This window comes from Delphinus delphis, chromosome 2 (genome assembly GCF_949987515.2).
Source record: "Delphinus delphis chromosome 2, mDelDel1.2, whole genome shotgun sequence".
Classification (NCBI taxonomy): Eukaryota; Metazoa; Chordata; class Mammalia; order Artiodactyla; family Delphinidae; genus Delphinus; species Delphinus delphis.
This window is the reverse complement of record NC_082684.1, coordinates 112,568,084-112,856,441: the sequence shown is the minus strand read 5'-3', so window position 1 is coordinate 112,856,441 and position 288,358 is coordinate 112,568,084. Positions and strand designations below refer to the sequence as shown.

Sequence of the window (288,358 nt, the reverse complement as noted above, 5' to 3'; positions counted from 1 at the left end):
TCTCAGTTCCAAGTGAGGAAAACCTTTCTATGCACTAGGGCAGCCCAGCAAGGGTCAGGCTCCAAGTTAGAGAGTTACAACTTGATTTCAGGCAGGGGGTAGGGTAATGTGCAGGCTCCTTGACAGGCAGAGACACCCTGTCCAGCCTCAGCACCCCCATCATTCCTGCAGCTGCCACCTACATTCCCAGTCCTCCATCAAGTCCATGCCCTTGCTTGGGCCCAGGGCCCCCTCACCTTGCTCCCTGCGTCACCCCTCAAGAATCCCTTCCGTTTTCCTGAATGTCTCCTTACCCATCCAAGTCACATTTCGCTGTTCCCTCCCTGTCCTCTCTTAGTGACCTGGGCACAACTCCCTAGTGACTCCCTCACCGCCCACATGACATTTTCTCGCCATTGGCTGCCACTAGGCTGTGAGTCCCGTGGGAGTAGAACCTCTGACCTCTCAACTCTGCACCCCTAGGACCATGCCTGGCACACAGCAAGTGCTCAGCAAGAGCTGGCTGGCTGGCTGAATAGAGCAACCTCGTCATCCATCGTAGATGCATTTGTTTTTTAATCCACGGAGGGAACAGTACCCTGAAGCCAAAGTGACTGTGTTTGGTGGCACTGAAAACCCTGCTCACTCACTATCCCTCCTGTAACTCTCTAAAGCAAACTCCACGCCCCATAAATCAATCAAGGTGGACGTGATTATTGTGCACTTTGTTTAATTGCAAACCCCATCGTTTCCCACTAAAAGAATGGCATTTTACATAACGTCGAAACGAGCCACGGGTTTTGAAAGTGCATGTAACGCGGTTTCCTGATGGGCAAAGGAACTTCAGGGAAATATTTATTGTGCTCACCAATGACATTCTAAGCTATTGTCCATGTTCCTTTTTATGACATCATAAAGATTACTTTTTACTGTCAGGCTGGCTGACATCTTCATCAAATCCCCTAATGTGCACATTCACCACGGATCATTTGTGCCAATGAGTAACATTCAGCAACATTCAACAAAGGTTTATTGAGTGCCTGCTATGAGCTGGACCCTGAGTAATGGGATTTGTCTCCAAAGCTTTCAAATCTGCTAAAAATATTCTCCATTTCACAAGCAGTCAGGACAAAAAATAGTTTGCTCTGGTCTCCTCTCTGAGGCCCACTGGGTGAAAATACACCTAGAGCTGCCCAGAGAAACAAAACCTCCCTTCAAGGACCGTCCAGATCTCCTGAAAGGTTGTGTCCAGCTGGCTCTGGAGAACCTGCCCATTAAATTCTGCGCACAAGCTCTGTCTCTAAGCAGCTGAGCTTTGGGGCACGCTGCAATCCCTCAACCCTGGGAACTTGCCTGGTCGCCTCCCAGAGACAGACTGCCACCAATCCTCATCTGTCCCTAGGTCCAAATTCAAAGGCACCTTCAAAGCAGGGGAAACAACACAGTTCATGAGCACCTCGGAGGGTCAGTTTCTTCATCTGCTAATGGGGTAGTACCGACTTACCTCCCAGGAATGTTATGAAAGTCAAAGATAAACTACCTAGCTTAGTGCAAGGCATCAAGTAGATGCCCAAAAAAGACTCTTCTCTTTGCCTTTCTTCCGGCCATGCAATGGCCAGATAAGACCTCACTCTCCCCGCATGTCAGACTACCACACCGAAGTGGCAGAGAGATGGAGAAAAGAAGACAGACAGGGGAGAAGTGTGTCAGAAGGAGAATCAACTGGCCTCAGTGACAAGCCAAGCATGGGAAGGGGGGGGGGGGGAAGAGAAGGGTTGATGCTGGTGCCAAGGCTTTAGCTGAGTGACCTTGTGGATGGTGACGCCAGGGACCCCAGCTGGGGGAGGGCCATCCTTGCTTTGAGAGCTCTCTGCTCTGGCTTTGGCTATAACCTCTGTCCCATCTCACGTCCTTCTTCATTCACCAAAGTCTGTCCCCCTTATAGTCACAGTGTCTCCTCCTCCAGGAAGCCTTCCTTACCATCAAAGGGGGAAGGAACCCTCTCTCCTTTAGTGTCATGTTGGTTCTCAGCGTTCCATCAGCATGGATTCTGATCCCTCTCCATTGGGTAGAGGTGGTATGTCTGGGTGTCTGGGACAAGCAGGCGGAAGACAGATGGGGCCGAACACACCGTGAATGAACAAACCGTACCCATCAGCCCCCTGGCAGGAAACAGAATCTACCTCAGGTGGTTCGAATGGAGAGGCTCTACTTAAGGCAGAGTTTCAGAGGGGTGACAGGGGTGACAGAACCAACAAAGCAGGCTGAAGCACTCAGAGGCCAATGCCAGGGAAGCAGTTGCCCCCCGTGGGGGGAGAGGGGGGACAGTGATGTTAGCAGAAAAGAGCAGGTCGGGGAGAGATGCTAGGGCAGGAGGAGGGTGGAGAAAATGGTCCTTGCCTCTCCCCCCACCTCATCCCCAGCCCATGCCTCCTACTGGCTGCTATCAAGGGCTGAGCTGTGCCTTCCAAAACTCCTATGCTGAAGTCCAAACACCCAGCACATCACAATATAAGTGTATTTGAAGATAGGGCCTTTATAGAGGTAATTAAGGTAAAATGGGGTTGTTAGGATTGGCTCTTATCCAACATGACTGGTGTGTTTATAAGAAGAGGAGATTCGAACACAGACACACAGATGGGGGCTTGGGGGTCGATCATGTAAAGACACAAGAAGGAGAAGATGGTCTCAGCTGGTCAAGGAGAGGCCTCAGGAGAAACCAACCTGGCCAACACCTTGATCTCAGACTCTCCTGCCTCCAGAACTGTGAGAAAAGAATTTCTGTCATCTAAACCAGATGGTGGTATGTGTTCCGGGTACCTGAACAAGCTAATAAAGCCACAAAGCTGGAAGTCAGCGTGCAAAGCAACGTGGCCATGTGGTCCTTAGGGGTCAGCCTCCTGGAGCCCAGAGCAGAGCAGAGAAGGGCAGGGCATGAAGGGGGCCTGGGCAGGGGGCGAAGGAAGAATAATCTACAATGAATCATCAGTTCATACTCAATGTTGAGTGCACATCTGAGAGGAGTTGAGTTCTGTGCTCAGAACTCAACATGAGCCTGGAAAGTTGGAGCTGAGTCAGAGTAAAATGACTTCCCCCGCCCCAAGAGTCAGGTGGTTCCCCTGGGGAGAAGGGAGGCCCAGGGCTGTGAGAGCCCGGAGAGAAGGGAACACAGATTACAGTGCCCCACAAGCTCCGAGGGGCAACAGGCAGGCTGGTTTACCCTGCACACCTAGAACGCCAGCAGGCACAGCGGATCTGGCCCACGGGCCCTGGATCTGGTTCCGTGCAAACTGCACATAACCAGGACGGAGGCGCTGAGATCCTCGTTATGTTCCGAGGGCCAGACTGTGCACTGCATTTCACACGTGTGATCTCATGAACTTATCCCAAGATTTCATGATCCCAAGATTTCTAAGCAAATACTGAGTTCTAATTTGCAGGTAAAGAGACTGAAGCTCCAGAAAGGGCCTTTCTTATACGTGTCAGGAGGGAATCTTGACTATGTTCTGTAGCACTGGATCCCAAACTAGTGAAGCTAAAAATCACCTGAGGGCTTCCTAGTGGTGCAGTTGAGCCTGCGCTCTAGAGCCCACAAGCCACAACTGCTGAAGCCCACGCACCTAGAGCCTGTGCTCCACAACGAGAGAAGCCACCTCCATGAGAAGCCCGCGCACCACAACGAAGAGTGGCCCACGCTCGCCGCAACTAGAGAAAGCCCGCGCACAGCAACAAAGACCCAGCACAGTCAAAAATAAATAAATTAAATAAATTAAATTTTTTAAAAATCACCTGGAGTGCATTGAACATGCAGATTCCCGGGCCCCAGGACAGGAATTCTGATTCCGTGCATGTGCGGCGGGGCCCCATAATATACATTTTAAATAAGAGCCCTGGGAGGCAGGTGGTCACTTTGATTACACTGTGACGGGGCAGGAGGAGGCATCTCAGGGCTAGAGCAGGGTCTGACACCACTGGACTTGTTAGTACGTCCAGGGCACTGGATATCATGTGACGGCTCTGATGTGCTGTGGCCACGGAGCGGGCAGAGCAACCACCAGTGAAGTTAAGCAGAGCAACGCCTGTGATGATTAGAGGAGCAGAGAATGCGAGGGGCGGAAGGCAGGATTGCCACACATGGAAGTGTCAACCAGATGTGGGAGTGAGGCAGTGGCCTGCCGTGATGGCTTGGTGGATGGCAGCACCAATTACCAAGGCAGCAAGCACAAGGGAGGATGAAGCCTGGGGTGGGAGCACAAGTGGTGTGTCTGGAGGCGGAGGGTGGGCAGAGGTCTGAGCTGGGACCTGATCGTGGAGGCATCAGGTCATGGATGTTGGTGACCAGGAAGCAGAGGGGATCATCCAGAGAAAGTACGTATAGGCAGGAAGGAAAGGAGTTGCCATATGTTACTAAGCAGAATGGCCAAAGGGAGCACAAAATAAACAAAGGACGGACAGACCAACACTGTCACATGCTCCTGAAAGGACAAGTGACATAAGGAAGGTCAGAGCAGAGTGAACATTCCCCACAACTCTCGGAAGACTGTTGGCTCCAGCGGGCCTGACAGTAGTGAGTTAAAGTGGGACTGGCCGTAATAGCAGTGCTGGGATGGGGTAAAGTGGGGACTCAGGTGCACATCCATAGGGGATGTGTTAATAAATTACACAGTGGAGGGATTTGTACATCAATGGAACAACTTGTAGAAGTTAAAAATAGTGACTTGGTCTGTATGTGCTGGTATAGAAAGAGCTCAAAGATGTATTAAGTGAAAAAACAAATTGCAGGAAAAATATATGTAATATATAGATATGATCCAAATGTGTCTGATATATATATAGAGAGAGAGAGAGAGAAAGAGAAATAGGAGAGATGCACCAGTATACATTTAGCCACATGCTGAAAGGTCAAGAGTGAAAAGAATATATATACATTCAGCTAAAAGAGGTCAAATCCAAGTATCACCATGTGGAATGAACTTCTGGGATCCAAAAATAAATCTCAAAGTCTATAAAAATTAATTGTAACTACCATTTTACTATTAGTAACCAAATTGTAAGAGATAGGCAGTGTACATTATAGGTAAATAATTATTCATACACACACACACACACACACTAAAGCTATTAGGAGGCCAGTTAATTTTTGTCTACTTCTACCAGAATGGAGTACTGTTGATGGTGAAGTTGACACAGGCTGTGACACAGTCTCTTCTTTCTAATATATGGTAACCATCCACAGAGAACTTGCATCTTCTCCTCTGCCTTTGAGGAGACTGGGTTGTTATTCCTTCCTTGCCCACCTTTTTTTTTACTTTTTTTTTTTTTTTGCGGTGCGCGGGCCTCTCATTGTTGTGGCCTCTCCCGTTGCGGAGCACAGGCTCCGGACGCACAGGCTCAGCGGCCATGGCTCACGGGCCCAGCCGCTCCGCGGCATGTGGGATCTTCCCGGACCGGGGCACGAACCCGCGTCCCCTGCATCGGCAGGCGGACTCTCAACCACTGCGCCACCAGGGAAGCCCCCTTCCTTGCCCACCTTCTGCCATGTGACTTTGCAGACCCTCCCTCTAGAGCCCCACCCCAGCTGACTGAGCCCACCCATGTGATCTGCTTTGGCCAATGGCATGTCAGCAGACTTAACAGGCACAGAGGCTCTATATGTGCTTGTGTGCTTTGGGTTGGCCTGGAGGCTGCTACTACTTGCGTGAGAACTTGCCCTGCGTAGCCACTGGTCCCAGAATCACGGAGTCATGGAGCAGACCTGAGCCCAATCTGAAATCTAGGGTCTAGCAGGGCCCAGCCAAGCCTGCAGTCAACTAATAATACAACAATATAGTAAACAATTTGAGAAAGACTAGAATTACAATATGAGTTCATTTCTATTTTCTTTCCTTATATTATTATTTAAATGGTTATTAACTTTTGTAGGCTCAAAGATAATACATTTATATCCTAGACTTTCTTTTAATATTTGAATTAACTGTTGATCTATTTTCCTATTCAGTTATTTGAAAGTTCCTAATAATTGTGTCGCACATAAAGTGAATAGCATTGACAATCCTCAACAACTGCAACAATTTGTCCTGCAATAATAAATACACATTGACATATTTAGTAACAGTTCATTACATGAAACACATAAGAGATTTTCATTTCAGATCCCACTCAAATCCCTACCTATGTTTGAAGTGACTATTTGGGTATCAGCCGCACATCTCAGTGCCATGCTTTTTTCATAATGTGGACATTATTCCTCTGATTAGATGTGATGATGGACTTTTATGAGCACACACTCATTGATCACAGACAAGTTCAAGAATGCGGGAACTTATATTGAGAGAGGCATGAGACTAAGGCCAAGGCAGAACCAGTAGCAGATTTTTGGCCAGTTACTGAGGGAAAACGTGAATTCAAGTGCCACCTCCGTAAGTATGCATGTGTGGACACAAATGCATATACAAACACATACACACCACTGGGGAGGGGACAGAAGTAGGGAAGGGGTTTACCCTCTTTACTTATATGCTCCAGTTTTATTTTAAAAGTTTTTAAGGAATGTAGCCACACATTTCATGTATAATAAGAAGAGTAAAAAGGAGCGAAAGGGGGTAGATTATTCTTTCTAGGAATTGCTGAAGAGCAGAAGAGTGGGAGACAGGGAAAGAGAGGATTGCTTTTTCAGCTTTACTGAGGTATAATTGACAAAGAATATTGAGAGATATTTAGAGAATACAGAATGATGATTTGATATACAAATATATTGTGAGAGGATTCTCCCATTAAATTAACACATCTATCACCTCACATATTTACCTTTTGTTTTCTCTTTTTAAATTGAAGTATAGTTGATTTACAATGTTGTGTTAGTTTCAGGTATTCAGCAAAGTGATTCAATGATATAAAAATTTTTTTCAGATTCTTTTCCTTTGTAGGTTATTACAAAATATGGAGTGTATTTCCCTGTGCTATACAGTAGGTTCTTGTTGGTTATCTATTTTATACATAGCAGTGGGTATCTGTTAATCCAAAACTCCTAATTTATCCCTCCCCTCCCTTTCCAAAGGAAACCATAAACAAAACAAAAAGACAACCTACAGAATGGGAGAAAATATTTGCAAATGATGTGACCCACAAGGGATTAATCTCCAAAATATACAAACAGCTCATACAGCTCAATATGAAAAAAAAAACCACCCAATAAAAAATGGGCAGAAGATCTAAATAAACATTTCTCCAAAGAAGACATAAAGATGGCCAAAGGGCACACAAAAAGATGTGTTTTTTTTCTTTTTTTGGTGAGAACATGTAAGTTCTACTCTCTCAGCAAATTTCAATTACACAATACAGTGTTATCAACTACAGTGTTCTCTCTCACGAGAGAGGTTGCCTCAGAATGAAAGTTTGGGCAAATCCCTTGACATTTCTGCTGACTTTTTTTTTTTTTTTTTTTTTTTTTTTTTTTTGCGGTACGCGGGCCTCTCACTGCTGTGGCCTCTCCCATTGCGGAGCACAGGCTCCGGACGCGCAGGCTCAGTGGCCATGGCTCACGGTCCCAGCCGCTCTGGCACGTGGGATCTTCCCAGACCAGGGCACGTACCCGTGTCCCCTGCATCGGCAGGCGGACTCCCAACCACTGCGCCACCAGGGAAGCCCTCTGCTGACTTTTAATAGAGGATTGTACTCACATATAAAATCACAATCATAGCCTCGTTTTAGAAATGTGAATGTCCAGTCCCCAATAATGATAATAACTCCGAACTTGTAATGGCAACACTTCTCTCCTCCCGCACTGGGCTGGCTGCTCGTGGGTGGGGAAGGGAAGATGTGACACTACTTTTCTCTTTCTCTTGTCCAGTGTTTCTGCCCTTCCTCCAGGCCATAACTCCTGAGTGACCCACCGGGGCAAGGCCCATTAGGGGAGAAGGACCCAGACCTGTTCATCCCTGTCGTTGTCCAACTGCCATCAGTCCTGCACTCTTCACCCCCTGGGTCAGGACCCAGACCTCACTGCTCTGTGTTCTCAAACCCAGGAGACAGTGGACTCTCCGAAGGTCCCTGTAAGGCCTGCCCTCTTCTGATGAGGCTTTAGGAAGGGTAGCTCCACCCTCCCGTACCCCTTCCCAACCCATCTCCACAGCCCTCTCCAAGGACACCCACTTCACAGCCCTTGCCCACGGACTCTCTACGCCTTCCTACCTCCTCAGGGAGGTCCTGAGGGGCTCGGGACTCTGAGATCATTCCCAGATGCCTGACTGAGAAGCTCTCTTAATTGTGGAGTATCCGTGGCAGCCAAAGTCTCTGCAGAAACATCCACCGTAACCTCCTGTTGACCACACCCCATCCAGGACCCTTGGTGACTTTAGTAACAATGCCCCCTCCCTTTGCTCCTTTACTCTTTCTGTTTGATGACTTTAATTTATGTGGCTCCCCCTTCCTGACCATCTCTGAGCTCCAGGAGACCCTTCCTTCCTACCTATTGAAGGTCAGGCTCCATTACCTCTCAACCTGTGACTTGCCTCTGCTTCCAGATCTCATTCCCCACCTCGGGTTTCTCCTCCAGCCACCAGCCGATCCATCCTCTACCAGCCAGTCCTACTCCTTGGCTTCAAGACCTTCAGTGCCCACCCTGCTGACTGTCTAAGAAATAAAGTGTCTAAGAAATAAAGTCCAGACTTCTAAGTGGTTCACAGACTGGCCTTGGCCCATTCCCTACACAGCCCTTTAGGTCCCAGGCACAGGAATTCACCTCTCTACCTGGAGTCTGCTTCCTGGGACCTCTGTGACTCTGTACTGCTCTTCCCTAAGCCCGGATGCCCTTCCCGACCCCTGTTCCTTCCAGCTTGCCCCACCGCGAATGTCAAGCGCTTTGCAAATCTTCCAGTTGTCAGGCAGGCTCCCTTGGCGGCCTCCCAGGACAATGTTTACATCCCTCTGTCATCATCGCTATCTCACCATGCGACAGTTTGTTAACATGCCCATCTCCCCCTCTGAGCTGTGGCGGGCCCAGGGCTGTGTCCTCTCTACACGCCCAAGACCTCGCCCAGTGCCTGGTGGTAAAGGCATTTTAAACAGATGTACCAGGACTTCTGTGGCGGTACAGTGGTTAAGACTCTGCACTCCCAGTGCAGGGAACACGGGTTCGATCCCTAGTCAGGGAAGATCCCGCATGCCACTAGGCGCAGCCTAAAATAAATAAATAAATAATAAATAAATAAATAAAATGGCAGCAGAAAAAAAAAATAGATGTACCAATAGATGGATCTTTTCTCATAGTCACCTCCAATCATTTTAGAAGACACGAGTAAAGAAAAGATGATGACAGTATAACAACAATGATGATAATAAACCAGCTATTGGACAAACACCTTCCATGCAGTGGGGATGGGGGTGTCTCCTTTCCTAGCCTCCCCCACCCCTCCGGCAGGAGATCATGACTCTTATCAGATCCTCTGCACCTGGCAGAGGTCACCTACAAGAACCTGCTCTCCAGTGTTTGTCCCTGGCAGCACAGCAGTCACCAACCTATGCACACTGCTCCCTCACCGTCCCTTCCGGCCGCTAGGAGCACGCCCTGGAACCTGGCAGTCTCTGCCTGTCTCCTGACCCTTCTTCTCAGATGGTCACCGTGCAGGTTACCCCAGGGCCTGAACTTGTCATGACAACAGCAATAGGACCCACAGGGGATTCCTAGGTACCACCATCCCCTCTGGAGTTGAATCATGCTGCCACCTGAGCAGACCCAGGTCTGGCTTCTGAGATGCAGAATTCCCATCACCCTTGTCCGGTGGATTTTTTGAAGCTTTTTTGACAACTAAATACTTTCTTCAAATGGGAGCCTATTAGCAAAATAGACACAAGGCAGACTCTGGTTGAAGCCGGATTGGGCTGCCCAGATGCACCCTTGCCCAGGGGCCACACCCCCACCACGAGGCATCTGCACCAGGCCACACGGCTCTGTGGCATAGGATCTAAAATCCACTGCCTTCCTCCCAAGTCTGGGCTTGGGGCTTGACCTCCTCCCACCCACTGGAAATGTTCAGGCATCCTTCCTGCTGTCCCAGACCCATCTAAAACCATTGTCCTAAGTGAACCCCAATGACTTAGCTGGGCTCCAGAGACCCCACCTGCCCCCAGCAGGCTCCTTGCCGCCTGACACTAGGGCCCTATTGTGAATGGAGTGATGGCCCCGAATGAAACTCAAAGTCCTCTCTGCTGCTGGGCCCTTCCATGTCTCATTGCAAGATTTCCTTTTTTTTTCTTTTCTTTTTTTTTTTTTTGGCTGAGTTGGTTCTTTGTTGCTTGTGCGTTGTTTATTGCTTGTTGTGTGTTGCTTGTTCTTTGTGCGCAGGCTTCCTCTGGCTGCGGCGAGCGGGGGCTACTCTTCGTGGTGGTGCACGATCTTCTCATTGTGTTGGCCTCTCCTGTTGTGGAGCATGGGCTCTAGGCGCGTGGGCTTCAGTAGTTGTGGCACGTGGGCTTAGCTGCTCCGCGGCATGTGGGATCTTCCCGGACCAGGGCTCGAACCCGTGTCCCCTGCATTGGCAGGCAGATTCTTAACCTCTGCGCCACCACGGAAGCCCCCCATTGTTTTGCTTTTACTGATTCAACTCATCCAGGATCCCAGTATTCCCTGGGGGGACACCTCCCCCATTCTCATGTGTCTTCCATATCATTGGGATGGGGCTGACTCCATCTCCCCTCATCTCAACAAGGAAACACCCGACAGAAGCCAGATCAATCCAAACATCCATCCTTGCGGCCATGGTGATTGGTTCAGGCATGAACAAGTGGTCCAACCAACACAAATGAGATTCAGTTCTGGAACTTCAGCCAGAACTTTCTTTCAACTGATATTGCTAAGCTATAGGAATGAAGCCACAGCTGCTAGTAGCCACTGTATGAGAAAAACCTGTCCAACAATGGAGTCACACAAAGGAAAGAGGAAAGAGATGAAGAGACAAAGTCTGGTACATCGGAGCATTGTATCCAATCATGCATGATGCTGGCCAGGCATCTCAGCAATATGAACCAATGGCATTATTTTCCTTTACTTACCAGTTGGAGCTGGAGTTGAGTGCGATCCTCTTAGCAGCTGAACAGTCCCTGACCTTGCTTTGCTCCTTACCTGCCCAGGCAGCTTTCTGGCTTGGAGTCCCAGCACCTTGCCTCCTGGCCACTGCCTATTGGGACATCCTCTGCCCTTTTCTCCTCCAGGGGCCATTGTCACAAGGAAGCTCAGGGCTTCCTCTGCCCACGCTCATCTTGCAATCAAGAATGGCACCCCTTCTAGCCCTGAACTCAGTATGATTTGTCTTTGATGACTGAATGGGTAATGAAACAATCCACTCAGAAGAAAAGAGCAACATTCTTTCCACAGGGCCTGACACGCAGCCCGGACTGTGGGCCACACCTATCACTAGAGTAAGGGCATCTGAGACAGAGCTAATGGGGACGATTAAACTGGTGGGGAAAGCTATTGATTGTTGATGTGCTGCTGGCCCCTTGGGTTTAGAATATCAATAGCTCCTCAACGCCTCCTTCTGAGGATTTAACAGCTTGCCTCCTTCTCCACTCCAGACAGTACCAGCTCAGCTCCGACCCCAGGAAAGAAACGAAAGCTCAGCTATGTGGCACAAAAAACATATTTTCTTTGTTTCCAGTGATTTGTTTCAAATGATCTGGGTCCCACGGGCCCAAGTTTTAGCCACCAGGATCTCCTCATTTAGACATTCATTCCCCTCACACCCACTCCGATACTAAATACACTGAATTCAAACCCCTGTCCCTCTACCAAGAAACTGAAACCGTGCTTACTTAGGTGTCCTAAAGCATTACAGCAAGGCTTGCATGCAGGTCCACAGCTGACCCTCAGAGTGACACAGTTTCTCACCTGGTTACAAGGGATTCAGCTGCCTCTCAATACCATCGGGGCGCTGGATGTGAGAAATTTCAAATGCAAATGCTGTTGACTAATCAAGCCCAGTGTCCATTTACCTGTAATCTCCCCGGGGAATCTCAGCCATTACTGGCATCCATTTCGGCTCTGAAGCTGAGGCTGTTCCCTGGGTCTGAACCTATGTCTGACGGGACAACGTCTCTGAGCCCCAAACTGGAACTCCCTACCTTCAGAGCATCCTCAGGTGACCTGCAGACACCTCAAACTCAGTATGTCCAGTATGAACTCTGTATCTTCCCCCAAAACCTGATCATCTAACCACATTTCCTGGCCCCATCTATATGGAACAAGCTACATGCCATATTCATGAAAATTATTCTCAACTCCTCCTATAACCAGCTGCCACCACCTGCTGATCCTAAATGCTTGATATCTCTGTCACCCACTCCTCTCCATCCCCACTGCAGCCATGGCTGGGCTAGAACAACAGCCTTCTTTCTTTTTTTAATTTAATTTTTATTTTATATTGGAGTATAGTTGATTTACAGTGTCGTGTTCATTTCAAGCGTACAGCAAAGTGGTTCAGTTATACATACACATGTATCTATTCTTTTTCAGATTCCTTTCTCACGTAGGTGATTACAGAATATTGAGTAGAGTTCCCTGTGCTATACAGTAGTGTAACAGGAAAGAGCCGAATCTGACTACATGTTGGATCTGTTTCTTTTACTTTAACCTTAGCTTTCCGCTGCTTTTGTTCACTAAAAGGATACTGTCTGTACATAATGGCCTGCCTCGCCCCGCCCCTCTGCTTGAATGTTAAACCAAAGTGCCTTTGTTCAGGGGAACATCCGGACCCTGTCCACCTGTGGATGGCTACAAGAAAGAAGAAATTAACACATCCCCTCCCTGAGGATGGCCATTCCAGGGAATATTTGCAAAACGTATGGCCTTTTTACTGTAATTCCTCATCTCCTCCCCTTCTCTGCACTATAAAAGAAACTGGCATCCAAACCCCAATATGGTGGTTATTTTGAGACTTTAGTCTGCCATCTTCTCAGATGCCCAGCTCCTGGAATAAAGTGGTGTTCCTTGCCACAATACCTCCTCTCCGATTTATTGGCCTGTCGTGCAGCGAGCAGAGCAAACTTGGACTCAGCAACAGTAGGTCCTTGTTGATTATCTATTTTATATATAGTAGTGTGTATCTGTTAATACCAAACTCCTAATTTATCCCTCCCCACCACCTTTTCCCTTTGGTAACCATAAGTTTGTTTTCCAAGTCTGTGAGTCAGTTTCTGTTTTGTAAATAAGTTCATTTGTGTCATATTTTAGATTCCACATGTGAGTGGTATCATACGATATTTGTCTTTCTCTGTCTGACTTACTTCACTTAGTATGATAATCTCTAGGTCCAACCGTGTTGCTGCAAATGGCATTATTTCATTCTTTTTAATGGCTGAGTAACATTCCATTGTATATATGTGCCACATCTTCTTTATCCACTCCTCTATTGATGGATACTTAGGTTGCTTCCATGTCTTGGCTATTGTAAATAGTGCTGCAATGAACCTTGGGGTGCATGCATCTTTTGAGCCCTCATTTCCTCTCCAATCTGCTTTTCACCCTGTAGCCAGAGTGATCTTCTCTAAAATGCAGACCCAACACTGACCTGCCCAGCACTGACCTTCCAGAGTAAACTCTGCTTCCAAAACCAGATGCTCCAACCAGACAGATCTGCCTACAGCTCCCCAAGAGGTTTCATACCCCCAGGCCCTCATTCAGGCTGTCTGCTCATCTGGGCTGCCTTGCCTGACTCCTTTCCCTCAATGTTGATTTCCCCATCTTCTGTGTCCCCCGTCATTCGAGCTTGGCTCTAACGTTGCACTCATCGGATGCCTCTAGTCCCTCACTTCTGGGTCTGTTTATTAAGAACGTGAGCTCCACATTTTACCCCCGGCTGAATCCCCAGCATCTAAGCAACTTTCAGAAAATCCCTCCTGATAAGGATCGGAAGAGAGCTTCTGCCTCATCAATAATGTTTCCCTTCTTCCCATGATGATCCCCAGACTGACCTCAGAAGGTAGCACCAGTCTCGGTGTACAGACCCCTGTGGACAAGAACCCATGGGGCAGATCAGATTGCTGGGCTAAAGGACAGTGCCCCAAAAGTTTGCAAACCAGCAACCTGCCCTTTACGGGAAAGAGAAAATGGTACAAGCCCCTTCCCTCCCTGGAGAGCCCAGTATGCTCTGAAAACTTCTCTGGATCCCCCATGCATTTTCTCTGGTCACCTAGGAACACTGCTTGGTATTTACGAGTGTGGGGAATGCTGCTCTCACAGCGCTTTGTCCTTCCGTTTCATTAGCCAGGAAATTTTTATGGTTTGATGCCTACTTTTCTTCTCCCGTGCAGAAACGTTAGAGGCTTCTTACCGTGAAGAGCATTCTTAATTCCCAGGGTCGTTTCACCTGGAAGTAATCTACACGGGAGCGTGTTCAAGAGCCTCAGCCTGACCTCTGGACGAAACACAGGATGTGGTCCTCAAACCTCAGAGGCCCCAAATCAGAGGACAGCTGAGCTCTCAGATGGAAATTAGAGATGGAGCGAAGGGGAAGAACCCACCCTTCTCAACAAATTCCAAACTTTACCATGTGATAGTTCCTCATAAGCTATCATAACACACATACCTTGAATTAATATTTTCAAATGAGTGCACTCATCACAAAAATCACTGCGCTGCCATCAGCCTTTGCTCAAAGCACTTGGAATCCCAAGGCCAGCAACAGACCTTGGGTCGAGCGGCCAGACAAGGCAGCGGGGAGGCCGAGGCAGGAATAGAACCAGTCAGTCAGCCGATCAGTCAACAGCTCCCACTATGCACCAGGCACATGGGATTAGTGGTAGACAGGACAGAATAGTCCCTGCTCAAAGAGCTCTTATTCTCCTGAGAGGTGGTAGGCAGTGGAAAAGACTGGTGCCTTACAGCCAAGAGGAGCTTGGATTTCATTCTAGGGACAGCCAGAAGTTGTCAAGCACTTTTAGGCTAGAAAGTGACATTCTCTGGTTCATACTTTGAATGGGCCATCTAGCAGTTAAGGAAAGGATGGACTGTTGGGACACAATCAATGCGTTGTAGGATCAATTAAGAGTTGGAGAACGGACTTGAGGATATGGGGAGGGGGAAGGGTGAGCTGTGACAGGGCGAGAGAGAGGCATGGACATATATACACTACCAAACGTAAGGTAGATAGCTAGTGGGAAGCAGCCACATGGCACAGGGAGATCAGCTCGGTGCTTTGTGACCGCCTGGAGGGGTGGGATAGGAAGGGTGGGAGGGAGGGAGACGCAAGAGGGAAGAGATATGGGAACATATGTATAACTGATTCACTTTGTTATAAAGCAGAAACTAACACACCATTGTAAAGCAATTATACCCCAATAAAGATGTTAAAAAATAAATAAATTTTTTTAAAAAAGAGTTATTGTAGTAGATTCAGCAACTGAGGGAGAGCATTAGACAGGGGTGGCTCCTGGAGGTGGTGATTTGGGAATGGACTTCAGGTGTACCTTTGGGGTCCACCAACGTGGGGGATGACATAAAGAAGAGTGAAGAGTGATTCTTCAATTAGGCAGTGAGGGAACTGTGATGCCATTTGTGTGATGGAAAAGACTGAGCATAGGGAGGAACCATTGGTGGGGAGGGGGCAATCAGAGCCTTGTGTTGGATATTTTAAGCTTGAGACATCTGCGTAGTGATGCTAAGGGAGCAGGCAAACGTGAGTCTGCAGCTCGGGGGCTGGGATTGGAGTTTCGGGGTTGTGGAGGTGGGAGGGTTCCAGTCTGAACTGGAACCAGAAAGAAACTCAAAGACTGCAGAGCAGAAATGTGATGACATCGTCTATCCCAGAAGGGAACACAAAAGATGAAATAGCCCCCAGAGTTTCCACTGAGGCAGGCTTTGGAGTCAAAATAAGAAAGGGTATTGAAGGGAAGGAATCACCCTCTGCAATAAATTCCAGATTTCCTATAAGTGGGAATGTGGGCAAACCATCCATCAGTAGAATTTGCCCCCCAACCCTGGTCCTGCCAATATTCCCTGTGGCCTCAGACAAGTCACTGCCCCTGTTTAAGCCTCAGGATCCCATCTGTGAAATGAGAGTTCGTCTCAGTGGTGTAACTGTAGTCCCTTTAACGCCTCACCTCGGAGCCCAAATCACTCCTGTGCTTATACCCTTGGGCCGGCACAGTGCTGGGTCTGGGGCCATGCTCGGGAGTATTGGAAAGGTTCCTGAATGAAGAAACTCAGCCATAAAGTTGGAGACGCCACCATGAGTGAGGAATGGCAGTAGAGTCCATGGCGAATGTCTCCGAAGGTACATGATGTCAGGGCACTGTCCCTTTCTCAATCCCTGCCTAAGGGAGCCATAGACCCATGTTGTTCTGATGATGCGCAAACTCCTCTCTTTGGGAGGAAAGGAAAATGTCTCTTTGTGATGGAGGCAGCTGAGAGCCACTGGGCACTGTCTTGTGTACTACAATCTGTGTTGTAGGCAAGGCCACCACGGCATCTAAGGGGGATGGGGGATGGAGAGCGTTTAACAAAGTCACTTGATAAGTCTTGGTTGTGTAAGCCCAGCAACAAGATTCAAACTTCTTGTGTCGTTTCTAGTATTACAACTCATCACCAATCTTCTCAGCATCAATGAACTAACTCAGTTCTAGTTATTTTTTTACACACTTATATAACATTGTAATTTGCTTATGAATATTTTTTGCAGAAAGAAAATAAGAGACTAAAAGAAAGTATGTTGCAAATTTCACAATGAATAGTAAATGCAACTTATTGCAGCAGAGTAAAATGAATATCTGTCATGTAAAAGAAAATTTAGGACAATTAAGTGGATAATACATGTTCAACAAATACACAGTGAATTTTATAAGAAGTTTATTCTCAACAATCAGAAAACAAGAAAATTAGTTGTCTGAAATCAGAATTGTGTCCAACAAACATTTTTAAACAATTTTGAACAGATCTGAGCTTACAACTTTGGCCAGCTATAAAATGGCTTGGGTGTCTGCACAAAAAGAAAAACATTTTTAGATGGAGAGATGGTAAAAGAAATTGTTATTTCAGCTAGGGAAGTTTTGTTTAAAATTATGAAGAGAAAAATTAAAAATGTATTCCCCAGAAGTGACAGACCTTCAATTAAGACCCAAACCATTGCCTGTAGCATATAAGAGCTTTCAAATAACATCAAAGATGTGTTGATTCAAAATTTGAAAAATTGCAAGTACTTATTTTTAACTTGAGATAAATAGTGCAATATGGGAGATACCATTCAATGAAAAGAATTTTCACAGTAAACAATGAAATTCAAATGCAGGCCAAGTATTTCTAGTGCAAATTTCGCATCTGAATTGAGATGTGCTACAAGTGTAAAATACACACTGGATTTCAAAGATTTTGTATGAATAAAAGAATGTAAAATATTAATAATTTTGAATATTGATTATATGTTAAAATAATATTTTAGATATATTGAGTTAAATAAACAACGCTCTTAAAAAATGTTTTAAACCGCCTTGACAATCACCCAATGCAAGAATCTGGTTCCACCATGGGGGAAACTCCGGGGAGGAGAAGGAGAAGCAGAGGAGGGGAAAAGGGGAAAGGTGCTGATATTGAAACTAATTGTAAATAACTATTGAGTCCTAAAAATAAAATAAACATACACACACAGTCTGGAACTAAAATCCAACTTAAGAAGTGACAGGGTGGGCTTCCCTGGTGGCGCAGTGGTTGGGAGTCCGCCTGCCGATGCAGGGGACACGGCTTCGTGCCCCGGTCCGGGAAGATCCCACATGCCGCGGAGCGGCTGGGCCCATGAGCCATGGCCGCTGAGCCTGCGCGTCCGGAGTCTGTGCTCCGCAACGGGAGAGGCCACAACAGTGAGAGGCCTGCGTACTGCAAAAAAAAAAAAAAAGTGACAGGGTGAAAAGGGAGTTGGGAAGTAAAACGGTGCTGAGATTCGGCCATAAAAGGAATAAACTACTGACTCATGCTACAACATGGATGAACATTATGCTAAGGGAAATCAGCCACCTACAGAAGACCACATATTGTAGAAGTGCATTTACATGAAATAATTGAAATATCTAGAATAGATAAATCCACAGAGACAGAAAGTGGATTCATGGTTACCTAGGGCTACAGGGGAAGAGGGAATTGGGGGTGGGGGGGAGCGTGATGACTAAAGGATCCAGGGTTTGTTTTGGGAGTGATGAAAATATTCTAAAATTGAGTGTAGTGATGGTTGCACAACTCTTGGAATATACTAAAAACCATTGAACTGTGTACTTTGAGTCTCGTACTCTAGCGACTGAGCTAGCTGAGTGGCTTGAACTGTATTTTTTTTTTAATTTATTTTTTTTGGCCATGCCGTGCAGCTTGTGGGATTTTAGTTCCCCGACCAGGGATTGAACCTGGGCCCTCGGCAGTGAGAGCATGAAGTCCTAACCACTGGACTGTCAAGGAATTCTGAACTGTATACTTTAAATGGGTACATTGTATGGTATGTGAATGATATCTCACTAAAGCTGTTTTATATATATATATATATATATTTTTTAAGTGTACTGAGGCTCTCTCTTATACTTGTTATACAGAGGGGGGTTGGCTCTAGATACTGATCAGTTCTAAATGGTGATGAATGTAATGCTGACTATTAACTCAATTACTAAAGTAAGAGCCACTCCTCTGTCAGGAGAGCGGAGACTAATCAAGAAATGTTGCTCTCAAAAACTACTTGCTGAACTCGTTTTATTCCTAGATTTGTTTGGGGGTTGGAAGGAATATCATAGCTAGTTGTCGAGGAGATGTGAAAAAGTGAAATACATATTTTATAATAAATGTCACTTCTGTCAATTCTGGCAGTTGCAATATGTGCAAAACCAGAACTCTACCCGTGGGGTGTGAAAGTGAGAGCTCCGCTTGCAGGAGCTGTGGAGCAAAGCCAGAAGGATGCAGGATGCTATGGTGGAGAGGATGCTGGAGGGACACATGGGAAGGTGGGAGGGGGGAGTACAGGGGACGGGGATGGAGAAGTCGTATGCTCTGCAGCTCATAATCTTGGGGACCACTATACAGCAGACATGATGGATATTAAAACTGAACTCTACTTACACTTTCTATTATTATCTTAACACTTGGTCTTGCTCTAGTCCAGTGGGCAAACTTGAGTGAGCACCAGAATCATCCGGAGGGCTTGTTAGAACACAGCTTATGGGGCCCCACCCCAGAGTTTCTGATTCTGTAGGTCTGGGGGCGTGGCGCCTAAGAATTTACATTTCTAAGGTCCAGATGATGCTGATGCTGGTGCTGAAACTGAAGCAACCAATGCATGGACCATACTTTGAGTAGCAACAGCGAAGGGAACGTGCCAAGTGCATCCTGGAGCTGGATGAGGGCACAGTGAGGATGCTTCAACAGCCATTTGTTAACACCCTTCTTGAGATGCTCCAGGGGCAGAAAGGGTTAAGGGAGGGGCATTGTTCTGCCCCAGGAAAACCAGCTGGTGTGAGCAGTTTACATTGGATTCTGGGCTTCTTAATTATTGATTGCAATCAGTCAAGTTACCCTGTAACAAATTGCCTTAAATTATTGAAATAGTAATAGGCACAGCTGGGTGAATAATGCACGGATGGTGCGGGTCTATATTCATTAAGAAGCTGCCCACACTGCATGTCTCCCACTGGATCTGACTCAAAATGATTTGTTCCCACCTGCCTGATATTTCACGGTGCTTGCCGACTCTACAGAATCTCCATTTGAGCAGATTGAAATCCTTCATGCATATCGTACAGGTCTCTGAACGTAGCCTTCAGGATTTCACCACACATATTCGTGGAGTGGCCACACAGACACATGCCCTAAGTGTCTCTAAGATGCTTAACAGCATGTATGCTAAGTGTTTAATCCATCCTGATCATAATTAAACTCATGATGAGAAACAAGTTGCTCTCAATTACAGGCTACATTAGAGACAAATCAATGAACTTGAACCCAAGAAGCCTTTGTTTTCAAAATGCAAATTTTCTTTTTTCCCAACTTTATGGAGATTCAATTAACAAAGAAAATTGTATAGATTTAAGGTGTACAATGTGATGATTTGATACACTGATACTCTGTATTCAGTTAACACATCCATCACCTCACATAGTTACCATTGTGTGTGTGTGCCTGTGTTATGTCAAGAACACTGAAGACCCGCTCTCACAGCAAATTTCAAGTATGCAATACAATAGTGTTCACTATAATCATCATGCCGTACATTGGAATTTTTGCCCTGGCAAAAGGAGCATTAAGAAATACAATGTTTTCTTAAGGAAACTTTCCCCGTAATGAGATATGGCAGAGACTAGCTGTGGTAGGGCTGATGAAGATTAAGATAGGCTCCTTGGAAAGCATCATGAGACAGAGCATGCAAATCACCATGGAAACCAAGCCATGTTTTATTGTGTAATAGGTTTGCTAATTATCCTAAAAAGGTAAGAAAGCCCACTGCCTAAAGGGAGATCGAGGTGGGTATTAATGAGTAATACAGCAAGATAATGGAGGAACGGGGCAGCTGGGAGCGCACATTTCTCCCTGACCTGCCAGGCACGACTGGGCAGGAGAGTGTTTTGCTGCCCTATTAGATGCAGGGATCTGAGAGCTGGACATGGACTAATGCCCAGTCTCCCCAACTTCTGCTGCCTCTCTGATGTTTCCAGCAGTGCCCATGGAGCTGCACAGATTTGGGGGAAACAAGTGGGAGCAGCCAGCCTGGCACTGTGGGATACACCCTACAGATGAGAGGCTGGACCAGAACAGGAAGACGGGGAAGGAGGCTGCACACCCATCCTGCGCACCTGCCCTAGGAAGTTTCACCCATGCTGGTTCATTGAATGCTCTCTTGAAACCTGGTCTGGACAAAACTTAACATTTGCTGAATACCAATACGTGTCCAACACTGAGGCTTTTCTTTTTTTTAAAATAAATAAATTTATTTATTTATTTACTTTTGGGTGTGTTGGGTCTTCGTTTCTGTGCGAAGGCTTTCTCTAGTTGCAGCAAGCGGGGTCCACTCTTCATCGCGGTGCGCGGGCCTCTCACTGTCGCGGCCTCTCTTGTTGCGGAGCACAGGCTCCAGACGCGCAGGCTCAGTAGTTGTGGCTCACGGGCCTAGTTGCTCCGCGGCATGTAGGATCCTCCCAAACCAGGGCTCGAACCCGTGTCCCCTGCATTGGCAGGCAGATTCTCAACCACTGCCCCACCAGGGAAGCCCCCAAGGCTTTTCTTTTTAATTCCAACAATCTCGAGCATAAAGGACATGAGGTAAGGGATATAACAATCCTCTAGGTCAACAAGGACTAGATTTCACATATATACGTTCGTCACATTTATTTTACTCCTTTTTATTTTTTAGCAAAACCTTTCTGATATAACTTAAGCAACTTCTGAAACAGTCACTACAGTTATGTAAATCCTTCCTGCCGTGTCTCTATGCTTTTACTAATCTAAGTATTTACCCATAGAAAGCAAATAGCATCGTGTGTTTTAAATTTTAGGGAATTGATATCACATTTTATTTACATTCTGCAGCTTCATGTTTTCACTTGACATTGAGTTTTCAAGAACTGTGGGTATTGACAGTGTAGATCAATAAGTGAGTGCAGCAACGTTGCTGGGTTTATTTCATGAATGCAAGGGCAGTTGCAAGGAATAGAGTCTGCATGATATATATCCTAGGACTTGAGACTTTAAGGCCTGGAATGCAGTCAGTTTATGGAAATGTTCCATGTGGGCCTGAGAAGTATGCCTCGTCTCTGTTTCTGGGGTTCCACATGTGTCTATTAGATCAAGCGTGTAAGTGGCATATGCTTACTAAATGTGTCCACTTACTCTGGTTTCTAAATAATTATGTTTAGAATTACAGTATAGGCCTTTACCTGTATCAGTGATTTTGATCATCACAACTTTTAAAAAACATGTATGAAATGAGTCTTACAGATGAAGAAATGGGAATCTCAAAGCTGGGAAGTGACAGACTCAGGATTGGCACCTGTCTGCTTTTAAAAGGAATCAGTCATCCAGGGACTTCCCTGGTGGTCCAGTGGTAAAGAATCCACCTTCCAATGCAGGGGAAGCAGGTTCGATCACTGGTTGGGGAACTGAGATCCCACATGCCGCGGGACAACTAAGCCCACACAGCACAACTACTGAGCCCGTGCACCGCAACTAGAGAGACTGCGTGCCACAAACTACAGAGCCCATGTGCCCTGTAGCCTGGCACCACAACCAGAGAAGAGAAAATCCGCATGCCACAACTAGAGAGAAGCCCACACGCTGCAACAAAGAGCTTGCATGCCACAATGAAAGATCCCACATGCCAAAAAGATCCCACGTGCCACAACTAACACCCTATGCAGCCAAATAAATAAATTTTTTTTTCTTTTTTTTTTTTTTGCGGTACGCGGGCCTATGGCTCATGGGCCTAGCCGCTCTGCGGCATATGGGATCTTCCCAGACCGGGGCACGAACCCGTGTCCCCTGTATCGGCAGGCGGACTCTCAACCACTGCGCCACCAGGGAAGCCCAATAAATATTTTTTTTAAAAAGGAATCAGACTTCCAGAAGTCGGTATCTGCAACTGAAGAAATGATCTAGATGCCAGGGAAAGTAGAGGCAATTCAGCCTGTGTTTAAATCCAGATCGGTGAGGACACAAGATGATTGGTTCAAGATGACGAAGTAGAAGGATGTGCGCTCACTCTCTTTTCCAAGAGCACCAGAATCACAACTAACTGCTGAACAATCATCGACAGGAAGACACTGGAACTCACAAAAAACGATACCCCACATTCAAAAACAAGAAAAATCTCAAATAAACAATCTAACCTTACACCTAAAGGAACTAGATAAAGAAGAACAAACAAAACCCAAAGTTAGTACAAGGAAAGAAATCATAAAGATCAGAGCAGATATAAATAAAATAGAAACAAAGAAAACAATAACAAAGATCAATAAAACTAAAAGCTGGTTCTTTGAGAAGATAAACAAAATTGATAAGCCATTAGCAAGACTCATCAAGAAAAAGAGGGAAAGGACTTAAATCAGTAAAATTAGAAATGAGAAGAAGTTACAACAGACACCGCAGAAATACACAGCATCATAAGAGACTCCTACAAGCAACTCTATGCCAATAAAATGGACAACCTGGAAGAAATGGACAAATTCTTAGAAAGGTATAAACTTCCAAGACTGAACCAACAAGAAATACAAAATATGAACAGACAAATCACAAGTAATGAAATTGAAACTGTGATTAAAAATCTTCCAACAAACAAAAGTCCATGACCAGATGGCTTCAAAGGTGAATTCAATCAAACATTTAGAGAAGAGCTAACACCCATCATTTTCAAACTCTTCCCAAAAATTGCAGAGGAAGGAACACTCCCAAACTCATTCTATGAGGCCACCATCACCCTGATACCAAAACCAGACAAAGATACTACAATAAAAGAAAATTATGGACCAATATCACTGATGAATATAGATGCAAAAATCCTCAACAAAATACTAGCAAACAGAATCCAACAACACATGAAAAGGATCATACACCATGATCAAGTGGGATTTATCCCAGGGATGCAAGGATTCTTAAATACACAAAAATAAAAACCATATGATCATCTCAATAGATGCAGAAAAAGCTTCTGACAAAATTCAACACCAAGTTATGATAAAAACTCTCCAGAAACTGGGCATAGAGGGAACCTACCTCAACATAATAAAGGCCATATATGACAAACCCATAGCAAATATCATTCTCAATGGTGAAACACTGAAAGCATTTCCTCTAAGAACAGGAACAAGACAAGAATGTCCACTCTCACCATTATTATTCAACATAGTTTTGGAAGTTCTAGCCACAGCAATCAGAGAAGAAAAAAGAAGTAAAAGGAATAAAAATTGGAAAAGAAGAAGTAAAACCGTCACTGTTTGCAGATGACATGACACTATACATAGAAAATCCTAAAGATGCCACCAGAAAACTGCTAGAGCTAATCAATGAGTTTGGTAAAATTGCAGGATACAAAATTAATGCACAGAAATCTCTTGCATTCCTATACACTTATGATGAAAAATCTGAAAGAGAAATTAAGGAAACACTCCCATTTACCATTGCAACAAAAAGAATAAAATACCTAGGAATAAACCTACCTATGGAGACAAAAGACCTGTATGCAGAAAACTATAAGAAACTGATGAAAGAAATTAAAGATGATACAAATAGATGGAGAGATATACCATGTTCTTGGATTGGAAGAATCAATATTGTGAAAATGACTATACTACCCAAAGCAATCTACAGATTCAATGCAATCCCTATTAAGTTGCCAATGGCATTTTTATGGAACTAGAAAAAAAAGTCTTAAAATTTGTATGGAGACACAAAAGACCCCGAATAGCCAAAGCAGTCTTGAGGGAAAAAAACAGAAATGGAGGAATCAGGCTCCCTGGCTTCAGACTATACTACAAAGCTACAGTAATCAAGACAATATGGTACTGGCACAAAAACAGAAACATAGATCAATGGAACAAGATAGAAAGCCCAGAGATAAACCCATGCACCTATGGTCAACTAATCTATGACAAAGGAGGCAAGGATATACAATGGAGAAAAGACAGTCTCTTCAATAAGTGGTCCTGGGAAAACTGGACAGCTACATGTAAAAGAATGAAATTAAAACACTCCCTAACACCATACACAAAAATAAACTCAAAATGGATTACAGACCTAAATATAAGACCAGACACTGTAAAACTTCTAGAGGAAAACATAGGAAGAGCACTCTTTGACATAAATCACAGCAAGATCCTTTTTGATCCACCTCCTAGAGTAATGGAAATAAAAACAAAAATAAACAAATGGAACCTAATGAAACTTCAAAGCTTTTGCAAAGCAAAGGAAACTACAAACAAGATGAAAAGACAACCCTCAGAATTGGAGAAAATGTTTGCAAATGAATCAACAGACAAAGGATTAATCTCCAAATATATAAACAGCTCATGCAGCTCAATATTAAAAGAACAAACCATCCCAATCAAAAAATGGGCAGAAGATCTAAATAGACATTTCTCCAAAGAAGATATACAGATGGCCAAGAAGCACATGAAAAACTGCTAAACATCACTAATTATTAGAGAAATGCAAATCAAAACTACAATGAGGTATCACCTCACACCAGTTAGAATGGACATCATCAGAAAATCTACAAACAACAAATGCTGGAGAGGGTGTGGAGAAAAGGGAACCCTCTTGCACTGTTGGTGGGAATGTAAATTGATACAGCCACTATGGGGAACAGTATGGAGGTTCCTTAAAAAACTAAAAATAGAACTACTATATGACCCAGCAATCCCACTATTGGGCATATACCCAGAGAAAACCATAATTCAAAAAGACACATGCACCCCCAATGCTCATTGCAGCACTATTTACAATAACCCAGACACGGAAGCACCTAAATGCCCATCGACAGATGAATGGATAAAGAAGATGTGGTACATATATACAATGGAATATTAGTCTTAAGAAGGAACAAAAACGGGTCATTTGTAGAGATGTGCATGGATCTAGAGACTGTCATACAGAGTGAAGTAAGTCAGAAAGAGAAAAACAAATATCGTATATTAATGCATATATGTGGAACCTAGAAAAATGGTACAGATGAGCCGGTTTGCAGGGCAGATGTAGTGACACAGATGTAGAGAACAAATGTATGGACACCAAGGGGGGAAAGTGGTGGGGAGGGTGTGATGAATTGGGAGATTGGGATTGACATATATAAACTAATATGTATAAAATGGGTAACTAATAAGAACTTGCTGTATAAAAAAATATTAATAAAATTCTAAAATTTAAAAAAAAAAGAAAAGAAATCCAGATCGGTGAGGCTCTGAAATGATAATTCTCAACCTCTAACCTATTGTGCAAAATCTAGCAAACAAAACTCTGGCCTCTCTGAATTATATCCTGCTACTTTGCACTTGGCACTTTGGTTGACCTTGTCTGTCTCCCCGACTTTCCCCAGTGTGGCCTATCCCCATGGATGTCCCAACATGTCCAGGTCCTCTGGGCCTCACACCCACCCTCTCCCACCTGTCAGGGGTACCCTGACCATCAGATGACCAAGCAATGGCAGGTTCCTAAGTGAAGACCCAAAGCCCAATCCAGAATGTCTTCCCAGGCTTTCTGATTGCATTTTCTGCCTGATAGAGCAGAAACTGAAAAGGCAGTTTCACCGTGACACTAAGGTAGCTTAGACATCAGGCCTCCTCCCTTGCAAGAACCCCTTATAAGGCCCTGCACTTAATTCTGTATTCATAATTTTATCTTCTCAAAGAGGATTCCAAAAATCATGGGAACTTCAGGCCACCCCAAACCTGGATCCACCCCTGGCGAAATGATTTCTTTCTCTTGGAGATCTCCTAGTGGAGTGCTGTGGGAAAGGTGCTGTGGGAGAGTTCACAGGCCACAATCTCAAGATTAAAGCTTAGATCAGAGGAGCAGGCAGAGGCCTCTGTGTGCCCCACCTCCTTTCACTTGTGCATCAGGCTGGGCACCTTCCCCCACCCCGTGGGACGCGTTGGCCTTGGTCAGTCCTGCTCCACTATGGCCTTCAAGCCAAGGGAAGGCCACAGCTCCCAGCTCAGCAATCCGCCTGGGCCCCGCCCGGCTCCAGCTGTGTCCACTGGGCTCTTGGGGAAGGGCCAGGCCCAGGCCAGATGATCTGACATGATGAAAAGGGAAATTCTCCACATTCCTTCTGCAGAAAACATCTGCCAAATGCAATGCAGGGAGGGGAAGCAGGCTGGCGATTCCTTGCCCAGCCAAACGCATCTTCAACCCTAACAGAGTTCCATGTGGAAAAAATTGGCACACCTCTAATTCAGTCGAGTTTCAGGGGGAACTTAAGCCTGCCGTGGATGGAGCAGGGGCCCAGGGAGGGGGATGCCAAGGAGGACGCAGGACCCAGCATTGAGGTATTCTCCCAATGCACGCAGACTTCCAGTTTTGGAAAAATGTCTTCGTATTCCCAGAAATCACCCAATGGAACAATCAAATTACATTATTTTCTCCAGTCATCAATGCGTGGTGATGGTTCCAGACCGAAAGGACCAAACTCCTATTTTTAACTCTGTCTTGACTCTCACACTAAGCCATCACCCAAAGTTTCTCAACAAGGTCCTCCTTCCCAAATGCTCAGTTTCCTTCTTCACCACCAGCAAATGAGGTTTGGTGGGGAAAACCTCAGTTTGTCAGTTTGAACTTGCGTCAAACTGGGCAGCTTCTACCCAGGACATTTGAGGGGTGTCCAGAAGTCTACCCAGAGCCCTCTTTCCCCCACTACCAGTGAGGGATCTATGGCTCTAGAATCACTCCCTAACAGACCCTCTTAGAAGCCTGTGCACTTTAATCATTAGAAGCATTGCATTATCTGGTCCTCTTGGCCACGCCAAATAGTCCTTCAAGACTCAGCAAATCACATTCTTCAAGAAGCCCTGGTAGGACTCCCTCCTACGTTGAGGCTGAACCAAGCACTTGCCCTGCTCCCAACATTTCCGTATAATAGCATTTATGATTTTATACAACTGTCTATATCAATTCTATCTCCCTCGCTAGACTGGAGGTATCACATTCCCACACTCCCCTCCCGTGGTACACTATACCTCTACCACCCTTTAGGGATCACAGAGATCTTTCACTTACTGCCCATTTAACCTTTACGATTATGAGCTACCATTTTACAAATAAAGAAGCTAAGACTTGGAAAGATTGTATTTGCCCAAAGTACCAACACTGGTAAGTATCAGCATGTAGACATACACCCAGATCTTCTGATTCCAAGTCTACTGTCCTTTTCACAGCTCAGTGGCTGCAGGTAACAAGGCTTTAAGGAAATGAAGATATTAGGAGGAGGGGCTTCCCTGGTGGCACAGTGGTTGAGCGTCTGCCTGCCGATGCAGGGGACACGGGTTCGTGCCCCGGTCCGGGAAGATCCCACATGCCACAGAGCAGCTAGGTCCGTGAGCCATGGCCTCTGAGCCTGCGCGTCCGGAGCCTGTGCCCCACAATGGGAGAGGCCACAGCAGTGAGAGGCCCGCATACCGCGAAAAAAAATTTTTTTAAAGATATTAGGAGGGCAAAAATTCAGAACATTGCTTGCCTGCCTTCCAACAGAAGATTGGATGATAAATCATGGGCAGAGGTGCAAAAACTACAATAATGTCACAAATTTAAATGCCTACAGAGGCCAGGCAGGGACTGTGAATGGCTGAAGCAAGCCAGGTAGGGACTGTGACCTACCTGAGAAAGTGTGTCCACCTACAGGTCCCAGGGCTTATTTAGAGCAGAGTTACTAATTTTTTTTGGTAGTTGGAAATCTGGACTTTGATATAAAATCTCCAATATTTTTTTTGTTGGCACCTAATCCATATGTTTAAAAAAAAAACAAAAAACACTGAGGACCAAACAAGCACATCTGCAAGCCAAACGTGGCAGATTGTAAGCTCTGGTGAAGGCTCACTGCCTAGGCCTGGGATGAACCAATGTAATCTAACTCAGCTCCAGCGCCCCTGCTCGCTCCGCATGGCGCTATCTTGCCAGGGAGAGACTGGGTGAAATATCCGATTTCCTAGCATGCTTCCTGCATCACTTCGGTTGCTACCTCTCTTGGAGGACTGGCATTTCTGAGGATTCAATTCCAGAAATGACACCCTCAACAACAAGGTTGCCTGCTTCAACCTAACTTCTTGCTTTTCCATAGTATCTTTCTCCTCAACTCACAGTAGAAAAACCTCCTAATTTTGCTCAACCAATGGTCCATTCAGATCAGTTAGCCTCCCAGAAGGAGACTATTTTTTCACTTGTGTGAGATTTGGCATTTCTTTTGCTTCCATCAGCCTTTTGACTACTTTCTTATAGGATCCCTTTAAGATTCTTCCTCGAAAATCCCACAAAGCTTCACACACTATTTGTGCAATAGTGAACATTTCAAAACTGTGAAAAAGGAGAACAAAAGGCCTCCCAAACCTTCAGCCCACTCTCTCTTCTCTGTCCCTGTGCAGGCATTTCTGCCTGAGACCAGCTGAAAGGCTGGGTTTCCAGAAGCTTGATATACCTCCACTGCTCCCATCATTACTGAGTACCAACCAGGCACCAGGTCCTATTCTTCATCAAATCTTTGAAACAATCCTCTAAAGACCAGTCCTAGCTTGGTCCTATACTACAGGTGAGGAGAACAAGGCCAGAGAAGGAAAAATACACTCAAGTAGCAAACGTAGGATTTAAACCCAAGTCAAAGCAATTCCAGAGTCTACACCCCATGATGCTAGCTGTACAAACGTCATGGGTCCTATTATTTTCCCTCTTTTCCAGATGGAAGAAGAGGCTCAGAGAGATTACAAAACTTCCTAAAAGTCCAGCTGGTATAAAAGAAGATTCGTGGGCTTCCCTGGTGGCGCAGTGGTTGAGAGTCCACCTGCCGATGCAGGGGACACGGGTTCGTGCCCCGGTCCGGCCATGAGCCATGGCCGTTGAGCCTGTGCGTCCGGAGCCTGTGCTCCGCAACGGGAGAGGCCACAACAGTGAGAGGCCCACGTACCGCAAAAAAAAGAAGATTCGCAATTACACCAGGAGCAGCTCTAGATCCACTTCTAAATTTTAACACAAGCTTAGTGGAAATGAAGAAATGATTATAATAAGCATAAGAAAAATGTTTAATGCTGGCTTTGCTATAATCCCTGCTAATCGTGCCTTTAATTAAAAAGCTAAAAAAGAAAAGCACACATGAGCTTAGCATGTTGGCTCTTCCCCTTCATTTGTAAGTCTGATTTCTTCCCTATTTACAAGTATGAGCTTGTCTCCCAGCCTTTCACTACTTGATGTGTGGTCCATGGGCCAGCAGCATCATCTGGGAGTTTCCCAGGAATGTGGAATCTCAGGCCCCACCCCAAGACTCCCTGAATCGGAATCTGCATGTTGAAAGAGTCTCCAGGTAATGTGCATGCACAGGAAAGTTCGAGAAGCCCTGGACCCCAAGAGATCTCAAATATCGGCCCCTTTATGGACAATTCTCTTCCGTGTATCCAAAGACAGCCTTGACTAGTGAGTGCTGGTTTTTAAATACAAAAACTCTACCCAGAGACACAGCTCCCAAACAAGACCAGCCTGAGGGGACCACAAGGAAGGGTCTCGGGAATCTCAGTTTCCAGGTGAGTGAGCCCGCTTTGGGGGACCCCGAGTTACCCCCGAATCCTCAGCTCCCCTGGTCCCCAGCCATCAGTATCGTCTGCCACGGCAACTCCGCCTCTACACCCAAGATGCCCACCCACCCCTCTCCAAGTGCTCTGGGTCTGTTTTTTCACAGAGCAGCGGGGAGTGTGTCATGGCTTTCAAACTCCTTGCTGAACAACTAGAGGAAAACTGATCTTTTGCCACATGGAAAAACACACCCAAAAATGAAGTAATAGGGGAATAGCAATGAACCTTAGGGGCCGTCCACAAAGCAAGCCTAGGATGATGGGTTTGAGAATGTCCTTATAAAGTCACATGGCGATTCCTCGGTGGCCGAGCTGTGGGTGGTAAGGGGCTGATACCAGAACCGTGGAATCCTGGGTTATAAGAAGGTTGGAACTGCTTCGGTCAGAGGCCAAATCTACAATTAGCCCTTGGGGGAGATGCACGGGAAGGGACACTTGGCCGGAAGAAGGAACCAAGCCCGGGAAAGCCAGGAGCCTTCTCCAGAAGGCGGTGCTCCGCTTTTCTTGGGACCTGCTGGAATTTCATTATCCTGTTCACACTGTACAGATGGGAATTTAATAATTAATAAGGGAATAGCTCACCCCAGAGCCTGTGCAAGAGGATTATGCAAATCAACCAAGATGTGTGGCAAGGGGCTGAATATTTCATGGTGTGTTTAATTTGCAAATACTACCCACCGAGAAGGCTTAGGCAGGAAACCTATCATCATAATAATTACCATTGCTCATGCAAAACTACTCAAGTTTCCATCAGACGTCCTTCCTTTCAACTACTTTTGCCAAACATGTCTCCTGAGAAATGTAATTTTTTTTTTCATGGAAGAAAAAGAAAGTAACTGCAATGCAAAAGAATATTAGGAATAAAACAAACCTGTTTGGATAAAATAAAAACTAACCTAGACACTAACTTTGCTCAGCATACAACACTTTTTAACACTCAAATAGCTTCTATCCTGTTCATTTTCTCTGACATGCACTAAGGTTACCACCTGAGTTAGGAAGTTGAACCAAAAGAAACCAAGGTATTACTTCTTGTGCACTCCACACAGCACTTCATGCATTAATTAAGCCACCCACCAATTCTGAGTACCCCCAATATCGTTCCTATAAATTCACCTCTGCTTAAATAAGCTCCGGGTAGTTTTCTTTCTCCTCCCTACAAGAACCCTAAATGTTCTAGCTTGTGTGGATAACAAGAGATAGAGGACCACGTACCCAAGGGCTTCTAGCTAATTCCATCTGTTCCACGACCACCACCACAAGCACTGGTTGCAAACTCAATCATCTAGAACAGGGTCAACAAACTTTTCCTGTAAAAGGCCAAATAATAAATATTTCAGGCTTTGCTGGCCATATGGTCTCTGTTGCAACTTCTCAACTCTGCTGCCACACGGGAAAGCAGCCGCAAACAATGTGTAAACAAACGAGCATGGCTGTGTGCCAATAAAACTTTATTTACCAAAACAGGTGGAGGGCCAGATTTGGCTGCCATCCAAACCTCCTGGTACTTGATGTCCTGCTATAACATTTCTTAAGACTTCACGTAATTTTATTAAAAAAAAAAAAAAAGATGAACTCTCTCTGTGACTCTGAGCATGTGCATATGCAGACCCAAATATATTAGATTAAACCAGTGGTTCTCACGTTTGGCAATGTCTGGAGACCAGGATCAGTTTTGTGGGCTTGTAACTGGCATAGTTGAATGGGGTACCACACTTAGAATGGCTCCAGTCCCACACTTGATTTAATCCTCTGCTGTCACAGTCTTAAAATTCTTAATAATTTTTATATAATAAGGGGCTCCTCAATTTTATTTTGCACTGGACCCCACAAATTATGTTGCCACTCCTGCTGGAGACGTAGAAAACATCAAAGATTGTCACGACTGGGGAGGTGCTGCTGGCATCTGGTGAGTAGAGGCCACAGATGCTGCTAAACGTCCCACAAGGCACAAGACACTCCCTACCACACAACAAACAGTTATCAAAATGCCGATAACGCCAAGGTTGAAAAGCCCTGGGTTAAGCCATGTAAAACTGCCAATATTCTACCATGTCTGACCTAAAAATAAAGTCATTTTGCATAGGGCAACCTCATTTAATCATGTTTTACATCTTTAAAGGACGTAACAAAAACATTTACAAACCAGGAAAAAAGTCCTCTCTCAGTCTATGCCTTTCTGATTTCTTTTTGTTCATCACAAATAAACCTCTTTTAATCTGCCCCCAATTAGAGTACTCATGTATTTGTTTCCTGATTTTTCAGGAGAAGTAATGCTTGCGAATGAAACAAATTTTAAGGTTCTGAAACATACTCAGTAAAAACATGAATCTCCCACCTACCCCATCCCCCATCCTGTTCCCCTTCTAGAGCAATCCCATTTAGTGTGTTCTCTTTTGTCCTCCACAGTCATTTTGTAACTGGGGACCTTCTATATGCTCTATTTCCCTCCTGGTTTCTTTAGGACATCCTTTATCTGCCAGCCTAAAATGTTCCCCAGAGATCTATTGCACCAGGTCCAGCCCTGCTTTGTTTCCCACTTTTCCAGGACTGCCTACTCCCGTAGCAACGAATCCAAACCTTCCAGAGCCCCGCTTCCCCTTTTTTGAAGTCCTGGCTGAATGAAAAGTAGTGTTGCATTTTCCGTTTTCCAATTTCTCTCCCCCGGTGCTCTTTGTCACAGAATGTATATTGTTCTATTTAAGGTCTGTCAGGACCCAGCGCCTGTCAAAGTTGTTTGAACAGAATAAAAAGCTCTCGAGCTTGATGCAGGCCAATTCTCTATACATAGACTCGGTCCTCATTTCTGGTCCAAAAAGAGCAGGAAAGAGACAGCCTGAGGTTGGAGGCTGTAACTTCCCTGTATTGATTTTGACTCGCAGAGTGACGGAGGGGCCTGGGTATATGTGACCACAGACATGCTTATAAATTCTTAATACCACTTTTGAATTAAAAAGAGAAAAAGAACAGCAAAAGCAACCAGAAAAGCATAAGCCAGCCGAGAACAGCAATTCAAGAGATTGATTAATTATTTTGAGCTATTTAACCACAATCTTGATTCAAGGGCAACATTTGAGCTGGGAGAAGTGAGAAGCTTGTAGGAAAATGTGGCTCTGACCCCAGGCAGCAGCAGATGGCTGCTGGGGGAGCAGCAGGTCCCTGGGGATCTGCCCTTCTCTTCCTTCTGGACTTCTCAACTCCCACAGTCATGGGACTTTGTCTCCCAGGAGGAAGGCTGCAGGCTTCTGTTTCCCCTAACCCTCCAAGGAGGTGAGAATGAGATGGCCCGGCTAAGCCATTCTGGCTGTTTGATGTCAGAAATGACAGCTCAGTGATGGGGGAGAAGGTTGAGCCAACAGTGGTCTCCGAAACCTAGTTGGGTCTGGTGTTCACCTCCCCCAAGCACTACTGTCCTCACACTCCAAAGGGACCCTGATGGTGGAGAGGATGGGACGGCAGGAGGGGAGACTGATTATGGCTTGGTAGGACATCCCTCCAGCGGCTCTTCTAGCTGATCATTTCCACCTCCCAGTGTTGCTACCGTATTTCCTTCAGGACTCACAGGGTCCCTTCCAGTTCTAACCACATCCCTGTCTAAACAGATGCCTTGAGGTGGTGATGCCAGGAAGAAGGGTGCAGGATAAACTGGGGGTAAAAGAACAGAAAATAAGCATTTGGAATGGTGAAGTATTCTTAATTTTATGTTCCCAGACTCATTGCGATAGAAGAGCCTGTGCTGCTTGTGTGTGTGTGTGTGTGTGTGTGTGTGTTAAAATACACATGACATTAAACTCACCATCTTAAAGTATACAGTTCAGTGGCATTAAGTGCATTCATACTTTGGTGCAACCCTCACCACCATCCATCTCCAGAACTTTTTAATCATCCTAAACTGAAGCTCTGTACCCATTTAACGGTTATTCCCCACCCACCGCCAGCCCCGCCCCAGCTACCACCATTCCACTTTCTGTCTGTGTGAATCTGACTATTCTAGGTACCACATTTAACTAGAATTATACAATATTTGACTTTTTGTAACTGGCTTATTTCACTTAGCGTAATGTCCTCAAGGTCCATCTATGTTATAGCATGTGTCAGAATGTCCTTCCTTGTTAAAGCGGAATAATATTCCATTGTATGTATAGACCACATTTTGTTTATCCTGATATCCGTACACGAATGCTTCCGTGGGTTGTTTCCACCTTTTGGCTACTGTGAATAATGCTGCCATGAATATGGCTGTACAAATATCTACTCAAACTGTGTAGCTTTTTAAAAAACACATATCCCCAACTCTTAATTCGTGAGATTTTATTTCACTAGCTCTGGAGTGTGTCCTGGGAAACTGTGTTTCTAACAAGACCCACCCCTCCAGCTGATTCTAATGCCAGACCAGGTTTGGGAAACAAGGAACTGAATCCCTGAACAATTGGTGCTAATCCCAGCTCAGAGTCCTCTTTGCAGTTCCTTTGCAGTCAGGTGGGTTCCCTTGCAATCCCACCCCAATGAAAGTAAAGACAGTTCCATTTTGTAAACGTCAGCTCCAAGAGTCTGAACGGGGGACATCTGATCTTCCTGTTTACAATACGGAGACTGCAGCTCGACGACCAGGATTCAAGCTCATCTCTCTCATCCAAAAACCATGCTATTAGGCTCATGGACTAAAGCCCTCTGACCCCTCTACACCAGTGGCAGCTCTCCTGGGTCACGCGGGGTATCATCCAACACCACGGGATAAGAGTAACAGGAGAGAAAAGGGCTGCACCCCACAGGCACTGCTGTAGGAGTGGGCTCTCAGAGTGTGAGAGCAGCATCTGTCAGAGACCTGCTTCTTCATTTCTGGAAAGTTGTCTTTCACAGCTTGGAAACAGTGAGTATGGCATATGTTTGGCTTTTAAAACTGTTGGTCAGCTTCTCACTGTCTTTAACAAAAAGAAGATGAAAGGACAGGAAAAGGCTCGCTGCCTTTTGCTACACCAAGACCCTGTTGGCCGCAGCACATACGCTCAGGAGGTGAGCCACTGGAGGCGGACCAGCGGTGAGGTGCAGGCTGGGAAAAAAAAAAAAATCCTGTTCTTGTCATCGAACACGCGTGATCTTAAAGAGTCCTCACACCAGCGTTTCAAGGAGAGATTCTCTCCACTTTGTAAATATGAACATGAGCGATAGGGAAGCTGCGTGATTTGCCCATGGTCACTCAGCTGATGCTAGAGCCAAGATTGGCAACCAGATCCCTCTGTCCTGGTTGTGAGGTCCTGTCCCTCTCACTCCGCCTTCCCACCTCCCAGCTCCAAAGCAGTCCCAAGGCCTTTTGGCCTCCTCAAAACATTTCACAGATTAAAAGGGTTAAAAATCACAGGATTTGAAGACGGATGCCATCAAGGATCCCAGGGAAAAAGAAGGTTCTCGTTTCGGCAAACATTCTGCTACACTTCTTATCTTTCAGCCATTGGAGTTTAGACTCTGGAGGTCCCAGAAAAGGGGCCTTTGTCTAACCAAACCTACGGTGTGTCTCTGAGCCCCTATAACAATTACTACCCTGTTGCTTAATACGATTCTACTGGGTATTTTCAGGAAGTTACAGTGTGAGTCCATCAGACTTCCCGTGATATTTTACAGATCATGTCCAATGCCCTTTACAGTGCCATGTACACGTTCATCTCAATAAATTCTTACTGACTAGAGGAAGGAAGGAAGGAATGTATGCATGCTTCTCGTATGTCTTGAGTTAACCTATTGGAGTGCTGTATTAGTCATGTTCTCCAGAGAAACAGAATGTTTATTTAACATATATTTATAAATATATGATAGATAGAGATCTTAAAATCAATCTCTCTCTCTCTCTCTCTCTCTCTATCCATCTCTCTATTGGCTCACATGATTTGGGGGCTGGCAAAACATTTGTGGGGCACGCCAGCAGGCTGGAAACTCAGGGAGGGTTTCTATTTTCCAGGGTTGAAGCAGAATTCCTTCCTCTTCGTATACCTCAGTCTTTGCGCTTAACGACCTCAATTGGTTGGGTGAGGCCCACATTATGGAAAATAAAATGCTTTACTTAGAGTCCACTGATTGTAAATGTTAATCCTATATGAAAAGCACCTTCACAGCAACATCTAGACGAGTGTCTGACCGAACAGGCACCACATCCTAGCCGAGCTGACACACAGCGTTCGCCACCACAAGCACATACCTCCTGAAGCTAGAGATTTATAAAAATGGAAGTTACTATGGACACTACTAAAGAGAAGGAGAAGAAGGATGTTCAAGATTGACAACTGTTCATAATCATATGAACTTGTAATCACAAGGTCTAGAGTTGGGATGTTGTTACTATTTATATCCTGTCTGCTTACAGAAAATATTTGAAGAATCAGAGTCAAGAGCAAAAATCTAGAAATTGTCAAGAAAACTAAAATTATTGAGCTTCCCTGAACGTTCACTCTAGTGAGTAATAAAATCGCATATTATTGTATCTCCACTAAGTCATAGGATTTTACAGCTATGAAGGACTTCGATGTGAGACCACTGTTTTACGGGGGGGAAAAAATCCGGGACCAAAAAGATCGATGTACCCTGATCAATGAAAGTTGTACCCTGTTAAGCCACGTGTCCCAGCCCCTCTCTGCAACCAGGCCACACCTCTGAGTACCTACCACATGCCAGGATTTCTGCCAGACACCTTGCTAGGTCCTGAGAACATATGCCAGGATTTTTTAAAGCACTTCATATGTATAAAGTCATTTAATCCTCACAATGATACTTTAAGGTGTATACTATTAGCATCCCTGGTTTATAGAAGAAAACATAGAGGCAGAGAGAGCATAAGAAATTTGCCTGAGGTCACAAGGCTACCAGGCCAGATTGATGGAATTCAAACCCAGGCAGCCTTGTTCCCAAGTATGTGTTCGTGTCCATTACATGGTACTGTTTATGGTCAGGAAGATGAAAAGAATAAACAAACGTTTTTTGTTTTTGTTTTTTTAATGTGTTGGGAGGGGTGATATTAGACAGGGGTCTTAGAACGAGCCTGGGAATCATGCAACTAATAGGTGAGGGGAGAATCGGGGTAGGGATAGATCCGGATTTTGTGGGGCTAATGTAATTTGGGGGCTTTCCTTTAACTATAAAGTTATAAATACAATATTACGTGCAAAATGAATACTTACTTAGAATAAAAAGAAACTCTACAAACTGCAAATTTGTAAAATTGATCAACTATCACAAACATTACACTATCCAAAAACCCAGCATTTTTATTAACTGCCTAATCCACCTCAGCAATACTTTTATCCCTACGCATCTGTCCTGCATGTTCTTTGATTGCCTCTTCCTCTGACAATGAAATATTTTCTACAGAGAAAATAGATCCTTCAGTTCTCCTTCTGACATGGTTGATAGAAATTTTATTTTTATTCTCAACAGTTTAGAAAGAATTCTTTCCAGTTCCCAACTAATTTCTGGTTTGGTCATGTAAATTGTAGGATTGTTGTCAAAACTGAGAAAACCTCTCGGTTTATATATGAGCTGTGAAATGTCAGGGTATTTCAAGTTTTCTTAGGTAGTGACTACTCTCGTAGTCTTCAAATTCTTTGAATTGATGAAAGTCATTAACCAGTTTGGTGTTGATTTCCTTATTATAGTGAGTATTATAAGTTTAAACTATGTTATCGACGTCAGTATTCTGGAGCAAATCAGCAAGAAACAAACCTTTTCCCAATGTGTTCATATGATTCACTCCTCTTAATTAACTGGATTATCAAAAATCCAAGGAGTTAGCCATCCCTTCTATTAGAAATAGAATATCTTTCTCTTGATGAACTTCTGCCTTTGAAATATCTAAGAAATTTTTCTTACAATTTTTTAATGTCTAAATGATTTCTATTGATTTCATTATTTTGATTATGTTTTTTCATAGTCCATTAAGTTTATCTGTTGGCTCTCAAATAAACAATTAAACTAATTTAAAGATGACAAAATAGATTCACTTTCATCTACATCCAAATTAGGAGTCTGTAATTTCTCACTTCTGCTATTGAAATGTTCCAAAACATCTTTCCAAATTCCAAGAAAAATGCATATTCAAGGTTTATCGACTTTTTGAATAAGCTTTTTCCTCTCGCTTATGTGTAGGCCCCTCTCCCAAGTCTTCAGAAATATATTTTAGAGTCCTAGACACATCCCACATTGCAAGACACATCTCGCATTGCTTCCTAATGGGCAGATCTTCTCATGACACTTAAACTCTTGAAAGAAAAATCCAAGCTTGGCCAACCTGGAAAGAAAACATGGAACAGATGCAATGTATCGAAATAGTCAACAACTTTAAGCATAGTAGAGGCAGCAGGAGGACCAGGAAAGAAATACCCAAGTCATACCTGATTGCAGATAAAATATTTTATTTTTGCAAATTTACAAAAACTTATGGGGGAGGGGGAGGGGGAGGGATAAATTAGGAGTTGAGGATTAACAGATACACACTACTGGGTATAAAATAGATAAACAACAAGAACCTACTGCATAGCACAGGGAACTATATCCAATATCTTGTAATAACCTGTAATGGAAAAGAATCTGAAAAAGAATACTTATACATATATCTGTATACACACCTGAAACATTGTAAATCAACTATACTTCAATTAAAAAAAAAAAACTTATGGCCATGTAAACATATTGCTAGTACCCCTCCCAGGACTTCGGAAGGACCCTGAAACTGAGTCTACAAGGCAGAGAGAAGTTGAGTGTCCCAACAAGGAGATAACATCAATAAAATCCCCGGGGGGCTTGATAAGGCAAGACAGGGGTCACAGGAGTGCCAGTACACGGGCAACAGCAGAGCAAAGGTAGTCCAAGGACACTGAGAGAGCTTGCTCTGTGGTTGATGAGATGCTCAGGAAGGTTGTTTGGGGTTCTTTATTTCCAGATTTAAAAAAAATTGTGGGAGGAAGGGAGAATGGGAAGTTACTGTGTAATGGGTACAGAGTTTGAGTTGATGAAGATGAAAACGTTTGGAGATGGACAGTGGTGATGGTTGCACAACCATGTAAATGTAATGTCACAGGACTGTACACTTATAGATGGTAAGATGGTACATTTCATGTTATGTATATTTTACCACCAAAAAATTTAATAGAAATAAATTTAAAATTTTAACAAAAAAATTTAATTGAGATAATTGCAGATTCACAGGCAGCTGTAAGAAATAATACAGAAAAATTGCGTACACTTTATCTAATTTCTCCCATGGTAACATTTTGCAAAACTCTAGTACAACCAGGATGCTAGCACTAATACAGTCTACCCCCATCTTATTCAGATTTCTCAGTTTTACTTGTACTCGTGTGTGTGTGTGTGTGTGTGTGTGTGTGTGTGTGCGTGTATTAAGTATAAACAATTTTGTCCCCTCTGTAGTTTTCAGTATCCACCATCGCAGTCAAACTACTCAACAGTTTCAACACCAAAAGGATCCCTCATGCTGCCCTTTTCATAATCACACCCACCTCCCTCCTCCCCTCCTCCCCCATCCCAAACCCCTGTCCTCCATGGACAATGACACAAAATGAAACAAAATGGTATCACTTGAAGAACGTTATATAAATGGAATTGTACATTCACATCACTCAAATATACCTTCTTGGTTTGCCTTTTTACCCTCAGCATCATTTCTCAGAGATTCATCTAATTTGTTACATTTATCAGTAGTTTGCCCCTCGTTGTTGCTGGATAGTATTTCATGGTATAAATGTATCACAGTTCGCTTAACCATTTACCTATTGAAGGATGTCTGGAGTATCAAAGGACAGTTTTGGGGGATTATGATAAAGCTGCTATGAACATTTGTGTATAGGTTTTTGTGTGAACATAAGTTTTTATTCCTCCGGGGTAAATGCTCAGGAGCGCACTTGCTGGTTCCATGGTAGCTGCCTGTTAGGTTTTTTTAAGAAACTGTCAAACTTTTTTCCAGAGTTGAACCATTTTACATTCCCACCAGCAACGGATGAAGGATTCCGCTTGCCCACATCCTCGCCAGCGTTTGTTGTCACTATTTTTTATTTTAGCCATTTTAATTGCTGTGTAGTGGTATCTCGTGGTGATTTTATTTCCCTGATGACTACTGATGTTGAGCATCTTTTCATGTGGTGGAGTGTTAAGCCCCAGAGTGGTGTGGCAAATGGGCACTTCTGAAAGGTCACTATGTGGAAGTGGTTTCTATTGAAACCTGATAAGAACCAGTGGGGGCCTGAGCCAGGACATGAGAATGAAGGGATAGAGAGGGGTGGACGCGGGGGATTCCAGCAATGCTTTAGGAAGTAAAGTTGGCCAAATATGGCGACCAGTGAGACAGGGAGAGGCACCATTGAAAGAGAGGGAGGAATCCGGTATAACTTCCAGGTTTCTAACTCAGACAGAGAAAAAAATTGGTCTGGAAATGTTGAGTTTGGGCTGCAAGACATCCATATAGCCCAAAGCATTTGGATACGAGCATTCAAAATCAGGGTCAAATCTGGGCTGAAGATATGGAATTGGAAACTCGGCAATTCCCATCACTAAAATTAATGAGGGGAGGGGGCCTGATTTTTTAGGCTCATCTATTGGTTCCCTTGTAGGCCACGCCCCCCAGTGTCTGGGCACTGCTGCAGGGGCCCACCAATCCCCTGCAAACTAGCATTTTCCGTAGCATAGGACACGCCTAACACACCTAAGTGCTATTTTTAACTTGTATATAGGTTCCGTTTTGATTTCACAAATTCATTAAGGAATTTTTAATTATAGATTTTTTCCATTATGTGTATTTTTCAACCAGATAATAAAAGTGTTAAACGGTGTGAAAGCGTGCAAAATGTTTAATCATTGAGAAGTAGCTGTGACTTCTGACCAGTTGGTCTTCCCAGGGACAAGGGTTCTGGGCTCCGAACTGCCGGCTTTCGCGTCCCCTAGGTATTCTTTTGCTGAAGGCGATCTCCCACCTGCTCTCTTTCCGGAGGATTCCTTGGCCTTCCTGCCCGCCCCCAGGCCTCCCGCCCCCAGGCCTCCTCTGCGGGTAACAGGTGGCTGCAAGCCTTCTCTTTGAACTGGAGAATCCCTCTCCCTAGCCCACCCCCTCGCGGAAAGCCACAGGCCCTAGGGCCGATCAGAAGGTGAGTTGTGCCTGGACCACCTCTGGGGAGTTCAGGGCTGGGCCCTGGCCCTCCGGGGAGACCGCGCCAGCGGCCCTAGAGCTGCCAGGCGCCTCTCGTCCCCCGCGCTTCCAGCCCAGCTGCGGGCTCTCCTTTGCAACCTTTAAAAAGATTTTTAAATTACATTTCCCAAGCTGTTCTGATCTCCAAGTGTACAACACCCAAACACACCCCAGCCCCACCCCCACCTACTCAGTATGATCGAAAGCTAAGCACTGCCCCCCCTCTCCGGGATGGATAGAAATGCAAACCAAGGGGTCTCGGTGGGGACTCCCCTCTAGAAACTTCGCCTATTCATCTGTAAGACAGCTCTGGGGGGCGGGGAGCGGGGGCAGTCAGGGCCCCAAAACACATTGACTGTAGATTCCAGCTTGCCTCTGGTATTTCATAAGGTTGCTGTTTAAACATAATTCCAAAGAGATTGAGGTTATCCTTGGGAGGGAGGGAAGGGTGGAAGGAGAGAACGGCGAACTTGTCCTGTCCTATTAGCGAACTGCAATCACTGATCCTTTGTGACACAGAAGTCATAGGTCAAATTCAAGATCTTACTGCAAATCGCGCGGCGGGGTGGGGGGACGGGGGAGCAGGGGAGAGGGGGATTGTTCTCCCAGGAATATGAGACTGTCCTCTTATTTCCTAATAACACCTCCAAAGTCTCCTGCCCTGAGAATTAGCAAGGATGATGACACAGAAAGCGATAAGGGGATTCGGCCTCCTGCCATCGTTCTGCATCCGTTTAATTGATTATGCAGCTCTGGACTCCAAAAGCTCCACCACGCATTTCTTTTCCCCAACAATAGGGAACATAGTGAAGCTTTCTTTTTACTTATATTTATCTTTTTGATTTATTTTTGGAGTTTTCTAAAATTAAAAATTCAATGTCCAGACCCTGGTTATTTAAAAACAAGCTACAATAGTTAACTTCCGCTGCATAAACTGGCCTCCTACATAATTTCTCTGGAGGCCCCGAGATTCCTAAAATGAATCCATCTGAGGAAGCCACAAGGTAGGGAGGAAGAGGAGAGAACTAGTAATGGAGGAGGTGTTGCTCTCACTTTGCCTCAGTTTTCCTTCCAGAATCTTCTCAGGCCTGTGATCAGAGGACCCTCCTCTGTGCCAAGGCAGCTTCCCCCATGGGCTGAGCCATGCCCACCCTACCACAGCTGCACCAGCCCTGAGGCCTAGGTGAACCCCACCTGAACTTGGCAGCACTGCCGCCTCCTTAGGGTGATGCCAGAGGAGCCCCAGTTCCCACTGTTAGTAAAGAAAAGGCCTTCCCAGGATTTGAAGGAAGTTGGTGTCATTCTTTTGGGGCTCACTGTAGAAAGTACAGCAAGCTTCCCCTTAAGACAGAATACACAGCCCCAGGTACATGGAGAGCCTGTCACCAAAAACAGTAGATCCAATGATCTGGGGAGTTCACAGATAATGAAAAAAAATGGGGAAACAAATATGCATTTGCTAACTTTTTATTTTACCAAGAGAGGATTTTTTTCATTGAAGTACAGTTGATTTACAATATTATGTTATTTTCAGGTGTACAGCAAAGTGATCCGGTTATATATTTTTTCAGATTATTTTCCATTATAGGTTATTACAAGATATTCAATTTTGTTCCCTGTGCTATATAGTAAACGCTTGTTATCTATTCTATATATAATAGTGTGTGTATCTGTTAATCCCCTCTTCCTAGTTTATTCCTCCCCTGCCTCTCTTTCCCCTTTGATAACCGTAAATTTGTTTTCTGTGTCTGTGAGTCTGTTTCTGTTTTGTAAATAGATTCATTTGTATTATTTTTTAGGTTCCATATGTAAGTGATATCATATAATATTTGTCTTTCTCTCTCTTACTTCATTCTGTATGGTAATCACTAGGTCCATCAATGATGCACATGGCATGATTTCATTCTTTTTTATGGCTGAGTAATATTCCATCATATATATACATGTATATATATGATGGAATATTACTAGAATATTACCATGTATAATACCACAACTTCTTTATCCATTCATCTGATGATGGACACTTAGGTTGCTTCCACGTCTTGGCTAATGTAAATAGTGCTGCTGTGAACATTGGGGTGCATCTATCTTTTCTAATTAGAGTTTTCATCTTTTCCAGATGCATGCCCAGGGGTGGGATTGCTGGATCATATAGTAGCTTCATTTTTAGTTTTTTAAGGGAACTCCATACTGTTTTCCATAGTGGTTGCACCAATTTACATTCTCATCCACAGTGTAGGAGGGTTCCCTTAAGAAACGATGTTGTTAAAACAATGACTTCCTATTATCACCCTTATTTCTTTTAAGAAAGAGTGCTTTAACTCATGCACATAAATGCATGCACACACACTCGGAAAGATAAACCCTCAGAGTAAAGAACTGCCCTTCAGTTGATAATGTCGAGCTTTCTGGAAAGCCAACCACTGAGAAAGCCTGGTGTGGGGTATCTGTCTCATCCTTTGGCTGTGCATGGGGACCTAGGCTTCATCTACATCACCTCTCAGCAAAGATTAGGGAATTTGAGAGCCCCAATTTTCTGCAGTGAACTCCTCCAGTACATGAGAATAAATCAGCTTCTCTGAAAGCCATCCCCTCCCTGGATAAGGAGCAGAAAGATAAAAGACTAACAACAAAAATCTTGTGCCCATTATTCATCCATTGTTCACCACCACTCCAGTGTGCGTTTCCAAAGTCAATTTAAGTCTGAAACTTCTGATTCCATCTCAGTGGTGACAGAGGCCTGGCCCAAAGCTTGGCTGGAGCTGTGGTGTGGCCTGCTCCCAAGTCAGCCGCAGAAGGAAGTGCTATCTGCTAATATTCCACTATTAGACCTAAATCACTCCAAATAACTTGCAAAGACCCAGGAAGCCATCTCGAGACCCAAATTAGACTGGGATGCTTTGGTGCTTGATGGACACCTATCTAATTGCGGTTTGATTGGCTCTGAGCAGGCCTGCAGAATGGAGAAATGGACTCCTTCGTTCTGATAAAGATACTGATGCCCCAGCTTTGTGCCAAGCGAGAGATCCGCATCGTCATTCCAAAGCAATTTGTAAGGGATTAGAATTATTTGAAGGGGGGATGCACCCGTGACCAGGGTTGTATAATTCTGGACTCTTAGTCACAGTTGACTGGCCTTCACCAAGGCACATTCCCAAGCATCACACTGTCCAATTTGTGTTCTAATGGCGAGGAAGGGGTGGGCCTCTTGGGAGCTTGGAGTGCACAGCAAGAATCAATTTCATTCATCCTTGCAAATGTTCTCCCACCTGAATGTGGGCTTCTGAGGATGAAAGAGGAAGCTGACAACCAAGAAATAACACCAGGAGATGAGGCGCTCATTTTGAAAAGGGGCCAAAGAGATGAACGGGCCATTAGAAAAGGATCAAAAATGTAAATACAAATGGCCAACAAATAGAATTTAAATGTTCAGTGCCTCTGGTAACTTGTGAATCCATACAATGAGATACCGTTTTTTAGGGCATCTGATTGGCAAGATCAAGTTTTGCTAGTCTTGTTTCCCAGGCTCCAGGGAAACTGACACCCCATAGGAGAGAGTAGAAAAAAATTGCCATTTTTTCCAGAAGTCAGTTTTGCTTTACATATCAAATGTCAAAAACATGTGTATCCTTTGATTCCATGATTTCACAAATGTGTTCCGGGAAATAATGGAGAATGCGCAAAGATGTCCCTCTATGAGAATGTTCACTAAATATCTAACAGTGGGGAGTTGTTTAAGTCAGTTATGGTCTCTCTAAGTAGTGGAAGAGTGAGCAGCTTAAATGATATGGTAGTTGTGTTGAAATGACAGGGATTCAAAATTTACTGTTGTTCTAAAAGGGCTACAGACAGTAAGCATACTTTTTATTGTTTACTCATTGTTTCATTCAACAAATATTACTAAAAAAAGAGGAATCCATGAAAGATAAAGGTAGTTCCTTGCTCTTATAAAAATTGCATTTACTGGAGTGATGGAGTCTGGGGATTGGATAACAATGAATAAATTACTGAGAAAACTATAAAGTTAGTGACTTAATTAATAGATCTTTCTGACATTTTATACTGAGATCTGAATAACAAAGAAGAGAAAGTAATGAGAGCATCTCAGGCATAGAAAACAGCTAGTGCAAAGGCCCTGAGGCAAGAGCGAGCTTTAGATGACATGATTAGATACAGCTGTGTCATGCAGCTAAAGCAAAGTGTAAGAGGGGCAGAGTGGTAGATGAGGTCAGAGACTGGGCAGGAGCTGGGTCATGTGGGTTTGTCAAACCAGGGTAAGGAGCTGGGATTTTATTCTATGTGCTGTGGGAAGACATTGCAGATCTCAAACAGGAGACAATCTCATTAATGTTACTAAACTTCTCTCTGGCTGCTGTGTGAAAGAATAGATTTGAGAGCATAACAATAGAGGCAGAGAGACCAGTCACCGGGACTGCTGCGCTGGTCTAGCCAAGGCTTGGGGGTGGCTTGGATTAGGATAGGAGGTGGAGAGGGAAAGAAGTAGGTGCAGTCAGGATTGACTTTGGAGTTAGAACCAACAGTACTTGATAATGGATGGATGACTCCTAAGATTTCCCATCTTTCCTCCTATTCCCATCAAATGCCTCCAGCTCTAATTCTGGTCCTTCCCTACCAAGGTTCATCTATACTTCCTGCCTTAGGTTCTGTGGGATGACTTGGACCTAAACTAAATCTCCCTTTCCTCAAAGCTAACTCAAGCTGGTTTTCATTTCTTGCAACCTTGACGGAGGCCATGCAGCAATAGCCCTCTAAGAAGGGCACAGCAGTTGAAGCAAGCAAAGCTCAGAGAGGTAAGGCAGCTTGTCTAGTTCAGAGCAGCAGAGCAAGGATTCAAACCCAAATCTTCAGGGTCCAGAGCTAGCGCTTCCTCCTCTATGCCACGTGCTAGATTGACACAAAACACCCAGCTGCTAGTTGTCCACCAAAATCAAAGCCCAGCCCCCTTGTTCCATGGAAACAGAACAATGGCTGCTGAACTACATTAATTTCCCAGCCTCCCTTGCAGCTAGGAGTGGACCTACTTCCTCCAGTGGAATATTAAAAGAAATGATGATGCAAGCGGAAACCATTTATTTATGGCTTCAATTATGCAGATCACAATGAGGCTCTGGGGGATAATGGAACAATGACTTGGAAAGAACCTGAATCACAGAATGACCACATGGATCACCAGCCTGGAGTGGACTGTTATGTGAGAGAAAAAGAATATAAACTTTATTCTTTAGTTTATATTATTGTTCGGTCTCCTGATTACCCTATTGTTCAGTCCAGTCTTACCCTAAATGATCTTTTTTTTTTTTTTTTTGCAGTACGCGGGCCTCTCACTGTTGCGGCCTCTCCCGTTGCGGAGCACAGGCTCCGGACGCGCAGGCTCAGCGGCCATGGCTCACGGGCCCAGCCGCTCCGTGGCATGTGGGATCTTCCCAGACCGGGGCACAAACCCGTGTCCCCTGCATCGGCAGGCGGACTCTCAACCACTGCGCCACCAGGGAAGCCCTGATCTATCTATTTTTAAATACAAGTCACCTCTTTTGTTAAAAAATAATTGAACCCCATAAACAATACCTGCAGACAATGGGTAGATCCTTGAGTCTCCTTACTCCAATCCTTGGCTGAATTTGTCTAATTAGTGGACTAGATTCAATGCCTGGTGCTCTCCCAGGAGTACCTTTAAAACCCAGTTTGGGGGACTTCCCTGGTTGTCCAGTGGTTAAGAATCCACCTTCCAATGCAGGGGACGCAGGTTCGATCCTGGAGAACTAAGATCCCACATGCCCTGAGGCAACTAAGTCTGCATGCTCTAGAGCCCCCGAGCCACAACTAGAGAGAAGCCCGTGTGCTGCAATGAAGAGCCCATGCACCACAACAAAGATCCCACGTGCCACAACTAAGACCTAATGCAGCCAAATAAATAAATATATATATATATATATATATATATATATATATATATAAAACCCAGTTTGGGTTGGAAAACAAAATCAACAAGACCTTCATGCATGAGGTATGAGAATTTTTAACATACTATTATTTATTTATAAAAAATATTTGAATTAAGTATGTATTCCTTGTTCTTAATAAATGCTAAACAATTGATAAAGCAAATTTTAAATTATGCAATCTAATATTAATTCCACTGGGAAAGAAATAGATTTTTTAATTAAGCTTATTCCAGAAGGGCCAGACTCTGGGGGTCATGAGATCTGGCTTTCATATGTTAAAGAATCATTTTACTAAAGATTTTGGTACATTAGTCAAGGAGCAAGGTGAAAACCCTAGTTGATCAATGAGAATTTATTTATATCAGCCATTGACCTCCTTCCCAAAGGGTCCAAATTTGAATACCATCCTAAGAGCCCCAGAGATGGGTGTGACTCAGTCACTTTGGGGGAAGCACATCTGAATATTGAAAGGAACCCAATGTCTCCCTGACCATTCTTGTGGTTCACAGACTGACAAAGCTTTCCAAAGTCCACCAGAAAAACATCCCACCAGGAGAACTTGCTCTGTGGACATCAGGTGCATTTGACTGGAGGTGATAGCACTACTTATATACTCCACCAGCCTTGCCAGCGCTGCAGAAAATGAGGCACGAGCTTGCTCCCCAGAGCTCTGGGTATAGATGTTTCTGGCTTAAACCTAAGCAGGAGAGGTGGAGAAGGACGGTAAGGAAAATGGGCCACATGCTTAGTGGGAAATGCACTGTTTGGGGACTCGGGTGGATATGGATTTGAATCCTGACTCTGCCACGTGTTTATCAACTCATTAACTTCTCTGAATCTCAGTTCTTTATAAAATGAGAATTGCACCCACCCCAGAGAGTGTTATGAGGAGTAAGGAAGCATCTATAACATAGAGAGAATGTGCTGGCACCGTCAGCGTTCAGTAAACGATAGCAAAACAAAACCCAAACTGATCCTGCCTTGAGATAAAGAAGTCAGCAAGCCTTGCCCTCCTGGCCACGTCACTGTGACGGAACGCAGCATGCCAGCTGGCCCCAAGGTTTCTGAATTGTCAAGGACAGGCTTCTGTGGATGCTGTTGAGGGGTGGGTGGATGTGCTCGCCGACCACATCCCAGCTGTTTTCCTGCAGCTGTGGCTGCCCAAACCTTTGAGCTCTCCTCCTGGCTGAGCCAGCCAGCGAAGCCTCACAGAACAGCCTGCTTTCCCACCACCTTATTCCATTGTCCAAATGCATGAAACGGCAATGAAGACATGTGTTATTTGCTTTCTATTCCTGAGGCTGACAGTTTGCTTATCTAACCAAAAAAAAAAACCTTTATTTTACCTTATTTTGGTCCTTACCACTAGACAGCAAATGACCGGCCTATGGGAAAGAAAGCTGCAGAGAAACAATGAATGAACTAAGTCTTCTTTTCTTATGATGAGCACAGGCACTGGGTTTTAGCTTAAACACATGTACATACTATCAAATATGGAAAATTGGGTGATTTTCTCAGTATGGTTTTAGGGCTGCCTCCCATGTGGAGACAACGCTGATTGGTCCAATAGCCATCCACCCCCTTCCAAGATTGTCCTCATACCTTACCAGTCTCTATAATGAGCACTTACTCCCTCTGACACTCTGATACTCCTCTGTCTCCCACTTCTGCAAAGCATGTGGGTCTTTTACCAGCCTCATGCCTCCCGGTACACTCTTAGCACCCTGGGTCATGCTCCTGACAAAAACGTGCCAAGATTAATAGAAACTTCTGGCTGGTCTTCCACCTCTTGTTTCTCCAAACCATCTTCCATTGACCTGCCTAAAGTGCAGCCTCACTTACATTATTCCTCTGCTCAGTAACCATTAACGGCTCCCTATTAGTCATTCTGCAACCAAGCTTTCCCACGTTATCTCCCTAACCTGCTGTCTCCATGACATCTCTGTTCCAGCACACGAATTCCAACTATATTTAACCACTCTTTAACGAACTTGCCCACCTTTTGCTATCTCCAGGCCTTTTTTCATGGCACGCCCCTGCCTAGAATACTCTCACTCCTTCCCTATCATCCATACACTAAAATCAAGTCCATCCATCAGAGACCATCTCAAGCAACACTTCTCTAAAGACTTTCCCAATCCTTCCAACTAGTAATGAACATGCCTTCTAAATCCCGTGACATTGCGCACTTTCCTTCTGTCTCTTCTGCTCCTCTACCTTGCAGTGTCAACTCAAAAGAGTCTGTAGGGGCTTCTGACCAGCAGTCTCATTAGAAGGCAAGGCCAGAGACTGGCCTTAAAGCTGCATTTCCTCCAACAAACAAAAATCCAGGACTAGATGGCTTCACAGGTGAATTCTATCAAACATTTAGAGAGGATCTAACACCCATCCTCCTCAAACTCTTCCAAAAAATTGCAGAGGAAGGAACACTCCCAGACTCATTCTATGAGGCCACCCTCACCCTGATACCAAAACCAGACAAACATACTACAAAAAAAGAAAATTACAGACCAATATCACTGATGAATATAGATGCAAAAATCCTCAACAAAATACTAGCAAACAGAATCCAACAGCACATTAAAAGGATCATACACCATGATCAAGTGGGGTTTATCCCAGGGATGCAAGGATTCTTCAATATATGCAAATCAATCAATGTGATACACCATATTAACAAATTGAAGGAGAAAAACCATATGATCATCTCAATAGATGCAGAAAAAGCTTTTGACAAAATTCAACACCAATTTATGATAAAAACTCTCCAGAAAGTGGGCATAGAGGGAACCTACCTCAACATAATAAAGGCCATATATGACAAACCCACAGCAAACATCATTCTCAATGGTGAAACACTGAAAGCATTTCCTCTAAGAACAGGAACAAGACAAGGATGTCCACTCTCACCATTATTATTCAACATAGTTTTGGAAGTTCTAGCCACGGCAATCAGAGAAGAAAAAGAAATAAAAGGAATGCAAATTGGAAAAGAAGAAGTAAAACTGTCACTGTTTGCAGATGACATGATACTATACATAGATGCTACCAGAAAACTACTAGAGCTAATCAATGAATTTGGTAAAGTTGCAGGATACAAAATTAATGCACAGAAATCTCTTGCATTCCTATACACTAATGATGAAAAATCTGAAAGAGAAATTAAGGAAACACTCCCATTTACCATTGCAACAAAAAGAATAAAATACCTAGGAATAAACCTACCTATGGAGACAAAAGACCTGTATGCAGAAAACTATAAGAGACTGATGAAAGAAATTAAAGATGATACCAAGAGATGGAGAGATATACCATGTTCTTGGATTGGAAGAATCAATATCGTGAAAATGACTATACTACCCAAAGCAATCCACAGATTCAATGTAATCCCTATCAAATTACCAATGGCATTTTTTACGGAACTAGAACAAATATTCTTAAAATTTGTATGGAGACACAAAAGACCCCGAATAGCCAAAGCAGTCTTGAGGGAAAAAAATGGAGATGGAGGAATCAGACTCCCTGACTTCAGACTATACTACAAAGCTACAATAATCAAGACAATATGGTACTGGCACAAAAACAGAAACATAGATCAATGGAACAATATAGAAAGCCCAGAGATAAACCCATGCACCTATGGTCAACTAATCTATGACAAAGGAGGCAAGGATATACAATGGAGAAAAGACAGTCTCTTCAATAAGTTGTCCTGGGAAAACTGGACAGCTACATGTAAAAGAATGAAATTAGAACACTCCTTAACACCATACACAAAAATAAACTTAAAATGGATTAGAGACCTAAAGGTAAGACTGGACACTGTAAAACTCTTAGAGGAAAACATAGGAAGAGCACTCTTTGACATAAATCACAGCAAGATCTTTTTTGATCCACCTCCTAGAGTAATGGAAACAAAAATAAACAAATGGGACCTAATGAAACTTCAAAGCTTTTGCACAGCAAAGGAAACCATAAACAAGATGAAAAGACAACCCTCAGAATGGGAGAAAATATTTGCAAATGAATCAACAGACAAAGGATTAATCTCAAAATATACAAGCAGCTCATATAGCTCAATATCAAGAAAACAAACAACCGAATCCAAAAATGGGCAGAAGACCTAAATAGACATTTCTCCAAAGAAGACACACAGATGGTCAAGAAGCACATGAAAAGCTGCTCAACATCACTAATTATTAGAGAAATGCAAATCAAAACTACAATGAGGTATCACCTCACACCAGTTAGAATGGGCATCATCAGAAAATCTACAAACAACAAATGCTGGAGAGGGTGTGGAGTAAAGGGAACCCTCTTGCACTGTTGCTGGGAATGTAAATTGATACAGCCATTATGGAGAACAGTACGGAGGTTCCTTAAAAACTAAAAACAGAATTACCATATTATCCAGCAGTCTCACTACTGGGCAGAGAAAACTACCCAGAGAAAACCATAATTAAAACCATAATTAAAAAAGACACATGCACCCCAATGTTCATTGCAGCACTATTTACAATAGCCAGGACATGGAAACAACCTAAATGCCATCAACAGACAAATGGATAAAGAAGATGTGGTACATACGTACAATGGAATATTACTCAGCCATAAAAAGGAACGTAATTGGGTCATTTGTTGACACGTGGATGTATCTAGAGACTGTCATACAAAGTGAAGTAAGTCAGAAAGAGAAAAACAAATATCGTATATTAGCGCATGTATGTGGAACCTAGACAAATGGTACAGATGAACCAGTTTGCAGGGCAGAAATTGAGACACAGATGTAGAGAAAAAACGTACAGACACCAAGTGGGGAGAGCCGCTGGGGTGGGGGGATGGTGGTGTGATGAATTGGGCGATTGGGATTGACATGTATACACTGATGTGTATAAAGTTGATGACTAATAAGAACCTGCAGTATAAAAAAATAAATTAAATAAAATTCAAAATTTTTTTTAAAAAAGTCAGGACAAAAAAAAAAGCTGCATTTACACAAGCACCACGTTTCACTCTAATTACAATATATGAGGAGAGGGGCTGATGAGATGAAAAATGGAGCTGCTCAGGCACCCTCCAAGCCCCAACTACGGAGACCTCTTTGCTTTGCTTTTCTTTCTTCCACTGGACTGCAAGTGTCTTACAGACAGAGGCTGTGTTCCTCAAGCAAACGCCTACTGCAGGGTCAAGCACAGTGCCAGCCGTAGAATAACTGCTTGACACAAAACACACTAGATTTATTAGAGCAGGTGATGCCTCTGGGACACATCCAGTTAGCACAACGTCTTCTCGTCTATGCAAAACAAGTAAGCCCTCAGCACCCATTGCCTCGCTGCGTCTGACTGAAGCCAAGGATGTGGCAGCCGGCCCCTCCCTTTAGCAGGCTCCTACGACAGCTCCTGACCTTCTCCTTTAAGCTGCACTTTTACTTTTGAACCTGAATTTACCCAGAGAAACATAATGGGGTGACACCCAATCCGAAGGGACAGCTCCTGGTGCCAGCCCTCAGTGGAGAGTCATGCCAATCACTTCACGTTGTTTTGCCAGCTGGGAAGAAATCCTTAATCAATTTCACCAGGAATCCACTCTCTGAGGGTGCCCTCTTGCCAGCAGGTACCATCTCTCGTTGGAAACAGACAGCACATTGCCCCGCCCGCCAGTAGCACAGGCGCTCCCTGCACTGGGGTGGCACCTCCTCCCACCAGCTGGAGCCCCATCAGCCTCACTGACACAGCATCCTTCCTGGAAGACTAAAGCTCTCCGCGGAAAACGAAGGCTTCCGCAAGGGGGTTGGAGGGGCATCCGGGACAGTACCTACCCCTTCCAAACAAGAGAAAAGAGTGGCCGAGAAATGGACACCCCAGCACTCCTGTTTTCCTATTTAAATGTGAAGCCAGATTTTAACCTCTCCCTTGGCAACTCTGCATGGGACAAGAGAGAGACTAAGAAATATTAGTCTTATGCTGCATTAGACATTCATTCCCCCCCACCCCTTATTTCGTAATAGCCTTAATCGTTTTTTTAACTCTTGAACCCAGGTTAGCCCACTTCCCGTGCAACTTTTTAAGGAATTCAAACCCTTTGCAGTAAAGAAAGGCAAGCATTCCCTGGAGCTTGATATTAGGAATGTTTCTAGATGGCTGGTTCAGAGCATGTACATTTGTTAATTTGCAACCTAAACACACCCCACGGCCTCATTTAACTCTGAGTGCTCGTGTGTGCATTGCAACTGCCTATGCCTGGTTCCAACTTAATCAAGCACTTAATGAGTAACATTAATATTCGTTGTCTTCTCCATGGGAGCTGATGCTCATCAAGGTAAATAGCTGCTGGCTGTCTCCACAGCCTGTGGTTAGGCTAAGAATCGTCTGTCCTCATCTAGACAGTGGACTGTTTGTCCCCCCAAGATGGAAAAACCTTGCTGGGTACTTTCCAAAGGTTTCATTTTAAAATGTTTCCACTTACAGATCTTTTAAAAATACCAAGGGATTTGGAAGAGCAGTAAGAAATCTACTATCTGGGTGATAGTCATTCAGAGATTCTTGTAGGGTGCCTATTACATGCCAGGCACTAAAATAAGTGCTAGGGATGTAATGATGACCCCAGGCGGTCCTGGTTACTGCCCTCAAGGCACATACAGTCTGATGGGAGAGGCCCAACTAGGTAAGGGTCATGCTAACCAGTGCATAACTGCAAAGTGAGATCAGTGTTAGGAAGGAAAGCATGCAGTGCTGGGAGAGCCATCCCTAAGGAGGCGAGGTTAGAGCTGAGTTGAAAGATGGATAAAGGAAGAAGTCTGTTGTTCACCAAGTATTAGGGCTGGATCTCTCTCTCTCTCTCTCTCTCTCTCTCTCTCTCTCTCTCTCTCTCTCTCTCTCCCTCCACCCCCAACATCCAGTACAACTCCTCTATTTATAGATGAGGAAACTGAGGCCCAACAGAGCTAAAACTCTTGCCCAAGGTCAGAGCTAATTATAGAAACCAACGCTCCCAATACCCAATCTCTTTCTGCTAAATCACATGGATTTTATTTCTATCCCAGCTATAGATTACCTCAATGCCAATAAAACAGAATATTGAGTTAAAACCACACCCCTCAAGACCACAAGCATAAATAACGATCGCGCTTTAATGTAGATGATACCTTTTTATTTTGCAAATCCAAAGAGTTCTCATCGTATCAAAATCCAAGACAGCTTGTTTTCTGTGAGAACGCGAAGGCCATAACCCTGTTTGAAATGCACTAGCAAATTTCTCTAACCGTGCAATGCTAATTTAGGCGTGAGCTGTGTGTTCAGGCTGACTTCATGCCCCGGCTAGAGTTTCAGATTTGCACAGGGCGATTGGGTGGCTCTTTGCTGTTTCACTGCAAAGATCTTTCCCTGGACTCCGGAAGCCTCTGGGGAATTTACCGCGGCCGAAGTGGCCGTGTTCTCGCCAGTGTGTGCATGCGCGCTGCATGGCGAAACATTCTTTTGAAAAGTCCGTGAAAATCCACTCGCAATCCGTGCGTGTGCACGTAAAATCGCAGAGCAAGGACCGGAAAGACCCGCAGCGGAGCACACCTTGACCCGAGGTTACTTCTGGGGAGCCGCAGTCATGCGGAGGGGATGTGATATGGTCTTCTTTTTACTCTAGATATGCCTGAGCTTTGTAAAATTGTACACAAGAACGTATTCGCGTATTACACATTTAATACATTTATGTTCATTTTTTAAAAGAAGATTCTTAAACAAACAAACATCTCAGTACAACAAAGGTGCATCGCTGCAGAGAGCAGCAGCGTTTCTCGTGGATGTGACTGTCTGTTCCAGAAACCTCAGAGTGACACCCCGCGCCCGCCCACCCTTGGACCATCATGGAACTGATGATGGAAACGTACTCTCCAGGACATCCCAGCGGGAGATTAGGAAAGTTGGAGGCGCCTCGCGGGTCGCCGCACTTGCCGCCCGCGCCCCCCTAACCCTGCGTTTAGGGAAGTCTTGACTTTGCAGCTTGCGTACCCCACCGCCGCACTGGTGCTGAGGCGTGAAGGTGCTGCCGCGGCGGGCGGGGCAATCCGAGCCCGCACCCCCACCTCCTCTCCCGCCCCCTCCCCGCCGGCCCCGCCCGCCTCGCCCCCAGCCTGCGCCCCGGGCGGCCGGCCCGCCCCTTCCCCTCCGCGCGCAAACGAACCTCTCGACGCCGCGTTCCGCGGCTGCCGGCTGGGGCCGGGCGAGGGAGGGGGTTAGCCCGAACAGCCTGACTCTGCAGTAGTCTCCCGAGCGCGGGCTGCGCCGCCCGAGCCGCTAGGCTGGGGAAGCACTAGCCGTTCGCTCACGGGCCGGCTCCTCCAGGCGCTCGCAGGCATGCAGCCCGGGAGCAGGCGGCGCGCCCCGGGCCGCTGCTGAGCCGGCCCGGGCGGCGGGGACCATCGCCTGCCGAACCCCTCCCACCTTGCCCCGGGGCCGACGAGCGGCGCCCCGGCACCCCCTCTTCGCCCGCAGCCCCGCCAGCGCCACCCTCCGCGGGCTGCAGGGGCTCATGCAGCCGCCAAGGTAAGCGCGGGCTGGGAGCGAGACGGACCCGGCTCTTGACATCCCGGAGGCGCCGCCGCCACTTGCTCGGGGCACGACACCGCTGTGGTCCTCCCCAACCCTGCGTCTCATCTTGCTCCCATCTTGCCCAGATTTGGAGCTTTGCTGCGCCTCGATCCCTTTAGCTCTTGGCAGCAGTAAAGTTTTTGTGGTTTGGTATTTGCTCTTTTTTCCTAAAATGCTCTCCCCGGGCAGCCGGCAGCGCGCGTGGTTGGGCAGACCCGGCGAACGTCTGTACCACTGTGCGCGTGCTGGGAGCTCCCTTTCTCCCGCGCGGCCGTTGCAATCGGCCCGCGGAGCCTGGGACTGAGCGTGCCACCCGGCTGTCCAGCCGTGAACCCCATTGGCACGACTCGCCCGGCCCCCTCCTCCTGCTCTGCGCCCGGCTGCCTAACCAGCTGCAGAGTCGCGGCTGGAGCGCCTGCCCCGGGGGGCGTCGACGCGGCGCACTGTCTGAGCTCGGGTCCGAGCGGTCCTTCGCCTGGGAGGGCAGGTGCGCAGGAAGGTGAGGGGCTTGGGGTGAGTGTTAAAGGGATAGGATCCCCGAGTGGCCCTGACGTTCCTAAGTGGACAGGTGGGCCCGGCGGCCCGGGCACCGCGACGGCTGCGCGCGTGGCCCGAGCCGTGGCTCATCCCAGGGAACGAGTGGGGCAGGGGAACAGGTGTATTTAGGGGGAGGGCCGATGTGGGGGACGCTCGGATGCAATTCTTGATTGCATCCTCTTAATGTAATTGCATAAGATTTGCTCGGAGGTAGAATCAATTCCCCCAAATTGAGTTTTTTAATGGGAGCCTGCGAGCTGCTGTTATGTGGTGTGGTTTCGGAAGGCGTTGGATTGTATTTATTTTATAAATCGGATGTCTTGCGATCGGATTAGGGGAAATCGCGCCATCTAGCGGAAATGGTACGCTGCGCGTTTCTTTTAGGCCGAGAAGTTGGATGTTCTCAAAGTAGGAGATTCCGGCGCGTGGCGTGGAGGCAGGAACCAGCAGGCGGGTCCTGGGATGAGTATTTCTAGGTGTATTTACAGTCCGGCTGAGCGGGAGCTCAGCGACGCCCCCAGCTCCGCACGCCGAGCTCAAGGGCCAGAATTGCACCTCGTACTGAGTGGCAGGTTGTCACCTCGAGGAGATCGTCACCTTCTCCTTCTGGCTTGAGGGTCCTCTAGCAAGAACATAACGCAAAATGTTGCCTGCCGGTGAGTCTGTGCCTGTTCTCTGGGCATCTGTCCCAGAAATCGGAAAAACCTATGCACGGACCGTGGTCTTCTCCCGTGTATCACAGATGAGTGATTTTTCAGGCGAATCTTGAGCCGTAACCCCTAGAAAAGGGATTGGCTGTGCTCTAAAGGGCAGCTGAAGGAGAGAATTGGGAAAGAGTCTGGTGCAGATCTGTACAGGAAAGGTATAATATACCAAAATGGCATTTTTTTTTTACACAAAGAAGAGGCTTCCTGCTGTTCCACTACCACAGCGAGTGACAAGCAGGCCTCCTTTATGAGAGGGACATGGTCTCCAGTTAGCAACTGGGGCGGACTTCGCTGGACAGCCAGCTGAGCCGACAAAGACTGTGGGTGGGGCTCCCTGTCCTTGGTGCCTGGTTTTTGCTGCCACCTTCCAGGCCAGATGATATTAGCACTGAGCTGGATTCTCCTTGTTCTGAAGTGTAGTTTGCTTCCTTGTAGAGCAGTGTGGTGTTCTCCTTGTGGGGAGGACCCTTGCCCCCTTAAGATCCTCTGAGCTGTGGTGGCGGTGAGGGAGGTCCCAGCCTCCTTTTTTCAATAGCCCTGCTCCCATCATTTCCCTCCCAGGTGACAGGTGCTTATGCTCTGAATAGACATATGGAGTGGTGAGTGGCTTATCTGCTCACTCCCCACGCTATCTCAAACTGCCTCGCCGTTTGCAGGTGTTTATTTAATAACTAGATTTATGACAAAGAGGGTCTCGCAGTAACCTGGCATCTTATTCAAAGAGGGCTTCTCTGGCCTTTGCTAAGAAACCTCTGTCTGCTTTCTTTCCTTACAAGCCTCTCCAAGGCGTGACTCGCTCCATCCCCAGGGGGTGTAATAATACAGAATGGAGGATGAGAAGCTCCTGGTTAATATGACCCTTGACTTGGCTCTTCACCCGCCCTGTGGGAGCCCAATACAGAAATTCTTAGATGAGGAGATGCAAAATAAAATGAATAGGTAGTCAGCATTCCTAACATCGGGACAGGGAGTTTTTCAAGTCCCTCTCACAGTGATGCTCGCTGCTTCTAGGAAGCAGGCAGGAAGAGGTGCTGGCATTTCCACTGCTCAGAAGAGGAAACTGATGCCCAGAGAGGTGCAGAGGAATAGCCAAGGTTCTGTGAGTTTAAAGTGCTTTTTTCCCTACAGCCTTGCTACCAAATGAATTAAGCTCAAGCACTTGGTTTTACCAAGTATGGCCCCCAAATAGGGCATGTCATAGGAGATGTGTTCACCTATCTCTCCAGAAGCCTGCCATCCAGAAAAAGAGACAGGATATACCCAGATGAAACTGATCATAAACAAGTTCAGGCTTATTGGAATCTGTTATTTCTGTGAAACAAGGAGGCACTCCTACTTAAAGATCACTGTTCTAGAACTTGACTTACAACATCCCAAGTGTAAGTTCAAACCACGTTGACGTGTCTGCAGTGTTCCTGTGGCTCTCTGGAGAACGGCTTTGCTTTTCAAACAACATTCATTGTTTATCCATTCAGCAAACATAACATAGACTTAACTTGAAGGAGACCCAGGCTTTCTCACCTGTGGTATCCAGCCCCATTCAGATGACAGGCTTCTCTTTTTCTCATTTTGACTGAATGACACCACAATTTCAGCTTCTCTTCCCTTAGCAACAGAGCTCTGAAGAGCAATGAACAGGGCAATGGAAAGAATGAAGAACTGTCTTGCTCAAGTGTGCAGACAAGGTCAGGCAGAAGTCAGTTTCCTTGGTGGCAAATGAACATCTTTTAAAACGATGCCAGTTTCTTAGCCAGGTCTGACCTATGAGTAGAAAACGCTGTATCACACTAGAGCCTCTGGGTCAGGAGGCAAGAATACCCACTGAGGTGTGAAACTTCACAATCTGTGGGCAAGAGGAAGAAGAAATTTTGAGATTTGGGCAGAAATCAGAAAAAATGCTAAATGCAAGTACCTTTTATAGCCCCATTTGAAAGATTTAAAGTCACTGCTACTTGACAAACATAAATACACATTATGTACCTTATAAAATTATGATATCCAGATTACTACTGTAAAAAATTAAAGTGTAGCAGGCACTGTTTTTGTGGAAAATAATGACAAAATTGCCGGTTGGGTTTACTTCTCATTTTTCAACTGTTTGTTTAAAGCAACATTCCAAGATGGAGAACTTTCAGGAATCAGGACCCTGGGTTTGCCAGAGTCTGAAAATCTGGCAGAAACTTGAAAACAAAAGATTCTGTCAACAATCTGGTAAAACAAGACCAATTCTTACAGATTCTGTGTCCTCCACAGGGCATAACAGAGATGAGTGGGTATGAGTACCAGTGCCCTAAAACTTGTTGATTGATATCTCACTAGGGTGTCGTTTAGTAGTTACCATCCGATGTGGTTTCCACTTCTGTTTTATTTTTTTGTCTTTGGAGATGCTCCGAGCTCAAGGTCTCTGCAGCAGCTTGCCCTGGTTGACAACAACGATCTGTCCTGGTTCCTGATGATACCCACTCTATATCTGCCCTTGTGAGCAGAGATATTCTCCCTCAGTCCTCAGCAAGAGGCTCGGTACCATTACTTATTCTTTTTTTTATTGAAGCGTAGTTGATATACCACATTATATAGGTTACAGGTGTACAATATAGTGATTCACAATTTTTAAAGGTTTTACTCCATTTATAGTTACTATAAAATATCGGCTATATTCCCCATGTTGTACAATATATCCTTGTAGCTTATTTTATACATAATAGTTGACATGTCTTAATCCCTTATGCCTGTATTGTCCCTCCCCACTTCCCTCTCCCCTCTGGTAACAACTAGTTCGTTCTCTATATCTGGGAGTCTACTTCTTTTTTGTTATATTCACTGGTTTGTTGTGTTTTTTAGATTCCACATATAGGTGATAGCATACAGTATTTCTTCTTTGCTGTCTGACTTGTTTCACTTAGCACAATGCCCTCCAAGTCCATCGATGTTGCTGCAAATGGCAAAATTCCATTCTTTTTTATGACTGAGTAGTATTCCAGCATGTATATATATCACATCTATGGTTGCTTCCATATCTTGGCAGTTGTAAATTGTAAATAATGCTGCTATGAACATGGGGATGCACATATCTTTTAGAATCAGTGTTTCTGTTTTTTTTTCAAGTATATGCCCAGGAGTGGAATTGCTGGGTCATATGGTAGTTGTATTTTTAGTTTTTTGAGAACTCTCCCATTACTTCTTCTTAGCACACTTATTCTTCTTGAAGGTGGATGCAAACAATTTTTCGTCCTCTTTAGGAGTTTTCTCCTTGATGACTTCTTTAAACGAGACCAGGTGGAAGCATAGGAACACACAAAGACTGACCCATGATGGCTTCCTAAACATCCGTCATGGTATAAGCCTTGTCGGTTACAATGTGAACACTCCACCTGAGAATTCAGTCTCCTGACAGACTTTTTAATACATTTCCCAATTGATCTGGACCACAGTGTGTATTTTCCTCCAGGTTCGCTATTTAAAACCCATGATATCTAGTTGTTCAAGGTGCTTCCACCGTTTTATCCTCTTCATCAAAGTCCAATCCACTTGTGAGACTACCACATCTTCCTGGTTACCCCTTGCAGGAATGCATTTACCTGGCTGTCAAAGAGGCTAGCTCAGGAAACATCTGCTGGGCCATCGCAGTGACTTGGAAATTTGCTGCCAGTGTGCATTTTCGGCCCCAGAATAGAATAGAATAAAATAGAATAGATGACTCTTACAAGAACAAGTCCCTTGGACTGCTGAGGGTGCAGCTAAGCTACCCCATGGTATTGCTGCCTCTGCATCCATTTTGTTTGGCCAAGTGGCCTGTGAGGACCTTAAATTGACACCAGCCCCCTCATACAAGTGCATGTGCTAGGTAGCAGCCAGCCCTCGTGACCCACAGTCTCCCCTCCTCCCCAGGGCCTACCCCTTGTGCACCCGTCAGCTAAGACCTCCATCAGGCTCACCGAAAGCTCACTCTTTTGGTTTGAATTGACCTATCTGGCCTTAGCTCAGGAACCCCAAAGCACTCTGCCCACAGACCCTAATCAAGACATGTGCCACAGGGCTTCCCTGGTGGCACAGTGGTTGAGAGTCCGCCTGCCGATGCAGGGGACACGGGTTCATGCCCCGGTCCGGGAGGATCCCACATGCCGCGGAGAGGCTGGGCCCGTGAGCCATGGCCGCTGAGCCTGCGCGTCCGGAGCCTGTGCTCCACAACGGGAGAGGCCACAACAGTGAGAGGCCCGTGTACCACACACACAAAAAAAGACATGTGCCCCAGGTCCTGTTTTCTGTTTGCACTGGGCCTTGCCTTCCCCATGTGGCCCCTAGAAGTGCACCAGGTACTTCCTCCAGGACCTGTGAGTAATGAACTTCCCTATTTCAGTTTCTCTCGTGGTCTGTCGTTGAACCCTGGCTCACCATCCAGCACCTTGTGCTCCACTTGACAAGTGTGAATGTGACAGATTCATAACAGAAGAGCACATGGAAATGCATATTTCATTCACAGAATTGTAAAAACTACCAGCTTTCTTCAAAACAATTGGTACCTTGAAAAGGATAAGAATTAATTGGAAAGAATAAGAAGTAATGTTTGTTTGGAAGTTTTGGTACATAACTTTCATTTACATTTAATATCCTTCATGGAAAGAGGTAGAATATAAATAATAAATAGATTTTTAAGACAATTGCACTTTCTCAGATGGGCTTCCATTTATGCAAGCAAAAAGAAATGTAGAGCTTATGGGTGTTCCCTGGTGGTCTTGTGGTTAGGATTCGGGACTTTCACTGCCACGGTCTGGGTTCAGTCCCTGGTCGGGGAACTGAGATCCCGCAAGCTGTGTGGTATGGCCAAAATAAAAAATAGAGAGAGAGAGAGCTTTGAGTGCAGACTCACCTGTAGACGTGATGAGGCTCATGGGGGCTTCCCCTCACAGGTCCAGACCTGCTAATGACCCCTCACTCCTAAGGTTGGTAGGTCATTCTGCCCCAGAGCAAGGGATTCGTGGGAGTTTAATTTGTGTTGTTTTACATCAGTCAGTGCAGCTAAAATAGTTTGAAATTTCGGAATACTGATTTCAAAGTGCTTCCCTTACTATCCTGAAGCATACTTGTTTTTGTATCCTTGGGTATCTCAAGATCGTATGGTAAGGAAAAGCTAGAGGCCACCCTCTTCAATGCTGTGAGAGTTTTACATTGCTTTTATTTTTCTCTGCTAAGAGCATTTTGAGAAAGGAGATCCCTAAACTCCAAGCATCTGATTTCTTCATGAGCAAATGGACGCTATTGGCAGAGCCTACTGACTTCAGGGGTTCATTGCTAGGGAGCATACTGCTCCCTACATACACACACCTGGGCCAAGAGTCAATGAGGGCAAAGCAAACCCAAGCCAAAACGGCACCCAAACCAAGATGGCACGTAAGTCCTCCCTTTCTGGGTCAGTGACCAATCTCTAGGGGTGGAAGCCCATCTGGCTTTGAATTTAATTAAGACATGCTCTGAATAGCTTGAGGTCTGAACGGACTGCGGTGAATTGATACTGTAGATAGATTTACCTAAACATCTTGTTGTGTTATATTTACCTGTCACTCAGAGGCTATTAAGTCAGGTAAGCACTCTATGAAACCTTGACCTAAAGATACCATTTAACATCCAAAAGAAAGAAGAAGAATCTATAAGTATTTCAACTTCATAAGTTTTTAGGGGAGTAGGGGAGATGGTTCAGGAAAATTTTTCTTTCCTTAAAACATTTTAATATTTTTGTTTGTTTATGGAAAACAGTATATCTCTAAACATGCTCACATCTCTAATGAATGACCCATCATTATACATATGGAGCATAACAGGAAAAAGTAAACCCCAGTGAAGATGAGAAGTAGCTGTGATTTGGTGGGAAATACATTGGACTTGGCATCACAAGGCCTGGTTTTGAGCCTCTCTCTGCCATTTATATTCTTGGTGACCTTGGACAAGTCACATAATCTCCCTGAGTCTCAGGCTCCTCATTTTGAATTGGAGACAGCTGTGCCCATCCCATAGTTGAGACAACCCTACAGTTACGTGGGAGACTTTGTCTTATAGTGGTTGATCAATAAAACTTGAGTATAACTGATCATGCACTTAGAACCCACCCAGAAGTCAAGGTTATCTAAAAGTCCTTGGGCACTAATTCGAAAAGATACATGCACCCCAGTATTCATAGCAGCGCTACTTAAAATTGCCAAGATGTGGAAACAACCTAAGTGTCCATCAACAGATGAATGCATAGAGAAGACATGTCATATAGATAGATAGATAGATAGATTAGATATAGAGATATATATACACACACACTGACATATACATACACACAATGGAATATTAGTCAGCCATAAACAAAGAATGGAATTTTGTCATTTACAGCAACATGGATGGACTTGGAGGGCATTGTGCTAAGTGAAATACGTCAGACAGAGAAAGACAAACACTGTATGATATCACTTATATGTGGAATTTAAAAAAATACAACGAACTAGTGAATATAACAAAATAAAAAGAAGCAGACTCACAGATATAGAGAACAAACCTGTGGTTACCAGTGGGGAGGGGCTGGCAATACAGAGCTGGTGGAGTGGGAGATACAAACAATCGGGTGTAAGATAGGCTACAAGGATGTATTGTACAACATGGGGAATACAGCCAATATTTTGTAATAATTGTAAATGGAGTGTAACCTTTAAAAATTGTATTAATATTTTTTTAATATTTTTAAATTTAAAAAATTAAATAAAAGTCCTTGGGGAACGCTACAGATTTCCCCACCGTCCCCACGCATACAAAGGCTGTAGCAGAATCAGGTACATAGTAGATACTTTGTTACAATCAAAACAATGGTTCTTATCCATGATATAAAACTAACATTGGCAACTACTTATCAACACTTACTCTATGCCAGGCATCTGCTCTAAATTTTCTATTATTGTGTTAACTCATTTAATCCTCACAATAATCCTCTGAGGGAGCCAGAGTCTATCCCCATTTTTCAGATGAGATAACTGAGGTTTAGACAGTCTGTTCAGACTGCATGTTCTTGGCCAGCGTGCCATAGTGCCTCTGTAATGTAACAGTGCAGACATTCCCTCAGCCTCCAACAAATTGAAGAAAAGAATACCGTCGTGGTAGAGGCTAATGTCACATAAGCAACACATTTGTTCTTTCTCGATTGGCACCCTTCCCCACCGCCCATCAGCTGGGGATCTTCATTTCAGCTTTGCATTAGCCATTCTAAACAATTTTGAATTTGATGAATAACTTGGTCCTCTGTTCCTATTGCTAAATGTCTGTGGTATTTGTGCTCGGCACCGACTTGTTCATTAATCCAAATACTGCGGCCTTCTGCTGGTTGGGAGAGAGACGCAGACTCGCTGATCAATTCAAATAGTTGCCATTTGGTGGATAAATGGGTCCAAGTTGGTTCTTCTCCCAGGAACTTACTGGAATGGGGAGAAGCAGACACTGGGTGGTCTGTCCTCCCTTACAGGAACCTGGTGCATCTCAGTATGGGTACCCAGAAGTTGCTTTAAAACAAGAGGTTACTAAATGTTTACAAGGTGTGGTTTCAGGTATACAGTAGTATTGCTGGGTATGACTGCTGAAGAATTTCATGCTGACACTAAAACATAGAAGTGTCACTTTTCAAATAACATTTCCTACTTGCTCAGCAACATTTCTCTTGGGAGAACCCAGAAATGTTCCAGATGAGGCCCCAGGATGGGTCCTCAGAGTCAGGTATGGGCAAGGCCAGTTAGTTACAAAGCCAACACTAGTTCACTGAATTCCTAGAGATACCAGACTGTGAAGCTGGGAGACCGCCCTCCCCCTGGGGGTGGGCGGTGGGATGTGGTGGGCAGCCAGGCCACGATTCTGCAGATTGAGAAGCTGCGGGTCCAGAGGTAGGAAAGGACAGGGACCACACAGCTAGAGGTAGAACTGCTCCAAATCCCAGGTCTCTCTCTTTCCCCACATCCACTGCAGTGTCTAAAAACTCTCAATCTGAACACCGACAATGAAGCAATTCACAAATACTATCACTTCGTACTGGGCTTTGTCACCAGTTGTCACCAGATCTGGTACTAATGAAGTCTTGCTTTGCAGTCAGTGGTCAAGTTCGTTAAAGAAGCTACTGACAAAGACCCCCCATTCTAAAAGATTCTTCAGCCTGGTAAAGTCCCAAGTTAATTTGAGGCAACAGGGATGGGGAATAAACGTGGGGCTCCTGAGACACCACACAATCACCCCTCTCAGAGTCCTCAGAACTAGAATTATTTGTCTCCACATCTGCCTGCGCCCCTGGGCTTCCTGGGGACTTCCTGGGCGAACTGTCTGCTGCTTATCCGAAAACTCCCAAAACCCACTCAGAGCCTAATACTCAGTGCATGCTTGTTGAATGAATGAAACAGAAAAACAAATAAATTAAAAGAATCTGCCTTGCATGTGCGAGTGGGGTGGCGGGGGCGGGGGCGGGGGGGGGGAGGTCGGTGGGGGGTGGATCTTAGTAACCTGATCACAGACATTAAAAGACATGTCCAAGAGCAAATAAAATCTGCTAATGTTTTAAATCCATTGAGAGAGTTCGAAGAGAAAGTGACATATCTCTTCAGTTTCTGAAGAGCTGTTGGAATGTCAGGGAAATGTGTGTTTCAAAAAACCATTAAAATATTGGAATAAAATCTGTATGTTTTAATTACTAAGAATAAGCGTCCCTCAGGGTGAGGGACAGAGCTCATAAGCCACGGAAGTAGTGTGCACACACAGAGAAAGTAAAGCTACAGCAAACAAACAAAACCAAGATAAGCCAAAGTGGGAACACATTGGACGGCTTTCCGAAATCAACAGTAAAGAGGTTCCTTGATGCCAGAGTAAGGGCAGTGAGACCCAAAAATGCTTTGGAAGAAGAGAAGCAGGGAGATTCCTAAATTGTCATGGAAACAAATAGGTCAAGGACAGCCTGTGGCCCTCTACCCCAGGAACGTCTGGAGAGAAGGGAGCAATGGCAATTAAAGATGGCAGTCATATCCTTGTGGCCAAAATATCCAACTTTCCTTCCACACCTGGCCTGCACCCAAGGGCGTACATGCTGGGCCCCCTGCCCACAAAGGAAGCCCACCTATCCAGGAAGGGTCACTTTTAATAACCACTTTGTGGAATAGATACTAAAAAAGTAGTATCAGCAAGCATTTTGTAAAGTCCTAATTAACTGGCCAAAGCACAACACGCTTTCTGAAAAGAGAACATGAAACTGGACCAATCTGTTAGCATTCCTTGAGGAGGTAGAAACAGGTCTGGAGCAACCCAGGGATGAATTATGTTTAAACGTTCAAAATTCCTTCTGACAAAGTTCCACCCCAAAGGTCATTTCCAATAGTAAATTCCTCCAAAACATAAAGGGAAATTTCCATGGATCGGAATTGTCCTTAGAGACAGGAAAAAAAAGAGGATAAACAGGTACTTTTCTAGATGAAGAATTATAAACAGTGGGGATCCCCAAGGATCACTGGTGCTCCCAGACTTTGTTTAAATGTCCATAGATCATCTGGAGGAATGACTGGTTCCAGGCCTGCAGATGAAATGGTTCCAGGCTCTCCAGAGAGATGGCAAACAAATGGTGATTAACTGCAGGACCAGTTTATGAGTTTGCAAGAAGATACATATTAAGCTTTTGCAGGGGCAAGCCTCAGTTAATACATTTAGGAAAACAACCCAAATTACAAAAATAACGGACTGTGTCCAGTCTGTTTATAGCCCCCAAGGGATCTTGGGGGTCTTTGCAAAATGTTTGTTTGCCCAAGACTGTGCAGGACCAAGCGTTCAGAAATGGTATTGGAAACTAAGCCAAAAATAGTCTTCTCCCTGGGCTCTACCCAAACCTGGCAGTTTTATGACCTTCTCCTAGAAAAATGTCTCAAAACTGTAGAAAGGTGAGTAATCACCCAGGCAGAAGGCTTTCCTGAGAAGCTGGGCTGCTTTGTTCTTTAAGGACGTCAGTGTGGAAAGATGAAGCCAGAAAGGTGACATGATCAAAGTCTATAAAACCTTAAAGGTTATGCAGAGATTGAGCAGCTCTGGTTCATCAAATCTGAGATGGACAGACCCAGCGTAGCCCTTGAAGTTTGAAAGAGGATTTTGAGGGACAAATTACAAAGAAGGATTGGGTCCCACTCTGAGTTGTCAATGAAGCAACTGAGTTCCTCAAAATGTGGTATAGGGCAAAATTTTTTCAAAGGTGGAGAGTGGAGGGGATGGGAGTAGGCTCAAGAAATTTTGCCAGTAAATGGATAATGGATTAAGAGCCATCAACAACACATCCCTGCACTTCTGAGGATGGCTAAAATACTTCTTGGGACCAGTTGGACCTTAGCTTCCTCCTGATTGGTCAAGAATCTGTGCATAGATGTGAGAGGAACCAAAATCAAACCAGTTTCAGCAAAACAAGGACTTTGTTGGCTCCCATAGCTGGAGCAGGTCCTCGTGGAGCTCCGAGGAGCTAAGAAGGAGCTTCAGGGAGAATCATGTGCTGAAGAGTGGCATGGGGGTGGTTAGCCCTGAAAATCGCCATCAGTCCCTGAAGAGCTCACCAGACACAATGCAGTTTTAGTATAAACAGTATGCCAACTCTGCAAACACAGCTTCAACCCACAGCACTCATCAATACTCACCTTCCCGTCAGATTACTATCCGCAGACCCATCCTATGGAGGAATCAGACATCAGAACTGGGAGCTCCCTCATGGCAACAGTCTCAGGACAGATTCTGATTGGTCATCTTGGGTCATGTGCCAGTCACTGCTTTAATGAAATCAAGTATTAGGTTCTCTGTCTTGCCTGGACTTTAAGTCCAAGAGGATAAACTGATTGACTCATCCTCGGTCTTATGTGCACCCACGGTTGATGGAGGGTGATGGAACTTAGAACCTACAAGTCCCTACACATTAGTCACCCAGGAGAGCTGACTAAAAATGCTGATACCCAAGGCTCTACCTCCCGAGATCCAGATTCAGCTGCTCCGAGTGGGGCCTGGGCATTTGTATTATTGTTAAATCCCCCATGATGATCTCCCAAAAGAATATACCCCTCTCCTTTGTGAGGCTCTGGGTGGGGCTCCCAAGTGCTAAAGATGCACACCCTAGCAGAGCATGTGCTGGCCTTTCCCAGGCTTCCCCAGGCTCCTGCTTTCTCTTTCTGCAGCCTCACCTCTTTCTCCTATAGCCATCCTCAAGCTTTTCCAGCTCCTCAGGCAAGCCACACCTTGGTACACGGTTTCTTCAGTGTTCCTTCTACCTGGAAGCCCTGCCCTCCTCCTCCTCCCTTGCCCACCACCTTCCCCTGGCACATTCCCAACTGGGAAAACTTCCCTTCCCACGCTGCACCCCAGGCTGGGCTGGAGGCCCCTGGCGCCCGTGTTCTGTGCCTCCCCGACAGCGCCTGTGTTATGCCTTATTGAAAGTGATTGTTAAGTTATCTGTCTTGACTTTAAGCCCAGTGTGGACTTGCACCATCGGAATGAAAGGCACATACAGCACGTCAGGGGTGGGGTTCGGTGTGCTTGGCTCTGCCGTTTATTAGCTGGTAATTGGGTGAGTACTTAAACTCACTCAGCCTCAGTTTCTTCATCTGCAAAATGGGGATAGTAATAGAACCCACCTTAGCTTAAAGTGTCTAGAAATGTAAAGCACTTAGCCAGCACCTGACATAATGTAAGAGCACGCTGAAACATGAGCCATTATTACTATCATTCTTAGTGAAAATGAATCCTTGAAGGTACCTCGCAAGATACACCACCCTTTCGGTAAAGCCCTCCCCAGGTAGTTAGTTGTTCACTCCTCACCTCTGTTTTGCCCCTCACCTTCCTCTAATATCTGTTTCTACTAGCAGTTCAGAGATAGGAGTTGTCTTATTGATTTCTTTATACCCCAGGGACTAGCATGTACTAGTCCTAAATATGTATTTATTGACTGATGACTCAGGCCCTGCATTTGAGAACACCCTGTTCATACCCAGAGGCAGGGGAAGCCAGACTCCTTCCCCACCGCTGCCCCTGGGAGGGCTTCAACCTTACGTAAACCTCGCCTTTCAGAAGCTCCCTGCTCCTTCATCACACAACCCCACCCCCCGAAAATGGAGAGGGAGAGATGGGGGGGGCGAGGGTTCAGTGGTGGGGCCTCCACAGCCAGGACTGGCGGAAGGGGAACAGGAGCATGTAAAGGTCTCTGCCCCTCCGCCCAGGCTGCATCCAGGGGAAAATGCGTAAGTGGTGAGACTCTATAATGAGAGCTGTCAGTCTGAAGTCAGCTACACTTTGCGGTACGCGTGCCTCTCACTGTAGTGGCCTCTCCCATTGCGGAGCACAGGCTCCAGACGCGCAGGCTCAGCGGCCCAGCCGCTCCACGGCATGTGGGATCTTCCCAGACCGGGGCTCGAACCCGTGTCCCCTGCATCGGCAGGCAGACTCTCAACCACTGCGCCACCAGGGAAGCCCTGAAGTCAACTACACTTTGATTTAAGTGAGTTTCTATGGCAAATAGAGTGCTGAGTTCCAAAACCCAACATTTCAAGAATTTCTTATTTTTGCAAAGATTTGTGGAGTTGTCAATAAGCTGGTTGGTTTGGCCGGTATAGACAGATTCCTCAAGGTCAACACAACCTCATATTGCTCTATTTGTAGCTGGATTTCTCTTCATAGTCTAAACTGTGTAAAAGCCAAATCTCTACTTCTGTGATGTCCAAATTCAGCCTCATACATTTCTCCTCTGAGAAGGAAGCCCTTTTCGTCCCTTTCCCAAATGATTTGCTTATGCCGTAGGAATTGGATCTCCTCCCAAAATGACAGCCAGTCCCCTGGCCGGAAGGCTGGGGAGCTCCCATGGCCCAGTGCCCCTCCCAGATGGTGCAGGCACACCTCGTTTTATTGTGCTTTGTAGATACTGCTTTTTTTTTTTTTTTAATTGAAGGCCTGTGGCAACCCTGTATCCAGTAAGTTTATCCATGCCATGTTCCCAACAGCATTTGCTCACTTTGTGTCTCTGTGTCACATTTGGGCAATTCTCTCATATTTCAAACTTTTTCTTTATTGTTCTGTCTGTTATGTGATCAGTGATCTTTGATGTTACTCTTGCAAAATGATTCCAGCTCGCTGAAGGCTCAGATGATGGTTAACATTTTTTAGCAATAATATTTTTTAAATTAAGGTAGGTATACTGTTTTTTAGACATAATGTTACTGCACACTTAACAGACTACAGTATAGTGTAAACATAACTTTGATATGCACTGGGAAGCAAAAAAAATGTGTGGGACGTGCTTATTGCATTAGTTGCTTTATTGCGGTAGCCTGGAATGGAACCCCCAAGATCTCCAAGGGATGCTTGTATTCAGTTGCAGTCTTGGGGTGACAGTATTATCAGCCTGCCCCTTACAGACAAAGAAACTGAGGTGTAGAGGCTGCAGCCAAAGGTCCACACTCTTGGGCAAGGACAGCACCGGGAGGGCCTGCTTCCAGGCCTTCTGAAGCCTGCACAGCCTCTCTGCTGGATCCTAAGCCACGTTCTACGACCCAGAGATGCTGCAGCTGTGGTGGTGGTGAAGTTACAGTCGGGGCTGCTGGGAATGCTAATGGATCCTTTCTCTCTCGTTAGCGAGAAGCTTTAGAACTAACTTGTGTAAGGCAGGATCTAGCAAAGGGTGTTCGTTGGTGGACCTCAAAGGTGCCTGTGTGCAGTCTGGCTCTGTGCCTGCCTCAGTGTGCCAGGGCTGTCCTGCGATTCTAGAGAATAAATGGTGGATCTGGCTCCTGGATGGGCCAAGCCTGAGGAACGTGAACCGCGATCTGGATTTTGAGGTGGTGGCCTTTCACTGGACAAACCTGTAGCATTTTGCCAACAGGGGCTTAAAATGAATCCCGGTTTGGGGAAATGATAATTAGACAGAACCTGTTGGACTGAGACCCACTTTTTTTTTTTTTTTTTCTTTTCTGTACGCGGGCCTCTCAGTGTTGTGGCCTCTCCCGTTGCAGAGCACAGGCTCTGGACACGCAGGCTCAGCGGCCATGGCTCACGGGCCCAGCCGCTCCGCGGCATGTGGGATCTTCCGGGACCGGGGCACGAACCCGTGTCCCCTGCATCAGCAGGCGGACTCTCAACCACTGCGCCACCAGGGAAGCCCCGTGAGACCCACATTTTTGAGGGAAATACGGTGGCACCCCAAATTGTAAAGCCAGCAGTAGCCATCACAGCATTTTGCCTTAAGGAAACAACAGCTTGTTTTTGCCCCATGGTGCGGTGCTTGAGACATTAGTCCCCTTTCGTACTTGTTTTCTAGAAGCCAGATTCAGAAGTATTACTGCTTTGGGTTCCATCTACAGACCTAGGGTCCTCTTCCCCTAGCCCAAAGCTTTCTCCTTCAGAGCTTCACTCCCCTCCCAGCAGGCAGAGTCCTAAATGCAGACGCAGCCCTGCAGCCTCTGTGGCCTTCAGCAAGTGAGGACTGCCATAGTGCTTAAAAGAAACATCTAAATTGGATAAAAACTCAGAATTTTTTCCAAAGAACCAGATGAGTTGGCTTGGAAGTGAGGTGAGGGGGGCCAAAGGAGCAATTGGTTTGACTAAAAACACTTGCTCTGGCGTATTTGTGTTCCATCCAAAAGATGCTTCTCAGGGGAAGTGGCCAGTCTTAAATATCCCAGCAGCGGCAGGAGAGCTGCGGGGCCTAGGGAATCTTGGGGAGGAGACATTTTGCTCCTGGAAAAATAAGTGACCAAGTTAAAGGAAGTCACCACCCTGATGCTCTCCCAAGAGCGGCCTTGGTGGCCTTGCCCTGGCGGCGCCGAGCGTCCAGGCCCTGCGCACCGCGGGGCCCGCTGCATCCACACCTCCTGGGGTGGCAGCTGCCCTGCCGCCTCCGTCAGGCTCTCAGGCCCCCGACTCCGGAGAGCGGCCAGTACGAGTCCTGGGGCAGCAGCGAGGTGCCTGGAGGGGATGCTGGAGGTGGCCGAACCCAGGCGGGGTGGGTGGCCCGGGGCCAAGGGAGGGGCGGGAGGTAGGGAGGGAGCCTCGAGGTGCTTTAGTGGCCGACATCCATTGGGCCATCCCGCCCAACCCCGGACAACTCGGAAGCGGATTTTTCAGCCTCCTGCACTGGGGACACATCTGAGTGAGAGCAATGAGTCGGGGTGTCGGTGGCGTCTTCGGGACAGCAGTCTAGTTGTAAAGGGATCCTGGGGTTTTTCTCCAAGCTCAGTTTCTACTTGGGTTGGATACGTATAGGGAAGATGGGGGAAGGCGGCGCGGCCGTCCTTGCTCTCTGCCGGCCTTGGCTGTCCCGGGGCATTTGGGCCTTTTCTGCGTGGAAAGCCGCGGGGTTCGGGGCGCGCCCACCGTCCTCCAGCCCTGGGTTCCCCAGGTCCCCGCGGCCTGCGCCGCAGCCCGGCCGCCTCGGTCCCCGCCCAGCTCTTCTCCCCCAGCCCCCAGCGGGCCGCGCTGAAACCCGAGCGCGAGGGGGCGGAACGCGAGGCGGCTGGGGCAGCGGGGCCGCGCCGACATTGGAGGAGAACTGGGTGATGGATGGCGAGGGAGGGGCGCGCGGGGAGGGGGGGGCGCGCCGGGCGCCCGCGGCCGAGATGGACCGAGCCTCCCGGCTCGCTGCTCCCGCCGGCGGAGCGAGGCTGCCCTTTCTCCGCAGCGTGATTTATTTTCTTCTTTTCTTCTGAACTCTTCTTCCAGGGAGAGGCTAGTGGTAACAGGCCGAGCTGGATGGATGGGTATGGGGAGAGGGGCAGGACCTTCAGCCCTGGGATTCTGGCCGACCTTCGCCTTCCTTCTCTGCAGCTTCCCCGCAGGTAAGGCACAGCCCCCGGCCCGGGGACAGCCGGCCGGGCGCGCGGGGCCCGCTCCCCGGGTCTCCTCGCAACGCCGGGCCACAGGTCGGTGAGTCGGAGCTCAAGTTCGCCGGCCCCCCCGGCCTCCCATTTCCACGCGTCTTTGTTTCACCGCGTCCCGCCGAAGGCGCGATGGATGCGGCAGTGGGGACCTGGGGGAACCCCTCCCAGGCTATAATGAAAAAGAGCCAGGCGGGGAGGTCGCAGGCGCCGGGGACGTCTCCCAACTTCCGAGAAAAAGGGGGTACCGGGATGCGCCCCTTAGGGGCCCCCGAGAAGGGGGAGAATGGGAGGCACGGACTCGGAGCAGGGGGCACTTTCTCCAGCTCCTCGCCCAGCAGTTTGCAAACCTGCCGGGTGCCCGGGGGTGGAACTGGGGGCGCCCCTGAGGTCCCAGGCCTGACCCGGACCGCCCCCTCCCGCGGGACCCCGTCCCTCCCCCCCGCGCTCGCCCACGCGGGGAAGCCCACGGACTGGGCTTCGAAGGGCCCTTATTCCTGTTTGATAACATTCCGCGTCGCCCCCTGTTTGTTTTTATTGTGTCAGAAAGGGAGAGCATTTCAGAATTAAAGCTGAAAAAGCCCATCTGTTTCCAATGAATCCCCCATAGTTTTTCACAATGTTTTTGGCAGATCGCTGCTTTCAAATTCCTCCGAGCCCGGACCTCTTGTTTTTGTTGGGGGAAGGGAGACCAACTCCACAGAGAAGCATTTGTTCCTTCCCAAACGCTCCAGTTTCTTTACTTTTTTTTCCCCCCCTTTCGGAGGGGGAGGGGGAAGGCACGAAACTTAAATCCCGGGTCTGTTTTCTTTTTAATGTTTCAAGAAAGTTTATTCCATTTTTGCCATATGCTACTCACAGCCTCGAAATGCCAGTTAAACCCTTTGTACCCATTTTCCCCTCGCTAAAAATACAAATAAACCCAGCGTCACGGGTCAAATGGTCCCCGATGCAAGGCGAGATTTCCTGGCTGTTTCCATTGTGCTGCGGGATGCCGAGGTGTCTTTTTTTGCAAAAATGAGAGCCTGTTTCGCTCCGCAGGCGGAACGGATCCGCAGCCGCAGCGCTCTACCGAGCTCTGCAAGAAAGGACTTGAGTTAGACCGGGATTGGGTTGTTTTGTTTTGCTCCTCAGCCAGCTGGGTTTCAGGAACTGGCAGAACTGGGCAGTCCGGACTCGGCCTGGCTGTAAGTTGGGGCTCCCGGTGGGAGGACATGCAAGGCAGCTGTAAGGGAAGAGGAATCCGTTTACTTTCCCGCCCCAGCCCTGCTCCGGGGCCCCCCAAAACCCACCCGGCACCGCGCGCCCCAAGGGCGTCCCCGGAGAGTCACAACCTGCTCGCAGCCCTGGATTCCATTGGGGATGCCCCGGCCAAAGACAAAATGGGGGGTGTCAATGCCTTAAAGAGCCTTTAGACCCCGTGCACCCTCGCCCCAGAATGTTACAACCTCCATAGAGGGTCAAGCAGCAGGGAGTCCTACTCTCCCTCCCTTTTTTTTTTTTTTAAGGGTAGTTTCCCCACCTATAGAAGGTTCTGGCTGGAAGGCTGATTTGGGTCCTTCCCAAGAACTAAGAAACTAAAATTTGAAATGATCGTCTTCTTAAAAGAAGAAAACCCCCTTTTAGAGATGCAGAAGTTTGTAATGTGTGTGCATCTCGATTTGGTCCAGATAAAGATCCAGCCCATTGGAAGTTTTATCAGATGGGTTGATAAATGGCTTTTGTCCCTTAGCTGCCGTGGGGGATGTGATCTCAGCTTGGAGCTGAAATTGAGAAGGGGGGCTTAGAAGCCCTTAAAACAACACCTTCCCGCTCTTAAAGTGGCAGCACTTGTTAACTTCTTGGGCTGGAGGGAGAGGAAGGGAAGGGCTGGCAGGAAGTACTCAGAGGTAGGAGGGAGCTGTCAGGGCTGGGTGGTGGAGTTTTGCTGTTTTCATTTCTCCATCTTAAAAACTTTATTTTAAAAGTCTCCCCCATCGTCTGAGGAGAGCTGGTGGGTTATAGAATTCATAACCCGAATTCCATCACTTGTTTCCAAGAAGCCCATTTCTTTTTGGCTTCAAGGCCGGTAACTAAAACCTGGCAGATAGAGCAGATAGCTGTTGCACTGTCATGCCAACTGGCTAATGTTTCTTCTAATTTGAGGCCCTGACAGCCGCATTTAGTCAAAATTGCCCACCTTGCTGAAAACTGAGCTTCCAGTATGCCCGCATGAAATAATACACTGGGGGCTCTGAAAACGTGTGTGCTCCAGAAACCTGGGTCAAGAAGACGGTTTCTTAAGAGATGAAATGGGTCATTTCCACCACAAAGAGGTGGACTGTCGCCAGAGGGGCTGCTTGGGGATCAAGTCAGAGAACCTGCAGGTCTGCTGGGCAGCTGGGTGGGCGTTAGAGGAAAAAAAAAAAAAAAAAGAAAGCACTGGAGACAGTCAGGGGCCCTGTGTGCCAGCCCCTCCCTCTAAAGACAGGTGGAATCTGGCTGGAGCAGCCTCGTGAAAGCATAGGCTTGTTCAGTGCTAGTCGACTTGAATGGCTTCCAGGAGTAAACCCATAGGACTGCAAATTAAATTGGACATAGTTATGTGGAGAAAGATGCCTTAACCTCCGCTAGACTGAGAGGGTTTGTGTCTTTTGAGAGTGTTTACACGTACTCAGCGTGCGTGGCACACCTCCTGTGGTCCTGACACAGGGACAGCTTTCGGCGCCCTCATCGGAGCAAGGTTGGCGTCCGCCTTCAGTCCTGGTGGAAGGACAGGGGCCCTTCGGTGTCCCTTGGGCTCTCAGGGTGTCTGCATGGACCATGCTGTGCCTTCAGCAGATGGACAGAGTGGCCACTGCTGTGGTCTAGCTGGGAGGGGGGGTGGCAGGAGGCCAAGAAAGCCTTCTTAGGAGAGTCTTTCACTAATAGCGTCTGCTTCAAAACACAATTAATAGATACTTTTTTAAACTTTGAAACCACCCTGGCTTAATAAAACAGATTTCTAAGAGGAACCCGGCAAAGTCACGTGTTGTAGACATGCTGGCATGTTTCCCATTGGCTACGTATGGACGCTATACTCCAGCATGGTGGTTCTCAAAATGTGGTCCTTGGGCCAGCAGCATCTACCCCCTCCCTCCCCCCCGGCCCAGGAACTTGTTAGAAACCTACTGAAGCTGATGTTCTGGGGGTGGGATGCACAGTCTGTACTGTAACAGGCCTTCCAGAGGGTTCCGATGCACCTCAAGTGGGAGGACCACTGTTCTAAAAATCATTGCCCTGGGCCTTTCTTTTTTCCTCTTTCCCCTTCCTTTTAAACCACAGCTGTTTTAGAAAGATTAGTCCTCAGTGGGGAAACTAAGGCTTGCAGAGACGCAAGTCCTCTGCAGTATCCAAGTACATCTGTGTCATTGTAGAGATGAGAATATTTATCTCGGAGCTGCTATTCAAAAACGTACAAGCAAGTCAACCTACTTACCGTGTTTTTGTCCTTCCAGTAGGACTTTGTGTCCCAGAGGGAAAGACTGAAATGAGTCCCATTGCAAGAGCCGGATGGCAGCAGCGTCAGCCAGTAGGCTGGTGTGTGCCACACCAAGGGGCCTTCAGGGCAGAGCCCTGGCTCCCAGGGAGGGCGGGATGTAAAATCCTGCAGATGCTTGGTCGCTTTGGCCCTGAGGATGAGTTGGAGAGTAAGGAGAGGATCTATGGTCTTCTGGTTTAAGAAGGGAAACCTCTGCAAGGTTGGAGGAATTGCTAGCAGTCACCCCAGTGCCCAGAGGAGAACTGGGGAGAGGTGATCCATGGGCTCAGATAAAGTTGCTCCATGAGATGGGGAACTGGGGTCCCGGGTCTCTGTGGAGGTGAGAGGATTGCGTGGGGACCACTTTACATGTTGGAGGTCATATGGTTCCTGCTAAAATTTCCCTCTCGGGTGCAATGTGCAAGGCCCTCAGCAGAAGTGGGCAGAAAACCCCAATTTATGTTTGGTTGAGTGATTGGGGGTACCATGCCGTTGTAATGCCTGGCTACACTCAACCTGCCTAAAACTGAAGGCACTGTTCCTTCTAGGGTAACCAACTCATCTCAGTGGACCCAGGACTTTCCGCTGTTTTAAAATTGAGAGTCCCGTGTTTTTAGAAGCCCTCTGAGTCCTGGGCACACCAGGATGGTGGGTCTCCCTAGACTCTCCTCCTGTCCCCTGGACTAGTGCCTGGCCTGTGTCTGTTAGACCCCACTGCCCAGAACCGTTAAGTCCTGGGTGTGAAGTGGCCTCTCCCTTCTGTCGGTTCACCCGGCGCCGGGCCTCCTTCCTCCACCCTTTCCTGCCTGTTCCCGTTGTCACCTGCAGGCAGCTGAGCTTGGACCTGCCTCCCAGGTGCCCCACCCTCACGCTCCAAGTTGCCAAATGAATCGCTCTAAAACGCCTGCTCAGGCACTCACAGCTCTCTGTGGCCCTCTTTGGAGCATCCGGAAGGGAGGACCCTCTGGCATCTGGTCCCACACGCATCCCTGGCCTCATTCCCTGGCATGTCCCCAGGCTCCAGGCCCCTCCAGGTCTCCCCATACTCTGTCACCACCCACCATACCTTAACGGTGGGCAGCCCTCAGGCCTTGCTGAGGCCCCTGCCCAGTTTGGAATGGGAATGCCCACTAGATTAAAGCCCAAGGCCCGTGCCATCTGTTGGGGTCCAGTGCCATCCCTCCAGTGACCTGGGTACCTGTCACCTGGACTGCTGACGCCTGTGCTTCCTCTTGGCCTTGTTGCTTCCTGGGTCTTGGGTTTTTAGTCCTCTTCTAAATCACCGGAGCTGTTCATAAGGGCAGGAACCCCATTTCCTGTTTCTTTATACCCTTCTCTTTGCTCTGCACCCCAAACACACCCGGCACAGTCCTGGAAACTACAGGACCCTTGGGTTTTTTGTGTGTCTGTTTGTTTTCTGCTCAACAGGCAGAGACCACAGGGTTGGGGTGGGGGATGTCCAGATACCCCAATCTTTTTTTCAAAAAATTTGTTTCTGCTTATAAAGACAATACTCATTTTTAAATCTAAAGACCGAAAAGGATAAATAAGAAAATGAAAATAACGCAAATTCCAGTCTCCCACAGGCTACCATCACTAATTGACATTCATGAATAACCTTCAAGACAGAATACCTTCATATTGTTTTCTCCAAAATATGATCATTTGAAGAGCAACAGTTTTTAAAGCTCTTCCGTTTATTGAGCGGCCACATATACCAGGCACTCTGCTAAATACTTGAACTATGTCACCTCATGAGATGGTCACCCCTCCCCTGTGAGCATCATTCCCTCTGTATCGATGAGGAACCAGAGGGTCAGAGAGGTTGCCTGACATCGCACAACTTAGTGGCAGAGCCAGGAGTAGAGCCCAGACCCCTGCCCTTTTCCGTACACCAGGTTTTGGGTAAACACTCGTTAAACGTGCTATGTGGCATTTTACACTTGGAGCTATGTAGCGTATAATGCTTTAAGGTGGGGGGGAAAGAATAAGAAACTTTGGAGATATAATTAGACAGCAGAATGAAGAGTGACCATGCTCTTCCATGGATCTCACATTGTTGCCTCTTCCCAAAGGCCCTCTCTGCTCCCTATCTATCCCTGGCTTAGCATTCCAAAGCACATGCCACCCAGCTGTAGGTTGGGAAAACAACTTTGGCAGAGCTGTCATGGTGCAAATTTTCCCAAGTCAGATTTGTGTCTTTTGGGTTTTGCTTATTTATTCATTTCACTCACTACTTCACCTGGGCAGTCAGAATACCGAGACGCCTATTGAAGTGATCCCTCTGCGCCCAAGTCCCTGCAGAAAGGAGCCCATTATAGTTCCCCATGCTGAGGAATGTTCCATGAACACGGGCTCACACTCGGGTGTGCACCAGCCAGGCGTGTGCCTTCCCAGTGCATGAGGAAGGTGGAGGAAGGCCTGCCTGCAGATAGAAGTGGGGGAGAAAAGCCACTTCAAATGAATTTTGACCCGGAGCAACCAAGCAGATGAGCCCAGGGTTACTAGAGGCAGAACCGGAATGGAAAACTGTCACCTCTAGAGCCAGTCCTAGACTCAGGAAAAGGGGTTATGCCTCCAAGTAGGAAGCCCAACTGCTCGCCTACAAGCTTCATTTATACCTGAAAAGTGATGTCTTTGCCCCTACCATCCTTCTCGTGGAACCCAGAGTCGCTTAGTTCTCTGCCCTAAGGCAGGGTGGTCTGGGCATGGAATCCTGTGCCTGGCCCCTGCCCGCCATGGGCCCTTCTAACCCAGAGGAGCCCGTAGCTGCCTGACTGCAGGGCTGCTTGTGGCCTTGGGCCCGAGGGTGAGCACATGTGCTTTCTAACGTCCTCTCAGCTGTGGCTGTTGATCTGGCTCCGTGTGGCCCCGGTGGGTGTGCCCTTTTCCTTGGCACTCGGCCTGGTTTCTTGCAGCGACTTGGCACGTGTGGAGGCTGGGACAGAGCAGCCTGGCTGGGCGTGACGAGGGGGCAGCGCCTCCTGCCTCAGCTTGGTGAGTGGCACTCGGCCACCTGTGCCCACACTTAGCAGTGAGTTAACCGCTGCTCCCCCATCTCCCCTCCTCCACTCCCTAAGCCAATGCAGATTCTCTGAGAAGCTTCCTCCTGCCCCGGGCTTTCTTCTCGGGTAGGCAGGTCCCTGTAGGAAGCCCCTGAGAAAAGTCCCAGTGCTCTCAAGGGGCGAGAGACGCTTTGGAGTCACGGGCTAGGTCGGTTCCTTGGAACGTTCTTAGGCTGAACTGGGAGGAATGCCTCTGAGGAAAGCTGATCGCTTCTGGCTGCCTGTGGGTGAAGTAAGGTAGGGTCGGCTGCACCTGGTGAAAAATCCAGTCCCTCACCTGGGTGTGTTCCTCTCGGTATCTGACGCCAGACACCTGGATGGAGCGACACAAACCCGGCAGCCACAGGCATCTCTCAAGCAAAGAGACTCCAGAACACTGGCCCGGCAAGAGCTTGCCAAATTCTGGCGCTAGATCCATCCACTGTCCCCTCCCAGCTTCGGTGCTAAGGGACAGGAGAGGGTGGAGAGTTGTCCACTGCTTCTGCTGCTGGTGCCCAGCCTGGGTCTCCCACGGGGCGCAAGCACATTTCCCACCTCTTTTGGGACCCACATCCCAACTCGTTGCTAAGAGGCGAGCCCCAGCATCGGCGCTGCCTGGGACAGGTGGGCAGTGAGGACAGGGGGCATCTCAGGCTTCTGTGCTGCTCCTTCCACAGAGGCTGTGCAGTGAATTCTCTTTGAAGCTGCCCTCCCTCTGCTCTGCCTGCTTCTGTCCTAATTAAAGCCATCGCCTCTTAATGTTATGCCACTTCCTAAAATAGTGTTCTCATCATGCCAGGTACTTACTGAAGGTTATCCAGCGGACTCCCCACGGTCAGCGGGATCTGGTCTGAAATCCTTAGGCTGGTGTATCGGGGTCCAGTCAGGAAAACAGAAACCACATGGGGTATTGCCACAGAGGGAACCTGATACAGGGGATTGTGTCTAGATGGGCGTGGGAGGACGGAAGAGGCCACAAGGGACCACGGAGGCACACACAGAGTTGCAGGAAGCGACTTCCACTCCTGGGGCTGGAGGCACAAAGGGAAGAGGACCTTGGGGGCCCAGGGCTCGGAGGAGGGCCGCTACCTGGCTGGTCTGGCTACTTCGGAGCAGCGGCTGGAGGGGAAGAAGGGCCAGGGCTGGGTGGTGGTGCTGAGATTAACCTGGCTGGGCCTCGTCTAGTGCTCCCCGGTGGTGCAATCTAACAGGGAGCTGGGTGAACGGGGAAACGGGGTTTGCTGCATCCCAGCCCCACACAGAGCGGAGAAAAGCAGTTTGAAGCTGAACGACATTTGCTTCATCGCCGGCTTTCACTCGGGGCTTCCGTGCCTGGCCCCAAACTTGCGGCCACACGCTCAACCATCCGGCATTTCACCTCCGGCCAGTCCCAGCAGTTCCGGAGCCACTTGGGCTTCTGGACCTCTGCCCTGCATCACCTGTCAAATCCCACTGCCCTTCAGGACCTGGTGGAAAGGCTGCTTCCCTGATCCCCTCTACGCCTCCATCCTTAAGTCTATGTTCAAATGAACTGTGTCTTCTTCCCTGCATCCCGGGGGTCTGTGTAGCTGACTCCACCTGAGCACAGAAACCAACTGGGGCTTGTTCGAGGAATGGCAGGAAGCACCGTGCCGGGCACCTCGTGGGGTCCAGAACCTTCAGCAAGTCCATGAATCCAGGCAGGGACCCTGTGAACCACGGAGGCAAAGCCAACGTGACTGTGGGGCTTGCCTTCAAACGAGCCGTATACTCCTTTAAGAAGAGGCAGGTTTTTCTCTCTCCCGGCTCACCCCACCCCTCCTACACGGCAACTGAAACCTGATCTAATCCCTTTGCACGAGGGTAATTTATTGGTCTATTGGGCTTTTCTTGGTGGCAAATTGCATTGTCTTTATTCCTGGGTTCGGGCTGAGGAAAGGCTCCTGCATTCCTAAGACTCCTTTCTCAGGGCCGAGCCTTCACACCCCGTGGCGCTCAGCAAAATAAGTTTTATTGGGCTTCTTTGTTATGCAAACAAGCCGGTAATAATCAGGCTATTATTCTGAAAGATTGGGCTTGATTAACAGTTCAAAGGAGGTCTCTGAAAGCGGCTAATGCCGCGCTGGTGCATAAATATTTTCATCCTGCCTGGGTTGGTACAGCTGCAGCTTCCAGCTCCTGGCTGCCGCTGCCCACCCCCTCCCCCCGTCTTTCTGCTCGGAGAGGAGCTGGGTTGCTATTTAAAGGAAGAGAATTAAGTCAGACAAGCCGTGTGTGGCTGTGATTTCTCTCTGCTGCATCTCAGACCATGAGGAAGGCAGTCTGGAGCCCACCTCCTGCAGAAGTGAAAGGTTACAGATGTGGGGTGCCGGAGCACAGATGCTTTGAGCGTAGAGTGTGGGAGTCAGAGGATTCTCGGGATTTTCAGGGAGGAGGTGGCACCCTAGCTGGGGCGTCGATGGTTGACAGTTCAGTGAGCCCCACAGAGAGGAGTGGCCAGAGGGTGAGACCAAAGAAGGTGACACAGGGAAGCCAAGGGGCCATCTCCAGTATTTGCAGGGTTACATTTGAGCCTTTTCTGTGTGGCTCTAGAGAAGGGCCAAAGCCCCACGGATCTCCCTGGGGGGCAGTTGTGGGTCCACAGCTGGAGCTGTCCAGAGCAGGAGGGGCCAGCCCTGCCCAGCAGAGTCCCAATGGCAGTGGAAGCCGGACGCCCACCGGACAGGGATGCTGCAGGCAGATTTCCTGCCATGGGGGCTGGCTGGAGGTACAAACTGGTGACCTGTGGCATCCCTCAGGCCCCAGGTTCTAAAATTCCATGGTGCGCCTCGGGAAGCCCACATGGAGTTTGGTCGCCAAGTGATCATTAGATGAAGTGATCTTAACAAAGTCAATTGCACAGAGACGTGGGAGGCGTGGCCCTAACCGCACAAGTTGGGAGCGAGCGGGTCCAGTGGTTGCCCAGGGTCCCAGCCTGCACCCCACCTTTTGAGCCAAGTGTCCGGCATCACGGGGCGCCGGAGGGAATCGGGATTCCTGGGGGTGAGTCTGGCTGGCCACTGTCTTTGCAGCCTCTGCATTCTCTTCTGTTTGTTCCCTAGTAGCTAATCCCAGAAGTTCTACGTCTCAAGAGACTTGAGTCAAATCCAAACGTGCCTAATAGGCTTCCGAGGAGCATGAAGTCTGTGCAAGGGTCTTTGCATTTTCCTGGGTGTCTGAGGTGGAGCTCCAGGTACCAAGGGTCAGGAGGGGCCCTTTGAGAGCCCCCGGTGCCTGAGGACGCAGCGTCTGAGATGGAAATAGGAGCTCAGGAGAACTTTAATCACCTGGCCGTGCGCACATGGGCTGCCGTGGCACCGTGGCGAGGTGGCCGTCTGCAGGCGCCAGGCAGGAACAGGGCAGCAGGCCGCCTTCTGTCGCACTGAAAGCACCAAGGAAGCCGCGCTCAGAAAAGCTTGCTACCTCTTCCCACTCATACGAGTTGCAGTAAGATATTTCAAACTCTCGGACTTTCCTCTCCTTCCTTCTTCCTTGAACACTCACATCAGAAAAGCCCAAGGTTTACTGCCTGGAATTCAGGTCTGTCTTTCTTTTTTTTTTTAAGATACAGCACATAAAAATCAGCCCCTCTGGGTCTCTTTGGCAGGTGACGCCACAGTCCAGAGCTTTTCCTTTTGATGCTGGGCCAGGTTACATTCAGGTCCCTGACCTGGGTTGGGGAGCCTTCAGTCTATGATTTACTGGAGTGGAACACAGGGCGGCAGGATGACTCCATGGGGGTTAGGGCCCCTTGGCTCGCCACCCGTGGGGACTGTCCAGCCCTGGCATCCCTGGCACCCTTCCCTAAGGCCCCCAGGAAATGATGGCAGACAGGCCTGGGAGAGCTGCGTTACCACCTGGAGAGAGGGCAGAGGGGATATCCCCCAGTTCTGGTCCCAGCTCTCGTTACTCTCAGTGGCCTCTTATACACCATTCCCCCACCCTGATCTGAAGCTTCTCCCTTATGATGGGAGCGCCTGGGGTTCCTCTTAGACCCTTAGGAAGATGTGCAAGGCCCAAGGGTTCGGGACAGCTGGGGAAACCCAGGACATCAGGGAAATGTGGGCCCAGGCATCATGGTCCTGGACTGATCCAGGTGGGCCTTGGGGCTGGGCCTTTGGGTGTGAGTGGGCAGTGGGCAGGAAGAGCTGGCCAGACCCAGCTGATCTGAGTCAAGGCAGAAGGGCAGTCGGAGCGCCAGCCAGGGCCCTAACCCGAGGAGGAGGGTAGAGGGCTGGGAACAGTCCCTGGGATTCGCTAGGGAAGAGGCAGAGGGAGGGGCTGGCTCCCATCCAATGCCCTTCCGTCCCCTGCCTGGTGACTTAACCTCCGACCTCACAGGGGGGTTGTATCTGTCCCCCTCTGAGACCTTTGTCGGGGACCTTATTTGTTGAGTGCCCACTGGGTCCCAGGCATGCCAAGTACATCTCAGTCCTCAGCAGCTTCTGAGGTGGGTGTTACCTCCACTTCACAGCTAAGGAAACTGAGGTCAAGTCCAATTCCCACAACTACTCGTAGGGGACAGAGTGGGACTTTGGGCCAGACACCCTCCCTCCGGCGCACACTCTGCCCGCCATCCCGCGCGACCAGCGTCGCCTTCAGACTTCCCCACTTTTGGCCCAGCCCTGGACGATCGCATCGAGAATGTTCTCCAGAGGGTTGAGAAATGGGATTGGCAGGACTTCAAGCTCAGCCCCTCTACCGCCACCGCCCCGCCGGGATGGAGGCTGGAGGGAGGCCCTGGGTGCGAGGGCAGCGGGAGAGCAACCCCTGTCGCCGCCTGCGGGTGGTGGGCGGAGCTGCCATGCGCCCTCAGGGGGTGGCCGGTTGCTACCTGTGGCTCAGGAGGGGGCGGGGGGAGCAAGGGGCGGAGCCACGGTGAACAGAGAGATGAAAGGCCTTGTCTCCGAGCGCTGACAGCCTGAGTGCCCCGGGCTGCTCAGTGTTGGCAGCTGGGTCGCAGCTGGGCTTGCTCCTCGGGAGGCCGGTCTCCTCACTGCCCTCTCTGCCTGCAGCCCCCCCGCCCCCCACCCCCCGAGAAGATGCCCCGTTCACACATTCCAGACCTGCGGGGGAGCCGGGGGGGTGACGGGCAACTTGGCCCCTCTGTGACGGGCTGTTGAAGAGAAAATGACCCCCAGAGCACCTGACAGCGGTGCAGACCTCAGGCCCACTGGGCCCGGCGGAGGCAGAGCCCGGTGGTTGGTGGGCCCATTCGAGGAGCGCGGCTCTGAACAGATCCACTCGATGACCCCAGGGCACTTCGGGGACTCTCTCTGAGGGCACCGGAGTGGGATTTCGGTCATGCATTCCAGACACACCAGAGAGCTCTTTAGCTGAGACACTGCTCTGAGCCCAGATGTCAAGGCTGTGCAGACAGCAGACCCCCCCCGTCGCCCGTTTGGGGGGAATAGAGCCACGCATGATGGGGGTCGGGAATGGGACACCCCCAACGCGTCCCACGCTGTGTGCAGGTTGGCCCTGCCCTGGGCAGCATCCCGACCCCAGCCTTCAAGCCCCTGCCCACCCCTGGCTGCACCCTGAGAAACAGGCCCTGGAAACCAGTCTGTGGAGGCAACGCCGCGGAGCGTGTGGACCATGGGCCTCCTGGCGGGTGGCAGTCTCTCAGCGTCGCGGGAGGGGTCCTCAGGGAGAGGCTGTAGCCCACCTGTGGCGGAGTGTGCCTTTGAACCACCCAGCGGCCGGTGGAGGGAATCGTGAATGCACCAAGGTTGTCCGAGGTCTTGGCATCGCCAAGGGCCTGGGCTCTCGGGTCTGAGGGGCTCGATTCACATCCTGCTTCCTCCTCACAGTGGAACCTCAGTCCGTCTCGCTGAGCCTGGCTCTGCTCTCTGGGAGGCGGGGATGCTGTAGTGCCCACCTGTGAGGCTGCCCGGGGCCCTGAATGAGGTGAGGCCTGCAGGGCCCAGGCCACTGAGCCTGGAACAGAGTCAGTTAGCTGGGACTTCAGTCTGTGCCACCCCAGCTTGGCTCTGGTGGAGAGCTGAGGCCAGCACAGCCCTGCGTGTGCTGCAGTGGTCCTGCTGTAAAGGGACGCGCACTGTCTTTTGGGCAAGGTGAAGGCCAGAGGGGGACCCAGGGCTGGTGGGCCAGTGGGCAGTGGGCAGAGCCAAGGTAGCTGCCACCCAGCATGAGGCCCGAGTCCCTTTGGGGTAGTTTCCCCTGAGATGCCTACCTCCAGAATTCTGAGAAAGCAGAATGGCAGGTCAGCTCACCTGTAATCACCGAGGCTACCGGAGTGGGCATTACGGGGAGGCCGCAGACCAGAGGTGGAGGGTTGGCAGCTGCAGCGGCCAGTTCCCCTGACCTGTGTTCCTCCACACTGCTCGTTCTCCACGGCATCCTTTCCACACACACCCCCACCTCGAGGCCCCCTTTACCGTCTCCCACTCAGGGCACAGTAGCATTTGCCGCCCACAGGGATGTTAGGCCCTTGGGCATCTTCTACAGGTTGGGAAATCATGAAGATGACGGGGCCGGAGAATCTTCTAGCCGCCTTTCAAAGGAGACCTGGGCCAGGAACATGGCTCTGGGAGGGCGACCACACAGGGGGTCTCCCCGGACGGGCACCTCTTCACAGCGGTCACCCCCTATCGTTTACCAGATCTGCTTCTCTAGGTCAGCATGCTGCTTCCACTTAAAATGGGAAATCTGTAGCTCTTCTATCAAATCTGTTTTATTTTTCCTAATACATACTTAAATATGTGACTTCTCAAGTGAAAAGAAAAATGCTCACCCAGATACCTCCTGAAATGACCTTGTTTACCAGAGGTGTGACAAATACAGGTCAAGTTAGGGGAAAAGCCTGAATTTTAGGACAAGCACCGTGTTTACCAGATATACTTGGGGCAAGTCACACCAGCTCCAGGACAACGGCGCCCGCACCTGCAGAGGTGGGAGAGCTCCCTGAGCTCGGTGGCCCAGGCATCCAGGTACGGGGCCTGGCAGCACAGACCAGGGCCACACAGGGCAGCTGCCTGGATGGTTCTTTTGCTAGCCTGCCCTCATATACTTCTGTCCCTGCTTTCAGGCACAACTTGATTTTATAGGTAAAAAGCCAGTAACAGAGAAGTAAACTGACTTTTCCAAGGTTAAGAGCCAGATGAGTGGCCGAGCCAGGAGTGGCTGGAGCAAGCGCCTCCTTCCCCTCTGTTGATTGGGCTGAGACACCGAAAGCTGCACCTCGCAGCTGGTCTGCCGGCCCCTTTGCACCTGGAAGCCTGTTTAGAAACGTCCCTCCTGCTGCCACTTCTGGTCACTATGGGCCGTGCAGAGGAATCCAGGAGGCCGGGAAAGGGCGGATTCCATGTGTCTAGGTACAAGATGCAGGTGTGTTGAGGTCACAGTTCTCAGGCATGATAATTATCTGTAGCTAATTATCACTAAGGTCTCAACGCTTAAAGTGACCTTAAAAAAAAAAAAAAAGCATGAATTAGAGCCGATCCAAGGTTGCCACTCAGTTGCCTCCCAGCTTGCTCTCCTGAGCAGAATAATGGGGGGTGGAGCTCCGGAGACCAAGAGGGAAGCTGCCTTTCATCTGCAGACGAAGTGACAGAACCAGGCCCTCTGTGACCAGGGCTAATATAATGATCACACTAGCCAACGTTCATTGAGCTTCTGCTCTGTGCCCGGTGCCGGGATAAGTCCTTTAACACTTTCAGCAACCTCATAGGGTGGATACTATATTACCCCATTTTCTAGATAAGTAAAATGAGGCACAGAGAAGTTAAGTGATTTGTACGAGGTCACACAGTGGCAGAGATCAGAACGCATACTGAATAGTGGGGCTTAATTCCCTGCCAGATTTCTTTTGCTGTGCCGAAATTCTTGGCGGTAGTTGTGAAAGTGTCAACAGACGCCAAAGGCCCAAGGGTGGGCGGAGAGCTTGCGGCGGTTGGGGGGGGCGGGGGGGGGGGCGCCGGTAGTCCTCCGCCAGGCCTTTCAGCCTGCAGGTCCGCAGGCCTAGCCACTCAGGGTCGTTATGGCTGCGCAGAAGAATCGGGAAAGTGGGAAAGGCAGGTTCCGCGCCTGCAGGGACTCTTCCAACGCCTGAGATGAGGCGTCCTTTTTCCCTTGCACGTGCCCCGCAGCCCTGGCCCACGGGGGTGGAGGAGGCCTGGGTTCACCACTCCCAACGTGACGGCGCCTCCCTTCCTGTATCCGCAGCCATCTCCTCGTGCAAGATCCTCAAGTGCAACTCTGAGTTCTGGAGCGCCACGGCGGGCAGCCACGCGCCGGCCCCGGACGACGCCCCCGAGTTCTGCGCGGCGCTGCGCACCTACGCCCTGTGCACGCGGCGCACAGCCCGCACCTGCCGGGGGGACCTGGCCTACCACTCTGCCGTCCATGGCATCGAGGACCTCATGAGCCAGCACAACTGCTCCAAGGATGGCCCCACGTCGCAGCCGCACCTACGCACGCTGCCGCCGCCACCGGGGGACAGCCAGGAACGCTCGGACAGCCCCGAGATCTGCCACTACGAGAAGAGCTTCCACAATCGCGCGGCCGCCCCCAACTACACGCACTGCGGCCTCTTCGGGGACCCGCACCTCCGGACTTTCACAGACCGTTTCCAGACCTGCAAGGTGCAGGGCGCCTGGCCGCTCATCGACAATAATTACCTAAACGTGCAGGTCACCAACACACCGGTGCTGCCTGGCTCAGCCGCCACCGCCACCAGCAAGGTACGGGGGAGGGGGGCCGGGGGTGGTGAGGCGGGTCACGGCACCAGGCCCTGCCGTCAGGAGGGCCCGGACTTTCCTCCCCCCGACCCAGACGCCCCCTGACCCGCCATGTTCCTCTCGTCGGTAACTGAGCAAATTATTTAGGAAGGAATGTCCTGCACGTTCTTTGTCCTCAGGTGAACTACCCTGGAGCCACCTCTGCCCTTTGCCCAGAGTGCGGTGTTTCCGAAACTGCTGCTGTACACCGTCCACTAGGGGGTCTTTGAAATCAGCCTTCTGGCGCCAGAAGCTAGCACACAGGCATAGTTTGGGGGTGGGTCTGGGTTGCGGGGCGCAGGGTAGAACAGGATAGCCAAACCTAGCCTATATTAAGGCAGTTTGTGAATGCTTTCCCAGTGCAAGAGTAAACGTTTAGGAAACTTAGTTTCTGTTGTGTGCGTTTGTTCACGTGCGTGCACATTGGGTCTAGCTGTAAGTAAGATGGATTTCTTACTAGGGTTAATGGTCCAGAAAGTTTAAAAACACTCCCAGAGCATTCAAACTTCTGGGATAGTCTTTTCTTGCCCCAAACTATATTTTCGTAGAACTCCAGTGTCAAATCCCAATAGAGGGGAGCCGATATGCAGGTATGTTTCTGTCGTTATCATCGCGGAGCTTACTGTCCAGTGGGAGTCAAACCCCGCCCCAGACAAGCGGACCCAACAGCCTCCTGGAGGTGACGGTCCTGCCCAGCGGTTCTCATTGTGGCTGTACGTTTACGAACTGAGCGGATTTTAGAAGATAATGGTTCTGGACCCCCCAGGCCGCTCTGACACCACATCTCTGGGCGGGGGTCAGATGTGTTCTTTTTTTAAAACCCCCAGTGATTCTGGGGCATGGAGGGCGTTGAGGACGCCGGTTGGAGGCCACGGCTGCTGGATGCTGCTGGTGCCAGTCGGGGCTGCAGGGTACCATCCTGCCCTTTGTCTCTGTCCCACACCAACACAGTAAGCCTGCAGCCTCAGAGCAGAGACGGCCGTGGTGTCCGGGCACAGGGAAGATGGAACAAGTAAGGACAGGGCATCAGCCCACTGAGCACGCCCAGGGCCACCCATGCAGCCTGTCTGTCCAGGGCAGCTCCGGAACCTGAGGCTGTAAGAGGGAAAGTGGCCTCCCCACCCAAAGTGCATTCGGCTGGGAACCAAGCTGGGATTTCACCGGAGCCAGGGGACTCCAGAGCCCAGCGTGTTCTCACTGCCAGGAGAGGAGGTTCCCATCTGGAGCCCCGGAGGCCACCGAGAGCCAGTCATCTTCTGACCCAAGGAGGCTTCAGTGTCTGGGTGGCAGGACTCAAGTCCTACTCACAGAGCCACAGCCAGAGGCAGCCATGACGTGGCCCGTGGCCCAGGCAATGGGACATTCCTGTCCACTCCAGATTCTCCCTCGCATTTTTCCAGGAGGGTCTCCCGTGACCTCACATTCAGACTCGGCCGGAGAACGTGGTCTCAGGTCCAGGAGGCTGGTGGACGATTAGAGTCCAGGCCGTGGGGACAACTCTACCTCCCCGGGGCCTGGGCCACCAGAGCCCCTGGAGTTTCCGGTTTGGCAGCGGGTCTGTTTTCCCAGGAAGAGCACGTTGCAAGGCAGTGTGTGGGGTAGTGCCAGGCTGGCCCACAAGGGCGTTTCTGTTCCTTCTCGTCCCTCCATGCCCCAGAGGAGGACACTGAGGTGACCTGGCAGCCAGGAAAATTCCTGCCACCTCCCTCTGCTCCGGTGGCCCTTGCATGCCCACAGGGGTCTCTTCCTGGGACCAGCTGCTGGGTAGGAAACAAGCAGGCCTTAGCCCCATGGATGCTCTGACAGGCCTTTGGCAGCAGGCCATGAAGCCCAGTGGGCAGCAAATTGCGGCCAGGGCTCCCTCCTCCCCCTCCCCCCTCTCAGCCCTCCACAGACTAAGGGGGGGCCTGAATCAAGGTGCCGGCCGCCTTCTGTGCAGCGACCGCCTTCACCTACCCGCCTCCCTCCCTAGAGCCAAGATAAATGAATGTCTGGAGCCTGAGGCCGCGGCTTCCAAATTCAGCAGCAAACACACTGTGCAAGGGGGACCCCGCCTCCCTGTCCCCAGCTGGCAGGGGGGCACACAGGAGGTCTGAGGGCGTGAGGGGGCTGTGGACCTCAGGAGGCCTACCCCTCCTGACAAGGGTGGTGTAAGCGTCAGATGTGACAACAGACCTGGGAGGAGTTGTGGTTAGTGACCAGCAAGGGGGGCTTGCTGGCCCCTTTGACTGGGGGTGAAAGCTAGAGAAGGAGCCTTTGGGTCACATACTAGTGGGTCCTGCAGGCCGGGGTGAGGTGCCTGGGCTTCGGACCCCTGGATACCACCCTCAGCTCTCTATTGGCACACAGTGGGACCCTGAGCTCAGCGGGGCCGTCCACAAACCAAACGGCTTATTCGTTCATTTGTTCTTGTATTCCATTCATTCACTTAGCCCACATTTTTCAAATGCTCACTCTGTTTCAGGCTCACTGCTGGGCACTGGCCAGCAGAACTGCCCAAGTAGGCATGGGAGCGCCTCCCTTCCTGTCCCAGCATGAAGCTTCCAGAAGGGTCTGGGGCTCTGCAGCAGAGCCCCTTGATCAAGCCAACCCATTTCCGTGGTGACCTAGGGCCACCTTGATCTTCCCAGCAGGTGAAGAGTTTTAGCAGCCTTCTCTTATCTCCCCATCGGCCAGGAGGCAGCACAAGGCTCTGCTGGAGGCCGGGCAGTGAGTCCGTGTCTGTGGCCAAGCCAGCTTCAGGCCTCAGGGCCGACTGGGGTCTCATGGTACCCGGGTGAGAGACATGGGTGGCTGGTTCCCCAGTGCCCTCGGCCTGCCTCTGCCTGTTCTCTTGGGCCTCCATTACTCAGGTGTGTGTGTTCCTTCGCTGATTCAGAAAACATTGACCAAACAGCTCTTCTGTGCCAGCCTCTGTGCTCGGCGACGCCTCCGTCTCAGCAGCTCCCAGGCTAATAGTGGAGCACAAAGATAGCCACAGGATGCTGGTGATGGGTGCTGGGTGGGGCAGCAGGATGCTGAGGGTCTTGGGGCGGGGCACTGGCTCTGCACAGAGCACCGGGGAAGGCCTCCTACTTGCCCTTGCCCTGAGCTTGGCCCCGAAGGACAGGACGGGAGGGGCAGCAGCAGAGCCAGGCAGAGTGTGGGCTCTTATCCCCGAGGTGGTGGAACCTGGGCTTCTGTGATTTCCCATCCCCTCAGCCGTGGTGCTTTGCCCAGGAGCCCGGTATTCTCACTGTCCAACCCTGCCTAGCCCTCTGTTCTTGTGGAGGGTCGAGATCTAGTGTTTCCAGCCCAAGCTGACATTTCAACTTCCTGTTCCCGTGGGACTGCCTCCCATGCCCGCCCCCTGCTCTGTCTTCCTCTTTCTGGCTGCGCTGGGGGCACCCCGTTTTGAGCCTCAGGGAGGAGAGGAGCTCGGATCTCGGTGCCTCCCCCCACGGCGGCCCCCTCGCATGTTCCCCGTTGCACTTCCATTCCATCACACGGCATCCTTCATCCGCTTAGTCTGTGACTTCCACCCCCGCAGTGTGAGCACCGTGAGGACGGGGGTCTTGGGCTGTTTCCTCCCCTCATGTGGACACAGCCCCCAGCCCCAGGCCTGGCACACAGTTGGCGCTCCATGAATAGTTCTGATGACACTCGGGCTCTGCCCTGTGCCCAGCAGTGGAGAGGGCACGAGCCCCTCGGGGAAGGGGGGCAGCCGAGGCGGGAGCGGCAGCCACGCCTGCGGCTGTGTGGGCAGTGAGCCGCCTGGCTTTCGACAGGCCCCCTTCATGCTGTTCCTTGTGGTTGAGTCCCTGGCACCGGTGCCAGGAAGAGTCAAGCAGCCTGTCAGCCTTCCAGGAGACTGTCTCCGCAAGAGATGGCGGTTAGAGCGAAACCAGCCTTTCCTGTTCCAGGGAGGCCGATGGCACTGGGAACGCCACCCCCCTGCTCCTCCGCCCCCAGTGTCTGTGTGGCCCTGCACACCAGGCAGGGACACCAGAGCCCCTCATTGCACACCCCTCCCCCCATGGCAGGACCACCCACTGCCCAGACCACCCCGGCTGGCCCACCTCCCGGCCCCCCGCAGGCAAGCAGGCAGGCAGGCGGCCTCATCAGGGCAGGAGCCTAGGATGGAGACAGGAAGCAGCAGGAGGTGGATCCCTGTGAAGTCGCCACGTTCATAGGTCTGGGCAGTGAAGGAGCGGCAGTTTCGTGGGGTTCGATGATGCGTGGGGCTAGGGGCAGGATGGAGGGGCTGCAGCCACCTTGGACATCCCACAGCGAAGCAGAAGAGCCTCGTCCCGGGACCAGCCTGTGACCTCCAGGGAGGAGACGGGGAAGCAGAGCCCCGGGCTCAGGGAGCTGTGCACGCGGGCCTCCCGTTGTAGCCCGTTGTGGCCTCTGGCAGGGTCTCCGGCTCTCGACCTCAGAGCACCAGCCCCTCCTCGTGTCCCATGAAGACCGCGCAGAATGCCCCCTGCACACCCGTCAGGCCCCACAGGCGCGGTGCCTTGGCCCCAAGACTTCTAGGGCCACGAGAAGGCTTTCCTTCCTTTTAAAGTCAGAAGGAAAAAGCCAACATGATCCAACCTAGACTATTAATCTTTACGCCAATGCAGTCCCAAAATGCAGCGTCTTTCTTTTAAAAGAGTTTTGCTGGCCTATAGTTGATTTGCAATGTTGTGTTAGGTTCAGGTGTACAGCAAAGTGAGGCAGTTATACATATAGCCACTCTTTTTTGGATTCTTTTTCCATATAGGTCGTTACAGAGTATTGAGTTCCCTGTGCTACACAGTAGGTCCTTATTAGTCATCTGTTTTATATATAGTAGCGTGTATATGTCAATCCCAATCTCCGCCATGAATGTAGTTTTTAATGTTTCTGACGGAGGAAGGGACCCAGCAAGGCCCAGGTGCCCTGGAGTTCCCCAAAGTCATGCTGTGGCCTGCCCCTCTCAGACTTCCTCTCATCCTTACATCTCTCAGGAACGGGGTGAGAAGGGCTGGGGTCTTCTCTGCGTTCCCTCTGAGGGCCCCTCGTACACTCCCTGCCTGGTCGCCCCTGAGCTTTATACTGGCGTGAGGGGACGCGCAGAGCAGCCGTGAAACAGAGCCGGCGACACCTCCAGCCCAGCTCTTGCTACTTTGTGGGTTTGCTCAGCCTAGAACTTTCTGCAGCCCCTAGGCTGCCCCTCTCCAGTCCTTAGGCGTCTCAGCACCTGCTCCTGGGGCCCCCAGCCAAGGCCACTCCCTGCCGGCTTCCCCCTCCTGGCTGTGTCCCCAGCCACCCCGGAACTGCAGCCAGACACTCCCTGGCCCATGCCCCACCGGCACCTCCCCCTCCGCCTGTCTTGGCCGGCCTCTCCCTGACCCTCCTGCCTGAGCTGAGGTCCTGTGGCAGCTCTCCCCGCCTTCCCTTCCCCATCGGAGCTGCTTTGGGTTTCCTCTTTGGTTTCTAGCAAGTCTGGGGCCTCGCCTTTGTCATACACCCACTGTTCGGCCAGAAATTCCCCTAGTGCTTTGCTGCATTGCCCTCAACCCCGAGAGCTGTCCAGGCCATCTTCATGTCCCTCAACTGCCACATCCCCCTGGGGTGCCCAGGCAGAGAATTCAGCCACGGCCGACCATACATGTCGTCAGCAGCCCCCCGCCCTTTGCTAGAGCCCCTTCGGCCTACAGACGTTATGAGGAGGTGTGGTACCCCAGCTGGTGAGGCCCTTCTTCTCCAGGCTTGGTGGCGGGGATGAGGGGACAGGGCCTGGGAATGGTGGCTGGGGGCCGTGAAGAGGTTGGGGCCGGGCCGGAGTGGGGTGCTTTTAGCGGGAGGTCCCAAGATGCCTGGGCACCATCTTGCCCCCATCGCCCCACCTCCTTTCCTGGCTTCAGGCTGAGAGTCCAGCAGGAACAGGGCGGGGGCAAGTTTCCCAGTTTCACTCATGTCTCCACCCCATCTTCCTGGTTAGGGTTACGGAGGAAAGAACAGCCAGACGTCTCACCCAGGGTGACAGGGGAAACACATCACTCCCCGGACTGTTGGTCTCTTGTCCTTCTCCCAGGCCTCCCACCCTATGACTTTTTGGCCAAAAATGCCCAGGGACTGGAAACCAAGAGCCTAATCCCAGCTCTGCCTCTTGCTGGCTGTGTGACCTTGGGCAAGTCACTTTACTTTCTGAACCCGAATTTCCTTGTCTATAAATCCGAGGTAATGTCACCTTCCCTGCAGCGCCACACAGGCCCAGAAGTAATAAATGCAGCAAGTGTGCCTGTGTCTGTGGTTTGCAGGAGGACGGTTACTGATGGAGCCGCTTAGCCCTCTGCTTCTCCGGTAGCTCAGCGCAGCCCCTCACCCCGGCTGCAGGCTCCAGCAGAAATGTGCCTCGCTGCTCCCCTGGCCAGGGCTGCCCATTAATCTGGAGCCCCCGTCTCCCTTTTGCTGACTGGCACCTCCCTCCCCTCCCTCTTCCTCCTGCTACTGCCAAGGCCCGGCTGGGAGACCCCGCAGGGCAGCCCTGCTGCGGTGGCCTCTGCTGACCTCTGCCTGCCTGCCTGCATGGATTTTGCCTGCTTGTTCTTTCTTTGAACATCAGTCTCTTCTACCTGCTGTTATGTTCGGCCTGTGGCTTATGGTCCTTTGGTTGTGGTCCATATTCGTTTCCTATTGCTGCTGTAACAAGTACCACAAACTAAGTGATTCAAACAAATAGAAATTTATTCTCATACCTCTGAAGGCGAAAGTCTGAAATGAGTCTTAAGGGGCTAGCATCAAGGTGTCAGCAGGACCAGTCCTTCTGGAGGCTTCAGGGGAGAGTCTGTTCGTTGCTTCTTCCAGGCCTCTGCTGGTGGCCAGCATCCTTCAACTTGTGGCCACAACCCTCTGGTCTCTGCCTCTGTGGAAACCCTGCCTTCTCTTCTGCCTCCGTCTTATGAGGACACGTGTGATTACATTTAGGGCCCACCAGGATAATTTCTTATCCTTAATAAGTTAAGGATAATGTATCCTTAACCTAATCTCAACTGCAAGCTCCCATTTGTCATATAAGGTAACATTTACAGGTTCCAGGGATTAGTGCCTGATATCTTGGAGGCCATTCTTCAGCCTACTCCAGTGGGTAACGACCTTTCATTTTTAATTAGCCATGCTTTTCTTGTTATGTTTCCTCTCTGTATATAGTAAATGAGCCGGTTTTCTATTTAGGAGAGGAGTATAAAGTTCCCTAAGTCAAAAAAATTTTTAAGCAAAAATGCAAATTGTTTTAAAGAAAAATATTAAATGAGTAGGGCAGGTGGCACTGCACAGTGACCACAGTGGGGAAGGGGCGGTCTGGGACATCCTGGGGGCTCTTGCCATCCCTCCGCTCAGTCCAGAGCATTGTAAGTCTGGGGCTGGGCCTTGTCCCCTCCACAGTTCCTGGTACTGCCTCACCCCCTCTCTTTGCCCCCTTGCCCCACAGCTCACCATCATCTTCAAGAACTTCCAGGAGTGTGTGGACCAGAAGGTGTACCAGGCCGAGATGGACGAGCTCCCTGCCGCCTTCGCCGACGGCTCCAAGAACGGCGGCGACAAGCACGGGGCCAACAGCCTGAAGATCACCGAGAAGGTGTCGGGCCAGCACGTGGAGATCCAGGCCAAGTACATCGGCACCACCATCGTGGTCCGCCAGGTGGGTGGCTACCTGACTTTCGCGGTCCGTATGCCCGAGGAGGTAGTCAACGCGGTGGAAGACCGGGACAGCCAGGGCCTCTACCTCTGCCTGAGGGGCTGCCCACTCAACCAGCAGATCGACTTCCAGGCCTTCCGAGCCGGCGCCGAGAGCCCCGGCGCCCACGGGCTACCAGCCGCCAGCCCCGCCCCCTCAGCCCCCGACACCTTCCCATACGAGACGGCCGTGGCCAAGTGCAAGGAGAAGCTGCCCGTGGAGGACCTCTACTACCAGGCCTGCGTCTTCGACCTGCTCACCACAGGAGACGTGAACTTCACGCTGGCCGCCTACTACGCCCTGGAGGACGTCAAGATGCTCCACTCCAACAAGGACAAGCTGCACCTGTACGAGAGGACTCGGGAGCCGCCGGGCCGGGCGGCCGCCGCAGGGCTGCCCCCGGCCCCCTGGCCCCTCCTCGGCAGCCTTCTACTCCTGCCCCTGCTTCCTGTGCTGCTGGAGGCCACCTAGGACCGAGAGCGAGGCGTCACCGAACTGGTCGGCGGCTGCACGAGGGCCGGTGGTGGCCTCCCGGTGGCCCCGCGGTCCCTGCAGGGGTCAGGAGCCCCGGCGGCCACGCACCTCCGCGCTGCCTTGGGCTGCCTGCTGGCAAGGGCTGGGGGCGTGGGACGTCCCCTCCCCTCCCCCGGGGCCCGGGACAAGGTTGTGGTGACCAGTGCTGTGACGTTTGTGACATAGAGCTGTGCAGAGGGAGAGCTGCCCCTCTCCGCCCGCCCCGCCGTGTGAATGTGCAAATCAGAGCCCCTCAGGCCTAAGCCCTCACCCCAACAGAGACACTGGGCGTGGGCAGAGTCGACCTGCCCTCACCCCTGCAATGCACTGAAACAGGCCCGGCTGACTGCTGCACGCGCATCCCGGGCCACCTGCGCCCACCCCACGCACACACACTCGTACACACTCGCACACACAAGGACGGGGGGGCGGAGGTAGCCTCGAGGCTGGACCCCTGGGCCGGGCATCCTTTCTTCTTGGGCTTCAGGACACCCCCAGGGTGCTGCTTGGCATCTTTAGAAAACTAACGTAACCCTTTGGCCAAAAAGTTGTGTCCTCCTGGTGCCTTCCCGCCTGTGGCCTCCCTGCGAGCCAAGGAGAGACCACCGTGTGCGCCCTGGCTGGGCACAGGCTCAGGCCCCAGTTACCAGGCCCCGCAGGTGGGGGACGACACATGTCGTCGGCACGTGCTCTGAGCAATGCCTGCTCTGGCGCCTTCCCCCACTGCCCATCCTCCTGTCCCCCGGTCCCCACTGTTCTTTGGAAGTCGAGTCTTTGCTTCTAAATGTCTAAACAGAGAGCCACCCCCTTGATTTCTGTTCCTTCCTCCCCAGCAGGTGGCAAGAGGCGGTGAGCAGGGGAACTGAGGCCGCAGGGTGCGGGCTGGAGACTCAGCGGATGGGGCCAGCTGGCCTGCCCTGATCCTCTGCTTTCTCTTCACCTGCCCCCCAGATCCTTGCTCCCTGCCCTGTCCACCCAGGTCTGCATTCTGGGGAAAGGAGCAGGGCCTGGAAGGTGTCTCAGCCTTTAGCATCCCTGGCAGGATCTCCTCCTTCTAGGCCTTTCTCTTAAGCCCCGTGGCCACACAGCCAGGAGACTTTCCCACCTCACGTCAGCCAAGCTGCCCATCCGAGGAGCCCCGAACCAGTCCCACCTCTGCTGCTGTTTCAGAGAACCCTGGGGACCAGCACCGAGCTGGGCTCCACTCCTAAAGGCGCGGCCGTGTCCCGGAGGGCGATCCTCACTGTCCCCGACCGTCCCTCTGCTGTTGCCCAGGGACCTCTCATACACTGGCCCGGGAGGCTGCGGACTGGTCCCTGCCTCCCCCTCCGAGAGGTTCCCTCTCTCTGCCAAGCCGTGGGCTCGGCGGGCAGGTGGGGGGGAGGCGCAGCCCCAGCCCCTCCCTGCTGGTTTGTAGATGGTCCCTATGTTGGAAGTAAAAAGTGAAGCACTTTATTTTGGTTGTGTTTGATCACGTTCTGCTTGGAAGTGGGGGCCCCTCACTGTGTCCCGTGTCTGCGACCTGTGTGGAGTGTCACCGCGTGTACATACTGTAAATTATTTATTAATGGCTAAATGCAAGTAAAGTTTGGGATTTTTGTTTTGTTTTGTTACTTTCTTTTGGACTACGTGTTGGAGTTTGTTATCTGAACGGACTTTGGTTCCTTTCGGGGTGGAGGGTTGACTTTGGTGGTGGCTGCCCCCTTACAGTGTATCTACCAGGGAAAGGGGAGCGGGCAGCGCGCGCACGCTTGTGTGTGTGTGTGCGAGTTGAGTGTTGTGAGTGCCTGCAGAAGGAGAAGCAATTAAACAACCAAAGCCCCCTGCTTCTCTAAAATTACTTTTTCTCCTTGTGATGAGCTGCCTTTGGGGCTTGAGGGGTCCAGGTTCCCTCGCAAAGCTGGAACCGTCTTGGAGACAGATGATCACGTGGAGGGAGGGACATGAAGGGCCTTCTGGGGCGAGGTTGGGTGGGCTGGCCTGGGATCCAGGAGGAGTCCATCAGTCTAGGACCCCAGATCTGGAACTGTGGCTGCCTCCCTCCCCAAAGGTCCCCCTCCTCGCCTGCAGCCCAGGGAAAGGGTGGTGGCACTGCAGAGGGTCCATCAGTGTGCACAGGACTGAAGCTTGCTTCAGGTCTTCACATTTCATCTTTTAAAGTTATCCAGGGTTTCCCTGGTGGCGCAGTGGTTGAGAGTCCACCTGTCGATGCAGGGGACGCGGGTTCGTGCCCCGGTCTGGGAAGATCCCACATGCCGCGGAGCGGCTGGGCCCGTGAGCCATGGCTGCTGAGCCTGTGCGTCCGGAGCCTGTGCTCCGCAACGAGAGAGGCCACGACAGTGAGAGGCCCATGTACCGCAAAAAATAAAAAAAATAATAATAATGAATAATAATAAAAATAAAGTTATCCAGTGAGTCAGGAACAAATGCATGCCCATTTTACGGATGGGAAAAGAGAGACTCGGGGAGATGGACTGACTGGCCTAGGGTTCCTTAGCAAGGGCAGGGTCAACATGTACACCTAGGCCTGTTTTGCCCCCAAAGTCCCTGCTGTTCATACTAAATGCCAGGCAGCAGAATAGCAGCCCAGTTAAGCCAGGCCACGTCCCAGCTTCTCCACTTTCCTAGCTCTGTGACCTTGGGCGAGTCAACCTCTCTGAGCATGCATCCCCTCCTTTGTAAAGTGGGGAGTGTCCATCCCATAGGGTTGTTTGAAGATTCAGCGAGTTAATTCCTGTGAAGTACTAAGGACAGGGCCTGGCACACAGTGAGTGTCCAGTGTCGGTGTCACTATTACCCCAAGGCAAGAGGGGCTGAGTGAGACGGTGGGTGAAAGGAGAGGGGAGAGGGCCACGTGGACCCTGGAACCTCGGGTGGGGAGGTGAACCGAGAAAACCAGAGAGTGAGCATGTACACCAATCCCAAGCCGAGGAGGAAGCTAAAAATAGGAAGGGAGAACTTTCTAGAGCCCTGTTCTTAAGCAGGCTCCCAGAGAGAACACAGGAGTCCGGGCCTTGGGAGGAAGAACTATCCTGGAAGGGACGAAACAAGGCTGGGACATCCCCACGCATCTTACCCAGTCACCCAAATTGATAGTCCTCTCAGCCTCACTAGAAAGTGAGATGAAATGAATACTCATGCAGGGGGTGGGGAACCAACGAGGGCTGTTGGCACTTGGCCAGCGCAGAAGAACAGATTAGTGAGAAGCCAGGGCCAGGGCACACGGGAGAGAAAAAAAAAAATCTCGTTCACCATCAGATGAAAAAGCTGCGGCACTGGCCAGAAAAGAGTCTTGGTTTGGAATTTGTTCAGGACCCTAAACTTAACCAGCTGGAATTCTTTTCCAAGTACCATGCTACTAGTTGCCCTCAGTGAACATGGAAATTTGCATTTCATCATGAATATGGAACACAGAGTCGTGAGCTAAATGATTCCCAAGAAGCAGCTTCATCTTACTCCGCAGGCTGGGTTTGGAGCAGGGACGCTTCTGTGCCAGCTCAGCCGAGGCCAGTCAGCCTGGAGGTAAACGCATTAGCAGATGGAGCTGCGGGCCCCTCTCTGCGCTCCACCGCCCCCGCTTACCGAGAACCCATCTGAGCCAGGCCAGAATGGGGCTCATCAGAGCAATGCCGGCGTGCAGGGTGGAGCCGGAGGTTGCACGGACTGGGGCCGGGGGGTGGGGGCACCTGGTCTCAGACGGCAGGCTGACTTGGCATCCAAACTGGCTCTGCCCGTCGCTGTGTGGTCTCCCTTGGATATTTTGAACCTTGGATTCCTTCTTTGTAAAATGGAATTAGGAGTACCTACCTCCCAAGGCCATTACAGAAATCCAATGCGCTAACGCTCATAAATTGCCTTGCACACGGAGCCCTGGCGCCCCGGCAGCATGCAGAGGCCACCAGAAATGGCCATCTCCTCCCTTTGCAACTGCCCGTGTTCCTTGATTCATTGGATAACTCTTTCGTGATTGCGGGTGCTGGGGGGATGCGACAGAGATCTGTACACACTCCCTTGCATTCTTGTTGGCGAGACGGGTCCCTAACCAAGCAGTTACATCAGCGACTGTCCCATGTGACAGCAACATGAAGGAAAGGTTCATGGGTCAAAGGACCCGAGAGAGATGCACCCCGGATCGGGGGGTGGTGGAGAGAAGCTTTCCTCTCCGGTAGGGTCAGCGGGGACCTCGTACTAGTTCACCTGCGTGAATCCGGAGAATGGGCCGTGCAAAGATCTGGGGAGAGCGTTCTCCACAGGGAACGGTGAGTGCAGACGCCCTGGCACAGCAGCAGCCCAGAGGGTGTGGACCGCAGGAAGCCAGGTGCATGGATCAGGGTGCAGGGTGAGGTCACAGGCAGCTGGAGCAGGACAGGCCTTGTTATTCTAGTTGCCATAGGAAGCTGCTAGCAGGCTCTGAGCATGGGGAGACGGGCTGGACTCTGGTTTTAAAGGAATCATTCCAGCAAAGAGCGAGATCACTGCGGGGAAGAAAGGCCATCAGGGGGTGCGGCACAAAGCCAGCCAGAAGTGGGAGGGCAGTGGCAGAGCCAGAGGTGGCACGAATGACGGGCTTTGGGGTTCACTGTGAAGGTGGAGCTCTGGGGCACGAGAGGACTTGAGAGCGGACCAAGGTGTTGCTTCCAGGTGTGTGGGCTCAGCACCCGGAGAAGCTGTGGTGTCACTTACCGAGCCCGGGAGGACCACAGGAGGAGCAGGTCCGGACCCCGACATCCAGATCTTAGTTTAGGACACGTTAGAAAGCACACGCAGCTGGGTTGTTCTTAATTTTTAAATGTAAATGACAAAACTTCCAAGAAAAACTTCTTAAGAAGTGCAACGCTCACAGAATAAACCTCCCAAAGGGAAATGTGTTACATCTGAACGAGCCGATTGCAAAGCCGTGGTCGGTAAGAGGACTGGCAGGGGTCTCCCGGCTGTCACTCAGGGGATAAAGACACCTGAAGGCCACAACCCAACAGAATCCTGGGAACCTGGTGGGTTGGGTGGCCCAGGACAGCTGGCTTCACTAAGACTGGGCTTTACGGCAAACACCCAATTACGCATGGACCAAAGTTCTGATCCTGATGAGGACAGCAATGCTAAAATTTGAAAAAAAGGAAGTTAAAAGAATAGGAGGGAAGCCTGGGAGGCGCATACTTACTCCCCACAGCTACCAGACGATGTGCTGGAGCCCCTGTGGGCTGGAACAAGTCCGCTTCAAGTGCTGGCCCAGCCACTTGCTGGCCGCGGGACCTGTGGCCTGTTTCCTCATCTGCAAAATGAAGCCAGTGGTCCTGCTGCAGAGGTTCTTGGGAAGACAGACAAAAATGAGAGAGAACACGGAAGGAAGCACCAACGAGACCACAGACCCCCACTAGTGTCAGCCCCTCCCCATCTCCTCCCCCCAGCTCACACCACCTTCACGGACTCCCTCCTCCAGTAAGCCTGCTTGGGGCAGCTCCCCCACCAGGAGGGCCCCTGCACCCGCCCACTCCCCGGCTGACCGATGAGATCCGGAGAGAGGGCGCCTTGAAGGAAAGGCCCACCCTTAGCCTCACATACCTGTCTCCCACCAGACACTCAGGGTGGGGACCCTGCTTGGTTCACGGTCCTTTACCATGTGCTCATCTCTTGAATATGGCCCAGGAATCACATCTCTTTGGTCTGATTGGCCTTAAAACAATTCAAGAGCTCTTCATGCAGCTCCCACACGGGCTGAAGAAGCTTGGTGTTCTGGCCAGTGGTCAGGGGGAAGCCCCAGCACCAATCAGGAGTCCAGGGACCCCTAATCCCAGGGAGGTGCCCGTTGTCCCTGGGAAATCATCACCTCCTGAATCAGTGGGACCAAAGACTCTACCACCTGATTCCACAGCTCCCTCTTAGCTACCTTCCCCACCTTTCCAGGCTTTTCGGCACCTTTGACCATTTAATCCTTTCCTGCCTCTGACGTGTGTTTGGTGCAAGAGCCCTGAAGGAGAGGAACAGAAATGAACACGCTCGGAAGGTCCCAGAAGGATGGACTTAATTAAGAAACTGCAACAGGCAGCAGGTGTGCAAGGCATGATGTGCTGGGGGCGAGGGTGTCTCTGGAACTGGGGGACGCAATTCCAGGCAGCCTGGATCCCCGAGGCCGAGGCAGGCATGTCGCTGGGCATCACTCCATCCTTGCCCAGAGCAGTGCTGGGAAGGCTCACAGATTCTTCCGCATTTGAACTCCTCCTGCCACTTCATCCCTCCCTCCCGCAGGAAGCAGAGCCCTCCCCAGGCCGGCCCCTTTAGCCAGAGCAAACTGTCTGGCCAAGCAGATCTGCCGGCGGGGAGAACAAAGACATGCTCGGAAAGGTCTGCTGGAAAAGGTCTGGGGCCTGGGTCTCAAGTTCACTCCAAGCTCCTTTTGTGCACAAGTCCAGCCACAGTAGCCGCTGTCTCCGGGGCCGGGCACTTTATTAACGTGGATGACCTGGCTGGGGCTGAGGGGGACACCCCGGAAAGCAGGCCTCTGAAGGGATTGAGAGGGCTAGAAATGGGTGGAGAGGCCGTCCCCAAAGCACGCCCTCAAGGAGGCAGTGCAAGTGCTTGGTCCATTGGACCAGCCCCACCCTGCCCAAGGCCAAGCCCTCACCTGGGGGCAGGGGGTGTGTGCCTTGGGTTGGGTGGGCCTGGATGACCAGGGATGGGCAGTGGTGTGGGCAGGGGGACACCCGGGCAGAGGGAAGAGCCCAGGCTCCAGGACCAGACCTGGCCCAGGATCCCAGCCCTGTCACCCACCTACTGACTGTGTGACGTAAGGAAATGAGGGAGTGAGGATTTTAAATTCTTCAAACATTCTTCCAAGGAATTTTGAGAACTTTAAATGAAACAGTCAAATAATTTAAATGGAGTAGTCCTGTGTTGGGAGAATCACGTACCTGCCTCATCTTCATGGTTGGGGGTGACGTGTGGTCAGCCTCAGCTCTCCCAGCCACGAGGGATGATGACCGCGTGTCCTCACGTGGTCTTCCTGCAGACAAAATGTGACGCCCACACCTGCCCTGAACTTGCAGTTCCTTTGACCATTTTCACAACAGCCCTACCAGGCAGATGCCATCAACCTGGTTTCCAGGTGAACCCCATGCCACCCACCTGCTCCTCCCTTGAGGAGCCCCAAAACGGGGCTGGCATCAAGCCAAGGCTCTGGTCCTGGGGGAAGCAGGGGACCAGACCCCCACCTGGAGTCTGGGCAGGTAGGGGGACCTCAACAGACCCTGAAGTGAAAGAGGATGGGAAAGAAGGTATGCCAGGCCTGAAGCCTGAGAGGCTTGGGGTCGAAGGAGGAGACAGCCCGGGCTGCCTGTGGGGTCTCGGCTGGGTCACCCCAGTCCAGGGGCGGCCATCAGCTTTCCCAGGTTGGGGTCAGCCTTGTTGGCAATCCCAGACATGATCCAGCTGCTGGCGTGGACCCCACTCCCAAATGCATGGGACTGGAGTCTCCAGCCAGTGCCATGACAGCTACCTGTTCTGGACACCTGCCGTGTGCCAGGCGCCCTGCCAAGTGTTTGATCCAAGGACTGATTTGTCACAGCGGAGCCCCCTTCCCGCCGCTCAGGGGACTGGAATCCTGGGCTCCATCAGAGGGGCTTGGTCAACAGGGCTCCCAGGTGGCCCTCAAGTCAAGGCTGGGGGCCTGGACCACCAGGGACCAATGCCAAGGGGAGCCGGGCAGCGCAACTCCAGCATCTGCCTTGGTGAGTTGACACATCCTGCCCTTTGCTAATGGTCAGGGTGGAAGTGGGCGGTGAATCCCTCCAGGAAGGACCCAGGCCCCTCCCTCTGGGTGCTGACCTTCCCTTCTCTCTCTCTTCGGTCCTTGCACAGACACCAGCTGGTGCTTCCCCTGTGGGTCCGGTCATGGTGTGGGTTTGGGGACACATTCATTTAGTCCACACACATTCACTGAGGCCCTGTGCCGTGTCTGGGGCTGTGCTTCGTGTTGAGGACACAGCAGTGCTCCAGGAGATGAGTGTGGCCGCCCTCCCCAGATGACTTACAGAGGGTGTAATAGAGTAGGAAGGGGATGAGAATGGCGGCGGGAAATGGCCCTGCGCTGGTCCTCACGTCGCTCACCTTGTTCTCTGGCCTTGAGGCAGCCACACGCTGCCCCTGAGCCTCTCTCTCTAGTCCTGGGTCACAGGGCCGTCGGGAGAATGAGATAATACCAGTCAAAGGCACTTGGGTGACAGTCGGAGAAGCCATTGCACAAGGCAGGGACAAGCTCGGCCTTTAGAGGCAGGAGGAGCCGCGTTGGAATCTGAGCTCCACCATTGAGCTGTGTGATCTTGGGCAAGTTACTTCAAGTCTCTGGGCTTCAGGATCCCCACTTGGAAAATGGGGATAAATCTGACCTCATGGCAATTTTGTGAGGACTCAAAGAGAAAACACAATAAACAGGCCCAGAGCCTGGCACCCAGTAACCAGCCCTCTGTAGGTGGTGGCTTCTGCTCACGGGCCTATCACTCAAGCTGCTTTATTCACTCACACCCAAGTCAAGGCCGTGACCAGCTCGGGGTTCCCAAAGGTACATGACATACGGATGCTTTCTAGGGGCCAATATTTCCCCAGGCCCTCCAGGGCTGGAGTTCATTGTGTAATTTATGAGTTTAGGGAGAGAATCTTTGTAATTATAGCTCCTTTCAACTATAAAATCAAGACATTTATTAATTAAGCCCATACAAAACTACAAAACCAATAAAACGCAAAGGGACAGCATTAATTTAAGAAATGCGTGATGTTTTGCAGACCCTAAGTGGGCCCTCTCTGTGCGATGGAGGGGGGCGGAGGTGGGAGCGTCCGGGCCAGGCTCTCCCCAGCTCAGCTGCCTGTCATCTGTCCCCCTGCCTTTCAGTCTTCTGACCCTGGGAAGCCCGTCTCGGGTGTGAGTTCCCTTGTCCCCCCGGGGAAGTAGCACTGATTCCTCGGCTCCAATACACCCCTCCAGTCCCGGCTTCCTTTCTCCCTCCTGCCCTTCCCAATGACCCAGGATTCGCTTCAGTTGATTGGAAAAGATGTCCATCAATATGAAAATATACAAAAATTTCAATTCTTCTAGAAATCTCAAAGGACTACCCTCCCCACCGTACATCTGTTGGCCCCAAGTTCAGGAAACACTGAACTAGGACCTAGTTGGGCGACAGTTAGCTAATCTGATTCCCAGCCACACCCACTGTCAGAGCAGAACTCAGGAGGTGAAGGGGGCCGTGAGGCTCCGTGCAGGGGACAGAGTGACGTGACACGGGGCTCAGAGGGGTAGGCAGAGAGGCCCCGGGTGGGGGGCTGGGGACCACAGGAGCCCAGAGCAACGTGGGAAGAGGTGGCCCCAAAAGGAGGCAGGGAGGCCCGCAGAGCCTTAATCTCCAGCCTCTCCAGGGCAGGGAGTGGGCTGGGCCTCAGGACAGACCAGATGACCAGGCCCAGGCAGGCTGGTCCATGCTGAGGACCAGCAGCCCCGAGGAGTTGGCCACAGCAGTTAAGGCTCCCCCTGCATGGCGCTTAGCACGGCCGGGCACTGCTCCCCCATCAAGTGGGTGACACTTCCCACCCCTACCCCGAGAGGTTAACACCTGGCCCAGGTCACAGCAGTCGGGGTGCAGCCTGATCTGAAGTGAGATGTTCTCTCTGGTACCCATGCTGTCAGCCAGACTGCTATGAGGGCCCTGGATCTCCTCCCCGGGCCTTGGGGCTCTCCTGGGTGAGTCCACTAGGCTCTCCACCCTGCTACTGCCACCGCAGACCTTGCTGCCTCTTTCACCCTCCTGCCTGGTACAGTGAGCTCCAGGCCGGGCCTGGGTACCTCCCTCCGCAGGTGAGGCAGCCGGAGACCAGGAACCGCATGCCTGCCGCAGCATAGCCACCCTTCCAGGAGCTACGATGCTGAAATAATACCATCAGGGCTAGTAAATTGCCTCTACTTAATATTTGCCCCAGGCTTCTAAAGCCTCATCGTGCTCCCAGTCCGTTCCCTGGAGATTCTAAAAATCCAGCAAATGAAGGGTTAATGCCCGGCAGGCCAGGAAGCCTTGGGGAAGTTGTTCTACTGCCCAGAACTGGCTTCTAACTGCTTTAAATGTCCCCCTGGTCCAGGAGGCCTGCCGACTGGGACCTGAGCTCTGGCCCGAGCCCCCAGCATGCTCATCCTCCAGGGAAGGGAGCACCCCGGCCCTCCTCTCCCCGGGTCCCCTCTCTGGGCACCTCACAAGAGAAGGCTTCGAGCCCAGCACCCACAGGGCCCATGCAAAGTCAGGACTCAGAGCTGGAGGTGAAGGAAACCTGGTCCCCGCTGGGAGCCCCACTTTTCCAGGGGGGCATGGCGGCTATGAGAACATGGGGGCAACAGAGTATGCCAGGGGCTCTGGTGGCATCTGTGGGCACCGGGAAGGGACAGACAGAGACGGGACAGGGACAGCAGGGTCAGAGGAGGCTGCTCGGAGGAAACCAAGCTTGAATTGCATCTTGAGGTTGAACAGGATTCACAGGCATGCGGAGGTGAAGGAGGTGGAGAAAAGGGGGACGGTGGCCTAGAAGCAGACCGTCAAACATCTGAGGCTGCAGGGGCAGTTTGGGCTGGCTGCAGCCGGGGGCTCAGGGATACAGAGAAGATGAGCGTGGCCAGCAGGGCAGGTTGTTGCCCATGGCCTCGGACCCAAAGCAGTGAGCTTAGAGCTAAGGGGAAGGTCACGGGGGACCAGCAGAGCGATGCCTGGGCCTTGCGGCTCAGGGCGGACCCTCTTCCTGCCACACGGAGGTGGGAGGGAGGAGAGGCTGGAGCTGGGAGGAGCCTGTGTATCCCTGAAGGATGGCTGGAGGTGACCGTGAAGCAGGGCTGCCCCGTCAACCCTGGGGGGCAGAGAGCCCACCGGGCTGCCTGAGGCCCCTCCTGAGGCTGGGTGGTGGCGGTCAGCACGGCCCTGGGCCTCCTGCTTGTGTAGGCAGGTGAGGCCAGCCTCTCCCTGCAGCCTCTAGCCCTCTCCTGTGTCCCCGCCCCGTCGCACTTCCGGCAGGGACAAGGTGCCTCCAGGTCTCTGGCTCCAGTGTGGGCTCACAACCAAGGAGAACAGCCCCCAGGGGGCAGGGGAGTGACGGCTGAGCCCTCCCAGGGTTGGGTTCAGGTGGTGGCGGAGACAGGCCGTTTGTAGTGGAAATCTGCTGCCCCCTGCAGGAAAGTTCTAGAACCATACTTGCTCAGGGCCCTCCATCGGAGAACGGGAGCTGATCCCAAAACACACAACGCAGACCCCAGCTGGGGTCCCCAAGAATCGTCTCCCAGGTGCAGTTCCCAGCACCGCAGGATGGCCCAACATCCCCCTTTATCGACAGGTGCCGAGCCCATCAGGGACCCTTCAGGGACCTCACTCAGGCCACCAGAGCCTGACCAAGGGCTCTCATGCGGACTTTGAGTCTGAGGCTTGGAGAGGCAGCAAGGTCGCCCAAGAACGCCATCTGGTTCAAAGCCAAGTCTGTGCAGCTCACAGACCCACGCCTCCCATTGGTCCTCACACCTTCCCTGGACCCCTGCCCTCTACTCATCTCCTGGCTCTTTTCTCCCTGGTATTTGTCAGACCTCGTGTCCTCTTTTTGTTCGCTTGCCTAGGGTCTGCCTCCCCAATCACCCTAGCTAGGAAATCAACTCAAAGAGGGCAGGGCCCCGTCCTTCCTGTGCGTGTCCACACCACCTAGAACAGGGCCCGGCCCACAGGGAGAACCTCTCTCTCATGACTGTCTAGTCCCAGCTGTGTCTCCCCCACCAGACTGGGAGCCTTGTCTCTGTGTTTAGATGGTTCCAGTCCCTTCTGGGCCTTCCTCCCTGGGTTTAATCGCCCAGAGCAGGCTTTGCAGAAGCCCCTTTCCCGGGCTCCCAGGACAGGCAGCTCCAATTATTTGGCCGGCTCCAGGGTGAGGGCTGCTACATCCTAGGTACCCCTGACCTCCCCTCCTCTACCTGCACCCTCCCCAGCTGAGAAGTGATGGATGCTGTCTCCTTCCAGGTGGTCCCCGGCGCTTGCAAACCTCTTCCTTTCCCACAGCTGGAGCTCTCACTTACAAACTACATTAACCCTAGGAGCTGCCTGGTTCGTGTGCAAATGAAGGTGAAAAATCCACCTGCCCTACTGCACACAGGGAAGGACCAAAGTAGACAAGGCACTGACTTCCCTGCCCGCCTCCTAGACCATCCCTGCCCCCCAAGGCCAACCCAGTGCATGGCGTCAGTGGGGACCATGCTTTAGTGATGACAATTCCCTCTTGGATCACGAAAGACATTAAGAAAAAGACAGCACGTATGAACCCTCTGTGGGGCAGCACTGGCCCCAGGAAGTGGCTGTCATTCTGCCCATCTTCGAGGTCGGAAGTCTGTAGGTCAGAGACTTGCCTGTGTTCCACATAAAGCCCGGTCACACAGCACAGAACCGACCAGGAATCCCCAAGACTCAGCCCAGGTTAGGACCCCACCACCAGCAGCAGAGGCAGACCCACCAGGGCCCTGGTTTCTACAGGGTAAGAAGCATTTATTCCGATGAGCCATGTCTCTTCCCCACTTCCCAAAGCAGAACAAATGCAGGTTGGGAGGTGACATGAGCCCAGTAGTTTTCCAGTCTCAAAACGTGATGGAAAGGCTGCCTCCAAGACAAACCTGGTCCTGCTCCTTTAAGAGCCACAGATCTGGCAAACTGCGGGACCTGTGTTTCAATAAGTGACCTTTCTGTTGGCGCTAATTGAGAAGGACTTGCCTTGATGCCAGATGTGTGAGGCCCTGCCAGGGAGTGGGGAGGGGCCTGGGCCTGCTCCTTCCAGTAAAACGCAGGCGTTTTTTGGCAGCGGTCAGTTTAGAAGCCTGGTTGCTATTGTAAATCATAAGCTGATTATTGCACTTGTTCTTAAAATTTCCCAAAGTTGTTCCAGCCGAGCTGTGAGTTGCAACACGATTGTGAGCTAAGTTTATAGGCAGGAAGACCCCTCAGCTCTTGAGTCTCTGACTCCCACTGCATGCACTAAAACCCCGGCACCACCAGGCGGGCGAGGCTCCCTGCAGCCACGTGTCCTGGGCTGACAGTCACAGGAGTTAAGCCCTCAGCCCTGAGCAGACACACGGGTTTATTTGGTTATTAGCAATTAAGACCTTCACAAAGACTGAAGTTCGGTTCCAGAGTCACCTAAGTATTAGCAAAACCCTTTGGGTCTGGCAAACTTCTCCGCCTCCTATTCAGACGGCTCGCCAGCCACGGCTGTGCCACCCTTCCTCTGTCTGGGGCTCGCAGGAGCTGGGCCAGCCCCGTGCCAAATGCTCAAGTTAACATTTGTGTCAGTGTTTCCATTATCAAGTGCTCTTTTCCCCCCTTCAAGAATATACAGCCCAACCGTAAAATTACCCTCAAGGCTGCAGGCTGGCGGACCCGGTGTTCTGATTTCCTCTTGACGGGGGGGCTGCGGGACCGCTGCTGATGGGCACCTGACCGGCACGGGTCTCCCCGGGATCCTCCCCGCCCGGCACGACCAACATGGGAAATTGAAGGCGGCTCTGCTCAGCCACTGGCGACAACTCCTCATCAAGTGCAGGGACTCGGGCTAAGACGACTGCTGCTGGGCCGGGGGACTGTCAGCCTCAGCTACTCAGAGAAAATCTAGAACGTGTGGTGAAAGGACCTGGACCCGACAACACAACTGGGCCTGGGGAGGGGGAAGAGATGCAACTTTAAAAGGCTCCATTTCGCAAGCTGTCAATCTTGACCCAGCAACCAAGGGAAGGGAGACGAGGAGGCATGCACAGTCGCGGGTCACGCCAATGCAATGCAACGTGTTCGCCCAATTCTAAAAATCCTTAGTAACACTTTTTAATATACAAGAATCAAAAGTACAGCAGTTTTACAATGTAGGAAAATTTAATACATACTATATAAACAACATTATTTACATCAGAAATCACTAGGACAGTGGCATTTTTCACAAATATAAATTAATTACTGTTTAGTCAACAGGTTTTAAAAGTCCACAATTTTACAATAAAGAAAAACCATCTGTCCCCAACCGAGTGGGATTCAGATGGACTAAAGCAGCCTGGACCCTTGGCCTGGCTCTCCTCGCCCGACACGGCAGCCCTCGGATGAGCCAGAGGAGCGAGCGCTGGCACTGGGCCCCGGGCCACCGCTCCTGCTGACGCACTGGTTTTGGTCTGTAGGATTTCAGTGTCACTGTGTGAATTCATAACTGAATCGTGTTTGCACCGCGCACCCTGATGCGGCTCTCAGACATCAGCTAGAGTGTCTGCAGCAGGACGTGAGAAGCGTTCTGGGTTCCCATCAAAGAGCGTTAAGGAATGCCTAAAAGGAAGGGGAGCCCGGGGCCAGCGACAGATGGCGGGGACGAGTCTGGAGTTACCGTGTCCTCTGCTAGGACTAGGACATACACGTGAATCCGGGTTTCTGTTCAACTTCCCTCTTCCTCAGCCCCTGCTCTTTCTACCTAATAACTAAATCTTTCAAAGCTAGGCTCCACGGAATACCATCCTCACAGATTCCGGGGGCAGCTTCTCCCATCCACAAGTGAGAGAATTCCTACCTGTGCAAATTTCTGGTTTTGATATAAGCATATAGTATTCATACTGATTTAGGACAATGAGGAAATGCCTTTCTCCCAACCCACCCTTCAAACATACTCCGACACCTAAAATAGATGCTTTTATGGGGATACTGTACTTTTCATAATCAGTTTAACACTGACATGGCTGACACTGCCTTTTGCTACACCATATGGCACTAAAAATCCTGAATGTGAACAAAAGGAAGTTCCTTTTTCCTCATGATGAGACATCTTTGGGAATAACTCACATCTCCTACCAAGAACTTCAGGGGGAAAAAAAAAAAAAACCTTGATGAGCATTGAAATGCAGGCCCTCCAATTCCTCCTCCTGGCCTCCTCTAACTGAAAAGGACACGACCCAACTTCCCACAGGGGAAGCCGTGCTAGGGCCCACCCTGCCCACCTCCAGGGCCCACGGATGGCTCAAGGATCTGCAAGCCAGGCTGCCCGTCCCCTTTGGCCTGAGCAAGACAAGCACAGGTAGTGTCAGTACTGTTGGCAAGGAGCCCAACCTGTGGCCAAAGCAGAGACATGATTTCCTATCTTCCCCCACGGAGCAGTCTCACACGTCCTCACTGGGGTGACGGTGGCCGGGGGCTCCACTGTGGTCCCTTGGGGCTGTGCTCCGGGCACGTGTCGTACAAGCCCAGGGTGAACGACGCCAAGTACCAGGAGGAGAAATAGATCAGGAGGTGGTGGGCCCACTGAGCTCCCCTCACGAGCTGTGCAGACCCAGACTCTCATGTGGACCTCAGCACAGGCGAGCCCAAGGATGCTCTGGGAAACAGAGTGTGACGGTCCCCCAAAGCCACCTCTGCTTCACTGGTGAGGCAACAGTAAAGGCATTAATGGTGCTGCCCAGGATACCAGCATGTAAGTGATAATGATTTTATGAAGTCCCCTCAGGTTAGTGCAGGGAGTTCAATCCTGTATATGCCCAATGGAAGGGTTTCCAGCAGCTCTGAGCCTGGACACGTATAGGCACACTGTATGTTCAAGTCAGTTATTCTGTCTCCATCTAGAAAGGCCTTTGGATACTCTAACAATTACTGGCAAGTTATATTTAAAGTGAACAGAAGGGAAGGCCCCAGAACCAGTAAAATGAAAGGAGCCTCCTTAACGAATGTAACCAACTTGCCTCCCATCCTGACTCAATTCAACTCTACCCTGTCCTTGGATGTTTCCTGTTTTGGAAAAAAAAAAAAAATGAACTGAGGTTTACACTTAACTTGATTTCATTCTAAAAGATACTGAGTTCAATTCTAATGATCTCCAACTAGCAGTGGAAACGTGTTCACCACAGGCAACTTGTGTCTGTCCACCCACCACATGAGCGGCAGGAGATGTGTGACTCTGCGGAATCTTACCTCTTCAAGCTGGGCGAAGGCAACTCCGACGCAGCTGCGGATGGTGACCAGCTGCCACGCTGGCCCTCCCCAACTTGCCGCACTACCACCCCCCAGGCTGGGAAACCCGTCCGCCCCTCCCCAGCAGCCCGCCCTGGTGCTGCCAGCAACCAGCTCGTCAGCAGGCCTGCTCCCTCAGCCCCCTCCTCGCCAGGCCCAGGACCGTTACCGCTCATCCCAGGAATCGGAATCCACCAGGGATTCCCGTGCCCTGGCCACACACACCCAGCCCTCGCCCCGCCTGCCCTGCATGCAGCCCACGCCCAACCAAACAGGACCCACGCCCACTTCAATGCTGCCCGACTCACAGTCCTCAGAAGTCAGCTGCACAGGCCCTACTTTCCCTGGCACAGGGGGCAAGCGAGGCCCACCTGGGAGACCAAACCTTTGAAATGTACAGTGTGGGAAAACTTAGTGTTGGTGGGGAAGCGGCCGCTGTGGAAGTGTTTCCCCCTCAGTCCCCCACGCCCCCAGCACCACAGGTGTCACATGATGAGGCCGAGTGTCACTTCTCCCAAGAACACGTTTGAGGGGGGTACCTGCTCCCCTTCAAGTCCTATGATGCAAGACCCCACCCGCTCGCCCCCGCGCCCCGCCCCCCAACAGCAGCATCTGTCACGTCATGGTGAACCAAACCCCGTGCTGTCCAGCAGGTCCCAGCAGCCTTCGTGCACACGCGCCTTCCCCGACCACGCGCCGAGGTCCAGGGCGCGCCAGCCCTGGTGATAAAACATTCACGATTCTAAGATCCTTTCTTCCTTCACTGGGGAACAGCCCGTGAAGCTGGTAGACAAAACGTCACCTCTTCCTCCTAGCACCCATCAAAGTGGGAGGCCAGGACAAGGCTGGAATGGGATGGGGTGCCCAAGTGCGGGAGTGGTGACCCAAATCAAAGCTGGACCGAGCGAAAGGCCCCCCACTCCCTGAAGTGCTCCTTCAGCGGCGAGCTGACAGCAGCAGCGTGTCCAGAAACGCCATCACTGGTCTAGGTAACTGGCTCCTGTGGATCAGACCAAAAACATCCAGGTGCTTAATGACTCTTGCACTCCCCTTCTTTCCAAGCTGTCCTTTATGTTTTTCTAACATTCCAGTTATAATCTGGGTTGTTTTTCTGTTCTAGTGATCTCTCCAAAGGAGACCGATGATCCAGGGGTGACTTGGAATCGTGAGGAGATTTCTGAGAAGGGGGCGAGCGAGGATCTGAGACTGCGGGGTGCAGCGGGGGAAGGGGCTGTTTATACTCCCCCAATTTGTCTGTGTGGAAAGAGCGGTGATGGTCCGAGGGTCCCTGGCCGTGGTAGCCCATAGGGGGGCGGTGATCAGACATTCGTCGGAAATCCTGCTGGTGGTAATTTTGAGGCCTGAATTCATCGGATCGCCTCCGTTTGGAGTCGTGATGGTGCCTGAAACAGAGATGCAAGGATCAGCTGGAGACCAAAGCCGGATTCCCACCCCTCCTCCGTCATCCACTGGCTCTTCCTCATGCACTCATATTTAAGGACGCTTCCAGAAACTCAGATGCAAATACTTACATTACTAGGAATCGAAAAAAACAAAACTAAAGTAGTAACAAAGGGCTATTTTATACTTATTGGCGAAACACAGCCTATGAAAGGACATAAGCCTCATCAGGTCTGCAGTGAAACAAGTACACACTTGAATCACTGATGGCTTTGTAAACTCACATTCCCTTCAGGAAAGCTGGCAAGATCTACAAACGTCCTCATGTTCCTCGACCCAGCCCAGGAGAAAAAAAGCCACAGAAATTATTTTGTAAGTTATTAGTAACAACAAAAATTATAACCTAATATGCAACAATAAGTGCAGGGTTAATTAAATTATTTTAACACGTACTCAATGTGAAGAATATTAAAATTTTTAGTCAGGACCATGGCAAACTGCTTGTTATACTATTAACAGAGAATCTGTATAAGTCAACAACAAAAAGACAAACAATACAACTCAAAAATGGGCAACGGAGCTGAACAGACATCTCTCCAAAGGAGATACACAAATGGTTACTAAGCACATGAAAAGCTGTTCAACATCTTTAATGGGCATTAATCACCAGGGAAATGCAAATCAAAACTACCATGAGATACCACGTCATACCCATTAGGATGGCTACATTCAAAACACTAAAAATAAATGTTGGTGAAAATGTGGGAAAATTGCAATTCTAACACATAGCTGGTTGGAATGTAAAATAGGTCAGCTGCAGTAGAAAACATTTTGGTGGTTCCTTAAAAGTTAAACATAGGACTGCCACCGACTAACAATTCCAATCCTAGGTATATACCCCAAAAGCACTGAAAAAAGATATTCAAACAAACACTTATATACCATGTTCACAGTAGCACTATTCACAAGAGCCAGAAGGTGGAAAAACTCTAATGCCTATCAATGGATGAATGGATAAACAAAATTTAGCATGTACATACACTGGAACATTATTCACCCATGAAAAGAAATGAAGTACTGATACATGCTACGATGTGGATGAACCTCTAAAACATTATGGTAAATGTCAAAAAATGCCAGTCACAAAAGGCCACGTACTGTATGATTCCATTTATGCAAACTATCAAGACTAAGTAAGTCCACAGAAACAGAATGAAGACGACTGGTGGTTGCCAGGGGCTAGGGAGAGAGAAGAATGGAGAGTGGCTACTTAGTGGTTACAGAGTTCTCTCTGGGGTGACGAAAGTGTTTTGGAACTTGACAGAGGTGGTGCTTGCACAACATAGTGAATGTACTAAATGCCTCTGAATTGTTCACTTTAAAGTAATAAATTTATGTTATGTGAGTTTCACCTGAATAAAAGAAAGGGAGGGAGAGGGAGAGGGGAAGGGAGGAAGGGAGGGAGGGAAAGAGAGAGACTGTCCATGTTCCAGCCAAGATCGAGTAACAGGGGCTACACTTACTCTCCTGCTGAAACAATCAGAAAGGGACAAAATGTATGGAACAATGGTCTTCAAGACACCAGATGTCACATAACAAAGAACCGCAATCCCTACGGGAAGAGAAACTAATGAGATAAGCCTTACAAGCACCGGCTCAGGAGAAGCCCTGACTTCCTGCGTTGGGGTGGGGGTGTTCAAAGTGTAGAGTGCAAGAGAAGTAAGTTCTACAAAGAGAAAGAAGTTCAAAGACCAGCAAAGGTTCCCCCTCGAGTGTTCAGCTGGATACCGCTCAGGGTGTATATGTGAGGAAACTACCCAAAGGCCAGGAGAAAAAAAACACTGAGAAGGATGAGATGCCAGTGCTCTGTGCTCACACACAGTTGGAACAGTGCCTGTTCTCTTCTCACCAGCCAGATAGGGAAACCTCAAGATCCAAGGGGCACTGGTAGAGTACCAGGAGGGTCCTGGCCTCAGTGCTGGGAAATCATGAGCCTTTGCCTGAGCACTGCTCCAGTTCTGCCTAACAAATCCTAACGACAAGATCTGAAAGAATCAAACTGTTTCCAAGTAACCTAACTGTGTTTCATAACAAAGCTCCAGAACGTTTATAGGAATACAAAAATGTCCAACACTTAACTAGGTATCTAATCAAAAACTACCCGGCATAGAGAAATAATAGCAAAAATGAACAAATGGGACCTAATCAAACTTATAAGCTTTTGCATAGCAAAGGAAACCATAAACAAAACGAAAAGACAATCTATGGAATGGGAGAAAATATTAGCAAACAATGCAACTGACAAGGAGTTAATTTCCAAAATATACAAACAGCTCATACAACTCAATAACAAAAAAAAAACCAACCCAATCAAAAAATGGGCAGAAGAACCAAACAGACATTCCTCCAAAGAAGACATACAGATGGCCAATAGGCACATGAAAAGATGCTCAACATCGCTAATTATCAGAGAAATGCAAATCGAAACTATAATAAGGTATCACCTTACTCCGGTCAGAACGGCCATCAATAAAAAGTCTACAAGTAACAAATCCTGGAGAGGAGTGGAGAAAAGGGAATCCTGCAACTGAATTTAAGTTGGTACAGCCACTATGGAAAACAGTACAGAGGAGGTTCCTTAAAAAACTAAATATAAGAGTTGCCATGTGATCCAGCAATCTCACTGCTGCGCATATATCTGGACAAAACTATAATTCAGAAAGAAACATGCACCTCTATGTTCATAGCAGGACTAGTTACAATAGCCAGGACATGGAAACAACCTAAATGTCCGTTGACAGATGAATGGACAAAGAAGATGTGGTACATACACACAATGAAATACTACTCAGCCATAAAAAAGAATGAAATAATGTCGTTTTGCTGCAACATGGATGGACCTAGAGATCATACTACATGAAGTTAAGTCAGAAAGAGAAAGACAAATACCATATATCATTCATATGTGGAATCTAAAAAAATGATTCAAAGGAACTCATTTACAAAGCAGACAGAGACTCACAGAGAACAAACTTATGGTTACCAAAGGGGAAAATATGTGGGGGAGGAATAAATTAGGAGTTTGGAATTAGCAGATACAAACTACCATATATAAAATAGATAAACAAGAAGGTCCTACTGTATAGCACAAGGAACTATATTCAACATCCTGTAATAAACTGTAATGGAAAATAATATGAAAAAGAAGAGAACCAGGAAAATAAGACCCATAATGAGGCAATAAATCAATCAGTTGAACCTGACCCAAATCATAGAATTAGCAGACAAGGATAGAAATACCATGTTGAAACTGTATACCAGATTTCAAAAGGTCAAAGAGAGACATGGAGGATTAAAAAAAAGGACCCAAATGCAACTTCTAGAGATAAAACTACAATGTAAGAAATACAAAATATACTATCAATAAATGGGCCTCGAGGCAGATTAGACATTGAAAAAGACAATATTAGTGAACCTGAAGACAAAGCAACAGAAACTTTCCAAATGAAACAGAGAAAACAGAATTAAAAAAAATAAACCTAGCATCAGTAAGCTGTGAGACAAATTCAAGCAGCCTACCACAGGTGTAACTGAAATCTTCAAAGGAGAGTGGGGGAACAGGAAAGTATTTGAAGAAATAATGGTAAAAAATTTTCCAAATCTGATAAAATGATAAAGGTGCAGATCCAAGAATTCCCAAGCACAAGAAACATAAGGAAAAATATACCACGGCACGTTATAATCAAATTGCTAAAAACCAGTGATGAAGAAAAAGACGTATTAGTACAGAGGAGTAAAGATAAAGTGAAAAATGACATAAAAAAAATGACATAAAAAAAAAATCTGTCATGAAAAATGACAGATTTTTCATCAGAAACAATACAAGTAGAGAATAGAGGAACATCTTTAAAGTACTGAAAGGAAGTGTCAATCTATAAATTTATACCCAAAAGAAAGTATCTTTCATCAGTGAAGACAAAATAAAGATTTCCTCAGACATACAAATGCTAAAAGAACTTATCACCAGCAGACCCACACTAAAACAAAAGTCCTCCAGGCAGAAGAGAAATGATACAAAATGGAAATACAGATCTACACAAAAGAATGTAGGGCAAATGCCCACTGGAGTCAGACAAGATGGTACAGAAGGGTGGGGGGTGAGGGGTACAGACCCCTGCTAACAGGCTGCTGCTGCTCGGCCACAGCTGCTGTGCTAAAGCAGCCTGGTATTACCAGATCCTCCAAAAGAAGGCAGGACACGGAGATGTTTATATGAAATTTTCCTATATTAATTTCAAGGTGCAGTCAAAGCATGTCTTTAGCCTAGGGGAAACCAAAGTTGCTAGGAAGCTAAAATACAGCTAAGTCCTGAAATTAAGAAGAATAGATAAAACCTCTTCAGCCCTTCCTGTACTTAGTGCTAACTCTCACAACTACTCTCACAAAACCTTGGCCCATCATATCATGATATTATATAGTTGTAGAGAAGGGACAACTTCAAAAGACTTTGACTGCTAAACTGCGGGCTCCTAGCATGAAAGGACCACAGGCTGGTACCCACCTAGTGTGGCCGACACCATAGCACAGAGCTTAATCATTTTGGTTGCAGACTCTGATACTTAATGGCTACCACTTCTCTAGATTTCCTCAGAGGATGGCAGAAAACTCCCCCTGCACAAGTGTGATGATGAAACCATAAATGGCTCCTTGGCCCAGAGAATAAAACTTAAAACCTGTAACTTGGCATTCAAGCCCCACCCCCACATCCAACCACCTATTCATCTTCTGGGCATCCCTTCCTGGGGGCCTATCCTTGGCCTGGGCCTGTGACGCCTAGTCCACCTCTCTCTGCTTAGCTGACTCTCCAGGGCCCAAACCAAGAATCACCAGCCTCCCCTCTTCCTCAGTCCTCAGGAAAAACTCAAAAATCCATTCTTTCAACCGTCCACTCAGCACACAATGTCAGCTGCCTACATCATGATTTCTCCCCAACATTCTGAAGATGCCTTGACGGCAGAAACACAGCACCAGACTTGGGACCATGCCTGGCACAGGGTAAGAATGAGCATCTGACGGATAAATACATGAGGTTTCTGTTGCTTGTCTCTCCACCTATAAATAGTAAGCCCCTGGCAGAGGTCAGTGCCTGGTGTCTGAGGGCCCTCTGCATACCGGTCATAATAATCCCTGTGTCCCCGGTGGTCTCGGTCACTGCTGTACTGGTCATAAGGTCTCTTTCTGGACAGGTTGTTGGGTCGGTAGCTCCCTGAACGGTGGGCGTCCATGTGTCGCCGGTCCCCGTAATGGTGGTCCTTGTACCAGTGCTGCTCATACTGATGGTGCCTGTCACCACCCCAGGGCGGATTGTTATTGCCACCACCATAGTTGAACTTTCTTTCCCTCTGCCAGTCGCCTCGATCTGCAGAAAGAGAAATAATGATCTCGTGATTCCAAGAACTGGCTGCATTTCACTTCCACTAAAGTTTAAACTGAAAAGGCCTGACACATGTTACAAACACTACACTTCTTCCTTCTTGACCTTTTTGCTGCTGGTTATCATACAAGTAATGAGTCCATAATTCTTTCCCCAAAATTTTAAGGCAAAAGAAAATTCACCTTTATCCTTCTGAAATTCAAGAACCACTGTTTTTTATTTTCTTTCTTTCTTTCTTTCTTTTTTTTTTTTTTTTTTACTGTTTTTCATTTTCTACACCTGCTTACCTTCCAACCTGGGGCTTACCCTTAAAATGAGATTTCACTAAAACAAACAACAACAACAACAACAAAAAAACCACACCAAACATTAATTTGGAAAAAGGCACTGCTGAGTTTCACAGCCACAAGGTAATACTCTCCATTTACACATCTAAGGTTTATTTACCTGCGGGTACCATCAGCTGTGCCTGGTTCCTGAAAATCTTTCCAGACTATACCTACTGATTCTACTCTTCTTCCTTAGCCCACACCAAAAGAATGGCACTCCTCCTGTAAAACGTGATTGCTCTAACTCTGGATTCTGTAACTCTCAAGGATAGAGCCAAACTGAAATTTGTTATAGCTTCAGTAAGCCTCCCTTTTCCCCTGAGGAGAAGAATCACACGTATCTGAATCCAAAAAGGCACTGAAGACACAGAAGTAGAGGAAAGGAGGCTATGCTGTATTGAAATGTGGTCTCCAAAATGTATGTCCACTTAGAACCTCTGACTGTGTCTTTACTTGAAAATAGGGTCTCTGAAGTTGTAATGATGGATCTTCAGTTGAGATCATCTTGGATTTACAGTGGGCCCTAAATCCAATGATAGATCCTGTTAAGAGAAAGGTGTAGGGAGATTTGGGAGAAAGAGACACAGAGAGGAAGGCCATGGAGAGATGAAGACAGAGAATGGAGAGACATTCACAGTAAGACAGACAGGATGAAAAGGCAGAGGGCTATGTACCAGATAAAGGAACAAGATAAAACCCCAGAAAAACAACTAAATGAAGTGGAGATAGGCAAATTTCCAGAAAAAGAATTCAGAATAATGATAGTTATTATTATCCAGGACCTTGGAAAAAGAATGGAAGCAAAGATCGAGAAGATGCAAGAAATGTTTAAAAAAGATCTAGAAGAATTGAAGAACAAACAAACAGAGATGAACAATAAAATAACTGAAATGAAAACTACACTAGAAGAAATCAATAGCAGAATAACTGAGGCAGAAGAACAGATAAGTGACCTGGAAGACAGAATGGTGGAATTCACTGCTGCAGAACAGAATAAAGAAAAAAGAATGAAAAGAAATGAAGACAGCCTAAAAGACCACTGGGACATTAAATGCAACAACATTCACATTATAGGGGTCCCAGAAGGAAAACAGAGAGAGAAAGGACCCAAGAAAATATATGAAGAGATTACAGTCGAAAAATTCCCTAACATGGGAAAGGAAATAGCCACCCAAGTCCAGGAAGCGCAGAGAGTCCCATACAGGATAAACCCGAGGAGGAACACGACGAGACACATAGTAATCAAACTGGCAAAAATTAAAGACAAAGAAAAATTATTAAAACCAGCAAGGAAAAAATGACAAATAACATGCAAGGGAACTCCCATAAGGTTAACAGCAGATTTCTCAGCAGAAACTCTACAAGCCAGAAGGGAGTGGCACAATATATTTAAAGTGATGAAAGGGAAGAACCTACAAGTAAGATTACTCTACCCAGCAAGGATCTCATTCAGATTCGATGAAGAAATCAAAAGCTTTACAGACAAGCAAAAGCTAAGAGAATTCAGCACCACCAAACCAGCTCTACAACAAATGCTAAAGGAAATTCTCTAAGTGGGAAACACAAGAGAAGAAAAGGACCTACAAAAACAAACCCAAAACAATGAAGAAAATGGTAATAGGAACATACGTACCAATAATTACCTTAAACGTGAATGGATTAAATGCTCTAAACAAAAGACACAGGCTTGCTGAATGGATACAAAAACAAGACCCATATATATGCTGTCTACAAGAGACCCATTTCAGACCTAGGAACACACACAGACTGAAAGTGAGGGGATGGAAAAAGATATTCCATGCAAATGGAAATCAAAAGAAAGCTGGAGTAGCAATACTCATATCAAACAAAATAGACTTTAAAATAAAGACTATTACAAGAGACAAAGAAGGACACTACATAATGACCAAAGGATCAATCCAAGAAAAAGATATAACAATTATAAATATATATGCACTCAACATAGGAGCACCTCAATACATAAGGCAACTGCTAAGAGCTATAAAAGAGGAAATCGACAGTAACACAATAATAGTGGGGGACTTCAACACCTCACTTACACCAATGGACAAATAATCCACACAGAAAATTAATAAGGAAAAAGAGGTTTAAATGACACAATAGACCAGACAGATTTAATCGATATTTATAAGACATTCCATCCAAAAACAGCGGATTACACTTTCTTCTCAAGTGCACACAGAATACTCTCCAGGATAGATCACATCTTTGGTCACAAATCAAGCCTCGGTAAATTTAAGAAAATTGAAATTGTATCAAGTATCTTTTCCAACCACAATGCTATGAGACTAGATATAAATTACCAGAAAATATCTGTAAAAAATACAAACACATGGAGGCTAAACAATACACTACTTAATAATGAAGTGATCACTGAAGAAATCAAAGAGGAAATCAAAAAATACCTAGAAACAAATGACAATGGAGACACGACGACCCAAAACCTATGGGATGCAGCAAAAGCAGTTCTAAGAGGGAAGTTTATAGCAATACAATCCTACCTTAAGAAACAGGAAACATCTCGAACAAACAACCTAACTTTGCACCTAAAACAACTAGAGAAAGAAGAACAAAAAAACCCCAAAGTTAGCAGAAGGAAAGAGATCATAAAGATCACATCAGAAAGGAAACAATAGCAAAGATCAATAAAACTAAAAGCTGGTTCTTTGAGAAGATAAACAAAATTGATAAACCATTAGCCAGACTCATCAAGAAAAAAAGGGAGAAGACTCAAATCAACAGAATTAGAAATGAAAAAGGAGAAGTAACAACTGACACTGCAGAAATACAAAAGATCATGAGAGATTACTACAAGCAACTCTATGCCAATAAAATGGACAACCTGGAAGAAATGGACAAATTCTTAGAAAGGCACAACCTGCCAAGACTGAATCAGGAAGAAATAGAAAATATGAACAGACCAATCACAAGCACTGAACTTGAAATTGTGATTAAAAATCTTCCAACAAACAAAAGCCCAGGACCAGATGGCTTCACAGGCGAATTCTATCAAACATTTAGAGAAGAGCTAACACCTATCCTTCTCAAACTCTTCCAAAATATAGCAGAGGGAGGAACATTCCCAAACTCATTCTACGAGGCCACCATCACCCTGATACCAAAACCAGACAAGGATGTCACAAAGAAAGAAAACTACAGGTCAATATCACTGATGAACTTAGATGCAAAAATCTTGAAAAAATAGTAGCAAACAGAATCCAACAGCACATTAAAAGGATAATACACCATGATCAAGTGGGGTTTATTCCAGGAATGCAAGGATTCTTCAATATATGCAAATCAATCAATGTGATACACCATATTAACAAATAGAAGGAGAAAAACCATATGATCATCTCAACAGATGCAGAGAAAGCTTTCGACAAAATTCAACACCATTTACGATAAAAACCCTGCAGAGAGTAGGCATAGAGGGAACTTTCCTCAACATAATAAAGGCCATATATGACAAACCCACAGCCAACATGGTCCTCAATGGTAAAAAACTGAAAGCATTTCCGCTAAGATCAGGAACAAGACAAGGTTGCCCACTCTCACCACTCTTATTCAACATAGCTTTGGAAGTTTTAGCCACAGCAATCAGAGAAGAAAAGGAAATAAAAGGAATCCAAATCGGAAAAGAAGAAGTAAAGCTGTCACTGTTTGCAGATGACATGATACTATACACAGAGAATCCTAAAGATGCTACCAGAAAACTACTAGAGCTAATCAATGAATTTGGTAAAGTAGCAGGATACAAAATTAATGCACAGAAATCTCTGGCATTCCTACACACTAATGATGAAAAATCTGAACGTGAAATCAAGAAAACACTCCCATTTACCATTGCAACAAAAAGAATAAAATATCTAGGAATAAACCTACCTAAGGAGACAAAAGACCTGTATGCAGAAAATTATAAGACACTGATGAAAGAAATTAAAGATGATACAAATAGATGGAGAGATATACCATGTTCTTGGATTGGAAGAATCAACATTGTGAAAATGACTCTACTACCCAAAGTAATCTACAGATTCAATGCAATCCCTATCAAACTACCACTGGCATTTTTCACAGAACTAGAACAAAAAATTTCACAATTTGTATGGAAACACAAAAGACCCCGAAGAGCCAAAGCAATCTTGAGAACGAAAAACGGAGCTGGAGGAATCAGGCTCCCTGACTTCAGACTGTATACTACAAAGCTACAGTAATCAAGACAGTATGGTACTGGCACAAAAACAGAAATATAGATCAATGGAACAGGATAGAAAGCCCAGAGATAAACCCACGCACATATGGTGGCCTTATCTTTGATAAAGGAGGCAGGAATGTACAGTGGAGAAAGGATAGCCTCTTCAATAAGTGGTGCTGGGAAAACTGGACAGGTACAAGTAAAAGTATGAGTATGGTGTTAGGGAGTGATCTAATACCATAACACCTTACACAAAAATCAGCTCAAAATGGATTAAAGACCTAAATGTAAGGCCAGAAACTATCAATCTCTTAGAGGAAAACATAGGCAGAACACTCTATGACATAAATCACAGCAAGATCCTTTTGGACCCACCTCCTAGAGAAATGGAAATAAAAACAAAAATAAACAAATGGGACCTAATGAAACTTAAAAGCTTTTGCACAGCAAAGGAAACCATAAACAAGACCAAAAGACAACCCTCAGAATGGAAGAAAATATTTGCAAATGAAACAACTGACAAAGGATTAATCTCCAAAATTTACAAGCAGCTCATGCAGCTCAATAACAAAGAACAAACAACCCAATCCAAAAATGGGCAGAAGACCTAAACAGACATTTCTCCAAAGAAGATATACAGACTGCCAACAAACACATGAAAGAATGCTCAACATCATTAATCATTAGAGAAATGCAAATCAAAACTACAATGAGATATCATCTCACACCAGTCAGAATGGCCATCATCAAAAAATCTAGAAACAATAAATGCTGGACAGGGTGTGGAGAAAAGGGAACACTCTTACACTGTTGGTGGGAATGTAAACTGGTACAGCCACTATGGAGAACAGTATGGAGGTTCCTTAAAAAACTACAAATGGAACTACCATATGACCCAGCAATCCCACTACTGGGCATATACCCTGGGAAAACCAAAATTCAAAAAGAGTCATGTACCAAAATGTTCACTGCAGCTCTATTTACAATAGCCCGGAGATGGAAACAATCTAAGTGCCCATCATCGGATGAATGGATAAAGAAGATGTGGCACATATATACAATGGAATATTACTCAGCCATAAAAAGAAACGAAATTGAGCTATTTGTAGTGAGGTGGATAGACCTAGAGTCTGTCATACAGAGTGAAGTAAGTCAGAAAAAGAAAGACAAATACCGTATGCTAACACATATATATGGAATTTAAGGGGGAAAAAAATGTCATGAAGAACCTAGGGGTAAGACAGGAATAAAGACACAGACCTACTAGAGAATGGACTTGAGGATATGGGGAGGGGGAAGGGTGAAGAGGCATGGACATATATACACTACCAAACGTAAGGTAGATAGCTAGTGGGAAGCAGCTGCATAGCACAGGGAGATCAGCTCGGTGCTCTGTGACCGCCTGGAGGCGTGGGATAGGGAGGGTGGGAGGGAGGGAGACGCAAGAGGGAAGAGATATGGGAACATATGTATATGTATAACTGATTCACTTTGTTATAAAGCAGAAACTAACACACCATTGTAAAGTAATTATACTCCAATAAAGATGTAAAAAAAAAAAAAACAACCATATGATCATCTCAATAGATGCAGAAAAAGCTTCTGACAAAATTCAACACCCGTTTATGATAAAAACTCTCCAGAAACTGGGCATAGAGGGAAACTACCTCAACATAATAAAGGCCATATATGACAAACCCACAGCAAACATCATTCTCAATGGTGAAAAACTGGAGGCATCTCCTCTAAGATCAGGAACAAGACAAGGATGTCCACTCCCGCCACTATTAGTCAACATAGTTTTGGAAGTCCTGGCCACGGCAATCAGAGAAGAAAAAGAAATAAAAGGAATACAAATCGAAAAAGAAGTAAAGCCGTCACTGTTTGCCGATGACATGATACTATATAGAGAAAATCTTAAAGATGTCAACAGAAAACTACTAGAGCTAATCAATGAATTTGGTAAAGTTGCAGGATACAAAATTAATGCACAGAAATCTCTTGCATTCCTATACACTAACAATGAAAGATCAGAAAGAGAAATTAATGAAACAATCCCATTCACCACTGCAACAAATAGAATAAAATACCTAGGAATAAACCTACAGACCTGTATGCCAAAAACTGTAAGACACTGATGAAAGAAATCAAAGATAACACAAACAGATGGAGAGATATACCATGTTCTTGGATTGGAAGAATCAATATTGTGAAAATGACTATGCTACCCAAAGCAATCTACAGATTCAATGCAATCCCTATCAAATTACCAGTTGCATTTTTTACAGAACTAGAACAAAAAATCTTAAAATCTGCATGGAGACACAAAAGACCCCGAATAGCCAAAGCAGTATTGAGGGAAAAAAACGGAGCTGGAGGAATCAGACTCCCTGACTTCAGACTACACTACAAAGCTATAGTAATCAAGACAATATGGTACTGGCACAAAAACAGAAATATAGATCAATGGAACAGGATAGAAAGCCCAGAGATAAACCCATGCACCTATGGTCAACTAATCTATGACAAAGGAGCCAAGGATATACAATGGAGAAAAGACAGTCTCTTCAATAAGTGGTCCTGGGAAAACTGGACAGCTACATGTAAAAGAAGGAAATTAGAACACTCCCTAACACCATACACAAAAATAAACTCAAAATGGATTACAGACCTATGTAAGACAGGACACTATAACACTCTTAGAGAAAAACACAGGAAGAGCACTCTTTGACATAAATCACAGCAAGATATTTTTTGATCCACCTCCTAGTGTAATGGAAATAAAAACAAAATAAACAAATGGGACCTAATGAAACTTAAAAGCTTTTGCAAAGCAAAGGAAACACAAACAAGATGAAAAGACAACCCTCAGAATGGGAGAAAATATTTGCAAACGAATCAACGGACAAAGGATTAATCTCCAAAATATATAAACAGTTCATGCAGCTCAATATTAAAAGAACAAACAACCCAATCTAAAAATGGGCAGAAGACCTAAATAGACATTTCTCCAAAGAAGACACACAGATGGCCAAGAAGCACATGAAAAGCTGTTCAACATCACTGATTATTAGAGAAATGCAAATCAAAACTACAATGAGGTATCACCTCACACCAGTTAGAACTGGCATCATCAGAAAATCTACAAACAACAAACGCTGGAGAGGGTGCGGAGAAAAGGTAACCCTCTTGCACTGTTGGTGGGAATGTAAATTGATACAGCCACTATGGAGAACGGTATGGAGGTTCCTTAAAAAACTAAAAATAGAATTACCATATGACTCAGCAATTCCACTACTGGGCATATACCCTGAGAAAACCATAATTCAAAATGACACTAGCACCCCAATGTTCACTGCAGCACTATTTACAATAGTCAGGACATGGAAGCAACCTAAATGGCCATCGACAGACGAATGGATAAAGAAGATGTGGTACATATATACAATGGAATATTTCTCAGCCATGAAAAGGAACGAAATTGGGTCATTTGTAGAGATGTGGATGGATCTAGAGACTGTCATACAGAGTGAAGTAAGTCAGGAAGAGAAAAACAAATATTGTATATTAACGCATATATGTGGAACCTAGAGAAATGGTACAAACGAACCGGTTTACAGGGCAGAAATTGAGACAAAGATGGAGAGAACAAATGTATGGACACCAAGGGAGAAAAGCGGTGGCGGGGTGGGGATGAGTTGGGAGATTGGGATTGACATATATACACTAATATGTATATAATGGATAACTAATAAGAACCTGCTGTATAAAAAAATAAAATTAAATTAAAAAAAAAACAGATTGGAGCAGTGCAGCCACAACACCAAGGCTTGCTGGTAAGCAGTATAAGCCAGGCTACAGGCGTGCAACAGATTCACCATCAGATCCTCCAAAAGGAACCAACTCTGCTGACACCTTGATTTCAGAGTTCTGCCTCCTAAACTATGACAGGATACATTTCTGTTCTTTTAAGCCACCCAGTTTGTTGTACACTTTGTTACAACAGTCTCAGGAAACTAATACAGAGGCTTAACTAGTAGGAACTATGTGGCCTCATGGGAAATCCATCTTCCAGCTACAATTTGTTAAGATCAAAGACGTGCCACCAAATATATCTCTACTCATTTTGTTGGCCTTCTAGCATTTTTTACAGAGCCAGAGAATAATACCATAAAGGAACCTGTGTAGCTTAGAAATTTATACCATTAAAACAATATATAATATATATTAAAACAATTAAACAATTAAAACAATTGTTTTAATATATATTAAAACAATATATTTATACCATTAAAACAATATAAAACAACAATTTATACCATTAAAACAATATATAGGCTTAAATTCATTGCTGACCCAGGGTGGAGGAGGCCAGGGAACCAAGAATTAAAACACTTCTGACTATTCAACCTAAAAATTAACAAACAACAAAAAGAGACACCTTCACAACATGAAAGGATCATCTAAAGATGGCTTCAAACTAAATAGAAAGGTAGGCTTCAAACAGGGTGTCAAGGTCTGTGGTACTATGGAGATGGCCAAGTCATTTATTTCCAGAGAAAGTAAAAGGCGCTTTTCTTTCTTCTTGAACCCTCCGTGGGGTAGACAACTGGTTAGGAAGTACTGACTATTAAGGAGAGGGATGAGAAATCCGAAGTTTAAATAAAAGACTACAGTCAGCTTAATAAGAAGAGTCCTTTCAAAGGATCAGAATATAAAATCAGTGACATCATATGAATGACATAAAACCAGTCTAATCCCAGGAGAAAAATCAGTACAACTGATACAACTACATCTAAGAACATGGAAACATTTCCCAGCCATCTTTTTGTACAGTCATTACCTCCCCCCACTAATAAAATGGTGTTCAATTGAACTAAGATTTTTAAGATTAAAAGACATGGAACCTCTGCTTCCAGGTAATTCAGAGTAGCTGCCACAGAATTACACTCTGCCAAGAACAATAAGAAAACACCAGATAAACAGAAAATAATCTGCTTAAAGACATCAAAGAGCAGCCAAAGCAATGAAGACTAGAAGCACTAAGATTCCGAAGAGCAAAAAAAAACCCTCAGAAGTAATAATAGTTGACTTGACTTCTGCAGCCACTGAGGAGATCTGTGACTCTGAGCCTGGGCAAGAAGCTGAATATCTGGGCTTTTCCCAGCCGAGAACCACTGTTGGAGAAACAGAGACACCGGCAGAGCTTTTGGTGGTCTTTCTAAGCTAGAGGGACACTGGACACTTGAGGGACTGCAAACACACAGCCAGTTTTCCCTTAGAACATTTGCTGAATCTTCAGGGAGCAGGAGGCTAAAAAGCTAAGCTAGATATCTTGTGAAAAGCAGAGCCGTTCAGGGCTGTCTCACGGTGCCGAGGAAACCAAGATCCTAGTTTAAGACCTGCCAATGGGGTGGGGCAGAGAGTGCAGCAGGCCCTCCGTCCAGTACCCTGGATAGCCAAACCCCAGGAACAGGGGGACCAAACGAGAACTAGATTAAGATGACTGTCTCCCACCCTATGTGCCTGGGGAGGAAAGAATAAATCCTCTCTGGGGCAGAGTGACATCATCTGGGGCTTCTACAATTTTTAAAACACAGTGCCTACCATCTAATCAAAAATAACCAGACATGATAAAAGATAGGGCTGTATGACTGAAAACCAAGGGGAAAAAAAAAAAAAAAGCATACAATACAAATGGTTCACAATAATTCAGATATTAGAAATAACAGTCAAGAATTTTTAAATACTTATAATTAATGTGTTCCAAAAAAGAGGAAAAGATGGAGAAAATCAATTTTCCTAGAAGTTTGAGAATTTTACTGGAAGATTAGAATGTACTTAAAAAAAAAAAGGAAATCCTAACATTGAAGTTTAGAAAAAAATGTATACTTCATTTTGATTATGGAACACCTGACTCTGTAAAATTTTATACTATGCTTCTATATATACTATATTCTTTTAAGCTTTTGTTCTATATGTTTTCTTTTTATTACTTTTATCTTTAAAAGTAATTCACGCTCATTGTAACCAGTGAAGTAACAGACAATGGAGAAATTATTAATTTCCTCCAATCCGTCCACATTTTTACCAGCCTAAGGTAACTGGTGTGTGTATGTTGTCACATCCTTCTCTATGCTTATACAAATATATTATTCAAATATATACAACAGAAAACAGCTTGGTGTTTTCTTGGTGGTTCCTCAAAAAGTTAAACATAGAATTATCACATGACCAAGCAATTCCACACTCCTAGGTATACATCTAAAAGAATTGAAAATAGGTACTCAAATAGTTGCATACAAATGTGCACAACAGTACGATTCACAATAGCCAAAAAGCAGAAACAACCCAAACATCCGTCAACTAATGAAAAGACAAATTCTAGTCTAACCATACAATGGGGTATTTTTCAGCCACAAAAAGGAATGAAATACTGATACATGCTACAACACGGATGGACCTTGAAAACCGGATGCCAAGTGAAAGCAGTCAGACACATATTGTACAATTCCATGTGATTCCTTTAATACAAAGAATCCAGAATACGTAAATCTATAGAGACACAAGACAGACTGGTGGTAGTCGGAAGCTGGGGAGAGGGGAGAATGAAAACTGTTTTTTCTTTGGGGTGAGCAAAGTGTTTTGGCACTTGATTTAGGTGGTGGTTGCACAACACTGTGAATGTACTAAATGCCGCTGAACTGTTCATTTAAAATGGTTACGTTTATTCACGTTATGTGATTTTCACTTCAATAAAGTTAAACACACACACAACAGAGATTCTGCTGTTGCTGTTGCTCTTTTTTCCCTCCAATTTTTTTTTTTTTACCTATAAAGCCAACTCATTTTTTTAACAACTGCTAATAATATAGAGTACAAATGTCCTATTATTCATCTAACCATTTTTCTATTAATGGGCAATGTATTTCCAGCTTTTTGCCATTATAAGGCTGTAACAGCATCCTCATACATGTATGTGTTTGCATTACTACAGGACAGACTTCCAGAAAAAGGGCCTACGTATTTAGACATTTCAGATTATTTTCTGGAAAGACTGTAGCAATTCACACTCTTAGCAGCTTGTGTGCATTTCACCCTTTAATTTTTGCAGATCTGAATGGGTAAGAAATTGGTTTAATTTATTGTTACTTTAATGTACATTTCCCTAGCAGCAATTGTTCATCTTGTCCTACTGGCCACTTGAATCTCCTCTTCCAAATGAATTCCCTATTCCTAACCTTTGTCCATTTTTCTATTTGGTTATCCTTCTGTTATCAATTCATAAGGAGTTTTTCAATATTAGCAGTTTTAATCATTTAACTGCCATATATAATGTAAATTGTTTCCCTGAGTCGTTCATTTGGCTTTTGCTTATTTATGTTGGTCATGTTCTTCTTAGATTTGAATTAACAGCCTTTTGGATCTTTGTCTCATGCTTCATCTCACTGAGAAAAAAGAGGACAATAAAGTGATGGAAGAGAATAAAAGCACAAAGGTCCAGCTACTGTCTTTGGGAAAAAAAAGTGATTCTTCTTTCGGCACCTTTTTTTTTTTTTTTTAAACAACTGAGTTCTGTTTTGTTTTGTTTTTTGGTATATCTATTTATTTATTTTTATTTATTTATATTTGGCTGCGTCGGGTCTTATTTGCGGTGCGTGGGCCCTTCGCTGAGTCGCACACTCTCTATAGTTGTGGCGTGTGGGTTTTCTCTCTCTAGTTGTGGCATGCGGGCTCCAGAGTGCGTGGGCTCTGCAGTTTGCGGCACGTAGGCTCTCTAGTTGAGGCGCCTGGGCTTAGCTGCTCCGCGGCATGTGGGATCTTAGTTCCCCGACCAGGGATCGAACCCACATCCCCTGTACTGGAAGGCGGATTCTTTACTACTGGACCACCAGGGAAGTCCCCTGGGCACCTGCTTTTAAAACTTCACTTAGGGCTTCCCTGGTGGTGCAGTGGTTGAGAGTCCGCCTGCCGATGCAGGGGACACGGGTTCGTGCCCCGGTTCGGGAAGATCCCACTTGCTGCGGAGCGGCTGGGCCCGTGGGCCGTGGCTGCTGAGCCTGTGCGTCCGGAGCCTGTGTGTCTGGAGCCTGTGCTCTGCAACGGGAGAGGCCACAGCAGTGAGAGGCCCGCGTACCACAAAAAAAAAAAAAAAAAAAAACTTCACTTAATGACTCACCTGCATTACTGAAGTGTCTCTTGTTGGGGTGACTATAGTTATCTCTTGGGTGTCCATGCATCTGTGGGCCATGAGAGGCAGGCAAATGAGGCTTCTGAGGGTGAGGGTTGTGTGGGGTGTGGGATTGAGACATCAGGGAATCCCGGCTTGAACCCGAGGCCTCTGGTCGAAATGGTTTTTTACCACCAATCGCATCATCTTTCTTCTTCTGCTCCTGTAGAGTAAAAGGAAACCAAAGACCCTCAGGATCCCAGGTGGAATTCCCAAGAACAGTATAAAGATCATCACCTTTAAATATTTCCCTCTTGACTTCTGACAAGTCCCTCTCGGCTTCCCTGCTGTTTACTACCTTCTTAGGAAAAATATGCTCATAAATTCCACTGAGCTCCCAGGGCAGGGAAAGCCTCACAGAGCTCCATCTGCTGCTCAACCTGCTAGGCCACTACAAAGAAGCCAATCTCCAGTGACCTGCAGCTGTCAGCAAAAGGGCCCAGGCCACTGGATATCACTGCACGGGGCGAGGAACAGGGGTCAGGCTGTCAGCACTCTTGGAAATTGCTCTCAGGCCATGTAAAACTGGGACCACCAACTTCTTCAGGCTAACTCGAACAAACAACCCCTGACTGGCCCAGTGGGAACTAGTTCCCATGCCAAAGTCATCAAGCTAAACATCTGAATGTTTAAGTAACACCATACCTTTACCACACAAGTGAAATATTTGACATAAAAACATCAGAAAATATAATAAGGAAAAAATAAGAACTGTGAAGTGACCTAAAATTTTACCACCAAGGGAATTACTGTTAATAATTTGGTCTATGTCTTTCTGAGCCATTTTGCGTGTTTATACATAATACAGTAGACCCCCCTAATCCATGGGAGATACACTTCAAGACCTCCAGTGGACGCCTGAAACTGCAGATAGTACTGAACCCTATATGTACTATGTTTTTTCCAATACATACATGCCTATGAGAGTTTAATTTATGAATCAGGCACAATAAGAGAATATCCGAATTGCCAGCATCACTACTCTTGTGCTTTGGGGCTACTATTTAGTAAAATAAGGATTACCTGAACTCAAGCACTGCAATACCACAACAGTCGATCTGAGAGCCAAGAGAGCTACCGAGTTACTAATGGGCAGGTAGCATATAGTGTGGATATGCTGGACAAAGGGATGATTCACGTCCCACGTGGGAGAGGGCAGGACGGCACGAGATTTCATCACGCTACTCAGACCAGTGCGCAATTTAAAATTTATGAATTGCTTATTTCTGGAATTTTCCATTTAATATTTTCAGACCATGGCTGCAGGTAACTGAAACTGTGGAAAGCAAACCACAGTGGGGGGAACTGCTGTGTGTGTGCGCATGCGTGCGTGCGTGTGTGCGTATTTTTTTAAACAAAAATATTATTTGATATTCTTTTTTTACTTAATGTATTGTAAAAATCTTATGTGAATACTTACTTCCACAATATTATATTTATGGTTGAAAATTCCCTGATATGGATATATCGAGTCATTTCCATATAATCATGTTTAAACCCTTAATTATCTCCTTCGACTAAATTCTTAGAAGGAGAATTACATGTTTTAGTCTTTTGGTAAATCTTACTGAACTGTCCTCCAGAAAGGTTGTGAATGTATACTATAACCCCAACTAGTAGGACCACTACTTTGATTATTCACCTTATCCTAACTTCTGATACCTAGACTAATGAAGCCCTTTACCCTTTACATCATTTGCCCAACTTCACTCATCCTAACTTTCACTCTTTCCTAGAGGGCCTTTCCCCAACCATTTCATTCCCTCCTGGGGCTTTTCCTGACTATTCTTTCAGAGACTTTTTACAATGTTTAAAATTCACAGTAACATTCAGCAGTATTACTATATTATTCCTGTATATTACTGTTCTACCATATTCTTCCATGTAAAATTAAATTATAAACCACTTGAGGGTGCTCCTCCACAGCTCAGCACAGTGCTGGGCACAGGATATGCTCATGCAACAAATACTTCTGAGCACCTGCCCTGCGCCTGGCACCATTCCAGGTGCTGAGGATACAGGAGGGGATGAGAGACATAAGACCTCAGCCTTGACATGGTAGTGAAGGAGGTATTAAATGTTCCTAGACTGGCGCTACATGGCTAATTGGGGTAGGGCCCATGTGACAAGTCACCAGATCTGCAAATGGACATGCCTGAACAAGGAACGCTGCCCCTGCAGCATTGGCCAAATCACTTCATGCCCATGCCCCTCCACCAAAGAATGGGAGGCAGCTTCTGGGCACCTTCTCATGTTTGCTCCTTTACATGAGCGGTTGGGACCCTACGTACAAAAGCTGGAAGGACACCAAGTACATGTGGCCCAGAAAAGAACAGAAAAATTATGTGCTGCCCATAACTGTTATCTTTCAGGAGCCACATTTATAAGCTACCATAAGACATGTGCATATGGAAGAAAAGCCCTGGTGAATAAATGATTCCAGGATGTAAGAACACAGAGGAACAACTCCTTGTCAGAATTTCCACACTGTCTGGTTCCAATACATTGGCTATTTTACCCATCGGGTCTTAAGTGTTAGTTTGACTACTCGTGGAACATGCGGAGAAACTGCACAGCTAACACAGTGGAAGAGCCCACCATCCAAGACAGGCTGGGCTGTGGTGGGCTCCTGCACCCCCTCTTGGACCTAGACCTCCATCTGCAAAGTAAGGGCAGAGAACCCATGCCCTTTCTAGCACCAACAACCTATGAGTCTATGATCATCTCCTCAGGAAAAAAACAGTAATTAAGGAATTTTTCTGTGGAAATGGTTTTTATCTGTTTGTATGAATTAGGATGAAGTTTGTATTTTACCTCTTCTTCTTGAGACCTTTTCTTGTGAGCCATCTTGTATAACTTATGCAATTTTCGAGCATCAAATTCTGTAAACTTGGAAACAAAAATCCATAGGTTCCTTAAAAAAAAAAAATTTGTTCTGGTGAATTACAGGATTTTAAAAATAACTATGCTCTTTATAGATGGCAAGTTATTGAATTTTGCTGTGGAATACTCTCCAAGTATAGAGAATAAGTTACAGAAATAATCTTTCAGGTCTTGGCAACAGTAATAAACACACCTTTAAATGCTACTGTCAATAGAATTTGACCTAGGGGTCTGGAGACGAGGGTCTGTCTCACAGCTAAAACCCCTCTAATTTATTTCACTGGCACCTAGGACTCCGGACCTAACGTCTTCCTCCACCTTCTGCACTCCCTGGACTCTGCCGGGCAATGTCATCACCACCATATCCCAGGTGGGGATCTATGTGCGGTTGGGCACCTCTGCATTGCTGCCCCTTCTTTCCTCCCAGTCGTCACCACCAAGGCCTGTCATTTCTACCTTAAAACTTCAAGGGATTCTTCTCCTCCAATTCCATTGCACTCACTCTAGCATGCCATTACTGTCAACACGGGAGTGATTGGTAAAACGGGTGTGTAGGACAAGGAGTCACAGGTAACCTCCGTGAGCTGGAACGGAAGGCTCACATCTTCCCACACTTCCTGGAGAGCAGTCACACCACACCGTGCCATGCCACTCAGAGGATGCTGCTCTGGCTCCGGACAAGTAAACCTGCTGCACAGTGTGGAAAACCATTGCCTGCCTTTCTAAAGCCTTCTGTAATAGGGCTTCAGTCATCTTAACGAACTGCCTTTAAACCCTAAGACCCTCCCAGGCCCTTCACTGTCCCACTTTCAAGGCTTTGCTGAAGCCTGAGACCTCTCCTCATCTAAGCAGGTCCACTCTGCTCTTCCATGCCGGCTCGAGTGTACCTGCCCAGCCCTCAGAAGACTTCCCTCCCTCACTACTCCTCTGCATGTGCTTATTCCTTCTTGGAATTCCTACTATACTTGATCTTCCAATCACCACTTCATCGTGGACAGTTCCTCACAAGTGGGCAAGGAACTGCTTATGAACCACACAGCAGTCCAGGACCACAGTATCCAGCCCAGCTTCGTGGATCTATACGTTAGGATGATGCATTTTCGTTACAGAAAGCCAGATGGCTAGATACAGGGATCTGGTTTGGGAACAGTGTAAAAGGAAAGTCAAGCCACATTTCAAAACTTAGGTCTTCTTTTTTTAATGGGTGTGAAGCATGCTATGGATAGCATCATGACAGAAGGTTTTCTTAAATCTCTTTTCACTCAAAAGCCAATCCACTGATATTAGGTATATTATACATAGATACTTCATTAACCATGAATTATCAATATATGAGTTCAACGTAACTGTGGAGTATGGAAAGAGACTTAATGTTACAATTGTCTTTGAGAAATTCCAGTCATGTTTTCTTAAAACATCAAAAGTGAGTATATAAATGAATATATGTAAGTCATAATGCCTTACAAACTGAAGTTCTGGATTAACTGCCTTAATCCAAATTACTACTAGAGCTCTTCAATTATTAAAGAGAAGAGAACTCATAGCTCTGGTGGTTTTAGCCTTTGCTTCCTCTCATGAGGTTAGCAGAGAACTAACCAATTAGTTATTATATTATCTCTGAATATTAACCTGAGATGGGTAAAGTAGTGAAATTACAGATGGTTTCTATCCCTTCCAGGTCTAAAGACTGAGTCTTTATTCTGAGGACAGGCCAGCAAATCCAGTATCACGGTATTTCTCTCATAAAATAATGACATCATCCTACCCATTCAAAAGACTGGTCTCAGAGGAATGGCCTATTTCAGGAAAAGAAAACTGAAGCCTGCAGGTATGCTGTTAATAGACTGCTTTTGCTGGGAAAAAAAATACTTCATTAGGTGGCTGTGTCATGTTGCATAAAACAAAACAGAACCCCAACACATACTTTGTCATCAAATCAAACCAGGCAATTCGAGGCTGTGGCTGCTTACCTCCTCCACAGTTTGATGTGCTCCTGGTCTGAGTAAGCTTTAAGGCACTCGGCTATCCGGTCCCCGATTTTCAGCAGGCAGTTCCGGGTGTGCTCCAGCTGTTCCTGTACACTGAGCCCCTTGTCAGGTTTATCCAACTGTTTCAGTGCCTTTTTCACAGGCCTCATCCTCTCCTTACACTGGAACAGACCAAGAGTAGAGACATAAAACATCTGCAGCAAAGACAGCTTCAGCTGTGCTTACTGGGCCCTAAATTCCCAGAGAACACACAGCGCCCCCCAGGCCACATAATCACTAGAGGAGAAGCAGGTAATGGCAGAGGAACAAGTATAAATGTTAGAGTCGGAAAAACCTGAGGTTCAAGTCCCAGCTCCATCGCTCAGAGCGATGACTTTTACAGCTTACTTGGCCTCTCAAAACGCTGCTCTGTTTCCTCATCTGCAAGAGGGGCATGATAATCTCCCAAGGCCATTATGAAGATAAATGAGAAGCAAAATTATAGACCCAACCTGAAAACCTCCCATCACAAACTATCTAAAACTACAGGATAAAATATTTACAAGTCCTTTAGACTTGTAAGAAACTGAGGGAAAGGTTTCTAGACAAAGATAGTAGACTGAACACAAGAATCTTTTTCTCCCCCTCCCCATCCACTAAAACAACAGTAAAGAAATCGCCATAAGAAGAGATAAGCCCACAAAGACATGGAAAATGAGAGGAAGCAACAGCAACAAAATATTGGCAGCAAGCGAAATGACTCAATAGACCTGAGACAATGAAATCCTAACCCAGCAGTGGAAAGAGCTGAGAACCAACCTGATTTATACTGCAATTCCTGCAGAGGCTAGCTAAGCATCTCTGGAAGTAGGGATGAGGGCTAAAAATAAGGATTTTGTTTTGTTTTGTTTTGTTTTGTTTTTTTAAGACTGCCTAAGAGGAACAGATTTATAATAGACGCCCAGACTTCCAACTCTGCCCGACAAAAGATATGGAGGTTTATTCTTTGGAGAGGATAAAAGAAAAGTCTCTGAACTGGGCTACACAGGCATAGTTGAGAGGCAAGGCTACTACACTGAGAATAGCACTGTATGAATATATGCATATTAGATAAGCCACCGCCCAGTCTTTTTATTTATTTATTTTTTGCCTCTCAGATTCTAGAACGAAGAAAGCCAGGCCTTAACCCTCCAGTCAGGAGACTGGAGGATTCTCGTCCCCAAAATCTGACCACCCAAGAGGAAGAACCAAATGATGCTGACTCCCCACTGGAAGTTTTCCAAGGAAGCAGCCCAGCCAGATCACCCTACAGAGAACACTCTCAAAGTCGATCAAGCCCAACCCACATGTTCAGAGCTTCCAATCAGATGTTTAGTCCCTACTCTTAGATACAAGCAGACAACCAAGGATTACCAAGCCATTTGAAAAATATCTAACATGAGCAACGGAAAACAAATCTAAGAGAAATATAAAAACATTCAGAGAACCATATGGGGAAAAAAGATCTTGGAAATTACACATGACAAGAGAAATGAAAACCTCAAAAGAAATAATGGCAGATAAAGCTGAGGAGATCTCCAAGAAAGTAGAGTTAGAAAAGAAGAAATGCAAGAAAGTTTAAGATAATATTAGGGACCACTCCCAAAGTTCAACATCCAAAAAGTAGGATAAAATTAAGGACTGAGGAGGAAATTATCACAAAATAATTTAAGAAACTTTCTCTGACCTGTAGGGCATGGTTGTCAGCCACTAAGTATCTAATATAAGGAACTATTAAGGCACATGTCCATGTAACTTCAGAAGAGTGAAAATCTGACAAACTTCTATCACTTTGTGATAATTTCCATAGCTATATACTTACGATTTATTTTTCAGTATTGTACTTAAATTTTTTAAAAGTACACAAAATAAACTGGAAGATACATGACTGTAACAGATAAAAGATTAGTATTGCGAATGGATACAGGATTCCTATAGAAAAGGTAAGAAGAGAAAAATTACCTGGAACAGGCAAAGGATGTGAAAAGGCAATTCACCAGAAACATGAATGCCCAATAAATATGAAAGTAAATGTTCAACAACACCACTGGTCAATAGATCATACCTCTTAGATTGGCAAAAATTAAGAAGGTAGAAATTACCAAGTGTTTCCGAGACTGGGAAGCAGTTGGAACTCACATTCGTTGCTGGAAAGAGCGCAAATCTCTACAATCACTTTGAAGACTAATTCCACAACATCTAAAAGCAGTAGATGTGCAGACCCAAAGAAACACCCAGCTTTTCTGCTCAAGCTACACACGAGCGAAGCTCTTACACATGTGTATAAGAAAATATTTACAATTTCACTGCAGCCAATTTGTAGTAGTAAACATTTGGAAAACCCCAATGTCCATCAATAGGAGAAAGAATGAATCGTGGAAGTCATAAAACAGAATAATATGAAACACTGAAATCAGAGACATAATTATCAACATGGATAAATCTCAAAAGTGTACATGCTGAGTGAGGAAACTCAAGTTACAGGATACACACAGTGTGGCATTTACTGATAGGTTCAAATTTTTGCTCTACATCTTGGACAAGTTACTTAACTCTCCTCACCTTATTTTTTAAGGGGTAAAATAGAGATAATTACCTACCTCATAGGTTGTTGTGGAGAAAAAACACAAAAAGCACACTAATAATGCCTGGCTGTTTATATGAGCTATTACTTACTGTCTTTAGAGACATTAAGTAGTAAAACTCTAGAACCACGCATAAGAATTACGATTTGATCTACAATGAAATTAGAATTGTGGTCACTTCTAGGGAGGTAACAAACCATGACCAGAACAAACCATAGCCTGAGCCTTAAAAAATTCAGACCTGACAAAACTTGATGGTACCTCTATCAATGCCTATTACATTCCTGAAATTTTTCTGTATTTTTAGAAGATATCATAATATAAAAACAAGAGTAAATGAGCCAGTATGTAAATGCAATTTCTTTTTTTTTTAATTCAAGTATAGTTGATTTACAATGTTGTATAAGAGCAATTTTTTAAATAGTATGCTACCACAGAAGCGTTAGTTATGATTTTCTCTTTTAAACACTGGGCTAAGGAAGAAGCAGGAAACAGATCAGAGAGCTGGTTGTGTAATGAATTTATTCATTTACTCATTTATTGAGCTACTTCTAGCATCTACACATACTTTACATAAGACACGGTACTTGCCCTCAGAGAGCTCACAGGAAGAAGAGTAAAGAGATTTAAGAAAAATGAGATAAGTGCGAAGAGAAAAAAATATACACGTATGCATACAGGTTTCTGGGAACACGGGAAAAAAAGGGTGAAAAGAGAGAAGACTGCCTTACAGGATGAGGTCAAAATTCTATGCTTTGCTTCCCCAGAGCAGGAATATTTTGAGATTTGGAAGATCACTTTCTCTCTGAAACTAAATTAACTATTCAAGTGAACAGTGATGTGTGGAAGTTTGGGGAAAGGAAAAGACCTCAAGAGAGGAGGGGAAGGGAAGCGAGTGCAACACAACGAAATATATACACATGCAGCTCCAGTTAAGGGCCTAAGTGCCTGAGGACGCACTGGCCTGTTTCCACCCCATACAAGGCTTGGTCCATGACTCCTCCCCTCACCTGCCCTGTCTCCTATGAGGAGATGAACCACATCCTAGGCCACGTCTTGGCTCCTAGCCCCACAACACGGGAACACATAAGACAGGCCCTGCTCGCCACCGCTCCAGCTCACGCAGCCAGGACCCCAGCCTCGTCTCAGGTCATGCTGCTTAGACCGATTGAGGCTGTGTGGCGGGAACTATGAAAGGCAAAGCCGCAGCAAGCACTGTGGCTGCAGACCCCAGAATTCCTCAACTTCAGGACTTACTATGCTGAATGTCTCCTGGTCCAGATCATCATCCTCATCCTCTCCAATGGGGACAGGTTCGCTTCCTGCTGTAATATGGACAGGACCCTGAGATCGCTTTGATTTACTTGAAGATTTGGCATCACCACCTTTAGGCTTTTAAAAAAGAGTTACAAGGAATCATTGTCATTTGTGTACTCCTGTCTTGCAATTTGGACTTCTCAGCTATGTCACATCACTACGAGTGGGTACACAGGATGGCCTCAGTTTTGAGACATCATGAAGCCAAACCTATTTGATTAACAGTTTAATCATATGTCATTCCCACTTCTGTCTCTAAACAGAGCCAATTATAATTTTAGCTTCACCAATGCTATTCTGACTTCTATTCCCTAATCCATAAAATGCATAAAAATGTCATCAAGAGGTTAAGATTGTGAATTGGCAGAGCCCTCACAGAGTAGTTTGTAGCAACTTCAAAATGAAAGTACACTTTGATCTTGGAAACTGTATTAACTAAAATATTTCAAGTGACTGAAATTTACATAAATCCACATGGGTAAAGTTCATTTATCCATGAAAGGGTGCAGAAGGATGGAGACAGAGATACATATAAAAAATTTTATGTATGAACATTTAAAAACATAAAACAATACTACGCTTTGATTACGATTATGCGATTATGTAATATGTAGTAAAAGTATAAAAACATGGGCAGGAAGGTTTCACACGAACTTCAGGGCAGTGTTACGGAGGAGAGAAGAGGGAGGAGAGCAATGAAATTGGGAGAAGAAACAGAGGGGAGTCCCAGTAATGAGTGCATGGATACCAAATACAGTAGCCCAAAAAAAACCCACTTGAAGTAAACATGAAAAATGTTAACAACAGCTGCAATATCTGGGTAGTGGACACATGGATGCTGGCTAAATCATTCTTTGTGCTTTTATTTTTTAAATATTTCACCTTAAAAGAAGAATACCTTTCTGCAGAAGCACAGATGCAAAGAAAGGTATCTGTTACAATACAGTTTATAACATTAGAAATTTGAAAGCAATTTCAATATGGGAAACTTAAAATTGTTTCCAAAATATTATAATCAAACAAAATCTTCCTTATCTATTAAAAATGATTTTAACTTTTATTTATTCACTTGGAAAGCTGTTTGTGATATATTGCTAAGTGGGGAGAAAAGGTTATCCAAACAGTCTGGTCTGATTTTTATTTTATATTTGTTCTTATACGCATAATAAAACAGTTCCAAAGGTGCTCATCAAGAAATCTCTTAGAGCTATGACTGGATGGTGGAATTAAGGCAGTTATTTGTTTGTATGTTTTAACAATGATTAAAGATTAATTGCAGAATAATTTCATCAGAAGTCAGCAAGATGCAACACTGTACCAGAATTCTGTGGTTTGGAATGAACTTCATAAAACCCCAACATGAAGATTATATAATAATAGTAGGGCTTTCATCTATTTCTACTCCAAAAGCTTAACTCTTGATAGTATTTGATAGTATTTCACATATTCAGATTCATCTGTGGACTGTGCTTTTCTGAGAACATGAGTTCATGTATGAGTCTGAGAGCATGTATCAAGTAGTCTGAGAACATGTATCAAGTAGTTACCTGTCCTGTCTCATTCCAACACCCCCTCTGAAGTGTGTAATCAAAGAGCAAATAAAGGCTTCTATATTAAAGAACACAACTCACACACTCCGCTCTCTCTGCAGGAAGAGATGCAGGCATCCCCCTGACAGCCCCATCCTTCCTTCTGGGATATACTCATAAAACGACAATTATTTCAGGGCCCTCAAACCCCATTCTACTTCTAAATCCTAGAAGGGAATTTCAAAGGCTGCAGGCATCTCAGTAAGCAGAATGACATCGATACCTTCTCTTTCTTATCTTTTGATTTCTTCCTTTCCTTGTCCCCTTCCTTGTCTTTCCTAGAACTCATTTGTTTCTCCTTGTTCTCCTTGTTCTCTTTCTTCTTCTGTTTCTTTTTCATTGGACTTTTTTCTAAGCCATCATCCTAGAAAACAAACAAGGTTATGAGCTTTTGCCACAAACTTTACATTTCCTCGTTTACTTTCTAGAAAAAAAAGCACTGCTCCCAATGGTTCATCACTGTGTTCACAGAAGCATGTTCTCAAGCATACAGCCTTAAAGCTATCTGCTTAAAGTGAAGCCTGTAGAGGCAGATGCTCTTCACTTACATCTTCTCTTTATTTCTCATAGCAACCCTTCAACACAGGCATTATCATTCCCATTTCACAGATGGAAAAAACTGAGGAACAAAGAGATTATATACCTGCCAGGTAGTAATTGGTAAGGTTGCTAGTATTTGAATTCATGCATGCTTGACTCAAATCCATGCTAGTTCACATACCCACTGCTGATCTTCCTGGAAATAACCTCAAAGGGCAATTACACTTGAAGAGTAACAAAATGAAATCCCATAAAGTTTTCAGTCACGGAAACAACAGACTGAATGCTAGCAAGTTACTTTTCCTTTTGCTTAGACCAGAGGTTACAAGTTGACAGGCCTTGGGCCAAACCTGATCCACAGATGAGTTTTGTTTGGCCCAACAATGAACTGCATAACAGCTGCCCCTATATATTAGGCATGAGCTCCCTGGTTAACCACAGTCTCCACCACTCCCTATCGCTCCCAGCAATGAGGCTGAGTGTCAATTGCCATTTATCACTGAACTGTGCATGGTTCCCTTCATTTCCTTCCATTATGAATTTTCAATTGCTGATCTTAAATGAACAACTATATTCCTCTCTCACAGGTTAAGCAAAGACATAACATAGTTTCTATTTTTATTTTATCTACTCTAGAATGTAAACCAAACACATTTCAGATAATTTTATACCAGTTGGCACAATAAATGTAACTTAAAAATAATCTCAACTGAAATTCAGCCTCATACCTTTACTTCTCCCTCTTCTGATGGATTATCTGAGTGCCTAGGAGACGAAAACTCAATTCCATGCTCATCTTTCAGCCTCGGTGCTTTGTTTTCCTTCTTTACTCGAGGCTTCCGCTTCTTTAATTTGGCCTGGAAAGGGTAAGAAAATGATGATAAATCAAGTCCCTCAAAAGCATGACCAAATAACATCATGATTCTTTGGAACAGCAGCAGCCATATAATTCAAACAAGGAAACTCAAGAGAAAATTCAAAGGAGTGCAACCAATTTTACCTGAAGTAGAAAAAAAGAAACTATATAAATCTCCTATGCCACACAAAAACATCCATATCCTTGAACCTACTGATTCCATTTTTTGGAATTCAATCTAAAGATAAAATTCAAAAGAAGAAAAAAAACCCTTATGTACAAAGATATAAATAAAGATAATATATAAAATAAGAGTAACATTAAAAAAACTAGAAGCATGTTATATCTAAAAATAATGAAAAGGTGTTCATCTACTCAAACCGATACAGTAATTTAAGCAAGTAAAAACATGATGCAGGGGCTTCCCTGGTGGCGCAGCGGTTGGGAGTCCGCCTGCCGATGCAGGGGGCACGGATTCGTGCCCCGGTCCGGGAGGATCCCACGTGCCGCGGAGCGCCTGGGCCCGTGAGCCGTGGCCGCTGGGCCTGTGCGTCCGGAGCCTGGGCTCCGCGAGGGGAGAGGCCACAGCAGTGAGAGGCCCGCATACCGCAAAAAAAAAAAAAAAAAAAAAACATGATGCAATCTATCTCCCCAGAGCCTAACTTACAGAATATCCTCAACATACTATGTGAAGAATGACATTAATTATGACACTACTACGCAAAAAAGGACAAGGTACGGGATTGGATTTTTTTCTAAAATTTGCTTTCTTTATAATATAGGGAAATTAATACAAATGGCATAGCTCTAAGAGCACTTAAGGAACATGCACACACAAAGGCTGCTACTACTGGCTGTAACTTATAGTATCTCCTAACTGTGATTCTCATCTTTTTAAGCCTGAATTGAAATGAAAAGTTGGGGAAATAAAAGCTAAAGCTCAGATGAGTCCATTAGTAACTCGGTTGAAATTTTTCACTGAGCAAGTAAGGCAAGTGTAACTGAAGTCCAGTTTCTGAATTAACTGTGTATCCTAATTACCCATTTTATCCCTGGGACCCATGATTACAAGCAGCCGAGTATTAGCTGTAACAACAGGCAAACCCAGTGATATTCACGCAGTACTGAGAACTATACTCCAAAATTGAGGAAGGAGCATAAAGATACAGCAACAGTATGTCTAGACCAGTGGCACTGGGAGAAATGAGGACTATTTTGAGGCAATATTTGAGGAGAATGCCAAGATGTTTAGGTCAATTACTAAATGAACATTACTATCATCACTCAACCAAACCATCATTACTGGAACCTCAATACCAACACCTGACAAGGAGAGGGTTAGCATTCTGTGGAGATGCCTGGAGAGGGCATCTCTTCCCCTACCTAACCCTGCAGGGCTGGAGCCTCAGACCCCTGGACGGTGCCCGGCTGGCAGCTGCACTCACCTCTTCCCCGCCCGTCACGGCCCCCTCCTTCTCCAGACTCTTCCTGAGCAGCTTCAGCAAGTAGTCCGCTCGGGTCTGCAGCTGCTTTCCCTGGGGCTTCTTATCTGTCTCCACTGGCAGGATCTTCAACAGGAAAGGAAGAGAAGTACCCGCCACGGCCCACGGCCCGGTTAGTGGATCAGGATAAACAGAGATGACAAACAACTGAGCAGTCCTTTCCCTCCCCACCACCCAAAATACAGATAAAGCCTCAGATCCTATCTCATGTCCATGGCTCCCAGTCACTGAAAATCCCTTATGAGCCGTTCTCGTTTTACAAAATGGGATGGAGAAATCCAGCTCTCCCACTGGCTCCTACCTGTGCTGTTAACAGGGTAGAACAACTCAGGTAGGAGGGGCTTGTTGGCTTCATCTGCTAGAGCATCCCAGCCGTCGTGGATTTCCTCCTTCCAGGAGCAGGGAATCCCTGGAGCTAGGTTAAAGCTTCGTTTTAGATTGAAAATGCTTCTTAGAGCATTGCTGGAAAGCACTGAGCTATGCCAGGACACAGCTGGACCTCTCAGGCCAGACTGGATTTGGTCTCAGTGCTTATGGCAGGGTGCTGTCACCCTCTGAGAACATTGCACCTGGGATGAGCATTGTTTGACGTGCCAGGAAAAGCCCTGCCAGGAGCACAACATGGAGCGCATCCTACTAAAATTTGAGCCAGCTTTCCCTGCTTACAGCTCTGAGCACGGCCTTACTATACTTGGTAGCCTGATGTGCAACGGATAGGGTGGGAGGCTCGATTTTGTGGGAGAAGTACAGCCACAGTTTAATTCCATTACAAAAAATACCAAGGTATGGCTCATTCTTTCTTCATGTGTAGAACTGAAATATGGCTGTTTCAAATATCGTTAAAGAAAGTGCCAACAACTAAGGCCGAGGAATGCTCTTATTATTAATAATCTTACCCTGGTATTTGTTGCAATGAGATTTGACCTACAAGAAAAATCAGAATTTGAAGGCTTCTCCTGTAATTTCCCAAAAATTTCACCTGGCTATAATTGTCATCTCTGAAATAGTGCCACAGTCCACTAAAGATGGTAATGTTTCCAGGGATAAAGAAATCCCAGGAATTTACTATTGTTCTAATTTCCAATTTGATCCCCACCCCCCAGAAAATAGTTAAAAGTAAGTAATCAATATAAAAATATTATACAACAAATCTTCTAGACATCTCCAGCATCACAGAAATACTTACTTTGTCAGTTAACTTAAGCTCTGGATCCGTTTTAATTAGCTCCCAGTTTCCATAGCCGTGTTCATAAATTCCCAGCAATAGGCGAGAATCATCCTCTACTCCCCACTCGACATCAAAATGTGCAGCTTTGACACGACAGGTTAAGCAGTATCTGAAAAGATTTCCAAAGCAGGAGGACATTAGAGGAAGAGTCTTTCTGATTTGGGAATAAACACCAATGAGCAAAGCACTCTGGTATGTTAGAGAAAAAATAATGAAAATACTACATAACTACACGTAACTGTAACTTCAAATCTGTTTTCTAATGGCACAACCACCCATGCATGGGCATGTATTATACTCACTTTTTTTTTTCTTCAGGGTCTACAGGGATAGATTTATGCAGCATCTCAAACTCTTCTTCATGTTGGATAATAGATTTCACATTAACCTGAACCCCAGATATCTTGATAGTTGGGCCTCTCTTTTTCCCTGGTCCTTTCCCTAAAGAACACCAATTTCATATTCGTTAAGTGAGAATTCGCTGAAGTTTCACAAAAAACATAGGTCAACAAATCCTGAACTCTTATTCCCTCAGCGTATATCTCTGGTTTATCGTTAATTCAAAGATATAATCAAGTAAGGCAAAAAATTTTCTCAATTAATGTTTGTAAAATAATCTCTAAACAATTCAGTTTTTTAAGATTTAGAATTTTTTAATCCAGTAGTGTTTATAATTGTATTTTAATCTTCTTATTCCTGTTTTATACTTTGGCTCTAAAATTAATAAAATTTATGAAAGAAGATTTTAAAGCAGTAATATTAATGCTGAAGTTTTTTCTTTTCTAACCCATCAACAGATTTTTAAGTGCTTTAAAAGATGATCTTCTCTACTAAAAAAGTATGAGATCAAGTTAATACCTAACACATTTGAAATGATGAACAAAAGAAGTCATGGAAAGGTTACCCTAGCCCGAGTTTCCAATTAAAGTAATCCTAGAAGTAAAAACAAAGCAGTCAATTCTAACCAGAGTCCAAATCGAAATGCATGATAATGACACTTGTCTGTGAGGGAAAAGATGGCTCAGAGCCTCAGAAAAGATTTCTTTTTTTAACATTCAAGTCGATGAAATGGCACTACAATTATAAACAATTATTTAGGGATTCTCATATAACCCACAAGAATTTCACTTGCAAATGCTATTCCCAACAATACTGATGAGTTCTGGAACAGAATGTGGCAAAACGGGAAAGGCACCTCCTCTGAAGATCAGAAATCTGGGATTTATTCCCGGATCTGCACAAACTACCCCCTGTCCCCTTTCCCCTCTCACTTCTAGTTATTAACCTCTCTGGGTCTGTGTTTCCTCATCTGTAAAATAAAAAGATTGCAACAGAAAAATGGGCAAAGGATAAAGAGACAATTCACAGAAAAGGAAATACAAATGGTTCCATGTGAAAAATACTCAACCTCATTCATGGTAAGAGAAATGCAAATTAAATATATAGACATAGCCTTTTTAACCTCAGGCTGGGAAAACTCAAAGATCTGAAAATATGTCGGTGAGACTAAGAGGAGACAGACACTGCCATTCTAGTCAATGCTGGTGGGAGGATATGGCGCAAATGGCATACACACAAGATTATTTACCACAACACCGTAAAGCAAAAGATTGGAAAGCTGAACGTCCATTAACAGGATACTAATATTGTAAATCCATAACAGATTATGTAGCTCTTCAAACAAAAAAAAAATCAGGCAGTGGAGAAAAGATCAACCATCTTTAATGAATGGTGTTGAGACATATAGTAGCCATATAGGAAAAATCCAAAATCCAAAAAACCTGGATGCAATACCAGGAAAAACTCCAAGTGAATCAGAGATATAAAAGTAAATGAAATCACATAGGTATTGGTGGTGGTGGGGGGTGATCTTAATGACTTCCTTTATATCCTCAGAGTAGAAAAAAAAATTTTTTTTTAGTTTGTTACAATATATTGAATATAATAGGTTCCTTGTGCTATATTAAATCCCTGTTGTTTACCTCTTTTATATATAGTAGTGTGCATCTGCTAATCTCATACTCCCAATTTATCCCTTTCCCCTTTGGTAACCATAAATTTGCTTTCTATGTCTGTGAGTCTGTTTCTGTTTTGTAGAGAAAATGTTTTTAATCAAAATCCAAAACAACAATAGGGTAAAAGATTGATAAATTTGACTATATAAAATTTTTTTAAGTTTTCTGTACAAAATACCATAGCAAAGTGAGAGGACAAATCACAAACTGGAGGAGAACACTGGCAACTTTTATCAGAAAAAGAGATCCTGGGACTTCCCTGGTGGTGCAGCGGTTAGGAATCCACCTGCCAACGCAGGGGACGCAGGTTCAATCCCTGGTCCGGGAAGATCTCACATGCCGCAGAACAACTAAGCCCGTGAGCCACAACTACTGAGCCCGTGTGCCACAACTACTGAAGCCCGCATGCCTAGAGCCCGTGCTCTGCAACAAGAGAAGCCACTGCAGTGAGAAGCCCACGCACCGCAAAGGAGAGTAGCTCCCGCTCGCCGCAACTAGGGAAAGCCCATGCGCAGCAACGAAGGCCCAACACAGCCAAAAATAAAATAAATAAAAATTTTTTTAAATTCCTTGTATTAAATCTTCTTAAAAAAAGACAAGAAAAAGAGATCCTAAAAATTAAGACCAACAGCTCAATAGAAAATGGGCATAATATATGTACAGACAGTTCACAAGTGGCCCTCAGAAAAGATGCACAACATTGCTCATTAAAAGAAAAGTGAGATGCCATTTCCCAACAGTCAGTTTGGCAAAAATCCAAACATTTGACAATACATTCTGTTGTGTATGAATATACACTGTAGGTAGCAATGTAAATGGTATCAGATTTATGAAGAATTTGGCAGTATCTAACCAAATTACATATGCATTTTTCCCAGGACTCAACAATCCCACTTCCAGAAATTTATCCCAAAGATATGCTGGCAGAGATATGAAACAGCATATTCATTAAACTATTTATTCACTGTGGCTTTATTTATAGTGGCAGAAGACTGAAAACAACCCAAATATTTATTGCTAGGGGACAATAAAGTTTGAATTAACATCTATCTACACAGTGGAATACTGTGCAATTGTAAAAGGAAGGAAGTATGAACGCTACACAGTAAGATGGAGTGAACGCCATATGTAAAAATAAGTAGATGCAGAACAGAATATAATGTATGATATCTCCTGTATGATAGAGGAAATACACACACACAGACTTAAAATTTTAAAAAGAAACAATGGAAAGATAAGCCTAAAACTAATCAAAATGATTACCTACAGGGGAGGAAGAGAACAGTACTGGGGGGACAGGAATGAAGGCAAGATTCTCTCATCGTGTTCCTGGTTTTGTTCTGACTTTGGGCCATGCAAATGTTTTACATAATTAAAGAAACAAAGTTTCAGCAAAAGGAGAAAAGTAGTCCCTAGAAACTGAAAGGGAAAGAAAACAAAAGATACTGAACTATATATTAAGTTGGTAGCATAACCACACAGAGAAAAGAACAATTTCAAATAATTTTAAAACATAGTACTTTGTGTACTGCTAATGAGGTGTATTTTAAGGACAAAAAGAAACACAAAGAAATCAAACTCTGCATTAAGAAGTCTTATAGTTAACAGTAAAATCAGGGGGATTCCCTGGCAGTCTAGTGGTTAGGACTTGGCGCTTTCACTGCCATGGCCCAGGTTCAATCCCTGGGCAGGGAACTAAGATCACACAAGCCTCATAGCACAGCCAAAGAAAGAAAGAAGAAAACACACAAATAAAAACAGTAAAATTGGTACTAATATTTGGAAACGTGTATAATGTATAAGACAAATACATGATTATGTTAACATTTTTAGGAACAAAATTTTCAACTTAAGCAAAGAGATATCAATAATCTTACATTAGAATTGGAAATGTTAACCTGGACTCAGGAATATGCTAAATGCCAATTTATAGAAAATACAGGTATATGGAAACAAGTTAAGCAATGCCAGAAGGAAGCAATGAACCAGATGCAGAATGTGAACATGCAGAGAAAAGAAACATGTGGAAAGGAAGGGACTGTTACAAGGAAATATCTCCAAATATGCTGTGAGATGGACAAAGCAAGGTACAGAACAGTGCATGCTACAGCACCAATTGTGTTAAAACAGTATCTTTCCATTTTTTCAACATATGTATTTTTATATTTCTAGAAGGAGACAAGAAATAGGGATACCTGTTTTTCATTTTTGAGCCATGTGAATATAATACTTATTCAAAATAGTTACACGGAAAAAAAAAACACTGTAAAGTTAAGATTTACTTTTGGATGTATTCTTGGCGCTATAAAAGCACATATTTGGATCACTGTCCAAACCACTCAAGTTATTTAAGTTTTTTTCATGGAAAAAAAAAATCTAAAAATGTTTTGACTATATTCAAGAGATTTAAAAATTCTATTACTTTTAGTAACAGCCTTAAGAAGAAAATTTCAAAGCACAAATACTTCTTTACTTAATGAAATAGCTAATACTGCAAGCCAGATGTGATGACAAGCACTTCACATGTATGGAATTATTCAAGTGACCATCCAAACCCTTTGAGGCACAGACTACTACTCTATTTTGCACATGAGACTGTTAAGAGGCTATCACTTGTCTCAGGTCTTGCAGCTAAGAAATGGCAGGACCAAGATTCCAGGTAAACTGGCTGCCTCCAGGGCCTGAATACTTAACCACAGATGACAGAGCCTCCTGTAACGTCAGTGAAAGGTGACAAAAGAATGGGGGCAATGGCACAGATAAACCACAGTCCAGTGAACTGTGGAATGACCACACCCTCATCTTTTTGTTTGAGGTTCAACTATAAGGGTGTCCTTTAACAACAAGGACCTCAGCTCTCTCCTGACACCTCCTGCTTTTAAAGGACAGGCAAAAGCACTCTTTGTGTATAAGACAAAACACACTACAGGTCGAATCGAATTACAGCAAATTCTAGTGCCAAAGAGAGTCTCATTGCAACAAAAAGGTTTACAATATTCATCTACTATTTTTATTCTAACTAATTCTCTAAATCCTTTAAGTTTATCACAACGAAACAATACATGTATGTATATCCAAGATAATTACTGATGTCTGTGGTCTGTAATGTCCTCACTTACAGCCAAAATGCAATGTGTCCACTCAGCTTTACCCACTCACGTCTTTACATCATTCAAACCAATCTAAACTTTCTACAGTAACATTAAAAGAAATCATTCATCTTGTTCATTACTTTGCACCTTCTGCAAATCAACTTCATTTGTGAGTAAATCTTTGGTATCTTAAAACTGACCTCACGGGCTTCCCTGGTGGCGCAGTGGTTGAGAGTCTGCCTGCCGATGCAGGGGACACGGGTTCGTGACCCGGTCCGGGAGGATCCCGCATGCCGCAGAGCGGCTGGGCCTGTGGGCCATGGCTGCTGAGCCTGCTGCTGGGCCATGGCTGCTGAGCCTGCCTGTGCTCCGCAACGGGAGAGGCCACAGCAGTGAGAGGCCCACGTACCAAAAAAAAAAAAAAAAAAAAAAACCCAAAAACTGACCTCACGTAAAGGCAGGTGAGAATACACACCTCAAAAAATTAGGGATGCACGGGATATAAGTGTGTTCATCTTAAAAAAAAAAAAAAAGATGCTTAGCAGCAGAGATCCCAATCCACAAGTGCCAGGTCTTTGAGAATCACTGAGGGAGACATGCTGACTTACCCTCGCTGGCATTTTCTTTCAGCTGCTCTTCGTATTCTTGCATTGCTGACACACAGCTGTTGTGAATCAATTCCCCTAGGCGCTTCAGATCTGCTACAGACTTATCTACCAACTCAGCATCACGTGCTATGCACTCCAGCCTGAGGAAAGACAAATACGGGGATACCTCAAGGCCCTGTGCCCACGTTTCTAATGTCACGTGAACTACCACTTGGTTTCACATAAGCTTGTTCCTGCAAAGACACTTTCTCTACATGCCTTAATTGATCCTTCCAACAAGAACCCTCGGACAGTGACTGATGACTTACTTTCCATCATAAAGAATTTGACTTGGAATAGTCCACAAAAACAGACTAATTTCAAAAAACAGAGGAGAAAGGGTTCATCTTTCTTTATTAACTAAATGCGCTGTCTGATAACAGTAGCAGGTGAAGTGCCCCAAAGCTATTTGCACTAGTTTGTTTCTTTGTGCTCACTTTCCTTTCTCTAGCCTACTTTCATTCACTGCAATGTTCCTAGAAGCGAAGTACAGTTACATGTACAATATGTTTCGTTGATATCCAAGTCATCTGGAGCAGGTGAGTAAATTAATGTCTAAAAGCCAGGCTGTCAAAAGGTGCCAGACCTTAAAAATGGAAAGTAGAACCAAAAAAAGAAACCTCTACAATACAGAAGTGAAAAAGAGGCGGATAAGGAACTATTATATTACTAAGCTTACCGTTCAAGAGGGAGACCAAACTTCTTATACGCCTTGATGAACCTAAGAAAGTAATCAATAAATCACATTAAAAAAAAAGACTTCAGCTATATTAATGCAAACACATCCTGTGATGAAATATGAGCCATAAAAACTGTCAAAAAGACTGGGCCCAATCCTTGCAACTGCCACTAAATGAACTAAAGGTGGCCTTTGAAAATGGCCAGCTTAAAATAGTGAGTGCTAAAAATCTATTCAAACCAAAGATTAACTTTATTCTCAGTGACTGGTCATGAAACTGCTTAGCAACATAATTGAGAATGGTGACTTAACTCTAGTACTATCATTTTTAGAAGGTACAAGTTTATGGAGTTCAATACATAATAAATGATTTAAAAACCACAACCTCTTATAATAAAATCCAGTACAGTTAAGTGGTCTATTCAGTCCACTATTGTTACTTTCAATTCCACACTGCAATATTTTCCGTTACTTTCTGGTCAATAATACAAATATAAGGTTTTTAGGACTGCCTCAAATACTTTTTGTAATGAGGCAAAGTAAAATAAACATATGATTTTAAACATTTTAGGCAAAACTCTTTTGGAAACTCTGACTCCTTCTGCCAAACATTGTCTCCAGCCAAAAATCTAATCTATCCTTCCACAAGTCTCTAGCCTAAACCATGCTATATGCCAATCCATGTTTAATCCACTCCCCTCCCTACAGCCAACCACTAGACTTTCACTAAAGAAGCAAGATGCCATGATATATCAAGGGCATCACTGTAACATGCCGAACTACCTGGTTAGATAAAAATGAAGGGAGAGATACCATGGAGAAAAAAAATGAAAAGAGAGGGCACAGCAATTAAAGAAAATGGGGATGAATATAACAATAGCTAAGAAACAATATTAAAGGAATAGCATGGATTAGGAAAGTACTATATATATGTGAAAGCAAACCTGAGAATTATTCCTCCACTCTACGTTTCTTCTTCTTGATATATACTGAAATATTTTACATCTGAAATAATATGCCATTTGTGATTACTTCAAAATAATATTGAGACAGAGAAGCATTCCAGGAATGGTGGAGTAAGGACCTTTGAAAATCCGCTCCTCCGTAAAAGCAACAAGAACACTGGCAAAACTGTCAAAATCAACTTTGTTAGAATGCTGGAAATTAACCAAAGGCTTGCAGCCATCTTATGAGCATTTATTCAAGAAAATGGCTGAATCTCAGTTTGAACAGTGAGCTCTCTGGCATTCTGACTTGCTCTGTTCCCCATGCCCTCTCCCCAGCTCCATAACTGCCTTGAAAACTATACCTTCCCAACTACTGCAGCTGTGCAAAGAAGCAACACAGCAGCCACTAGAGGGAGCAGAACAGGCCTAGAGCTCCCCAAAAGCTCTTTCCCCAGAGAACAGTGCTATTTTGACCTGACTGACAGCACCCTGAGAAGCTCCATTCTCAGACTTGTCTTCATTTGACCTGACTCTGTATGAAGAACACTGTCTGTAGTTCATCGGTCAAAAAAAAATTAGAGGCAAAGGTTTAACACCACAGCTGCCTGAGGCAGCATTATAAGTTGGCAATATGAACAGGCTGACCAAAAACTGCAATGGAAAAATCTGGGGGAAAAGATGTGCACAGGGGTCTTTGAAAAGCTCAGGCATATTCCTGGGTATCTAGAAGGCTGCATATATGCAGGGCTATGTGCAGGCACAGAGAAGACCTGAGGAGCTGTGAATCTCTCACCTCTGGCTGGCACTGAGGCTCTGCACAAACAGGAACTGAAGGCTAAGGCAGAGCTGTAAACTGCCTATCAGAACATTGAAGACATCCCCAAAATACACAAGTAGCCCTTCAGCAAAGGCTGGTAGATTTACTGGTTGGTAGACTTAAGGTGTTTAAGGAAGTCTCTGTCCAATCATTAGCTGACCACTAAGCTAAATGAGCAGAGACTTCAAAAGACAGAGAAGACAGACTTCGCAGAACTAGCCCAGAAAAGTTACTAAACAAACAGCAACAACAACAAACAGCAAACAAAAAAACTCTTGCTGGCAGGGGGAATCTGATTTCCAGACTTGCCACATTGTATTACTTAAAATGTCTAGTTTTCAACAAATATTACAGAAAACAAGAAAGTATGGTCCCTATACAGGGAAGAAGATGGTTTTCAATGGAAATAGACCCTGAGGAAGTCCAGAAGTTGAACTTATTAGACAAAGGTTTTAATCAACTATTATAAAAATATACAAGAACTAAAGGAATCCATGTCTGACGAATTAAAAGAAAATTTGAGAATAATATATCACCAAATGGAGAATATCAACAGAGACAGAAATTATATAAAGGAGTCAAATATAAATTCTGGAGCTGAAAAGTACAATAACTAAGATGAAAAAAATCACTAGAGAGGCTCAGGATTAGATATGAATTAGCAGAAGAAAAAAAATCAGTTAAAAGATAGGTCAACTGAGGGATTTACTTCTCTGGTGGCACAGTGGTTAAGAATCTGCCTGCCAATAGAGGGGACACAGGTTTGATCCCTGGTCTGGGAAGATCCCACATGCTGAGGAACAACTAAGCTCGTGCGCCGCAACTACTGAAGCCCATGTGCTCTAGGGTCCGCGTGCCACAACCACTGAGCCCACATGCTGCAACTACTGAAGCCCGCGCACCTAGAGCCCGTGCCCTGCAACAAGCCACCGCAATGAGAAGCCCACGCACTGCAATGAAGAGTAGCCCTCCTTCCCTGGTGGTGCAGTGGTTGAGAACCTGCCTGCCAATGCAGGGGACATGGGTTTGAGCCCTGGTCTGGGAAGATCCCACATGCCACGGAGCAACTGGGCCCGTGAGCCACAACTACTGAGCCTGCGCATTTGGAGCCTGTGCTCCAAAACAAGAGAGGCTGCGACAGTGAGAGGCCTGTGCACCGCAATGAAGAGTGGCCCCTGCTCGCCGCAACTAAAGAAAGCCCTCGCACAGAAACGAAGACCCAACACAGCCAAAGATTAATTAATTAATTAATTAAAAAAAAAAAAGAGTAGCCCTTGCTTGCTGCAACGAAGACAAAACACAGCCAAAAATAAATTAAAAAAAAAAAAACAAGAGATGCATTTAAAAAAAAAAAAGATAGGTCAACTGAGATTATCCAATGTGAAAGACAGAAAAAGAATAAAGACTAGCCTTCAAAAACACAGGAGAAATTAAGACATTCCTAGATAAATAAAAAGACAGAATTTGTTGCTAGCAGACCTGCCCTGAAAGAAATACTAAAGAGAGTACTCTGGGCAGAAATGAAAAGACATGAAACAATAACTCAAATCCACATGAATAAATAAGAGCCTCAGGAGGATACCTGAGTAAGAAGATAAAAAGACAGTGTATATGTATTTTTGTCAGTAACTCTTTTCTTCTCCTAAATGATTTTAACTATCAACTGCATAAGGCGATAATTATATAACTGTGTTGGTGGGCTTATAAAGTTTAAAGATATAATCTGTGTGACAATAAAAGCACAAAAGAGGGGGAAGAAACGTACCTAAACTGGAGTAAAGTTTTAGAATACCACTGAAATTAAGGTGGTATTAGTCCAAACTAAACTCTTCTAAGTTAAAACATTAAATTATAATCTCCAGGGGGCTTCCCTGGTGGCGCAGTGGTTGAGAATCTCCCTGCTAATGCAGGGGACACGGGTTCGAGCCCTGGTCTGGGAAGATTCCACATGCCGCGGAGCAACTAGGCCCGTGAGCCACAACTACTGAGCCTGTGCGTCTGGAGCCTGTGCTCCTCAACAAGAGAGGCCACGACGGTGAGAGGCCCGCGCACTGCGATGAAGAGTGGCCCCTGCTCGCCGCAACTGGAGAAAGCCCTCGCACAGAAACCAAGACCCAACATAGCCAAAAATAAATAAATTTATTAAAAAAAAATTATAATCTCCAGGGAAACCACTAAGAAAATAACTTTTAAAATATAAAAGAAACAAGAGAATTAAAATAGTATACTAAAAAATATGTAATATAAAAGAAGGCAGTAATGGGGGAATAAAGGAACAAAGAAGACCCAAGACATAAAAAATGAACAGCAAAATGCAGACATAAATTCTATCTTATAAGTAACTGCTTTAAATGTAAATGGTTTAAAGACTTCAATCAAAAGGAAGAGAGCAATAGAATGGATTTTTGAAAAACATCTAACTATATACTACATACAAGAGTTGCAAGCTAGATTCAAAGACACAAATAGATTGAAATAAAAAAGGAAACAGATACTGCACATACAATACCAAAAGAGAGTTGGAGTGTCTACACTAATATCTAACCAAGTTATAAACTTTAAGACATAAATTGTTACTAGAGACAAAGAAGGACATTTTATAATGAGAAAACGGTCAATTCATCAAGACAACAGATTATAAAGCATACACACCTAACAGCAGAGGCCCAAAACATATGAAGCAGAAACTGACAGAACAGAAGGGAGAAGTAAACAATACAGCAATAATAGAGCCTTCAATACCCCATTTCCAATAATGGATAGATCAGGCAGAAGATCAATAAGGAAATGGAAGATCTGAACAATAGTAAACCAAATAGACTTAAAAAACATCTATAGGACACTCCACTCAACTGCAGCAGAATATACATTCTTCTCAAAATAACACTGAGGGTAGGGGAAAATAGAAATATGGCACACACACAAGATTGACTACAAACTCATAATGGTTAAAATAATACCCGGGGAGGGGGTGTGCTAATATTCTATCAATGTTTGTATACATTTACATTTTTCCATAATAAATTAAACAAAGAAAGAATAAAAGAACAGGTATAACATTTAGTGGGAAACAAAGACCTTGTGATTTCAAATACTGACCTAAAAGGACTATTTGATAATAGTTAAAATTTGGGTTAGACCATAAAGTTAATCATTTTCATATTTTCTACTTTCTTCAGCTTTTTAAAAAAATAACATGGCAGCTAGGGGAAAAGTGGTTTGGAAGCAATAATTTTAGATTTTTCTGGAGGGAAAAGGGGTGTGAATCAGACACCAACAAATGTGTAGTAAGTACTGACATAGAAAGATGCCTATAATTGGTTATAAGTGACAAGAAGCTGCAGAACAGTATGTTGTATATACCAATAAACCAAACTGATACCAGCACTAACACTGATGGAAAGTAAACTGGGGTTATCTGTACTACTTTAATTTTTTATATTTATACCATTTCTTTTATACACATTGATACATATGTGTGTATGTATTTATTCATATTCTTCAATAAAAACAAAAAAGAAAGTTTCAGCCCAAGTTTACCTCCAACAGCCTCTTTCCTCTTGGCTGGACTTGCTTTGTGAAATGTTCAGAACCCAGAACAAGAAGTAAACAAACAGAAAGAGCTCAACTGAGGAAAACCTTGGAGAAGGGAGAATCATCCTGGGGCCTTGGAGCATGACTCAGTCCCCCTTGCCTTCCTCTGACCTCCCTGTCATCAATGTCAGGGATCCATCAACCTGAGGCTTACAGCATGTCCTTCCAAATGTGAGGGGTAAGGAGAGCAGAGCCCCCACTAACCTCCGGATCTCGGCATCAGTGAATCCCTCCACAAGGTCCTTCCGCACACTTCGGGGGCGCCCTCTGCGCTTGGGCTTCTTGTCGTCATCAGAGTCATCTGTCTCACTCTCAGAGGCAGAGGATCTCTGGGCCTGCCTCTTAGACTCAGTATCAGAGTCACTGTCATTTGTCTGAGCCTGAAAAGGCAAAGTCACATTGTAGCAAGTGCCAGGTCCAAAAGATCTAAGGACTAAGACCAGCCCATCTTAACTCCTTAATACTCAGAACTTCCCATCGTATCAGGCAAGTCAATTTCCCTTTAAGGAGGAGGCAGATGGCATGTGATGAAAGAAGACCTGCTTGGGATAGTCATTCTGCCAGAGACATACTGTAATGTCATTAAGTAAACTGGAATAAAAATATTTGGATTGTGGCTTCATGCTTACTTCCTTGGGCAAATTACTTTACTTCTTCATGCCTTTGTTTTCCATTTGTAAAATGGGGACAATAGCACCTATAATACAGTGTTTTCATACGAATTAAATGAGTCAGTAAGTGGAAAAGCACTAACTTATGCCTGACATACAGGGAATACTCAATGATAGCTACTATTAGCTAATACTGATTTACTAGGATCTCAGACAAACCTGAGTCTGTTATCTCCAACAACTGGGTAATAAAACAGTCTATCTACTTAAATGTTGTTGCAAAAATCAAATTAGATAGTGCCTATGATAGAGCTTTGTAAACTGAAGCACCTTTATATAATCTCTTACTATTTATGCCAAGTGCTATAAACAAACACTTAAAGGTGAAAAGAGGTTTGACTCTGAAAGGCAAAGGCCTTGCCAATTAGAACCAAACTCTTAGACTTACTGGTTCTAATCTCAAGGGCAAAATGTAAACTTCTGTCAAACTCAAATCCTGTCCAGCCATCTCACAAAGAGCCAATCTGCAAAGATCAAATGCCTCACAGGTATGCGCGTGAGCCTTGTGCATTTTTCCATTTCCCTCTGCTAGGTTTCCTATAACTCTACCCTGGAACCCTCCACACATCTGGACAACAACATAAGGTGAACAAAATAAGAAGTATCAATACTTCCATATCTTTCATGTTACTTGTTCACCTTTTTAGTGGAACTCCGAATTCGAGGCAACATATAAATTTCTTCCAGCTCTTTCTGCCGCTCTTCCTCCTCTACTTTCTTCCTTTGCTCCTCTGGAATGATCTCATCCCAGTCCTTGTGAGGACGCTCTTCTAGTTCTTCTTCATCCTCCATTGTTGCGAAGTTGGCAACCTTAACACAAATGGACAACCCATTGTCTGACATTTCCCTATTTCCCAAACACCATCTACTAACACACCAACTCAAGCACTGTTTTTAATCTAATATGCTATGAATGATAATAGGACTCCTGTGATATTACATAATCAAATAATCAATTTTCTACTCATCTCTCCCTTATCGCCCCCCCAACAAAATCTACTTGCCAAATCCTAAAGTTCATCAGAAATTTTACTGAAAAACAGGGAAAGATATAAAGCTACAAACTGCCTTATAAGTTTTATTGAAAGATTTGCTGTTAAATCATACATACTTTCTAATGTACTAATTAGAAATTTTAGATTTATTTAGATTATAACATTTGAAAACCTAATACTAATCCGTTACAAACTTACAGTCCTATACATTATAAATCGCTACTGAATAGAGCTCATTCGAAACAACCCATAACTCAAAGCAGTAGCTATTGGTTACCTTATTCATTTTTATCAAAAGTATAGAAGCTAAAGGTCTGTAAGAATTTCATATGCTCAAAACTTCATGTTAGTCTTAGGAATAAAAACAAGAACACAAAATGCAAAAAACTGAAACAAACCTGGAAGAATATTCCATTTATTTCCTATCAAATATTTAATATATTTAGACCAGGACACCATCATGAAGATTACTTCTGTTTAAGAAGGGAGCAGTAGCCATAGAAGTGAAATCCAGTTGAAACACTAACAATTCACCTCCATCCTCTGCATCCACAGACACATTAACTCTGATCCTAGAGCTCTGTGATCCACTCAACTCCTTTCTTTTTCTTCCACTAAGACAACTTCTACCTGTGGCCAACCTTGGACTTCATCACAAAATAATGCTTCCTTTCAAACACTTCTTCCTCAGCCCTTATGGGTCTACCACACATAACCATCAATGTAACCTCCAGGTCTTCCCCGCTTCTCTAACACGCATGGAACCAAACCATGATGAATCCATTCAACCACGTTCTCACTGGCATCTGGGAAACTTTTGCCACTTTGATGACTCTTCGATGCCTCCCAAGCCAATTCTCCCACCTTGGGATGGCCAACTGATTCAACTTCTCTGACCTCAAGTATTTCTGGAGCAAGTCATATGATCCTGCTGACTGGCTCTAATGTGAAGCCCCATCTTCTGAATTCAGCTCTACACCCTAAACCAAGTTCCTCCTGGCAACTCCTGGCCCCTGGATGGGACTATCCCAAATCTTTTCCACTTCTCAGCTAACACCTCACTTAAGGTCACCAGTTGGAACTCCTACATCTTCTCTCCCCTCTATTCCCTGAAGTGTATACTTTCCTTTTTCTTTCAAAGGCCAGTTCCTCCATCTGTGCTTTTGATTATATCTGTTCCAGTCTCCTCCTGGGCAATGTGCAACCAAATTTTCCTTCTTTCCTTAGAACCTTCAGTATTTCCCTATTCTCAATTTCTTTCCTCAACCTAGAAACGTGGTAACACCTTTAAAAAACTTTGCCTTGCTTGATCCTTCTATCCTCATAAATTACTTTCACTGTTCTCTTCACTAAGCTTTTTAATAATGTCTATACTCAATGCTGTCATCTCCTACTCATCAGGTACGCAGCTTCTGCATTTAGTCCTGATCTCATTTAATTTTCTATCAAATACCACTAACTACCCCATAACTGTTCTTAAAAAAAAATCCCACCAAGTCAAGAGCTTCCCAACTGTCACCTTCGATTTTCATACCTTTGACCTCTCTTTCTTATGATTCTATTAATGTCTCTCCCACAACCTCTCCACCCCTCCCAGAGCTCCACACTACCAAGTTCTCCACCTATCCCACTGACAGCTTATTCTCAGCCCTTGTCACAGCGACTTCTTTTCCTCTACCCACTGAATCTGGGCAGGATGGACCGCTTCAGTGGTGACCCTCATGGGGAGGACTATGTGGTCTATACCCACGTCATACTTGGAACTCTAGAGAATGATTTTGAGGGGTATGAGTCAACTTCGGTAAATAGAAAAGCAGAGTCCCTTGCACCCAGAAAGTACTGACAGGCATTACTTATTATTGGTTCATGAATCAATGCCAAAGACTTTCTCAGACAATGATTTTCATACCTTAAATTGTGACAGAAGCTCATCTGTTGCACTTGTTGAGACTTCATTCTCTCTGGTTTCAGCCAAGCGCAAAATTTCATCTATATCCATTTCCTAAAAGAACAGGAGCAACACAAACATGGTAAAAAGGCAAGCAGTGGTAAGCATTTACTGAAAATGACTGGTGCAAATAAATCGACTCTCTTCTCTGATATTCCATTTTCTTTCACACTCTCTGTTTCATGTCCTTTACACCTAATGTTTCAAACTACTATTTATACAAATGATAAGATGAAACTTCAGAAATTATGAGAAATAAAATTGGAATAAAAAAGACCAAAGACAAAATCCTCAAATGCTTTTCTCATTCTTTCCTAGTCAATTTAGTAAGAGCTTTTAGCCCTGTAAGAAAAAAAGAGAAACTATGTTCTGCAAGTAACTACTATTTCCTTATAAAAGCCTCAGACTCAGAATCGCTTCGAGAAAAATTTCAGACTCTCACAGATGATACTTATCAAGAAATTTTTTTCCCTTATTGTTGACTACCTGAGGCTCTGATTCCTCCCCTTCGAGTTCTTTGAAGAGATCCTCCGCTCCAAATTTCAAAATCGCTGTCAGCTCTTCTTTATTAAAAGGATTTGAACTGCAGAAATAAAATGTAGTTGTAATCTTTTAGGAATGTCAGATAACCTCTACGGAGTTCTAAATATCTATTCTTCATAAAGAGGTCAAATTACTGGTGAAGATATAAATTCTGCCACAAGAAAAATGATCTCACAAATATTTCATGTTTTTTAATCCACAGGATGAGTCTGCAGTGGTAAACCTAACCTAACAAAAGATTAAGAAATCAATTATTTTCCTGTTGATTCATCTGTTACATGGTTAAGCAAGAAAGATAATTAGCAACATGAGAGAAGGGAGTTCTCTCTTTGTCCTTTGACTCAGAAAGCTATCATTCACCATGAATTTTCAAACTCCTCATCTCTGGTCCAAACTAAAAGAACAAGCTTTTTCTGCCTAGTTTCCTCTTTAATGGAAAATTATCATCATCTAATTAGGAAGGGCTCATTTGATCTCACCTGTAACACAAGTTGCAGGACTGCCTCAGAAGATACTCAACAATTTGGTCAAAATGTAAACTCTCTAAGAGAAATAGTTGTGTTTCCAAATAAAGCCAACTAAAACTTAACTACTTTCCTTTTATAGCCTTCTGTTTTCAATAGGAAAGATAATCTCCACACAAAGTTTTTTACCAAGAAATAGATACCAATTCAATCTGGTGCATTCTCACTGCTGAAAAGTCCAAGGCAACACTGTGCCAGGATGAAAGCCCAATGGGGAGCACACAGCTGCCACTGCTGCTGCTGTGTCATATGTCACAGGCAGAGCCAAAAGCAAAAGGCAAGAGAGGAGGGCAGGAAAGAAAGAGAGAGGGCACATAAGAAAAGAGCTGATATGGAAAAAAAAAAAAAGAACCCGAAGAAGAAGGAGAAACAGGGAGAGCAAAATAAAATGAAAATGCCATCTTCTTGTAGTTCTGGCTTGGCCTTTTCCAGGTAATTAATGGATTAATGTCTCTTGTAAAGCATCCTATTAGAAAAATGAATTATACCAAATGTTGACATAAAATTGACTCTGCTACCTCTCCCATCTTTCTGGCACTTACTTGGACCTTCCAGAGTTGTTTTCCAGAACTGTCCGGCCAGTGGTATCCATGCGCTGAATCACCAGATGGTCCAATACCATCTTCTTTTTGGCCCGTTCTATGATCTCTTCCTCCACGGTCCCCTTTGTAACCAAGCGGTAAATATTTACCTGTAGGAAAAGGAAATGTTATGCTTATGCCTGATCACACATACAAAAAGTTACCTCTGCCTAAAACCAAGGGGGAAAATAAAAAAATATTTGTTCTCTGCTATGGCATATCACTTGTAAGCCATCCATCCAAGCAGACAACTTAAGTATTGTACATGCAATATTTTTACTATTTACAGCACGTTACATTCTTAAATAAAATAGCCCCTAAGGAATTATTATAGCCTTGTTCTAACAATAAAAATGCTGCTAAAGAATGATCTGTCTCATTGAAACTGAATCTTTGGCCACATATGAAACTTAAAGAGGTACCCAGTACTAGAGCAGACTTTGAAATTCATCTACGAAGGAAACAAGTGTGTACGTTTCCAACATACCACAGAGCTAATACTGTTCGTGTGTAATAAAAGTAGACCATCTTGAACAATGTTAGAATATTTTAACAACTTTTCCGTAATAAAATAGATGGAAAATTTCAATTCTAAGTCTATTCATCATATATCTTTGAGTAAGCCAGAAAGTTATTGGTGATATACTTTTCAAACAGCAAAAGAGAATAGTTTCATATCTATAAGCTCATCTCAGCCCCAAAGACAGCTTCTCTGTACTAATTAACAAACAGACATCTACCCTTGGGGAAATGAAGACAAAACAGGAAAAAAAAAAAAAAAGCATTTTACAAACATCCTGAAAGGGCTGAATAACCTCCCCTGCCCCCTCCCCTCCAAGCCATATCTAGAGGCCCCTCTCCACTGACCTGCTTCTTCTGACCAATTCTGTGGGCTCGGGCTTGTGCCTGCAAGTCGTTCTGGGGGTTCCAGTCAGAATCAAAGATGACAACTGTGTCCGCTGAAGCCAAATTGATTCCCAGGCCACCAGCCCTTGTCGAGAGCAGGAAACAGAAGTCCTGTACACAATGCAATATACTACTTTATGCAGTGGCCTTCTCAGAAACAGTTTCACAGTCCAATAAGCCCTTATACCTGGAAACCCCTGCAGGTGTGAAGAAAAGTGAGATATGATGGACAAACTTTATGGAGGCTACAAGAATGTCAGGGACTTGATGGCAGAGTGAATTTTCATTTGATTAAGAGGTAAGAGTCAGTGCAATGAACTAAGGAGTAAAGTAGAATCTGATAAGGCAACAGGAGCAAAAGAATTGGTGTTCTCTCCTGGCTAAAACTAGTATACAAGCAGTTAACAGAAACCAGACAAACTTAATTATCATGAGGATTGTTTCAGCAAGTTGCTTAGATACTTATTTCCTGGGTAAAGGTGGATTATGCCATGTAAGGCATTCAGTATGAGCAAGGAGACTTTATTGGGTAAATGTCCATTCATTTGTTAGGCTGGTGAGGAACACAGAAACACTGTACTAAGAGATCACATGACTGAACCACTGGACAGCACAGGATCCTCAATCACCACAGAACATGCACAAAGAAAACCAGAGCAGGTGTGGCCGAACAGCAGTGTGTGGGAAAGACCCAGGCACTGACATATTCCAGTTTCCATAGCAATGATAATAGAGACTGGGCAGGAACAGTACACCAGCCTGCATCTGAGTGCTCAGAAAAAAAATGGGCAGGAGGCAGAGAATAAACTCTGAGCCAGAGAAAACCAAAGCCAAACATTTCTATTTCCAGGGAATTTGGTCATGTATCAAAGACTGACACCTTTCTGGCATGGAAATGGCACTCAAAAACTGGTAGTTCTGAGTTACATTTTGATAAATGGGTGTATTTAACACATATACACAGATGCAATGAAAAGGTCTCCACATTCTAAAATAACAGTCACATTCACCAACATTATGCCGTAGAAATAAAAATGGAGAGCGCTGTCTCACAAGAGCTTTAAACAATTTCAATAAAGAACTGATTAACAGGGGGGTTGAAGCATAGTCTGTGAGCCTTGGTGGAGATACCAAGCAACACCACACTCTGAAGAGAAGCCTGCAGGTAAACACTTCAGAATGAGACACCTAAAACTTAAATGAAATCTGGGGTCTGAATGATCATAAGAAATATTTTCAATGTCACTCTTTATCAAAGACAATATGAATTATATTAAGATATTTGTGCCCATTATCAAATGGTAAAATGGAAATATTCATACATAAACATTATGAATATGAATTGTTTGGAAAGAGTGATTTAGCAAAATGTATCAAAAATCTTTTTTATATGCTCATATCCTAGCTAAACATCTGAGAACAATAAAATGGTCAAATAAATGATGGAACAGGCATGAGAAAATATTAGAAATTAGTTTTTTAAAATATTTAATGACACGGGAAAATGCTCAGAGTAGAATTTTGAATGAAAGGCGAGCACAAAACTATATGCAGCATGATCCCAATTGGGCAAACATAGAAAGAAACAAAGGGTTTCTTCCAGGATGAATGGAAATGCACCCAAATAATGTGAATAGCAAGCTTTCTCTGGGATGGAAGTTTTCTTCTTTGTATAGTATTTCTTCTTTGTACTCTTCACCATCTTCCAAAATTTCTAAATGTGTTTATATTACTTTCCCCCAGTAATAAAGTAATTTTTTAAATTAATTAAAAGAAAACTCAGAGTTGCAGAAAATGGTAAGGAATCTCTATTCTATATCTAGCCATCGGACAGGGGAATCAACAGAACTATGAAGAAAGCCACTTTAGCTTTTTCTTGAGAAAGGGCGATATGAAACATTCAACTCACACTGTGTTTTAAACTAACAGTAGGGACCACAAAACCAATCTCAACAAATACTGAAGAAGAGAAACAGGTAACACTGATGGGGTGCTTGTTGTGTACCAGGCCCTGCGCTCAGTGCTGTGTGTGGAGCATGGCACTTAGTCGTCACAGCAGGATTATGAAGCAGGGCATCGTGGTGCTTTTACAGTTGAGAAAATAGGGAGGAGAGAGAGGAAGATGGAATTAGATGGTTATCAGTGTTTTTAGTAATTACATTCCTCTTCTCCTTGACCATTCAGAGCTTTGGTTCTGAAGAGATTAGTGCCCAAAATTCCTCAAGGAGAACTAAAATTTTAGGCTGGAGAAATAGGCAGAATACCATAGTCTAACTAGGCTTATGTGCTATTCAAGGGGCAGGAGTCATACCATTCTGGACTGAAAGACAGACATTAAGAGTGTTCAAAGCTCTTGAGAAAGCAGAAAGTTAAGCCTGGTCTATTTATAGAGAATAGGGGCCCAGACTTCAGAAGCTCTAACGTTCTCTCCAAAACACTTCTAGTTCTACCTCTGGCCCTCACCACAGCTTTCTTAACTCCTCACACCACTATAGCCTTACTTACACTAAACTTCTTTTCGCCTCTTCTCTCACATCCCATGGTATTTAATAGTTTGATATGCACAAATTACAAGGTTACCACGGTTTCTAACTTGTCCTAAGTACTCTTCCACATGTACCTTAAAAACAAAATACTTTATAATGCCAAATTCAAGTTGGATACTTAACAGATTAACCAATGTTGCTATTAGCTCAAGCAAGGGAATTAAGCCACATCCTGCCGGGGTCCAACAAATCTGAGACATAGCAAACATACTTTTTAAGACTCAAGTCAGCAAAAAAAGTATAGATCAGAACCTTCTGATGTAACATACATGTCAAAATTAATCCTACCAGCCAGCCCTCCCCAACCCTCGCCTTGCGGTTCTTCTAGGCCCAGAAATTTGGCATCTGAAAGCCACCAGAGAACCCTCAGTTGATACCGGAACTACTCTGTCATTAATCCAGACCAGGGGAGATAAACAAGCATGCATATGCTTTTCTGGATTGACAAACAACAAAATTAAGAGGCATCTTTAGTGATTTCTCCTTCCCTTATCAGGTAGGAGAGCTGCACTGTGAAATGTTTCTGAAACAGAATACATTAAGCTAGAAAGGCTTTCCCCTTGATACAGAGCCCAAGCTGCCCAAATAACAAAGCCATGCATGCTATACCTCAGACCCATCTGCATTGAAGTGGTCCAGTGCCTGTTTTCGGATTTCTCCCTTGATGGAACCATCCAGACGCTGTAAAAATAAACCATAAGAAAATCATAAGGTAGGAAGATCAGCTACACTCAAAATAGAACACCAGACTTGTAACCTTCATCACTCCAACACCCACTGAGTAAAAATAACCGGAACACACTGGCAAAGTGCTGTCCAGGGGCTGTGCTTCAGCAGCACACCCAACTTTGCCCCAAGCTCTCCGGTTACAAACTCAAGGTCAGAAGCTTCTGATTCTAAGGGCCATCTAGGTTTATCCAAGGATCAGAATGGCCACCAGGACATAAGGAGAAAGGTGGCAACCCAAGCTGTGCTTAGAGGCTTTGTCTGCTTCTACATCTGTGCGTACCAAAGAGATTAGGAAATAGTACCACTGGTCACCTCATAATTAGCTCCTGCAGGAAAATGGTGCTCCTTAGCTACATGGCTAAAAGTTGCCCTGTTATTAAGTGCTCCATAAACCAAAAAATTATTTACATAATTTTGTTTGGAAAACATTTTCCCATAATATTGAAAATGTTAAAATTAAGTGAGTCATGTATCCCAGCTTTTCTGAAAATTACACTCTAAAATCAGAGCAAAGTGTTCAAACAGCCAAAATGTATCTTCAAGAGAGCCTCTGGCATTTACTAGCACATACAATTCTTACATTAGACTATTATGTCAATTCTAGGTCCAAAACAATGTCACCACAGAGGAACCATATAATATGTAAATACTGAAGAATTCCTACTTGTATGCTATATATAAAGCATTTCGGACTCTTTAAAATCATTTTCACATTACTTCCCCTTAATCACCACTTGAGATAAACTACCTCATTTTACCGAAGGCAAAACTGACCGGGCAGATGTCAGCTGACCAGTGATCAGTGACAGGGGAGGGGTGGAGTCTGTGGAAGGACCTACAGCTCAGCGCTCTGTCCACCAAACCCAGAGCCACCTGATCACAGGTAGAATCACACATGGGAACCCCCTTTCTTCTTTCTGACTACCAACTCTACTGAGAGCCTTGACCCAAAGATAAGTCTAAATGGCAGGTTCACAACCAGTATTTGAAATGAGAAAACCCAAATGCCCTCTTTTCAATATTCTAAGAGAAGACATTAGGCATGATAACCTGAGTAGACACCAGACTACTCATTCCCTAGAGAGAAAAGTAACATATTCTTATTTTACTTGATACCCAAATGATGAGCTAGACCTGAAAGCTCCCAGGGGTCAGATGTACTGAGAGATCACTGACTCTCTGTACTGTGCTATTTTTGGTAACAACCACGGTATTTAACTATATTCTAAGACAACCGCTGAAAGACCACACAAAGTATTGTGGATATAACAACGCCTTTCAGGGTATGCTGAAAGAAAACCTGTTACTGAGTTTTAAAGCTTGGCCTTCTTAGAGAGAATCACTGCCTTCAATTATCTTCAGTATCAGCATAACTGCATGAGTCCATCCAAAATTAAAGAAAAAGTTTATTTAATGCAAGGCAGGGCTTCCCTGGTGGCACAGTGGTTAAGAATCCACCTGCCAACGCAGGGGACACGGGTTCGAGCCCTGGTCCATAAAGATCCCACATGCTGCAGAGCAACTAAGCCCGTGTGCCACAACTATTGAGCCTGCACTCTAGAGCCCACAGGCCACAACTACTAAGCCCATGTGCCACAACTACTGAAGCCTGTGCACCTAGAGCCTGTGCTCCGCAACAAGAGAAGCCACTGCAATGAGAGACCTACGCACCGCAACGAAGAGTAGCCCCCGCTCGGCGCAACTAGAGAAAGCCTGCGTGCAGCAACAAAGACCCAACACAGCCAAAAATAAAATTAATTTTTTAAAAAAATCAAGGCATTATAAAAATATTAGGCCAAAAGTCAAGGTAAATTGCACACATCTATAAATAAATCAGAGATAAGTTTCCCATTGTCTAACACGTAGAAAAATATTATGCTGAAGAAACTTTTTCCCCCTTATTTTTCTCATCTTACAAGAGATTAATGAATGAAGACAAAAACCCAAAATTATAATTCTGCAAAGTATATTCAGGGACGAGCAAGGTTTCAAGTATACTGTTCTCCTGAGTTCCCCAGCCTCACGGCCAGGGTCAGCTTCCTTTGGGGTGAAATATAAAACACTGTCACCTCTCTTTTTCTTTCTTTCTTAGGATTTGGGCTTCTGTCATCAGGTTCACACTTCCTTCCTCGCTACTTTTACCACAGGCTCAGAGATGTAAGATACCATCTAACAACACTTCTATCCCCATCCCTCACCCACCAAAAAAGAATAATCTCCCATGATCTTGTTCATTACAGGGTAGCCTAAAGGCATGGAAGTAAAAATTAAGACCCGCCTGGAACCTTAATCTCAATTTGTTTGAAACAAGAAAACTCTTGTTTTCTCCTTTAGGATAATTTACCAAGCAAAGCATACAACCTAGAGGGAGGGAGGGAGGAAAGGAGGAAGGGAGAGACCCCAAGTACCAAGCATCCTCACCTGGAAAGGATAGTGCTTAATAGTCAGGTACTCAGCCAGGATATCCAACATTCTCACCATCTGAGAGAAGATAAGGACTCTGTTCCCTCTTTCTCGAAGTCTTGTCAACAGTTTATCTAATAGAATCAGCTTCCCACTGCTCCTGATCAAGGACTGAAGATTGAAAAGACATTCTAATCATCATGTTCAAAAGCATACTTCAATCTGCCCTTCCTCTCTAATACGAGTTCATATTTTTAAAATCATCTTTAAGCTTTTGGAAGACTTCTGCAATCTAGCTGACAAGCAATTCCTAAAATGCCCTTTACCTAGTATCTGTGACAATATACTTTCCAGATTTTTCCTAGCTATTTGACTTTTCTCACCTGTTTTTAAAGCTTCTTTTGATGCTCCTTGAAATTACCGAGGAGGAAAGGGAGCATTTTGATAAAAAGCATCTATAGAAACTAAAGTGTCTTTAAGAAAGCAATTACAAACAAGGTAAGCACACACCAGAAGAATCTCCTGTCCATTTTCCCTTTCGTTTTCTTCGGGAGGTTTAATGAGATAACAGTGGTTGCAGCACTTTTTCAGTTCCATCACAATATTAAGGAAACCAGATGTGCTGCCTCTTGTTCCTTTGGCAAGAGCCTTGTAATTTCTAGTCAGAATCCATCTGCAAATTAAGATAATAATGATATTATTAGATTCAAAGAAAGAGAGTTGGGGATACCAGCAGATTATAAAAGGAAATAGTGTTACTGAGGGTGGGAGGCGGTGGGTGGGGGCGTTAAAAAGGCAGGGAGGGATGCTTTATTTTATATCTCCTGCCACCTAACCAGGAACCCTCACACATCTCCAGTCAGATTCAGACCATTAATCATTCTATTGGCTATTTCAACCTGGATGAACACAGGAATATTAAAAGAAAATAATAGCAACAAAATATATATATTCATAGAACATATATTACATATATGTATTTTATATAAACAATGACTGTCACTGAAGCAGTCTTTATTGTAGTATAAAAGTGGAAATTAAGCTGTCTCAAATTAGAAAATCAGTTAAATAAATTAGATATACCAAAGATAGAAGCTACAGGGACTTCCCTGGTGGTCCAGCAGTTAAGACTCCACGCTCCCAATGCAGGCGGGCTGGGTTCCACCCCTGGTGAGGGAACTAGATCTTGCATGCCTCAACTAAGAGCCTGCGTGCCACATCTAAAAGATCCCACATGCTGCAACTAAAAGATCCCTCATGCCGCAACTAAGACCCGGCACAGCCAAATAAATACGTAAATAAATGTTTAAAAAAAAAAAAAAAGATAGAAGCTACATATCCATTTAAACTGTTGTAAAAGGGTATTTTACATAATACAGTGTTCATAACGAGTATGTTTTATATCCCAGTTTGAAAATATTAGAACTGCTTTTTTTCTGAGTAGTGAAATTTCTTTACACTTTTAGCAATCACACTTTTAGGAATCCATCTCAAAGAGGAATTCTCAAGGATTCTCACCGTAACACTATTTATAAAAGTATTTGAAACTATCCAAATGTCCATCACTAGGAGACTAGTTGAATAAACTATGCTACAGATCCACTATTTAGTTGTAAAAAGAAAGGACTGTCTCTATAAACTACTATAGAGTGCTCTCCAGCACAGCCGATTCCCATCACTAAGTGAAAAAAGTAAGGTATAGAAAAATGCATACAGCATGCTACCACTTGCACAAGGAGGCAATAAGAAAAGTTAACATCTGCTTATATTTTAAAAATTAAAAAATAAAGGAAAGATAAACATTAAGATTTTTAAATATAAAAGTAATTCTTACCTAAGGAAAAGAGGGACTAGAATGGGGGAGACAAGGATAGAAGCCAGATATCTCTGAACATACCAGGCATGGCAGTTTTGCCTTCGGAACTCTATAAATCTTATAAATAATCATGAACAAAATTAAACAAACCAATCTCTAAAAAAAAAAAAAAAAAAAAAAAAACCACTAAAATGAAGTAAATAAACAATTGTATCCAGTCAGTACCTAACCAAACAGAAGAAAAACCATCTCAAGTGCTTTAAGCCTCTTACCATTTCTAGTGGGATATACCTTTAAAAAAAAAAAAAAATACTATTTTAAAAAACCTTAACCTGTTTTTGTTCTTCATCTTGCTAGTGGTAATCCTGGCACCATTATTTTAAGACTGTGTGTGTAGTGTGAATTAGGCTGGTGCACTTGAGAAGTCGAATTTTTGGCATGGGTATAAGTTCATTAAGGTCAAATAAAATTTCTGTAGTACTATTTAACTGGACAAAACTCATGATGTATTTTTATCTTTAAAAACAAACAAATTTCCTAACTCTGTCCACTTTAAAGACCAGTGAATAATGTCCACTGCAATTGCAAAGAGCACCCCCAGTGCCGTCTGTGACCTCCAAATATCATTTTCCAATGAAACAGGATGTGAAGCTTTTTGGCTGACTCTAGTTCTGGGGCAGGAAATGAACGAGACGAATCTGAGCATTTTATCATTCCAGAAAGCAAAGAAGCTATCAACTACAACTTGGATTTTGTCAAAAGAACTTGAACAAGTTCCCACTGGCTAAAACTGGGACCATTAGACCATGAGTATAGATAATAACTGCAACAGAATAAAACAGAAATAAATATGTTTATTGATGAATCAATAATCATACAAAAATATTGAAATCGTACCAATAAGTCTCATTGGTCAAACCTTTGAAGGAAGATAGATAATCCATTTTTTCTTTTGAAAACGTCAAAAATTCAACATGGATGAACCTTGAACACACTATGTTGTGTGAGATAAGTCAGACAGAGATAGACAAGTAACGTATGATATCATGTATATGTGGAATCTAAAACAGCCAAACTGAAAGTAAAATAGTGGTTACCAGGGGGCGGGGAGTGGGGGATAGGACAGATGTTTAAGGGTACAAACCTGGAATGGGTAGTAAATAATCCCTAGAGATCTAATGCACAGTACAGTGAATACAGACAACAACAATGTATTATATAATCATCAACCTTGCTAAGAGACTAGATTTAACAATCCAACCACTAAAAAGAAGGGATCATCATGTAATGTGATAGAGGGGCTAATTATCACAATGGCCATCAGATTAAAATATATGAATGCATCAGATTAACATGCTACACACCTTAAACTGTACAACATTATATGTCAAATGTACAGTCAGCCATCCGCATCCACAGGTTCCACACCTGCAAATACAGAGAGCCAACTATACTTTGCCATTTTATGTAAGGAACTTAAGGATCCATAGATTTTGGTATCCGAGCGGAGGGCCAGGGGGCTCCCTGGAACCAAACCCCTGTAGTTACCAAGGGACAACTGTATTTCAATTTAAAAAAACAGTAAATAGATGAAAAATTTTAAATTCGAAAATCAGAAAGAACCATGCATTTATTCTGTCTTTCCTATATGAACTGTTCCTCATTGATGTGGGGAAGTTTCTTTTTACAGAAGTATTCCACCTAATAAACAAAGGAGTAACAAAAGTTGAATATTACCACTTTGTAATCCCTAATGAATTAATGATCTAGGCAATGCTCATCAACATTTGCTAATATCACAAGAAGACAACCTCCTATGATAGACTGCATTCTGTGAAATACACGGATTCTGGGTCTAACCAACCTTCTACACTTATCTGTGAATGTAAAGGAAACAATGTGTTCTCAGGAAAATATTAAATGATGCCATGGAGCTGGAATGAGCAAAATCCAGGCTGTGAAAAAAATTTATGGAACACAAACCCAGTTTCTTCACTCAAAAATTTAGAAGGACAGAGGGGAAAATGACTTAAAATAAACTTAAGAGATACGTCAACCAATCATCATGTATGGAGCTTACTTAGATCCCAATGCAAACAAGCAAAATGTGTGTGTGTGTGTGTCTAGGACAACCAGGAAAACGTAAACACTCACTGTACATTATAAAAATAGTAAGGAATTACTGGGGGGGGGGGGGTTAGGCATAATAAAAATAGTATTGAAATTATGCTTAACTTTTTTTAATTGAGGTATAGAACATCATATTCGTTTCAGATGCATAAAACATGATGAGATATTTGTATACATTGCAGAATGATCACCACAATGTCTAGTTACCATCCATCACCATAAATAGCTACAACTTTTTTTCCCTTGTGATGAGGACTTTTATGATCTACTCTCTTGCATATTTCAAAAAAAAAATGCACTTCAGAATTATTAATTATTGTCACCATGCTGTACATTTCATCCCCGTGACATACATTTCATAGCTGAAGTCTGTAACCTTTTGACTCCCTTCACCCATTTCTCTCACCATCCTCAACACCTGGCTCTGGCAACCACCAATCTGCTCCATGAGCTTGGGGGGTTTTGGGGTTTTTTTTACTTAACTCTTAAGAGTCCTTATTTTTTAGAGATATACAGAAACACTTATGATTTGGACCTGGAATATGTTTCGTATGACCTGGGGGTGGAAATGGGGATGCAAAAGAAGATACAGGTGAACTAAGACTGGCCAGGAGTCAGTAAATATAAAAGCTGGATTATGGATACACACCATTCTATTTTTGTATGTATTTGAGATTTCGCACAATAAAAAGATTTTTAAAACTCAAGGCAGAAATAGTTAATCAAGTCCAGGAAGCACAGAGAGTGCCATACAGGATAAATCCAAGGAGAAATATGCCAAGACACATATTAAACAAACTGTCAAAAATTAAATAAAAGAAAACATATTAAAAGCAGCAAGGGAAAAACAACAAATAACACACAAGGGAATCCCCATAAGGTTAACAGCTGATCTTTCAGCAGGAACTCTGCAAGCCAGAAGGGACTGGCAGGACATATTTAAAGTGATGAAGGAGAAAAACCTGCAACCAAGATTACTCTACCCAGCAATGATCTCATTCAGATTTGATGGAGAAATTAAAACCTTTACAGACAAGCAAAGGCTGAGACAGTTCAGCACCACCAAAGCAGCTTTACAACAAATGCTAAAGGAACTTCTCTAGGCAAGAAACACAAGAGAAGGAAACGACCTACAATAACAAACCCAAAACAATTAAGAAAATGGGAATAGGAACATAAATATCGATAATTACCTTAAATGTAAATGGACTAAATGCTCCCACCAAAAGACACAGATTGGCTGAATAGATACAAAAACAAGACCCATATATGTGCTGTCTACAAGAGACCCACTTCAGACCTAGAAACACATACAGACTGAAAGTAAGGGGATGGAAAAAGATATTCCATGCAAATGGAAACCAAAAGAAAGCTGGAGTAGCAATTCTCGTATCAGACAAAATAGACTTTAAAATAAAGAATATTACAAGAGCAAAGAAAGACACTACATAATGATCAAGGGATCGATCAAAGAAGAAAATATAACAATTGTAAATATTTATGCACCCAACATAGGAGCACCTCAATACATAAGACAAATACTAACAGCCATAAAAGGGGAAATCGATAGTAACACATTCATAGTAGGGGACTTTAACACCCCACTTTCACCAATGGACAGCTCATCCAAAATGAAAATAAATAAGGAAACACAAGCTTTAAATGATACATTAAACAAGATGGACTTAGTTGATATTTATAGGACATTCCATCCAAAAACAACAGAATACACATTTTTCTCAAGTGCTCATGGAACATTCTCCAGGTTAGAGCATATCTTGGGTCACAAATCAAGCCTCGGTAAATTTAAGAATATTGAAATTGTATCAAGTATCTTTTCCGACCACAATGCTATGAGACTAGATATCAATTACAGGAAAAGATCTGTAAAAATTACAAACACATGGAGGCTAAACAATACACTACTTAATAACGAAGTGATCACTGAAGAAATCAAAGAGGAAATCAAAAAATACCTAGAAACAAATGACAATGGAGACACGATGACCAAAAACCTATGGGATGCAGCAAAAGCAGTTCTAAGAGGGAAGTTTATAGCAACACAAACCCACCTTAAGAAACAGGAAACATTTCGAATAAACAACCTAACTTTGCACCTAAAGCAATTAGAGAAAGAAGAACAAAAAACCCCCAAAGTTAGCAGAAGGAAAGAAATCATAAAAATCAGATCAGAAATAAATGAAAAAGAAATGAAGGAAATGATAGCGAAGATCAATAAAACTAAAAGCTGGTTCCTTGAGAAGACAAACAAAATTGATAAACCATTAGCCAGACTCATCAAGAAAAAAAGGGAGAAGACTCAAATCAATAGAATTAGAAATGAAAAAGGAGGAGTTAACAACTGACACTGCAAAAATACAAAATATCATGAGAGATTACTACAAGCAACTCTATGCCAATAAAATGGACAACGTGGAAGAAATGGACAAATTCTTAGAAATGCACAACCTGCCAAGACTGAATCAGGAAGAAATAGAAAATAAGAACAAACCAATCAAAAGCACTGAAATTGAAACTGTGATTAAAAATCTTCCAACAAACAAAAGCCCAGGACCAGATGGCTTCACAGGCAAATTCTATCAAACATTTAGAGAAGAGCTAACACCTATCCTATAGGCCAATATCACTGATGAACATAGATGCAAAAATCCTCAACAAAATACTAGCAAACAGAATCCAACAGCACATTAAAAGGATCATACACCATGATCAAGTGGGATTTATCCCAGGGACGCAAGGATTCTTCAATATACGCAAATCAATCAACGTGATACACCATATTAACAAATTGAAGGAGAAAAACCATATGATCATCTCAACAGATACAGAGAAAGCTTTCGACAAAATTCAACACCCATTTATGATAAAAACCCTGCAGAAAGTAGGCACAGAGGGAACTTTCCTCAACATAATAAAGGCCATATATGACAAACCCACAGCCAACTTCATCCTCAATGGTGAAAAACTGAAAGCATTTCCGCTAAGATCAGGAACAAGACAAGGTTGCCCACTCTCACCACTCTTATTCAACATAGCTTTGGAAGTTTTAGCCACAGCAATCAGAGAAGAAAAGGAAATAAAAGGAATCCAAATCGGAAAAGAAGAAGTAAAGCTGTCACTGTTTGCAGATGACATGATACTTACTATACATAGAGAATCCTAAAGATGCTACCAGAAAACTACTAGAGCTAATCAATGAATCTGGTAAAGTAGCAGGATACAAAATTAATGCACAGAAATCTCTGGCATTCCTATACACTAATGATGAAAAATCTGAAAGTGAAATCAAGAGAACACTCCCATTTACCATTGCAACAAAAAGAATAAAATATCTAGGAATAAACCTACCTAAGGAGACAAAAGACCTGCATGCAGAAAATTATAAGACACTGATGAAACAAATTAAAGATGATACAAATAGATGGAGAGATATACCATGTTCTTGGATTGGAAGAATCAACATTGTGAAAATGACTCTACTACCCAAAGCAATCTACAGATTCAATGCAATCCCTATCAAACTACCACTGGCATTTTTCACAGAATTAGAACAAAAAATTTCACAATTTGTATGGAAACACAAAAGATCCCGAATAGCCAGAGCAATCTTGAGAACGAAAAACAGAGCTGGAGGAATCAGGCTCCCTGACTTCAGACTATACTACAAAGCTATAGTAATCAAGACAGTATGGTACTGGCACAAAAACAGAAAGATAGATCAATGGAACAGGATAGAAATCCCAGAGATAAACCCACGCACATATGGTCACCTTATCTTTGATAAAGCAGGCAGGAATGTACAGTGGAGAAAGGATAGCCTCTTCAATAAGTGGTGCTGGGAAAACTGGACAGGTACATGTAAAAGTATGACATTAGATCACTCCCTAGCACCATACACAAAAATAAGCTCAAAATGGATTAAAGACCTAAATGTAAGGCCAGAAACTATCAATCTCTTAGAGGAAAACATAGGCAGAACACTCTATGACATAAATCACAGCAAGATCCTTTTTGACCCACCTCCTAGAGAAATGGAAATAAAAACAGAAATAAACAAATGGGACCTAATGAAACTTAAAAGCTTTTGCACAGCAAAGGAAACCATAAACAAGACCAAAAGACAACCCTCAGAATGGGAGCAAATATTTGCATATGAAGCAACTGACAAAGATTAATCTCCAAAGTTTACAAGCAGCTCATGCAGCTCAATAACAAAAAAACAAAAAACCCAATCCAAAAATGGGCAGAAGACCTAAACAGACATTTCTCCAAAGAACATATACAGACTGCCAACAAACACATGAAAGAATGCTCAACATCATTAATCATTAGAGAAATGCAAATCAAAACTACAATGAGATATCATCTCACACCAGTCAGAATGGCCATCATCAAAAAATCTAGAAACAATAAATGCTGGACAGGGTGTGGAGAAAAGGGAACACTCTTGCACTGCTGGTGGGAATGTGAATTGGTAGAGCCACTATGGAGAACAGTATGGAGGTTCCTTAAAAAACTACTAATAGAACTACCATATGACCCAGCAATCCCACTACTGGGCATATACCCTGAGAAAGCCAAAATTCAAAAAGAGTCATGTACCAAAAAGTTCATTGCAGCTCTATTTACAATAGCCCGGAGATGGAAACAACCTAAGTGTCCATTATCGGATGAATGGATAAAGAAGATGTGGCACATATATACAATGGAATATTACTCAGCCATAAAAAGAAATGAAATTGAGCTATTTGTAATGAGGTGGACAGACCTAGAGTCTGTCATACAGAGTGAAGTCAGAAAGAGAAAGACAAATACCGTATGCTAACACATATATATGGAATTTAAGAAAAAAAAATGTCATGAAGAACCTAGGGGTAAGACAGGAATAAAGACACAGACCTACTAGAGAACGGACTTGAGGATATGGGGAGAGGGAAGGGTGAGCTGTGACAAAGAGACAGAGAGGCATGGACATATATACACTACCAAACATAAGGTAGGTAGCTAGTGGGAAGCAGCCGCATAGCACAGGGAGATCAGCTCGGTGCTTTGTGACTGCGTGGAGGGGTGAGATAGGGAGGGTGGGAGGGAGGGAGACGCAAGGAGGAAGAGATATGGGATCATATGTGTATGTATAACTGATTCAGTTTGTTATAATGCAGAAACTAACACAGCATTGTAAAGCAATTATACTCCAATAAAGATGTAAAAAAATTTTTAAAAATTTAAAAAAATCAAGGCAGTGTTAAGCAAAAAAGTTGGATAGTAATTTTTGAAAATTAAATTCTTGTTTTTATTCAGTTGTATTAATTAAGAACAAGCAGGGAGTAAATTGGTACAGCCACTATGGAGAACAGTATGGAGCTTCCTTAAAAAACTAAAAATAGAACTACCATACGACCCAGCAATCCCACTACTGGGCATGTACCCTGAGAAAACCATAATTCAAAAAGAGTCATGTACCACAACATTCATTGCAGCACTATTTATAGTAGCCAGGACATGGAAGCAACCTAAGTGTCCATCGACAGAGGAATAGAAGATGTGGCACATATATACAATCGAATATTACTCGGCCATAAAAAGAAATGAAATTGAGTTATTTGTAGTGAGATGGATGGACCTAGAGACTGTCATACAGAGTGAAGTAGTCAGAAAGAGAAAAACAAATACCGTATGCTAACACATATATATGGAATCTAAAAAGAAAGGGTTGGGGGGGTTCTGAAGAACCTAGGGGCAGGACAGGACTAAAGACGCAGACATAGAGAATGGACTTGAGGACACGGGAAGGGGGAAGGGTAAGCTGGGACGAAGTGAGAGTGGCATGGACATATATACACTACCAAAGGTAAAACAGATAGCTAGGGGGAAGCAGCCGCATAGCACAGGGAGATCAGCTCAGTGCTTTGTGACCACCTAGAGGGGTGGGATAGGGAGGGTGGGAGGGAGACGCAAGAGGGAGGGGATACGGGGATGTATGTATACATACAGCTGATTCACTTTGTTATACAGCAGCAACTAACACAACATTATAAAGCAATTATACTCCAGTAACAATGTTAAAAAAAAAAAAAAGCAAGGAGTATCATTAGAAAGATTACCAGACCTCTAACTTTAAAAGACTGTAATTTTCATGACAATACAATTATTTCCAATCATTCCAGATCCAACTTTAAATCATCAAAACTGAAAGCCCATGACAAGTACCTTATATACCACCCTCTGTCTCAAACCCACCATTTTACCTTTAACATATTATAACCTAAACCAAGTCCATAACCTGCCCATGCCACTTGGAGTGCTAGAAGAAGAGTCTTCACCCTTTGGTACAGAGGTGAGTGCTTTTCCTTCTGAACTTCCACACTCCCCTGCATATGCCTCAGTTATAAACAACACTTTGTATTATTTGTCTCTAGTCTGTCTTCTCTACTAAACAACAGGCTTCTGACAGGAACACATTCCATTCACGTTCATATTTCCAGTATCTAGCAAAATGCCTCGCATGTTGCAGAACTTGAAGCAAATGACTGAATGAATGGCAGAGAAGAGAATGAGTAAAGCATGCCTGTTTATTAGCAGGGGGATAAGCCTAAGAACATATATTTCAGACCACTAAGATAATGAAAAGTACTGTGCAAATTCTCACCTAAAAAAGAAAGAACAGTAAATCTTCCTCTTTCTGACCATAAATAAATTGCTACTTAAATCTGTCTTGAGGCTTCACTGGAAAAGGCAGTTTATTTGTCGGTTATATATCTCATGGCTTCCTGGTACTGATCTTTTTTTTTTTAATTTATTTATTTATTTCTTATTATTTATTTTTGGCTGTGTTGGGTCTTTGTTGCTGCGCGCAGGCTTTCTCTAGTTGCGGCGAGCGAGCGGGGGATACTCGTTGCAGTAAACGGGCTTCTCATTGCAGTGGCTTCTCTTGCTGCAGAGCACAGGCTCTAGGCATGCGGGCTTCAGTAGTTGTGGCACGTGGGCTGAGTAGTTGTGCCTTGCAGGCTCTAGAGCACAGGCTTAGTAGTTGTGGCACACGGGCTTAGTTGTTCCGTGGCATGTGGGATCTTCCCAGACCAAGGCTTGAACCCATGTTCCCTGCATTGGCAGGCAGATTTTTAACCACTGCGCCACCAGGGGAGCCCCCTGGTACTGATCTTTTTTTAAAACAAAAAATTTATTTATTTTATTTATTTATTTTTGGCTGCGCTGGGTCTTCACTGCTGCATTTGGTCTTTCTCTAGTTGTGGCGAGCGGGGGCTACTCCTCACTGTGGTGCATGGGTTTCTCATTGCGGTGGCTTCTCTTGTTGTGGAGCACGGGCTCTAGGGTGCACAGGCTTCAGTAGTTGTGGCTCGCAGGGTTAGTTGCTTCACAGCATGTGGGATCTTCCCGGACCAGGGATCGAACCCGTGTCCTCTGCATTGGCAGGCGGATTCTTAACCATTGCACCACAAGGGAAGTACCCCTGGTACTGATCCTAATCCCACTCAGGCTTAACCCAGCCAATAACTTACTTGTAATACTGTTTCTGAAGGGCTGACATCTCCACCCTGAGAATCTGTTCCACTTTGGCAGGAAGGGATTTCTCCACATCTTTTTTCACTCTCCGGAGAAGGAAAGGCTCTAGCACCTTATGAAGACTCTGATAGCCATTCTCTCTCCCTTTCCCATGGTCTTCCTCAAAATCTTCCCAGAACTCAAACCTAGAGATGACATAGTATAGTGTTACTTAATTACAAAGAAGAAAAAAAACATTTTTCCAACTAAAATTTCTTTTTTAAGGAACCAAATAGGAAAAAAAATCTGTTAAAAAAAAAAGAGTCTTCCCTATAAGGAAAAATAAATTTTATCAGTCACTAGCTCTTGAATACGAGAGGGGAAAACAAAAAGGCAAGGGAAAACCAACTCAATCAATTCCATCAGTCTACACTAGATAACAGCAGGTTTCCAATTCTGAGACTGGATCTAGAGTTCACAAAATATTTCAGTATATCATGCAAGTAGTATGTAAGTAACATAATAAGTTACTGTGATAAAATGTTAGGCAGAAAAATTAATCATAAGGTATCTTTTAATAAGCTGCAATTTACTGGGAAAACAAAATTCAGAGGTCAAAGAATAATTAGTGGTGATATTACAGCTATCACTGGTCAGAGGTACAAGTTATACAGCTTCCATCAGTAATCCTCACTGCTCATAGATTAAAAAGTTAATGGATTATAATGACAGTAAACAAGTGACAGCCCCCAGACAAGAAGAGCAATATAAGTGATACAACTTAATACTAATAGAACTTGGAGACACAAAATTTATTAATGAATTTTAAAATGTTATCACCCGTAATAATTTTGCCTGAACTCTACAGATAAAAGTTTCTCCTGTTTAAATCTTAATTTAACCATCTTTGGGTCACTAAAGGATTTGTGGCAGAAATCCAGTACGGGACATTATGATCAAATTTCTTTCAAAAATAAAAATTGAAAGAAATTTATTTCATGAGGCTTAGGAAAATATGCTCTGACTTGCTACTAGAAAGCCAGCAAAGCACTTGGAAGAAGTTGTTTAGTTTTGTGTGCAGACTGGAGCCCAGTGCGTGAGGTGCTGCCCCATGGTCTGCTTTCTGACACCAGGAGGCCCAGCTCTGCTGAGGCCAGTGAAGTCCCAGAATGATAAACTCAGTGACTCGACATTACCAAGAGCTATGTAATACGCTCTCTGATAAGACAGAAAGTCAAAGACAGCAAATGCCAACACTGTCACCGGGCTAAAGGATGTCAAGAGAGTCTGCTGCCATTGTCATTTCTGAACTCATGAATGGCCAAGCATTTCATCAGGCACTAGGGGCATCAGTATCAGCCCTAGTGACAGCTGGTAATGCCTGAAACAACCGTGTTCGGAGAAGCAGACAAAATGATCTTTTGGGGTAGAGATCTATAAACATAATTAATGCTTCTAGCTCAACAAAACTAAAGTAAACTGTATTTTGTCACACTGCTATGAAGATACTCTAGGAACATAAAATAAAATGAAGAGTTAAAACTGATAAGAGGATTAAAAGGAACAATGTAAACTAAGCTATGTTAATACCATCTCACACACAAAATGCATGAGGCAACTGGAAATGAGGGACCATCACTATATATCAGGCCATTTTCTGAAGAACTGGGAGATAATTTCAAGAGAATGTTTTAATTTATGTAACACATATTATAATTAATTAAAACTTTACTAGTCTAAAAACTTAAATAATGAACTTTTTTTTTTTTTTACAAGACTTACTTCCCCTACTGTTTTAGGGAACAAATATTTTCACCCACCTAGTGTACTCTTACTACATTAAAGGAGTTAATATGAGATACTATTTCTTCATATACACATTGAATTATTTATGAACTACCTGTGGCTGCTTTCTGTCTATACAGCAGATGAGTAGCTGTGACAGAGACCATAATGCCTACAAGTTGAAAATGTTTACTACCAGGTTCTTTAAGAAAAAGTTTGCTGTTCCCTGCAATAGACAACCGTCAATTTATAACACCACATATATAAAAGGTATATGGTCATCGTGGTGAACTTATAATGATACCACACCACAGCCTAGAGAGTCATTATTTTAGTTATTTCCCTGTTAATCAACTTCTGTATTTAACATGTCTCTCACCAAAGTAGAAACAATTTTGATCATTTAAATTTTCCAGACCATGGGATTTTAGAAAAATAGAAGCTCACTCTACTGAGGAATAGCAAAGAAAAAAATTAAATCAAAGCAGTGAGAATGTTATACTAGAAGTCATGAGATAAATATGTGAAAGGAAAAGTGCAAAAAAATTCACAGACTGGCCTAGACAGCAGAAGCAAAAGTAAAAAAAGATTTCAACACTAAGAGGTAAGATCTCTGAAAATTATCAAACTGAGTTATTTTGTAGGGTGGGCATGAAGTACATATGTGCACATGATTATCTTTATAAGCTGAACTCTTTGATGTAGTCATAGCTCTATCTTTAATACCAAGCTCCATGCTTTGCAAAATACTACATACAAAACAAAGTGGCTCACTGATATATACCTATAATAAGGGTACTAACAACATACAGTAAGGGTAGGCTCCTGGCCAGAGCCGCCATGCAGGAAAGGTGCTCAGACTGACTCTGCACAAAGGAAACAGCATTTTAGTTGGTTAAAAAGACGACTAACTTTTGGATGTTGAGAACAACGGCCTATCACAGTTGAGGAGGGGAGAGTCCAGAAGTTACCTGAGCAAACCTAATTCTCTTCTGTACAATAACAATTCTTCAGTGGATCATTTCCTTAAAAAGAACAAATGGTTGTATAGAGCCATAATGAACCTCAGAAACTACCACTAAGGGTGGGGAAAATACTTCACAGGATTTGTCATCCACACAGTAAGCTCAGGCAGAAATAAAGGAAAATCTCCACTCCTTAACTAATGGGTTTCCTTCTTATACACGCATCTTTGTGAAAAATAATGTTTTTTTAAAAATGTTTGAAAATAATAATGTTTTAAAAACAAAGTTTGCAAAGAGAAAAGCCTCTCTTACACACACACACAGTGCATCTCTAACCCCAATCCATCCTTCAATAAGTAATCCAACTGGCCATATGGAAAACTTTGGCAGACACTATCGGAAGGATCATCTCTAATGGAAAAAGTAATTCAAAGTTCCTCTCTTTCCAAAACGTAGCCCATGCTGGGTGGAATGCCACAGGTGCTTAACAGCAACAAAAAATGAATTATGGCCATTTAGGAGCCAAAATCCCTACCATCCACTTCAGTAGCCAAGTACAGAAGGGCAAATCTTAGCTAATCATTCATTGGAGGAAACTAGGCATCACATTTCTTTTTCTAAATATCAAGCACATATGTTCCCATAGTGCCTCAAGATCCCTACTATGTAGAATGCTTTTAGTTCATCTCAGTGGTGCTATGAAGGATGCACTATTTCTCTTAGAATTTGAAGTTTAAAGGACATTGGCCTCGGTCACAGAAGACCAGAAACTGAACTCAGTCCACCCACTTATTAACCGTGTGATATGAGACACATTTTCATCATCTCTCTACGATAGCATATTCTTATTACAATCTGAGGCTAAACGTATAGAGTGTATCAAAAATTAGATATGAGAAAACAATATAAAAACTATAAAGTAATATACATGAAAATTCTTATCCATTTCAGAAAACAAAGATTAATAACTAATAATTGATACCCCCACTGTCTCTAAACTTTTATACATTATCTATTTGTTTTACAGCACATATAACCTTTGAAAAGCACACTTTATAAAAACATGGGCTTCTGCTAATACATGATGGACAGGGTATTCATTACAGAATGGATACAATGTTCAAAAAGAGAAGGGGGCAACTGCCTCCCTCCTCAGAAAGGTGACTACTGTTGACTTAACAGAGCTCTATGGAAGGAACAGAGGATCCAGGTGAGCAGGAAACAGGACAGGCAAAAGATTAGCAGTGAGACGAGGTGGGGAGGGTGGAGGAGGACAGAATGAGCAATGTGGGAAGAACTGAGGAACCCGCTCACGTAGTGCTTCTCAACTGGTGGTAATTTTGCCCCTCTGGGGTACACTTGGCAATGCTGCAAGACATTTTTGGTTGTCCCAACTGAGTCATTTCTGGCATGTAGTGGGTAGTGGACAAGGATGCTGTCAAACATCATATAATGCAAAGGAGAGCCCCCACTGTAAAAAAGAATTATCCAGCCCAAAATGTCAATAGTGCTAAGGTTGAGAAACCCTGTTCTAACGGAAGGCATAGGGAGCAGGGGTGCAGAGGGGCCTCCTCTCTCAGAAGCATACTATAGTGAGGATACCTGCAAAAAAGGAAACAGTCTAGGCCTGTTCTACTAACAGCTATAGTGAGCGCATGCATAATCAGAGTAGTCAAGTTTCTCTATCCATCTCCTGAAGAGTCTTAAACTACTCTTCAAAAATAAAGGTGAAGGGGGCTTCCCTGGTGGCGCAGTGGTTGAGAGTCTGCCTGCTGATGCAGGGGACGCGGGTTCGTGCCCCGGTCTGGGAAGATCCCACGTGCCGCGGAGCGGCTGGGCCCGTGAGCCATGGCCGCTGAGCCTGCGCGTCCGGAGCCTGTGCTCCGCAACGGGAGAGGCCACAACAGTGAGAGGCCCGCGTACCGCAAAAAAAAAAAAAGGGGAAGGGACTTCCCTGGTGGTACAGTGGTTAAGAATCCGGCTTCCAAGGCAGGGGACATGGGTTCGATCCCTGGTCCAGGAAGATCCCACATGCCTCAGAGCAACTAAGCCCATGTGCAACAACTACTGAGCCTGCGCTCTAGAGCCTGCAAGCCACAACTACTGAAGCTCGGATGACCTAGGTTTACAACACAAGGAAGGAGGTGAAAATGGAACTATGATGCAGAAAAGTTCCTATATTTTACCAAAATTAAATCAGTATTAATTTTAAGAAAATTGTGATAAGATGTATACACTAAAAACCTTAGAGCAACCACTACAAAATAAAACTTAAAAAAATCAATTAACAGAAGAATCTAAATGGAAAACTAAAAACTACTTGTTGAAACAAAAGAAGGCGGTAAGAAAGAAACAAAAAAGAAATATGACATACAGAGGGAAAAAGCAAAATAGCAGACATAAATCCAACCATATCAATAATTACATTAAATGTGAATGAACTAAATACTCCAACCAAAAGGCAGAGATTGTCTAACTAGAGAAAAAAGGAAGATCCAACTGTTAGCTGTCTATAAGAGACACATTTTAGACCCAAATAAACAGGTTCAAAGTAAAACAATGGAAAATAGTATTCCATGCAAACAGATACCAGAAGAGAGCTGAGGAGCTATAAGAAAATCAAAATAGACCTAAGGAACAGGAAATATTACTAAAGATAAAGAGGGACATTTTATAATGATAAAAAGGTCAATAAATCAGGAATATGTAACAAATACAAATGTGCACATACCTAACAACAGAACCCCCAAACTGACAGAACTGAAAGAAGTAGGTCATTCAACAACTGTAGTTAAATATTAAAATACTTCACTCTCAATTACTGATAGAACAACTAGACATGAAGTCAGCAAAGATACAGAAGGAAGACTATTAACCAAGTTGACTTAATGGACACTTATAGAATTCTACCCAACAAAAGCAGAATAAACATTATTCTTTTCAAGTACACATGGAATATATTCTCCAAGACAGAAAACATACTAGAGCATATAACAAGTAACAATTCATTTAAAGCATGTTCTCTAAGATAAAAGTAAACTACAGATCATTTGGGAAATAATTAAATATTTGGAAATTAAATAACATACTTCTCAAAAAAAAAAAAACCGCCATGCATGAAAGAAAAAGCCAAAAGAGATATTCAAAAATAGGTGAAACTGAATGAAAACAAAAACACAAGATATCAACATTTATGGGATGCAGCTAAAGTAGGACATGGGGGGAACCTATACTTTTAAGTACCTATATTGAGAAAAGGAAGAAAGAGACTTAAATCAATAATCTAAGCTTTCATCTTAAGAAAACAGAAAACAAGAAAATTAAATGAAAAACAAAGGAAGGCAATAATAAAAATGAGAGTAGAAATAAATGAAATTCTAAAATAGAGAAAAAAACAAAATAACGTCCAAAGCCAGTTTCTTTGAAAACATCCCCAAAATTGTTAAAAGCTTTACCTAAAAAGACCAAGAGATGAGACACAAAATTGCCATAATCAAAAAATTATTTAGATCAGTATTGATCCTTCAAAAATTAAAAGGATTATGAGGAAATACTACAGCTTTATGCCAACAAATTAGACAACTTAGATGAAATAAACAAATTGTCAGAAAGACACAAATTAACAAAACTAAGTCAAGATGCAATAGAAAACCTGAATAGACCTATAACTAGAAACAGAAATAGTCATTAAAAATTTTCCCACAAACAGAAGCTAAAGCTCACAAGGCAACACTGAGAATCCTAATCAAATATTTTAAAAACAAGTAACATAAATCTTAAACATTCTGACCAACTCGGATTTATCCCAGGAATAAAAGGTTGGCTTAATCTAAAAAGGAACTAATGTTACATACCATACTGGTAGAATAAACAGCAAAAACCACATGGTCACCTCAACAGGTAAAGAACAGCACATGACAAAATCCAACACTCAATTCATCACTCACTAGGAATTACAAGAAAACTTCCTCAACCTTATAAAGGGTGCCTAACAAAAATTCTGTAACATCCTACTCCCACCAATTCTACTCAACATGGAGGTTCTAGCCAGTACAATAAGGCAAAAGATAAAAGGCATCCACCTGCATTGGAGAAATGAAGTATTACAGCCTTTACTTAGAGAAGATCTGAGTCTAATATAAAGCACTTCAATATAGACTACTTAAAAAATAAAAATAAAAACCTCTTCAACTCAGAAGGCAAAAAATCCAATTGAAAAATGGGTAAAAGATTTGAACAGATATTTCACCAAAGATATACAAATGGCTAATGAACACAGGAAAAGATGTGTAATATTATTAGTCATTATACAAATGCAAGTCAGAACACAATGAGATACCACTACACATCCACCAGAAGAGCTAGAATCCAAAAGACTGACAATACACCAAGTATTGGTGATGATACAGACAAACTAGAAAAGTCAAACATTTCTGCTGAGGATATAAAATGGTACAGTCTCTTTGGAAAACAGCCGGTAGTTTCTTAAGTTAAATGTACACTTTCTGAACAACCTGGCAATTTCACTCCTATAGATCTAGTCATACGTCCACACAAAGACAAAATAATCCAAAACTGAAGCAATCCAAACATCCATCAACTGGTGACTGGATGTGCATACAATGGAATATCACTCCATAATAAGAAAATAACTCCTAATAAACTCTGTAACATGGGAGAATCTCAAAATTATTATGCTAAATAAAAGCAGCCAAAATCAAAACACTACTTATTAGGATTCAATTTAGATGAAATTTCTAGAAAAGGTAAATTCTCTAGAGATTAAAGCTGATTCGTGATTGCCTACGGCTAGAAGTTGAGGCAGAGATTAACTACAAACAGACAAGAGGGAACTTTTTTCAGTGAGGAAAATATTCTAAAAGTAGGTAATGGTGATGGTTGCACAATTCTATAAATTTACTAAAAAAATATTAATTTGTATATTTACAATGGTACATTTTATGGTATGTAAATTATATCCCAATAGGCTATTTAAAAAAAAAGGTAACACATGGGGAAAGGGACCATTTCTCTATTTGTTCAGTTTATGGCATACAGTAGGCACTCAAGTCTTTTCTAAATTAAAAAAAAAAAAAAAACTGTGGAGCATTTACCTGTCAATTTGACAACTCTCAATTTAACTGTTTACTGCATGCCAGGTACCATTCTAGGCAATGTGGACCACGGATGAATAAAGTAAATAAGATCTCTGCTACTTCTGAATGCATAATTTAATTAATGACATGGTATGAATGAGGAAATAAATGAAAAAGAGAAAGGTGCCATATAGAAAATAAAACGGGGTATGGATGATAAGCATGTCTGATAAGGAACTTGAGGTTCAGTGGTCTGAGGAGACCTCTAAAAGGAGGTGGTCATATAAGCTGAGGCAAAGATGTTAATAAGTGACTGGCCATATGAAGATAAGGAGGAGAAAAAACATTCCAGACAAAAAGAATAGCAATGCTTGGCATGTTAAAGGAACAGAAATATGGCCAGAATGGCTGGAGCACAATTAGTAATGGAGAAACTGGTATGAGATGGGTCAGACTAAGTACGGTATTCCAAATCAGGGTAAAGAATTTAGATTTCATTTTAAGTATCATTGAACACCAATGGATAATTTTAAGTTTTATGAAACGTGCATACCATCTTCCCCACAAAAATCTTTTCAGTAAAGATATTCCACAATTCTTTACTAAGTTAGATTTTAATGAGACCTAAACCCAGTGCTATTGTTATCAAAAGGTTAGATTTAAGATATCTTTTAATACTTGTCAGATTGTGTACCTCGTATACTTTTTTCAATTATATTGATCACCTTATAACAACAGGGAGAAGGTGTGATGTTTCCTATTTATCAATTATTTCCCCCAAAGCATTAAATGATTCAAATGTTTGGTAGACAGTATGCTTTCTTTCTTAACAGACTGATTTCTGAGCTTTCTATCATTTGTTATGAAACATTTTACTACTTTTGTTGCTGCTTCAATGCTTTGCTTTCCCCAAACCATGCCATCTGTTTTCCCTAAGGTTTACTAAAAAAGTTAAAGAGCATTGGCATTTCAGACATTCTAGCATCTTTTGAAACACATAGGAAGGAGCTTACTTCTCCGGCATAATAAAGTGCAGCAAGGACCAGAGCTCTTTGAGGGAATTCTGAAGAGGGGTCCCCGTAATCAGGAGCCTATGGTTGGACTTGAAATCAATCAGAGTTTTATACAATAAAGAGTCATCATTCTTCAACCGATGGGCTTCGTCCACTCCCAGAAAGGCCCAGTTAATACTGCCCAGCACAGTCTAAAGTAAAAACAAAACAGAACGAGCCACCAGGTCAGAAGGGAACCCAAAAGTACTTTCAAGTGTTAATTATCTCTGTACAAATACCATCACGAAGGTATACATAGAAACATTTATTCTTCACTGACTTAAAGTATATCAGGACTCTTCTGTTTATTCCGTTAGTTAACAGATTGGTGTCTACTCAAAAGAGCAGATCATCCTCTAAAAGCTATAGGGGGGGTCTTTTAGGCCAGGTTTTGCTGCATGCCTCAAAGTGAAAACACAAAAACTGGTATGCTGGGCAAAAACAACACAAAAACAAAAAATACATGATTTTGCAGTCTCTCCTTAATCAAGATTCTTCTCTGCCTATTCTCCACCCCAACCTTGAAGCACAGAAACACCAAGAGCCACCAAATTGCACTTGTTTATGCTTATTATCACCACTGGGATCACCTGGCACATACATTTCTTAGTAACTGTGGGAAGGAGATAATTTTAAGAGATTCATTTTTCTGTCCTCCTCCTCAGAGACCCTTACACAACATCTGTTCTGGAGAAATGCTTAATAATAAGATGGGAAGTACCTGAGAGGGCACTCAAGACCAGCTTCCAATGACTCACTAGAATCTCCAGTAAGTTACTGGCCTCAATCCCTTTCACCTATTTAATTCAATTGGCTTAGGTGACCCAAGGTCCCCTTCAACTGTAAGGTTCTGTTTATTTTCTAATAACCTTAATATTCTTCATGGATTTTTTTGTTTGTTCACTTGTTTGCTTTTTTTAAATACGAAAAGAAAAGTAACATGGCAAGGGGGAGGCAAAGACCCCATCATTTGGACAAGTCACACTCGAAAATTTAGCCTTTTGGTTACCAATTACACACCTTATCTTTTAAGAGGATCTCATATGTTGTTATAAGTGCATTGAACTTCAGCCTTTTGGTCTGACAGTGAATCCATTCATATTCTCGTATCTATAAGAGAAAACAATCATTAAGATATAATTTCTACCTTTACCTTTCTATATCACCAGCAAGTCTTATGACAGATGCAATAAATATACCAAATAAAAATTAAATCTGATTAGAATTTAATGAATACCTTATACATTCTAAACTGACCTAAGCAACCAAAGTATAGAGCAATATGAGTTAGAATTAAAAGATCTATCGTGGAGCAGCAAAAACTTTATTGCCAGAATTCAAATAAATTGTCACCTCCCTCTGCCCCCCTCCACCCCCGATATATTTGACCACAAAAATGCATTTCATCAGCAATTAAAACCCTGGTAACTTGAACTTATCTAGGGAATCTCCCAGAATAAGAACTTTCTTAAGGAAATACAATTTGATCATTCTTTGGGTAGGGCATATTTTTATTAGTAAATAAAACAAATTCCAACCTCTGGCTTGGTCAGAAATTTCATTAATCATACAGCAGAACGATGTGGCCCCCAAGAAAAAGGAAAGGGAGGCTTACAGGATGAAAATACAATTTAATATGAATGAAAATCACGTCAACGCAAAGGAACACAAAAACTAACATTCATACTGAAGTATAATATAATGTATTTAACTGGACACCCAGCAAGCACAATGGCCCATGACAGAGCTCCTACAGCTTGGTTGTCAAGTTAAGAACTGGAGGACAAGTCAAGGAGAGCTGCAGGGACTCACCACAAAGTGGGAAGAAGAACAAAGAAAAGGAGTACTGGAAAGAAAAGAAAATGTCCCTGATTTCACAGTTTTTTAGAGTTCACTTTCTTTGTCTTCACCTTTCAATGCAGTAGTGCTTGAAGCAATTCTGCACAATCTAGAACTTTTTTAATGGTTAACGAATGGATTAACAAACTTAAGAACTACTATAGACTTAGAAACTCAAAATTAGAGCAATGAAGTCTGCCAGAGTTTAGGTTAGAAAATTTTAATGAAAATATTTAATAAAAATGAATTTGCATTAGCATGGTAATATATGGTTGTAACATCTCTCTCAAACGTTGAGGACTCCTGATGGCTTGCTCTTATTATAAGCAATCCCCTAGAAACAGTTTATTCCAACATACACACAGTGGTAAAAAAGCACAGGTCTGGGACCAGACGTGTCTTTGTCCCAATCCCAGCTCTGCCACATTCCAGCTGGCCTGGGGACAAGTGTTAAACTCTCTGAGTCAATTTCTTTAACAGGAGATTGGAAAGAATATCATCTACTTTGAAGATTATCATAAGGATTATAGGTAATATACATAAAGCACCCAGCACAGGGCCTGGCACATAGTAAGTACCTTAAAAAAAGTTGTTATCAAGAAAAAGATTTGCCAGACAAAGACAAACTTAAGCCCATGTGTTCTAAGTTCCTGATGCTCAAGTTAACTTTGGTATCAGACAGATAATTGTCTTTTCTGCAGCTCTGAAATGGCTCACTGTCCTTTTATTTCTTTCTTGTAAGTTATGCCACCTCACTATTTTAAAAGGTTAGGAAACAAACTCTAAGAACTCAATTATTTTCAGTAATATCTCTCTGCTCAAATAGCAAAAATAATATTAACATTCCACAAGGCATTAACTCTATCTTATAATCCTTTATAAATAAAGTGGTCTTGAAAGTACAGGGGAAAGAAAAACTTAATACTGCAATCCAACTAAAAGAGATTCCCATTCATGTACTGCTGTTGCTGTTCTTTACAAAGTAAGCATATGTTTTTAAGACTAACTGAATTGTATTTTTGGGATACATCAATCTCCCAATATCAGGGGCATAGCACCGTGTCAGAATCACAATTTTACTGAAGGCTATAATGGCTTTAGGTCAATTTCCAAAAATACATTTATAACACAGATTCTATCCCAATTCTTTTTGTTTACACACCGTATTTCTGCTCATCAGGTCACCTATGTAAACCACTACGTTAATCTCTGGTGCCCAGATTTCAAACTCCCTCTGCCATGAGGTGAGGGTGGATAAAGGGACGACTATAAGAAAGGGGCCATACAGCTGGTGTTGGTGGAACAGGTAGGAGAGGAATGATATGGTCTGGATGGTCTTTCCTAGGCCCATTTCATCAGCAAGGATTACACTGTTACTTCTGCAGAAAGAAAAAAACAAAAAGATCATTAGTTCACAAAAAAACAGTACGTGCACAAACAGCAAAGGCATCAATGCCTCACAATGTCACCAAGCAAGACATGGGTTGTGAGCCTCTAATGTCTTTCCTCTCCTCTGCAATTAACTCTCCTACATATGACAGTCGAGTAACAAGTAATCTAAGTATTATCAAGGTTTGGATTACTACAAGAGCCTATTCAGACTGTATGTTCTTTATCTTGCATTTTGGTCTTTTACATCTATCCCCTGTAACAGAGAAGGCAGGTTTTGTTATATTGGTGTATGCAAGCACATGACCTTGGGTTCCATCAGTACAGAAAGCAAGGGCAGATGGGCTATCCCCACTGCTGATGAACCCTACAGGGTGACAGTCATGTGCCTTTGTTCAAAGTGCCCACCCATTCCACTGCAGGCCACTGGGTTGTTTAATGCTACATACACTGCTCCCTAGACCTAAATGCTGCAGGTACACAGAGCTTGTTTTAAATACACTACTCTACAGCAGGGGTAGGCTGCAGATCAGATCTCTGAATCCCACCCCAGACCTACTGAATCAGAGTATCTGGGGAAGGGCTCAAGAATCTGTATTGTTTAACAAGTACTTCTGGATATTGTGCTATGGGTATATGGCTTGGACCACACTTTGAGAAACAAGGCTCTAGGAGACAGGCAGGAGGCAGGATTTCAACAGGATCCTAATAGAAAAGTATTGTAAAGATATTAAGAAAAAACCTTTAAGTAAATTAAGTTAATTTAAACTGAAAGAAATAGAGTTAGGAAAGTATGTTCCAGAAATAGAAAAGAGCCCATTTGACAGGAAACCAGGACTGCATGTATGCCATAAGTCTGAAAATATTACAAGGTTCTTGAAAATCAGGCCATGGGAGGTTTACACATATATAATACATGCTTAATCAGTGGACCGGAGAGAACTAAAACCAATATTCAAGTCAAAGACAACTTAATCGATTAGAAAAACAAGACATTTAATTCACCAAGAAGAGATTCCTTTGAGTAATTTTCCTCATATTTCTCTCACCTTTTCACACCACTGGGGAGGAAACAGGGTTAATTTTCTCCAACATTTCCTCTCCCTAGCAAACTGCCACTGTCCATTTATACACATGAAAGGAAGTTTGGATTGATTTGCCTGCTTTTCTGGAACTAGACCAAAACAGCATGTTACTTAACTCAGGGTTCCCATGACCAGGGCCTAGTAGCTGCCTGGGCCCTTTTCAGCTGATTCTGAATTAGTTTAAAGTAGAAAATGCTGGCTCACGACTCTACATGGTGTGACTTTGGACAAGGGCTCCTAAGAGCCCTCAACTACAGAACAAGAGGGTCAGTTACACAACTCCTTAAGGCTCCACCTAGCTTATAACCGTCCTTTAGGAAGATCAGGTCTCACTATTCTCTGAAACAAAAATAACTTTCAAGGAATTTAGAACATCAGACCTCCACTCCATTCTCAGTCACAGAAACTGAATCTCCTCAAGATCTCTGATTCTCATATTGAACGTTAAATATTACATAAATTTTTACAAGACAAAGAGTAATACATGGTTCAATTGGGAAAGTCATTGTAAATGCACCTCTGTAACTTAAAAACCATCTTTTCGGCATTGAGAAAAGAAGCTGGCATGTTTTTGTCTTCAGGCTGTAGTCTAATTCTGAAATAAGAATTCTTGCTTTGCCATAAAACACTAAGAAATTAAGAGTTTACATGTGGGGGAAGGAATCTGGAGACATACATTAAAGGTACTTCTCACACCGTATGTCCCATGAAGACAGGGGAATCCTGTCTTGTCTTGGTTCACTATTAAATTCTCAAGGCCTGGGACTTCCCTGGTGGTCCAGTGGTAAAGAATCTGCCTTACAATGCAGGGGACGTGGGTTCCATCCCTGGTCAGGGAACTAAGATCCCACATGCCTCGGGGCAACCCGCGCACCACAACTACTGAGCTCACGCACCTCAACTAGAGCCCACGTGCTGCAAACTATAGAGCCCGCGTGGTCTGGAACCCGTGCACCACAACCACAGAGCCCACATGCCACAACTAGAGAAGGGAAAACCTGCATGCCACAACTAGAGAGAAGCCCGCGCACCACAACGAAGAGCCCGCACGCCGCAACGAAAGATCCCACATGCCTCAACAGAGATCCCACGTGCTGCAACTAAGCCCCAACACAGCCAAAAATAAATAAATAATAAATAAAATCTTAAAAAAAAATTCTCCAGGCCTACCTAGGTCCCTAATACATAGTAATTAGGGACTACTTGAATTTGCGATTGAATTTGGTGAATAAAATTTATGAGTACAGCCTCAAAGTACCTTTAAACCTCGTTGTCTCATCTCTCTTTTTCTTTTTTCCAAGACTATGGTGATCTTGTTACAAAAAAGTAAAGGATAATTTCACAAGTCCAACTGTCAGAGAACTTCCTCTACAAGGGATGGCCTGTACAGCAATAGGGGGGGTGGGGGTCACATCACTCTTCAGCACCACTATGTAAAATTAAAGGTTTCCCTGGCTCAGAAAGACAACTGAATGGAAAAAAGACATTTTCTTCTTTCTTCTGAGAATAACTCCTTCCCCACTAAAGATATGGGCAAATTACCTTGCTATTTATACTCATAAATAACACAGTAAGACATAGGTCTCTGGCTATGAGAAATTAACCCCCAAATAACTAAATAACAAAGTACTTTTTACTTCAGACTAAACTGGTAATTATATATACATAAAAACTCCCAGAAGTGGCCCTTTTCAATCACATAATTTTTTTATTTCTATAATGTACAAGAAAAGGAAGTAATTCTTTATACCTAACAGTTTTAAAAAGCCAGAAACAGTAGAGAAAACATCAAACATATTTTTCTACCTACTTGCACCAAGAATGAGCAAGCCAGTTGAGACCTTCTAGCTGATAATCTCGGAGCTCCAGATTCTCTCCTCCTAAATATGCCGGCTGTTTCTTTAAAGCCACAAATCGTGGTCTCTGCTTCAGGGCCTGAAATGCAAAATTTAACAAAGCCCAGGTTTGAAGAAAACGTTCCTCCTGTTCCTATGTTAAAATGCTAGCCATGATTTCTGTGCTCTACACCAAAGCATAAGAATTTAAATTTCACATCTGAATCACCAACCACACCCAACCCACCACGAGCTCTTGCATTGTGGTCTGCATTCCCAAAGCCAGATTGCATCCCGAAATAATGTTTAGTCATTGCTCCTTTCCTGAAGTAAGTTTGCGAACATCATTAAATAGCATTGGGAAACAATGGATTAAAAACTTATATAAATTTCACGGCTCATGACTTTTCAACATTCTTGTGTATGCTGTGAACTTACAGGAGAAACTCATTCAGGAATATTTCCCAAAGTTATTTGGCCACAATAGTGTTTTTCTCAGGGAACATTTCTCTGAAGATTAGCACTCTCTGGAATAGTGCCCCATTATGAGAAGTGTCGTCCTAATAACGTATTTGATAAGGTAATTATTGTTAGTTGCAGCTCTCCTTTGTGAGCAGCTGGCAGTAAATGGAATCAGATGCCTCTGGCTGTCCACTTCTGCCACATCTGCCCCACAGTGCTTCTCCCATCCGACCCCCCAGCTGCTGCCACTTCCCCCATCCTCACACTAATTCTCCCTCCGTGGGCTTCTACGACACCTTCCTGGTGGGACCTTCTGGCTTTAACAACTGCTTACTCTGGTCTCCAACACATGGCCGTTAGATGAAACTTTCTAAAGGAAATACTGTTTCCTGCCTGCTGCTCTGCTCAGGAGGGTAGGCTTATGAAGACCCACAGAATAAAATCCAAATACTCTCCAAGGTATTCAAGACATACACACTTTGACTCGCCAATATCACCTCCCTCTCTTCCTACCCTGAGGTCCGGTGGTCCTCCTACTGACTATAAGAACATCTTTCTCTTAATATCTTTCACGGGAGGCCAATAACCTGGGCCCCCTTCTGTCTGTCTAACCAGCTCCAATCAAGTCTTCAAGGACAGGGCACTTCAAGCACCACAATTTCCTCATTTTAAAACCGCTTCAATGATCCCTGTGGCTCAGTGACTCCTACTTCTGGAATAGTCTTTATCACACTCATTGACCTTCAGTTACACACTGCTTTTCACAGATAGAGGTTTGGTGCCATGAATTTGAATGTCAACCTCTTGGAGAGAGAGGCCATGTCTTACATAAACATTTACTACTGAGGACCCAAGCATACCAATTTACACAGGGAATGAATTCCAAAGAAAGAAAAGGAACTGTACAACCAATCTAGCAAATAAAACAGCTTATATATTTAGTTTATAACCTAGAATTCAGACACTCCTCTTTCCCGTCACTTCTCTTTAAAGTGCTTTAATTCTTTCCAGTATTCTCTACAATATCTCCATATTAGATATATCTAATTGTGTAAATAAGAAGATTAAAGAAGTCAGCAAAGCCATTATACAACTCATCCTCTCCTTTTAATTATTTTCCTTTGATGTCAAGGTTAAGTCATTTTCTTTCTCTTCAAAATAGGAATTATCACTTACTTTTGTGGTATTCTCTCTTCCCAACATCTATCTATGTGGCCAACCCTTTGTAGCAATACACCTTTCCCCTGAAAATTCAAAAGCCAGCAGTCACCACACCTTGCATTCTCTTGTTGGGATGGTTTTTGAGTTGTTCCGACTATGGAAGCTGTCGATGCAGCTCTGGAATTTCTTTCCAATCAAGGCTTCATCTTCCCAGCTGCACTCTGAATAGGGCAGTCCCATCCATTTGCATAGATATTCAGGTTCGTTGGAAGGTGCCGGCTTCCGACTGTGAGCTATTTCACATATAAAAATTTACAGATCAGCAACTGTCAATTAAAGGAGAGGAGTGACATTCTGTTTTATGTATAACCAAGGAAACACCATGTGGCAAAGCTGTAAATATTCTGCAAAACATGACCTGCTCTTAAATGCTAAACAGTATTTATAAACAAGTTGTCTTGCTTACCTGGAAAATCTGTTTGACCCAGTGTAGATTTGCTCGTCTTCACAGCTAAATAAATGGAAAGCTGGGTAAGTTATCACCATAACCAAGAAAACGGTGACATTTTAGGTCCTATGAATAAGAGTACAAATATACTCTACTATCTCACATCTTAAAAAAAGAAAAGAAAAAGCAGCCTATCCAGCACTTACCCCATCTCTCTGTTCCCCCTTTACAACAAGGCTCCCCAGGGGAGCTTTCTTCATACTGTCCCCTCACTCTCCCCTGAAGCCACCCCATCAGGCCTGTAGCCCCACCACTTCATGGGTCCATCTCCCCAGGGCCAGGCCTGCTGCCAAGCTGAAGGATCAAGTCCCAGTCCTCTTTGACTGGCAGCGCCTCCTCCTGCCCGAGCCGCGTGAATCACCTGGCTCCCAGCACACCTCCCTCTCCTGGCTCTCCCCCTGTCTCACTGGCTGTCCTTTCTCACTCTCCTCTGCTGGTTTCTCTTCCTGACTTCCGAAAGCTAGAATGCCCTCTGACTTCTACTCGCACCACGTACACATTCTTGATTATATCATTAAACCTTAGGCTTTAAATACCATCTACATACGGATTATATCCTCAAATTTAAATCTCCAGCCCGGACTGAGTTCTAAACTCCAGACTCATATATGCTACAGCCTTCACAATACTATCCACTTAGATGACTGAGAAGTATATCAAACTGACAAATATCAAAATAAGTTCTTGATTTCCATTCTTTCTATTTCAGTAAATGGTACCTCTAGTCTCCTATTTGCTCAGGTCAAGAATCTTGGCACCATCCTTGCCACCTCTTTCTTTCCCCGCATCTCCAAATCTACTGGTAAAGCCTGTTAGCTTTTCCTTCAAAATAAATCTAGGCATCTGTCTATTCTCCAAAAGTATACCTACAAAAATGCATTTTTAAAAAATATTTATTTATTTATTTGGTTGCACTGGATCTTAGTTGCGGCAGGCAGGCTCCTTAGTTGTGGCATACATGTGGGATCTAGTTCCCTGATCAGGGATCGAACCTGGGCCCCCTGCACTGGGAGTGCAGAGTCTTAACCACTGTGCCACCAGCGAAGTCCCACATTTTTTCAATATATATATACATTACTCCCAAAAGAAAAAGTTCTATTATTCCTGGAGCTCAAACACTGCTTAGATGAGTTTCCATGTACTTACCTATTACTCTTTCTACTATCTGATACTGTTTGTTCAGCTCTGAGGCCAGCTCTTGTTGGCAGTTGAAATATTCCACATCTTCAGGAGAAACTTTCCCTAACCTGGACAGAAGACAGACAGAAAAAATAAATACTTATTAGATTTGGGGGATCCATATACATCTGTCAATGCAAAGTCAAGGTAGGAAAGGAAACTTAGTCTTTACTTTCATATGTCCCTTAATAATCTTTTACTAATAATTAGGCCAGAGATTTTAAGAAAAACACGTAAGACTTAGAGAAAACACTAAAAACCTTAGACTTATAGGACACACCAGTTGTTCTCTCTGATGTGGCCCATTAATAAAGAAACCTAACAATAACTATTTTGGGTGATGAATTCATGTGATAAATTCATATATCTTAATAGATAAGGACAATAAAACTCTTCCAGATTTACAAGAAAACCTGCTTTTTTTCAAATATGTATGGGGCTTTAGGCGTGATTAAATGTGGCTTTTTTTAGAAAACCAGTTATTCATACTTATAAAACGACAACACCAGCAACCTGAAATTGAATACTGCTATAGCTTTCAAGCATTTTTAAAATTCTAATCGCTTTACAAACTACCCATATCTTAGGGATACATATTTTTGTTTTCAACTCAAAGAAAAAAATTTCTGATTTACTGAAGCAGCATATTTTGCATAGTAATAAAACAGGAATTGGAACCCATTTGTCCCTATTCCTAACACAAAATAACCTCATCACATGACACTGACACATATGTCTTCGGGGGGAACTTATGCTTCTTTTTGTCAGTTTAGTTGTGTGTATGCTGTGACCCCACGTATGTCTCAGATGCAACCTAACATGCTCAAAGCTGTAAGTAAACTACAAACCACAGGCTATCACAGTTTCAGAACATCTCTGTCACATCCTTTCTGTAAACTGTGTAAAACCAAGATTAGTTTTAAGTATATCATAACCCAGAGAGTTCTAGATTATTAACTCCTGACATCCAAGCTACCCCAGGACAACCACAGAAAGTAACAAGGTGCTTAAGTACGTTAGCCTTGGACTCAGGCTACCAGAATTCCAATCCTGGGCCCTCTCACAGAGTTGCTCTGTACCTCACTCTTCCCACAAAAAAACATTTTGTTCAACAGTACAAATCTCATAGGATTACTGTGAGGATTAATGAGATCATGTCTGAAAAATGCTCCATAAGCTAGTTATTATTAAACTCTACAGACTTGGTGGCTACACACAAAAATATATACTATCTTCAGCTCACAGATTTATAAAACGTAATCGTGGATGCCTCCACGTTCATTCAGATGCTAAAGGCAAAATTTGATATTCTAGATAGCTGTGTTCTCCATGGACTAGTTAAAAACCTTCCCTTCCTCCAGGCTGCAAATGTATTTCTTTTATCCAGGATGGATAATGTACCATTGCTTGATTTCATCCTCTTTCTTCTTGAAGTTCTCTAGTTTTTTTAGGCCCTTCACTTTCTGCTGCTGTAAGGACTCTTCACTCTCCCACGTGCTATGGATATACGACCAGCCCTTCCACTTGATGAGGTACTGGACTTCGCCTTCATCCTTTTCAGGGTCAAAGTCGCCACTAGGGTCTCCGTTAGCTTCAACTGCATATACAGTAGTAGAAGCTCCAGTGGCTGAAAAAGGATTCAGTTAAATTTTAAAAAGCATATTAAACGAGACATTGAAAAGCTTCCCAAATACACAAATGTCTAAAAAGTCTCTTTATGGATGAAGCACCAAAATCCTTTGACTCGAAATAAGCAGAAATTCACAAACAATACAGAATGAACATGTTCAACAATTTCAAATATTTTCATGATGCAAACCCAATTTTCACTACTTAAAACATTACAAAATTTGCTGGTGAAATCAAAGAAATCTCTGTATCCAAACATAATAAAAATGGAACAGCAATATCCTTTTGTTTTGGTCCCTACTAACTCAGAAAACAAATCTGTCTCTCTCTCCAGGAATATTAAGAACAAGGTAAGAGAATTTAAAATCTCCCCAATTACTCAACCACCCAAAACTCCCTGTTGACTCTCTTAACCTCAAGTAAGCCTGGATAAAAAAAAAGACAAAGAAAAATGAATTATGTATTATTTTGATATTTCCTATATGGAAAGGTTACTTTAAAAAACTGAGTTGTGAGATATCTCAATTTGGATATAAAAAATTCTTCACTACTGTCCAAATATGTATTTAACGCGTTTGACACTTATCACGAGATTCAAAAACAAGTAACTAAAGGTAGATTTACTTAATGTTAATAATCAAGAATCTCTGCTGCATCACTGGTTTTTAAGATATTAAAACATCTTTAACCAGCTCAATTTTAAAATCTCAAAGACATATGGGACACAGCCCTATAGTCTCAGGTCAGTTTTTCTGTGGGTCAGAAAAACTTCCACATTTCACAACAAATAAGGGCATGGACTGAAATTCATCACTTCAGAGCTCAATACATAAAATTTGGGCCTTACTGAGCAGATATAAAAAGTAATTTGTTAGCTTCCAATGGCAGGGAAGGGGCAGCAGGTGTCATGTCTGGCCGCAAAGGTGTCAAGAAGCCCCTGAAGCAACCCAAGGATCAGGCTAAGCAGATGGACGAGGAAGGTGAAGCATGCAAGCAGAAACAGAAAGAGCAGAAGAAGTAACTCAAGGAGCTAAAAGCAAAGGCCAAGGGGAGGGGTCCCTGGCCACAGGTGGCATTAAGAAATCTGGCAAAAAGTAAGCTGTTCCTTGTGCCTGAGGCAATGATGATCCTTAACTCTATTCCTGTTTAAACATCTGGACTCCCTGCCATAACATCTGTTGCCACCTATGGCAAAAATGAAGTGTTGTCTTCACATACCTCCTTTCTTTCCCAGCCTTGAATCTAAGACCTTTTCAATAGTTTCACTATTATCCTGCTGTTCATCAGCTCCTTCTCCAGTCATTTCAATGAGGTCATCTGAGTCAGTCTCAAAGTCATCGTCTTCTTTATAACTGCATGAGGAATAATGCCGAATAAATGAGAAACTATCTTTTCAGATTCAAACACCACCATACATAGTATCATTAGGACGAGGAACCATACCCTTTTGGCTGCAACATGCTGTTGTGCAGATCAGCCACGATAAAGTGGGCTTGAAGTTCATTTTTTTTTCCTGCTTAAAGTATTAATGCATGTTCACAGATAGCTGCAGGAAGGCTAACATATTTCAAAATAGAAACTGACTACAGTGATTTCTGTAAGCAAGACATAGAAAACTACTACAAAGACACTCCTATGTTTTCTTATGTTTTCTTTTTTTTTTTTTTTGCTGTACGTGGGCCTCTCACTGTTATGGCCTCTCCCATTGCGGAGCACAGGCTCCGGATGCGCAGGCTCAGCGGCCATGGCTCACGGGCCCAGCCGCTCCGCGGCATGTGGGATCTTCCCGGACCGGGGCACGAACCCGTGTCCCCTGCATCGGCAGGTGGACTCTCAACCACTGCGCCACCAGGGAAGCCCTGTTTTCATTTTTTAATGAGGTCATTACTATGTATAAACAAGGAAACAACTACAAAGAAAGAAAATGCACGATAAATGAAAAAAATTACTAGTATTCCATTACATAAAAGCGGAGCAATACATCTAAGATTGAATGTACCGACCCTGCATTTTGTCTCCCGATAACAAGAATATGAAATTTAAGTATTCTCAAGTTACTGAGCATACTTCCTGGTAATAAAATATTAAAATGTAACCTTCCACCATATATTAACAACAAATGGTTTGGGGGTTACAGAAGAGAAAAACACAATTCTGGATGCAGTACAGCTGTAGGAGGAAAAAGTGCTGAGCTACATATTAACATACTCAAAACCTAGTCCTAGCTTTCAAAGTATTAACTGGATACATTGAACAGGTTATTAATAACTCCAGGACTCAGTTTCACCATCTTTAAGTAGACCAAAAGAAACCTGCATATCCTCTAAAAGGAAATTAAATACCCTTTGATTCATATAAAGTAAAATATTTATGTTTGCATATATCTATTCCTTTATTTCATTTTCTATTAATGCTTCATATCGTATCATAAGCTTGATAAGATTATTATATCCAAATAATACATAAGCTGAAACAAAAGAATTTGGCTGATTCAAACAGCAATTCAAAAGTGAAAATACAATCCTAATGTCCTTCCTAAAAAAGGATGTTATGAAATGAAGATAACATCACTACCACCTCAACGAAACATGAACTTGAAATAAAGCAGTTCTCTTCATAGGAATGAAGGCTTGAAATGAGTTATCACTATTCTTTCCATATTCCTATTGGCCAGAACCATTCTTTTTGCAAGAACCCTGACCAGATTTCCGAATACAACCTCAAGACACAGGTCATTATTTTTACCTATCAAATGCCTAATTCTGGACTTATCAGAACCAAGCTCTAGCCAACTACACTATCACCTTCCCTTCACACTAATGAAAACCTTCTGGGGCATCACCTACCTAACATTTTTAGCCGCTCTGCGGCGAGTCTGCCTTTTGGGAGCTTCATCATCTTCATCCTCATCATCAGAAGAATCTTGCTTTTTCCTCTTTCCACGCTGCGTCTTAGGTTGCTTTTTAACACGAGGTTTGGGCATTGCTCTAAAATGAGAAAAGAAAAAATGGCGAAGTCCTTACTTTATCATCTGTTGTCTACTTCAAATCTATATAACTGTTATTTCCCAGAGCAGGGTTCATACATAGGAATTAACCCGGGGAATGTTAGACATGAATATTCCCAGGTCCCATTCCCTGAGATTCTAATTCACTAGAGATCTGCTTCACTAGAAACACGAAAGTGATTCTACTGCTAACACCCTTCAGTCATTTATAGGAACAGTCAGCCCTCTGTATCTGCAGGTCCACATCTGCATATTCAACCAACCATGGATGAAAAATGTATTTGCAAAAAAAATTCCACAAAGTTCCAAAATGTAAAATTTGAATTTGCTGAGCATTAGCAGCTATTTACGTAGCATTTACATTGTATTAGGTATTATAAGTAATCAACAGATGATTAAAAGTATACAGAAGGAGATGCATAGATTATACGAAAATACTATAGCACTTTATATAAGGAAGCGACTTGAGCATCTGCAGATTCTGGTATCTACAAGGGTCCTGGAACCAATTCCCCGCAGGGACGAAGGGAAAACTGTACTGTGGGTTCTGAGGCAACGGTTCTCAACTATTCCTCAAGATCACCTGACATAAAAATACACATGCAGCACGCTGCTGATGACAGCTCTCTGGTGGGCAATTTGGAAATATCTATCAAAATGACAGGGCTTCCCTGGTGGCGCAGTGGTTGGGAAACCGCCTGCCAATGCAGAGGACACAGGCTCGAGCCCTGGTCCAGGAAGATCCCACATGCCGTGGAGCAACTAAGCCCGTGCACAACTACTGAGCCTGCGCTCTAGAGCCCGCAAGCCACAACTACTGAAGCCCTGCGCCGAGCCCGTGCTCCGCAACAGGAGAAGCCACCACAATGAGGCATGCACATGGCAAGGAAGAGTGGCCCCCGCTGGCCGCAGCTAGAGAAAGCCTGTGTACAGCAACGAAGACCCAACACAGCCAAAAATAAATAAATAAAATAAATTAATTTATTTTAAAAAAAATTACAAATATAACAATTTTATTTCTGGGAATTGACTTTACAGATATAGACTGATACAGACACAGTAAGGTATTCACTGTGGTATTTGCAGTAACAAAAGATTAGAAAAACTAAACATTCATCAACTGGGAACTAGTTCAATAAAAAGAATACTACGCAACCATAAAAAAGGGAGTTTTCTGTGCATTGATAAGGAAAGATTTCCAAGATAATGAAAGAAAAATGCAGAAGATGATGCATGGAATGCTATAATCTGTATAAAGGAAGTAAAGGACAAGAAATAACTGCACATATATTTTTCTCCTATGTACATTAAATATACCAGGAAGGCTACCTGAGAGACTGTGCCCTGCTACAGACCAATGGAACGAACTGAGGAGGTGGCCCCTCTATTGACTTCCCTGCAGCCAGGACTGAGAGCCACAGACTAGGAGCTCTCAAAAGGAAATCCCCAAGTTCTCCATCAGTGGTAAAAAGGTGAAAGGAGAAAGAGGGAGACGGAAACTCACAATCATTATCACCTGTTTCTCTCATACCTGCCATAACCAACACTACACAGACAGATGATCAGAGACTCAATAAATGATGGGTAAAATCTAGAAGACAGAACTGGAGTGGATTCCAGCCCTGAGAACTGAAACTGAGAAGAAAGGAGACAAAACTCACTGATAAATTTCCCTGCTGGGGTGGGAGGTGAGGGGTCAAGTACAATGTCCTAAGCCAGGGATAGACACATGTTTGCTGTAAATGGCTAGAGGATAAGTATCTTTTACTTTCTCAGACAAGAGGCAAAGTTGAGGCCACTAAATAGGTACTTATATAACAAGAGAAAATAAATTTTAACAAATATTTTATTGACGAAAGTCAAAATAAAATAATAATCATTGAGTACTTTTTTGTGTAATACAACATTTACTAACGAGAAGAACAGAATTCTTTTTGAAGGGATAACATTTCACTTCGCTAGGGTTCAAATTTAGTGTTCCCCATCACCAAACTACAAATGTTCACCTATAAAAGCTATATTGAGTTCGCAGGCCATACAAAAATAGGTGGTGAGTGGGATCTGGCCCAAAGTCAGTATCTGCCAAAAGCATCCTAAGCAATACTACAAGGAGGTAAATTTTCCTGGGGCCTCTCTGCCTCCTGCCTTCCGTTCCCCATCACCACTACCTTTCATTGCCATATGTCTGATCAAAAATTACCAGTTTCCTCTCATCGCCACCTACTTCCTTCCCTGCACAGATTCTCTGCTTAACGTTATAAAGATTATGAGAACAGGGTAATAAACAGTAAAGTATGCTTTGAACCAGCCAATTAAACTTAACAAATAGTTCTCCCAAAAAGAACTTGTACACTAGTCAAATACACAGGGAGCTTTTTTTAAGAGTGGAAGATACATTCGCTCCTCATAACTAGTCTGCCTGGAGTATGAACAGTAAGATCCACTCTGAGCTACATACCATGCAAACACACAAAATCAATATAAGTAGCTCAGTAATCGAATTACTTGTTAATGATGCAGGCTGGCAAGAAGTTAACCAGACATTCAAAATCCGGAATCACAACACACTGTACCCCATCAATTAAGGCCTTCAGGCTAGCACTACATCGTCCTTCTCAATCTAACACAAACTAAGCTCGACCAGAAGCAGAGATGTTCAAGCAAACACTGCACCTTCTGGGGACAGGTCTTCTGGCTTTCACTTTTTTTTGCTCTGGTTCGCTCTCTGCACTGGTGCCTTGTTCCTGTTCGTCTTCTGAGGGCTCCCGTTTCCATTTTTCTCTGTGATCAAAAGCAAAGCAAAATTTTTTTTTCTAAAAGAATTCTTCAAGATTTGTTTAGCTTGAAGAATCTGACAAATCTGACAATCTTATTAGCCAAAAAGGCAGAACATGTATATTTTAGATATTATGCTAAAAGATTTGTTCTAGCTCCATTTAAATTTTGGTTGTGTTCCTTCCTAGGCTGTGTAATATCTATTCCTATTTTATATCTGGTATCAAAAATAAATGAAAATGGAAGCTAAGGCTGTATTTTTTAAACCGTTTGTTCTGAAAAAAAAAAATCCTGCTAAATCTCTAATATTCTATTTTTATTTACTACTATCATTGACCAGATTGAAGCCATAATATATACTAGATCAGAGGTTCTCAAATTTTAGCATGGATCAGAACCACCTCAAGGGCTTATTAAAAGAGATTTTTGGGCCACAGCCAGTTTTTGATTCAGTAGGTGTAATGTGAGGCCTAAAAATTTGAATGTTAACAAATTCAGATGATACTGAGAGACTTGAGAACTACTATACTAGTTATTTTAACATCTTTAGAATACACTGAGAAAACAATCCCCAAAATTATTTTTCAATGATAAATCTACTACCTACTAAATAACCTGTTCAACTAATGAAGTAGTTTTTAATAATTATTAAATACAGTAGGTATTCTTTTGCTCCTCAAGATCGTAGAAGACTTGGGAGAGCCATACCCTATAGGTGCCCTACTATCCCCAAACAGTTTTTGAAGTTTACTTGAATACCAAACAAGACATCACATAAACTCAGCTCATTTCTCACCTGCAGGGAAGAAGGAAGGAGCATATATAATAGCTACTGGGCATGAAATATCTAGAGAAAAAAAAAAAACTTAATAGGCAAGAACCTGGGGTTCTCTCTAAACAAAACAATTACCATTGTGTCTCTGGGTCTGTGTATAGAAAATGAGGTTATGCTAAAGACAACTCTTGCCAAGTTGCAAAGTCAAATCAATATTCTTCATGGGAGAGTAAGTCCAAGTAATAGTGGAAGAACCTTCCTAAAAGGTCCAGGAGCCACCCTGCACTTGAATTAGTGGAAACATCACAGGTAAAAATGTTTTTCAACCCTTCCATGAAAAGGCAGTGGAGCACTTCTACGTACATTACTCAAGTTCTACTGGCACTACCATTTCATATCCATTTACCTAACAGTAGGTCACTACATGTGGGCAGGGTATCTTTGTACCAGAGCTTAGCACAAAGGCAGGCAAATGGAGATACATCTTTGTTAAATAAAGAAATAATTAAAGAATGAGTCCTATCAGACTGTCAGACAGGTAGGGTGCTTTCGGAAGCAGACTGGTAAGATATTAAGGCCTACTATTGTCACCTAATATCCTTCACTCTCTCTTTAAAGCAAACTATACTCTGGGAACCTGCTTTATTCTCCTTGCCTAGAGCCTCGTACAATAAATGTCTGCTAAGGAATCCAAGGAATAGATGGTGACGACCAGGAAGGAAAAAAGGAAGATGTCTCCAGCAATTGGGAGATTGGCACCTACGGCTACAGTCTCCCTTGGGCCAAGTCCAGAACAGTTTACCCTTTAGAAGGAACTCACACAGTCAAACTGGAGAGAAGTGGTTTCACAGGAAACAAGCTTGAAAGAACATGCACGTAAGACCTAAGGGAGAGCAGATCAGATGAGAAAGATCCACAGTCAAGTATTATTTGTAATTTACATAACTCTGCCAGAAATTGAGAATCTATATCAGGGTAGCTAATAAGGTCCACTTCCATAACTTTAGGAGACTAAACTGGCAGTAAACACTGAGAGAATGGATGTTGAGTCTAGTTTTCCAGTTAAACTGCAGATTTGTAGACTTACAGACAACCAGGAGGACTTAGAATCTCCCAATATAAGAACGTACAAAGGGCTTCCCTGGTGGCGCAGTGGTTGAGAGTCCGCCTGCCAATTCAGGGGACACGGGTTCATGCCCCGGTCCGCGAAGATCCCACATGCCACAGAGCGGCTGGGCCCGTGAGCCATGGCCACTGAGCCTGCGCGCCCGGAGCCTGTGCTCCGCAACGGGAGAGGCCACAACAGTGAGAGGCTCGCGTAACACACACAAAAGAAAAAAAAAAAAAAAAGAATGTACAAAAAATTAGCAAATTGTCTGGTTCAAAGGCCTCTTCCCAGGTAGGGGGAAGCTCAAGACCAGGGAGAACAAGCTGTTTGGTACATGTCAAATCCCCAACCCTGCTACTCTCAACCATAACCTACTGAAGACCACAGAATCTGCAAACATTAAAGCCAGGGTTACACATTCTGGGAGGATCTGAACAATCAGAGGCCTAAAAGATCTAAATGAGTTTTATGTATGTGTATTTGAAATTGGCTGGATTACTTCAAACTTCATTTTAATTTTCCAGAATAGACGGGGAAAAAAAGTAAGTTACAACCAGCAATACTAAGTCATTTTGTATAAGGGGTGAAAAAGGCAATCAATTACAAAAAGATTACTGCCCAACCCTGGCTCTCCAACAGGTGAAACCGATGTCCACTTCTAGTTTGCTAGCTTCTCATATAATGCAAATTTTATGAGGGAGACTCCCTGACTAAGCTGTATATTATATGCTGGGCTACAATGAAGAGAAGTCTAAAATATAAGATCGTGATTAAAATATTTTTCATACATTAAAGGAGACTTGAATTGCCAGATTCAGCTCTAAGAGGCCATCAATGGGATTCCCTAAAAGGGAATCAATGGAATTTTTGCCAAAATTTTGGGAACTGGAGAGAAAACTACCAAGATTTGGCCACTGAGGCCTCAAGGCAATATAAATAGATAGGAAAAAGTCAGAATGCAAGTTAACTGGGTATAGTTTTCTTCCTTTACTAAGAAAAGGTGGTTGATAGGACACAAATCAAATCTGAACTGTAAAGGAGGGAAGGAACAAAAGCCATTTTTAAATAAAATGGGCCTAAACTCTGGTCAAGAGCCATTGAGGCTTCCTATTAACTGTCTCTAAGAGCTCAAAGAAGGGAACTCCTTTCTCCTCCACTTTAGAAGGCAGGTAAGGAAAAGAGGGAAAGAGTTGCTTTAACTTCACTGATTTTCAGTAGATTTTCCCGTAGAGAATGCCTTTCAGTACCAATTCCCAGTGAAAAGGGGAAATCTGGGGCTAACGAGGATTCTCTTCCAGTGTCACAGGACTGTGACAGACTTTCAATTCAAAGCAATGGAAAGGGAGAAATAACTATAATCCCAGGAGAATAACTTCAAATGATTACAGCTGAAATACTTTTTGAAATTCCAGTTGGGAGAGAGGGTTTTGGAACCACTGTACAGTGGGGTTAAGCATTACTGGGACCGTAACGAGTCAGGAGAAATCCCATACAACATTTCACAAATTAGGGTAACATGAATAGCGACTACATAAAAAGGGTTCAATGATCAAAACAGCATGAGTGGGTGAAGCAAAACTCAAAATTTTGTTTGTATGACTTTAAGTCAGGGGTTACAATCTCAAATACCCACTGGGGCCAGGTAAGGACCATAAATGGGGTCAAATGGAGAACTCACGGCCTCTCCAAAGGTTACAAAGACCAGTGTTATATGGGGCAGCACTGACAGCTTTTCTCAAAAACTAGAAATCTAGATTCTTACATACCATCCCTCAATTTTCAACACTGCCAACTAATTCAAAAAATGTTTTCCTCTTCTAAGCTTTTAAAATGCTAATTCACATGACTCAAGGAGAGTTACTCCCTTCCAAGACTGTACCTTCAGAAGTGTCAATGTCATAAAAGCAAAGAAAGTCTGTGAAAGTGCTCTGGATTAATGAAACCTGACAACTAACATGTATTTAACCCTAGATTGGATCCTGTCCTGGGGGTGGAAAAATATTATGAAAGACATTATTGGGTTGACTGACAAAATGGGAATATAAATTAGACAAAGGGGTTGTAGCAATGTTAAATCTATTTACGTTAAAACTGTATTGTGCTTATGAAAAAAAAATCCTTATTCTTAGGAAATACACACTTAGAACTCGGGGGTGAAAGACCTTGATGTATGAATCTTAGTCTGAAACATGTGTGCAATATATAAGGAGAGCACCCACAACGATAAAGCAAATGGTGCAAAAATGGTAACCAACGGTAAATCTCAGTAAAGTACACAGGCATTCTTTGTACTACTCTTATTCTTACAATTTTGCTACAGTTTGAAATTAATTCCAAAAAAAAGTTTAAAAATGGCTCCTTTTAAAAACTTTAAAATCTGTGATACAATCTGCAGGGCAGGGTTTCAGAAAAACACTTTTCTGTGCTAATATTTCCAAATTTCCACTCCCTTTGAGTGAGTCTCTCAATTCTGAAATTCATGTGCACACACACTGGGTTCTGTTACCCTTGCTCAGATCACAGAGGCCCCTGTAGTGCTATGCCTTGCAACCTGAGCCTTAGCAGTTGTAGGACCTCCTCTAATTAATGTTAGAAGAGAAGAGGTCCCCATAAGCCCTAGTACTCTCCAGCTGCCCAGAGGATGACAAGAAGTGAGGCCAGCCCAGGGCCCAAATAAACAAGCATGAGGAGAACCTCAGCTTCTGCTAAGTTCCTATGGAAGCAGCCAGGGGTAGAAAAGCAGCATCACAGAAGACACAAACCCCCCACAAGGAATGAAAAGGTTCTACTCAAGGGAAAGAATGGTCCATGAAGGCCACTGAGAGTTGCCAACTTTGGAGAGCTCTCAGGATTGATAGGAGAGGGAAAATAAATACAGAAGCCAGTCAAAAGAGTAAGTCCGATGTGTTACACAGGGACTGAAAAAATGGAAGGCTTCTCCACACCCAGATAAAGCCATTAAAATGAGGAGTTCAGGGACTTCCCAGTGGTCCAGTAGGTAAGACCCCACGCTTCCACTGCAGGGGACACGGGTTCGATCCCTGGTTGGGGAATTAATGCAGCACGGCCAAAAAAAGGAAAGAAAAAAAACGAGGAGTTCATGTTTTCAAGTACAGCCCATTTAGATTCCAGCCAAGAGACCAGCAGAATGTAGCCAGACGGTGGAGGAAAAAGCACATGCATGGACTTCCCAAAAGCCCCCAAAAGGCCATTAGCCTGGGAAGCTGAGAACAGAGTCTCCCAAGCAGGCCCTGGGACTGGGGAACAAGAGCCTTCTGAGCTGCCAAGAAGTACAGGCTTGCCTACAGTTATCATTTCTCCAACTCTAACGAAATATTTAAAACACAAATGAAAATCATATGCCCTGTGGGCAGGGCAATATTAAATACTACTTGACTTTTCTTAGCATAGTTTCTAATAACCCTGTTAGGTCAGCAGAATAAGTATTACTCTATTTTGGAGAGGAGGAAATGGATTTTAAAAACTCACATTACTTTGCTTTAGGCCAAACACTTAAATTAACGATCACTAATACTTTAAAACAGAGAATATATAACTGGGGCTCTCAGTGGGAGCCAAGGACAATCGTTTACCATGAGAACCCCCTGAATTTGTGTGCAGGGTTTTGAGTATTCTTCTGAGGAGACAGGCTGTAGAATTCAGTTTGTCAAAGGGATCCACACATCCCCCCAAAAAAGGTTTTTTTAATTATTTCTCCCCCCCCAAAAAAAAGCCAAATTTTTTTTACCATAAGTAGAATTTTTTAAGTTTTAAAATAACAAATATATAATCTATATCATAAAGGGATTTCATATTAAGCCCATGAATTAAAATTTTCTGGCTTATGAACTGCAATAGTAAAACTACATGGAAACAACAATGTGAAATTTCATACTAAAATGGGTGTCCAACCAATATAACTTTGCCATGCCAACACAAAGAACGAATGAATAGGAAAAACAGCCAATCTAAATGTGTCCCTTGTTTATCTACAATAGAATACCAAATGCCTATATGTTTGATATTCGTGCACATTTTTAAGAAAAAAAATAATTGGGCTAACTGGGCAAATCAGATGGAATAGCTGGGGTTTGCCCCATAAAGTAGCCTAACACCTACATGTGAAAAACTAAGAATCCTGGGCTTCAAATGCCACTGCTGCTGCAGCAGATTCAGATGAACAGGAATCCAAGATAGCAAGAGACAGAAGTGGACTCTGGGCCCTGGGGTGCGCTACAGACACAATGAAGGCAGTCCCAGAAATGCTCACATGCTCCAAACTACCAAATCAAGTAATTTCCCCCATGAAAGACTTACTGTTTTTTCAGCTGCCTCTGGCCTCTTCTTTTTGGGCTCCCACTCTCAGACCCGCTACTTGCCTTCAGTGTGTGGGGGGGAAAAAATGATTACAGACTTTAATTCACAGTTCTTAGGGATAACACTACCCCCTGGTTCAACAATCTACTCAATATATTCAATATGAGTTTTTAGACAGAAAGAAACCTAAGCATCTGATTGGTGGTGCTCCCTTTTCTTTTGCTTTGAAAATTAATTTGTCTGTTACTGCCGAGTTACTTCTAACACCAGGAAATATTTCTTTCAGCTTGACTTCTGAAAGAACACAAACGCCAGGAAATATTTTTTTCAGCTTGACTTCTGAAAGAACACAGTCCAATAAAATTTTCTGTGATGATGGACATGTCCTGTATCTGCAGTGGCCCACAGAGCAGCCAGCAGCCACATGTGACTGAGCCCCTGAAATATGACTGGTGTGACCAAGGAATGGATTTTTCATTTTACCTAAATTTAATTAATACACATTTTAAAAGACACATGTCTAATGGAGACCAAAGTGGATGCTGCAGATATAGACTGTCACACTAAAATGCCACACGTTTAGTGTGCCATTAAAGGCGGTGACTACGGACCTGTTTCATTTCAGACTCATTAGAGAGCATGTTCAGTCATGAGCCAGCAGCCCTCTGCTAAAAGCACAAGGCCAAGTAACTTTACAGTCACAGACATTTGAACAACTCTTTTTTCTCCCAAGTTAAGCAAATTGGCAAAGTACTCCCGTTGCTGTTAGTCTTGTGCCCTACAGAGAATGCGTTAATTTATACACAAAAGAGAAAAGATGCGGCTGGTTATAACAAACATGGAAAAAGGAAAGGTAGCTAAGGTAAACCAGCTCAGAGGTCACTGAAAATAAAACACCATAAATGCAATGAAGGTGTTACGGTCAATTAAATTTTTTAAGTGTATTTACTACCCCAAACTCACTAACCTTTGGCTACTAATATTTAACTTTCGTCAGAAAGATATTATATATTTAAGAATAGCAAAGTTCTCCTAAGAATGCAGAGAGGGGACATTTCACTGAGAGACCAAAGAACGTGTCTTCAGAATGCAGTCTATAAACCTAACATAGAGGTAAAACTTAAGAGGATTTCCGTAAAAACATCACACAAACATCACACAAACATCACACAAAGGTCTGATTCTATAGAAACAACAGAACCCAGTACATAACACTAATTTTAAAAACCATCAATCTATTCAATCTCTGACAATTTGATCAGAGAGTAAATATGTGTTAAACATTTTATACTGCACATTAAAAATGAACTAGGAAACCAAATTTAAACCATTTAGGTAAAATAAAATACTTAAGTTAAGCAAACTCTCCTTCCTTTCTCAGCAGTAAATCTGAAACTACTTCCATTGTTACATGTGCTTAGTTACCCAGGTAACAAAATCTAGAAGATTTAGAAACTAGGTATTTTAAAAAGTAAACTTCTTGCTATAATCAACTGCACTATGAGAAACATTAAAAAAAAGAGAGAGAATTTGAGGCCAGTTCTATATAATACTCTAACTCTTTACTAGAGCATTCACATGACATGATCTAACTCTCTAAATGATCTAACTCTCTACTAGAGCATCACAAAACATGATCTTTCTGGTAATTTTATTTTTTTAAAAGCCACATGTGGCTTTTCTTCTGTATTAGATTGAGAAAGCTCACTTTCGAGTCACTTAACTCCCATGCCTGAAGTTCAGTCTCGTTAATGGTAATACATATCAGAGTCAAAAAGGATAAGATAATTAAGGAGTCTGAATGTATCACCTTGAAACATTTTTTTTTTCTTACCTCCTCCTTAATATTAAATCGTGATGGTTCTTGTCTGCTTCGGTTTGACCGCCTAACCCCATAAACATCAGGATATTCTTCCCACATCTGTAAAATTAATAGACCACGCGTGAATCGTTTTTTCTTGACCCCCATTTACTATTTACATTACTGGAATACGTATTTCAATTTAAGAGAATTCAATTAGTTATTTGGTTATATATCAAAAGGGGTTTTTTGTTAGCTTTGTTTATGAGACAGTGAAGGACCATCTTTAAAAAGAATAAGGCGTATTATCCGAGAACTCATTAAAGTTGTAACGATGCCTCTTCATTACTAAATGGCTTTAAACTAGAGGTCACACTGCTTACCCATTGTTAAAATATAAACTTACAGTTGAATAATATGGCAACATAAGAGAACAACTGCTTCCACTAAAGACAAAATATTTACTGATGAATTTTAAGTCCCTAATGCTTTCAGTTTTAGCTTTGACTGCACAAGACTCATCTGAGAAACTCAAAAAAATCAGCAGGGCCCCACCACCAACTCTCATTAAATAAGAATCGGTGCATTTGCATATTTTTTTAATTCCTCAGGATGTGTAACATGCCAGATACAGGCAAATTCGGTATTTCTTATGTTTAGCTAGAAGTTCTCAGAATGAGACCCAGTGGCACCCTTGCTCTAGCACACTTCATTTTATTCTCTAACAGTAGTTAACCCTTTGCCTTTAAGACCTGATTTTTAGTAAGGATCCTCACTAGTGATCAAACAAAGTTTAAAGAGGAATCAGTTGAAGAGAACATTTTTTTCACAATATACTGACACTATTTTATTAAAAGACTCAAATCAATAAATATAAAAAATTATAAAAGGCCCCCCTTCTTCCACCTCTAACAATTAGTCTAACCCCTAGCCTCACTCTCCTTCCCACAGGTAACTATTAACAGGTATGTTGTGTGTTCTTTTAATGAAATCAATCACCTACAGGCAAAATGAATTTAAACGGATTGTGGAACAATGAAGTGAAGATGCTCAACAGGAGGTAAACACGTAGAAGAGATGCTTGAAAAAGCCAAGATTAGAAATGTGGGTTTGTCATCGAAACACGGGTGACAGCTAACGTCATGAAAATATTTGGAGTGAAGCAAGAGGAGAAGCCACAGGTTGAGGCTCATCGTGAAATGTGTGGAAAGTGGACCCCCAAAAAGACAAAAATGATGAAAGACGATCCAAAAACACATAATGTCACTAAGCCAAGGAAGGACATAATCAACAGTGCCTTTAAAAAAAAAAAAAAAAAAAGCCAAGTAAGCTGAAGAAAAACAAGGCCTCCAAAGGGAACAAGCATGATGTTCTAGGAAGAGGCATTTTAGAACCAGAAGCCATATAATCATGTAATCCAGCATCCTCAGTTTATAAATTCAGTTTATAAAAGTAGAAAATCCTTAACAACCTTAGAATAATATGAGTTGGAGGACAAAAGGCCCAACCAGGAGTCAGTAATAACCAAGCAGAAAGAAATCTAGGCAAAAGAGGCAGCACATGCCAAACGCTCTGAACAAATGGGGCAGAGAAAGGAAGGCAGCAAAGAGCGTTGCTCTAGCGCTGCCTGCCAACCCCTCCCCCATCCTTTCTTGGACCTCTCCTAGAGCTATGAAATGACTCAGCACAGGTATTTATGGAGCTTTTATTAACTGGGTGGCTCAATGCTTTAAATGGCACTACATCAATTAGTTTTCCCATTTAAAAAGACAGGCATTCTGGCTCACCTGTTGGGACTTTATCACAGTATATACTGTAATACATACATCCTAAAATCATCTTGTGTTCCTGTTTGTCCTTTTGAGGGCTAATGATATCTAATTCAACTATTCAATAAAAAGCTACCATGTGAAAGGGAAGTGTGTACAGAAAACAAAGAGCTTTCTTTAGAAGCTCATTTTAGAATAATAATTTTTAAAGTCACAATCCAATCATTCTAACTGGCTAGTACATTCACCTATGTATTTATTAACTTTTTGGAACTTATCACCTTAACTTTAATATTCCTGCCTAAAGCTGTACTTCTATCTTAAAATTCAGTCTTATTCCCCTTTATCTCTTTAAAGGGAGTTTCATATATATATATATATATGTATATGGTCTTACAGTTAAACTGTGAATTCCAGACAGTGAGCACGATTTCAGCAAAGTTTTAAACACCTGACGCAAGTCGTGTTTTCTATGGCTTCTTTTACTATCTGCAAGTAAAGAACTCTCCCCTGTACAGAAGAAAGTTAAAAGGTGGCCAAGCAAGACCTTCTGCAGGTAAATTTCTGAGCTGAATGACACTCAAAGAAGATCTCTAAGTGGTACTTCGACATTCAGGGTCTTTCTGAAATAGGTCACCACCTGAAATGTCTCTTGTGAAAGGTCACCACACACTGAGCAGGCAACAAAGCACAACACTTGAGTGTTAGAAGATCACTTCTCTGGTGATGAGTTAATTAGCAAGGACAGCTTTCATTTTCCTATCCCTAACACTACTATCAGCATTCCCCAACCTCCCACCAGCTCTTAAGCATCACTTACCATTAAGCAATGACTACGCTGGGAATAGAAGAAATGAAATAACACAGTTAATCCCAATTCTGTTTCAAGAGATAAAAGCAGTTTTTGTTTTTTAATTTCAGGATTGTTGAAGCTATTTTGTAAAACTTGCAGGTAACTTTAAATTGTTTGTATCGCTACAAAAATCTTTGTGTGCAGATGTAGGTCTGTATTTTAGAAGAAAAACTGATTTAGCATAAAGCTTTTAGTTTCTTTAAGACATTTTACTTCTAAATTTCTAAAAGCAATCTTTTTTATATTTTCAGTGATTCTAACTTAATTCTCTCAAAAGGGAATTTTAAAACATCAGCTGCATTTCTCATGACTAACTAGACCAAGTCATTAATTCTTCCCCAAAAGGGATGCATCCCAAAGTTTGGACATCAATGAAAAAATGCTATGCAACTCTATTTTTGCCTTTTTGCATTCTCTGCTGGAAGATTCTTGTTAAGCAAATACCTACATTGCCTAGGTACAGATAATTTCTTTTCTGTGAGGAGTATTTCTCCTTCCATTCTTCAATAGAACAAAAACTACCCTTATTCTTGAATTGGGATTATCCATCACACTACAACTGCATTCCACAATCATCTGTGAATGACTTTCTCTGGTATAATTCAGTGCTGTATTAAAAAATATATATTTTAACCACCTTTTTTAAATGTTAAAAACCAAAATAACAAAAACTGGTCTTTCTGCCCTATAATTTGATGGTTTATGTAATTATTTTCCTTATAGCCCTGTGTCTAATGAGTAGAGCAGAAAGCACTCCCCATTTAGACCCACAGACAGTATATTATTAGAAAAGGTGGCTGTAGATGAATTTTCATTATCAAGATACACTAAGGAGTTTTCCGTGGGAAACAAAGGTCTGCCAGCTGGTCCTAGCTCACAGCACGTTTGTACTGTACAGCAAAGCCGATACCTTCTTCACATCAGCTATCCGTTCCTTCTTAGAGGCTGGCTTCTCTTTGGCTTCTGGAAGAACTGGCTGGGATTTGGAACCTCCCGATTCACTTTCAGATTCTGACTGACTCTCCGAAGATTCAGAACTACTGTTTGACTCGCTGCCATGTCCACTTCCTGGATCGCTGCCCTGCTCACTCTCCGACTGGCTGCCTGAGTCTGAACCCGAAGCTTCTTCAGATGCTGAATGACTTAAAAAAAAAAAAAAAAATTAAATATTTAAGAACTGCCACATAAATCTGTTTTAAAATAAAAATCCTAGTGTTAATATGACAGCAGATAGTAATTTGGTAATACAAGATCAAAATTTTCTAATTCACTTTTATAGTCTTATTTGCAAACAATGTCATTAGTCCCATTCTCAACATCCCTAATAGCTACCATTTCCTGAGTAGGTACATGATGCCATATGCCACCTAATTTATATAGATTAGCTTTTTTAAAAAAAAATTAAAAGGGGGATATTATTTTGTCCTTCATTCAGATGAGGAAAAACTGAAGCTCAGAAGTAGTTAAATAACTCTCCCAAGATGACACAGGTAGGATTTGAAACCAGGTCCATCTGCCTGAAATCCACTAAGTCTTATTTGTTCATCATCAGTCCCTCCCTCCTTAAGAGACAAAACCAAACCAAAATGAAACGAACGAACAAACAAACAAAAAAGCAACCAACGCAGAACAAAACAAAACCAAGGCAGAGTCACCCAAAGAATAAAAATGCAATCTGGTTGCAATTATCCAATCAGTGGTTCTGAAAAATAGGTGCAAATTAAAACATACACATGAACCCCAAACGAGAACTCCTGCCTTGAAATCTCCTGCAGTGAGTCCCAGAACTGGTAGACTTAACAGAAAAGAATAAACAAAGAGCCTAACCCAATGAAGACTGCCATTGGCTTCCACACACCCCCACCCCTTCCTCATTCCAAACCCCTCCCAGGAAAGAGCAATGGTAAGTAGGTAGATGAAAGCAGAAGCCACACACACACACACACACACACACACACACACACAGAGGCGGCCAGGGAAGACTGAAGGCAATATACCACCCCCTGTTCTCCAATAGTTAAAAAGTAATTCATGGGCATGCTGATAGGAGTGAGGATACTCTAAAGCAAAAAGACTAAAGTTGATGGACTCTACAGGAAAAAAGTGTACAGCTCACTCAACTCTTCCGCTTAAAAACTATCTTTTCATTTAGGAGACGTAGAGCAGAGGAGGAGGCAAGCAGCAACCCACAACCTAGAGTAACATCAGCAGAAAGGACCCCGAGTTTAGCAACCAGGAGATAAAAGACACACGGCACGAAACCAGAAAGGCTCAAAACAAAAACAAAAAAAAGAGAGAGAGGCTTTGTATTTTTGTTATTTACCACCACTCCCTTCCAAACTAGAAATGAGGCACTATCACTTGACAAACATGTCCACAGAATGAACAGGAGAGTACACTGGGAATGTCCAGTGTGATCCACAGCAAGCACAATGCAGTTGAGGGGACGTTAGTTAAGATGAGAAAGCAGTGAGAATAAATGGAGGGGGAGGGTGTCTACCTTGGAAGGGGAGCAGAAGGGGAAGACCATTTATTAATTGCCTATCATCTAACAGATGCCAGGCAATACGCTGAGTACGTTACATGTTCACTTTGCTTATTTCCCAGAACAACGCTTTTAGACACTATTATTCCCATGTGAAGGATGAAAAAATTGAGAAGTTTTAAATAACCTGGTCAATGACAAAACTAGAAAGTGCTGGGGGAGTCGGGGAGGGGAGCAGGAATTCCACCTCAAGTGTGGCTCTAAAAAGCTCATATTCTATTTTACCACAAGAGTTCAAAGCCTTAGAGACTCAGAAAATAAACCTTATCCCTGTTACACAACATCCAAAACCAGTCAGGCATCCCTGTAACAGCGACTGAGTACCTACAAGGCCTCATTATACTTACTGACTCCTTGGTCCTTTGCACAGGAAAGCTGACTAGTCCAGCTGACTAAGGCATCTTAAGTCACTTTTTCTCCACCTGTGACCACTCAGAAGGTGGTCACCAGGCAAGAGGATAAAAGAGGAAGTACAGTTAAAAGGTGTAGGCTCTGGCCTCCATGGCTTGGGTCTCCGTCCTAGATCATCTCAGGCCTGTGCCCTCTTTTAACCTGTGACATAAATCATTGCAAATATGATGTAAACATGCAATGCCAACTCCCACATCAGGGTATATGTGTGTATACAAATATCTCATTCTCTTTAAACTGCCTCATAGAATGAATACACTACATTTATTTAAACTGCCCCCTTATTAATGGAACATTTAGGTTATTTTTAAACTGTTCTCTTAACCAACCAGCAACAAATATCCGTGATACACTTCCATATCTCTGTATTTCTGAGTATTTAGATTTCCAAATTGTTCACTATAACCAATAAAACTATAATATCTTTGTATATATGCCTTCATGTGCAGCTCTGTATTTGTGTTTGTGTAGGAAAGTGAACTCTGGAAACATAAAAATACATATAACACCTTTTAGGTAAAAAACACATCTATGTCTATGTGCATAAATACATTTTAATCACCAAATTGCTAACAGTGGTTTACTCTGTGAGATGGGTTATTTGAGTACCTAGTGGATTCCATGAACTACTTACTGGTGCAATTAAAAAATAAAAAAATTAGTAACTCTGAAAGTCAAACTCAAGAAAAGATAAACATCAAGTTTACAATTGTATTTACCTCTGGGGGTTGAGGGAGGTAGATGTAATCAGAAAATGATATTGCTGGGGGACTTCCCTGGTCGTCCAGTGGTAAAGAATCCACCTTCCAATGCAGGGGACGCGGGTTTGATCCCTGGTCCATGGGAACTAAGATCCCACATGCCACAGGGCAACTAAGCCCGTGCCGCAAACTACAGAGCCCACACGCCACAACTAGAGAGAGAAAATCCGCACGCCACACTAGAGAGAAGCCCGCGCACAAGGAAAAGCCTGCGCCGCAACGAATAAAGATCCTGCACGCCTCAACTAAGAGCTGACGCAGACCAAAGGAAAAAAAAAAAATGATATTGGTGGGTTTTATGACTGAGGCTGAGTGGTTGAGTTCATAGTCATTTGTTATGTAAGTATTAATCTTTTTAATGTTTCAAATGGTTCATAAAAAATCCAACCAGAAGAGTCAAATTCAAGGCAAGGGACGTTAAGTATCCCCAATCCTATACAAAATGAGCTAAAGATATGAATGAGGGTGAGACCAAGTGTTGTTTTTTTTTTTCCCATCATTTCTAAAACAAGTCAGATTTAAGAGACCTAAAATAATATTCGGGGGAAAAAACGTTTTTAAAAATAAGCCTTAATAAAGACATAAATGAATTAATTTGCATACTTCTCCTAGGAGGACAAGTTTCTAAATGTTGAAAGAGAAAAAGAATATTTAGGAAAAAACTATAAATACCTTCACATTTAAGGCACTGACGGTCTAATTATTCATTCCAAAGGCAGGATATTTCCTGAAATGTTATGCAGATTCACTATTAATGCTGAATGATAATAATAAATACTATCAATATTAAGTTATAGTTTGTAATGTTGATTTAGAGTAGGAGATGTGGGATGTCCACAGGACTGAAAAAAGGGACAAATCAAGTTAGTGGGTGAGTAGTCCTTTAGCTAAGCTTTCACCTAAAGTAATAAAATTACCTGATTTCCAATGGCATTAACAGTTATAAGGCAATTAAAAATGGAATTTCCAGGAATGATTAACCACCATAAATACAGAATCCTCATGAAAAATAAGTTTACCTAAAAATTACTCAAAACCTAAGTTGCAAACAAGTTTTATAATTTCTGATTGAACAATCATCACAAGGGAAATACAATGCAAAAATAAATAAAAGGGACAAGTCAAAATTGGGAGTTTTTCAATTCCAATAGAAAAATGCTTATTTAAAAAAAGCTTACTTCTTTTCATTCACTGATAAAAAAGATTTGACATCTGTTCAAAATCCTTTTTGAAGCTGGCAAAAATGGAGTGATTAAGTGTCTCTTACAACTGGACTCTGAAAGCAAGCAGCATTAATAGCTATTGTTCCATTTTTAATTTTTAATCACCGCTTCCCAGATAACCACAAGAGGGCAGCACAGCAACACTTCGCTACAGAGCAAGCCTGCGGGTTCACGGCCCAAGAGCTGCCATTTCAGCACTTACTGGGTACTGTTTATTTTCCTAAACTTACAAAATGGCTGAACTGCTTGGCAGAGCTGTATTTTCTTTTTGTTGGTGGTGGTGAAAGCAAAATCTGGTAAAAACGCAAAGCCATCTACACTGGCATTCCATAAAGTTTATCTCCAGACTATGTTCTATCAATATTAAAATAGTTAACATTTGTGGAGCACTTCTGTGCCATTTGCAAACATTCCCCTCTAATCCTTCATTTTACGTAAGAGGCCTAGCCCAAGTGTGTGTAATGTCACCCCCCAGCCCCACAGCCTGAATTATGAAATCCACACTACTATTAACCTCTAAGTGGTGTTGCTGTCCCTGTCATAATCAGTTAAACAGATTATTAAACCACCCAACAAGAGATTAAGGCCAGAATCATTCCAAGGGTGGTGCAGGACAAGTCACTTCTATGTGTCATAAGAGGATACAAAGGCAAAGATTAAGTCACGAGTTTCTTACTGATGAAAAAAATACTGGATGTAGCTCCTTAAATAAATTGAACAGTATCTTTAAGATCTCCTCCACCTCTAGTTCAGGTCCTATGATTCTTAAGAATAAGCTACATTATAAACCAGTTTCAACGACAAGTAAGAGACTGAGAAAAGAAAGTTCAATGTATACACAACAAAGGATTTATACATACAACATATGAAGAATTATATAGCAAAGAAAAATCCAATAAAAAACTGGGCAAAGGAAATGGACAATTACAAAACCCAAACTGCAGTAGCCCATAAACATATAAAAAGGTAATTAAACCTCACTGGTAATTTGGGAAGTGTATTTACAACATATTATTTTACATTAATCTGCTTGGCAGAAATTAAAGTCTGGTTAACATTAAAGTATGATGAGAAAGTAGGGAAAATAGTACTCATATACCATTACTGAAAAAGTAATCAGTAGAAGCTTTGGAAAGCTATTTGGCATATTACCCTAGAAATATGCATGAATCGTGTGAGTTAATCAGTGGGTATATCACCTAAACAAATTATCAAATGTGTGCAGGAGATGGAAAGTATAAAAATGTTCAGAGCTCTGCTCATAAGATTAAAAAAAAGGAAATAACCTAAATGTTCATGTATGAAAATGCAAAAATAAAATGTGAAACATTCATACTATGCAATTAACTACAACAGCTAAGACTAGGGATGAATCAGATCTATAAATATCAATATGACAATTTCAAAACTATCATATTTTTTTAAACACAAAATATATTACATGAACCATGTGCGTTTTTAAAATGCCAAGGTTTTTATATGCCAAGTTCATGAAAGTGACTAGGGAAAAGGGGTGAATAGGATTTTAACTATATCTAACTTGTTGAAAACTTTAATTTTATTCTTTGAACTTCCCTGAATTTTTCTTAATTTCTCAAAAAAGAGCTGTTTCTAACACTGAAGAACTGATCAGTATTCCGGAGTAGACCTTCCTAGGATTCGGCAATTCTTTTGGAACTCACTTTAACACTGGAAACACTAAGGATCCTCTTTTCGGAAAAAGGTACATATATGTAAGAGACAAAATACACACAAAAATGCTGTGTAGTTTCAGAAGATAAAGGGTTAATTCAGTCCCATCAGTAAACCAGCCCACCCCACCCCAAGATTAAGAAACCCAATGATAATGGAGGAAAAATCTACTTTTAATAACCATATTTCTAAAATTTTCAACTGGTACCAGGCAGAAGTCACCTTTATCTCTATTATGCTACTCTGCTCCCCAATAACCAGTAAACATTTGAGTAGTCCTACATAGTTTAGGAAGCATTAAACAAATGGAACCCAGGCATACATATCATTACGGAAAAGTGAATTATAACAAGAAGCCTGGGTAAGGTACAAATTAAATATTCATTTGGCAAATACCTATCCCAATGTGGGTCTGGCAGAGCACTAAGGATTAACATAAAAGGCGAGGCAAGCTTTCTACTCGGGTAACAACATGGAAGACTAACCCTTCATGCGGTGAAAGGCAGTTACAGAGAGAACTCTCCCTATAATCTACCATGCCAACTGATGTATTTACATACATTTAGAACCCTGAGGTTAGATGAACTTATTTGACCAGGAGTTCCTTTCAGCCCTTTGAGTCTTATCTTTCCTTATTAACAACTTTCAGGCTACAGTTTTAGACTTTTATAAGTTAGCAACTCCAAAGCTCAAAGGAGATTTAAAAGTCCTGGCTGCTAACCTCAGTAGTAAATGTGGAACTTACGACCACACTGTCATAGGAAGTAAAGTGAAGTCCCTGAATCAGGCCACAGAAAAGGAAAAGTGAGGCCTCCCAACTTTCTTAATAACAGCCAACACTCGCTGTGGCAAGCACTTTAGTGTTTTAGACCAGTTTCTCACACTCACCATTATTGATGTTTTTTTGTTGCGGGGGAATAAGGGGTCTGTCCTGTGTATTGTAGGATGTTGAGCAACATCGCTGGCCTCTACCCACTAGATGCCAGCAGCACCCCGACCTGAACCCAAAATACCTCCAGACACTGCCAAAAGTCTTGCTGGGGGAGGAGGTGGTGTCCCCAAGCTGAAAACTAGTGTTATAAAAAACAGTATTTTACTTAATTCTAACTTCCCCAAGAGAGACATACTATATACCCTTACTCCTATTTTAAAGACAGAGAAACAAGCTCAGAGGTTCCTGCCCGAGATTCTACAGCTAAAAAGAAACAGAAAAGAGACCCAAAGTCCCGTTCCATTAGCCCTTATTTCCCAAACCTGCCTCAGTGCAAGAATCAAGGGAGGCTGTTGTTCAACATACAGATTCCTGGACACCACCCCAGAATGACTGAACTCAACACTTCCAGGGAAGAAGCCTGGGAATATGTTTAACAAGCACCCCAGGTGATTCTTAGCAAGTAAATCTGGGGACTTAAATGCCTATATAAAGCTAAATTTAGAGGAAACAAACTTTTTAATCAAGCAAGGGAACTGGAACACTGCAAGGATTTGACCCATCACCCCCTTCCCTCAAAATGACAACTTACCAGCCATATACTGCCTCCATTTTAAGGTCAAATCAACCAGCATTATCAACTGGAACTGAAGGCGCCCTCTAATTAAGGTTTTTGACAGCCACCACACTCAGGAACCATTTCCCCAGAGGGCATGTCTATAGGACAAGTGTTCGCAACGCTGGCTTTGCAATGGACACACCTGGAGCCCTTCTGACAATCTCCCCCCTCCCCTCCCCTCCTCTCTCTCCTCTTCCCTCCCTCCCCTCCCACTACAAGACCCCCTAAATCCAATCAGGTATGGGCCCGGGTTTTTTAAATTCACAAGTGATTCTGATGCAAAGCCTATGCTGGAACTAAGTTTACCACAACAAAAAACAAAAATTAGAAGCAAAGCTCAGTCTCTACAAACTGTGGCCAAATCCAAAGTGCATGTGTGGTGCTGGAGTCTGTCCAACCAGAGGAGGGCCAGGTTCTCGTCTCCAGCACCCCTCCACCCACCACCTTTCCTCATACTACTCCCCCATCGGTTTCTCAAACTACCCCCAGGGGAAATCACTGGATACAAGTTAACTTGAATCTTTCCATGTAAAATCAGCGCCTTTTGAAAAGCAATCTGTCTCTGGCATAAATCACACCAGTGATTTTCAGCTTTTGGTTTCTTTAAAAATGTAAAGTTTTTTAAGACAAACAGAGTACACAATTAGTCTACAGTTTTACTATTTTCCCCAATCACCTACATAGTTTCCTCTTACCTATCTAATCCTGGAGCCAAACTGCCCATGTCTGAATCCAGTTCTAGCTACCCTTTATTCCCCCTTGTGCCTCAGTTTTCTCATCTACAAAAGACGGGTGATAATCCTACCTACCTCACAGACGTGATGTGAGGACAACTCAAAGTAACACATATCAAGGACTTAGAACAAGTTGCAGGCTCATAGTAGGCACTATTGTTAGCGATTATTGAATCTCTCCAAAACAATCAATGCAGTTTTCAATGAAAAATCTCAATGATCATTTCATCTACTGGTTTGCGCAACTGTAAGCAGAACCAGAATAAACGGATAGGAGAAGTAACTATAAATCCTCGTTAAGTATACAACCCCACTGAAGGAACAGGATGACAAGAGTATAAGAAGAGCTCAGCAGGAGGCAGGACCACCCACAGAAGTTCAAAAGAAGAAAGCTCTGTGACAGTTAACCTGGGAATGCTAGTGGAAGGAGGTCACTATCATTTCTGCTACACTAACCCTCACACTAAATAAAATATACATTCAAAACTCCTTGAAACAGTGCCTGACACAGTGAACACTCAATAAAATGCAAATCTACCCTGGTATTCACCACATGTTATTTTCCTTCATGACAAAATCCAAATGAAAGATTACCAGCCACGACTGGGCTAAGAAAGAACTCATACAAATGCAATACCCTGAGGTTTATTTTTATATTCTATTCTCTTGTTCTGTTTTTAACGCTGGTTACAATTCACAACCCACCAGTGGGTGACAAATACCACTCTAAATAACTGATTCACAGCACAAGCCAGGGCCACTGCTCTAGCCCTAAGTTACCTTTATCAGCTATGGGGAAAAGGAATTCTGAATGGAATGTAACTGTTCAAAGTTAATTCTGGAATCCAAACTTTTGGAGGTCTCTAAACGGGTTCAAGTAGACAATCACAGTAACGAAGAGATAGCACTAGAACTTAAAGCAATTGGAGGTGAAAACATCCCATTAGTATAAACATTTCAAAGGTATGCTACAGCAGGATCTGGCATGACATTGAAATGGAAACTTTTCCTCTTCCATCAAGCATACAACTCCCCCTTATCAGCACCCCATCCCCCATTGCTTCCAGACCTCCAAATTCAAGCTGCCCTAAAAAGGGAACTGAGAAAATAGGACAAGGAATGGAGAGACAAAGGATTAGAAAAAAATGTAACAAGTGCTCCATCAGAAGATTTGAAACACACGGGGAAACATGCAAACATATGGAAACAACACATGCAAATTGGAAACACATGGAGAGCTTTTAAAAATTAATCACAGGGGTTGGGCTGGACATTGGTATTTTTAGAAGCTCTCCAAGGTCTGAGGTAGAAACAAAAAATAGAATTCAACAACTCAAACCAAAAGTAAAGGAAATGAAGAAAGCAGAGGAAACCCAAAACACAAATCATGAGACTATGGGTCTAACACAATAAACTGGACATTAGGCATTATGTTAAATCAAATGCCGCTATGGTGAAGACTGATTAGTAAAAGCAAGCTACAGCCAATTAGATTTTTTTTAAGATTTATTTATTATTTATTTACTTAATTTATTTTCGGCTCCGGCGGGTCTTGGTTGTAGCACACAGGATATTCGTTGTGGTGCACGAGCTTCCCTCTACCTGTGGCACGCGGGTTCCAGAGCGTGTGGGCTCTGTAGTTTGCGGCACGCTGGCTCTAGTCGAGGTGTGTGGGCTCAGTAGCCCCGCAGCATGTGGGATCTTAGTTCCCTGACTAGGGATCAAACCTGCATCCCCTACATTGTAAGGCAGATTCTTTGCCACTGGGCCACCAGGGAAGTCCCGCCAATTAGATTTTGTTGTAAATATTACTGTAGTTACATTTATATCCAAACAGCACTGCACCTTGGTATTAATTATTCACTCTTGTACAGCTTGAGAGGGAAATGAGACAGAGGGTAAACCAGGGCAATAATTACCAGCTCCAGAAGGAGGAAATAAGGCATCTACTCAGAGTGACTGCCAAGAGGAGGGCTATGACTCACACAAGCTGGTCTACTCCAGAAAGAGTCATATGCTCCTTTCAAAAGGCTGGGTTTCTCAGGGGGATAAATTTTAAAAATAAAAACAATTAAAGGATTAACTGCAAAATACACCCAAGGTTTCAACTAACTATAAGAGGACCTGCCTCCTAAAATCATTTTAACAAACCTCTCTCCTAACTTGCCTAAATAGACCAGACTCCTGTGGGAGGCTAGGCCACCAGCCACAGAACCTCACGGGCAGCCTGGCTCTTAAAGAGGGACTTAGAGGGACTTCCCTGGTGGCTCAGTGGTTAGGAATCTGCCTGCCAATGCGGGGGACACGGGTTCGAGCCCTGGTCCGGGAAGATCCCACATGCCACGGAGCAACTAAGCCCGTGAGCCACAACTGCTGAAGCCCGCGTGCCTGGAGCCCATGTACCACAACAAGAGAAACCACTGCAATGAGAGGCCCAAGCACCACAACGAAGAGTAGCCCCCGCTCGCCGCAACTAGAGCAAGCCCGCGCACAGCAACAAAAGACCCAATGCAGCCAAAAATAAATAAATAAATTTATATATAAAAAAAAGAGGGACTTAGAACAGAAAAAGAAAGATGAAGCATTAGTAATAAAATATTACTAGCAGCTTGCAGTTACTGAGTACTTTCAGTGTAACAGTCTCTCTTTGTTAAAAACTTTATAGACATTGTGTGATTTAATCTTCATAACCCAGTGAAGACTGTCATTATCCACACTTTTTTTTTTTGGCCATGCCGCCCGGCATGCGGGATCTTAGTTCTCGACCAGGGATCGAACCCGAGCCCCCTGCAGTGGAAACTCGGAGTCTTAACCACTGGACCACCAGGGAAGTCCCATATCCACACTTCAGAAATGAGAAAATTCCAACAGTGTACTTCATTAGCCTAAACTGGGAAGAAAAGTTTTCAGTACTAAAGTAAATGCTGCACTAGTGCCCATCATTGTACACAGCTCTTGCTCGGCACGGAAGGAACAGTTAAAGACTTCACAAATTACAAAATAACTCATCAGAACTGGATCCTAAGTATAAAATCAAGACTATCTTTAGAATGATGCCTCAGCTGCTGCTCTTCTGCAACACTCTCCCCATCAATGTCAGAGTAATCACATTTTCCCCTCAACTGTGGGGACTCTCCAGAAGCTATCACTAAAATAACAAAAATGGTGACCTTAGCCAAACATGTTAACATAATGTTGCAGGTCAATTATACTTCGAAAACAAACTAACTTACAGAAAAAGAGATCAGATTTGTGGACCAGAGGCAGGGTTGGGGGATAGGGGGGTAGTGAGGGGTCTGTGGGGAGGGGGAATTGAATAAAGATAGCTAAAAGGTACAAACCTCCAGTATAAGACAAATAAGTACTAGGGATGTAAGGTAAAACACGATAAATATAATTAACACTGCTGTATGTTATACAGAAAATTTGTTTAAAAAGTAAATCCTGAAAGTTCTCATCACAAGGAAAACATTTTTTTAATTTTGTATCTACCAGATGATGCATGTTCACTAAACTTATTGTGGTAATCATTTCATGATGTATGTATGTCAAATCATTATGCTGTATACCTTAAATTTATACAGTGCTGTACGTCAATTATCTCAATAAAACTGGAAGAAAAAAAGGGACTTAACCAAACATGTTAACAGTAAGATGCTAAATTGGAACTGCTTTGAAATGCAGCATGAGTGCCTTCCATACACCTACATTCTCCGTGATTTATTTCACCAAGCAAAGCCTTGTCCCCCCACCTCCAATACACCCAGTAGAGGAGCTTTTAATAAAAGGGTCTCTGCCCTCAGACTTCCCTTATCAATTAGTTTAGACTGATTAGGGGCAAGGCCATAACATATAAAATATGTGCTCCAACACTGTGCTAAATTACTGAAAACAAAATAAACATAAAACAGACCCTGGGCATTTGGTGAATTGTGTCAACTTCTGTTGTTTGGATTTATACTAATAACACTGAAGTTCCAAAGAAATAGTAATAGGCAATTTTGGTGAGGTATGAATTTGAATTCAGTGCCCAATCAATCAGGTTGAAATGCAGGAGGGAATTATTCAGCTATAGTACCAAATACCAGCTAAGTAGCCCAACATAGTTGTTTTTATATGTATGCAAAATAACTCTTGGGTGATTAAAAAGAACACTTTCTTCGCTAAAACGCCCTCCTTAAGAAAGTCAACTGAGTTCTAAGGTTTTCAAAACAAACAAACAAAAAAGCTAAAAGACCTTAAAAAACTGATGCTCATGCCCAGAATAAATTTACCAAATGTCACACAGAGCAGTCACTTAATTTTTATGTCAGGAGCAAGTTGACTGTGCCACATTTTATGGTGACTGTAATTTGGTCACAAGTAATGAATGATAGGAGTCTGAAAATAGGTGGTTGTAGGAGGTATCTCTCAGAGTTGTCAGGGTTTGCTATATATGGGAAGGGGTAAGTAAACCAATCAATTATAAAATCTGCGAGTTTCACATACTGTCAGGTAAAATTCAACTAAACTTCCAGATTCATCTCTCAAACAACAACGTGCTAAAACTTTTTATAACTAAAGCTTCTTATGAAATACTGTTTGCCCACCTTCCTGCAACTGCTTAACCTTTACAAAAGATGTTACTCTCCAAAGAGCCAAATATCAACTGGAAACTGCAGGTTTTCAAAACAAGAATCCAAAAGAAAGAGGAAAGATTAATCAGCACTTTTCTTGCCATTTCATTACATTCTGCACACAGGAGGAAAACCCATAGAAAGCTCAATGAACAGACCTAATACTCTGGTTCTTTAAAGTTAATTGGCTCCAAGTGGCATGCAAACTGTTCACAGATATACTGCTATATCATAATATTCATTTTAACTCACACAGTAACAATATTTATTACATCTACAACAGAGCAGTTCATATCCTGGAACACCACTGCAGTGTTATTTAATTCTATCTTTTAATTTAGGGTATTTAGCAAATAAAATTTTAATACAACTAACCAGAATTCAGTCTCAATACACAAAAAGAACCTTTCTTCTTCTTGCTTTATATCCACCTTCAGAAGTTGCTAACATGTTAATGATCATCAAATTCTTAAGTATTTGTCCCTAAGACTGTTAAAAATTTCATCATATATATTTGAGCATATACTTTAAAAATCACTTACAGAAGCTTTGATGAACGAGTCTATAAAACAAACTGAAAACCCAATTTCACCTGAAGTTTCCACAAAGAATTCTTCGTAAAGAACCAAGACTATGCGAACCTACAAAACCAATTAATAACGTAGTGAATTTTATCTTCTATAAACTTTATTCAGAAACTCATGATATGCCCAGGTAAACATCTCTTTCAAAGTACCATACTTTTACTCAATAAAAAATTTCTGAACTATTGCCAACTATGTAACAGATCATTCCAGTTATTGCTAAAAACACTCCAAAAGTTTAGAAAAAACTTTTCACCAGGGTACGATTACGAAAACACCAATATAGTCTTTCCTTACTTAAATTCATTACGTGTGACCAAATTACAGTCACCGTTGGTAAGCTATGATTTTTTTTTAACCAGAAATCCTTGCAAAGGTTTCCAAACAAGGCAGACCATGAGCATCATTACAGCATTTTAACAAGTCTACCAGGATTGAATTAAAATTTCCAGAATGGGGGATCTGAGAAGTTTCCTAAGATTTTGCCAAGTAATTCCACTACTGGCCAAGCTTTGGGAGCCACTATTCTTCAGCAAGTGCTTTAACACGTAAGAAGAGTTGTTTTCTAACACCTGTTTGCACAGTTATGGATGCCTATTGCTGTATTCTGTTGTTTAAGTTAACCTAATATTAGTAACCTAGTAGTTACTGGTCAGGTGAATATCTTTAGCTATTTTCTACTTAACTATCCCGTTGTTAATCTTAAAAATAAATCACTTTGCACATACTGACCTGAGTTTTTCGCCATCAAATGCCAATTGAGAAAATGTTTGGTACCAAGTAAAAATGCACGGGGACAAGTTCAAATAATCTTCCCTTTGTTTATGAGCCATGTATTAAACAACAGCTGTAACACCGTTAACAAGTTTCAATTAAAATAAAAATATCTCCTCTTGATAGTGAAACGCTTTTGGTCAATGGTAACAAACTCACTAATCTCTTCACAGTGAACACAAAAAAGAAAAAAAAAGAAGACCCGCTAAGATATGAGAAAGGAAAGCGAAAACGATAAAAACTGGCAGGTTTTCGACTTGAAGGTTTCCGATTAGTGCCTTTTACTTTCTCCAAAAGCAGAAGCCGCTTCTAAATGAGGAAAACCATTCCTAGGGATGGGCAAAAAATACACGCTGCAGGGTGGAGACGGCCACAGAGCTGGATGGAGGGCGCCGCCTGGGGCGAAATCGCGCAGGAGGGCGCCCACCGGAAAGTCCCAGACAGCCTTCCCTTCCCCTCCCCCCCACCCCTCCCCCGTTCCCACCCCCGCTCCCACCCCCGTGCCCCTTGGCGTGCGGCTGCCTAGGCGAAGAGGAACGACGTAGGCTGCGCACGCAGCCTAACGTCACTGCGTTCGCTCCTCCCGGCGACGAGGCGCCTGACGTCGCAGGGCGGAGCCTGTCCACAGGCCGCCGCTGTTGACCCGCTGTTACCAAGCGCGCGCACAGCCAATCAGCAGTCGGCGCCGGCGCCGGCCGGCCTTTGAACTCGGCACGGCAACTTCCTGCTGTTTGGCGAGTACACAGTGCAATGCAGTATGTCTGTCAGCGCTGCGGCACAAAGGAACAGCCATTTTGTGACTGAGCTGGACCTGCACCAAGATGCCAGGGGCTCAGAGAGCTGCTGCCGGCGCTAACTACCAAGCTGCCCTTTATTTCAGTACCAAAGAACAAAAAAGGAGGAGGGGGGAGATACTTCGGTATTTCAGGTTTCAATTCGCTTTATTTTCAATCTTCTCAAAAAATCCCGATTCCTAAGAATTATCAGCATCATAAAATGGCTGCCACTTAAAAAACTCCCTGTTCCACTCCACAAGCAACTGCATTATGCCAACTTCTAACTATCCCCAGCCTTTTAGAGTAACAACTAAAAGGCTGATTAAAAAGATTTTGCCCGCACCTCAGGTTATCAAAATAAAATCTGGTTCAGAGGCAGACGTTTTGGAGATAAATTTAATAAACTGTTTCAGTTCTTATGATAAATTGAAAACGCAGCGTCCTAGAACACACAGCTCTTTGTGTGCAGTTCCATTCACATTTCCTTCTCTTTCCATTTTGTGATATTACTGAAGTTACCCCAAACCGCAAATTATTTTAGATAAGTGTGTGGTATACCTTTCTATATATGTCTATCACGAAAACTTTGTTTCAGATATTTAAAAATTTAGATATCAAGTATCTTTAAAATGTTTTTGAAAGTGAACTTTTTAACCTTCAAAAATCATGATATACAAAGTATAACATTATACTTAAGCATTAACTTCAAAAGAACAACAAACTTACAAAATGTTAAGTATTGCCATTATTTCCAAAAACTGGAGCATACCAGCCATACCTAAATTTACACTCAATTCTTTCAGGTGCTAAAGTAAATCTCAGACCAAAAAGTTTACTTGACCTGCAAACTCCTCCCTTCCTCTCCTGTGGCTCAGGCTGCAAAAGTGGGTATCTGTAGTATTCCCTAAACGCTATAGACTTTATGCCACAGAAACTAGGTCCTTATGGAGAAATTCTGATGGATTAAGGAACCAAGTTCTGGCTACCATAACAGTCACCTTAATTTTAGCTCACTTAAAAATAACATTAATCTACTACAATAAAACACCACTAACATTCTATAGCTTTACAATTTTAAAAGGAAGTGATGTCATAATTATGTGCATGTATTAAGGTATGCAATTTGGGGTAAAAGTAATTTAACACTCCATCTTCTTTTCAAGGAGTCTCTCAAATATTTTTTGACACTCATCAGGTATATGAATCAAAATATACGTGACAAAAAAAGACATTTAAAAGTACAGTGCATGCCTCTAGTTAAGCTGCAACCTCATTACCAGGAGACAAATGCATGGCAACTTCCATGTAGTTTTCCAGGTCAGAGTATCATTAAAAGAAAGAATAACAACACCGCTTAATTTTTTTAAATTAGAAAGCAGAGTCTGATCAATGATGTTAACCACAAACCTTGCCTGAGAAAGCCAAAACCCATGTGAGATATGCAAATCATACACTCAAGGGAGTACCAATTTTAGGTATTGAATCTTTAATAATTTGTCAAAGATACCTGGGGATTCCTATTTGTTCAAATCACCATCACTTTTCAGAAAAGTCAGTTTAGAATCAGTAGAGAAGTTTTCTGTCCTAAATCTAACCTAGGTATACATGGGCAATTCAATTCCAAAGACAGTAATCCAAACTATGTGACAACTCAATTTGCAAAAGAATTTGGAAAGGTATTTTTAAAAGCAAGGGTCAAAATATTTTAAGTCTTATAAAACATAAAAATTTAACATTATTAAAAAACCATTTTCAAAACTTTCAAATCACTAACCTAATAATAAAGTATATTGTTTATATAAAATTATAAAAGAGCAAAGCTGGGGAGAAAAAAAATCATATAATCAAATTCTTGTTAAATGCATGATTTAAAATTTATAACATGACAATTCATAGAACACACATCAAGAAATGCATTCATATATACTTTAAAAAATTAATATACAGATCATACAAAACATCTTAGAGGCTTTTCATACAACAAAACATCTTAGAGGCTTTATTACTTAGTCACTAATATGGTGAACTCCAACAAATGTGAAACAAATCATGATTTGAACAAACAGTACATTTGTAAGCTTCAGGAGATAAAGCATTCCAGGCGACTCTGTCGAAATAAATCAATAAATTTAAAGCAGCTACAACTAAAATGCAAGGGTAAAATACTACATCTACCAACCAGAGAGCACTGTCTGAATATAAGCATACAAATGCAAACCATAAAGTATTTTAAATATAAAACATACAATTACAATCAGTAGCAAACACAAAATAAAAGCATATTAATAGTATTCCAAGATTTCTGTGATCACAGGTCTGATCTCATAAATGCAGGAACTGTAATCATCGAGAGTAAAGGTTTTGATAAATCTTATCAAAATTTCCTAAAATGTCAAGAGTATCAAAAGAAATACAGAGTCAAATAAAAATATAAACTGAGAGGCATCAGTCAAAGGGTCCTTTTTGCAATTTCATTTTAAAATGTACATTTTTTCATTCATATAACTTTCTCAAATGTCTATTTACTATAATTTACTACCACAAGGCTCCTCTATGGCCTTCAGTTACAAGTTTGGGTATCCTAGATTCTTCAAAGAAAAAATTTGCCTTGTATGTAAAATGGTGCAATGCAGCAATGGCTAAACCGACAAGGTCATTTTCCTACAGCACGAAAACCTAAAAACTGAAATTTATTGACAAAAAAACTGTAGTTTACAGGAAAGGCCCCCTTGAATAAAGGTACCTTACCTTTTGACTGCTGTAAGAGGCCTTAAGTCACAACTTAACTTTCATAAATTGCTACCAAAAAATTAGGGTGTGGCATATTAGCAATCTCAAGGTCACGCTTTAAAAAACGAATCCAAATTAGTAAAATACTTAAAATAAAACAGATAGCTATCCTTGTCTGTCAAGGTGAACAATGTAAGCTGAGGTTTCCCCCAAAAAAAAAGAAAAAAGGAAGAAAGTTGATAGCTCATACCTCGATGCATTGCTGTGTAGCGAACTGTCCTCCTCTTGGCTTTTGTCCTTATTTCTCATCATCTTTTAATTCTTAAATATTAAGGGGGAGGGGGAATCTGTGTTTGCTTTGAAGTCCTGTGCCCAGGTATTTACTGTCAAAAGTTGAAAGAAAGGTAAGGTCCCAGCTTCTATCGATGGATTTTATTATCAGGAACAAAGTCCTGACGATGTAACGATATTGTTATAACACAACAGCGGTTAAGCACCAAAAAGCAAAATATTTCTATTTTTTCTTTAAAAAAAAACACATAAAAACAGGCTAAACCGAACAGGGAGAATCATCACTATCAATAAGGAAAGTTTCTCAAAGTAACACACTGGATACAAATAACAATCTCTGTATCTTATTGCGTCATCCAGGAATTTCTCATATTTACAGAAAATAAAGCAAACATAAACATATAAATCTTTTAAATTATCACTAATGATCATGAACTTACCTGATCCATGTAGTAGGTCCAAAGCAAGAGTCCTATCTAGTAGTAGAAAAATATCAGATCCAAATAATTAAAAATAAAAACAAAATTCTCCGTTAAAAAACAAAAAATAAATAAAATTATCCTCAAATATGTTAACTGGTCAAAAAAATACAGCAACAATTAATCCTAAAACGGGTCCGGAAGAAAAAAAACCTCATTAGCAGAGCGCACAAAAATGGAGGTGCGCCATGGCTTCTAAGCTGGAAAAAACAACGACCTGGGCTCTCAGTACGGCTGCTTCTTTCCAACAAGGCACGAAAAGAAAGCTCCCAAAAGCTGCTTTTCTCCCTAAAAAAGGTTCGAATCGACCCCAGTAAGTCACTAGGACAGGCAGGGGGCTGCGGGGGCCCCCTGAGGCTGCCTGAAAGTTAGGGAAAGTTGCGTAAAGTGAGGCGAAGGCAGGGAGCAGAGCGCGCTCTCTCTAAGGCACAGCCGCCATCTAGAGCCTCCTTCCCAGCTCTGAGAGCTCTGCCTTTGATTGACACTCTCTACATTTACCCCACAACTCAGGTGATGTACCATAGACCCACCCCTTCATCTCCACCAAAAAAAAAAAAAAAAAAAAAAAAAGATCCTCCATCCCAGGGAGCCTAAGGACCCCTACCCCCACCTCTCCCTGCCCCTCCAGACCACCCCATCAGGGGGAGGGGGGAGGGTTTCTTAACCCCCTCTGGCTCAAGCACCCTTTTTAAGCCAGAGAGAAATGTAATTTGTTCCTTTTGTCTAAAGATCTGCTAAATATTTCAGTCCTTGAGCTAAAATAACTTCCTCTCTGGACAGGAAGTGGTGTTTTATCAAGCCATTTTGAAAGAGGGATAATTCTTAGAGTATATAAAGCTCAGCTTAAGTATTAATCTTTTTAAAAACTACCCCCCACCATGGGTAAAATGGTTTCTAAATAAAAGCAAAACCTCAACTTAATAAATTAAATTCAAGTCTTGCCTTCTTTAGGAAGCCTAAAAATTATCTAAGGACTAAGTTTAAGGGGGAATTTTCCATCCCAACTGGAAGAAAGGGGTACAACTCAAGAGCGCCTCCCTAGTGTTCAGTTGCATTAGGGCAAAAATTAATGTAACTAGTTTTTATTCAAGAATCTCAAATTTCCTTCGTACTTTCACAAAATTCTTTAACCCATTATATAACCTTGCCAAAACCTTACCCAAAAAATTCTCATACCACACTGATTTGGGGGCAAAACAATGTTCTTAAATTCAAGAGCATGTAACTACCATGAAAAAACAAACCCAAGAAACTCCACCTCCAAAACCAACACAACACATATATCTCAACCATTCCCTTGTATATCTAATCAAATTCTAAGTATATACCCATTTCAACAATGGTAAACTAATAACAATCTGTCATATCTGATGGAAAGTTATCAAAGTAATGTCACAGGGCAAATTCTCCTAAATATCAAAACCGTGAGATCTAAGGAAACAAATTTACTAATGCCAAAACCAAATTATTCAACACTTTCTCAACAAGCACCCCAAGAAAACATTCACACAACCAAAAAAAATCAAATCAACTTTCCTTACTCAACATTATTATCTGCCAGAACAATTGTCCTTCCCTCACTGAGAAATCCATTTTAGATCTATACCCAACAAAAGCAACAATGTCGCACCTAGGTAAATGTAAAATCCATAATCAAAACCCAGCTTCAATCCCATACTTTCTACAAGATAATTCTCTACCAAAATCAAAATCCAAAATCTCAATTTTGATTTATACAAACCAACCAACTCAAATCAGCCAATGAGAACAAATACTGCATATATATTGATCATCTACATGTATACCCTGCTATTTGACATTAATCACAAACATGGTATGATTAACACTTTCTCACCAAAAGAAAATTAAAGCTGCACTGTTACTTCTTCTCTGTATAACGGGAAAATTTAATCAACAATTCATTTGGTTTATCAAAAGCCTACTACACCCCATAATAGTAACTGAAACTGATTTTAGTTATCAATGAATGAAACCAGTATTCACCTAGGATTCAAACATAAGTTATCTATGACATACTGTGGTTCATTTATTCTAAATTCCTAAATGTACAGAGTAATAAAAATACAGTAATCAATCCTATTTCATAAAATCTATTGCAGACATTATTGACACCAAAATTTCAAGTCCTTTTGTGAATACCCTAAGGACCTCCCTACCTTCCCTTATAAATCCAACACCTCTTCACCTAATATTAAGACAATAGGAGGATTCAGTTGAATTTAAGTGTTCAGATATTCTGCAAGATGTTTTATTTATAATATTTAATAAGTATAGGTAAAAGGGACCTTTTCCATCAAAACAAAGTCAGAAAAATATTGTATCACTCATGCTGAATTTTGAGGCAAAAGGCATTTTGTTTTAAAAGTTCATTAAAATCTCACAGCAAATTAAACATTCTATTATTACCCACTGGTTAACCTATTTTGTAAGATGTTTCAGGAAAGCATAAAATAGCATTTTAACTGGACAACCATCTTTTAAAGCACAAATTTCCACAACTTTGTAAAAAGACAAATATTAACCAAGTAAAACATTTTCCAGTACACCATTTCCATTTTACCAGCTTTATTCAGTACACTTTACTGCTGGGCAACTGTAAAGGTCAAAGTGTTATTTAAGGCGACACCGAGTATTTAATAAAGCTTCAGCTTAAAGAAAAAAAGCCCAAACTGAGAAATTTTAAAGTGTTAGAAATTTTATTAAAGTTAACATTCCACAAGATCATACTCATACAGATCAAACTGCAAAAGATTCCAGGCATACAAACTATCATCTGTTAATGTGCCATCTTTCTTCTCCAAATGTCAAAAATGTTCTTAATGATACAAAGTCTCTAGAAAGTCAAATTCACTGTCCATTTGTGCTGGGTAAGAAACCTATATCTTCATTCATTTCATGAAATCCATGTTAAAAGAACCCTGTCTTGGTTGTATATTATCACAGCACTCTTGTATTAATCCATTTTTCTCAATTCCCCATAGTGGACTGCCATCTTGATTTCTCAGTGGTAGGGTCCATTTGAGACTCTTCAAGCTGACTGGGTGCTTGATGAAAACATTAAAAGAAAAAAAATGCTGTTGGAATATCAATAATCTTATTCCTTCAGAGAACATCCACCCACCTTGAAGATACTCTTACCATACACAAAGCTTTAATAATTTTATAACCGCTTTAAACTATAAAACTGTATTATATTAAAGTTGTATGTGCTGCACATACTTCTCAGTAAGAGAATCATGGCAAAACTGCACACCAGTAACAAAGTTCTTTTACTGTCACAGATACACAGTAACCATAAAAATGTGGCAGTGAAGAGTCAAATTTTTAATAGTTAAATGTAATGTTGTTATACTGTCTACATGAGAAGTGAAAACAAAAATTCAAATTCAAAAATTCTGGAAGGCTAAATTACAGCAACACTATGGATTCTAAATCTCAATGCAGAAAACTTTCCAAGCTTCTTCAAATAAAACTAAATATGGAAAAGAATCTTAAAGGATTAAAAAAAAACCAAAGCAGTGGATCATAGCAGTTTTTCAGTCCAACAGATCTTAATTAATTTTGCATAGATAACACAAATGGCCAATATAGATGTCACCATCTTTAGCTACATATACGAGAATGCAGGAAATAGGTAGCCACTAGAAAACAAAATGATCAGAAATGCAAAATATTTCCCTGCCTTATTTGATATTTGCCATAAAATGCTATCAGATTTCAAATTCAATACAAATATTCTCATTGCAAAAACATCAAATGTTCCTCATTGTTTTAAAAAAATTCATTGCTTAAATAATTTGAAGGAGATTAAAGGAAGCCAGGATATTTTACCATTAAATAAATGGTCCTGATTCATCATGATAAAACATAATTAGAAAAATAAGTTTTAACCCTGGTCTTCTTTATAAATTTTGCAGCTCTCCAACTAAATTTATAGCAATGAAGTCTGAGTGACTGACTAGGAGATTATTAAATATAAGGACATTTTTTGCTCATTAGATAGTTAGTACCTTGATTCCAAAACTACAATGAGGATTTGTCTATTATATACAATACAAAAATCTACTTAATAAACCATTTGATTAACCAAGAGACACCACCACTCATTAAAAAAAATACTGAAAATGAGCATCACAACATCAATAATAAGCATCAAACGAAAGCTATTCCTCCCAAAACATTTTTTGCCGATTTCTCTCCAGCCTAAAAGGAGAACTAAAAATAACTCATTTATTCCCCGTATCAGTAAAATATCTTCCACTTGTTCACTCCTTACAATTAAGGGACATATTTCTATATAGAAGTATAAAAATAAAAACACCATCATTCCTCTTGCAGAGTTAATTATAAACCAATTTCTCCCCATCTCTACTGTTACAATGCAGGATCAATCTCTCAATGAGTTGGGAATGTAAATACTATTATGATGAACGGTGACATTAATGCATTCATATCAAGCTAGTCATTTCAATGGCTATAGGTGCACTTTATTCAATCTAGTACATTAAGTGATAAACTCCGTGCTTTATATTCTTCTGCCACAAGAGGTAAAAAACTCATCGCAGACACTATAAGAAATTTCTTTTTAAAATGACATTTTTAAAAAAAATTTCAAAAGAAAGCCAAATGATATTAAAACCATATCAAAACTAATTAATAAAATGCACCAGCTTGTGTGGCAAAAATAGAGACTAAAAAATACTAGCATATTGGTCGTGCTATCACATACACTGTCATATATTTAACATGGTAAAAAAAAAAAAAAAGGCGGGGGGAGGAGAAGGAAAAGAATGCTACAAGAAAGCCATGATCAATCTGCACTCCTATAAAGCCAATGAAAACCCAGAAGTAAGAATTCTGTTAGTAAGCAAAAGTGCTCAAATATCAAAGCACCTAAAAGAACAGTAAAGGATTTAGGAATAAAATCCATTTATTTTCATGGAATTCCAATTTCTTGCAAAAATTAAATTTGCAAATAAGCAAAGTTAAAAAGTGAAAAAGAAAGCAGGCATGAGTTCTCTGACCCTGGAAATTTTCTGGGTAACAAAATCCAGTTCTTCATCTGTAACAGTAGTACCTACCTTACGTGGCAGTAGTAGTGAGGATTAAATGAGTTAGTACATTTATAGCTTTTACATTACCCGGTATATAGAAGGACCTCAATAAATAGACCTCCAATATACCACAGTAACCAAAGTACCTGAGGACCTACAAACTAACCTTAATGAATCAAAATAATTTATATTCCAGTGGCCATGATATCTCTGAAAGCTCTAGGATCATGGGGTCAACTTGTAAAAGACAAAACACTTTCTGCTTTAAAGAGCATTTCATTTTGCATTAAAATAAGATCAGTACAGAAAACTGAGTAGGGTTTAGTATCTAAGCCCTACTACTCCACATCTTTCCAGATTTGTGAATTACTGGAAACATACTGCAGAGATGATGGTTTGATCTAGAATTCCATCATCAAACATACAAGCTTCAAGCTAATATTATGAAAAGTTAGGAGAATTTTTCCACTATGATGTTCACTATTTTATACCTCCTTTTTTTAAGAACAAATTGCTTGTTCTAAGATAATTTCCAAGAAGAAAAAACTTCTATGGTAAGAAGGTGATAAGTACCTGCTACTGCTTAAAATCCCCAAATACTATACATCCAGAAATTAAAAACATAAAATTGAGCAAGGAGGTCTTAAATTCTAATTCAGTAAATTTGTTCAAAAAAACACTGGGATATTGTAAAATAAGTTGTTATTTGAAATGCAAGCAAGTGATTCATTACTGGATGTGTTTAACAGGGGTTCAATTTCCTTACCTCTACTTCCCAGCAAACCCCCATTTTAATAGCAACAAAAAATGTGCGGGACAGGGAAAGAGTACAAGGAAAAAGATTAATGACTCTTAATTTTTTAAACAAGTGGCTCTAATAAATACTACAATTTGTTACTGTAAAACCAGTGGGACAAATGGGTACAAAATTACAATAAGAAGCAGAAATTGATGCTTACATGATGATCATTCTCATCGTGTAATTAAGCTTCTTGGTACTTATGACAATTTCAATCTTCGTATTGTCTTTAAATTTGAAAACATTTAATACTGACTTCACATATTTTGTCTTATTACCAAAAAAGCTTGACTCCTCAACAGGATTAAAACTTATTAACAAATCTGGGTCCTAAATAAAGTGGGCATAAAAACTAACTACAAAAAACCCAGCCAGCTGTTCACAACATTGCTAAACTATGTTGTTCAACTATGCTAAGAAAGAGTCATCTTACTTAAGGTTTTTACAATCAAATCAAATCTTCCCCATTATCCCATTTTAGTTTAAAACTTGACTACATGTCCATGAAAGATTGAAAGTTGTGGTTTCTTGTAACTTTTACTGAGTCAAAGTTTTGGCATTCAAGCATATCTAAAAATTAGTATTTAAAGCATTATAATTAATGAATTTCACTTTTTACTAGATTAGACCCAAAACACTAGTTGATAATGTTTAATAGCAAGTATATACAATAAATCAACAAGTATTTATTGAGCATCCACTATGTGCCAGGCAATCATTTTAAAATATAAGGCATGAAGTCAATAAATTACACTACATTAGTAAAGTTTTCATCTCTGCTCTCACCATCCCCCATCGAAAAAAAAAAAAATATTCACTATTTTACTAGTAGCCTAGTAGCCATTTATACAACAGAAGGCTCTAGTAGCCATTTAGGCTCTAGTAGCCATTTATACAACAGAAGTTGAAGTAGCAATTAGAAGCAAAGATTATCATCTAGAATCTAGATTCCCGAATGTGATTCAAAAAATTACTTTTATGAAACAACTACTAAATAATTATCATACCTAAAAAGTTCTGTCAATAATAAATGCTTTTGAGAATTCATCCAAATCCATTTCTACAGTCTTACCACTAACTCTTTCCCACTACTTCTCAGATGGGGAATTAGAAATTCCACAGTAGTAGTAGTAACCAAACCTTCTAATATCAAGGCAAAACCCCAGTATGAAGAAAAACTTTTTGTTGGCCTTTCAAGTTTAAGGAAAGCTCATAATTACTTCATTTATTTGAATTACTAACAATGAAATCCATTAAAAGTATGCTCTATTACCAAGAGAACCTAAGGGCTTCTGAGTTTTACACATGTGAAGTTGACAAAAAGGAAGGATCCAGGGAAAGAGTACGCAAGGTTGCCTAACAGGAAAAAATACTAAGCATTTTATAGGGTTTGTGGCCATTAGCTATAGCTACTCTCAACTCTGTAGCCAGAGTTGGAAAGCAAACACAGATAATGTGTAAATGAAAGCGCATACCTGTGTTCCAATAAAATTTTACTTATAAAAATAGGGGGGAGTTTACCAACACCCAGATCTAGGGTGCAGGGTTTTGTGGGTTTTTTTGGCCACACAGCGCATGCGCGATCTTAGTTCCCCTACCAGGGATCGAACCCATGCTCCCTGCAGTGGAAGCGTGGAGTCTTGACCGCTGGACCACCAGGGAAGTCCTAGGGTGCAGTATTAGAAGCATGTTCAAATGTAGGGTTTTTTCCATTTTAACTCTGCCTGAGCTTAAGTAAAAAAAAGTAGAAAATAATAAAAGGTTGGAGTAAATTAACGTGCAAGATTTTAATAATAAACTTCATATACATCTAACCATGCTGATTTATTTTTGTACTGCTTTGAGCCTCACTAAATCCCTCTATATTTTTACAGACTCTGACTCAGTTACTCAAAATTTCTAAAGTCATATTTAAAATTAAAAAACAAATTAAACATGTAAATTGAGGAAAACTTACTAAATAAATTCTTCACCAACATCTATTTTCGTTGTACTGGCCCCTTAGATAATTCAGCCTCAGGATTCATATTTCTGTAGAAATCAAAAAGAATATAATTGTATGTACAGAAAAAGAAAAAAACAGATTTATTTGGAAACTTCAACATCTTAACAGGATCACTAGCCAGAAGACCGAGACATACATGTATTTATAAATACAGTCCAAGCAGAAAATCAAAAGTTCTGATCCAGAGGATCTTAAGTTTGGCTGTTCACAGGGCTCACCTGTAGAATAAAGTTACTATAAAAGCACGTTATGTCTCAGGCCCCAAGAACTTCCTACGTAAAAATCTGGGCTCCCTAACAGGCAGTCATGGTTGCAAAACAGCTGTTTAACAGAGTCAACATCACTCCTTCCTTAACAGTACAGAACTATTTTATCTCTTGGTCCTTCAGCTAATCTGCTTTCCAGACTTCTAAAGGAAAGCTTCCATTACCAACCTGGCAAGGCCATGTTTCTCACTCTTCAATATTACTATATTATTTCATAATATCATGTACTTTAATCAACTCTATTCTAGGATAGAAACCTTAAGCATAATTTCAAATTTTTTTCTCTACTAATTATATTGACCTACACAACACTAACCCTTTCTAAAATATGTGCGTGATAAAAATTACTTTTTATCTGGTTACTGATAACCATTACTTTTCACTGGTTAGACTGAAATACCTCATAAACATGGAAGATGTTTCCTGTATCTCAAATAAATTGAATACAGGTATATACTTTTTCCAGTCACTCCTGTGCCAAAGTATGATTATAATAATCACAATAATAGGTAGAACTACCCAAAAAGCTTTGTTCAAAAGTTCAATATTAAAGTGTATCAATTTAAGGATTTTTAGAAAGCAAAAGTTTAGGATTTAAGCTAAAACTAAGCTACCTAAATGCTTTTTCCATGACCAAGGTTTCCAATTTTTCAAATTATAAAGCAAGTTCCTGAGTATCTTACCAAATTTAAATCCCTTTAATCGTTTTGACTAGTCATAGGCCAAGAAATAGTAAGATCTGCTTCAAGATTTCTTTCAAGAGCAAGGTGCTAAAATATCCTCCCAACAAGTTGATAAAATGAAGCAATTTACAAGAAACACAGCATTATTAAGCTTCCAAATTTAATCTGATCTTATAAAGGAGACAGTTACACCGAACAATGACAAAACCTAAATCAGTCAAGTAAAATAAATTGATTTAACCCCTAAGAGAAGGGCAGAAATGACTTAAGGAATCCCCCCGAAAGAAATGTCTGAGGGAAACCCATCACATTAGTCTGACAACACGCTTATAAAAAGGCTACCTACCAGTACAAGTATGTGGCTCGGGGTGCTCACTGCATCAAAACCAGAGGACTTGGATCACACTTTGCACCACCACAAAAATTACTGACACCAATGTAATCTACCACTCGATCTCCTTACCAAAAATTGACAAAGTAGTACTCTGCCTTCCTTTAAAGGGGGGTAAGCCAAGTTCACCTTAAGCAGATTACAAAAGTTGATAATTTTGCTCTTTAATATTTTGCAGTATCGAGGATCCTCATTTAGTATGAAATTATAGGTATAATATAAATAACAACTTTGATTGCTGCTCATTTTATAATAAAAGGCAAAGACGACTTTAGTCAAGTCTTAATATTATCATTACTAGCCCATTTGTGCTTTTCTTAGATTTGGTTTTGTCACCTTTTAAAGTCCTGAAAACAATTTTTACATTTTAATTAAGAATAAAATCCGAGAGCACTGTGAAATATAAGAAACCACCAACAAAAATAAGGTACTAGTGATAAAGTCATTAACAGTCATAAGAAAACTCTGTCACAACTCATAAAGCATTAAAGTTAAGCAAAATATTTAGCTTGATAACCTAAATTAAAATGATTTTGACTACCATGTAATACACACATTAGGATATAATTGCTTTTTGGGAAATATTCAATTTCAAATAAGTAGTATAATTTCAAAAAACAAAGATTGTTTTCCAAAACACTGGATTATCTAGCTGTACACAATGTATAAATAAAACCGTTGTAGGAAACATGTTACTTGAAAGTTATGTAAACAATCAAATAGCATAGTTTTTATTTATAAAGTCCAGAATATCCCTGAATTTAAGTTGTAAAAGTTAATTATATGCAGAAATAAGTCAATTTGAAAATTAAAAGTTTGTACTGGCCCGCTCAATCTGGAAGGGAAAGGCAGTGGGTAAGATGAGGATATTTATCTTTGAAATATAGATTTCTTAAGGGAAATTATATAGCTTAGTCAAGCATGTAAGCTATAAATCATCATTTATACTCACAATGGTCAGCTGCAAATGTTACATTAAATACACTAATCTTTAAATTATTTAATAAAATAATTAGGAAAAAAAAATCAAAACAATGCTTTCACTGCAGCATTCTAAATCTTTGTTTTTTAAACACAATTTCACACCTTAACTGCTTTTTAAGATCAACTTTCCATTATGCCTGCATTTATACTATTTATTAATATTTTAGAACACCTAAAATTAGGAAAGTCAGGTACACTATCGCCCAGGTTTCATGTTATTCAAATAACTTCAACAAAGAAATAACATCCATGATTTGCAATGCAAAAATTACAAAAACTACTTTACAGTTTAAGAGAACTAGACACTCTATTTTTACCACACAATTCAGGAGCAAAAATGTATCTTAAGAAATTGGAAACTCCAAATACTTTATACAAATTAGGAGACTATGGTCCACAGTGAATAAATCGTCTAGATTACAGGGCTAATTTACATTAGAAGCTGGGTCTCCTGACTGCTGAATCACAGTTATATTTTCCACTCTATCACACACCTCTCATTAATGCAGAAGATGGAGATGTCCTCAAATTAACATTTCTCCCCTTATGCCTCTCAACAAAGAAGAAAATCAGAGGAGAAAAGGTAAAATAATTGGTTGTCCGCAGTCCAAATTTTTAAATAATCAAGAAACTGAACAGTAAACGAAACTTGAAAGAAAATTTATATTCAAAATTACCTATTCCACATAATCCAACCTCTTATTATGTCGTAGTTCATGAAAACCTTTTGTTAACTATGGGGCATGGCTTCTTTCATTTCTGTGGAACTCCAGGGAATTTTTTAAACAGTTATTATCAATAATAACAAACGCAATGCAAGCCAATCACCAACTTGATCAGGTGACTTTTATGATTCAAGAATTCAAAATGCTAAAATAAAAACAAATATTTAAGTATTTATCACTTCAGTTCTTAAGCAGAAAATAGTAGTAAACTAAACAATGTATTTATGAAATACAGTAATTTAAAACAACAGTATCTTCAGTTATATTTGCCCCCATGTGTCCATTATTTCTGTCCACCAAATATATTGCTAATTTTACAGGCTTGGCTCAGCAGCAGATTTCAAAACACTGACTCTAAATATTATCATGAAGGTCAAAGTACATGTAGGTCTTTTTAAAATGTGACTTATAATCCTTTATCTTGTTGGTGATAAAAAGAAAACTACACTCCATTACATTAACTTAGGAGTTACTACAACACTTAAGTTATTTTTATAATTATTAATACTTGACTAAAAAAGATACAAATTTTCATTTAACATTTCTAATCTTCTTTAACCATTCGTTTTTTATTCTATGGGTTCAAATTACGCCTTTGGTAGGCCATTATAAATTACTGCCAATTTATACTTAAACTTAGGTTAAACTTCACATACATTTGTGTCTTAAGAGGCCCAATTCTCAATTTTTATAACAGTGCCCAGCCTCATCTGAATGCCAACCTAATATCCTATCATTTACAAAGAGGAAACCCTAACCTTGGCATTTTTACGTTAAACGACCTTGGGATGAAAGACGTCTTAACTTTTTTATATGTTACATCTTTAAAACATTGTTAAAGGTCTAACATTTGGTTTTCTTTTGTACACTATAATAAACACAAATCTGATCAAACTGCAAAAGGGCTGAAAAGCAAAAAAAGCTAAAGCAAAAGCAATAAAAATATTACCTTTATCACCTATTTGAATCAACAGAATAAGCCAACACCAACGATGAATTTTCCACAAAAATTACAAGGACAAACGTAAACCTGCCCTTACATTAATTAATTGTTTATTTGGCTATTTTTAAAACTTCCCAAGGTATCTCATTATATATTTCCTCTGATAAATCCCTTCCTAATATACACTGCTTGACAGTAACTTCCCCTTTCAGTGTTAAGAGTAAGAAGTAATTCCTGAAAATTCTGTACATATTTTTCTCATTCATGTATCTAATTTTAAGATGTCAAAATACCATACACATATTGAAATTATTTCTTCCTTTTATGCTTTAAAAAGACTACGCTATAGATTAGAAGTCTCTTTAGTCACATTCTAGTTTCCTATAACTTATTTTTGCACCTGTATGGAAAAAAGCCTCATAAAAACAGGTAAAATGAGTATTTTAAATCCTTTACATAATAACTAGAATATGAGAGGGTCTATTAAGTTTTTGAAATATACTTCTTTTAAGATAAATCATAAGATCTGCAAATACAAAATTCTAGGCCATTTCTAAAACGTAATCTGCATCACCAAAAAAATGGCTAAAGAATGTACATTTCAGATTGTAAAGATACGTAATTCTGATGACTCAACTACTGATTTAACCATAATTCTAAACCATTTAATTGAAAAATACTGAATGTCTCACTACTGATGTAAATTACACGTATCAACTATTTTAACATTAACACAGAACTGCTTTGATGTAAGGTAAAGAATTTGATGGGTTTTTTCTTATCCCTTTTTCGAGATAAGGTCTACAGTTTATGTCGCACTGACAAACTTTAGTGATATTCTTCTGTTGGTAGCTATTAGATTTCAGATGTTGCATAAAAACATTTACTTACTTGCTATATAAAATACAGACTATCGCAAAGATTTCCTTTATCCTCAAGGATAAAATTCCACGGTCTCAGTCTTCAAAATGGCATACCTTTTGGGGGAAAAAAACAATATTCTAAACAATTTATTGATGGAACCACCAATAGCCAAATACTAATATGTGTTTTAAAACTTTTTATTACATAGAAGAAAAAATAAAATCTATGCTCACAAAACCTGATTTTTAAAGCATTCTTTCCTAAAATCCATTAGTATGAATAGCAACTAGCTTAAATTTCCCAAAAAATTTATTTCTTTAAATATTTAAAAGATTTAAATTGTTTGCATAGTATATTAAATAGCAAGAAAGAAAAAGCATATCTTTGGTTTATGGTTTTCCTCAAAGTATAATATTTTTTCTTGTTCCCAAAACTAAACAAAGGCTTAAAGGACCTTCAGTATTTTAAACTATTCAAAAGGCACATTAAGTTACAATGGCTATGCAGATACACTTTTCATACAATGAAAAGGTTTAAAGACCTTGTAAAATTATTTCAGATACTTACTCATAATCACTAAAAACATATATTATCAAAAAAAATAAAAACCTAATAAGTTTACTTTTATGTCAAAGTAATAAAAATTTACCCACTCTTACCTCAAATAAGAGCTGTATTTGTTCAGAACCATCATCAACCAAATATAATTTTAATCTTGTAAGTTACCTTTAAAAAAAAAAAGGAAGATGATTATCAATGTTTTGATTTTTAAACACTTCTTGGCCAAAGTTTCACTGTGATGAAACAATGAGAAAATATTCCAGAGACAACGATCATTGGACAAATTCAAGAAATGGCTCATCGACACGCTACCTGTAAATTTTAAGGGTGCAGTTATTTATCTTAATATCTATCAGTCTTTATTTTCCTCATCTTTTGGTTGTATGAACAAACACTAGAGATTAAGGCATTGAGATTAAAAACAAAAAATTCACATCTTTGGACAGATTTAAGATTATGACCTTGTTTTCATTTTTATTCTTTTTTTGATGGCAAGCAATACACGAAAACAAAGGAAAAGTTTACCATTTTTAAAGACTGAAATCAACTTAAAATTTTCTTTACCATCTAGAAATACCTTTTACAATTATGAGCAATTAAAAATTAACTCCTCCAGGAGAAATTAGTGAAGTTAAAATGGCCACTGGTTACTTTAAATTTTTAAACCACAAGTTATTTGATCCCACCAAGTGGGATATTAGCTTTGTCTTTAAAGCAAATCTAAAACATGTAGTATCTATGTCCTTTATTCAATTTCAAACTGGGGTCTAGAACATTTTCAGTCTCTCCCTTCCCCCATTTCTCATGTAAAAAGACCTTATGAGGTTAAACTGCTAGCAATTATTCTGCATTTCGCTATTCAAGAAAACTAGATTCAGAATATTAATTTCAAACGACTTGCAGTGCTCAAAAATTTCAGAAATGTTGATTTGAAAAACCAAATTGTTACTTAAACACCAAGAGTCTCTAAAATCAAGATATGCGCAACTGATGTAACGTGTAGCACTATATGAATGCTATTAGGAAAATAAAACAATGTCACTGACAAAAATATCCTCAGAAACACAGTCCATTACACCAGTATCTTTGATTTTATAAGTACTACGTAAATCTGCCCAACACTATTTTTACGTAGATCTGCACCTCTACAACACCAGAGCTACCGCAGGATGAAGACAAATATATTCTAAAATACACAAAGGTTTGTTCATTTGTGGTTTGTTCTTCAAATCACTAAACTCAAATTCCCTCTCAGACAATTTTTTTAAATTCCTAGACTATACAGAGGACTCTACAAGTTTTTTAAAAACCAAAATACACTATTAAAATACTGTTCCGTTTTGAGCATATCTGAATTTTTATGCATGCAACAAATGCAACAAATATGGCTCCTCTTCATCGCCCATTACCGAGCAGTCCTACTTTAATATTTACACTACGAGAAAGTAACTTCACAAAGAGATTTGGTGTCAGAATATTCCTTTGTAAAAGTTCTGTCGACCGTGGCTTGTGATAATACACATTATTTTTTTAAATCATCAAATGATGAACTTAAACTTTTAAAAGTCTAGGAACTAACCCAAGTATGGTCTAACATTCAGGTGTGATTAAGTTACAGATAACGGCTCCTTATGATCTTTTTAAAAGTAACGAACATTAGATTTAATCATTGTTCAAACATCAGAATGTCAAATAATCTTGGCGTAATTACTCAGTAAAATAAACTACCTTAATCAAACGTCATCGTCTAGCACCGTAATTAAAATCTATTTCCATTAAACAGCCTTGACGACATAGTAAACTTGTCTTCGTAATTTCTGAAATACCAGAAGCACTCCTCCAACTTGCATTTTTAAAAGACAACCTTAACATCAATAAAGGTTCGAACAAGCAGCAAGTACCTTCTCATCTGCAACACTGCAGCCGTTTTCAAAATCGGCTTTGAAAGAGTTAAAAGCCAACACCCAAAAGGAAAAAAAAAAAACAAGTTTTATTTTTGTTGAAACGTAGTCAGGGTTCCATTGTTCTTTTAAATTCGAAAACGAAGATGAGTTCCCACCTCACCGGAAAGGGGTTAAAAAGCTCCCCCGTCGGACAACCTGAAAAGGATTTTTCTTTTTTTTTTTTACCCTAAATATCAAAATAACTCACCAGGACAGAAAGGGGCTCTCCTCGCGCAGTCCCCTTCAGGCTCCCGCCCGCGGTCACCGCCGCCGCCCCTTTCCCGGCGGGGCCGGTCCCGGCAACGAGGCCACCCCCCGCCCGGTCTTCAGCAGGGCCCCCGCGCCCCCAGCCCCGGGCCCCGCGGCGCTTCCCGCCCGGAGAGCCAGAGAGCGGCGCCTATGGGGCCGCTAGGGGAGAGCCGGCCGGCGAGGCCCGGCCCGCCGCCCCCTCCTGCTCGCGCGCTCAAGGACATTTTGCTTTTCCTCCCAAGGACAAAGGACAATAAAAGGAGCCGGGGAGCCACTCACCAGGTCCGAGCGCCGCGGTCGGCACCTCCTGGTCGCCCGCACCCGAGTCCCGCGCCGGGCCGCCCGCCCGAGCCTCCCGTCCGTACCGGGTCGAGCCGCCCGGGCCCCGGGGAGCCTCCGCGGCCGCTGCCGCAGCGGCGCTTTCCGCGTCGTGGGCCCGGCCGCCCCGGGGGCCTCTGCCGCGGGCTCCGACCCCGGCGCGCGGCCCGCCTCGCCCCAGCCGCGGCCGCTTCGCTCCCGCGGGCCTGCGGGCCGCCCGGGCGCAAGTCCCCGCCAGCCGGCGGGCCCCGCGGCCGCGGCGGAACGCCTGACAGCTCGAGGTGCTGCTGCTTCTCCGGCCATCTTGTGCCGTGTGTGTGTGGTGTCTCTCTCCCGTCTCCTCTCTCGGCTTTACTCCCTCCTCCTCCTCCCCCCCCCCGGCCCTCCTCCCCCCCGCCCCACACACCACACAACATGGCCTCTTTGCTGCGGCGGCAGCTGCTGCGACGGCAGCAGCCTCCGCCGCGTTCCTGCCCGCTCCCCTCCCCCATCCTCCCCGCCTCCCGCCCGCAGCCCCAGGTCACAGTACGCATGCGCACTACCGCCCGCCCGCCGCGGCCATTGGTTCTGCGAGCTTCCTTCCACCCTTTCCCGGGAGCGGCCCCACGCACGCTCGCAGGCGTCTTCCTCCCGCCTAACAACAACCACTTCAATACTATTGGCTAATTCTGACCCCACCCCTTCAGCTGAGTCCCCGCGGATAGGCTGGTCTTAATGCCATTCACCTTCCGTAGGTGTTTCTGGTTTTCTTGAGGGATCCCAGCTGGCGATTGGCTGGTGATGGAACCTTTGGGTTTAGAGCTGGGCTGTTGCTTTGCGCCTCGCAGTGCGGACCCCTCGGGGAAGGCTAGGGGGTTCCTGGAGCGGGGTAGGCCAGGCCAGTATTATTAGTACAGTGCCCTAGAGATAAGGGCTTCGCCCCTGGAAAAAGCTTGGAATTCGGTGTTTTCGACTTCAGATTTTTGTCTTCTTTTTTTAAAAAAAAGGAAAATGATTGACAGGATGACGAGCAAACAAGATGCAGGTTCATAGCCCTTGGGCAAGCAGCCATATCTGAGGAGCTATAGAACTCAAGATTTTTCTTCTAAACAACCAGTCCTTCCCTAAGGGTCACAGAGTTTGGGCCAGTTTTTTTAAACCAGCGCATCCCCCTAGCCCAATATCCGAATTGAAATGCCACTTATTTGAGGGTTTGTAAGCTTCTTGTTGCCTGTTTATGACAGGCAGGCTATTAGTATGTCCGGTGTCCATCGGCATTATGAATCAGTATCTCATAATCCTGGTTGGGCCAGATTCCACCCTTTAGGGAGTGTTTGTTAAAGGGATAGTTTGAACCTGAACAATCATAGTCTACCTGCCAACCACCTTCTCCCAGAGAATCAGGCAAAACAAGCTTCGCTTCTTTTAAGCAAATCTCACCTTTTTTCTGTTGTTTTCATTACTTCTTCCTACTTCAATCTAGAAGCAACTCTTGGCAGACCAAGGAATAACTGAAAACAACCTTCCTGAAATGGATGGGAAAAGAAAAAGTGGCTCTCTCCCAATGCCAGCATTTTAGAAATCTTGCTCCTTTTGGGACCTGGTAAAAAAGAAAGGAACGCTAGATGCTCTTAGTCTTAACGGATTTATTTGAGGGAAGGAGTCTTGGGGAAAGGTGAGCAACTCTGAAATTCTCTTGAGACCCTGTTCTTGGATTAGAATAAGAGAATGTTAAATACTCATGAGGCCTAGGAACTAGGTCTGGCCCCTTCTTTTCAAAATGACACAGTTGTTAATTAACTTGATTCAATACGGCATCAGCTACTTCGGGCAGAACTAGAACTAGAACCCAAGTCTCCTGACTCATAGATCTTGGGTTCCCTCTATGCAGACTGACCATCCTCCTTAGCAATATAATTTGAGCTTCAAGTGGACACACAAAAAGAATGCTTCTTGAATTGAAATTAAACTTTCTCCATTTAACTTCCAAGAGAATTCCCTTACACAATGTAGCTTTGAACATTGTAGACCTGCAACAGGCTGTTTTCTCTGAAACAGCCCCACCCTGAACCCTTTTTCCTCATTCTTCCTGATGTGTTCTTGCTATGCTATTGTTCACCCCCTCTTTTCCCTTCCTATCACTACCTGAAATCCATCTATGATTCTGCTTGTCCAGATTCATCACCAAGTACCTCTATGCCAGCAAAACTGGCCTGAACAGGTCTTTATTAAAAATAGGTATGGCTAAAAAGAAATAATAATAATAGGTATGGCTGAAAAACATTGAGTTAGGTATGCGCCAGGCATTGTTCTAAGCCCTCATTGGTGGTTAACTCAGGTCATTACGCAACACCCCTGTGAGAGACTATTATTATCTCTGTGTATTATCTCTATTAGGAAGCTGAGGCACAAGGAGTTTAACTTGCCCAGGTTCACACTGCTAAGAAGTATTAGAACCAGGATGGAACCCAGTTGTCTGACTCCAGAACCGTTCCTTTCTGCCTCTTCCTTTTTTTTTTTTTTTTTTTTTTGTGAAGACCTCCCCCTTGCCAGATAGGTTCAGTTGGATCTCCTGTTGTGGGGAGCTGTCTGATTTGCCAGCTGCTCCCTCCCCGACTTCACTGAAGTGCTTCACCTTCAGAATCAGGCCTCCCTCCAATTGGGGAATATCAGACCCATACTAACTTAATCCCCAGACCTGGGTCCCACCCGATTGCCGTCAACCTCCTGGCATGCCACCTGGGAACCATCTATCTAGCTCTCTTGTTTTACTCCTTGTCTGATTGCGGGCCCCACAGTTCAACTGTGGAGTGACTCCCCTTTAAGAGATACACTTTGGGTGTCTTAGAGAAAACAGCTTTCTTCTCCCAAGCTTACATCCCACACAGCGCCTTCTTCAGAGAACGCCATTCTCTGCCACATTGAAACTTTTTTCCCTATCACACATGACAGTCATAATTTCTTTTGTCACATGTACACCATGTCTTTAGCCATCCTCGTTAAACCTAGACTAGCTCCATCCTAAATAAAAATAAATAAAAAGCACCTGACACCTGGCGGACCACATTCTATCTCCACCACAGTTCTTTTTCATGCTAAGTGATCTGCCAATGAACCGAGAGGAGATCCCTCCCTCCCCCAGTCTCCGCTGGGTCCTATTACTGCTGTCTCTTTACCAGCGAAAATGAAGAGCACAGCCCTTAGCCTTGACTTAGAGGAAAGGTCTCTGCATGTGTGTGCTCTGAGTAGTTTTTTTTTTTTTAAGATCTTTTTGATGTGGATCATTTTTAAAGTCTTTATTGAATTTGTTACAATACTGCTTCTGTTTTCTGTTTTGGCTTTTTGGCCACAAGGCTTGAGGGATCCCAGCTCTCCGACTAGGGATCGAACCCACCCACCCCCCGCCGGCTGCCCCGCCCTCGACCCCCGCATTGGAAGGCGCAGTCTCAACCACTGGACCGCCAGGGAGGTCCCACTCTGAGTATTTCTGTTCCTATTTAATCGTGCCCAAAAGAAAACCTGGATGGGCAGAGAATATTTCTGGAAGGATACTAGAATCTGTTTACACGTCTCACCTCTGAGGAGACCTCAGTGGAGGCTGGAGAATCGGGTGAGAAGGGCACTTTTCACTCTATACCGCTTGTGACTTTTGAATTTTGAGCCATGGGAATGTATTACCTTTTTAATGAAGAAAGAAAGAAAAGAAAAAACATAAACTAAATCTCCTAAGCTAAAAGCTGACACTCATTAGGTAACTTTAAAAATTTTTTATTGTGTCATTTGCTACACTAAACACCCTTAATTTTTTTTTTTTTTGAAATAAAGGTCACACAACACTCAGTACCTACAGGGATGTGAACGGCCCCCGAAATGTCCCCGGTTGATGGTAAGGATCTCTGGTACATAAGATGGGCAGCAGCTCCCATCTCCCATGCACTGTGGCCTCACACACTGCAGAACAGAGCTTCCTGCCGTGCTCCCTGCTTCCCTGCAGCTCCCCAGGTCTGTTTCCCGTTTCTGTCCTCCTCTCCTCCTGTAGTAATTAAAGAAGAGCGAGCAGGATATGCTTTCCTCCCTGTTCCCTGTCCTAAGTGTCCACCTTTGCCTAGGGTGTCTCCCTGAGAGGTTCAGCCCAACGCATCGCGGAGGCTCAGCCGAAACCCAGGATGACCTTGACTCAAGTCAGAGACACAGTTTTCAAATACAGGCCTTTTCAGATGCCAGCAGCTCTGCTCCTGCTCTTTGCCGTTTCTCTTGCTGCTCATGCTCACATGACTTACATGCAGCCTCTCTCTTATTTCTGGATACACCCTGCTCCTTCTTCACACAGGGCAGTCTTTCTTTCTTTTTCCCAGGGTACATCACACACAGGGTTGAAACTCATTGGATACTCAAAATATTTCCAAACAGAGTTATTGAGTTTCTTCCATGTTCCAGGTACTATTTTAGAAGCTGGGGATGCTACGTGGACTGAGGTGTCTGCTATTGTGGAGCTTATATTCTAATGGGGCAGAAGACCATACATAAGAAAATACCAGGTAGTGATAAGTGCTATGATGATGAAGGCCTAATTTCAGGTTGAGTGGTCAGGGAAGGCCTCTCTGAGGAGGTGACATTTAAGTTAAAGCAGGAAGGACACAAAGGAGGCAGCTATGTGTATATGTGCCTGCCAGTTCCAGGCTAAAGGTGGCAGATGGTATGCATGCAACTAATTTTGCTCCATCCCAAAACTTCACTAAACAGACTTCTTTTCCCTTTCTTTCTCCCTTCCTTCCTTCCTTCCTTCCTTTCTTTCTTTTCATAAACTCATTAGGAAAGGAAAGCAAGAGAAAAGAGCAACACAATTTCAGAAGCTGGAAAATAGATGGATGAATAGTAACTTAAAATTTAGCAGGCCTAGACAATATAAAACTCTTAGAGGAAAACATAGGCAGAACACTCTATGACATAAATCACAGCAAGATCCTTTTTGATCCACCTCCTAGAGAAATGGAAATAAAAACACAAATAAACAAATGGGACCTAATGAAACAAAAGCTTTTGCACAGCAAAGGAAACCATAAACAAGACAACCCTCAGAATGGGAGAAAATATTTGCAAATGAAGCAACCGACAAAGGATTAATCTCCAAAATATACAAGCAGCTCATGCAGCTCAATATCAAAAAAACAAACAACCCAATCCAAAAATGGGCAGAAGACTTAAATAGACATTTCTCCAAAGAAGATATAAAGATTGCCAACAAACACATGAAAGGATACTCAACATCACTAATCATTAGAGAAATGCAAATCAAAACTACAATGAGATGTCATCTCACACCAGTCAGAATGGCCATCATCAAAAAATCTACAAACAGTAAATGCTGGAGAGGGTGTGGAGAAAATGGAACCCTCTTGCACTGTTGGTGGGAAGGTAAATTGATACAGCCACTATGGAGAACAGTATGGACGTTCCTTAAAAAACTAAAACTAGAACTACCAGGGGCTTGCCTGGTGGCGCAGTGGTTGAGAGTCCGCCTGCCGATGCAGGGGGCACAGGTTCGTGCCCCGGTCCGGGAAGATCCCACGTGCCGTGGAGCGGCTGGGCCCATGAGCCATGGTCGCTGAGCCTGGGCGTCTGGAGCCTGTGCTCTGCAACGGGAGAGGCCACAACAGTGAGAGGCCCGCGTACCGCAAAAAAAAAAAAAAATAGAACTACCATATGACCCAGCAATCCCACTACTGGGCATATACCCTGAGAAAACCATAATTCAAAAAGAGACATATACCACAATGTTCATTGCAGCACTATTTACAATAGCCAGGACATGGAAGCAACCTAAGTGTCCATCGACAGAGGAATGGATAAAGAAGATGTGGCACATATATACAATGGAATATTACTCAGCCATAAAAAGAAACGAAATTGAGTTATTTATAGTGATGTGGTTGGGCTTAGAGCCCGTCATACAGAGTGAAGTAAGTCAGAAAGAGAAAAACAAATACCTTATGCTAACACATGTATATGGAATCTAAAAAAAAAAAAAAAAAAAAATCGTTCTGATGAACCTAGGGTCAGGACAGGAATAAAGACACAGACATAGAAAATGGACCTGAGGACACAGGCAGGGGGAAGGGCAAGCTGGGACAAAGTGAGAGAGTAGCACTGACGTATATACACTACCAAATGTAAAATAGCTAGTGGGAAGCAGCTGCATAGCACAGGGAGATCAGCTCAGTGCTTTGTGACCACCCTAGAGGGGTGGGATAGGGAGGGTGGGAGGGAGACGCAAGAGAGGAGAGATATGGGGATATATGTATATGTATAGCTGATTCATTTTGTTATACAGCAGAAACTAACACAACATTGTAAAGCAATTATACTCCAATAAAGATGTTAAAAATAAAATTTTAAAAAAGTGTACAACTCAGGAAAAAAAAATTTAGCAGGCCTGAGAAAGCTGAGATCCAACCTGACTTACACTCAGAAGGCTCAGAAACCAGAACTGGGGACCACTGGGACTGAGGGTGGAGGGGAAGGCTAAAATAAGGAGAGCTGAGTGAAAGCAGTTTGAGAAGCAGTTAGATCCCACATCCCATCCCTGATCCCAGCAGAAGATTGGAGATTTATTCTGCAAGGACAGTCTCTGGTCTGAAGGATGTCAGGCACACGGAGAGCATAGGTACCACACTGGAGATGGGGGGATCCAGAGGCCAGATGCACAGCAAATTCGGCAACTCCAATTGTCTTGCCCCATTTGGCTCTTAGGATGCTGGCAATGTGACATTCACCTTTCAGTCGGAGATTGGAAGACTTTTTCTTTTTTTTTCTTTTTTTTTTTTTTTGCAGTACGCAGGCCTCTCACTGCCGTGGCCTCTCCCGCTGCGGAGCACAGGCTCCGGACGCGCAGGCTCAGAAGCCATGGCTCACGGGCCAAGCCGCTCCGCGGCATGTGGGATCTTCCCGGACCGGGGCACAAACCCATGTCCCCCTGCATCGGCAGGCGGACTCTCAACCACTGTGCCACCAGGGAAGCCTGGAAGACTCTTTTTGAGGAATCTACTCAGTCTATGAGGAAGGCCCACAGGCTCTGCCACGGGGGCACCTTCTAACTCCTAACATGGTCCAACCAGGTCACCCTTCAGTGACACTCAGGATCAATGTATCAGACACCTTTTGTGCACTGCCCCTAATTCTCTAGGCCTCACCTTTTACTCTACCCAGAGTTGCAGCCACTGTTCCATCAAGTTCCGTACAGCTTCCCAGAGCAAGTGGGATAGTTAGTTTCATGTGTCAATTTGACTGACCACAGGTTGCCCAGATATTAACTATTATTTCTAGGTGTGACTGTGAGGGTATTTCTGGATGAGATTAGCATTTGAATTGGTAGACTGAGTAGAGCAGATATTGGGCTTCACCCAATCTGTTGAGAGACTGAGTAGAACAAAAAAGGCAGAAGAAGAGAGAATTCAGTCTCTCCACCTTAGAGTTTTTGAGCTGGGTCAGTGGTCTTCTCCTACACTCAGACTGAAACATACACCATTGGCTCTCCTGGTTCTCAGGCCTTTGGACTTGGACTACAACTACACAATTGGCTCTTCTGGTCTCCAGTTTGCAGATGGCAGATCATGGGACTTCTCAGCATAATCACATGAGCCAATTCCTTATAATATCTATATCTACACCTATCTCCTCCCTGAATCTTGCTTTCTGTCCCAAAGCAGCTTTAACGTCTATGTGGGTCTGCAGAACCACTCAGTATCAGCATTCAGGCCTGTGAACCCAGAAATTCAGGGACGATAACATCTGTGGGGCTACCTTTGAGGACAAAGTCTTCCCTCTTTCATCCCCTGAGTGGACAGTTCTGATACACATCCCACAAGACTCAGGATATCCCATGGACTGCAGCACCAGTCACTGCAGCGATGGCCAGCTGGATGACATATCTACACTTATACTGTCTTTCTCTCTGCTTTTTTCCCTTCCACTATCCCTCATTTCTGCTTCTTTGGATCACTTCCTAAATGAGCTTCCTTTGTGTAATTCTTGGACTCTGCTTTGGGAGAAACGTTGGCTAAGACACAACAAGGCCCAATACCACACTCAGAGCTTCCAAACAGCCTTTTAATCTGTGCTCTTAATCAGGAATAAATGGTTAATGGCAAACAACTAAAGAAAACTTCTCACATGAAAGATAAAGACCAAAACCAACAGGGAAAAAAATAATAATAACCTGAAGGAAAAACAGACGGTGAAGGGAAAAGACATCAAAAAATAAAATTTCTTAATCATCATTAGTATTTCAAAAAGAAAAGAGATGACATTGCATCCATGAAACAAGGAAAGAAATAATTCAAAGAACTCTTGGAAATCGAAAACATTATGACAGAAATGGAAAACTCAATAGAAAGAATAATAAAATTGGAGGAAACTCACAGAAAACAAAGCGTAAAGGACAGAGATGGACACTAGTAGAGAAAATTAGAGGATAAGTCATGTAGGTTCAACATTTGAATAATAGAAACTCCAGAAAAAGAAAACAAAGATAAGGAATTGGAAAGAATTATCGACTAAATAGTTCAAGATTTCCCAGACTTCAAGGACACAATTTCCAGATGGAAAGGCTGATCAACAAACAAGACCAACAGATGAATTACACACACTGAGGCCCATCATTGTGAAATTCCAAAACATAGGAGGCAAAGAAAAGATTCTACAAGCTTCAAGGGGGAAAAAAGCCACATACAAAGGACCAGGAATCAACAGCTTCAGGCTTCTCAGTAACATCACTGGAATCAAGAAGATAGTGGGGCTTCCCTGGTGGCGCAGTGGTTGGGAGTCCGCCTGTCGATGCAGGAGACACGGGTTCGTGCCCCAGTCCGGGAGGATCCCACATGCCGCGGGGCGGCCCCGTGAGCCATGGCCGCTGGGCCTGCGCGTTTGGAGCCTGTGCTCCGCAACGGGAGAGGCCACAACAGTGACAGGCCCGCGTACCACAAAAAGAAAAGAAGATAGTGAAGCAACATCTTTAAAATGCTGAGGGAAAATGAATTTCAACTTAAAATTCTATACTTAGCCAAATCATCTAGTAAATAGGAGGATAGGAGGAAGACAATTTTCATGCAAAATTTCAAAAACTTTCACCTCTCATGCATGCTTTCTCAAGGAGCTATTGGAAAACGGATTCCACAAGGGAGCAAACCAAGAAAGAGGAAGTCATAAGATAGAGGACAGAGGAGATTTATTGCAAAAGGCAGGCAAACAGAATCCTTGGGTGGATGGTACAGGGAGATTCCAGGCTGTGCTCCAGACGGCCACCAGTCAGAACTGGAGCAGTGTAACCCAAGAGACAGACATGACGATGGCTTCATCCGGATGCTGCCTGTCATTGTTCATAACCAGGTGAACCTGACCCAGATGCTAATCTGTACATGACCTATCTTGGACCATGTATTGATAAAGTTCCTCTCTCCTCTGTAAGGCTTGCCACCTAGACCAGCTGAAGGCTTATTTCTTCCCCCACAGACATGGTCTGCTTTGATCTACTCCTAGGCTGAGGTGAGAAGCAGATAAAAAGAGAGCAGCATACTCCCCAACCACATAACTGCCACACGTCTCACACCTGCCTCCTACGCTTGTCCTACCAATCCTCCGACTATGCTGCCACCATGTCTTCTCCAGGGTTCACTCATGACATTGCCTAGGAGAGGTTCTGGTAACTTGCCAGGGAAGCCGCAGTCAGACTACAACCTGCAGACCGTTTTCTTTGTCTTCTCCTGGGAGCCTTCATCTAACTCTGGCAATATCTCATGATAGCTAGGTGTGTGCTTGCAACCAGATTTTCAAAATTAAATGACAACTGTTCAGGGAGACATATCTAGGTGGGTTTTTTCAAAACTATATTTTAAAAAGAAAGAGAATGATTAACTCAAATGAAGTCAAAACTCAGGAGAATGGGTAACCTCTGGCAGGGAGAGGGAACAATCATGAATGAGTACAGGTAAGCCATCAGGACTCTCCCCACCTCTCAGCTCTGCCCTCTACTCTGTCGGCTTCTTTCAGGAAGGCCCTTCCCACGTGGTGGCAAAATGACCACCAGGAAATCAAGTCTTTTTCCTAAACCTTCTATTGACCTCTGCACAAAAATCTCTTAGCATGTTTGATGATTGGCTCAGCCTGTGTCACATGCCCATCTCTGAAGCAGTGGCTGGCTGGCCAGATCTGTCATTCCTCTGGAGTTCTGAGATGGGCACCACAAACTTGTGAGGGGGAAATAAAATCGAGTTGCTACTACCAAAAGGAGGAGGAATGGATTCTGAACCAGCAAACCATGAGATGTCATTATAAAAAATACTGTGCAAACACTGCCTTCCTCCCCAGGTTTGTGTGGCCAAAATGATAGGGAACAGATACCCACTGTAAGAATCTGGGTCATGTTTTATTTTTGGCAGGGGGAGTTTTTCAGTAGGGGAGAGTTCATGTATTTTTATTGCTCTGAATACCAGCTAACCTGTCCAAGGTTAGCTGTCCACATTTATAACAAGTTCTGTTTTTTACTTAAAAAAATTTTTTTTACTGGAGTATAGTTGATTTACAATGTTGTGTTAGTTTCAGGTGTACAGCAAAGTGAATCAGCTATACGTATACATATATCCACTCCTTTTTAGATTCTATTCCCACATAGGTCATTGCAGAGTATTGAGTAGAGATCCTTGTGCTATACAGTAGGTTCTTATTAGTTTTTTTTTTTTTTTTTTTTTTTTTTTTGCGGTATGCGGGCCCCTCACTGCTGTGGCCTCTCCCATCGCAGAGCACAGGCTCCAGACACGCAGGCTCAGCGGCCATGGCTCACAGGCCCAGCCGCTCCACGGCATGTGGGATCTTCCCGGACTGGGGCACGAACCCGTGTCCCCTGCATCAGCAGGCGGACTCTCAACCACTGCGCCACCAGGGAAGCCCAGTTATCCATTTTATATATAGTAATGTGTATGTGTCAATCCCAATCTCCCAATTTATCCCTCCTCCCACCTTTCCCCCTTGGTAACCATAAGCTTGTTTTTACACCTGTGACTCTATTTCTGTTTTGTAAATAGGTTCATTTATATCATTTTTTTTAGATTCGACATATAAGCAATATCATATTTGATATGAAAGAAAGATATTTGTCTTTGTCTGACTTACTTCACTCAGTATGACAATCTCTAGGTCCATCCATATTGCTGCAAATGGCATTATTTTGTTCTTTTTAATGGCTGAGTAATATTCCATTGTATATATGTACCACAGCTTCTTTATCCATTCCTCCGTTGATGGACATTTAGCTTGCTTCCATGTCCTGGCTATTGTATATAGTGCTGCAATGAACACTGGGGTAAATGTATCTTTTCGAATTGTGGTTTTCTCCAGATATATGCCCAGGAGCAGAATTGCTGGATCATATGGTAGCTCTATTTTTAGGTTTTTAAGGAACCTCCATATTGTTCTCCATAGTGGCTTTACCAGTTTACGTTCCCATATAGTAACTTTTATCTGATAGTTTCACTAACATCTTTCTTGGGTCCATGGCAGCGTGTGAAAATGTTAACTTCAATCTCTGTGTAGTTTAAAATTTGACTTTCTCTGAGTACTGATGAATAGTCATTTTTTAAATTATCCATGCCGTTGAGTTCTAATGAAATCTTTAGGCACTCTCAGAAATGAGGACATCCCACATATGCAGTTTTTCATGTAATTTTGGAGGTTCATGGACCCCCTGCAGTCCACGCAAGCACTTCAGGGTGAGAGTGTCTTTTCTCTCCTTTGACCTTAGCAACTGAACTCAGGTTTTCATCTTGAAGCCAGACTTTTCTGGTAATGCTCTTTCCCTTTTACTCAGAAATTCTAATTTTATCAAACTTCAAAAGGGTGTGTAAGGGAATTTGTGCTTCCCAGGCAAGATAGAGTATCAGGAACCAGATTTACATACCCACCTGTAACAGCTTAAAAAAAGAGACAAAATGCAAGACAATGCAAGGGTTTTTAAGACATCAGGCATCAGGTAACAAAGGATTGTGATTATTTGGGCCTCTCACTGTTGTGGCCTCTCCCGTTGCGGAGCACAGGCTCTGGACGCGCAGGCTCAGCGGCCATGGCTCATGGGCCTAGCCCGTGACCGTGGGATCTTCCCGGATCGGGGAACGAACCCGTGTCCCCTGCATCGGCAGGCGAACTCTCAGCTACCAGGGAAGCCCAGGACTGTGATTCTTGAGTGCAGGAAGTAAATGAGATGAGCACTGCTATTGCCCCAGCTTACTGTCTGGATTACAACTATGTCTCCAAGCCTTAGTACTGGGAGGGGTAACCCAGGCAGAGCCCCACTATCTCCCTGAACTGAGGAGATGGGCTGGGAGTCCAGGGAGAGCAAGGTGGCTGGAGTTACCAGGGCAGAGTACCTGGGGAAAGAGAGCATGAGCCATAAAAGAAACAATCCATAACTTGACTTCATAACAATTAGAAACATCTCATCTTTGAAACTGTTAAGAAAATGAAAAGCCACAGGTTGGGACAAAATATTTGCAAATCGCTTATTTGAGATAGGAATTATAGCCAGAATATATAAAGAACTCTCAACATTCAATAATAATAAGCAATGCAAGTTTTTAAATGGGCAAAATATATAAAGAGTTCACCAAGGAAGATATACAGATGGTAAATAAGCACATGAAAAAATGCTCAGGGGAATTCCCTGGCGGTCCAGTGGTTAGGACTAGGCGCTTTCACTGCTGGGGACCCGGGTTTAATCCCTGGTTGGGGAACTAAGATCCTGCAAGCCATGGGGCTCTGCCAAAAAAAAAAAAAAAAAAAGATGCTCAGTATCATTAGTCACTGAGGAAATCCAAATTGAAACCACAGTGAGACGCCACTATGTGCATAATAGGAACTTGAAAGTTTAAAAGACTGCGCCGCAGGGAGATCAGCTTGGTGTTTTGTGACCACCTTGAGGGATGGGATAGGGAGGGTGGGAGGGAAGCACAAGAGGGAGGGGATATGGGGATATATGTATACTTATAGTTGATTCACTTTGTTATATAGCAGAAACTAACACAACATTGTAAGGCACTTATACTCCAATAGAGATGTTTAAAAATATATAAATAAATAAAAGACTGGGGGACTTCCCTGGTGGCGCAGTGGTTGAGAGTCCGCCTGCCGATGCAGGGGACACGGGTTCGTGCCCCGGTCCGGGAAGATCCCACATGCCGCGGAGTGGCTGGGCCCGTGAGCCATGGCCGCTGAGCCTGCGCGTCCAGAGTCTGTGCTCCGCAACGGGAGAGGCCACAACACTGAGAGGCCCGCGTGCCGGGGAAAAAAAAAAAAGACTGGGGACTTCCCTGGTGGCGCAGTGGTTAAGAATCCACCTGCCAATGCAAGGGACACGAGTTCGAGCCCTAGTCCGGGAACATCTCACATGCTGGGGAGCAACTAAGCCCGTACACCGTAACTACTGAGCCTGTGCTCTAGAGCCCACGAGCCACAACTACTGAAGCCCACATGCCTAGAGCCCCTGCTCTGCAACAAGAGAAGCCACCGCAATGAGAAACCTGCGCACCACAGCGAAGAGTAGCCCCCGCTTGCCGCAACTAGAGAAAGCCCGTGTGCAGCAATGAAGACCCAATGCAGGAAAAGTTAAAATATTAATTAATTAATTAATTAAAATAAAAGATTGTGCCAGCGGGGTGTAATGTACAACATTGTAAATATAATGAACACAGCTGAATGTTATATATGAAGGTTGTTAAACGAGTAAATCCTAAGAGTTCTCATCACAAGAAAAAAATTTTTTTTTCTATTTCTTTAATTTTGTACCTATATGAGATGATGGATGTTCACTAAACTTATTGTGAGAATCACTTATGATGGATGAAAGTCAAATCATTATGCTGTATATCTTAAACTTATACAATAGTATATGTCAGTTATATCTCAATTAAACTAGAAGAATAAAAATAAAAATAAAAACACTCTGCCAGGTGGTGAAGATATAGAGCAACTGAAACTGTCAAACCTTGCTGGTGAAAAATGCCAAACGGTACAACCACTTTGGAAAAGTTTAGCAGTTTCTTTACAGTTAAACGTACTTAGCATATTTACCCAGGTGGCATGTCTATAAAATGGAATATTACTCGGGAATTCCCTGGCAGTCCAGTGGTTAGGAGTCCGCACTCTCACTACCAAGGGCCCAGGTTCAATCCGTGGTCAGGGAAAAAAGATCCCACAAGCCGCGTAGCGCAGCCAAAAGAAGAAAAAGGAATACTACTCAACAGTTTTTAACGAATAGGCTATTGATACAGGCAACAGTGTTGATCTCAATAATATTTCTGCTTGAGTAAAAGAAGCCAAAAAAAAAGAGTACGTACTATATGATTCCATTTATATAAAATTCTAGAAAATGCAAACTAATAGAAAGGAGATCAGTGCTTTGGTTGCCTGGAGATGGGAGAAAGGTTGGGGAGGGATGTAAAACAGGGACATCAAAGGGCATGCGGAAACCTCCAAAGGTAATGAATATGTTCGTTATCTTTTTTAAGCTGATAGTTTTGCAGCTGTAAATGCACATCAAAACGTACCGAATTGTACACTTTAAATATATGCAGCTTATCGTATGTTAATTATACCTCAATAAGGCTGTTTCTTTAAAAATTCAAAAATTTGTTTGTCTGCTTGTTTTTTGATGAGGATCCCGTGAAGATTGTACTCCTGAAACATTTTTTCCTATTTCATTCATTTTTTTCAACACACGTGGATTTTATGTTTTGATTTTTAAAAAGGTTTTAAATAGTTAACACCTGGTTCAAAATTCAAAGTGTACAAAGGGTATACAGTGAAAAGTCTCCCACCTCTGTTCCCATTCCACCCAGCACTCCTCTCTGAAAGCAATTAATGTAACTAGTTTCCCCAGTGTCCTTCCAAAGATACTCCAAATTTTATTATAAGGATCACACTAAGATGAATTGGAGTGTGATTATGTTTTATCTGTTGGCTCAAAGACTGCAGGGTCAAGGGCAAGTTCAGTATCAGACAAACCTATGGGTAGAGCCCCTGTGAAGTCATGCCATCATGACACTCCCTCCTCTACAGAGATGGCTGTCAATTTCAAGTGTTTCTCTCCTTGACTTTCCTCCTGCATCACACACTGACCCCTCACCTTTTGGAACTCTTCAGACCTGGACCTTCCTGACATGGTGCTGTCCCTGCTTTCTTCTGAGAGATTCAGCCATTTCTTTCTCAGTCATCTCCCCCTAGCCACTTTCAAGCGTCAGATTGGTGCTTTGCCAGCTTCATAAAGCAACTACTCAGCCAGATGGATGGTGTCACGCTCCTGTGACCCTGTCTTGCATCTGACTGCCCCTAACCTTTGCACAACCCTCCAATGTGTGCAGCCCACATCTCCAGTGAGCACAGTGGGCTGTGCTCGTTGGACAGAACCAGTTCATGCAAACTATTCTGTTTTCTGTCTTCCAAAGTGACTACTTTCCCTCCCTGGAATTTCTATGAGTTAAGGGCTATGTTATTCAGTAGTCAGTGGGCTCTTATCGTAAGTTAATATTTGTCTATTTGGGTATATGGATCATATCTCCCTGAGTAGCCTCCACGTGGCTTGACTGGGGCAGAGACCTTGACTTAGACTTTGTTTACCACTGCACAGTTGTAGATGCTCAAATAACAGCTGATGGAAGATTTGTTCTATTAAAATACCCACCAACTGTAAATCAAATTCCATTGAATAGCTTAGGAGACCTTGATACTGAATGGGCTTCTGCATGATTTAGCCAAAGTAACTCATCACAATTTAATGTACTTCTTATGTGAATAGAATTTTCCACTTATTAGAGCTCCTTAAATGTAGGACACACCATATATGTCGGTGGTCAAAAATAGATCTTGCCCCTGGCACTCTGATAGACTCCCTGGAGCATGGGCATGTTATGCAATAGCCCCTGACCAGACAACCAGAAGTATCACCATCCTGAGAACTCCTTGGGACTTTACCTGGGCTCTTATCATTTTCAGGGTTCAGTAGAGATTCCTTGACATGTTTTCTCTTTAGTAGGTATAGGCGCTGGGAAGAGAGAGAGTGGACAGAGGTGGTACAGCAGCAAGCAAAGCACAGGGACCTTGGCATCCTCAGTTGTGAGATCCAACCTGGACTTGGCTGTTCCCTGGCTCTCCGATGCCAGCCAGGTTCTGATACTCCTCTACAGTCAAAAACCATGACTCTGTAGAAAGCCCCACATTGCCCCATCTGTTTGCACACCATCGTCAACCCTCATAAACCCATGAGAGGGGGATGAGCTGGCCTAGGGGACCTGGAAACCTCAGGCTGATGGGAAACAGCTATTCCCATTACACAATAACGCAGGGTCAGAGAACAAGCAAACACCCGGTCTTGATTTAAATGTTTGATGTTGACACAGATGTGGGGAACAAATGTATGGATACCAAGTGGGGAGAGGGGGTGGTGGGATGAATTGGGAGATTGGGATTGACATATATACACTACTATGCATAAAATAGATAACTAATAAAGACCTACTGTATAGCGCAGGGAACTCCACTCAGTGCTCTGTGGTGACCTAAATGGGAAGGAAATCCAAAAAAGAAGGGATATATGTATACATATAGCTGATTCACTGTGCCGTACAGCAGAAACTAACACAACATTGTAAAGCAACTATACTCCAATAAAAATTAATTTTAAAAATAAATAAATGTCTGATATTTTGTTCATCAGGGATATTTTAGCATTAATTTTCACTTTTTAAAATATTACATTAAAATAGTATTTGTCTTGATTTGGTGCTTCTTAAATTTTGTGTCTGAGGCAAGTGCCTTCACCTTAATCTCAGTCCTGCCATTAGGGTAGAATTGGAGAAAAGGGACCCTGGTAACCAAAAGGCTTTGGTTCTGACCTCAACTCTGCCATTAAAAGCTTCAAGACTTGGACTTCCTGGACCTCACCCTCACGACTTCCTCAGTCCTAAAACAAGGATGATTATATCTGCCCCATTTTCTTTGCAGGACAGTTAAGTGTGATGGTCAGATGAGATCACAGAGGAAAAAACCACATTTAAACAGCTCCGTACACAAAATGGGATAATAACTAGCAATCGTTCACCTTCAAGCCTGCTCTTTGAGTAGGGATTAGCAAATCCAGCTTGATCTGTAGGCTCCTACATTGATGGGATGGTGGCCTTCACACCCCCACGGCAGCTAACACATACCGAGATCTATCCTGCTAGGTTCTGGCCTTGGAGCATGTCTGTGCTAGCAGAGTGACCTTGACCACTGCTTGGCCTCTCCAGGACCCAGAAATAGGATGTAATCCCCATTCTCAATCCATATCCTTTACAAAGTGAAACTCAGCTGACGTAGTTCAGGCCTGATCTGTTTCCAGATTGTAGGCTTGTACGCAGGAAATAATCATAACTTTGAACAGGCTAACACCTTCTCCATTTGTTTTTTACAATGTCATTATTTTTTGTATAATAATTATACTTACTATACATTTTACATATTAAGTTCTTAAAGTATGGATTGTGGAATAGTAATTAAGGGTTTACCTAAAAAATTTTTTGTAGCATTAATTTATTTGTTTCCTGTGTAATTAGGTAATTTATTTGTGACATCTCATTACTATCTCGTCAAAAACTGCTATTCTTGCTATTTATATTTTTTTAAGTTTTTTTTATTGTGATAAAATATACATAACATAAAATGCACCATTTTAACTATTTTAAATGTACAATTCAGTGGCATTAAGTACATTCACAATGTTGTGCAACCATCACTGCTCTTTATCTCCAGAACTTTTTCTTCATCTCAAATTGAAACTCTGTACCTATGAAATGATAATTCCCCATTTTTCCCTCCCCAACCCACGGTAAACACTATTTCACTTTCAGTCTCTATGAATATGCCTATTTTCAGTAACATATAAGTGGTATCATACAGTATTTGTATTTTTGTTATGTAAACTTTTATATCCAGGGGGATTCCATCTTGTTTTGTTTTTCTCTTTGGTAGACCCTTTTCCCACTTTAGGAAAACATGGCTTCTTTTTCTGAGAAATTATGTAATAGGATTGCTTCCCTTTCCATATAGTGCCCTAAATAGGAAGGGATATTCGAAGTTGTCTAAAACCAGCAGAAGAACTTTTGACGGTTATGGATGAGATCTTCCTCTGATCTGTCCAGTTAATTAGACATTTAATAATCCTGGCTTTTCAGTGACCACTTAGTCAAGTGGAGAAGGTACAGTAGTCTTTTATTATTAACATTTTACCCCTGTCTGCTTAATGAATGAATTTGGTGAATTTTAAGGTTCCTGTTAGCTCCCAGCTTCTCAGAATCTAAAGGTCATTCTTCTTGCTACTTATTTTAGTAATTTTCTTTTACAGAAGCAGTTAAAATCAGTGGTGGTGAAGAGTTTACTTTTGGAGGAGGTCTGCTTTTTGCTTGTCTGCCTTACTTAAAATGCCCAACGTTTTTTCAAAGTTTGTCAACCAGGGTTCCAAAATACCCCTAATATCGGAAGAACGTGGTCAAATTGTATGTATCTCTATCAATTAATATAATTCTTCACAACTCTCTCGTGTTGATTTTTTTCACCCTAGAAGTTTGTTTTCTGTCCTTGCTCCCTTTATAAGCGAGTGTGCTATACATCGGGAAATGAAAGGATCGGTGAAATAATATGCTTTGTGGTTATGACCCAGAGTACCTGTGTCAGTTCCTCCTCCACATTCACCTTTAAAACAGAGACTACCAGCTCCAGCACAAGGCCAGCTTTGTTCCCCACCCTCCAGCTCAAGAGCAAAAGAGCACAGTTCTCAGACATACGCTCTTTGTACATACCTCTATTCTCACTTTATTTCAGTATATTGTCATTGTTGGCTGACATGTCGGCCGTTGGTTTTTGTTCTTTACACCATTTAAGCAACCCTTCACCTGATTTTGCTTTGGGGAAACTTTCCTGCCTCATTGGAGACTGTCTAGAGAAACCATCATAAATCTTCACCCTCTACCAGCACATGAATCAAACTTAGCCACGCATTCACCCCTCCTCTGCTCTCCCCTTTGTTCAGTTGAATATTATTATGCTTTTACTATCTGTAGGACCTGTACCGATGACGTCTTTCATTTATATTTTTACTCTTTCTCTGGAGCAGTCTAACAAGGGGTTTATCAACTGTGTTGAGCTTTTCAAGGATCCAAGTTTGCCTTTTTGTTAACTTTTTCTGTTGTTTGTCTCCTATTTCATTTATTACCACTCTAATCATTTTTATTTTCTTCTTTCTAGTTACCTTAAGTTTATGTAGCTCTGACACTGGAAACTTCAGTCATTAATTTTAGTCCTTTCTTCTTGTTTTACTATAATCACTGTATTACTCGGTGTTCTCCAAAGAAACAGAACCAATAGGAGATATATATATATGGTATATATATATATATTTGTGTATGTGTGTGTGTGTGTGTATATATATATATATATATATATATATATGTATATACCATACATATATATGGTGAAAGTGGCACTCCCTGTCAATTGACTCTTGAGCAGAAAATCAAAAGACTGAGAAGAGTTGTAACTGATTCATTCGAGAAATAGTGTTCTCAGGAGGGGGTTCAGCACACTCCCAGAGCCTCCTAGCGCTTGTCTTTTTGGAATCTGGCCCTTGAGACTTCCTTTTTATCATGTGTGTTCCCTCATACTCTTCCATTAAATCTCTTTCCTGAGTTCTAAGCAGAGCAGGTTTAGGTAGCTTACAACTTTAGAGTGTGCTCTCATGCTCATCCTCCCAGCTAGACTCAGCGCACTTTGAGGGCAGCTGTTCTAGCCTTTCACCTTGGTGTCCCACGGCCCCTCAGCTCCTGCTGCTTTCCTTTCCAGGCCACCATGGCAGCCCCTACCTGTGCAGGAACATTGAGGATACAACACAAATAAGTGCTAAGAACCTTGCCCTTGAGAACCTGTCATCTAAGTCAGGTGGCAAGACGGGCATTTATGAAATGATTGTGGCTAATGCAAAGCAGAATATGATTAAGGATCTAAATGGGGGGGGGGGCAAAATAAGAATGGTTCTGTGAGGTCCAGAGATGGAAAGATCAGAGTGGGTGGGAATTGCCTGGGGAGCTTTTTAGAGAAGGAGACTTACCCTGAGCTGTGAGTACCTGGGTAAGCAAAAGTAGAAGGTAGATGCTCCTACCTGTAGGAAGCAGCAGGGCTGCCGACAGTCCCCCTACACCATGCTTTTGAAAAGCCGTACATTTTAAAGTTAATATGTTGATCTAGCAGCTATTCAAACCTGTTAGTGTTCCTGTTTTTCACTGTGTCTGGAAGGTCTGTTACCAGCTCAGTGTTGGGCCATGGGCACATGCCTATGTGCAGCTCAGAGTGTGATAGTCTGAGAGGCAGTCTTACAGAGTTGAGAGCTTGGGTCTGGAGCCAGACTGCAGGGCTTTGAATTGAAGCTGTGCTGTTTACCAGTTTTAAGACCTTGAGAAGCTGGTAGCCTCCTTTGCCTCCATTTTCTCTTGTTTAATATGGAGGTAATAATACCTACCTTATTGGGTTGGTATGAGGATTAATTGAGTAAGTATACAAAACCCTTAGAACAGCCTGGTGTGTCTTAAGTGCTATGAGACTTGGCTATTATTATTATAGGAGGAAAGGGAGGAAAAATGAGAAGTGGAAGGTGGAACAGAGGGTGATGTTTCTGCAATTGAGCCTTGAGAGAGATGGAGCAGAGTCAATACAAGAGGTTGAAGTCAAAACAAAACAAATCAAAACCAGGGTAAAAGTGACAGAGGAGTTATTTGTGACGCTGGGCCTGAGCCAAGCTGAGAGCCTTTCCCTTTGCTTTTGTTTTGTACCCTTTTGCTCTAATAAGTTGTAGCCAGGAATACAACCATATGCTGAGGTCTATGAGTCCTCCTAACAAATTATTGAACCCGGGGACGGTCTTGGGGACTCTCAACACAGGGAAATCTTAAGACATCACTGTTTTAGTTGTTTCTTAGGCTGACTCCTGTTTGGGTGCAGTACTAGGATGAGAGGTAAGAAACCTGGTTAGTCCTCTGATTATGCTGCCTGCTACCATAATTTCCCTGTATTTTTTCAGCTTCATAATTTTCTGGGGAATTTGGATGCTTTTGAAGACCCTAACATGTTATTTGATGGTCGTTCCTTTTCAGGCATGTAATATAAATAAATTCAGTTAATTTTTAAATTATCTAAGTATTTTAATGTTAGCAATCATCTTTATTGACAATTAAGATTATCCTGATCTTGAAATGCAATTATTACATGAAGAAAATAATTGTAATGGAATTTATTTTTATGAAAAATGCATTAAAGCAGCATGTACTTTAATTAGATAATAATTTTAGAAGGTATGCTTTAGCTTGAAATTCTCTACGAATATTTTTCCTTGTTCTCTTCGTATAAGATCGTCAGGAATATTACTTAACTTTAAGATGAAAAATTAAATAAGCAAATTGAAGTGACTTCCTGTTTCTGGTACCTAAACAGTATTCAAACCAGTCAACAGAATTCCTTTCTTGGATATTAAAGGACCACAGAGTAGGCTAAAATTTCCAAGGTAGCCTTGAATGGTTCAAATTGCCTTTGGTTTAAGCATTTTTATACTTGTGATTGACTATTTATGATTGATCATTTGCTGTTTCAAAAACAAAAAAATCTCCCAAACAGGACTGTAATCTTTACTTTGATACTTTAAACTTTCTCGTATTAGATTTCACCAAGAAACTCTTCCCCTTAGTTAGCTGTCTTTCATATTATTCTGTGGAGTGACAAATTTTTAAAATGTCTGTGTAGGGCTTCCCTGGTGGTGCAGTGGTTGAGAGTCCGCCTGCCGATGCAGGGGACAGGGGTTCCTGCCCCAGTCCGGGAAGATCCCACATGCCGCGGAGTGGCTGGGTCTGTGAGCCATGGCCGCTGAGCCTGCGCGTCCGGAGACTGTGCTCCGCAACGGGAGAGGCCACGACAGTGAGAGGCCCACGTACCGCAAAACAAATATATATAATAATAATAAATAAAATGTCTGTGTAGCCAGAGGTCTTCCTGAGCAACGGCTGTTGCTGCTAAACATACAAAAAGATGGTTATTCTTTCAATCTTTACAAATTCCAGTAAATTTTTTAAAAACTTAATTAAAATGAACCTCTCCAGCTCATTCAGATGAAATTGCAATGTGACTTTCAAAATAGCTCTTACTGAGCGAATGATCATGAAAATAAAGATAAAAATATATAGTTTAGTTGGATGATGAATTGTAGAGAAACTTGAATGTTGGTTCTTGCTTCCCTTACATAGTAGGTCTCTGAAACTCCTGTACAATCCGAGATTGTGATTTGAAGTCAGCAATTCTCAAAGTTTCTGTGGGCATTCTCAACACCTTCATGTAAAAAAGAAGATACCCCTTCAGATTATCTCATTGAGAAAGCTGTTGGTTTCTCTATAGCGTAAGTACACACTTAGTGTATGAGTTTTCATGCCATTATCTTTGTTCTATTATAAGAGCTTCTGTTTCAATTTGCTAAGCAAAAAATATTCTCACTTAAAATGAGAAATTGAATCAATTGCCTAGACCTTTCCCTTCATTAAAAACAAAAAAAGGAGTAATATATGCTTCCATGTTGTTCACTTCCTAGAGCTGCTGTAACAAAGTACCACCAAGTGGGTGGCTTAACAATGGAAATTTATTCTCACAATTCTGCAGGTTAGAAGCTTGAGATAAGATGTCAGTAGGTTTGGTTCCTTCTGAGGATTGTGAGGAAGAATCTGTTCTAGCCTCTGTTCTAGCTTCTGGTGATTGCTGGTGATCTTTGGTGTTTCTCTGGTGTTTTTTCATCACCCTGCTCTCTGCTATCATCTTCACATGACTTCTCCCTGTGTGCAATGTCTGTGTCCAAGTTTCCCCTTTCTTAAGGACACCAGTCATATTGGATTAGTGGCCCACCCTAGTCCAGTATGTCGTCATCTTTAATTATACCTGCAAGGACCTATTTCCAAATATGGTCACGTTCTGAGGTACTGGGGGTTAGGATTTCAGCATAGGAATTTGGGGGGAACACAACATAACACATGTGAATGTGGTTATGGTAAATGGCCTTGTGTGAGAGATTTACCCTCTCTGGACCTCAGATTCTGCATTTCTTAGGAAGGGTGATTGTTACTGCTCTTACTTCCTGAGTCTCCAGGAGACAAATGAGGGGACCTATCCTATTCAATAGGCTGAGAGGGAAGCAGGTCTAACTTTACTTCTTCTGTCTCGATGAGAACCTGGATGCAGGACTGTCTCCATCAGTGCTCGTGTTGGAAAGTCCTTTTTTCTCACCCAACTCCAATCCTCGTATTAATACATAAGCTAGGCTTCATTACCAGCTTAGCAGCAGCTACCCACATGGCTCCATCCCCATTGCTAGGATGGCATAGCTCCCACCCATCACCCTCCCAGTACCTGAGCAGTTGCAGGTTTTCACATCTAGCTCCATATTCTCCTGATTTAGTGGCACCCTGGCTAACTAATGACTCCAGTCTCCCTTTCCCAGGCCCTGCCTTGTTTTCCCAAGACTAATAAGGGGCAGAGCTAATGTTTTTAGCCCAAGCCTCCACACCAACCCCAGACGAGGGGTACATAACTGCACACTCAACAATTCCTCTTATCACATGTGCTATTAGATCTGAAACTCTCCAATAACTGTATTGTCAAAGCTATACATGATGTATTCCTAATTCCTAGAATGGAATTCACTGAAATTCTACTTTCAGAGCAGTACATTTGCATAGCCAGTGAACCAACCATAGAAACATTCTGGCAGTGATTGTGCTCACAAGTGAGTACTAACAGATTCTTACAATGTATTTAATAAAAGCTAGTGGACTGCATGCTCACAGACAAGATTTCAGGGTCATGAAAGCATGGGCTGAGAGGGACCTTTAAAGGAAAAGAAGACTAGGTGTGTGATATAAAGAAAGAAAGTCAATCCTGTGGGAAGATCAGTGTGAAGTTTAATTTCATGTGTCAACTTGCCCAGGTTATGGTACCCAGTTGTCCGGTCAAACACTCGTCTAGATGTCGCTGTGAAGATATTGTGTAGATGTGCTTAACATTTATAATCAGTTGCCTTTAGGTAAAGAAGGTTACCCTTGATAATGCTTCATCAAATCAGTTGAATCTCTTAAAAGCAAAATCTAAGTTTTCCCGGAAAAGAAGGAATTCTGCCTCAAGACGGTAAAGTGGAAATCCTGCCAGAGTTTCCAGCTTGCCCTTTGGACTTCAGACTTGCCAACACCCACAATCGTGTGAGCCAAATCCTTAAAATAAATCTCTCTCTCTGTGCTTCACTGCCAGTATTGCTTTAATGTGAGAGAGAGACAGAGAGAGAGACAGAGAGAGAGACAGAGAGAGAGATTGTGTGTGCGTGTGTGTGTGTGTGTGTGTGTGTGTGTGTGTGTGTGTGTACCCTGTTGGTTCTATTTCTCAAGAACCCTGACTGATACGATCAGATTCATTTTTAGTTGTAGCCAAGAGAACAGGATAAGTTTGAAAGAAGTACTTGAGATGAACTAATTGAGAGGCTAGAAACCAAATCTTTAGTAATTTTCCACTCTGCGTAGTAGAGAAAGAGAGGAGAAAGATAATGGCATTTGACAACTCCAAATGATCTGCTTCCCACTTGGAAGTTGCACCAATAAGGCAAAGTCCTTAACAGAAGGATGTCTAAGATGTTTTCTTAAGTCCACATACCTGAGATCCAAAGATGGTATGAATTCTAAACTTACCTCTACAAATAAATGCTTAGAAAATTCCCCTGTTGACAGGCTATAAGCATAAGATGGACTTTCCTTCCACCTCTACGCAGTTCTTGAAAAGATGCAATAAGTAGGTTATTCTAGTCTCAAAGGCAATGAAATGAATTATGGATGACTCGGCGGAGAGAACTGAACAAATAAAAATGTACATCTTCTAGGCCAAAAATAAGCTAATTAAATCAACACTCAAAAGGTAAACACTAGATGAGGGGACCTATTTATTAATGGCATGGAACAGGATTAATAGTCTTAGTATTTATGGTTAATTTTTTTTAATTAATTTATTTTGGGCTGCTTTGGGTCTTGGTTGCTGCGCATGGGCTTTCTCTAGCTGCGGCAAGTGGGGGTTACTCTTTGTTGCGGTGCATGGGCTTCTCATTGTGGTGGCTTCTCTTATTGCGGAGCATGGGCTCTAGGCACATGGGCTTCAGTAGTTGTGGCACGTGGGCTCAGTAGTGGTGGTTCACGGGCTCTAGAGCGCAGGCTCAGTAGTTGCGGCGCACAGGCTTAGTTGCTCCACGGCATGTGGGATCTTCCCAGACCAGGGCTTGAACCTGTGTCCCCTGCATTGGCAGGCAGATTCTTAACCACTGCCCACCAGGGAAGCCCAGTCTTAGTATTTAAAGAGGTCTTAACATTCAGTAAGAAAAACCCCAATAGATGTATGTGCAAAGGAGTCTTCTACCAGGTAACTCTCAAAAACAGGTTATATAAATGGCTGGCAAACATTTGCAAAAAAATGCCCAACCCCACTAATTCAAAGAAATGCAAACAGAAGCAACAATGAGATCACACTTACATCAATCAAATTAGCAAATATAGGAAAAATGAAACTACCCATGATGGTGCTGATGGGAGTAAATAGCCTATTGGAAAGCAATCTGGCAATACCTAAAAGCTTTAACCTAGAAATTCCTCTTGTGGGAATATCTACCTAAAGAAGGGTTGAATCACAAAAATGTTTCACACAGATCCATTTAAAATAGCAAGAAATCAAAACGTCCTAACAAAGAGGAATGGTTCATTCACTTGGTCATTGAAATATTTGGGTGCCCACTATGTGATCATTTCCTGAGACTGCTAAACAATGGCTAGGTGTTCTAGATTAGCCTTCTTTTAAAAAGTGCATAGAATTTGTGTAAATAAATAGATGTATATGATTATACATAAACTTATGCATGCTTGAACATGTTTATACTGTCACTGGAAGGCTGTACAAGGAACTCAAAACAGAGGTTGCCTTTGGAAAATCAGTTGGGTAAGGGGTAGGAGAGAGAATTACTTTTCACTGTACTCTTTTGTACCATCTTGAATTTTTTCAACTTGTCCATGGATTTTTGCCAACATTTTGAAAGTGCATGGTGTGAATTTAATCTTGTTTTTCATAGAGATGTCTTGAGTTGTTTTCAAGGGATTTCACAGGTGTCTCGTCTTCCTGAATGTGGAAAGCTCTTCAAGGGAAGGGATTGTTTTCTATTTCTTTGCATTCTTCTACAGCGTGTAGCACAATTGGGGCACATAATGGGGGCTCAAAAACACTTGTTGAACAGAAAATAATGTAATTTGGACCTCCCTGGTGGCACAGTGGTTAAGAATCTGCCTGCCAGTGCAGGGGACATGGGTTCGAGCCCTAGTCCGGGAAGATCCCACATGCCACAGGAAAACTAAGCCTGTGCACCACAACTACTGAGCCTGCACTCTAGAGTCAGTGAGCCACAACTACTGACCCCACGTGCCACAACTACTGAAGCCCGTACACCGCAACAAGAGAAGCCACCACAGTGAGAAGCCCGCACACTGCAACGAAGAGTAGCGCCCTCTCACCACAACTAGAGAAAGCCCGTGCACAGCAATGAAGACCCAACGCAGCCAAAAATTAATTAATTATTTTTTAAAAAAAGAAAGAAAATAATGTAATTTGGTGCTCAAAGACCGTGGGAGTAGAAGTTAAAACCAGTCACTCTGGGTATTACTTTAACGCTGACTTGTATGTTTTAAGATGTATCACATATCTTTTATACCATAGTTTGCTAATCTGCCAAGGAGAAAAGCAAGATAATTGATGAAATTCTTTGATGAAACTCTGTATGGAGAAATGTAAAATGCCTTTTTAATGCCTACATATCCTGTAATCTTAATAGCTGAATTAATTTAAAGACCCCTCAACAACAAGCAGGGAAACATATAATCTCAAAGTTTTAATTATTACAAAAAAAAACCCCTTGTAATATAGGGTCCATTTTGAGCATTTCTAAGAGATTAGGTTTGTTTTAGTATAGTTAGTGAGGTGTCTGTAATCTACAGCAATCCCTTTATCATCAGTTTTTTTTTTTCTTTATTCTCCTCCATATGAGAGACAGGCAACAGAGTAGTTAGGGTAATAAGTTGCATCCACCAGTGAATTTATCTCTTTTTTACAGTTTCATGAATGAATGATAACATCATTTGAAACTGGCACTTGATTTAGTATGTTGATTCCTTTCACTGACTAACAGCCCCCCCCCCTTCCCATAGCCATTTACTTTCAAAATATTATCGGAGGCTGAGGAAATTCACTGGCAAACTACAAAAAGGAAGTGTATTTCACTAAATGAAGGTCCTGAAATGCAGCTTTTGTTTGTTTCTTTTTGCTCCGCTGGCAACTCCAGATTATGAGAAAATGCATTCTCTGCATTGTATAGCATAAGACAGCTCGGGACTGTTCCGGAAGGTACAGCCACTATTCGATACAAAGTACAAACAAAGCCGGGAGGGGGGTGGGGGAGGGAGCCTGAGGAAGAGAATGAAGGAAATTTTGAACAAAGGATCTGTTTTTGTTTCTGAAATTCACAGAAGAAATTACTTTGATGCTGAGTGAAGTACAAAACACAGAATTGGAGGCAGAGGTGCAAATAAGATCTGTTAACAAGAGAGTGAGGAGGACCAAATTCATTGAAAAGTAATGAGCAAATGATGCTTTGTGATGACTTAGATGCTTTGTGGGATAGGGAGGGTGGGAGGGAGTGAGGGCATATGGGGATATACATACACAAAGAGCTGATTCACTTAGTTGTACAGCAGAAACTAACAACGTTGTAAAGCAGTTATACTCCAATAAAGATATTAACCAAAAAAAAAGAAAAAAGAAGTGAGCCAAGTTCTCCCAGCTAGTGGAAGGGGACTTTTCTGCACAATTCCTCAATGAAAGGAAATCCTCAGATGCGCTGGAATGCACTTAAACTAGATGGTGGGAAATCGGAAAATTTTATTAAACTAGAGAATAAAGATTGAGACGCTGGTAACAGTGGCCTGTATCTAGATCGCAGGGCACCAACTGAGATCACCGGTTGCTAATCGCTAGCTTGAGGCCAGAAATCTGGGAAAGCAGCCCAGTAAAATCTGAAGGGCGTGCCTTGTCATCAGGGGAGAGGGAACAGTGTGCTGTATTTCTTGTGGCTTCCGTAATGTTTCCCTTGATAAGAGGAAGGAGAAAGAGAAAGAAGGAGGAGCAAAGGAGGAAAAGAAAAGGAAAAAAACAAAAGGTGAAGAAATTCTCATATCACAGAGAATAAGCAAGAATGAAAGGACTAAGAGGAAGAGGCAGGAGCTAACATTTAGAGCTGTCATCTCGGGGGAGGGATAAATTAGGAGTTTGGGATTAACACATATATGTTACCGAGTCTAAGCTTGTACTGCTCTCCGCAGGACAGGCCAAAAATCGAGAGATGAGTTGTTGAGGCAAGGAATAGTGACTTTATTTGGAAAGCCAGCAAACCGAAGATGGTGGGCTCCTGCACTCAAAGAACCACCTTGCCTGAGTTAGAGTTCAGGCTCCTTTTATACTAAAAGGGGAGGGAGGAAAGTCAAACACTTCCTGGTTTCCATCTGCCTCCAGAGGGGATGTTCTAATTTCTTCTTCCCTGCAGCCCTTCACAGGTGGGCCTGGTCAGGATGTTTCCTGTGAGCTAAACAAAGGTATTTTAGCTTAATGTTCATTACCTGGGAGGCAGGGTTCCCAGAAATGGACCATTATGTACAAATTAAGCTTATAGGCAACATACCTTTAGCGATTAACTTGTAATAGAGTACAAAAGATTCTTCCCTATTACATACACGCTACTATATACAAAATAGATAAACAGCAAGGACCTACTGTGTAGCACAGGGAACTATACTCAATATTTTGTAATAACCTATAAGGGAAAGAATCTAAAAAAGAATATATGTATATATATATATATATATATATATATATATATGAATCACTTTGCCGTACACTTGAAACTAAGACGACATTGTAAATCTACTATACTTCAATTAAATATATATGTAAATATCATCTCATTTTTTTCCTCTCTACAATTCCAAAGCAGTATTAATTTATCCCCACTTTATAACGATGGAGGCACAAGGCCGTGCAGCTATGAAGGGGTAGAGCTGGACTAGAACCTGACTACAATAATCCCCCTCTTTCCTGCTGCATGTGGAAACGTTCAACAGTTAGCAAAGAGGACATCTGTTAGCTTCGGTTTGGTCAATCAGTGTCAATGTGTAAAGGGAAATCAGCATGTGGGACATAACTTGCGGAAATGTTGCTGTAACGTTAGTTAAATTTCACCTTTCAGAAAGAAGTAATGAAGGGCATGGAAAAGATTTTACTCCTTTATATCAATCCTGAACACATAGAAATGGAAATTACAACCAGTTACAATGACACACTAAAAGACTTGGCCTTTAAAAACAAAAAAAGTATTAGTTTGTCCTGGAAATTAAAAGCTGGAAAGAGATGTAGTGTTCCATGATACAAAAATTAGACTGTAGAGACTAGATGATATTTTAAATCATCACCCCCCCCCCGCCCCGAAAAGGAGGAATGGTAACACACTGTGTTTACAACTACAGAAGTGAATTGAAAACACTTAACTTGGAATTTTCTGCTCTGACTCTCTCCAAACATCACATATCCCTTAAAATTGATGAATTGGCTTACTGTGGTCTTGTCTAAAAACAGAGGTCTATGAGTTGAGCTCTTTCTTTGTTGGTGCCGATGCTGCATGGGAGCTAGAAGGAGCCAAGACAGGCTCCAAGGCCCCTCTTTTTGTAGAGGACAGTACTGTGGTCCCAAACCCTCCCAGGAACCTCCTGTCATTCCAAATCTCTTCTCTCCTAACACTCCTCAATTAGGCATCATTCACTAAGTCCTTAAAACTACCGGGTCCCCACTCCAGGGAAGGACACTCAGGGAAACAGTTGCAGTCACCTTTGGACCACAGTTGCGTCTAAGAGCCCTAACTTCCGGGTTTAAGTCTTGTACCTCGTCCTTGTCTCGGCCTCTTTCCTCGCTCCTGTCCCTGTATCTTACTAAAAGTGAAAAATATAATGTCCTCTTAACTGGCTAAGGTAGAAATGAGACAAAACCACCACCATAACGCAAATGAACTGATTATTATTTATTCTTTTTAATTGTGGTAAAGTACACATAACATAAAATTTACCATCTTAACCATCTTAAAATGTACAGTTCAGTGCAACCATCACCACCATCCGTCTCCAGAACTTTTTCATCATCCTGAAATGAAACTCTATACCTATTAAACAATAACTCCCCTTTCCCTCCAGCCCCTGGCAACCACCATCTTACTTTCTGACTTTATGAATTTGACTACTCCAGATGCCTCATATAAGTGGGATTATACAGTATTTGTCCTTTTGTGACTGTTTCACTTAACGTAAGGTCCTCAAGGTCCACCTATGTTGTAGCATGTGTCAAACTATCCTTCCTTTTTAAGGTTGAATAATATTTCGTTGTATGAATAGACTACATTATCCATTCAGCCACTGATAGGTGATTCGGATGCTTCCATTTTTTGGCTGTTGAACTGATTTTTTAAGTCCTGCATTTCAATAAAAATTGTAAAGAAACTTTCAAAGTACTTTTCCATAGATGATCTTCTTTATTCTATGTATCTTTAGTACAGTTAGGGATAAATGCATAGGGTTATTATTTTACGAGTTTTGAAAGGGAAGTCAATCACAAAAAGTGGAAAAACAACTACGCAAAGCATCCCCCTGCCACCAGTCCATGGAGGGTCCTTACCAAAGTCACACAGGGTGAAGAGGCTCTCGGCTCTGCTCTCTGGGGCTGTCCTGGGTTTTGGGTTGCCCTTGGCATACTGGAGAAGTCCAATGCCAGGTTGGAGCAGGCAGGAGAAGGAAGGGCTTGCCCTAGACCCTGGCATTTGTAATCTGCTGCCCTATCATTTGATAACAGGCAAAAAATATAATAGGTTTGATGTTGCTGTTATATCAGTGAGGTCAGAACACAAAGAAGATCAACTCCCTTGTAATTTATTTGTTAAACCTGACATTTGTATAGTGCGGGATTAGGGAGATTTTTCGTCATGGTTATCCCCATAACCATAACTCCATAGAGTTAATGATTGGAGAAAGCCCCTGAAGAATATGACAAGTATTTGATGAGCTCACCAACATTCATTCAGTCATTCAACAAACATGTTAAAGGATGTGGTAGTTTTCGCACTTTCACATGGGTTGTCTCACTTTGACTTTGCAAGAACCCTCTGTGGCAGGCCTGTTTAGTCAGTCATGTGTTATAAGGTCTGTACCAGGCAGGGTGCTGAAGGCAGCACAGCATGGGGGCTCTGCAGGCAGGGGGGCCTGGACTGGCTCCACCATTACCAGCTGGGCCACCTGAAGAAGTGACTTCACCAATCTGAGTTTCAGTTTCCACATTTCTAAAATGAGGCCAATAATAAAGTCCACCTCCTAGGGCTCATATAAGGATGGGATGAGATGAAGTGTGTAAGCCATTTCTCCCAATGCCTGGCAGACATCTGGCCTGCAACACATTAACCATTATTACATATATGCATTCATCTGTTTACCTACCCAACATACACACACACACACACACACACACGAGGTATATATTCTTTTTTTTCCCCCCTTCTTATTTATTTATTTATTTTTGGCTGCATTGGGTCTTCATTGCTGCACGCAGGCTTTCTCTAGTTGTGGCGAGCGGGGGCTACTCTTTGTTGCAGTGTGCGGGCTTCTCATTGCGGTGGCTTCTCTTATTGCGGAGCGCAGGCTCTAGGCACGTGGGCTTCAGTAGTTGTGGCTCGCGGGCTGTAAAGCGCAGGCTCAGTAGTTGTGGCGCACAGGCTTAGTTGCTCCGTGGCATGTGGGATCTTCCTGGACCAGGGCTTGAACCCGTGTCCCCTGCATTGGCAGGCAGATTCTTAACCACTGTGCCGCCAGGGAAGTCCTGTATATATTCTTGATATGCCCATTTTATGGATTAGAATATAGCCGCTCAGAGAGGTTAAGTAACTGTACAAGGTCTTGTGTGTCAGGAGTAGATAACACGGATGGGGTTCAAATCCCAGATCTCTTCCATTTGATCTCTTCCATTTGACCGCTGTCTGAGCTCCATGGCCAGGACTCCATGCGGAGTGCTGGGGCAGCTGCCTGTGGCTGTCCTGACCGTGGCAGGGGGAGGTCAACAGGTACGCTCAGTGTTGGGAGCTGCTCTGGGCCTCAGCATTACCCTCACCGCATAGCAGCTGCTGCCTGGGTGTAAGACCTCTACACCCCAGCTCTTGACCTCATCCACACTCATTTGCAAACCCCAAGACACCCTGTGTCTTCACGCCCTCCCTCTGCGGCCCCTTCTCATCTCTCACCCTCTCTTTGCCTTCCCTGGCCACATTCTCCCTCTCCATTCTCCTCTAACCTTCTTTCACTCTTTCCTCCCTACTAGCCTAATTTGGAATGGAACTAAATTATTCTGTGTTCACTAAACAAGGTGTTACGTTTCCAGTTCTGAAGTTTTAAAAGCAAATGAGTTGAATATTTAAGCCAGGTTTTTAAAAAGGTTCAGACATCAGTGGCTTGGAGAGATTGAAGGATGTATCATAAGGAAAGAAAATCCAGCAAAATGTTCGTTGCAGAATCTAAGCGGTAGCTAGATGGGTGTTCACTGCCTAATTCTTTCAATGCCTCTTTTTGTTTGGAATAAACACGATAAAATGTTGGTGGGGGAAATCAGTGGCTTTATGTTTGTCACTTTTAACTAATTTTTGTTGTTAACAGTGGACACCTTATTAAGAAGGTTTCTCCTCTGTCCTGGCTGAATGTATTTTGGGGTTGCAGTGGGGCTGTGGTTTCTCAGTGTTGGTGTCTCCCTTTGGGAGGAAAATCATGGAGGGGCTCACCCAGGGCTGGCAGTCAGTCGAGTGAGGCATCTTCAGACAAAGCTGGGCAGAAGCAGACATTCAGCTGTCAGCTTTTCTAGGAGGAACCACTAGCCTTACCAAAAGCTCTGATTTCAGCAAAGAGAATAGGGGAACTGAGTTGAATCAGGATGCCCTGGTCTTTTCACAGGAGGAACTGCCGCGGGTAGGTAACCTTCAAAGAACCCCATCCTATTGTTCCCTATCTCTTGGTCCCTGGATTATAAGCAGTGCCTCCAGCTGCACAAGTCACAGAATCAGCCCAGTCCCTGGGACTGAAGGTCCTGCTGGAAAAGATGGCAGTGGCATGCTGGCCAGACATATTTGGGAAAAGTTGTGGTGTGTTTTCATTACCGCTGCTGCTGTTGCTGCCAGGTATCAGTGATCAGTTGAGCTGCCGTCTGGATGCTTTTTCTGAGCTGTACCCCGCTGTAGCTGTATGAATTCTCTTCTGACTACAGCCCCAAGGAGGAAACTCCAGCAGTGATGTATGCCTTGCTGGCTGGGAGAGGGCTTGCCATCAACTCCCCTCCTGCCCTCCCTCCCCCTACAGGTGACATTAAAGATCTCAGAGGGGCCTACCTGGCATTGCAACAAAAAAACAAGCAGATTCACGGTGCTGGCTTGTCGGAGCTTCCGATTCGAAGCAACCTAAACGCTCTCACAGGGGACTGGTTAGATAAATTATGACTCAGCCCTACAATAGGAATCTACGCAGCTCCTTTAAAAAAGCAAGAGAGTGCTTTAGGTATTGACAAGGAATAATTTCCAAGCTATACTGAGCATTAGAAATGAAAATAAAAAGGAAGACACAGAATAGTGTATGGTATGTGCGGTTAAAAATATATACCTCTATGGTTATACATGCCAGAGTATCTTTGGCTGGAAGGACAAGAAAGGTTGGCTTAAGGTTTGGGGATAGGGGCAGGGTTAAAATGAAGAATCATATTCACTAGATATAATATGCTTTTTGTGTTGGGTTTTTATCATGTGTATATTTGCTATTAAAAAAAAAATTACTTACCTAGAAAAAGTAGAAACAAAGCCAGACTTTCAAGGCAGCAGAACTATAGTATTCAGGCTGCTCAAGCTCCCTTTTCTCCTGTGAGTCCCAGGAAAAGAATTCAACATTGGGTCTGGAGGGTGGGAGACCAGGTCACATCACAGTGAGGACCTGCTGGGGAGACCCCAAGAGCCTGCAGCAGTGTTTGTTCTGGGAGGCCCCCCGCCCCACCCGTGCCCCAGGGCAGGTTCCCTTGGGCATTTGCAGATCTAATTTCTAATTTCCAGGCAACTGTTTTGGTAAGAGGGGAGGAAGAGAAAGAAGGGCAAACCAGCCAGGATGGAGTTTGGAGTGGAAGGTGTGGCCATGTCAGGTCACTGTAGGTGTTTCCATGTGGGCCTTTGGCAAGATTCCCAGGGGTGAGCAGAGCTGTGGTCTCTCGCACTCTCTAGCGCTCTGACTCCTGGGGACACTTCACCCCAGACTTTGATGACAAGCTGCCTGGGCTTCCCATTCTGGCTCTGCCACTGACTGGCTGTGAGACTTGGGACATGATTAATTTTTTTAAATATAAATTTATTAATTTATTTATTTTGGCTGCGTTGGGTCTTCGTTGCTGTGCGCAGGCTTTCTCTAGTTGTGGCGAGCGGGGGCTACTCTTCATTGCTATGTGTGGGTTTCTCATTGCAGTGACTTCTCTTGTTGTGGAGCACGGGCTCTAGGCGCATGGGCTTCAGTAGTTGTGGCTCGCAGGCTCTAGAGTGCAGGCTCAGTAGTTGTGGCGCACGGGCTTAGTTGCATGTGGCATGTGGGATCTTCCCGGACCAGGGCTCGAACCCGTGTCCCCTGAATTGGCAGGCAGATTCTTAATCACTGTGCCACCAGGGAAGTTCCAAGGGACATAAATTTTTAAAGCCTCAGTGTTTTCATTCAAAGAGTAGGAGGGAGGGTGAGGATGGGGAGAGAAAAATGCTGCTAATGATATCATAAAGTTGTTGTTAAAATTAAGCTTTCCTTAAAAAATAAAATAAAAATAAAATAAAATTAAGCTTTCCATAAATGTTGCCTAGCTGAGTAAGATCATGTCCTCTGGAGCCAGACAGCC

General features: G+C 43.3%; 2 protein-coding genes across 11 annotated transcripts; one reads left to right on the top strand and one right to left on the bottom strand.

The window, feature by feature from the left end:
- The first annotated feature begins 55,566 nt into the window (after positions 1-55,566).
- RGMA (repulsive guidance molecule BMP co-receptor a) lies at positions 55,567-98,203 on the top strand. Of its 3 annotated transcripts, XM_060005490.1 has the most exons (4): positions 55,567-55,922; positions 72,932-73,047; positions 87,835-88,352; positions 95,827-98,203. In XM_060005490.1, the coding sequence occupies exons 1-4, from the start codon at positions 55,909-55,911 to the stop codon at positions 96,541-96,543; spliced, it is 1,365 nt and encodes a 454-aa protein (XP_059861473.1). In that variant the 5' UTR covers positions 55,567-55,908; the 3' UTR covers positions 96,544-98,203. The 3 variants fall into 3 exon arrangements, with proteins under 3 accessions (XP_059861473.1, XP_059861474.1, XP_059861475.1); XM_060005491.1 differs by lacking the exons at positions 55,567-55,922; positions 72,932-73,047 and adding an exon at positions 73,068-73,135; XM_060005492.1 differs by lacking the exons at positions 55,567-55,922; positions 72,932-73,047 and adding an exon at positions 74,234-74,273.
- A 12,214-nt stretch (positions 98,204-110,417) lies between these two features.
- On the bottom strand, positions 110,418-253,267 carry CHD2 (chromodomain helicase DNA binding protein 2). 8 transcript variants are annotated; one of them, XM_060005484.2, is made up of 44 exons: positions 253,142-253,203; positions 252,572-252,609; positions 250,769-250,835; positions 250,137-250,222; positions 245,206-245,279; positions 237,336-240,439; positions 236,855-236,987; positions 219,119-219,350; positions 215,620-215,706; positions 213,786-213,847; positions 207,484-207,591; positions 204,650-204,790; positions 203,022-203,155; positions 201,576-201,801; positions 200,142-200,242; positions 198,954-198,998; positions 198,602-198,780; positions 196,840-196,964; positions 193,718-193,934; positions 191,737-191,826; positions 190,678-190,868; positions 181,836-182,024; positions 170,859-171,021; positions 170,367-170,519; positions 167,826-167,897; positions 164,632-164,781; positions 163,726-163,874; positions 162,603-162,699; positions 162,078-162,170; positions 159,813-159,983; positions 158,707-158,882; positions 153,145-153,186; positions 152,427-152,566; positions 147,014-147,152; positions 146,670-146,820; positions 145,427-145,549; positions 143,854-143,982; positions 142,809-142,949; positions 140,937-141,071; positions 137,059-137,237; positions 135,020-135,119; positions 132,155-132,368; positions 119,166-119,412; positions 110,418-113,995 (listed from the first exon to the last, which is right to left on the bottom strand). In XM_060005484.2, the coding sequence occupies exons 7-44, from the start codon at positions 236,914-236,916 to the stop codon at positions 113,662-113,664; spliced, it is 5,487 nt and encodes a 1,828-aa protein (XP_059861467.1). In that variant the 5' UTR covers positions 236,917-236,987; positions 237,336-240,439; positions 245,206-245,279; positions 250,137-250,222; positions 250,769-250,835; positions 252,572-252,609; positions 253,142-253,203; the 3' UTR covers positions 110,418-113,661. The 8 variants fall into 8 exon arrangements, with proteins under 8 accessions (XP_059861467.1, XP_059861466.1, XP_059861465.1 ...); XM_060005483.2 differs by lacking the exon at positions 252,572-252,609 and having other exon boundaries at positions 253,142-253,267; XM_060005482.2 differs by having other exon boundaries at positions 250,769-252,769; positions 253,142-253,178.
- Between the last annotated feature and the right edge of the window lie 35,091 nt (positions 253,268-288,358).

Bases quoted from the DNA above. Each gene is read 5' to 3' on its own strand.
- RGMA (XM_060005490.1), top strand. The intron at 73,048-87,834 runs GTAAGGCACAGC...CTGTATCCGCAG, and splicing joins TCTCTGCAGCTTCCCCGCAG to CCATCTCCTCGTGCAAGATC. The intron at 88,353-95,826 runs GTACGGGGGAGG...CTTGCCCCACAG, and splicing joins CCGCCACCGCCACCAGCAAG to CTCACCATCATCTTCAAGAA.
- CHD2 (XM_060005481.2), bottom strand. From the start codon at position 233,157: ATGGCTCATAAACAAAGGGAAGATTATTTGAACTTGTCCCCGTGCATT. The intron at 191,827-193,717 runs GTGTGTAAACAA...TTTCTCTTATAG, and splicing joins ACCTGATGAGCAGAAATACG to ATACGAGAATATGAATGGAT. The intron at 163,875-164,631 runs GTCAGTGGAGAG...CTTTTCCTACAG, and splicing joins GAATTGGTCAGAAGAAGCAG to GTAAATATTTACCGCTTGGT.